The sequence below is a fragment of the Nicrophorus vespilloides genome, unplaced genomic scaffold (genome assembly GCF_001412225.1).
Source record: "Nicrophorus vespilloides isolate i.1.1-1 unplaced genomic scaffold, Nicve_v1.0, whole genome shotgun sequence".
NCBI lineage: Eukaryota > Metazoa > Arthropoda > Insecta > Coleoptera > Silphidae > Nicrophorus > Nicrophorus vespilloides.
The window spans coordinates 1-246,273 of record NW_017097173.1 but is presented as its reverse complement, the minus strand read 5'-3'; the positions used below and the strand labels follow the sequence as shown (position 1 = coordinate 246,273).

At 33.2% G+C, this 246,273-nt stretch overlaps 45 protein-coding genes, 1 long non-coding RNA gene and 1 other non-coding gene across 70 annotated transcripts; 26 read left to right on the top strand and 21 right to left on the bottom strand.

Annotated features, from left to right (window-relative positions):
* The first annotated feature begins 2,758 nt into the window (after positions 1-2,758).
* LOC108559242 (nose resistant to fluoxetine protein 6-like) lies at positions 2,759-5,871 on the top strand. The gene is made up of 11 exons (XM_017916453.1): positions 2,759-2,854; positions 2,920-3,029; positions 3,115-3,308; positions 3,373-3,539; positions 3,603-3,771; positions 3,828-4,021; positions 4,076-4,226; positions 4,277-4,466; positions 5,062-5,204; positions 5,267-5,350; positions 5,824-5,871. Exons 1-11 carry the CDS (start codon positions 2,844-2,846, stop codon positions 5,869-5,871), a joined length of 1,461 nt encoding a protein of 486 aa, XP_017771942.1. The 5' UTR covers positions 2,759-2,843.
* Positions 5,872-6,123: 252 nt separating this feature from the next.
* Positions 6,124-10,781, bottom strand: LOC108559241. Its single transcript, XM_017916452.1, has 12 exons — positions 10,686-10,781; positions 8,809-8,960; positions 8,501-8,751; positions 8,330-8,439; positions 8,082-8,275; positions 7,847-8,013; positions 7,213-7,381; positions 6,960-7,153; positions 6,669-6,908; positions 6,525-6,616; positions 6,330-6,472; positions 6,124-6,273 (listed from the first exon to the last, which is right to left on the bottom strand). The coding sequence occupies exons 1-12, from the start codon at positions 10,774-10,776 to the stop codon at positions 6,124-6,126; spliced, it is 1,953 nt and encodes a 650-aa protein (XP_017771941.1). The 5' UTR covers positions 10,777-10,781.
* Positions 10,782-33,686: 22,905 nt separating this feature from the next.
* Positions 33,687-35,469, bottom strand: LOC108559240. The gene is made up of 9 exons (XM_017916450.1): positions 35,290-35,469; positions 35,064-35,230; positions 34,840-35,008; positions 34,588-34,781; positions 34,383-34,533; positions 34,227-34,324; positions 34,084-34,175; positions 33,886-34,028; positions 33,687-33,830 (listed from the first exon to the last, which is right to left on the bottom strand). The coding sequence occupies exons 1-9, from the start codon at positions 35,467-35,469 to the stop codon at positions 33,687-33,689; spliced, it is 1,338 nt and encodes a 445-aa protein (XP_017771939.1).
* Positions 35,470-37,418: 1,949 nt separating this feature from the next.
* LOC108559239 lies at positions 37,419-40,707 on the bottom strand (the record flags this gene model as incomplete). The annotated part of the gene is made up of 12 exons (XM_017916449.1): positions 40,623-40,707; positions 39,859-40,010; positions 39,551-39,801; positions 39,379-39,488; positions 39,131-39,324; positions 38,907-39,073; positions 38,276-38,444; positions 38,025-38,218; positions 37,820-37,970; positions 37,664-37,761; positions 37,521-37,612; positions 37,419-37,465 (listed from the first exon to the last, which is right to left on the bottom strand). Coding segments are annotated over exons 1-12 (1,710 nt in total), but the record flags the coding sequence as incomplete, so codon positions are not given.
* Positions 40,708-41,265: 558 nt separating this feature from the next.
* On the bottom strand, positions 41,266-42,499 carry LOC108559238. Its single transcript, XM_017916448.1, has 7 exons — positions 42,426-42,499; positions 42,174-42,367; positions 41,969-42,119; positions 41,813-41,910; positions 41,670-41,761; positions 41,464-41,606; positions 41,266-41,409 (listed from the first exon to the last, which is right to left on the bottom strand). Exons 2-7 carry the CDS (start codon positions 42,362-42,364, stop codon positions 41,266-41,268), a joined length of 819 nt encoding a protein of 272 aa, XP_017771937.1. The 5' UTR covers positions 42,365-42,367; positions 42,426-42,499.
* Positions 42,500-43,326: 827 nt separating this feature from the next.
* Positions 43,327-44,244, bottom strand: LOC108559236. Its single transcript, XM_017916447.1, has 5 exons — positions 44,110-44,244; positions 43,800-44,050; positions 43,635-43,744; positions 43,388-43,586; positions 43,327-43,330 (listed from the first exon to the last, which is right to left on the bottom strand). The coding sequence occupies exons 1-5, from the start codon at positions 44,242-44,244 to the stop codon at positions 43,327-43,329; spliced, it is 699 nt and encodes a 232-aa protein (XP_017771936.1).
* A 4,105-nt stretch (positions 44,245-48,349) lies between these two features.
* Positions 48,350-49,936, top strand: LOC108559249 (protein TSSC1). The gene is made up of 6 exons (XM_017916459.1): positions 48,350-48,532; positions 48,590-48,997; positions 49,053-49,172; positions 49,226-49,446; positions 49,498-49,659; positions 49,712-49,936. The coding sequence occupies exons 1-6, from the start codon at positions 48,491-48,493 to the stop codon at positions 49,869-49,871; spliced, it is 1,113 nt and encodes a 370-aa protein (XP_017771948.1). The 5' UTR covers positions 48,350-48,490; the 3' UTR covers positions 49,872-49,936.
* Positions 49,937-52,069: 2,133 nt separating this feature from the next.
* Positions 52,070-60,206, bottom strand: LOC108559281 (non-canonical poly(A) RNA polymerase PAPD5-like). The gene is made up of 5 exons (XM_017916512.1): positions 59,677-60,206; positions 54,852-55,045; positions 53,400-53,986; positions 52,540-52,806; positions 52,070-52,475 (listed from the first exon to the last, which is right to left on the bottom strand). Exons 1-5 carry the CDS (start codon positions 60,009-60,011, stop codon positions 52,218-52,220), a joined length of 1,641 nt encoding a protein of 546 aa, XP_017772001.1. The 5' UTR covers positions 60,012-60,206; the 3' UTR covers positions 52,070-52,217.
* Positions 60,207-61,879: 1,673 nt separating this feature from the next.
* On the bottom strand, positions 61,880-65,444 carry LOC108559274 (acyl-CoA synthetase family member 3, mitochondrial). Of its 3 annotated transcripts, none has more exons than XM_017916501.1 (5): positions 65,142-65,444; positions 65,009-65,076; positions 64,458-64,850; positions 63,183-63,467; positions 61,880-63,123 (listed from the first exon to the last, which is right to left on the bottom strand). In XM_017916501.1, the coding sequence occupies exons 3-5, from the start codon at positions 64,798-64,800 to the stop codon at positions 61,994-61,996; spliced, it is 1,758 nt and encodes a 585-aa protein (XP_017771990.1). In that variant the 5' UTR covers positions 64,801-64,850; positions 65,009-65,076; positions 65,142-65,444; the 3' UTR covers positions 61,880-61,993. The 3 variants fall into 3 exon arrangements, with proteins under 3 accessions (XP_017771990.1, XP_017771989.1, XP_017771988.1); XM_017916500.1 differs by having other exon boundaries at positions 64,458-64,808; positions 65,009-65,079; positions 65,142-65,443; XM_017916499.1 differs by having other exon boundaries at positions 64,458-64,808; positions 65,142-65,443.
* A 43-nt stretch (positions 65,445-65,487) lies between these two features.
* Positions 65,488-68,180, top strand: LOC108559275 (zinc finger MYND domain-containing protein 10). 2 transcript variants are annotated; one of them, XM_017916503.1, is made up of 6 exons: positions 65,488-65,509; positions 66,512-66,735; positions 66,792-67,277; positions 67,336-67,504; positions 67,558-67,898; positions 67,950-68,180. In XM_017916503.1, the coding sequence occupies exons 2-6, from the start codon at positions 66,650-66,652 to the stop codon at positions 68,128-68,130; spliced, it is 1,263 nt and encodes a 420-aa protein (XP_017771992.1). In that variant the 5' UTR covers positions 65,488-65,509; positions 66,512-66,649; the 3' UTR covers positions 68,131-68,180. The 2 variants fall into 2 exon arrangements, with proteins under 2 accessions (XP_017771992.1, XP_017771991.1); XM_017916502.1 differs by lacking the exon at positions 65,488-65,509 and having other exon boundaries at positions 66,252-66,735.
* On the bottom strand, positions 68,158-69,052 carry LOC108559277 (40S ribosomal protein S12). Its single transcript, XM_017916505.1, has 4 exons — positions 68,978-69,052; positions 68,815-68,845; positions 68,314-68,656; positions 68,158-68,251 (listed from the first exon to the last, which is right to left on the bottom strand). Exons 2-4 carry the CDS (start codon positions 68,829-68,831, stop codon positions 68,195-68,197), a joined length of 417 nt encoding a protein of 138 aa, XP_017771994.1. The 5' UTR covers positions 68,832-68,845; positions 68,978-69,052; the 3' UTR covers positions 68,158-68,194.
* Positions 69,053-69,271: 219 nt separating this feature from the next.
* LOC108559245 (exosome complex component MTR3-like) lies at positions 69,272-70,363 on the top strand. The gene is made up of 2 exons (XM_017916456.1): positions 69,272-69,550; positions 69,616-70,363. The coding sequence occupies exons 1-2, from the start codon at positions 69,394-69,396 to the stop codon at positions 70,302-70,304; spliced, it is 846 nt and encodes a 281-aa protein (XP_017771945.1). The 5' UTR covers positions 69,272-69,393; the 3' UTR covers positions 70,305-70,363.
* LOC108559246 (cytochrome b-c1 complex subunit 7-like) lies at positions 70,353-70,834 on the top strand. Its single transcript, XM_017916457.1, has one exon. The coding sequence runs from the start codon at positions 70,437-70,439 to the stop codon at positions 70,767-70,769; it is 333 nt and encodes a 110-aa protein (XP_017771946.1). The 5' UTR covers positions 70,353-70,436; the 3' UTR covers positions 70,770-70,834.
* Positions 70,835-72,501: 1,667 nt separating this feature from the next.
* Positions 72,502-73,409, top strand: LOC108559244. Its single transcript, XM_017916455.1, has one exon. The coding sequence runs from the start codon at positions 72,687-72,689 to the stop codon at positions 73,332-73,334; it is 648 nt and encodes a 215-aa protein (XP_017771944.1). The 5' UTR covers positions 72,502-72,686; the 3' UTR covers positions 73,335-73,409.
* LOC108559243 (proliferating cell nuclear antigen) lies at positions 73,410-74,966 on the bottom strand. The gene is made up of 2 exons (XM_017916454.1): positions 74,610-74,966; positions 73,410-74,058 (listed from the first exon to the last, which is right to left on the bottom strand). The coding sequence occupies exons 1-2, from the start codon at positions 74,828-74,830 to the stop codon at positions 73,497-73,499; spliced, it is 783 nt and encodes a 260-aa protein (XP_017771943.1). The 5' UTR covers positions 74,831-74,966; the 3' UTR covers positions 73,410-73,496.
* Positions 74,967-75,225: 259 nt separating this feature from the next.
* LOC108559286 (derlin-1) lies at positions 75,226-76,326 on the top strand. The gene is made up of 3 exons (XM_017916517.1): positions 75,226-75,372; positions 75,431-75,785; positions 75,847-76,326. Exons 2-3 carry the CDS (start codon positions 75,432-75,434, stop codon positions 76,246-76,248), a joined length of 756 nt encoding a protein of 251 aa, XP_017772006.1. The 5' UTR covers positions 75,226-75,372; position 75,431; the 3' UTR covers positions 76,249-76,326.
* Positions 76,257-77,698, bottom strand: LOC108559285 (mRNA export factor). Its single transcript, XM_017916516.1, has 3 exons — positions 77,295-77,698; positions 76,878-77,242; positions 76,257-76,756 (listed from the first exon to the last, which is right to left on the bottom strand). The coding sequence occupies exons 1-3, from the start codon at positions 77,562-77,564 to the stop codon at positions 76,321-76,323; spliced, it is 1,071 nt and encodes a 356-aa protein (XP_017772005.1). The 5' UTR covers positions 77,565-77,698; the 3' UTR covers positions 76,257-76,320.
* Positions 77,699-78,024: 326 nt separating this feature from the next.
* LOC108559251 (putative serine/threonine-protein kinase C05D10.2) lies at positions 78,025-80,352 on the top strand. The gene is made up of 4 exons (XM_017916461.1): positions 78,025-78,679; positions 78,737-78,943; positions 79,002-79,276; positions 79,328-80,352. The coding sequence occupies exons 1-4, from the start codon at positions 78,420-78,422 to the stop codon at positions 80,065-80,067; spliced, it is 1,482 nt and encodes a 493-aa protein (XP_017771950.1). The 5' UTR covers positions 78,025-78,419; the 3' UTR covers positions 80,068-80,352.
* A 106-nt stretch (positions 80,353-80,458) lies between these two features.
* LOC108559261 (chitooligosaccharidolytic beta-N-acetylglucosaminidase) lies at positions 80,459-106,302 on the bottom strand. 3 transcript variants are annotated; one of them, XM_017916474.1, is made up of 5 exons: positions 106,142-106,302; positions 82,884-82,948; positions 81,437-82,401; positions 80,885-81,370; positions 80,459-80,791 (listed from the first exon to the last, which is right to left on the bottom strand). In XM_017916474.1, exons 2-5 carry the CDS (start codon positions 82,943-82,945, stop codon positions 80,514-80,516), a joined length of 1,791 nt encoding a protein of 596 aa, XP_017771963.1. In that variant the 5' UTR covers positions 82,946-82,948; positions 106,142-106,302; the 3' UTR covers positions 80,459-80,513. The 3 variants fall into 3 exon arrangements, with proteins under 3 accessions (XP_017771963.1, XP_017771964.1, XP_017771965.1); XM_017916475.1 differs by lacking the exon at positions 106,142-106,302 and adding an exon at positions 83,934-83,986; XM_017916476.1 differs by lacking the exon at positions 106,142-106,302 and adding an exon at positions 83,554-83,693.
* On the top strand, positions 85,295-88,259 carry LOC108559262 (vanin-like protein 2). The gene is made up of 8 exons (XM_017916477.1): positions 85,295-85,532; positions 85,720-85,842; positions 85,901-86,047; positions 86,116-86,258; positions 86,523-86,731; positions 86,783-87,006; positions 87,071-87,270; positions 87,446-88,259. Exons 1-8 carry the CDS (start codon positions 85,464-85,466, stop codon positions 87,897-87,899), a joined length of 1,569 nt encoding a protein of 522 aa, XP_017771966.1. The 5' UTR covers positions 85,295-85,463; the 3' UTR covers positions 87,900-88,259.
* Positions 89,605-91,748, top strand: LOC108559263 (vascular non-inflammatory molecule 3-like). The gene is made up of 7 exons (XM_017916478.1): positions 89,605-89,744; positions 89,873-89,983; positions 90,054-90,185; positions 90,244-90,380; positions 90,441-90,658; positions 90,715-91,162; positions 91,227-91,748. The coding sequence occupies exons 1-7, from the start codon at positions 89,688-89,690 to the stop codon at positions 91,606-91,608; spliced, it is 1,485 nt and encodes a 494-aa protein (XP_017771967.1). The 5' UTR covers positions 89,605-89,687; the 3' UTR covers positions 91,609-91,748.
* Positions 92,285-96,199, top strand: LOC108559267 (vanin-like protein 2). The gene is made up of 7 exons (XM_017916485.1): positions 92,285-92,440; positions 93,700-93,810; positions 93,878-94,003; positions 94,061-94,191; positions 94,770-94,984; positions 95,046-95,409; positions 95,558-96,199. Exons 1-7 carry the CDS (start codon positions 92,387-92,389, stop codon positions 95,919-95,921), a joined length of 1,365 nt encoding a protein of 454 aa, XP_017771974.1. The 5' UTR covers positions 92,285-92,386; the 3' UTR covers positions 95,922-96,199.
* On the top strand, positions 97,121-100,837 carry LOC108559264 (pantetheinase-like). Of its 5 annotated transcripts, none has more exons than XM_017916479.1 (9): positions 97,121-97,215; positions 98,472-98,544; positions 98,602-98,715; positions 98,778-98,909; positions 98,965-99,095; positions 99,162-99,358; positions 99,860-100,071; positions 100,130-100,326; positions 100,384-100,837. In XM_017916479.1, exons 1-9 carry the CDS (start codon positions 97,196-97,198, stop codon positions 100,787-100,789), a joined length of 1,482 nt encoding a protein of 493 aa, XP_017771968.1. In that variant the 5' UTR covers positions 97,121-97,195; the 3' UTR covers positions 100,790-100,837. The 5 variants fall into 5 exon arrangements, with proteins under 5 accessions (XP_017771968.1, XP_017771969.1, XP_017771971.1 ...); XM_017916480.1 differs by having other exon boundaries at positions 97,122-97,215; positions 98,464-98,544; XM_017916482.1 differs by lacking the exon at positions 97,121-97,215 and adding an exon at positions 97,808-97,924.
* On the top strand, positions 103,368-105,313 carry LOC108559266 (vanin-like protein 3). The gene is made up of 7 exons (XM_017916484.1): positions 103,368-103,434; positions 103,488-103,598; positions 103,653-103,927; positions 104,111-104,313; positions 104,366-104,568; positions 104,625-104,821; positions 104,880-105,313. The coding sequence occupies exons 1-7, from the start codon at positions 103,381-103,383 to the stop codon at positions 105,271-105,273; spliced, it is 1,437 nt and encodes a 478-aa protein (XP_017771973.1). The 5' UTR covers positions 103,368-103,380; the 3' UTR covers positions 105,274-105,313.
* An 81-nt stretch (positions 106,303-106,383) lies between the features above and the next one.
* Positions 106,384-109,317, bottom strand: LOC108559260 (dymeclin). The gene is made up of 8 exons (XM_017916472.1): positions 109,202-109,317; positions 109,004-109,144; positions 108,800-108,946; positions 108,144-108,745; positions 107,912-108,090; positions 107,728-107,853; positions 107,058-107,675; positions 106,384-107,004 (listed from the first exon to the last, which is right to left on the bottom strand). Exons 2-8 carry the CDS (start codon positions 109,141-109,143, stop codon positions 106,861-106,863), a joined length of 1,956 nt encoding a protein of 651 aa, XP_017771961.1. The 5' UTR covers position 109,144; positions 109,202-109,317; the 3' UTR covers positions 106,384-106,860.
* Positions 109,318-111,447: 2,130 nt separating this feature from the next.
* Positions 111,448-119,367, bottom strand: LOC108559268 (cyclin-T2). Of its 3 annotated transcripts, none has more exons than XM_017916489.1 (6): positions 118,989-119,367; positions 116,712-116,924; positions 116,395-116,562; positions 115,916-116,331; positions 113,963-115,845; positions 111,448-111,767 (listed from the first exon to the last, which is right to left on the bottom strand). In XM_017916489.1, the coding sequence occupies exons 1-6, from the start codon at positions 119,132-119,134 to the stop codon at positions 111,687-111,689; spliced, it is 2,907 nt and encodes a 968-aa protein (XP_017771978.1). In that variant the 5' UTR covers positions 119,135-119,367; the 3' UTR covers positions 111,448-111,686. The 3 variants fall into 3 exon arrangements, with proteins under 3 accessions (XP_017771978.1, XP_017771977.1, XP_017771976.1); XM_017916488.1 differs by lacking the exon at positions 111,448-111,767 and having other exon boundaries at positions 113,390-115,845; positions 115,916-115,988; positions 116,052-116,331; XM_017916487.1 differs by lacking the exon at positions 111,448-111,767 and having other exon boundaries at positions 113,390-115,845.
* A 94-nt stretch (positions 119,368-119,461) lies between these two features.
* Positions 119,462-124,659, top strand: LOC108559269 (KAT8 regulatory NSL complex subunit 2). Of its 2 annotated transcripts, none has more exons than XM_017916491.1 (9): positions 119,462-119,540; positions 122,634-122,906; positions 122,972-123,192; positions 123,250-123,418; positions 123,475-123,638; positions 123,691-123,827; positions 123,886-124,011; positions 124,154-124,297; positions 124,357-124,659. In XM_017916491.1, exons 2-9 carry the CDS (start codon positions 122,635-122,637, stop codon positions 124,639-124,641), a joined length of 1,518 nt encoding a protein of 505 aa, XP_017771980.1. In that variant the 5' UTR covers positions 119,462-119,540; position 122,634; the 3' UTR covers positions 124,642-124,659. The 2 variants fall into 2 exon arrangements, with proteins under 2 accessions (XP_017771980.1, XP_017771979.1); XM_017916490.1 differs by lacking the exon at positions 119,462-119,540 and adding an exon at positions 120,087-120,214.
* A 784-nt stretch (positions 124,660-125,443) lies between these two features.
* LOC108559283 (zinc transporter foi-like) lies at positions 125,444-131,587 on the bottom strand. Its single transcript, XM_017916513.1, has 5 exons — positions 131,293-131,587; positions 127,271-127,669; positions 126,664-127,209; positions 126,470-126,605; positions 125,444-126,403 (listed from the first exon to the last, which is right to left on the bottom strand). The coding sequence occupies exons 1-5, from the start codon at positions 131,293-131,295 to the stop codon at positions 125,652-125,654; spliced, it is 1,836 nt and encodes a 611-aa protein (XP_017772002.1). The 5' UTR covers positions 131,296-131,587; the 3' UTR covers positions 125,444-125,651.
* Positions 131,588-132,086: 499 nt separating this feature from the next.
* LOC108559247 lies at positions 132,087-133,911 on the top strand. Its single transcript, XM_017916458.1, has 3 exons — positions 132,087-132,614; positions 132,678-132,835; positions 132,891-133,911. Exons 1-3 carry the CDS (start codon positions 132,337-132,339, stop codon positions 133,640-133,642), a joined length of 1,188 nt encoding a protein of 395 aa, XP_017771947.1. The 5' UTR covers positions 132,087-132,336; the 3' UTR covers positions 133,643-133,911.
* A 656-nt stretch (positions 133,912-134,567) lies between these two features.
* On the top strand, positions 134,568-135,917 carry LOC108559280. Its single transcript, XM_017916511.1, has 3 exons — positions 134,568-134,786; positions 134,843-135,003; positions 135,073-135,917. The coding sequence occupies exons 1-3, from the start codon at positions 134,656-134,658 to the stop codon at positions 135,168-135,170; spliced, it is 390 nt and encodes a 129-aa protein (XP_017772000.1). The 5' UTR covers positions 134,568-134,655; the 3' UTR covers positions 135,171-135,917.
* LOC108559279 (E3 ubiquitin-protein ligase Topors-like) lies at positions 135,918-138,965 on the bottom strand. The gene is made up of 5 exons (XM_017916510.1): positions 138,684-138,965; positions 138,107-138,292; positions 137,817-138,037; positions 137,649-137,753; positions 135,918-137,596 (listed from the first exon to the last, which is right to left on the bottom strand). Exons 2-5 carry the CDS (start codon positions 138,263-138,265, stop codon positions 136,294-136,296), a joined length of 1,788 nt encoding a protein of 595 aa, XP_017771999.1. The 5' UTR covers positions 138,266-138,292; positions 138,684-138,965; the 3' UTR covers positions 135,918-136,293.
* Positions 138,966-149,588: 10,623 nt separating this feature from the next.
* On the top strand, positions 149,589-156,547 carry LOC108559250. Its single transcript, XM_017916460.1, has 4 exons — positions 149,589-149,759; positions 155,407-155,980; positions 156,036-156,269; positions 156,328-156,547. The coding sequence occupies exons 2-4, from the start codon at positions 155,408-155,410 to the stop codon at positions 156,511-156,513; spliced, it is 993 nt and encodes a 330-aa protein (XP_017771949.1). The 5' UTR covers positions 149,589-149,759; position 155,407; the 3' UTR covers positions 156,514-156,547.
* On the bottom strand, positions 153,573-153,643 carry Trnag-ccc. The gene has a single exon. It is a non-coding gene; the product is annotated as a tRNA-Gly (tRNA).
* A 701-nt stretch (positions 156,548-157,248) lies between the features above and the next one.
* LOC108559253 lies at positions 157,249-158,124 on the top strand. The gene is made up of 3 exons (XR_001890933.1): positions 157,249-157,399; positions 157,679-157,855; positions 158,055-158,124. It is a non-coding gene; the product is annotated as an uncharacterized LOC108559253 (long non-coding RNA).
* Positions 158,125-158,406: 282 nt separating this feature from the next.
* On the top strand, positions 158,407-162,215 carry LOC108559256 (phagocyte signaling-impaired protein). Its single transcript, XM_017916469.1, has 11 exons — positions 158,407-158,709; positions 158,890-159,114; positions 159,168-159,362; positions 159,414-159,708; positions 159,764-160,214; positions 160,278-160,617; positions 160,677-160,846; positions 160,904-161,130; positions 161,190-161,451; positions 161,504-161,767; positions 161,824-162,215. The coding sequence occupies exons 1-11, from the start codon at positions 158,643-158,645 to the stop codon at positions 162,202-162,204; spliced, it is 2,877 nt and encodes a 958-aa protein (XP_017771958.1). The 5' UTR covers positions 158,407-158,642; the 3' UTR covers positions 162,205-162,215.
* Positions 162,216-162,281: 66 nt separating this feature from the next.
* Positions 162,282-163,281, bottom strand: LOC108559259 (ubiquitin-fold modifier-conjugating enzyme 1). The gene is made up of 4 exons (XM_017916471.1): positions 163,089-163,281; positions 162,892-163,023; positions 162,669-162,836; positions 162,282-162,606 (listed from the first exon to the last, which is right to left on the bottom strand). Exons 1-4 carry the CDS (start codon positions 163,209-163,211, stop codon positions 162,520-162,522), a joined length of 510 nt encoding a protein of 169 aa, XP_017771960.1. The 5' UTR covers positions 163,212-163,281; the 3' UTR covers positions 162,282-162,519.
* Positions 163,282-163,544: 263 nt separating this feature from the next.
* LOC108559258 (protein PAT1 homolog 1) lies at positions 163,545-166,972 on the top strand. The gene is made up of 9 exons (XM_017916470.1): positions 163,545-163,702; positions 163,940-164,126; positions 164,193-164,311; positions 164,368-165,120; positions 165,180-165,347; positions 165,413-165,805; positions 165,872-166,029; positions 166,350-166,488; positions 166,553-166,972. The coding sequence occupies exons 1-9, from the start codon at positions 163,664-163,666 to the stop codon at positions 166,811-166,813; spliced, it is 2,217 nt and encodes a 738-aa protein (XP_017771959.1). The 5' UTR covers positions 163,545-163,663; the 3' UTR covers positions 166,814-166,972.
* A 387-nt stretch (positions 166,973-167,359) lies between these two features.
* On the bottom strand, positions 167,360-169,103 carry LOC108559255 (trypsin-7-like). The gene is made up of 5 exons (XM_017916468.1): positions 168,848-169,103; positions 168,355-168,501; positions 168,152-168,302; positions 167,841-168,099; positions 167,360-167,782 (listed from the first exon to the last, which is right to left on the bottom strand). The coding sequence occupies exons 1-5, from the start codon at positions 168,885-168,887 to the stop codon at positions 167,621-167,623; spliced, it is 759 nt and encodes a 252-aa protein (XP_017771957.1). The 5' UTR covers positions 168,888-169,103; the 3' UTR covers positions 167,360-167,620.
* Positions 169,104-169,642: 539 nt separating this feature from the next.
* LOC108559254 (ankyrin repeat domain-containing protein 50) lies at positions 169,643-182,304 on the bottom strand. Of its 4 annotated transcripts, none has more exons than XM_017916464.1 (9): positions 181,882-182,304; positions 175,494-175,825; positions 172,893-175,431; positions 172,357-172,830; positions 171,690-172,297; positions 171,412-171,629; positions 171,156-171,348; positions 170,835-171,018; positions 169,643-170,527 (listed from the first exon to the last, which is right to left on the bottom strand). In XM_017916464.1, the coding sequence occupies exons 2-9, from the start codon at positions 175,606-175,608 to the stop codon at positions 170,359-170,361; spliced, it is 4,500 nt and encodes a 1,499-aa protein (XP_017771953.1). In that variant the 5' UTR covers positions 175,609-175,825; positions 181,882-182,304; the 3' UTR covers positions 169,643-170,358. The 4 variants fall into 4 exon arrangements, with proteins under 4 accessions (XP_017771953.1, XP_017771956.1, XP_017771954.1 ...); XM_017916467.1 differs by having other exon boundaries at positions 171,189-171,348; XM_017916465.1 differs by lacking the exon at positions 181,882-182,304 and adding an exon at positions 175,939-176,022.
* Positions 182,305-188,265: 5,961 nt separating this feature from the next.
* Positions 188,266-188,855, top strand: LOC108559252 (lysozyme c-1-like). The gene is made up of 3 exons (XM_017916463.1): positions 188,266-188,284; positions 188,342-188,582; positions 188,640-188,855. The coding sequence occupies exons 2-3, from the start codon at positions 188,342-188,344 to the stop codon at positions 188,786-188,788; spliced, it is 390 nt and encodes a 129-aa protein (XP_017771952.1). The 5' UTR covers positions 188,266-188,284; the 3' UTR covers positions 188,789-188,855.
* A 2,141-nt stretch (positions 188,856-190,996) lies between these two features.
* LOC108559273 (cytochrome b561) lies at positions 190,997-214,717 on the bottom strand. Of its 3 annotated transcripts, none has more exons than XM_017916498.1 (5): positions 214,584-214,717; positions 196,122-196,339; positions 192,418-192,626; positions 191,445-191,599; positions 190,997-191,382 (listed from the first exon to the last, which is right to left on the bottom strand). In XM_017916498.1, exons 2-5 carry the CDS (start codon positions 196,327-196,329, stop codon positions 191,220-191,222), a joined length of 735 nt encoding a protein of 244 aa, XP_017771987.1. In that variant the 5' UTR covers positions 196,330-196,339; positions 214,584-214,717; the 3' UTR covers positions 190,997-191,219. The 3 variants fall into 3 exon arrangements, with proteins under 3 accessions (XP_017771987.1, XP_017771986.1, XP_017771985.1); XM_017916497.1 differs by lacking the exon at positions 214,584-214,717 and adding an exon at positions 196,713-197,018; XM_017916496.1 differs by lacking the exon at positions 214,584-214,717 and adding an exon at positions 196,427-196,698.
* On the top strand, positions 198,712-213,319 carry LOC108559270 (tetratricopeptide repeat protein 28). Of its 3 annotated transcripts, none has more exons than XM_017916494.1 (28): positions 198,712-199,620; positions 203,617-203,719; positions 204,060-204,119; positions 204,186-204,394; positions 204,465-204,836; positions 204,895-205,112; positions 205,169-205,356; positions 205,428-205,546; positions 205,604-206,058; positions 206,115-207,341; positions 207,402-207,560; positions 207,626-208,036; positions 208,090-208,335; positions 208,392-208,583; positions 208,642-208,875; positions 208,933-209,157; positions 209,557-209,783; positions 209,847-210,014; positions 210,069-210,259; positions 210,321-210,429; positions 210,479-210,640; positions 210,706-210,859; positions 210,914-211,064; positions 211,176-211,327; positions 211,388-211,613; positions 211,671-211,862; positions 211,917-212,789; positions 212,978-213,319. In XM_017916494.1, exons 2-28 carry the CDS (start codon positions 203,663-203,665, stop codon positions 213,207-213,209), a joined length of 7,209 nt encoding a protein of 2,402 aa, XP_017771983.1. In that variant the 5' UTR covers positions 198,712-199,620; positions 203,617-203,662; the 3' UTR covers positions 213,210-213,319. The 3 variants fall into 3 exon arrangements, with proteins under 3 accessions (XP_017771983.1, XP_017771981.1, XP_017771982.1); XM_017916492.1 differs by having other exon boundaries at positions 205,413-205,546; XM_017916493.1 differs by having other exon boundaries at positions 203,597-203,719; positions 205,413-205,546.
* LOC108559271 (homeobox protein orthopedia B-like) lies at positions 213,682-217,347 on the top strand. The gene is made up of 5 exons (XM_017916495.1): positions 213,682-213,855; positions 215,662-215,820; positions 216,024-216,102; positions 216,154-216,377; positions 216,857-217,347. Exons 2-5 carry the CDS (start codon positions 215,679-215,681, stop codon positions 217,261-217,263), a joined length of 852 nt encoding a protein of 283 aa, XP_017771984.1. The 5' UTR covers positions 213,682-213,855; positions 215,662-215,678; the 3' UTR covers positions 217,264-217,347.
* An 825-nt stretch (positions 217,348-218,172) lies between these two features.
* On the top strand, positions 218,173-226,538 carry LOC108559278 (voltage-dependent calcium channel subunit alpha-2/delta-3). Of its 4 annotated transcripts, none has more exons than XM_017916509.1 (27): positions 218,173-218,425; positions 218,530-218,611; positions 218,665-218,769; positions 218,995-219,120; positions 219,174-219,359; positions 219,419-219,575; positions 219,845-219,976; positions 220,037-220,296; positions 220,348-220,483; positions 220,540-220,722; positions 220,782-221,068; positions 221,121-221,204; positions 221,314-221,370; positions 222,048-222,128; positions 222,197-222,271; positions 222,327-222,503; positions 222,558-222,757; positions 222,813-222,922; positions 222,976-223,069; positions 223,175-223,207; positions 223,566-223,682; positions 223,861-223,973; positions 224,027-224,175; positions 224,234-224,482; positions 224,567-224,775; positions 224,839-225,034; positions 225,083-225,284. In XM_017916509.1, the coding sequence occupies exons 1-27, from the start codon at positions 218,307-218,309 to the stop codon at positions 225,170-225,172; spliced, it is 3,807 nt and encodes a 1,268-aa protein (XP_017771998.1). In that variant the 5' UTR covers positions 218,173-218,306; the 3' UTR covers positions 225,173-225,284. The 4 variants fall into 4 exon arrangements, with proteins under 4 accessions (XP_017771998.1, XP_017771995.1, XP_017771997.1 ...); XM_017916506.1 differs by lacking the exons at positions 224,567-224,775; positions 224,839-225,034; positions 225,083-225,284 and adding exons at positions 225,298-225,605; positions 225,658-225,862; positions 226,253-226,538 and having other exon boundaries at positions 218,174-218,425; XM_017916508.1 differs by lacking the exons at positions 221,314-221,370; positions 224,567-224,775; positions 224,839-225,034; positions 225,083-225,284 and adding exons at positions 225,298-225,605; positions 225,658-225,862; positions 226,253-226,537 and having other exon boundaries at positions 218,174-218,425.
* A 1,595-nt stretch (positions 226,539-228,133) lies between these two features.
* LOC108559284 (transcriptional repressor protein YY1-like) lies at positions 228,134-231,528 on the top strand. Of its 2 annotated transcripts, XM_017916514.1 has the most exons (6): positions 228,135-228,862; positions 229,586-229,771; positions 229,833-230,055; positions 230,118-230,237; positions 230,300-230,419; positions 230,475-231,528. In XM_017916514.1, exons 1-5 carry the CDS (start codon positions 228,409-228,411, stop codon positions 230,409-230,411), a joined length of 1,095 nt encoding a protein of 364 aa, XP_017772003.1. In that variant the 5' UTR covers positions 228,135-228,408; the 3' UTR covers positions 230,412-230,419; positions 230,475-231,528. The 2 variants fall into 2 exon arrangements, with proteins under 2 accessions (XP_017772004.1, XP_017772003.1); XM_017916515.1 differs by having other exon boundaries at positions 228,134-228,862; positions 230,300-230,559.
* A 1,127-nt stretch (positions 231,529-232,655) lies between these two features.
* LOC108559288 (zinc transporter ZIP9) lies at positions 232,656-234,371 on the bottom strand. The gene is made up of 5 exons (XM_017916519.1): positions 233,964-234,371; positions 233,531-233,752; positions 233,256-233,476; positions 233,073-233,191; positions 232,656-233,008 (listed from the first exon to the last, which is right to left on the bottom strand). The coding sequence occupies exons 1-5, from the start codon at positions 234,057-234,059 to the stop codon at positions 232,791-232,793; spliced, it is 876 nt and encodes a 291-aa protein (XP_017772008.1). The 5' UTR covers positions 234,060-234,371; the 3' UTR covers positions 232,656-232,790.
* A 164-nt stretch (positions 234,372-234,535) lies between these two features.
* On the top strand, positions 234,536-237,069 carry LOC108559287 (transmembrane protein 185B). Its single transcript, XM_017916518.1, has 7 exons — positions 234,536-234,739; positions 234,971-235,147; positions 235,789-235,996; positions 236,061-236,186; positions 236,246-236,380; positions 236,433-236,556; positions 236,609-237,069. The coding sequence occupies exons 1-7, from the start codon at positions 234,702-234,704 to the stop codon at positions 236,818-236,820; spliced, it is 1,020 nt and encodes a 339-aa protein (XP_017772007.1). The 5' UTR covers positions 234,536-234,701; the 3' UTR covers positions 236,821-237,069.
* The last annotated feature ends 9,204 nt before the right edge of the window (positions 237,070-246,273 follow it).

Sequence of the window (246,273 nt, the reverse complement as noted above, 5' to 3'; positions counted from 1 at the left end):
TATATATATATATATATATATATATATATTACTATAATGCAGAGTTTCTCGACCTTTTATGTTTTGCAACCCAATATATTTGTTTGTAGTTGTACTGCGACCCAAACTCTTCTATTTGACACAAGGTGACAGCTGTCCATTTAAAAATTTCACGACCCAATTTTGGAACGCAGGTCATAGGTTGAGGAACTGTGTTCTGACGCACAACATATGTTACTTAAATTTCTATTAAACATCTATATAATGATTCAATTTAAATAAAAAAATAAATAAACGACCTTATGTTGGTTTACAACTGTTACCAGCTGAGACTTATGAATAAACTATAAATAATTGTTACCATCATAGTAGAGGGGACAAAGTAAAGTGACTTAAAAAAAAAACAAAAGAAAACTTGTTACAAATGTTTATAACGTACATATCAGTCGGAATTGTCACAAAACTGAGATTTTTGTACAGTGGTGTTCAGTAGAATATTTGGTACGGCTCTTTTGCTTTGATTCTTAAGATGCTACCCTCATATCTAATTATATTCTTATGTGTTGCTACATTTGTGAATTCCCATGGACCACTCAAAGTATACACAAATATTACAAGTAAGTTTAATTACTATTTCATAAATTTATATGAAATTTAACGTAATTAATAGAAGAAATAACAAATAATAGAATATATTTAAATATTCACCTCGGACGTTAGCCCTTTGGCCAGCCTATTAATATATATTTTTTTTATTGTATGTTAAAATTTATTTATGTATAAATTGTACTTTTTCTTATGTATTGATGTTTGGCCAATAAATTAATATTATTTAAATATTAATTGTTTATACACAAAACTCCATGTTATCAATATACAATTATTGTTGTCTGGTAGTAAATTATAAGAAAAAAAATAATCATTTGGACTATGAAATGACAGAAAAACAAGGGTCATTTGATAAAATATGAATTAAAAAATAACTATTTATTTTTATATAATATATTATAATAATAATAAATAATTCAATTTTATATATTTTTTATAATTTATAACATTTCTTTAGACCAATTTTTCAATTGTTCTATAAAACATTTTTGTATGAACAAAAAATAATATTGTCATGAATAGTAAATATTTTTATTGTTTTTCACTAATTATAAAGAATATTAAGAATATTCTGTATGATTCAATATTATTTTATTCCTATTTAGTGACTAGACTCAAACCGATTGCGAAATTCTGCTAGTGCGTAAATGTTTCCACCGGTTACGAAATATGTACGTCGTTTTATATGTGTTTTCTTGTTGTTTTATTTATTTTTTAATTTATTATTTCCAGTTATTGTGATGCATACGAAACAAGTACATTACTTAGTTTCATGTCTATTAATGTGGGTCAATCTGCTTGTATTGCTTCTCTTTAGAAAACGCGTAAGAGTTACATAATTATTCAATTCCAGAATCCTTCAAATTTCCCAGAACATATACTTTTTTAAATTTATAATACAATTTTACTTTGTGACTCACGTGATTAGATGCGTCGAGTGTGTTTAAATGCAAATTTTGTATAAAACATAGTTTTAAATTAAATTGTCGAATTGTCGTGTCTGGAATATCAATTTTATTACTTACACGAGTTGAAAACTAAAATTGTAGTTTAAATGAAATAAAAATGATAATAAACAAGAGACCTTTGATTAAGTTTCACATTAATTCTTGCATTTCCAAAAGAAATTAATAAAATAACGGAAACATTACGAGAAAACATCGATAAACTCTGGAATTTAGGAGTTGTGAAAGAAATTAGTAAAAAGAACAGTAAAATATCCAAAACAAATGCAATGATTCAAATATTTGCACCTGTTTCTTCTAATGATATTCCTATCTATACTATTTAAAACTATCATTTTTCTTGAGAAACAATGATCCATAAGAATAACCAAATTTAAAAAAAAAAACAACTTAAGTTTATTAAGTATTATAAATGTAGTCCAATACCTCGCATAGTGCGGCTTCGATTAGTACGGATTTTCTATGGTCCGGATTGAATTATTCCAAAAGTAATGTTTAATATTTCAGTATTCTGAAACAATTTTATAGACTTCTAAAAAATTATATTATACAGTTAGTTCATAAACTAGCTTAATACATATATAGATGATTTCTATGCGAAACGTCTATTTTTCAGACTTGGAATACAAATCTGGACTGAGATGTGAATGAAATTAGTAATAAAGTAATAAAACCTAATGTTAAATATTTCAGTGTTCTGATTTTTGTAGACTTCTGAAAAATTCAGTAGTCAGTGAATTTGTTAGTTTACTATTTTAACAATTCCGTAAATTATAGTATACAGTTCATAAACTAGCTTATTACATATATAAATGAGTTGCTATGGAAACGTCTATTTTTCAGACTTGGAATACAATTCCATGCCAAAATTATTCCATCTTGACGACTTCAATAGTTGCCTGGACAGGAAAAGCGATTCTCTGTACTGTTTCGCAGTTCTTCAGTTATCTCCAAGAGATAAAAGCAACGTGTCAACGACATGGAAGATAATAGAAGTAACGTAACACAAGAAGAAACAAAACACAAACGAATTAAATCTTTTGTTTTAAGGAAGTCATAAGCATGCCACGATTTTATAGGCACGACCGTCTCAGGCACGGAATTTGCATTCCCGAATCATGTCCGAATATTCCAAACCAACATTACGGCCTTGGAAATGGTACAGTCGAGCTGTGGCAAGGAGTTTCAGACTGTCACACGAAGAGTTTAGATCACGATGATTTAAGGGCCGAAGTCGTGGAAATTCACTGCGAAAATGATCAAGATGTTTATGAGATTGATTCCTGGGATATGCTGTATCTGTAAGTGTAAATGAACTTTCTTCAATGGATTTTTTTAATTTTTTATAATTATTTTGTAAATTTAGTTATTGCATATTAGCGTTGGTACTAGTGGTTGGCATAGGAACAACCTTTGAAGCTTGGGCCAGGTATAAAACACCTGAGGAATACGAAAAGATTACTACGAGCACAACTAGTAAGTTATCTAGTATAATTATAGTCCATCAATACTGCAGATACACTATAGTTCTATTACCCGGACTTTCTTGTATGTTTTTTAGTGAGGAAATTGTGCACGGCTTTTTCATTGCTCAAGAATTGGGATCGATTGGGAAGCGAAATTTCTACAGAAGATGGTAAAGCTTTGGCACCGATCCAAGGGATTCGCGTTCTCAACATGTTCTTCGTGGTAACTTCTCACACGTGCATGCTGGAACTGCACGGTCCAATAGCAAATCCAAGATTCGCAGAAGACGTACAACTAATTTCCTAATATTACCCTAACTTTTGATCTGATCAAATATTTTTTTTTATTGCAGAGCACTTTGCGTACTTTAAACATGTTCGTGAGCAACGGAAATATGGTCATGCAGACGTCTTTTATGATATCCGCTTGGATGTTGAGCTACGGCATTTGCGTTGCCTTCGAAAACAGGAAATTCAATTTCAAAGCCATGATCCAAATTATTGTGCATCGCTTCATAAGGTTTCGAATGATTTCATTTAGTTTTAATACAATAACGAAATTGATAAACTCATTGATTTTCAGGTTGTATCCACTCTTGATAATCATGCTTGGGTTCGGTGCGACATGGCTCAGGCACTCGGGGAGAGGGCCCATCTTCAACGAAATCGTCGATTACGAGTACAGAAACTGCAGGAACAATTGGTTACTCAATTTGCTGTTTATCAACAATCTATACAAGTCTGAACAAATGGTACTGCTAATAACTGATGTATTCTAAATTGTAATTAACAATTTGTTATGTTGCAGTGCATGCAGCAGACTTGGTATTTGGCGGTGGATACGCAAACTTTTATCCTGGGGTTATTCATCATGATGGCCGTCATCAAAAATCCACAGCACGCTAAGAACATTTTCGGATCTATAATCTTTCTCAGCATATGCATCACCTTCATCCAACATTATTACAACGCCTACGATATTCTCTTCAGATCTTATCCAGAGTAAATACTGAAGATTTAGTTTATTTATTAAATTAATTTTTGGTTTTCTCTTAGAATCTTATACAGCATGTACATGAAGTTGCCACAATGGCACACTATGTTCATAGGGACGCAGCACCACATCCCTTGCTACGTCCAAGGATTGGCCTGCGGTTATTACTTCCACAAGATTCGGAAGGAGAAGAAAACCATCGTCTTAAAAAAAGTAAACTACGTAATGATTTAAACTTACCAACTATAAACCATACATTTTAGGGCGTTTACTTCCTCCTGCTATGTTACATGTGGATAGGACCGATATTCACAATACTAATTGCAGCCGCTTTCTATCAAGACGGTTTCGAAGCTTCCAGATGGTTCGCCGCGTTCTACCATGCCATCGCCAAATACTCTTTCGGATTACCCATCAGCATAGCAATATTCACCTTTACATTCGGAATTGGAGGTATAACAATACATCTTCAAATAGGACCGTATGGTAGACTTTCTCAGTATGAAGCAAGTTTTCGAAATGCAACTTCCAAACTTTTCTTAATACGCCTGACTTTGAACCTGATTTTCAAAAAAAATACTTGCTACATGTTTGGAGACATCCAATTTTTATTGTAGTTTCCACAAATATCACTAAAATTTGAAATCACTGCTTGTTAATTTTTTAATTTTTTGTCAAATTTGATCGCGAATTACAGCCAAATGGCTAAATTATTCATATATACAACTTTCATATGCATCTTTTAAATCCATTTAATCTATTAAACTTTCGGAGAAAATCACTAAAATGTAAAGACACTGCTTTTTCGAAAGTTCATATGGATGAAATCATAACAATGTTTGAATACTCGTTACTTTCCTAAAACATCCAACTTTCATATGAACCTTTTTAATCTAATCAATGTATTGTAGTTTCCGAGAAAATCACTAAAATGTGAAAATATGAGAACTGCTTACGACACCCTTTTACTTTTACCATCATATCGCCACATGAACCTGTCTTCAATTAACTTTTCATTAAATTAATTAAACAAACAAATCATCAACAGGTCCGATGATTAACGTTATCAACTGGAAACCATTCCACGTCCTTGGAAGATTATCGTTCGGAGTGTACCTGTCGCACGTACATATCTTAAGAATGAATCGAGCTATCAATAAGACTCTTAGTTTTATTACGGAAAGACTCTTGGTGAGAATCAAAAGATTTTTTAAAATTATTTTTCAGCATTTTTTTTATATTATTATTTTAAGATTCGCTGGATGTTGGGTGACGTAATGCTATGTTACATCGTAGCAACAGTAATTTGCCTGTTCGTGGAAATGCCGACTTCTGCCGTTCAAAATATTATGATTAGTTCCAAGAAGGAAAAGAAAAACAAATTGAAAAATAATTGATTTTTAACAAATCTATTACCATTATGTAAATAAACATTTATTAACAAAAGTATATATGTACAAGAAAATATTTCTTATTATATATAGACAATAGTAAATTTCAGCTCATGAAACTTTTTTATCATCGTACCTTTTTTTTACTCTTACCGTAATCCTCCAGATCAGTGTTTCTCAAACTTTTTGATCTGCGACTTCCTTTTACACACAAAATTTGAAGGATCCCATGGTGTGTCGCGACCCTTACTTTGAGAATCACTGCTCTAGATGTTATTATTTCCAAATACCGGTTAATATTCCTTTTTTCTGTCCTATTAATAAAGTTAACATTTCCAAGTGTATTCAGTCTCTGAAAGTCCCGGGTAATCTTCTTCTACCAATAATGAGCTTCCCTCTGGAAACTTCTCCACATTTAGTTGGGTCCTGTCGACGCCGTTTACCAGTCCTGTTTGAAACCGGACTAATCGAGTAACTAAATATATATAGAAATATACAGCACAAAAAGACTCGAAAACACCGATCGTTTATGTTTTAAAGAACATATTTTGTGTACTAATTTTCTAGTATTTATTTTGACTTTCTCACTATGCGAGATATTTCTGTAATATATACAGAATTAACTCGCATAAGTAATAAAATATTGATTTTATAAGGAAGTTATCTTTTATTTAACACTGATTTAAGTTACAACTTAAGTTAAATTACTCTTTGTATAATTATGAAGAATGACTTTTAACTTTGTTGTCTTTTTTCTTATCAATAGACATTAAAATGTTGAGTATCGCCGAGGTAGGTAACTCGATGAGCAAGCAGAGCACAGCTCCTAATAAGTACGAGATTAGAATATCTCCGAAGACCCAACGGATCTGCAATACGTAATAAAATAAATTTCATTAATAAGTTCGTGTTCGTGCAATGTTACCAAAACTCGTTCAGTTAAGAAACTCATGTTCCTGTCTATGCCGCGGTTCATCCGCATGAAGTGCAAGTGCGATAAATACACGGTGAACGAAAGTCTTCCAAGAACATGGAACGGCCTCCAGTTGATGAATTTGCGCATGGGACCTACAGCAAATTGTAGTTGATCATCCGTTAATAAGATCATAGCCTTAAATACCTCCGTATCCCAAGAAGAATCCCAACATACCAATTAAGATTGGCAAACCGAAGCACACCCTGGAAAGAGCGTGGTAAAGAGCAGCGTTGAATCTGAAAGTGAAGCGAATTAATAAGAATAATGTTGTAACTTTTATAGTTAAACCTTGATGTTTCAAAGCCGTCATTGTAAGTGGGTGCCGCGGATAAAATTGCTCCAATTGGTAAGACGAAAAAAAAGACATACGAAACCCGAAAGAAGTTGGTATATTTTCTTGAATATTTTCTGTACTTGTGAAAGTAATATCCGCCTGCTAGTCCTAGGATGTAACAAGGTATATGGTGTTGAGTGGCAATAAACATCCTAAGCCATTGGTTCATTTTTAGATTCAATGTGTACAACATTCTGAAATCAAAAAAATATGAACAAACATCCTGAAACGAAATACGTATTTACTCTGGATAACTTCTGAACACGATGTCGTAGGCGTTGTAATAATGTTGAATGAATGTTATGGATATTCCCAGTGCGAAAATGGATGCAAAAATTTTCTTCGCATACTCCGGTTTATTTATGACCGCCATCATCGTCAATAAACCAAGAAGAAACAGCTGACTATCCGCTGCTAAATACCACGTTTGCGGTAAACACTGCAATAATCATTCATTATAATACTCGTACTTTTGTAACGTACATTATCTTAAATTACCATCTCCCCCGGTTTGTACATATTATTGATAAACAGTATGTTCAGTAACCAATTATTCCTACAATTCTTGTACTCAACATCTATAATCAAGTTAAAAAACGGTCCAGATCCTGTGTGTCTCAACAGAGTTGATGCAAAACCGATCATCATGATTAAAATCGGATATAACCTAAAGCAATAACAGATTACCTCTTTGTCGCTCTATCAATAAAATGTAATGTTTTCACATTTTATAATAATTTTCATTACTTCATTTTTGAACGCGAATTACAACCAAATGGCAACCACAGCAATAATTGAATACGCGTTAAATTGCCCAAATATTTAGCTTACTTAACCATTTTTGGATGCATCTTATCTATTACTGATTTTGAGAAAATTACTAAAATGCTTACAACCAAATAGATGAAACCACAATAAAAATTGTATTCTCCAAATATTCAGCTCTTTGGATTAATTCTATCTATTATAGTTACTGATAAAATCACTAAAATGTGAAAACAATGCTTTTTCAAGCGTTAATTATAGCCAAATGGATGAAATTACAGCAATAATTACATTTCCCAAATATACAACTTTCATATGTATCTTTCATGTCAATTCTATCTATTATAGTTCATAAAAACGAACATACCTTGCAATTCGAATAAAAATAGCATTGATAATATCCAACAAAGAAACTTTCTTGTTTTCGAATATCTGAGTAATGTTGAAGCTCAAAAGAAACGCAGATGTAATAAACGAAGTTTGCATGATTAAACTTCCATTGCTTAGAAACATATTTGCGGGTTTCAGAGTTGTCTAAATATTGAACAAAAAAAACAGTAAAACGTGATTAACTCAATTCGCACATAAATACACATAAATACATTTTCGACAAACTGCGGATTGGCCAATGGTCCTAAGAATTCTAGCATGCAAGTGTGCGTCATTATCACGAAGAACATATTAAAAACGCGAATGCCTTGGATGGGAGATAAAGCTAGCCCATCCTCACTTGTTATCTCGCTGCCCAATCGCTCCAAGTTCTTCGTCAACGAGAAAGCCGTTAACAATTTTCTTGCTGAAAAATCGGATCAATAATAATCACATATTACATTTTATTGTTTTCATTTACCTTTGGAGCTGCTGGTAATCCGTTCGTATTCTTCGGGTTTTTTGTACCTTGCACGAACTTCGAATGTGGTTCCTATGGTTACCAAAGCAAGAAAAGTCAGCAGAGTGCATCTAAATCAAAAAATATATTTTCAATAATATATCGAATGCAAACAGGATGTAATTAACGTACATGTAAGCAATATCCAACGAATCAATTTCGTAAACTGGTTGATCATTTTGACAATTGATTTCGGTGACTTCACTTCTCAAGCCTAAATGATCATACTTATGCGAGTAACAATCCGAAATTCCTTTCCACAATTCCTCAGTGCCGTTTCCCAATCCGTAATTTGCTTTTGGTATGTTCGGACATGTTTCTTGTACGCAAATCCCATGTCTTAACCGATCGTGTCTGTAGAACCTGGGCACAGTTATCACTTCCTAACAACAAATACGCTTATATAATTATATCGAGATAAATGCAATAAATTGCTTTACTTCAATAATTTTCCAGGTTTTCGATAAATTATCTACATCTTTTGGAACGAGCTGAACTGTTGCGAAACAATACAGTGAATCGCTTTTCTGAGTTAAACATCCGTCAAAATCATCCAAATGGAATAGAGGTGGCATAGACTTATATTCTAGTTCTGAAAACAATTACAAATACTTGACGTTTGAAAAACCTAACATTGTTAGCCAACTTGATTCAATAGACACTAATAAATCGTTGACATTTTTGTTTTTTCTAAATATAATAATTAGAATTGTTTGAAATTAGTTTCAATAACAATAAAAAAAAATGATATTGAATGTATAAATCAAAAATTGCAAATAAATAAATGTGAAAACACTTTATGAATACAAATATGTCTGTGAAACTAAAACATGATTGCAAAAAATAAGTAAATTTTTCATTTGCAGTATGGTTATTTGTTGAAATAAAGTAAATATTAAGTTAATTTTATAAATATAGACACAAAATAGGTGCTATAAATTAATGGAAACTCATTTATTACATAAAGTGAACAATAAATATTAGAAGAGTAAAAATAAAATAATTATTTAGACTATCGTTATTTATTTCTTCACTAGATTACTTAATTGCATATAAACATTTATTTACAGCAATACCTCGCAAAGTGCGTGTAATTCCAATATTGTGGACTGTATTAAATAGGACAAATGGTTACAAAAAAAAACGCAACTAAAAGAGACTTGATTGAAAAAAACGATGATTTATGTACAAATAAAAAGAATTTTGTGTACTAATTTTTATAGATTTTATTTTGCTCAACTAAAATTTAGTTTGTTTTGAATTTTTTAAACCGTACTATAATAAATCCGCACTAATCGAAGCCGTATTATGCTGTAGTTGATTTTTTGCAAGAAGTTAAATAAATTAGCAAGGATTTAATATTAAATTAAGAAATTTGAAGTTAATTATTAAATGAGTTATAGAATTGTTTTCGAAATTAAAACTTAAAAAAAAATAAATTAAAAGAGTTTTGTGTACTAATTTTTATATATAATTTTATTTTGCTCAACTAAAATTTAGTTTGTTTTGAATTTTTTAACCGTACTATAATAAATCCGCACTAATCGAAGCCGTATTATGCTGTAGTTGATTTTTTGCAAGAAGTTAAATAAATTAGCAAGGATTTAATATTAAATTAAGAAATTTGAAGTTAATTATTAAATGAGTTATAGAATTGTTTTTCTGAAATTAAAACTTAAAAAAATAATAAATTAAAAAGAGTTTTGTGTACTAATTTTTATATTTTTCAATAAAATTTATTTGTTTAATTTTTAAATTGATTTATGTTTCTCAACTAAAATTTAGTTTGTTTTGAATTTTTTAAACCGTACAATAAATCACAAATCCGCATAATGATATATATGTATTATGTGTAGTTGATTTTTTGCAAGAAGTTAAATAAATTAGCAAGGATTTAATATTGAATTAAGAAATTTAAAGTTAATTATTAAATGAGTTTTAGAATTGTTTTTCTGAAATTAAAACTTAAAAAAATTAAATTAAAAGAGTTTTATGTACTAATTTTTATAGATTTTATTTTGCTCAACTAAAATTTAGTTTGTTTTGAATTTTTTAAATCGTACTATAATAAATTCGCACTAATCGAAGCCGTATTATGCTGTAGTTGATTTTTTTGCAAGAAGTTAAATAAATTAGCAAGGATTTAATATTGAATTAAGAAATTTAAAGTTAATTATTAAATGAGTTATAGAATTGTTTTTCTGAAATTAAAACTTAAAAAAATAATAAATTAAAAGAGTTTATTCTTTTCAATTTAACAATTTCTTGTCACAGAATATTGTAGATCTGTTCTGCATTTATATGGAACAAAACTCACCTGTTATATTAAGAATGACTTTGATTGGTCCAACGGAACGAGCTGGAATTGCACAGAGTGCGAAAATCAGCAAAATGCACAACATTTTCATCTCACAATTTAAATAAGAGAAAAAAAAAACTACCGTGAACGTTTATAATTCACAATAAACTGCCTTCTGCATTGGAAACATATGTCTTTTATACGAACCACAACCAATTCTAAAACGTTTCGCAACATCATTTATCGCCTCGATTCCACAAAATACTTCTGCCTTAATTACAATTACATTACAAAAAATAAATACTTTCAATAAATATATATTCAATAATTGATGCATATAAACATACATGCAATAAATTGTGTTTATTATTATTAGCAATAAACTTTAACTATTTTTTCTAATACTTTGTACCTTCTATAATTAAGTGACTGGAATACATATGTAAAATATATTAAATTATTGAAAAACTTCCAAAATTAACATAGAATTTTCTATTTTCCTATAAAAATATGTAACTCTATTTACCTACTAAGACGGGTCAATTTAGTTGAAAAATATCAATATTGTCAATTTATTAATTAAATTGAACAATCGATACAAAAGTAACAGTTAAATATTATCTATAAATACGAATATCAGTACATGTACATGTTTCAACGATACAAATAAAAAATAAATCCCGTTATCCCAAGATGGTGATGTTCGCCTTGACATGATTGAACAGTTCAAGGATATCGCTGTTACCTAAGACTAGTTTACAAATAATAATGCGCCTAATTATTGAGAAAACAATACGTTGTTGCAAGGAATTATTATTTCTACTTATTTACCTTATTAAGATTATTGGTATTTTTATCTTTTTACTCATTATAATTATTAGTAAATAGATATTCATGTTTTGCATTGTTGAGATCTTGAAGCAATTGATGAATCAAGACCAGCAAAACTTTAAGTTTATATAATCAGTGATTAAGATGAGAATGAAAAGATTTTTTGGATAATAAATACATTTGTAAATACATTTAAAAAAGCAGTATGGCTTTGATCAGTCCGCAATTACTATAGTTCGGTTGAAACATTTCAAAACAAACTAAATTTTAATATAAATAAATTGTAATAAAGTAGTATACGAAAGTAATAAAAAATAATTAATAACCGCCTTTTGGACAAAGGTCTTCTATTTATATTAACTATATAGTAATACCTCGCATAGTGCGGGTAATTGGTTTTGCCAATATTTGAAATTGGACTAATCAACCCTTGATATAGTAAACAATTTCAGTTTTACATTCGATATAGTCACGTCATGAGAAACAAAATCGAGAAAAACTAGTTCTTGAATAAAATTGTTATTAATATGTTCTTTTGACACCATAATTTGTAAAGCGACAAACTATTGCAAAGGTATTTCTTTATTAACTTCTATCATATTTGAATCTTTTCGTATCTGAGTGACGGTTATTATTTTGCTGTCTGTGTAAGGTAGAAAATAGTAGCCTCAAACATAAATTAGAAATAATGTAAATATTTTCTATACAAATAATAATTTTCACATTATTTTGTCTGGAATGTAAAGTATAAGGTTTATGAACTTACTATATGTAAGTTATGTGTGGTTTTTACACGAAAAAAACGTCTTCATAGCTCTTTGAAAATTGTGTACGCAATTGCTACCATTGGGCGTTTTGTCTAGTTTGACGATAAAAAAAATGTTTGTTTCTGTTTTTGAAAAACAAAAGTGATTAATCTTCATTCTATAAGTTTGACCTGGAAACCAAGCAGCAGTCCATGGTATGGAGCGCACAAGGTGCGATTTACTTTACCAGGGCAAACGTGGTAGTTGCTATCTCACTGGAAACTGGTCAGACGGTAACTCCTGAGTAGTACACAGAAACTTGCTTACCACAAGTTTTCAAAAATTTGTTGGGAAACCAGAAAAAAGGATAATGCACCCACGCACACTACTGAAGTAAAAAACAACTTTCTTGCTCTATCTGGCATCAATGAATTTCGCCCAGCACCTTATTCTGCCGACCTAGTGATTTCTGGCTAAAAATGAAGTAAAGAGTCTTCAGTTCCAATGAAGAGATCATTTATTAAAACTTGAAAAGCTACAAAAAGCCGATTTTGAGGAATGTTTTGAAAGGTGGCTCTACTGACTTAAGAAATGTATTGAAATAAATGGAAATTATGTAGAGAAATTACAAAAGGATGAAAATTAAAAATATTAAGGTAGAATACCAAAAGAAAATTTACATGAAAGTAATGAAATTATCGAAGACAGTTCCTGTGAATAATACAAAAAAGCAAAGTGCCAATTTTGTATTCAACCATGGTGACTATATCGAATGTTCACTGAACATACAAAAAATATAATGGTTAATAAAACGATCATAATTCTATGTACATATTTTGTAGAATTTATTTCTATTTTGCTGAGTTAAAATTTAGTTCGTTGCATTTGAGTTCTCATGCTGAATGTTTTTTAAGTTTTTTATTCATTTTTTCATCACTGGAGGAGAAAATTTTGAATATCGCCGAAGTGGGTAACTCGACGAGTAAGCACAGCATAGTTCCTATTAAATATGAGACAAGAATATCCCCGAAGACCCAACGAATCTGCAACATTTCATATAAATTAATTTACATTCAGATTAGTTTTCGTTTTTATTCAATGTTACCAAAACTCGTTCGGTTATGAAACTCAAGTTCCTGCTCATCCCTCGGTTAATCCTCATCAAGTGCACGTGCGATAAATACACGCTGAATGAGAGTCTTCCAAGAACATGGAACGGTCTCCAGTTGATGAATGTGCGCATGGGACCTACATAAAATTGTAGTTATTAACCGTTAAAAAGATCGTCACTTTAATTACCTCCGTATCCCAAGATGAATCCTACTATGATTATTAGGATTGGCAAACCGAACAACACACGCGAGAAGGCTTGATAAAGAGCCGCGTTGAATCTGCAAAGTTTAAGAGTTAATGAAGTGATGTTACAAAAAAATAATATAATTAAACCTTGATGTTGCAAAACCTTCCTTGTAAAAGGGCGCCGCAGATAAAATTATAGCCGCGGGAACGATCATACAGAAAAAGTACCAAAACCGAAATTCGTATACTTCGTTGGTTTGCTTCCGCTTTTGGTATTTATAGAAGTAATATCCACCTGATAGTCCTAACATGTAACAGGGAATTTGGTGTTGAGTGGCTATAAACATCTTAAGCCATTGATTCATATTGAGATACATAGTGTATAGCGCTCTAAAAACAGCACACAATAAAATATTAAAATAATATATTATAAATTCTATTTTACTCTGGATAACTTCTGAACACGATGTCGTAGGCGTTGTAATAATGTTGAATGAAAGTCGTGGATATTCCCAGTAGGAAAATCGATACAAATATTTTCTTTGCATACTCCGGCTTATTTATGACCGCCATCATCGTCAATAAACCAAAAACAAAGAGCTGAGTATCCGCTGCCAAATACCACGATTGTTGTAAACACTGAAATAATTCTTCAATAAAATACTCGCACTTTTATAAAATTATTAACGTGATTTACCATCTCCTCCGGATTGTACATATTATTGATAAACAGGATGTTTATTAGCCAATTCTTCCTGCAATTTCTGTACTCGTAATCGATGATCACGTTAAAAATGGGTCCCCTTCCCAAGTGTCTCAACAGCGTTGACGAGAAACCGATCATCATAATTAAAATCGGATATAACCTAAAACAGCAACACAACTTTATTGTAGTGAAAATGATTTAGTTTTAGGAAGAAGTTTGAAAAAAAAAGAAAAAAAGCACAAACAATCAACTTTGAATTCGTAATTTTATTTCATTTACATCCTCCTCCTCCTCATTCTGGCCATAGTATTTTTAGCTCTGAAAACGAAGTAATTACGTTGAACGCATCTCATTCGTTAATCGAGGTATTACTGTATATATTTTTTGTTATTATTTGATATATAAATACGTATTTTTTTTTTGTATTTACGTATGACTGTTGAAAACATAATTATTTTTAAAACCTTATAAAACTTTAAAAACTCCCCGACAATCACAGATTTTGAAATATGAACAATTTGATTGAACTAATTGTAAATATTTATTCTATTTTATAAAATGTATCTATGCGGCTTTGATAAGTGCGGATTTACAATAATCCGTAAAATAAATTAGTACATAAAAATTATTGTTTTAACCATAATTAACCATTCTTGTGTTAATTTTTATGCGGTTTTAAAGTCTTGTTTCAAACAGTGCGACATATTGACGAAATAGCATTATGCGAGGTATTTCTGGATTTATAATACATTTTATTTAACTATTTTTGAAAGTTGGGCTACTTTTTAGCAGAGAGAAAACATAAAGTATATCAAGATAACTTAATACAACATGATTCTATATGTAAATAAGTTAATGATATATATCTTAAATAATAACATACCTTAATATCCTATTTATAATTGCGTTGAAAACATTTAACAAAGAAATCTTCTTGTTTTCGAAGTATTGGCAAATGTTGTAGCTCAAGAGAAACGCTGATATAATAAACGAAGTTTGCATGATTAAACTTCCATTGCTTAAAAACATATTTACAGTTTCCAAAGTCACCTAAATAATAAAAAAAAAAAAGCAAATTAACATCTTCTTAGAAAATGCACAAAAATACTTTACATTTTCGACGAATTTCGGGTTTGCCAACGGCCCTACGAATTCCAACAAGCAAGTGTGCGACATTAACACGAAGAACATGTTGAAAACGCGAATGCCTTGGATGGGAGCTAAAGCTAGCCCATCCTCACTTGTAATCTCGCTTCCCAATCTCTCCAAGTTCTTCGTCAACGAGAAAGCAGTTAACAATTTTCTTACTGAAGAATTGGATTAATAAAATCACATATTACAATTATTATTTTCGCTTACCTTTGGAGCTGCTGGTAATCCGTTGGTATTCTTCAGGGATTTTGTACCTTGCGCGTACTTCAAATGTGGTTCCTATGGTTACCAAAGCTAGCAACGTCAATAGAGCGTATCTACGTTAAAAAAAACATGTTTTCAATAATATATCGAATGCAAACAGGATGTAATTAACGTACATGTAGGCAATATCCAATGAATCAATTTCGTAAACCGGTTGATCATTCTGGCAATTGATTTTGATGACTTCACCTCTCAAGCCCAAATGATCATACTTTTCCGAGTAACAATCCGAAATCCCTTTCCTCAATTCAACAGTGCCACTTCCTAAAACGTAATTTGCTTTCGGTATATTCGGACACGTTTCCTGCACGCAAATCCCATGTCTTAACTGATCGTGTCTGTACAATCTGGGCACAGTTAACACTTCCTACAATATAATCGGTATGTGATAATGTCAAATACATATTGCATATTTCAAATTACTTCTATAATTTTCCAAGTTGTTGATACATTCGTTACCGCATCTTGCGGAGCGAGCTGCACTGTCATGAAGCAATAGAGTGAATTGCTTTTCAGATTTAAACATCTATCGTAATTATCGAGATGGAATAGTGGTGGCATAGAATTGTATTCTAATGCTAAAAATAAATTGAATTGTTAAAAGTAACTATATATTTGCGTGTTGTTTATTTATTGATATTTGACAGCTTAGTCTAATATTAGGTCATTAAGTATGAAATGAAGTACCAACTTTGATACCCAATTAACAGTTCTTTGTTTTTTATTATAAAGGTACTTCATCAGCCTTTCAGACTCACGTTATCTGTAATTATCTGTAAAATTGTAGATTAGGACGTGGCTAATCGACGCAAAGTATGTCGATAGTTTAAGAAGTTCCTATCTGACAGTTTTGATCTTTACAATGAATCATGTGACGAAAGCTATAGTGTAAACTGATACACCTCAAACTACGAGTGAATTATCAGTAAGGTTTGACGCATGAATTAAACGAAACATCAAACAATCGGCACAATGATTGGATAACAATCAAGGACAAAATACAATGTGAAACCAAATATTCACCAAAAGAAGATTATGATGTCTACTTGGTGGTCCAGCACTGATGTTTTCTACTATATCTTCATGAAATCCAGTCAATCGATTATGGCGGATGTCTACTGCAAGCAAATATAGAGAGCTTGGAAATAGATTGCCATAATTGATGAACAACTTGAAGGATAATGCTCGATAACAAGTCGCAAGAATAACGTTTCTTAAATTGTAAGTTCCTGAATTTGGAAACTCTCTGACAACCACCAAATTCCTCAGACCTACAGCAACTGACTACCACTGTTTCCATACATTCTATCACTTCTTGAAGGGAAAATTATTTAATGCCCTCACCACTCGCTCTTCAAGCTTCTCTGCTACCGTTAAGAAGGCAAAACCGTACCTATAGTTTAGGCACATACTTTGGTAAATTATACTACTTATTGTTTGAGATATAATAAACCAAACTTTCAGCTCAAAATCGGACGTTTTACACAGTAACACCTCGCAATGTGTGGGTAAACGGTTCCGCCAATATCTGTTTGAAACCGTACTAACCGAGGAACTAAATACATACAAAAATAAACCGTACAAAGAACAGACTTGTATTAAGAGTTAAAATCCATCATTCATGTATTAAAAATAATTTTTGTGCAGTAATTTTTATTTTAAAAACGGACTATAGTGAATCCGCACCTATGGAAACCGCGCTATATAAGGTATTAATGTATTTACATAAAATAAGTACTAATCTGTAATAATTTTAAAATACTTACATGTAATATTTGGAAACACTTTAATTGGTTCAATTGTACGAACTGGCAACGCACAAACTGCGAAAAGTAGAAAGAGTCGCAACATTTTTTTTTAATTATATTGATTTCAAATGTATTTTGCATAATCTCCAATTAATAGGATTAAAAAGTTAGATCTGCATGTACATGAAACAATTGTTGAAAGATTAAATTCTGTTTATATCACAATTTTCATCAGAATAATATTAATTATGTAAACAAATATTCCTGTTTTATGAATTAATTAAATTACGTAAACTAATAGTTTAAATACATTCGCTAGAATTAAATTGATAACTTGATTTGCTTCTAAAATACATTTTAAATAACGAGCACATTTGCTCTTAAATCAAATTATGACAGATTTACAACGCATATATAGGAAAAGTTTAAATAATGGAAGGGAAAAGTTCTTGAAAACAACATTTTATATACACTCAGAGTGCAAAGTTGAAAAAAATAAAAAATAAAATTAGTGCTAAGTAATTATAAGTAATTACTTATTAATAGTCTAAACATTTCCGATAGGTTTCTCATCAACAAAAGGTTATACAATAATACCTCGTATAGTGCGCCAAGATTCCGGACTGTTTGAAACTGGACTAATTAAGACACTTAATACATATAATTATAAACAGCAACTTAAATATATATAAAGTAAAATGTATTTAAAAAAAAAATTGTGACCGGACTGTACTAATCGAAGCCGGACTATATCTAGTTATATTACAATCAATAATGAAAATAAATTTGAATTATGCAAATGTTAAACGTTTAATGTATTTACAACTGACAATTTAATTAATTGTTTAATAATACTAATTATCTCCTCGTATACTTTGCATTAAATAATCTTTCATTCATTCACATTGCATCATCTTTTTTCTTTATTTAGTCGAGCGTCACAGGAAAACAAAAACTTTAGAAAAACATTAGTAAAATGCAAGGTTAACTCGAATGCATTTTAATTCTTCAAAAATATAACAAATAATAAAAATTATGACAAATATGCAGAATTGCAGGGATGAGATAACATTTCGATGTTTGTCTATAGACAATTTAGTTTCTAATAAAACATTTATTACAGCAACAACACAAAACAAAAATGTTTAACGAAACGTCTTTTCGCAATTTTATTTATATTAAATATATTTAAATTCTTATGTTTAATTAACTTTTTTATCGATTTTTTTATCAGTCGATATGAAAATTTTGCATATCGCCGAAGTGGGTAACTCGATGAGTAAGCAGACCACGGTCCCTATTAAATATGAGGCAAAAATATCTCCTAAGGTCAAACGAATCTGCAACATGTTATGTAAATTATATGAAATTTCTATTCGTTTCCTTTCATTTTTACCAAAAGTTGTTCGCTTATGAAACTCATGTTCCTGCTTGTCCCACGGTTGATCCTCAGCAAGTGCACGTGCGATAAATACACGCAGAACGAGAGTCTTCCAAGAACATGGAACGGTCTCCAGTTGATGAACGTGCGAAAAGGACCTATATCAAATTGAAGTTATTATTTGTTGATAAGATTATGATCTTAAGTACCTCCGTATCCCAAGAAGAACCCTAACATTCCAATTAGTATTGGTAAACCAAACGATACTCTTGAGAATGCTTGATAGAGAGCCGCGTTGAATCTGGAAGTGAAACGAATTAATAAGGATAATATTGATAAGTTTGTAGTAAAACCTTGATGTTTCAAAACCGTCTGTGTAAATAAGTGCAGCGGATAAAATTGATGCTATTGGTAAGATGACAAAAAATATGTACCAAACCCGAAAGAAGTTGATAAGCTTTCTCGAATGATCATGTTTTCTGTATTTATAGAAGTAATATCCGCTTGCTAATCCTACGATGTAACATGGTATGTGATGTTCAGTGGATACAAACATCTTAAGATTCATTTTTAGATACATAGTGTACAGAGTTCTGAAATAAAAGCTCCAATAGTATATTTGAAAAACATGCTGAAACGTAATGCGTATTTACTCTGGGTAACTTCTGAACAAGATATCGTTCTCGTTGTAATAATTTTGAATGAATGTCGTAGATATTCCCAGTGCGAAAATCGATACAAAGATTTTCTTCGCATATTCCGGCTTATTTATGATTGCCATCATCGTCAATAAACTAAGAAAAAAGAGCTGTGTATCCACTGCTAAATACCACGTTTGCCCCATACACTAAAACAATTCCTCAATAGAATACTCGTGGTTTTATAAGATAATTTATCGTGATTTACCATCTCTTCGGGTTTGTATATATTATTGATAAACAGTATGTTCAGTAACCAGTTATTCCTGCAATTTCTGTACTCGATGTCAACGGTCAAGTTATAAAAGGGTCCCCTTCCCAAGTGTCTCAACAGCGTTGATGAGAAACCAACCATCATAAGTAATACCGGATATAACCTGAAGCAAAAACAGTTTATAGTTATGAAATTAAAAATAAATACAATTTTAAATATGACTTGAATATGATTGAAACATTTTACCGCTTTCTGTTTCCAGATGAAAACATGTGTGCGATACAAATTAAATATACCTTGCAATTCTATATAAAAATCCATTTAGAATATTTAACAAAGAAATCTTCCTGTTTTCGAAAATCTGGCATAAGTTGTAGCTCAAGAGAAACGCTGATATAATAAACGAAGTTTGCACGATTAAATTTCCATTGGTTATAAATATATTTACATATTCCAGAGTCATCTAAGTAATGGAAAAAAAGAGGAAATTAATATTCGCCCAGCTTATAATATGCACAACAAAACTATACATTTTCGACGAATTTCGGATTCACTAATGGCCCTACAAATTCCAACAAGAAAGTGTGCGACATTGCCACGAAGAACATATTGAAGAAGCGAATGCCTTGGATGGGAGCTAAAACTAGCCCATCTTCACTTGTTATCTCGCTGCCCAATCGCTCCAAGTTCTTCGTCAACGAGAAAGCCGTTAACAATTTCCTTACTGAAAAATCGGATCGATAATAATCACATATTACATTTTATTGTTTTCATTTACTTTTGGAGCTGCTGGTAATCCGTTGGTATTCTTCGGGGTTTTTGTACCTTGCGCAAACTTCGAATATGGTTCCAATGGCTACCAAAGCAAGCAACGTCAGCAGAACGTATCTACATAAAAAAATATATGTTTTCAATAATATATTGAATACAAAAAGGATAGAATCAACATACATGTAAGAAAGATCCAGCGAATCAATTTCGTAAACCGGTTGATGATTTTGGCAATTGATTTCGGTGACTTCACCTCTCAAGCCTAAATGATTATACTTTTTCGAGTAACAATCCGAAATTCCTTTCCACAATTCCGATGTACCATTTCCCAATCCGTAATTGGCTTTCGATATGTTCGGACACGTTTCTTGCACGCAAATCCCATGTCTTAAGCGATCGTGTCTGTAGAACCTGGGCACAGTTATCACTTCCTAACAACAAATACGCTTATATAATTATATCAAGGTAATTGCAACATTTTTGCTTTACTTCAATTATTTTCCAGGTTTTCGATAAATGATCTACATCTTTTGGAACGAGCTGAACTGTTGCGAAACAATACAGTGAATCGCTTTTCAGAGTTAAACATCTATCGAAATCATCTAGATGGAATAGTGGCGGCATAGACATATATTCTAGTTCTAAAATGAATTTCAATTATTAACATCTGATTAAAACAATAATTTGGTACTAGAAATGTGCGTGAAAATTGTATTTATAATTCTTTCACTAGGTCCATTAATTATTGCATTAAACAGTTTGATCTAAAACTAGGAAAAGTGAAATACAGTGGAACCTCGCTTAACGAGCATCTCGAGTATTTCGCTTAACAAGCAAAATGAACTGTACGAAAAATGACTCGCTTAACGAGCGACGTTTCGCATAACGTGTAACTATGAGAAGAGAAATCCCGGATTGCGCGCCTTCTACATCTTTTTTAAAACTTGTGTATACATATTATGTGTATTTTTGAACATATCAACTATCTTTTTCTTAGTTTTCTTTGTTTGAAGTTTGTATTTGCTGTAAATGCAAAACGCAAATGCGACCCAATACATTTGTGTTTTCTGTTTTGATGTTATAATTATTATTATCGGTGGAAATAACAAGCCCGACAACCGAAATTTCGTCAATCAAATTCCCGACGTTCGAAATCCCGACTGTATCAAAATCCCGACTATATCGAAAATGGCTACAATAAGATTTTTAAATTATTCCGGAGCGTAGTGACTTTTAAATTGTTATTAATAATAAATAATAACAATTAATAATAACAAATGAATAATTCAACAAAATCAAATAGATTAATAATAATTTATTGTTATTAATAATGAGAGTGTAACACAACGTGACTACGCTCCGAAATAATTTAAAAATGTTATTGTAAAAATTTTCGATATAGTCGGGATTTTGATACAGTCGGGATTTCGAACGTCGGGATTTCAATAGACGGTCTGTCAGTTGCCGGGCTTGCGATATAGACTTTATTATAATATATAAACACATTAATTACGCAAATTTTAAAAGTATAAAGAGAACTCCACCAAGTCCTCGGATTGATACAAGTAATATAAACAAATATAAACTCACTTCACCGTGTGAATTGGAAAACAGTTTCTGATGTTAGTGGTCATTTAGTTGCATCTTAGTGTTGTTTGTGATCATAAAATTTTCAAACTTGTATTCAGACATGTTATTTGCGTTATTTTTTTGTGCAAAATTAATAACACTCCGAATAAAAAGCTAGAGAATAAAAATAACCATATATATGAAAAGAAAAATCATGAAATATCGAGACCAAGTTATACTTTTTTTTATCCGGCATGGAACGCATTAACGTAATTTACATTATTTTATATGGGAAAACGTATTATTGACATTTTACAATTTATTATCAGATAGTATTTTATTAATGTATAGTTTATAATTAATTGATATTACATAAATTTATCATATAAACATTTTATAATTTCTGATGTTTGATGATAAATTATGATTAAATATTAATAATTAAAAATAATAATGATTAATAATATACAGTGGAACCTCGCTTATCGAGCGACGTTTCGCATAACGAGTGACGATGAGAAGAGAAGTCCCGAATTGCATCATTTTTAAAACTTGTGTACACATATTATGTGTGTTTTTTAATACGTTTCACTATACGAGTAAAAATCCGGAAATTTTGGAACGGATTAAACTCGTTAAGAGATTTCACTGTAATTTGAATCAAAGATCAATGTTTTCTATATAATTTATAATTCTATATATCTTGAGACAATTCATATTCTGTGAGAAAACATTTTTACTGGAACAAATTATGTGTGTAAGCCAGATATGTGTATAATAAACATATCAATTCAATTGAAAAATGTGTATTCACTTTAAGAAACGTTAAATTACAATCATTGAATAAATAGGAAAGAAGTTATAGACTTACCGGTAATATTTGGAAACACTTTAATAGGTCCAATTGAACGAACCGACATTGCACAAAGTGCGAAAACTGAAAGTAAGCGCAACATTTCGTATTGGGAAAATTTTCCACAACTAAAAATGTATATAATATATATTTTTTAAATATTATAAAACTGACTAAAATCTATGTAACCCGTCCGTTACTCAGTCAGTGTATATTCAAAATGATTAAAATATTATTGTCGAAATCCACGTACGGTTTGTTTTGTTACAAATAATAACTCGAAGTTGTTTTAAGTCAATGTCATACTGAATATTGAGTGTATAAAATAAAAAGTCTGCATTTTTATGGAATTTCGTAATTAACATGTTCATTCAATAACATCAAACCAGAATTACGATGGAATATTTTTTAAAAACAATAATATTTTGAATTGTTCTTAAAAGAAATGTTAAAAAGTCAAACAACTGGAATAGAAAATATTGATTGTTTGATATTATTTATTGTAAGATTGATAGTGCGTGTAATCGGTGCCGACTGTATCATGGATTGTCTGAAACCGGACTAATCGAGGATTTTAAAACTTGATTGTATAGAACAACGATTTTCAAGCTGGTATACGCGTACCCACAGTGGTACGCGATAGATTCTTCCTAATCATCCGCCTCCGCACAACCCTAGGTGGCTGCTCCCCCAAAACACTATTCCACTCCTACAAATCCTTCATCCGACTTATCCTGACAATCTTCACAATTGCATCCTGATCCATCCTTTAGCTAATTGAAAGAAATGTAATTCTGAAAATCCTGAAACTTTATTACCTATACTTTATTCACTCTTTTATATATACTGTACTTATTGTTCTGTATTCTGTCTCTCTGTATTACTATTGTTTACTTAAGTAAAGTTAATGTTAAATGTTAATGATAGGTTGTTCAGAGGTATAGAAAAAAGTTAGTTATTATGGTCGAAAATTGTATTATTAATTTGAAGTTAGAACACTTTTTTATCCATCGTGCCTGAAAATTACTCGAAAGTCGTGCAGAAAGAGACTCTTCTTTTTAACAAGACTTCTCAGTAAACTTTGTATTCTAAATAAAGTATGTTTCAGTACCCTTACTTTCCTCCTTAGAGCTTATCTCAAGGGTTATTACATTCTAGATTTAAATTATTTGTTTGGCTCACGATTCACTCACTCCATATCAATTTTGGAGTTTGCTTTATTATTTCGAGTGATTTTCCATTTCTCGCCAGTTGTATTGTATTTATGTAATGTCTGTGGGGATTTCCACGTGTTTCTTTTTCAGCAGATAAAGTTCACCTCTGGACTGTTGCGCTCGATCTGTTCCTTTTTGCTGTAAAGGTTCAGGTCTTGCTGGTGGGTCGGGCACTCTGGAGGTGGACCAAACTATAGAATTTCACAGCAAAAACCATAGACAAATTATATAATTAGGTGGCAATTGATTATCCTAAATGTTCAATTAGGCAGTTATGATAATAGAATTGTTAGAGAACTAATTAATACAGTAAAGTGCAATTTATTATAAAAGTTAGTTCTCTTTTTCGTTAGGTTAGAATAAGTTGTATTTTTAATACGCCCATTTTGCCTCTTTAGTTTTAAGTTGACACCTCACTCACTCTTACTAACTCTTATTAACCTATTCGAGGACTCTCCATCCTTTCCTAGAACCTCCGATTCTCCGGTTCGCATTTATCCTTATCCTTGCCCTATATCCTTACCTTGTAAAGCTTTCGGCGATTACTGAAAGCCTATAGAGTAGTCACAATGCTGGACAGTTAAAAGCTCTTTATTATATTGTAATGCATTACATATTACACATTCATAATATAGAAAAAATAATATAAAAAGTAATAAGAAAACCATATTATATAAAAATATTATGTATAAAGAAATAGATACAAAAAATAGATTAATAGCAATAATTAATATATATAAAAAATTAATATATATGAAAAATAAAAAAATAATAAAAGAAGATAACTAGGTATCAATTCAAGCGCAAAAAAATAATTAATCACGGTTACTTACTACATTTCTTAAATGAAATTGTAATAGGAAAATTATGTGTGAAAGGGTTTCTCAACCGTTTTGACGCACTAAAATGTTTGTAGTTCTCCTGCGACCCAATTGCTATGAGTATCACCACTTTCTCACTTTGACACAAAGTGACAGCTGTCAAAAAATGAAACCAAATAAAAATGTTGTAATTCATAATTTGGGAAACGCTGATTTTTATAATAAACAATATGTAACCAAAGCAAATTGAAATGATGGAATATATCTTAAGATTACAAAATTTTATTTAAAAATTTATTGGTTTTTAGCTTTGCTTTCGGTTTTCTTCTCGGTCGATAAGAGCACTTTCTGAATCGCGGATGCCGGTAATTCAATAAGCAAACAGACGATTGTGGCCATCAAAAAAGATATCGTGATATCACCAAAAACCCATCGAATCTACAAAAAAATAACAAATATTTAAATTGTACATAAATCTTCACGCTTAAATTCACCAGTGATCTGTGAGTGATGTGATGCAACGTTCTCGTTACACCAATATTCATCCTCAAAATATGCAGATGTATTAAGTACACAGCGAAGGTAAGTCTACCTAAGACATGGAAGGGTCTCCAATTAATGAAATTTAACATTGGACCTACAAAATAAAACAGAGATCAAAATATTAATGTTTGTTCTTAATTGAGAATAGGTGTTATTACGGCCTTGTCTGAAGATAAACATGATTATAGCTATAAGAATGGGCAGACCAAAACTCAATCTGTAAAAAGCATTGTACAGAGCTGCATTCAACCTGAAGAGAATTTGTTATAAGTATTCGATGATAAAAATATAATTTTTGCACCTGGAAGTAGAGAAACCATCTTCGTAGAATGGCGCCGCGCTGAGTATCGTTCCAATAGTAGCGACCAATGTGTAAATGCACCAAACCGGATACCAAAACTGAAATACAAAGATTAAAGACATTCGCTCTTATATATTTAAAATTATATTATATTACCATATTCAAAGTAATTTTAACCTTCTCTTTCCTCCATTTGTGAATGTAAAAGCCCGCCGCTAATCCCATAACGTAACAGGGTATTTGATTGTGAGTGGCTATGTACAAGGAATGCCAAAATGGTAAATTCAAAAACAGGTTGTACAAATATCTGAGAACAGGAAATATGAAGTAACTTATATATTGATAAACAGTATTTGCTTACTCTGGATAGCTTCGAAAGACTATGTCGTACGCATTGTAATAGTGTTGAGCGAAGGTTACCAAAATCCCGGTAACAAAGAGGGATATAAATATTGTATTCGCTTTCCGCGGATTATTGATGACCACCATCATTACGAACAGTCCAAAGACAAAGAGTTGAGTATCAGCCGATAAATACCAGGAATGCGTCATGCACTGCAAAGGCACATTGTTGATATTATTATAAAAATAAAATATTGAAACATCATCATACAATATTCTCCGTATTATATAAATTGTTAATAAATAAAACATTCAGCAACCAATTTTCTCTGCAATTTCGAAATTCGGAATCTACGATACGATGGAAGAACGGTCCATTTCCCGAATGTCTTAACCAAGTCGCCGCAAAACCTAACATCGCCAAATGTATAGGATATAATCTGAAATACAACATAAAAATGAATTAATGTAATAATTAAATAACAAATATCGAACCTTAATAGTCGATTAACTATGCCCATAAATATGACAGAAGCATTCATCTTCTTATTCTCGAACATTTGACACAGATAAAAACTCAAGAGCAAAGCGGAAATCATGAATGAAGTTTGCATGATCAGATTTCCGTTGCTCAAAAACATATTCAACGGATCCAGAGTAACCTGCCATGCAAAAATATAACTGTTAGAAACTCCTGAATACACCAAAAAAAAAACTTAACATTTTCCGCATATTGTGGATTGGCTATCGGTCCAATACAAAGTATCACACAGCTGTGACACATGACAACGAAGAACATATTGAAAACGCGAATGCCTTGGATGGGCGCTAACGCTAATCCATCCTCACTAGTAATCTCGCTGCCCAATCGTTCCAAGTTCTTCGTCAACGAAAAAGCCGTTAACAATTTCCTTACTGAAAAATCGAATCAATAATAATCATATTTTACAATTTATTGTTTTCATTTACCTTTGGAGCTGCTGGTAATCCGTTCGTATTCTTCGGGGCTTTTGTACCTTGCGCCAACTTCGAATGTGGTTCCTATGGTTACCAAAGCAAGCAACGTCAGCAAAGCGGAACTACGTCAAAAAAATTAATATATTGAATACAAACAGGATGTAATTAACGTACATGTAGGCAATATCCAATGAATCAATTTCGTAAACCGGTTGATCATTCTGACAATTGATTTCGATGACTTCACCTCTCAAGCCCAAATGCTCATACATTTGCGAGTAACAATCTGATATGCCGTTCCACAATTCCAATGTACCATTTCCCAATCCGTAATTGGCTTTCGATATGTTCGGACATGTTTCTTGTACGCAAATCCCATGTCTTAACCGATCGTGTCTGTAGAACCTGGGCACAGTTATCACTTCCTAACAACAAATACGCTTATATAATTATATCAAGGAACACAACATTTTTTTTCTTTACTTCAATAATTTTCCAGGTTTTCGATAAATTATCTACATCTTTTGGAACGAGCTGAACTGTTGCGAAACAATACAGTGAATCGCTTTTCAGAGTTAAACATCCATCAAAATCATCCAGATGGAATAGAGGTGGCATAGACATATATTCTGGTTCTAAAATGAAGTCTAGTTATTATCAACTGATTGAAACAATAATTTGCTAGAAATGTGCATGAAAATTATATTTATAATTATTTGATAATTAATTAATACATAAACAGTTTGATCTAAAACTAGGAAAAGTGAAATAATTTGAATCAAAGGTCAATATTGAGGCAATTCGTATTGTGTTTTGAGACAATCTGTGATCTTTAATTTAATTTTATTATATTAGTGGCGAGATTATAAATATTAATTAATTTATCTTATATAAAATAATCAATAAAATATTCTTTTTAAAAATTCAATTAAAAATGTTTACTTACTTTAAGAAATGTTATAGTAAAATCATTTAATAAATAAGAAAGAAGTTATAGACTAATTATGCTTAGACTTACCTGTAATATTTGGAAACACTTTAATAGGTCCAATTGAACGAACCGGCATTGCACAAAGTGCGAAAACTAAAAGTAGGCGCAACATTTGAAATATTAAAAAAACTAAATATATAAATTAAAAATGACTAAAATCTTTGCAACCCATCTGTTAGTAAGTGAACATTGAAAATGATTAAAATATTATTGTCGAAATCCGCGAAAGGTTTGTTATGTTACAAATAATAACACGAAGTTGTTTTAGGTCAACGTCATAGTGAATTTTGAGTGTATAATATACAAAGTCTCAAAACATCACAACAAATTTACGACATGAGTCGTGACGTTAGTTACTTTCATTAAGAATATATTGTTGTTATTCATTATAGTGAAAATATGTATATTATTAAACGTTTAATTTATTTACATCTGACGATTCTACGAATTATATATCCGTTTATATCTTTAATTGATTTAAACTTGAAACTCTGAATGTTGTATTTAGTTAAATTAAATACATTTCTGTTATTTGTACAGAGCATTCATTACCTTTCATAGTGTGTCTTCGATCAGTTTGGATTCACTATAGTTTAAATCTCTTTTTTGCTGTTTATTTTTAAGAGGTTTTAAAGACCTCAAACAGTGCGGTTTTAACATATTAGCCGCACTATTCGAGATAATGCCGTATATTCTAAGTGAAACATTACAGAAAAGTATTTTTTCAACTCAACTCATATTCTCTGATTCTTTTTCATATATATGGTATATTTATTTATTATCAAATTAATTCTTCTACATCATTTTAAAATCGAAATATGACCAATTTATGAATATTTTAATTTGATCTTTGATCAGACTTTCAAATAAGAAGAGATCTGATCAAAGTACACTCTGTATTTTCAGTGGTTTAAGTATGAATATGAAATTTAATAAACTAAATGAAATTACATGTATACAATACAATTATGAAGTATGACTTTTTACATTGTTTTCCGTTTTCTTATCACTCGACATGAAAATTTTGAGTATCGCCGTGGTAGGTAACTCGATGAGCAAGCAGATCACAGTTCCTATTATGTATGAGACCAGAATATCACCGAAAACCCAACGAATCTGTGAACAAGTTGAGTAAATGATTTATTTACTTCTATAAGTTCGTCTTTGTCTCAACGTTACCAAAACTTGTTCAGTTAAGAAACTCAGGTCCCTGCTTATGCCTCGATTTATCCTCATGATGTGCACGTGCGATAAATACACGCAGAATGAAAGTCTTCCAAGTATATGAAAAGGCTTCCAGCTGATGAAACTACGCATGGGACCTACAACAAGTAGTTAATTATCAGCTGATAATAAATCATTATAATACTTAAATACCTCCGTATCCTAAGAAGAACCCTAATATCATTATTAAGATGGAAAGCCCAAAGCTCACCCTGAAAAAGGCTTGATAGAGAGAAGCGTTTAATCTGTAAAAAAATGCGGGAATTAATAAGAATAATGTTAAAAATTTTAGTTTTAGTTGAACCTTGATGTTTCAAATCCATCTTTGTAAAAAGGTGCTGCTGACAAAATCGTGGCGATTGGAATGATGTAACTGAAGAAGAACCAAATTTTATAGAAGTGAATGTAGTTACGTCTGCTTGAAATATCCTGTTTCTTATATTTATAAAAGTAATAACCGCTTGCTAATCCTGCAATGTAACATGGAATTTGGTGGTGAGTTGCTATATTCATGCTAAGCCATTGCTCCAACTTTAGGAACATCGTGTATAACGTTCTGAAAATCAACCCTTAATAAAATATTTGAACTAATCAATTGTAAATGCGTATTTACTCTGGATAACTTCTGAACACTATGTCGTAGGCGTTGTAATAATGTTGAATGAAAGTCGTGGATATTCCCAGTACGAAAATCGATACAAAGATTTTCTTCGCATACTCCGGTTTATTTATGACCGCCATCATCGTCAATAAACCAAAAACAAAGAGCTGTGTGTCCGCTGCCAAATACCACGATTGTTGCAAACACTGAAATAATTCTTCAATAAACTACTCGTACTTTTATGAAATAAATTGTCGTGACTTACCATCTCCTCTGGTTTGTACATATTATTGATAAACAACATGTTTAGTAGCCAATTCTTCCTGCAATTTGTGTACTCATAATCAATAATCAAGTTAAAAAAGGGTCCTCTTCCCATGTGTCTCAACAGCGTTGAAGAGAAACCGATCATCATGATTAAAATCGGGTATAACCTAAAGAAATTACAGAATTATTCTAACTATTGATGAATATGCGACACCAGATGAAAGCATATACAAATCATTATGAAACATACCTTGCAATTCGAATTATAATGGCGTTGACAATATCTAAGAAAGAAAATTTCCTATTTTCGAAAATCTGGCAAATGTTATAGCTCAAGAGAAACGCTGATATAATAAACGAAGTTTGCATGATTAAACTTCCATTGCTTAGAAACATATTTGCGGGTTTCAAAGTTGTCTAAATATTGAACAAAAAAAAAAACAGTAAAACGTGATTAACATCTCAATTCGCACATAAATACATTTTCGACAAACTGCGGATTGGCCAATGGTCCTAAGAATTCTAGCATGCAAGTGTGCGTCATTATCACGAAGAACATATTGAAAACGCGAATTCCTTGGATGGGAGATAAAGCTAGTCCATCCTCACTTGTTATCTCGCTGCCCAATCGCTCCAAGTTCTTCGTCAACGAGAAAGCCGTTAACAATTTTCTTACTGAAAAATCGGATCAATAATAATCACATATTACATTTTATTGTTTTCACTTACCTTTGGAGCTGCTGGTAATCCGTTCGTATTCTTCGGGGTTTTTGTACCTTGCGCGAACTTCGAATGTGGTTCCTATGGTTACCAAAGCAAGGAACGTCAGCAGAGTGTATCTAAATCAAAAAATATATTTTCAATAATATATCGAATGCAAACAGGATGTAATTAACGTACATGTAGGCAATATCCAATGAATCAATTTCGTAAACCGGTTGATCATTTTGGCAATTGATTTCGATGACTTCGCCTTTTAAGCCCAAATGATTATACTTTTGCGAGTAACAATCCGAAATGCCTTTCCACAATTCCTCAGTTCCGTTTCCCAATCCGTAATTTGCTTTTGGTATGTTCGGACATGTTTCTTGTACGCAAATCCCATGTCTTAACCGATCGTGTCTGTAGAACCTGGGCACAGTTATCACTTCCTAACAACAAATACGCTTATATAATAATATCGAGCAAATTGCATCATTTATTTGCTTCACTTCAATAATATTCCAGGTTTTTGATATATTTCTTTCATCTCTCGGACCGAGCTGAACTGTCATGTAGCAATATAGTGAATCGGCTTTCAGAGTTATACATCCATCGAAATCATCCAGATGGAACAGAGGTGGCATGTAATTATAGTCTAGTGCTAAAAAGAAAAAGTTTAATTAATAATTTTACAAACATGCATATAAATTGTGTTTTAAATTGTTCCACTTAATCACTTTTCAAATTTTAAATTACGAAAAGTTAGCATGTACATCTCTACTTCTCATAGTGCAACTGTTAGTTCAAATTCGTTATAAATGTTTGAAAATTTCAAGACAAATCTCGGATTGTTTGAAACCGGACTAATCGAGGACTTTAAAACCGCTTAAAAATAAACAGCCCTAATTCTCATCGTACAACTTCTGTTAGTTCGAATTCATTATAGAAGGGTTTGAATATTTCTAAACAAATCTCGGACTGTTTGAAACCGGACTAATCGAGGACTTTAAAATCGCATAAAAATAAACAGCTCTAATTCTCATGTACAACTTCTTTTAGTTTGAATTCGTTATAGAAGGGTTTGAATATTTCTAAACAAATCTCGGACTGTTTGAAACCGAACTAATCGAGGACTTTAAAACCGCATAAAAATATACAGTCTCTTGTAACTCAATTAAAATTTAGTTTGTTTTGTTTTTATAGTCGGAATAATGTAGTGAATAATTCGGCGTTCAAATGTATTTACTTTCGTAGTTGAACTTACCTTTAATATTAGGAAACACTTTAATTGGTCCAATTGAATGAACTGGAAGTGCGCATAGTGTAAAAAGCAGAAATAAATCGAACATTTTGGATTCTCTGCCAATTTTGTAAATTTCACTCTACGTGAAAATATTTAAAAAATATTTTATTAACTAATATTTAAATAATTGTACTCGATATTGATTATAGAAAACTTTGCATATTATAAAACTTTAAGTGCAACGCGCAATTGTAACAATATCCAATAAAGATATAATAACAGCACATATATAGACAATATATTAGAAAAGAAGGGGGATAATTATAATTAACGTCTTCTTAGTACAACGTTTAAAATAATTGTATAATTATTGTTCGTATCATCTGCTACATCATATATAAAACAGTAAAAATGACTCGGTTATCAAACATAATTCATTCGAAAACCGAATTATTTGAAAACAACAAGAATTATCAATAGCCCTTTGTTATAGTTGATCATTTCTTTTGTTTTATAATAATTATGAATTTCAAATGTTTTTTTTTCGTTAAAGCGCTAAACAAATAGTGTATTTTCTTATGAATTTAGTAAAAAAAAAAATAGTATAACACATACTATTTGAGAAATGTTTGTTTAAAAATTGAGATTTCATAATTTTGTATTTCAATAATTTAATTGGGTAACTTATAATATCAATTCTAATTAAGAATGTATGTTGGTCAATGATTTTATGGAAATATGAAGCAATTAAAAACATCTGCGTATTTTTGAAAATATTATTGTAAAATCAGGTTTTAAACGTAAATAAATGTATTTACAGGTGCCAATAGGACGATTAAATTATGCCTATAATTGATTTCAACTTGGAGCTGACATTCTACTAATTGCTGTTATTGAATAAATATTACGCAAAACAACGTAAACTATGATGTGACAGAGCGGAAAGATCGCGGTAAACTATTTGGTCACATATTGTGACCAATAAATATGTTTAAATAAAAACATTCATAACATTAACATAAAAAATATATTGAATATTCCTAAATTATTAATAAACACCGAATGATAGATTAAAATGGAAATGAATAATTTAAATGTAATCGAATTACAATTCATAGAATGTTAACGAATTCAAAAAATAAACGAAAATGATATGTCCATTATTCATTGATCTTGAAATACATAAAATTAATGTTAAGATTATATTTCATATATCTAGTTTGTTCGGAATGTAATTTCGTTTTTTCATGGGTGGAAAAAACATTAATATTTACTTCATTTGAAACAATCCTCATTCAATATCACAACAAGTATTTTTCAATGAGATTTTATGAGCCACTATGCATTAAAAAAAATATTAAAATTGTTAAAGAAAATAAACGGTTCTTTTTATCTCCAAACGGTCTTAGACTACTGTCAATAATAAAAAGAGGACATTGGACTTTTTAATGTAAAAAAAATGATTAAAATAAAGACATGTATATACAGGAATAATCAAATTTATTAAATATTAATTTCAGTTATATAAAAAAAGAAAATATGGTGTGAAACAAGTGTAAAAAGTTAGACAATTACAAAAATCTATTGGTTTTTAGCTTTGCCTTCGGTTTTCTTCTCGGTGGATAATAGCACTTTCTGAATTGCTGACGCCGGTAATTCTATAAGCAAACAGACGATTGTTGCCATCAAAAAGCATATCGTGATATCACCAAAAACCCATCGAATCTACAAAAAATAAAAAATAATTAAATCGTACATAAATCTTCACGCTTAAATTTACCAGTGATCTGTGAGTGACGTGATGCAACGTTCTCGTTACACCAATATTCATCCTCAGAATATGCAGATGCATTAAGTACACACCGAAGGTAAGTCTACCTAAGACATGGAAGGGTCTCCAATTAATGAAATTTAACATTGGACCTACAAAATAAAACAGAGATCAACAAATTGTTTGTTCTTAATTGGGAATAATTACGTCCTTGTCCGAAGATGAACATAATTATAGCTATAAGAATGGGCAGACCGAAACTCAATCTGAAAAAAGCATTGTACAGAGCTGAATTCAACCTGAAGAGAATATGTTATAAGTTTTCGATGATAATTATAGAATTTTAGCACCTGGTAGTAGAGAAACCGTCTTCGTAGAATGGCGCCGCGCTGAGTATCGTTCCAATAGGTGCGACCCATGAGTAAATGAACCAAATCGTGTACCAAAACTGTAATAAAAAGATTATTAACATTCGTTCTTAGATATGTAAAATCATATTGTATTACGTTATTCAAAGCAATTTTAACCTTCTCTTTCTTCCATTTGTGAATGTAAAAGCCCGTCGCTAATCCCATAACATAACAGGGTATTTGATTGTGAGTGGCTATGTACAAGGAATGCCAAAATGGTAAATTCAAAAACAGGTTGTACAAATATCTAAGAACAGGAAATATGAAGAAACTTATATATTAATAAACAGTATTTGCTTACTCTGGATAGCTTCGAAAGACTATGTCGTACGCATTGTAATAGTGTTGAGCGAAGGTTACCAAAATCCCGGTGACAAAGAGGGATATAAATATTGTATTCGCTTTCCGCGGATTATTGATGACCACCATCATTACGAACAGTCCAAAGACGAAGAGTTGAGTATCGGCCGATAAATACCAAGAATGCGTCATGCACTGCAAAGACACATTGTTGATATTATTATAAAAGTAAAATATTGAAACATCATCATACAATATTCTCCGTATTATATAAATTGTTAATAAACAAAACGTTCAGCAACCAATTTTCTCTGCAATTTCGAAATTCGGAATCTACGATACGATGGAAGAACGGTCCATTTCCCGAATGTCTTAACCAAGTCGCCGCGAAACCTAACATCGCCAAATGTATAGGATATAATCTGAAATACAACATAAAAATGAATTTATGTAATAATTAATTAACAAATATCGAACCTTAATAATCGATTAACTATGCCCATAAATATGACAGATACATTCATCTTCATATTTTCAAATATCTGACAGAGGTGAAAACTCAAGAGCAAAGCGGAAATCATGAATGAAGTTTGCATGATCAGATTTCCGTTGCTCAAAAACATATTCAACGGATCTAGAGTAACCTGCAATACAAAAATAAAACTGTTCGAAACGCTTGAACAAACCCAAAAAAAAACTTAACATTTTCCGCATATTGTGGATTCGCTATCGGTCCAACGAATAGTAACACACAGCTGTGACACATGACAACGAAGAATATATTGAAAACGCGAATGCCTTGGATGGGCGCTAATGCTAATCCATCCTCACTTGTAATCTCACTGCCTAATCGCTCCAAGTTTTTCGTCAACGAGAAAGCCATTAACAATTTCCTTACTTCAAAATTGGATCAATAATAATCAAATATTAAAATTTATTGTTTTCATTTACCTTTGGAGCTGCTGGTAATTCGTTGGTATTCTTCGGGGCTTTTGTACCTTGCGCAAACTTCGAATGTGGTTCCTATTGTTACCAAAACTAGCAACGTCAGGAGAACGTATATGTAAGCCATATCCAGCGAATCAATTTCGTAAACCGGTTGATCATTTTGACAATTGATTTCGATGACTTCACTTCTCAATCCTAAATGCTCATACTTTTGCGAGTAACAATCCGAAATTCCTTTCAACAATCCTGATGTACCATTTCCCAATCCGTAATTGGCTTTCGATATGTTCGGACACGTTTCTTGCACGCAAATCCCATGTCTTAACCGATCGTGTCTGTAGAACCTAGGCACAGTTATCACTTCCTAACAACAAATATGCTTATAATAATATTGAGAAAATGAAAATTTTTGCTATACTTCAATAATTTTCCAGGTTTTCGATATATTTTCTTCGTCATTTGGAGCGAGCTGAACTGTTGCGTAACAATATAGTGAATCGGTTTTCAGAGTTAAACATCTATCAAAATCATCCAAATGGAATAGAGGTGGCATAGACATATATTCCAGTTCTAAAATGAAGTTAAATGTATCAATAGTAAATTGATTTTATAAGGTTTTTTTGGCTTAAAAGTAGAAATTACAAACGTTTACAAGATAAAGAAATTTACTTAAAATGAATCAGTATAGAAATTTTTATGCACATACAAACGGAAACATACTAAATAAAACAATTTAAGATTTTGACAAGACAATAAACTGGTCAACATTTTTTTCGTAGTGTCAAAATTAACAGTAATTAATTTAGTGACACCTGTCAGTATATAATTTTAGAAACACCAATATTATCAATAATTTATTAAGATTTATTCGATTTACCTGTGACATTTGGAAATACTTTGATTGGTTCCATGGAGTAAACTGAAGCTGCACAAAATGCAAATAACAGTAGAAGGTGCAACATTTCTGATTGCACCAGTAGTTATGATTTTTATTAATAATATTATTGTATACAAAAATTGTATGTTCCTTTTGATTGCGATAATATTTGCATATTTTGAATTGAAAATTACACTTTTTTCTGTAATTTCTTAATTTCAAACTTTTTTTAAAAGAGTGAATATAGTGCACAACTTTGAGATGAACTAACTGGAAGAGACTGCCACTATGGATTGAGGTTGTATTTAGGAAAAAAAAAACGTATTTAAAAACACAATTAGTTTCCACACCGACCAAAATTAAATATATCTATATACAATCAGATCAAAGATGAAAATGGTACGCTGATAAAATAATCTTCAAGATACAACAGATTGTAATTTTATCAATGACTATAAATAAGAATCCTATTTATAGTCTGTTTTTCCGTGTCTTGTTTTTTGCTTTGACGCATAATGACTGACGTCATTTTGCGTCTCATTAAAAAATGAATGCACCAAACGCTGATTTACATAATGAAGAATATGTAACCAAAGCAAATCAATTTTATGTTTTTATTCTAATAAAAAAAAATTCTAATAATAATAATCTTTATTAGTCACAATTGTAACCAAAGGGCTATCAACCTAAGTCTTTCCGCCAATATATATTTCTAAATTTATTGGTTTTTAGCTTTGCTTTCGGTTTTCTTCTTGGTAGATAAAATCTCTTTCTGAATCGCTGATGCCGGCAATTCTAGAAGCAAACAAACGATTGTGCCCATCAAGAAAGATATTGTGATATCACCAAAAACCCATCGAACCTACAAAAAAATATTTAAATTCTATATAAATCTTCACGCTTAAATTCACCAGTGATCTGTGAGTGACGTGATGCAACGTTCTCGTTACACCAATATTCATCCTCTGGATATGCATATGCGTTAAATACACAGCGAAGGTAAGTCTGCCTAAGACATGGAAAGGTCTCCAATTAACGAAATTTAACATTGGACCTACAAAATAAAACAGAGATCAACAAATTGTTTGTTCTTAATTGGGAATAATTACGTCCTTGTCCGAAGATGAACATGATTATACCTATAAGAATGGGCAGACCGAAACTCAATCTGAAAAAAGCATTGTACAGAGCTGCATTCAACCTAAAGAGAATATGTTATAAGTTTTCGATGATAATTATAGAACTTTAGCACCTGGTAGTAGAGAAACCATCTTCGTAGAATGGCGCCGCGCTGAGTATCGTTCCAATAGGAGCGACCCATGAGTAAATGAACCAAATCGTGTACCAAAACTGGTATACAAAGATTACTAACATTTGTTCTGAGATATATAAATTTGTATTATATTACCTTATTTAAAGTAATTTTAACCTTCTCTTTCCTCCATTTGTGAATGTAAAAGCCCGTCGCTAATCCCATAACGTAACATGATATGTGATGGTGAGTGGCTATGTACAAAGAATGCCAAAATGGTAAATTTAAAAACAGGTTGTACAAATATCTAAAAACAGGAAATATGAAAACGCATATATATTGATAAACAGTATTTGCTTACTCCGGATAGCTTCGAAAGACTATGTCGTACGCATTGTAATAGTGTTGAGCGAAGGTTACCAAAATCCCGGTAACAAAAAGGGATACAAATATTGTATTTGCTTTCCGCGGATTATTGATGACCACCATCATTACGAACAGTCCAAAGACGAAGAGTTGAGTATCGGCCGATAAATACCATGTATGCGTCATGCACTGCAAAAGCACATGTTGACATTATTATAAAAATTAATTCTTGAAACATCATCATACAATATTCTGCGTATTATATAAATTGTTAATAAATAAAACGCTCAGCAACCAATTTTCTCTGCAATTTCGAAATTCGGAATCTACGATACGATGGAAGAACGGTCCATTTCCCGAATGTCTTAACCAAGTCGCCGCGAAACCTAACATCGCCAAATGTATAGGATATAATCTGAAATACAACATAAAAATGGATGAATTGATGAAGAATAATGAAGAGTATATTACGTAGTGTATTAAGGTATTTAACTGAACCCTTTGCGGACGGAGGTTTCTGAAGGTCGAATGCATTTTTCATACGTAAAGGATAGAACGGATATATCCGCCGCTTGTCCGCAACTTGTATAAGAAATTTACATCATGATGACTAACACAAATTGTCACAATGTAAAGTTACAATAAGTTTTATGACAAAAGTATATTAACAATATTAACAACCAAACCAAAGTAGCAAAATATTTATAATTTTCATATCTGTATAAAATACAGTCATATCTCGATTAACTAATAGGGTGCGTTAATTTTGACAGTAATAATTGTTAATTTCACTTCTGGTTTCTTTTAATATTCCCCAATTACAATCAAAAATATATTTCGATAATCGAAATTCAAAATTAAACAAGAAATAGCGTACCTTAATAGTCGATTAAGTATTCCCGTAAATATGACAGATACATTCATCTTCTTATTCTCGAACATCTGACAGAGGTGAAAACTCAAGAGCAAAGCGGAAATCATGAATGAAGTTTGCATGATCAGATTTCCGTTGCTCAAAAACATATTCAACGGATCTAGAGTAACCTGCAATACAAAAATAAAACTGTTCGAAACTCGTGAACAAACCTAAAAAAACTTAACATTTTCTGCATATTGTGGATTGGCTATCGGTCCAACGAATAGTAACACACAGCTGTGAACCATGACAACGAAGAACATATTGAAAACGCGAATGCCTTGGATAGGAGCTAACGCTAATCCATCCTCACTTGTAATCTCGCTGCCCAATCGCTCCAAGTTCTTCGTCAACGAAAAAGCCGTTAACAATTTCCTTACTTGAAAATCGAATCAATAATAATCACATATTGCAATTTATTGTTTTCATTTACCTTTGGAGCTTCTGGTAATTCGTTGATATTCTTCGGGGCTTTTGTACCTTGCCCAAACTTCGAATGTGGTTCCTGTTGTTACCAAAGCTAGCAACGTCAAGAGAACGTATCTACGTCAAAAAAATATGTTTTCAATAATATATTGGATGCAAACATGATGTAATTAACATACATGTAAGCCATATCCAGCGAATCAATTTCGTAAACCGGTTGATCATTTTGACAATACATTTCGATGACTTCACCTTTTAAGCCCAAATCCTCATACTTTTGCGAGTAACAATCCGAAATTCCTTTCCACAATTCCTTCGTGCCGTTTCCCAAACCGTAATTTGCTTTCGGAATGTTCGGACATGTTTCCTGAACACAAATCCCATGTCTTAACAGATCATGTCTGTAGAACCTAGGCACAGTTATCACTTCCTAACAAGAAATATGCTTGCAATAATAATATCGAGAAAATGAAACTGTTTGCTTTACTTCAATAACTTTCCAGGTTTTCGATACATTTTCTTCATCATTTGGAGCGAGCTGAACTGTTGCGTAACAATATAGTGGATCGGTTGCCAGAGTTAAACATCCATCAAAATCGTCCAAATGGAATAGTGTTGGCATAGACATATATTCTAGTTCTAAAATGAAGTTAAATGTATCAATGGAAAATTGATTTTAGAAAGTTTTTTGGTTGGTCTTTCAAATTACATACGTTTACAAGATAAAGAAATCTAAGATACAAATTAACATAAAATGACTCAGTATAGAAAGTTTCATGCACTTACAAACGGAAACATAGTAAATCAAAGAAAATGTATCATAGAATGTAAGATTTTGACAAGACATTAAACATTTTTCGAACTGCCAAAATTAACTGTAATTATTTTAGTGACACCTGTCAGTATATAATTATTATCTCTGACACGTATAAAAACACTTTTATAAAAATCGACCATCATTTCTAAACCTATTTGCCACGTAATCCAACATTGTCCTACGATCAATTTGTTTATAACAAAGAAAATTACTCTTCAACGCAAGTTGACAGCTGTGATTTCGCGACTCAACATTGAATTATATTATTATGTAAGTGATGATGTATATCAATATACTGAAAATGATTGTATATAGTACAAATATTTCATATTTGCTGCCTATTTTTTGCTTATTTTTGTGCATAAAAGTATGGGAAAACGCCCAATACCTCATATAATTCAAATTTAAAGTCAATTTAAAATCATTCGATTTACCTGTGACATTTGGAAAAACTTTCATTGGTTCCATGGAGTAAACTGAAGCTGCACAAAATGCAGATAACAGTAGAAGTTGCAACATTTCTGATTGCACCAGAAGTTGATATTTTTAATAATAATATTATTGTATACAAAAAAAAAATGTTCCTTTTGATTGCATTAATATTTGGATATTTTGAATTGAAAATTACACTTTCTTCTCTAATTTCTTAATGTCAAACTTTTTATAAAAGAGTACACAATTTTGATATGAACTAAGTGGAACAGACTTCCTCTATGGATTGAGATTGTATTTAATAAAGAAACGTATTTAAAAATATTACAATGTCGCAATTAGTTTCCAAATATATATACTGAGATCAAAGAAGAAAACGATACGCTGATAAAATAATCTTCAAGATACAACAGATTGTAATTTAATCAATGATTATAAATAATAATCCTATAATAAATAGTCTGTTTTTTGCTTTGACACATCGTGACAAACGTCATTTTGCGTCTCATTAAAAAATGAATGCAACAAAATTTTAGATTGTAATCCATATGTTGAGAAACGCTGATTTACATAATGAAGAATATGTAACCAAAGCAAATCAATTTTATGTTTTTGTTCTAATAAAAAAATATATTTCTAATAAATTTATTGGTTTTTAGCTTTGCTTTCGGTTTTCTTCTCGGTTGATAAGAGCACTTTCTGAATCGCTGACGCTGGTAATTCTATAAATAAACAGACGATTGTGGCCATCAAAAAAGATATTGTGATATCACCAAACACCCATCGAATCTAGAAAAAAATAAAATAATTAAATACTGCATAAAACTTCACGCTTAAATTCACCAATGATCTGTCACTGACGTGATGCAAAGTTCTCGTTACACCAATATTCATCCTCAGAATATGCAGATGTATCAAGTACACAGCGAAGGTAAGTCTGCCTAAGACATGGAAAGGTCTCCAATTAATGAAATCTAACAATGGACCTACAAAATAAAAGAGATCACAAAATTGATTGATTTTTCTTTATTGGGAATAGGTGTTATTACGGCCTTGTCCGAAGATGAAGACGATTATAACTATAAGAATGGGCAGACCGAAACTGAATCTGGAAAAAGCATTGTACAGAGCTGCATTCAACCTGAAGAGATTATGTTATAAGTTTTCGATGATAATTATAGAATTTTAGCACCTGGTAGTAGAGAAACCGTCTTCGTAGAATGGCGCCGCGCTGAGTATCGTTCCAATAGGTGCGACCCATGAGTAAATGAACCAAATCGTGTACCAAAACTGTAATACAAAGATTATTAACATTCGTTCTTAGATATGTAAAATTATATTATATTACCTTATTCAAAGTAATTTTAACCTTCTCTTTCCTCCATTTGTGAATGTAAAAGCCCGCCGCTAATCCCATAACGTAACAGGGTATTTGATGGTGAGTGGCTATGTAAAAGGAATGCCAAAATGGTAAATTCAAAAACAGGTTGTACATCAATCTAAAAACAAGAAATATGAAGTAACTTATATATTGATAAACAGTATTTGCTTACTCTGGATAGCTTCGAAAGACTATGTCGTACGCATTGTAATAGTGTTGAGCGAAGGTTACCAAAATCCCGGCAACAAACAGGGATACAAATGTTGTATTCGCTTTCCGCGGATTATTAATGACCACCATCATTACGAACAGTCCCAAGACGAAGAGTTGAGTATCGGCGGATAAATACCATGTATGCGGCATGCACTGCAAATACACATTGTTGATATTATTATAAAAATAAAATATTGAAACATCATCATACAATATTCTCCGTATCATATAAATTGTTAATAAATAAAACGTTCAATAACCAATTTTCTCTGCAATTTCGAAATTCGGAATCTACAATACGATGGAAGAACGGTCCATTTCCCGAATGCCTTAACCACGTCGCCGCGAAACCTAACATCGCCAACTGTATTGGATATAATCTGAAATAAAAATGAATTAATAAAGATTGATGAATTAATGTAAAATAATGATGAATAATGAAGAGTATTGTATGGTCAATTACTAAATTGGACATCTATCGTACCTTAACCATTTGCGGGACGACATTTTTGAAGATCACATATTCCAAGTTACTATGTCTTAATTATGTGGTGGCGTATTTCGATGAAATAAGTTGCGTGTCTGCATAACTAACGTGAAAGCTTTTAAAGTCTAAAAAGACCACTGTGTTATAACAATGGCGTTACATGCGTAAAGAATAAGACGGATATATCCGCCGCTCGTTCGCAACTTAATGTACGTTATGGTGAGCAACGCAAATTGTCTCAACGTAAAGTTGACTTATACAATAAGTATTATGTCAAAGTTACAGTTATCTAGTTCTTCAGTGATATCTCGATTAATGAATAGGATGTGTTAATTTTGAGTAACAGTTGTTTCCCGCACTTCCGTTTTCTTTCAATATTCCTCAATTACGAAACAAAAATATAATTGGATTATCTAAATTCGGCAACTGTCCTATACAATAATTAAACAAGAAATAGCGTACCTTAATAGTCGATTAACTATGCCCATAAATATGACAGATGCATTCATCTTCTTATTCTCGAACATCTGACAGAGGTGAAAACTCAAGAGCAAAGCGGAAATCATGAATGAAGTTTGCATGATCAGACCTCCGTTGCTCAAAAACATATTCAACGGTTCCAGAGTTACCTGCAATTCAAAAACAATGCTGTTAAGAAGACGTGAAGAAACACACATAAAAAGAACTTAACATTTTCCGCATATTGTGGATTGTCTATAGGTCCCATGAACAGTATCATGCAGGTGTGACACATAACAACGAAGAACATATTGAAAACGCGAATTCCTTGGATGGGAGCTAACGCTAGTCCATCCTCACTTGTAATCTCGCTGCCTAATCGCTCCAAGTTCTTCGTCAACGAGAAAGCCGTCAACAATTTTCTTACTGAAAATTGGATTTATTATAATAAACATTTATTATTTGTATTCTTACCTTTAGAGCTGTTGGTAATCTGTTGATATTCTTCTGGGCTTCTATACCTAGCGGGTGCTTCAAATACAGTTCCAATAATCACCAATCCAAGTAACGTAAGCATGATGTACCTAATACAAATTGAAATTGATTTTATTAATTATTAATTGAATAAAGCGAACTTACATGTAAATTATATCCGGAGAATCTATTTCGTAAAAAGGTTGATCATTTTGGCAATTTATTTCAGTTACTTCGCCTCTCAAGCCCAAATGCTCATACTTTTGCGAGTAACAATCCGAAATTCCTTTCCACAATTCTGATGTACCATTTCTTAAGCCGTAACTGGCTTTCGGTATGTTCGGACATGTTTCCTGCACGCAAATCCCATGTCTTAACCAATCGTGTCTGAAGAACCTGGGCACAGTTATCACTTCCTAACAACAAATACACTTAAAATAATAATATCGAGAAAATCGCAACATTTTTGCATTACTTCAATAATTTTCCAGGTTTTCGATACATTTTCTTCGTCATTTGGAGCGAGCTGAACTGTTGCGTAACAATACAGTGAATCGCTTTTCAGAGTTAAACATCCATCGAAATCATCCAGATGGAACAGAGGTGGCATAGAATTATATTCCAGAACTAAAAAGAAATTAATTTTGTAATAATAATTATATATAAAAAATATATATTAAATCATGTATAATTAATGTAATAATTTTGGCTATCAACGAAAGCGTTTATGGCTTTATAACTGATAATCAAAAGAAGTTAGAGAAAGAAATCTAACTTACAATGATTAAATTTAGAATTTAGTTCATAATAAAAAAAGTAACAAAAGTTAAATGTGAAAATGTTATTAATTATTTTGGTGACATCTTTGATAAAAAATCAACAAGCCAAGATCGGTTGTATGCTCTTACCTAGCGTTTATAAACTACTTCGCTACGCGATTTAATATATTTGTTTATAGTTGTCCTACTACCAAATTGTTTATAACATAAAATTAACATTTTGACGTAAGTGACAGCTGTCATTTCGCATCTCAATATTAGGTGTTAATTATATTAGTGATGATGTATTTCATATTTGCTGCCTATTTTGGTTTAAACCGATGTTTTTCTCATTTCATCAAACTATTTTCTTCGTTTCCCGTTCAATTGATGCGATAATTTAACTAGAAAATAGAACAAATTAAAATTGCTCGATCTGTAAATTATTTATTGCAATATCAATCATCTTTTCTATAATAACTTCATTTAATGACATTGCAATTAATGTCTCAAGTATAAAATGTAAGTGTACGTGCTTATTATGCAATTATCTTGTACAATTATTTAAAAAAAAAAATGTCACCTGGTGTTAATTATTCATTACATTTAATTTAGTTACAAAGTTTATTGACAATTCTAAATGAAATTTGTATAAATAGTAAAATGTGTAGTAAACAGGAACTTCTCGTTGATTCATATATCGAATAGAAATTTAATTGATTATAAATTACGAGTTGTAACTTTTTTTCTGTTAACCATTTATAATTTCCAAAGAAATGTTGAGTTACATAATTAAGACAATAATTATCTTAATTAATTAATTTGAAGATCTTCAACAACAACAGAACAATTAAACATTATCTTTCGTTCATAACTTACATAAGAATTTTTAATGAATGTACGTTTTTCTTATTATTTTACATTTTTCTTTATGCAAATACGTTTTCATCACGCAATGTTCTTGATACAACATTCATTCAACGTATTCATAAATATCTCTAGAAAACCTTCGACAGAATATAACATCAATAAATTAGATAAATCGATCAAATTATCACAATTCAACACTTTTTCTTATAGAAAAAAAAAATAGTGAATTATAGATTTAAACAATGAATGTTTGGAAGCCTCTCCATCTATGTTTGTTTTGGTGCAAGTTTATACAAATTTAAAAGATATGGAGAGAAACGAGCCTCGAATAATAAATAAATTTGACATAGTTCAAGATTTTTTTTTTGCTTGTCGTTTGATCTTGCCTCCTTCGTAATTTACTTACTTAATCCGTTATGTATACTTCAATTTCTTCAACATTTCTCTTTTTATTCTGACCTTACTCGTATATCTTAATCTACTTTTAAAAAAAAATAAAGTTTTAGATATAAATTTTGTATTTTTTTTTAAATGAGCTATTTTACTATATAACTTAATTTTTATTTGAGAATGTATTAAATAGAAATATTTGTGAAATTTTTATAATTTGTTGTTTTCATCAGCCACTAATTATATTAACAACAAATACAAGTCATATTTGTTATATTGAATACTTAAATTTACGAATTTCATTGAGAATATTATAAGTAAACATAATGATTTTTAAATAAAAGTAAGGAAATGCGTAAAATTTTTCAATCTTTGTGTAAAGTCCAATGTTAACATGTATTATATCTATAATTTCTTAAGAGCTATTACAACGTATGACTAGTACACTTCATTTATTGCTATCTCATTGAATTTAAATTAAAAGTGAATTTCAAATTATTCGATTTACCTGTGATATTTGGAAATATTTTGATTGGTTCCAAGGAGCAAACCGAGGCTGCACAAAATGCAGATAACAGTAGAATGTGCAACATTTCCGTTTACACCAGAAGTTGTTATTTTTATTCCTTTTGATTGCATTAATATTCAGATATTGTGAATTGAAAAATACACTTGTTTCTCTTAATTTCTTATGTACACAGTTTTATAAAAGAGTGAATATAGTGCACAACTTTGATATGAACTAACTGGAACAGACTGCCACTATGGATTGAGGTTGTATTTAAAAAAAGAAACGAAATATAAAAAGAAAACTCGAATTACAATGTCACAATTAGTTTCCGTAACGACCAAAAAAAATATATTTTCACTCCGATCAACGATCAAAACGATGAGCTGATAAAATAATCTTCAATTGAATTGAGGATAACATTTCAGAAGTTCCCGTAAGAGTTCGAATTCTTCGTTACAAAGTTTCATGATTTGGCCAATAGAATTTAAAACAGTCTCATAATGCAAATCTAAGATAAACTAATCTGTATCAAAGATGAAACATATTCGTTCAAGGCGCTTTTATTAAAACGTTAATAGTTCTTGAAAAGAAGTGCTTAAATGGAGTTTGGCTGCAAAACATGAAGTAGAAATGAGTTAATTCAGGATAAATCTAGAAAACCTAATTAGCAACTAAGTAAAAAAATATGAATATAAATATAATAATAAATTGAAGAAGTTCCTGCCAAAAAATGTAAACAAGCATAGCTTTAAATGTTAATGATCCTAATTTAAGAAAAAGTTTCATTGTTAAGTGAAATGCACATAGAGGGCCGATAACAACAATTGAGCTGTAACATAACAAAATAGGTCTATCTTGGATGCCGTTGTTACGGCAACGAGAAAAGTATTGCCATTGCCCTAAATATTTCCAAGGATGGTTACAGATGTCACGGTTTCTTTCTGCTATTGCGTAACGCACGTATTTGTATTTTTCTTGATTCGTGCATTTATCTAAATGTAATCGTTTTAACTAGAAAATGGTAACTCTATAATAAAATTGGAATTGAGACATTGCTCAAAAGGGTCTAAATCTGTGGTTCAATCCTTCTAAGCCCAACAATTCTGGATAATACAAACAAAATAAAGTAAGACGAACCTTTTTACAAGGAAGAATCGACAAAGATTTTTTTTCTAAAAATTGTGTGAAAGTGACTGTTCTTCGAATAATGTGATTTCAGTTTGGCAGAAATAGGTGTCAATTAGAAGAAAATATTCATATATACTCAAATAAAAAATGACGAGAATCACCAAATAAACTAAATTGATACAATTATATCTTTTTGTTTAATTTATGTTGTATTAACACTAATTTTTTTTATTAATAAATTTCATCACTCCGCTCTGCGAACGCTTTGCGACATTTAACATTTTTCACAGACAACGCAATTTGTTTGTAAAATAATTATTTCTACTAATTATTGAACTACTTATTTAATAGAAGATAAATATTCAAGTACAGTGTAAAGTTCAAAGTTAGCATGCACCTATGAACTAACATCCTAATCTGTTGTCCCGTTATATAGAAAATATGCCTCAAAGTCAATTATATCTTCAGAATTATCTATCAGAATTTGACTTACCTGTAATATTTGTTAACACTTTTATTGGTCCTACAGAGTTAACAGACGCTGCACAAAATGCAGATATCAGAAGAAGGTGCAACATTTCAAAAAAATGCGCCCGCACTAAGAATTCTATTAGTAGTTTTTAAACACAATACTTTATTGTAATTAAATAATGTATTGAAACGTAATATTTCTTCTAGACGACAAATTTAATAATTTGATTGAGAATTGAACAATTATACCAAATACTCATTTATGAATGAAGCTACAAAAGTGTAGTGCGTAACTTAGATATGTACTAACTGGAGTAAGTAGACTACAAGATGAGAGGTATATATAAAGCAACAATTATATAATGTAAATTAATAAGAAGGCAAAAGAAGCAAAGTTCATTATATTTAATTATTTTTTAATCCATTGCTGAATCATCGTGATTTAAAAATGTTAAGACTTTGAATGTTTTAATAAAATTCAAAATTACCGCGGATTACCGCTTGTAACATTCTGTATATGAATATCCGGATTACCAATAGAAATATGTGCGTAACCAACTTTACAAACTTTTACACGTCAAATGACGTCATATATGTCAATGTACGTCAATTTCAATCCGGTTTTTGGTGCTAATAACAACAAATATTGCAAGTACCAATTAGGGGTAGAAATATTGCAGTAACAACAAAAAAGAAAATCAAATATTCACTTATGTTTTAATTTTAAAATGGATCAAGAAAATTCTGTAATTTACGGATTAGAGTTCCAAGTATACAAAAAAAAAACATCATTCTGGTATGTTAAATAACTTTTCAATGTGTTTCAGGCAAGGGTATTGACTCCCCAGTGGGCTGAAACTGAAAAGATTAGATTCTTCATTGGCACGCAATCATTGAAGCAAGCCAAGAATCAAGTACACCTAGTAGAATTTGATGAGGAAAACTCCACATTGAAAAATTTAGTCTACTATCATTCCTTTGGGGAAATCTGGAAGTTAAACTCCAGTCCAATACATGCCAATTTACTGTCCAGCTGCTACAATGCTGTTGACAATGAAAATATCACCTGCACTAAGCAGACATCAATATTGAAAGTTCCAGAAGCGGGTGATGTTGATCAGATTGAATCGTTGGAGGTGCAGAATAATTTTCAAATAGCTGATGGGGAGGATATTATCACCAATGAATTTCATCCGAGTGATGAGAACAAGTGTATAACAGTCATGGGAAATCAGGTATTATTAAAGATATATTTGATTTAACTTTAAACAAAAATGATTGTTTTTGTAGGTGGACTTGTGGGATATATCTGAAATGAATGCTAAAAATGTACTGTCCATGAATATGGAGAATAAAAGTAACTCGAAATATATAGCAGGGAAATGGAATCCTCACCAAAATTGTAATCAAGTAAATATGTGTAATCCTATTAGATATTTCACCAAAGTATGTGTAATCAACAGTTCACCACAGCAACTGAGACTCATTTGAAAACTTATGACATTCGATCAGGACAATTGGCTTGGCACATTGATAGCTGCCATGCCCAGCTTTTGAGAGATTTGGATTTTAATTTGAACAAGCAATACCATCTAGCTACGTGCGGCGATGATGGATGCATCAAGATTTGGGATTTCAGACAAACGAATCAGCCAGTGTATTCCAGAAGCGATCATTCCCATTGGTAATTTTCTGATATATCGTTGCTGCATTCGTTAACATGTAAGATTTAAAGGGTTTGGTGCGTGAGGTTCAATCCATTCCATGATCAACTTCTGTTGTCTGCTAGCTCGGATGCGAGGGTGTTAATCTCGTGTGCAGCGAGTGTTAGTTCAGAAATTGCAAATGATACTAACATCTCGGATTACAGCGCCGACTTAACCGAATCGAAGCAAGTGTAAGTTTTGTAATCATATCTTTTATGTTAAATTACATTAAGATTGTTGCAGACTGCAGGATGGTCCCTTGCAATGGTCTGAACATGAAGATAGCGTGTATTGCGCAGAATGGTCACATGCAGAACCATGGGTCTTTGCGTCGTTGTCTTACGACGGAAGATTGTTGATTTCCAGAGTAAAAAAATCATTGAAATATCAAATTATGCTTTAAATTAACTCGAAATTCGTATACAATGTAATTAAGTCTAATCGAAACATCTGAGAATAAACGTGTTATTTATTAAATTGTTTAATTATTCCAAAATCTATAAAAATACTATTGGGATGGGTCTTAATTAAAATGCTACATAGCCACAAGATATAAAATATATTTCCATAACAATTTGTAAAAATCTTACATCAAAAAAATCTTGCGGCTTATAAATAATGACTTTTTTATGCAAGTATTACTTTTTTTTATGTTTTTTTTTTTAAATATATATATATAATTCACTCATTCACATTCACAATTTGTTTCGAAAGTTTGTACTGGATATGACTCACTGCCTATGCCTACAAAAAGAAAACCGAATTATCCCTTCAATGTACAAGCACTAAAATGTTCAATCTGCCCCCGAGCCCAGACCACTTTCCTTCACATTATACAACCTACTTATATATATATATTTATATAAATAATTTATAAATAGATTTCGGACTATAAATAAACTTAAACATATAAAGAACTCAACATTTTGTAGGAAACCTACAGGCACCTTTTGCAAACTCACCTAAATAGCAAACAAACAAACAAAAAAGTACCGTTCGTAAAGACAAGGATCCAGAGACACTGTTGATTATAAAATCAAGAGATTACTTTCGAATAAGGTTTGTTTTTTCCAGCTGCAGCATCTAAACTTTATTTATTTAAATATTCAATGCTCTTCTTTTTTTATTGTTTTTTTTGTTTATATAATTATATCATATCGCCCGGTCTAAATCATTATTTTTTTTTTGTTTAAATAAAAATTACTGATTAACATAAAATTCACACAACAAATGCAACAGAAAGAAAAAAAATATATAGAGGAAACAAAAAAAAATGTATACAATATAAATGTTACATTTAAAAAAAAAAAGAATACAAAGTAAGATTAAAATTTGTTACAATAATATAATCTTCTCTGCCTCATCATCTTATATATTATCACAATATTTTCTTATTTTTTTTTATCAACTTTTTTTTTCTCTATAAATAAATTACAAACTAATAATTTACATCATGTTTTTTTTTTTAATTATTACTTTTCAATATTATTAATATCTTATTATTATTTTTTTCAGATGAACTGCGCAGATGTCAGAAATTAGTTTTTGTTTTAGAAGTTTCACAGATTCGATATTGCACCCATCGATTGATTGTTTGATTGATACACGAACGTTCACGACACTTCGAGAACTTTGATTGGTTGAGGGGAGGGGCTTTGCTAATAAGTTCAGGGCAGATGTCAAATCTGCCCAATGAAGAGACGTTTGGAAAAAGAGAACGAATATGAGAATAGGAACACAACTAAAAATCGTAAAAAAAATATATGTATGTACAATTCCCATTTAAAAAAAATCAAACGATAGATGACTCAATCATAATGTCAATAAAGAAAACGTTTTTGTTTTGCAGTTTTCGCACACTTTAAACACATTTTTTTCTCTTCGCAGATGCGCACAACCCCAAATCGCGTTTTCAATTCCGCTCATCTCTGAGACAAAAAAAGAATTATTATCACAAATACTTATGAATTTGGGGGATGTGTACAAAGTTGCATTATTTTCGTTTTCTATATTTATAATGACTATACAAATTTAGTAGATACATATATACAGTTTTAAAAAAAATGGCCTTGAAATACTCTTAGTAATGTGACAATAAAAAAATTGAATTAAAATTGAATTTATAAAGGAAACTACAAATTAAAATGACTCCCAACAGAAAAGAAAAGAATTTAAAGAAAAGCAATGATTACAACTTAATGTTAGTGTTTTTTTTTCTTCTACCGATTAAAATTTTTAATACTATTTATAGATATTTACAGTTCAATCAATTATGTATGTGTGTATATATATATATGCGTGTATGAGTATTATATAAAGTGTAGGATTATTTTTCTTTAAAAAAATGAACTATTGTTATTTCAAGGCAATTCGATACAACTGTACTTAAAACAACATAAGTAATTGGTAACCTACTTGCAACTATGCTTAAATTAAAAACAAAATTAAAAAATAATGTATGAAAGCTGTTATTGCATAATACACAAACTTGCTCCGCGCGGGAAGTTATTCTTTTTATCTGGAAAAAAAATTATTTTAAAAAAATTCTTAAAAAATCGACCGTTCACATCATAAGTAACAAATATTTTCATCTTTTTCTCATTTTTTTTTTCTCTGGTTTTCATTATTTTCTCTATTTTTTTTTTTGGCGATATCTATGTTATATGGCAGTCCTAGCGTTTCGCTAGTTTGTGTATAAGATGTTTGAGTAAAAGTAGTTACATATCCGTAGTCTTTTTCAAACGCACCCTCACTCTTTAGTCTCTATCCTGTTGTAGTGGTGTGAGGAGTTGTACTTGTTCGTTGACTTCTTCGCGCTTCTTCGGATGCTTTGCGTCGAGGTTATGTGGGGCGTTTCATTGTTGGGGTTGGGCCTCGAGTATTTCCGCCGCGTGTACGTCGTTGTACGAACGTCGGACGGCCTGTGGCTGCTGATCGGCGCGTGCGTTTCCCGCCGTATCATTTCCGTGGGGTTGGGTAATGCTTCACCTGTGGGCGACTCTGAATCCTGATTCAACAATACATCACAAAACATTATTATTATTACATGAAACATCGTCGATGCAAATTACCTCTGATGATCCTCGGCTGTCAACGCTGCCCGTCGAACCCGCCCTCGATAACGAACACTTGCCCCTCGGTGGCGAAATGCAGTTTTTCGTGTGCGTGTTTTGAATCGACCCAAACTGGGACTTCATCCAATGTCTATAACGAATCACATCATCGGTCACTTTCAATAATTTGTATAAAATTGAAGATTTGTTGCAATCGACATTCGACATCTGTGGATTCACTGCGAACGATAATGTGTGGTACGCATGGTCGAATGTTCTTTTCACCTAAAAACATAACAAGTAACAAAGTTGTCTTTCATTTTCAACATAACATAAAATACATAATTCAACAACAACAAAAAATCTATTTAAGCATATAAAAAATGTGGACGTTTAATTATAATCACCCATATCTAAACTTTGTATTCGAAGTTAGCACAATTTTAAAATTTAAATGCCAATTTTAATCATTTCATATTATTATGTAATATTTTGTATTTATGTAATTTAACCACTTTTATGCTTATAGTTAAAGTAAATTAATTTCGTGATCAAAGGATTCAGTAAAAAAACCATATACACCAAATGATTGTTTAACACATATCCTGTTGTGTTGTGTAATAGTTATCTTTATAGTGGGTCAGTTGACAAAGATCAGTTTATCGTTGAATAGGCGAAACAAATAATGTATCGATATCTTCGATTTTATTCTTTAACCTGCATTCAACAAATTTGTCCTAGCATCATAAAACTGTTTTGAGAATCATTTCATTATAGGAGCATTAATTAGATTGTTTCGCAATATTGTGTTTCTGCAAATTATTTACGTAATATTTGGGTGGAATGAGATTTTAATTTGTTTATTTATGATGACGTACCTGCAGAACTCCATAGCTGCTACGACCTATGTCGTTAGTGGGTAAAAGTGGATCTTCTATGCAGAGCAGACTGGGCCTGTGTCCGTCCGTCATGTCCTTTTGCATTTCCTCCTTGGTGATGTAGCGGCCGTCGTCGCGAATACGGATGCCCGTCGACACGTAATTGAACTTCCGACCATACAGCTCGAGGAATTCGATGAGCAAAACGCCCAGGTTGGGGTTCTTGTCAACGTCGTCGGGACGGGGGTGCAGCTGCAGGAAGCTTATGCACATGAGGATCAAGCTATAGCTGGATATGCCACCGGTGAACACCTCGTTGAGCTCCCTCTCCAAAAGGAACTGCTTCAGCACGTATACCAGCTTCGGAAGCACCGGATACCGCTGCATGAACGTCGCTATCAGCTCCGCTGATTTGATACCGTTGCTCATGTTGAACGATATGTCCACTTTCACATCCGTCCTCTTATCAGTTAATTTCACTATTGGCACAGACGCCTTGTCCAGCACTTTTATGTTTTGCTCGTCCACAATACCCTTGTCGAGGAACTTTTTCTCTAACGTCCTCAACGGAAGATCTGCCCATTTACCTATAAAAATCAAACATCAGTTAAACTAATCCATAGTAAATAATTAAACAATGACATAAACAAGCCAATAATTATACCTGATTGATCAATTTGAAAATATTAATTAATAACAAACATTAATACCACGAATTTCACTTTACCAAAATTTTCTTTTAATATAATTAGCGTTCATCCTGGAGAAAGTCATTCACCTTCTCGTTTATTATTAAAATAAATAAGCCCACTTTTCACTACCGGGAAGAGTCGACCTTCTATTTTCTATCATATTTCACTTTTCATCATCCGCAATCACCAGACCAAAATCTTGCTAATAGTCAATCATTTCCACTTTCACTTATTTCGAACAGATTACCATCGACAAGTGTTTCCATGGTAACAAATAGTGAATTAATAAGATTACCATTTACGAAAAGGAAATAAAGGGTAGACGGAAATTCTTTCGCTGGTCATTGGCACGAAGAGAAACAATAAATTGCTCGAGGCAAGACACACGAGATTTACATCCGCATTATAAACAACGCAAATTGAAAGCATTTCTCTTAGTTGAGAGGAACGTGTTTAAGTTGAGAGATCGGGATGCGCTCTTCTCGGTCATTGGCATAAGGAGAGTATCGAATTGAAGAAAAAAAAAAGAGAGAATCGTAAATATACGTAGTAACTGTTCAAAATAAAAAGTGGACCATTATGTAATTAAAATTATGATGAACCGCTCGGATCATTCGAGCGCATCGCGGCGAAACGGGGAGCCGTGTTAGGTGGCTATCTGTATAAATACACCTATAGTCCTGTCTGAGCTCACCAAACCGTATCATTTGAACTAAATCTGAAAAGTAAAAAAGAATACAACGTTAACAGTATAACTCACCTATAACTACAAGATCTATATCACTGGTGGGTAAGTAAAGGCCGGTGCGGTATGAACCAAAAACTTGTACTTTCGCCTCCGGCCATAGGTTTGTAATAATCGTTTTGATTTGGGCTATCACCTCTCCTCTTACTGTGTGTTCCACATGCGTGGGCGACATATATTCGTAAAAATGTTCGATTTCTTGATGCAACCTGCAAAATATATTTATATTAGAAAAAAAACAAAAAAAAAACATTAACATCATTTAAACAAATTTTGCATTCTATTCAATAAGAAAATGTGAAATTATCAGCTAAGTTGCGTGAAAGAATGTTTCATAAAATATCTAACTAAAACGTATTTACTACAAGATAACTCGGTAATCAACGTTTTATGAATCTGATTTACTTGTTTTTGACGAAGTCGTAAATCCTCGTTTATGGTAAAGTTTTTTTTAAAAAACTTTACTTATTCATTTAAACTGATTAGTTAAATAATTAAACTTAGCAGAGCAGTGCGACCGTAAATTAAAGAGTTGATTTTTATCAACTCGTTAATTAGCGCTTCTCTCTAACATCATTACAATATTACCGGTGTAATGATAATAATACAATCGTCCTTTCTTTCCCGTGCTTTTCTTAACACAACAACGAGCGTCTAAACATTTAATATAATGCAATTAGACTAATTAAAGTGTTCGGTGCGATGAGTAAATTCGTTAAGGGAGACTAACTGTGCGCACCAATTAAAATCGCCTCTCGAATGAGCATCGAACCCATTGTGCTCCAATGAGACTTTTCCAAAAGCACAGCAATTGAAAACAACACTAAAAAAATCTATCTCGTCGCATTACGAGAGTACAATATAATATAGTTAAGCAAGAAAATATAGTCGCGATATATTTAGGATACATGTGCGGTATCTGCACACACATACACCGCATTTCACTATTCTAAAACCCGATGGCCTTCTTTGAACGGCATTGACACTCGATCTAATACGTAATTTATTCAGGACACGTTCAATGCAAAAATGCGTATTAATTAAAGTTGATTTGGCAATAAAACTCATACGTTCTGATCTCAATAACATATCGATTCTTCTAAAATCATGTCCATTACACATTACACATTTTAAAATATTACAAACGTTAAATTCGATAATTTCAACATTAATCTCCAAACAGCAATTAATGATACGCAATTGGTGATAGATCAAAGTGTTGGTCGATAATTGCGAGCGTCTCTTATCTCTTTTTTCGAAACATTCAACCAGTAAATAATTATTTTTGTTTTGTTTGCTTCGTTCGAGCGAAAACAGTCCAAATTTTATTTGCAAACGTAAAATTTCGGTGTAAGCAAACCTAAAGTTCATTTCTTTTTCTATTTGTATAAGGTATAATTGAAATACTCGCTGCAAATGGGATAGTATCGCGAAGAATTCAAAATTTATTCAAACCTTATTTTAAAAAAAATACCTATAAAATACATTCAAGGTGTTTTTTTTTTATTAAATCTTGTATATCCGGTTCTGGAAAACACAGAAGGCCGGCTAATTTCTCATTTTGTACAAATGTAACTATGCTAATCTGTTGTATGCACAACACCTTCCCTATTATTCTTATTAATTGTTTGACTTTTAAAATAAAAATATTTGCATTTATAGAATACTATTATGACGCGCGACTATTTTTCTGCTTATTTTATACTTTCAAAGCAGAAGCCGTACGATTATTCAGTTTGTAAGTGTAGTTAAGTAAGAAGGTGGCAATTTTTTTATCATAATACAGGACATTAATGTTCACTTGGCTTCTCATCTCAAAACGCATTTCTGTAAGAAATAATATGCGAATTAGACTTTGCTTGATCAATATTTTATTGTCCTCGCAACCCTTTCATTTCCAAAAGCATCAAATTAAATCAATAAAGTTTTATTGCAAAGTTTCAACAAAGCAACCATTTCTTTAACATAATTTACTCTCATGTCTACAATAAAATATCAATTGAATCTTGGTAACTAGTTGTAAATTCATGGCAACTGGTGAAAAGTCTCAACATTTGGTTTACTGCTAATAAATCAATTTTCAAACATTTTAAAGGAATTTAAGAGAAATCTACACGACCTCGTTTAGCATACAAGTTTCCTTTTTTTTTTTATTGTTCAATTATAATGTAACACACTTTTTTTAGTATTTATTTAATTGTAGGTGGGAAAATCAAAACAAATATATGCTCTAATAAGATTAAAAACCTACACGTGGCATATATTAAATACTAATATTTTTTAATTAATTCGTTTGCACATGCATTAATGGAAAAATTATTCGCACTTTAGAAATTCCTGTTTTAGTTACAAATCAATATGTTTAAATGAATGAGGTCCTAAGTTCACTGAAAATTGCCGACAATCGCACTTTACAAATGCGCCAATAAGTCGAATACTTTTCTGACCCATTAAATAGAAAGTCGACAATCATCTGTGCAGAGCCAACAATTTCAAACACTCACACACTTATATTGTTGCAACTTTCATTAATATTTTATTTTTTCGCTTGCCATAATAATAATGATAGCATGTTCAAGGCAACCAATATTAATATGTATAATGACGCAAAATTTTGCAATATATTAAATATATATATACACATTATATGTGATTTGCATAGTTTATTCTTTTATACTTTATTATTATCGTCAAGGCTGCTATCGAATTTGGTGAAATAGTAAAAAAGAATGAGAGAAAACTGTAGAGCTACGATCCACTGAAAACTAGAGAAAAAAATATTAGGAATAATACAATTGAATTGAAACGAAATTGCGTGATTGATAGCAACAATAAGATACTAGTTTTTTTTATGTTCCACATTTATAAACATTGCTATAAGGTCGACAATCCATTAAGCGAGTATTATTGCATGTACACAATTTAATTGCCATTGCTTTCACATGCATAATACGGTTATTATGGGTTCCTAAGAGCACTTTATATAGGTGCAGAGTGTAAACTCGATCTTTTTAACATACTCGACTTATTGCTTGGAATTTTCATGGAAACAAGAACTCGATCATTTTGATTGCACAATTAGCAGTAACTATGTATCAGTGCTCCAATTGAACTTGAAAATAAAAATAATCACTTATTTCAGTTCAAAATGATAACAGATAGAAATAGATTTACTGAAACCATTAACGTGCATTTCTATACACGTACTTATTTTAATTATAAAACGATAATCGCGATCGTCACAAACATAAGAAAACAATAGTTTTTTTTTTAGTATATTTCTAGTACTATTATGCGCGCACTGCGTAATAATATTTTTAGTGATCGATGATTAATTGCAATTTCTCTCGCGTGCAATATGTGATTAATTCCGACAAGTTCAAATAAACAATCTGGAGAGCAATGTATGAACTTTCTTGTAAATGCATCAACAATTTATTAGTAACAATAATCTAATTGCCACTGCATTCGCATGATTTCTAAATGCAATTTTTGAATTGCAGCCCAGATTCATTAATTAAAAAAATCAACGCAATGCAATATTTTCATAATATAAATTACAAATATTGTTACTAAAGCATGTACAAATTAATTATTTTTAGTGTATCATTGTTAACGAAGGAAAATGACATCGAACTTCTTTTTTTTTTGATAAGTAATGTTAAAAAAAAATGATAAGAATACGATTTAATTGAACATTACTATTTATATAAAGTTATTTATAATATGGAAAGTGATATTGCAAAATTATCATTAAAATATGGTTATTTTTAAATAATGATATAAAAGGTTCAAAGAACAATTCAATATTACTTTGTTAAATGACAAGGATTATGTATTTCTGTAAGCTATATCTATGTAAGTTTAGTTCAAACAATATTATGATTGATTAGATGTAACGAAACAACAAGGCAATAGAAAAATATTATCATATATGAACAATTCAGCTGAAATGTATTTGTTTCATAAATTCTATTTTTTATTATGTTATAGTTATTTTTTTTACTGATCATTTTCAATATTTGTTTACATTAAACGTTTGAACTACTTATTTATAGCAGATGCTTTTTATCACGAAATTGGTAGAAACAATATTATAGAATTTTGAATTTCATATATGGTTAGTATCAAAGCACATACTTGATTCACACTATTGAGTGTATTGATACATTTTACATTATTTTTTTACTTGCAAATACGATTGATAACTTTTGAAAGCTTTTTAACTCTTTAACTATATCAAGTATTATAGTGATATTAATAGAGGCATTAGTATATGCGTACAATTGAATCGAATGTTAATTATGATCGCATTTAGTTGAATTCTATACATTTGATAGTATGAATGTACGTGTTATGTTTGATCGTAGCAAGTGCATAAAAATAAACAATTTGGAGAGTGCGAAAGAGAGGAGACGAGGATTTCGAAGCATGCTGCGTATTGGGGTGAAACAGGTTGAATGGCGGCAAGCAGCGGCAAGGAATAACGTGCAGAGAAAGAGAGGTTGGGAGGCGGCGGCATGCCGTGAAATAGTTTTTACAATTGCGTTTCGCGATTATTTATTTTCTGCACCGTATGTTACAGCACAAGCGAAATGCGGGGAAAAATGTGGAAATACCAAGGCCATCTTTTGACAGCACATGGAGACATTTCTGTGGGTCAAAGTTTGTCGTGTGGGCACGAGAGGCGAGTGACGGAACAGTAAAAAAAAAAGAGAAGAAAAACGTGGTTCGCAGTACGCGCATTGATGGAGCGAGCGCACGTTTTTCTGGTGCGACATTTAGAAATGAGAGGATTCGATGATGTTATTTGCTCTTTTCCCTTTGTACTTGTACTGACCCTATGACGCCTTTTCCATAGTGGTAGCCTTCCCTCCGCCACGGCGTTCCCCCATACTCCTTGCACATCTCCGAATTTTTGTTCCGCACACTGGCCAGAGGATTGTTCATCTCCATTTTCCGTCTCCTCGGCATGAACACGTTGTTCTTGCCTATCTTGCCGTTCGCGTAGTGCTGGCCCTGGCCCTTGTTCACACTGTTCACTGCCTCCAATTCACTGTTATCGTCTTTCACGTTCATATTCTCGAATTCCAGTTCAGTCTGCCATAAACGAAGCCACAGATCTTTGGCTGGACCCTCTTGTTCCGGCAGAAAGCAAGAGATCAACGGATCCATTCAACAATATCCTCCACACCGTATTTCCGTTTTCTAACCGATCGACTTGCTTCACTCTATCATGTGGTTTCCAATGCGGAATCTGCGATTAAAAACTTGACAAAATCACGCTCAAGTCACACCTTGAGGACCGAGATTGATATCAGAAACTGACGTTTGACAGCCGATAGGTGTCGCCAACTGCTGCACTGCACGCTGCTACGCTTACACCATCAACCCCCACCACCAACTACCACCGGCGCCACTCCACATTTTGCAAAGCATGGTCGGATATTCAAGCTTTTCCTTTTACCAATTTCCAACCAACATTCACTGATCATCCTTCCATTTATTCGAACAATCCATTTGACAAATTTTCCATCCTTTTAAATATATTTCACCACCGGATATAGTTAGTCAATCAAATTAATGGCGGCATTTTGAAGCTCTCAAATAATACTTTCCAATTTAACTACAAACTATCAAACTCTACCATCAAAATTATAAACATAATTGAAGATATTAATTTTATTCAATACGACAATCATTCTTATACTGGAAACAAAAATTTAAAAAATAATCAAAAAAGTGGTATACCTGATTGATGGCAGAAAATTACCATAATAATAGAACACTAAATATTACATAAAATAAGAAATTAGTTACAAAATAGTAGTTCAATATATATTATTTTATTAAAAATTAAAATAATCTAATTACCGGATATAGTTCTTTTCTGTGGCGGGAATTTGAAATAAATACTAAAATTTAAATCGAAACTATATTTAATTATAAAAACTGCGGTCAATAGCCCTTTGCATGTATTTTATCAAATAAGCAATAAATTATGTTTATTAATATTTATTTACTTTAAACAAACTTTATGTTTAAAGCATTATTTATAAACCGGTTCCATTAAGTGCTCTAATTCTATGGCGGGATTTTTAAACAAATAAACTAATATTTGCGACAGGTCGATAACATTCTAGTCTAGTTAATTATTCCAGTCGTTTAAACTTTGTTGTTTATATAAATGATTTAGTTTGTAAAATCTGATTGATTCGTTGTATATATTTTCCATTGAAATATTTGGATAGAATTGTACAGTTAATCTGACATTAAAAAACCGCATTATTGAAATGAATATCATAGTTGACATTTTTACGCGAATATTAAAGTAGACAAAAAAAATATATATAGTAGCATCATCAATGTATTCTAATTATCGAAAATGAAAGTCGTTTTAGTGCTAAAACTTCTTTTTTAACGTGATTAAAAAATTATTAGCTTTGCATATTATTTTTTTTCCGTAATTATAGAAACTTAAGATTAACGACTATAACGTATTTAGTAGTACGTATAGAAAACGAACATATTGTAAAATATGAAATTTGATTGATTTAGAGAAAAAATTAATTGATTCAAAATTATTAATCTTCATATAATTTATCACTTTTATCTCAAATATAAATTATCATTATTTTCTACCAAGGTTTTATATAATGAAGAACAGGTTTGTTTTGTAAAAGGTTATATTTCTTGATTTTAGAAAACTTTTAATCTAATCTAATAATTGAATGCAATATTTTATTATGTCTCGAATAAATATTATATTTTTTTTTTTGTTATATACATTTAAATGCTTTTGTGAAAATAGTAATTTCTTATCACACAAGAAATTTGTTAGTTAAAGTTAAGTTACATATAATATAAGAAATAATAAACATTTTATATTTATTTATTTTTCACTCACAAAAGAAAAGAAAAACTTACAGCAAGTAAAATAAATAGAGTTATAATTCAGTCTTTCAGAGTTATCTAATTACAATATACAATATATATTATTTAATATTAAAAAAACAAATAAATGTATAAATATACAAATGCCGCAATGAAGAGAATATTCATAATAATAATTTAAAAGAAAAACTGTTGCGTTTCCATTTAAAAGCCAAAAAATCATTATTATTTAGTGTAAATAGTCAGAACTGAATTAAAACAAATCAATTTTCTGGAAACAGCTTCTTTATCAATTCCTTCTTGTTGATTTTGCCCATCGCATTTTTATCGATTTGCTGTACAATTTTGAGCTGCTTCGGCACGGTGTACTCAGGCATCTTGGTTTTTGCCCATTCGCGCATCTCCTCCTGGTCCATCGTCGCCTCCGGCTTCAGGACTACGATAGCGCAGATAATTTCCCCCCAGGTCTCGTCCTTCAAGCCAACAACGGCCGTATCCGCTACTTTTGGATGTCCGAGTAGATGTGTCTCGATCTCCAAGGCGCTCACTTTATATCCTCCGCATTTAATGATGTCAACACTGGTACGGCCGAGCATCTTAAACAATTCTTTGTCCATGTTGAACTTGGCTAGATCTCCAGTCTTGAACCAGCCGTCTTCGGTGAACTCTTTTTGCGTTGCTTGTGGTCTATTGAAGTATTCCTTGAAGACACTCTCGCCTTTAACGTGCAACTCGCCGACGGGGTTGCCTTCGATCAGCTTGTTCTTTTTTATGTTAATCTGACCGTTGCAATTGGTGACTTCAATTAGATTTTCGTAATCGTTGTCGGAGGATTCTTGTTTCAGAGCCAAGCGTACGGAGACTCCAGGAAGCGGCAGCCCAACGTAGCCGGGCTCTCGATTACCCTCGTAAGTGTTGGATAAACACATACCGATTTCGGTCATACCGAAACGTTCCAAAAGCTTGTGACCGCTAATCTCCAACCACTTCTCGTAAACTGGAATGGGCAACGGGGCGCTACCGCTAACCATAAGACGTACTTTGGTCTTCAAGATCTGCTTAATATGCTCGCACATCTTGCTATCTTGGCTGAACAACTTCTTGTGTTCCTCAATCAATTTCGTATAGATCGTTGGGACGGCCATGAACGTTGTGATCCTGTTGGAAGCTGTTTCATTAACGCCCAACAAATGCGACCATACGTTATCTTTGTCGAATTTGGGCAACATATTTATTTTAGCTCCTGCGTATAGGGGACACATCAAGGCATTCACTATACCATGTACGTGATGCAATGGCAAGCAATGCAAGATCGTATCGTTTTCGGTCCATCTCCATGCATCCAGCAATGTGGTAATTTGTGTTACAATATTCTTGTGAGTTAGAACCACACCTACAAACAAAATTTACATTAAATGTTACAAAAAAATATGAGAAATGTTTTAACAAAACCTTTTGGATTTCCTGTGGTCCCGCTAGTATATAAAATCATACTGTTACTGCGATTGTAGAAGTCCTTGGACAAACCGGCGTCCATATCACATTGCCGGGAAGGCACTTTTTGCGTGGCATTCTGACGAAGTTTATCATCCAATACAAGCAATTGCTTGTTGCAATTTTTGGCAACTCGGTTCATGAGCTCGGCATACTCGGGAATTGTTACGAGCAATTTGGCATTGCTATCGTTACAATAATACTCCAACAGATTTTGCGGATGCAATGAACTTAATGGCACGGCTGTAATCAAAATAAATTTACTTTATAATACCGTATATCCCACGTTACTTCGTCATATACATGATGATCATCTAATGAAACAGAAACACTTTATACAAACACACGAGACGACATTAACTAACCAATCACTGGTACCATAAGCACACTACAAATTCACACTCGCAAAACATCAAAGTTTTATCTCGCAGCCAACCGCTAATAATTTGCAGCACTTCATATAAGTTGTTAATAAAATCATTAAAAAAAAAAGCAAATACAAAGGCAAGTCTCATTTACACTTATGTATTTGACAATAAAAATAACAAGTAGCAAGTATGCACACGAATTGTCATACAAAAATTAAAGTTAAATCGAATTTAATTAAATATTTGTTTTGGGTGTCCTTCAAGGATTAGTCCTTGGACGCGTTGCGCATTCAGTACTTTCATTTTGTATTATCTTTAAGTCGAAATTTAATTCCAACTTTCCAACAATATTTATAAAATAAAAACAAGAATTCATAACTAGACTAAAATGTTGTACAGATAAAAACTTCCAAATTGTATCTTGATTATAACATATTAATAGAATGAATATTTCAACAACATTTGAATAACAAACAAATTAATTTATCATTTATAGCATAATTATGTTGATATACAATAAACTAATATTTAAACATAATTAATATAACACAATAGTTTCAACAAATACAATTTTATAAAGTACATATATAAATATACATTAATTAAATGATATAATAATGTATTTCAATGACCTTATTACCAACTTTAATTTCTTTTGTGATTTTATAGATAAATATTGTAAACTTGTATTAGAAATTTGTTAGAGCTCCTCATAAGAAGATGACATTTGACAATAGAAAAAAATGTATGTTGAACAATTGTACTATTTGAAATAGCAAGTGATGTCATATGTAAGCTTTTGTTATTGTTTGAGTAAAACTATTTGTAATGGTAATGATTACATAACATTATTAAAACTTCTTACCTATCTGTCCTGACATCCAAATGGCCCATTGGGTGAGCACATAGCTGGCATCATTTGGACACAAAAACAGCACCCTTTCACTATTCTTCCTTCCAACATTAACTGATATGTCACTGGACAATTCCTTGGCTCCCATGAACAAGTTACCATACGTATACCTGCCATAGGTGTCTTTAAGTGCAATCTTGTCAGTGTAATTCGAGGCTCTCCTAAACACAGGGACTACATCTTGCTGCGAAGTCTTGATCAATGGATGGCTGGCGGTCTGCTGAAGCCTCTTCACCACTGTGTAGGTGCTGCGGTTGACCTGTTTTCCTGTTACGCCGAAGAGCAGTCCAGACATTCTTGTACCTATGTGCAAATGTTACACTCAAATGAGAACAGTAGATTGCACTGAATGATAAAGCATAAAAATAAATAATAATCTCTTATCAGTGTATTTGTGTGTGTGTGAATGACTTTTATTTATCAAGGTTAGGCCAGAAGTCAAACCGAAAGTGTAAATGAATTGGATTATGATGATGGGGAAATGGATTTGTGCAGATAATTACCAAAGCTGTAGCCACGCGTAATTTTGATGAAGCACTTGTTGGATTTTCGCTGCCTCCTTGCTGAAAATCTGCTGAAAGCGGAACCCAATAAATGGAAAGAATGATAGAAATAATAATAATTTGCAAGCCGAACTGAAAATAAGATGTTGAAACTGCTATATCTGCTGACAGCTGATTGGTGAGGTTAATTATTATTTTCCTGGTTGTGGTGGTGGTGGGGTCGCACTTGTTTCCGAAAGGTTGCCAACCATTGCCAACTTTTTTCTACGTCTGTTCTGATTCGTAAAATAGGCGCCAGCGACATCAGATTAGGAGAGAGAATATAACGTTCAATTTACGTTAATCGCTGTTCATATTGTACAGATCTCTTCACAAATATTTATCATTCATTGCACATTATCGCTTTCCATACGTGCGCAATTCCCAATCTATTTATAGCACACTTCAAGTTTTTCATCATATTAATAAACTAACAACAATTTGTTATTACGCATTTGCAATGTGAGCACATACATTTATTTACGTAAAACAATTATTGGCACTAAACGCGCATAACATTGAATTGAAACTAAAAGCCTTGTAATGAATACATGTCTGAAACTATTTTAAAATCTTTAATACTTAACATCAAGCTAATAATCATAATTGTTGAAGTCATCAACTTTATTCTATTAATTTAATTTTAAAGTTATGACTACAAAGAAGATATCATTTGTTAATGACCTAAGATTAAAGAGTTTAATAACTAATATTAATACTGCTCAGTAATTGTATTAATAACATTATTTATTAATACAACATTCACTTGACTACTGTTTAATTTTAAATACTTATCTTACTATTACAACATTTTTATCTAGTTTTTTTTTTATTATTATAAAATGTTATATCATTTAAAAACTTTTTGTTTTTTTTTCATCTCTTAAGAATATTAAGTATTAAGATGAATGTTTTAGATATGCGGAAGTCTACAAACCATTCACAGTAATAACCTTGTATCAACTTTCAAGAACATTTTCTTAAACATCTTATAAGTAAAATATCTAATGCAGGATAGATTGAAGACTAGCACATCTGACATAGTAGCTATGAGAATTAGTCAAGATCTTACGAATTATTATTGTGAAACAAAATTTCGCAAGTTTGGAAACTTAAATCTCATCAACAAACAAAATATTTGTAGAAATTTCAATTATTTTTTTAGATAATTTATTTGTATCATAGTAAAGAGTACACTTATTACGTTCATAATCCTCTAGACTTTTAGTCAATATTATGAACTCATTTAATTACGTCTTCTTTTGGAAATAAACCCACATACTAATAACATAATCATGGGCGGCCGTAAATTTAAAGTACAAACATTGAATTTAATCTGTTTCAAGTAAATATAATTTAAACTTCTTTAAAATATACTACTCGACATTTTCGGACTATACATGATGTCAGAATTATCCAATTTATAAATCAATAATTTAGATTAATATGTATTCTATGTAATAGAAGTGCTGACTAATTGACTATGGATACAAAAAAAAAATGGTAACCCAAACCTTGGTTACCGTGGATACCTTCAAATGTTTTATCAATATATAAGTTTATATCATCTGTGTGACATTGAAATACTTTTCCGAAAACATAATGGACAGTATATTATTTCCTACGGAAATTGATTTTTATATAGATACAATTAAGTATCACAATTTAAAGGATCTGGGCAATTCAAAGTAAGTTTTCGTTTAAAATTTAACAATGTTATTCTTCAAAATTCGCTGTTTTTCAGTTGGTTGGAATGGCACGAGCGTCTTCAAAAACTCAACCAAGAAGCGGTGATCGAGGCTTCCGCTATGAAAGAGGAGTACGTGAAAGAAGCTTTCGTTACGTTGAACAAGAGCAGCGCTCTTGTTCACGAGGCGATCTTGGTGAGCATATGGAAACAAAAGTTGCTTCCGTTGCTGCTCCAAATGCGACCGGATCCCGAAAGCACATTCATAGCCTACTCGATTCTGTATCATGAAGCGGTGGCCGTCAGTCTGTTAGAACTAATCTTATTCCATCCAAATGGATGCGAAAGCTTGGGTGATGCGGCATCGGACCTTCTGGAATACGCCTACGATTGTGTCGCCCAATTACTAGTCATAGAATGCAAGGAACCGAGTACTGCCGAAAAGGGCAGGACCGAAATATTAAGACAGAAAGAGGATTTGGCGTTTTCCATCGGGATTCGCTGTTTATCCATTATAAGATATCTGGCTGAAAATATGGATAGGTTCGTTATTTTCTAACATTAAAGCTCTATTGCTGTAAAACTAAAAAAAATGTTTTAGGATTGCAATAGGAATAACTTCAAGAATTTATTCGACTTTAGACGTTCCCGTGCTTCTCGTACAAGTTATGCTGCACAAGCCTTGGATCAGTAAGGGAAAAGTGTATAGGGAAGGCAGCTGGGTTGAAAACAACTTGCCCAGTGATTTATTGATGCAATCAGAGGCTCAAGTATTTCATGTGTACATAACTTACATTATTGTATTTAAATTCCATATTTGCAGATTTGGTTAAGTCTGAGGCAATTGCTATTGGATAAAGCCTGTTTCGAGTATTATCCGATAACAGATTCGAGGCGTTCGCAATTGATGAAATTAATGCCACTTCTATCACCAACTTTATTGGATCAGCTCTCGCCACTAATGGAACTAAATCACTGGCTTTGTCAACTATCCGTTACAGAGTTACCATCGTCGAATAACAAACCATTTCTACTAGAAACTATATTGGAAATTAAAAATAATATATTGAAACAGGGAGAGAAGAAATGGAAGAAAATAGCCAAAGATCAGGTGGATGTCATTTTTTGCAGTGACAAAGAAGTATTAAAAACTACAGCTCAAAGGTAATAAATATCTGTCAATTTAAAGCAAAAACTACAATCAACAACTTGAAGGTTAATGGCAGCATACAATACTGACTTGTTGGAGAAAATGGAAACAAAGAATAAGGAACACTGCACTCTTTGTGATAAAGCTGCAATCCAAAGATGTTCCAAATGCAAGAAAACTTGGTACTGCTCAAGAAATTGCCAAGTCAGTGATTGGAATACTCACAAGGTTATGTGTATTCAATAATATTTAGATTCAATAAAACAAACTGGATTCTTAGAATATTTTTAATTTATTATTAAAAAAATGTTTACTTCTTAAGGTATTCCTTAAGAACGTCTAAGGCAGGGGATTCCTCACCATAGTCCTTAAAAGAAAATATATTAAGTTAATATATGGATTCAATATGACTTATGCAATTGTACTTACTGTGATTACGACGCACGAGCAACCAACAACTTTGCGGGCCTTGCCGGTGTTGTCAATTTTGCAGAGTCCAGCCCATTCTCCCAATTTCTTGTTGTTGTCAACCTTGATAAGGGGGATTTGATGTTCAGAGCACAAAGCAGACACCAGTTTCTTGTACATGGGTTCGTCGCAGTTTTCGGCGAGGATGCAAAGAACAGCTTGCCTTTTGTCGAGAGTTTTAGCTGCCTCGTGGAGCCCGTGGATGACACCGTCATGGATGAGAGCGGTTTTCAAGACATCTTGTAAAGCCTGGTTCACATCCATTGGGCCACCAACTGCTGGTGGGGCAGAGGGAGCATCATCACTACAGAATGAAAATAAATATTAAATCACAACAATAAATCGGATTATGCTATTAATTATTTGAAAATTAAAATAACATACTATTAGTATACTTTAGAATTATTTATAAAAACTTGTTTACTTTTTTGGTTAAGACTTTGAGGTTATAAAGTTACTTACACTTCGACGTCAGACATGTTTGCTGTATTAACTGAAAAAGAAGAAATACTGTATTAAAATACATCCTGGTATTGTTCTATTTGGATTAAATGGCTTTATTTTTGCCGATTTCTTCATTATTAGAAGATTTTCATAGATTTCTCTATAGAGTACGTTTATTTACCTTCTCTCACGAACGGTCGAACGGAAAAGGAAGCTCAACTTGAAGTTGAAAAAATAACCAGATTTTACCGAGTATTATATTTTCCTATCAGTATGACCAACTTAATTTCAAATATTTACATAAGCTTATCTGAGAACATAATATAAAGAAAATTTTATATATTGATAATGTAATATTCACTCGTCCAACATAACAATAAGGATAATAATAATTTATTGTTATAAAAATAACATGTTTTCTAGAAGTTTATAATATAAATGTTTACCAACATCAGCAATGCATATTTCCTAGTATATGCAACACATGTTGGTAAAGCAAGTTTTGTTTACAAATTTACGATTTGTCTTGTTACAACTTCACCCATAACCTAAAATCATCAATAGTTGAGGTTATCTATAAACTTTTACTTTATAAAAATGCCTGTGGATTTGAAACGAATAAATGGGCCGGAGAACACGGTCTCCTACAAATTATACACACCATCAAAAACTTTTAAGGAAGAGTTGAAATGTTTATTTAAATCTAACAACAAGAGGCAGGACGGAAGAAATTCACTTGAGCACAGAAAAATGTGTAATTATTAATTTAACTATTTAATACAAGCAGATGATTATAATTTCGTTAACTTTTTCTTTTAGTTATTAAAACAGGAATTGTCAGTCAGGCAAAGGGAAGTGCCTACTTGGAATTGGGAAACACTAAAGTTATAGTTTCAGTTTTTGATCCACGTGAAATACCAAACAAAACTGATTACAGTCAGAAGGGAGTCTTGTATTGTGAGTTTAAATATGCAACATTCAGTTGTCCACAGAGGAGAAACTTCCAACAGGATTCAGAGGAGAAGCAAAATAGTATTATTTTGAAACAGTCTTTGGAGCCAGCAGTGTGCCTCCACGAATTCCCTAATTTCCAGGTGGACATCTATGCTTTAATACTTGAAAATGATGGCTCCTCTTTAAGTGCTGCCGTAACATGTGCTTGTGTAGCTTTAGCACATGCCAGTGTCCCAATGTATGATTTAGTGACAGCTGTTACAATGGGAGTTGTTGATAATCAAATACTAATGGATCCAACATTGAAGGAACAGCAGTTATGTGAAGTCTTTGATGAGACTGATACAAAGAGTGATCATGGAATCATAGTAACATCATTCATGTCTACGCATCAGCAGATTTCACAATTTTACCAAACTGGCAATATTAATCTAGAAAACATTTCTAAAAGCATTTCAATTTCGACGGACGCTTCCGGCGATATAAAATTATTAATTGAGAAATGCATTGTAAACCACGTTTTGAAAGGCGCAAATAAAAGCAACGAAGAGTAAATAAGTTGGCAGTTCTGTTCTAACCATGTCACCTCAATCGGTTTTATAACTTTCACAACTAACTTCAGTTTGAGATCCTTACTCCTGTTACCTAACAGTCCAGTTGTAAATTCAATTGAATTTCATCAAATAATGGCTGTAAGTTTCGTGCAGAGGCGCTTCATGAGCAATGCCCTCCAAAAGTGGGCCTACAATCTATCCGGTTTCAACAAATTGGGTTTGATGAGAGATGACTGCTTGTACGAAAATGACGATGTCAAGGAAGCCCTAAGGAGACTGCCCCAAACTGTCGTGGATGAGCGTAACTATCGTCTCATTAGGGCTGTACAACTGTCCATCCAGAAGGACATCCTTCCCAAGGAACAGTGGACTAAATTGGAAGAAGACGTAATGTACCTCCAACCTTTCTTGAAAGAAGTTAAGAAAGAGCGTGAAGAAAGGGAAGCCTGGAACAAGCAATATTAAAAACGTTGCAAATAGTTCAAATATGTGTAGATCCAGTTGTAATATTTAATATAATGCTAAAATTATTTGTATTTTACTTTGTTCTATTCCTCTCTTGTATTACCTATTGCCTATATCCTATATCCATAATGTTATTGTCATATTCATAAAAAAAAAACAGTAAAAAAAGTATAAATTAACATCTGTACTTTCTTGCTATTAAATGTACAATGCCTGAGGTAATAGACTTTAATGGACTATTTAATATTAAATTATGTAATTATTATATCAAAATCATTTAGAAATTGCTAAATTCTAAATGAAATAGAATCCTATAAGAATATAATACAGAGATTTAATCCTTAAATATTGAGAGTAAGTATAAATTCAATAATATTCCAATTATTGTGAGCGTTTTTATTATGGAAATACATATTATATTAATTATTTAAATGTAGTGTTTAATGTTATTGCTGAACAAAGTACATGTTTGCGAATTAATATTTTCTAAATGTATGTTTAAAATATTATTAATTATATATATATATCAGGGTTTCCCTAAATTTTCACGGAACACTAAATAAAATTTAAAAACATTGAAAAAAAAATTCACGGAAAACCTAGTTTGGGAAACCCTGACATATTAATTGGTGTTGTTGATATTTTTTCATCTTATGTATTTTTTCCTGTGTTCGAGATTCAGTTATCTATTGGAATTTCTTAAACCACTGATTCTCAAAGTATGGTCGCAAAAAATTGATGATAGATCAATCTTGGTTGTTTTTCTACACATACCCATTCTTCGGAGTGGTGGAAGATGCCAATAGTTTCGTTGGAAAGGTGAGGTATTCAGCTTTAAATGCTGTGGTCGATGATGTAATTATCTTGAAGGGTTGTCGAGAAATACACGAAAATATGAAAGTAGTCGGAAAAACTTCTATTTCCTGTTACGTAACGAAAATTTCGAAATTTTTGTTTCATAAAAAGTTGCGTAAGATCATTTTTTTGTAATTAAGAAAAAACGTGAAATTTCAACGAATCATCGATTTTTAAGAAAATCCTATTCAATTTTTTCAAATTTCTACAGCTCGACTTTAGCACGAAGATTCTAATAGTTTCGTTGGAATGGTGAGGTATTCAGCTTTAAATGCTGTGGTCGGTGATGTAATTATCTTGAAAAACGTCTTTTCCCTGTTACGTAACGAACATTAAGTAACTTTTGTTTCATAAAAAAGTGCGTAAGAGTGTCGCCCATCTTACGCAATCATGAAATGCAACAAAAGTTATGTAATTTTCTTGTAATTAAGAAAAAACTTGAAAACTCATCGGATCTCAACGAAAAAGCAGACCAAACTGTTTGAGAATCACTGTCTTAACACGTTAAGGATAGCGCAAATCGTTTTGCATGCTGCTAAAGAAAATTTTCGTGAACGCCTTTGGACTGAGTGAAAAGTCAAATATCTTAACTTAAACTTTTTTAAACAGTTTATAAGAAATGTGTCTCGCAATGTAATTTGTAAACTATGCACAAATTGTGTCACAATATCATGTATTATTCTAAATTTCTTCAAGAATTATTATAATATGTATAAGAAATATATTGGCGCTTAAGCTTTGTAATTGACGTAAGATATTTAACTTATACTCAGTCAAAATCAGTGGCGTGCATAGCGATAAAACTATTATTTATAATTTATGACCCACCGATGGGTCATGCCATGGTCAATGTGTTAAACAATGAATTATTTTGTGTCGTCCACTAAATGTATTGAAATTGAGTTAAAAAGCGCGGGAAAATCTTTTCAAATTGACGTGTTGGTGAGTCGAGATTTGTCGGGTTGGGTCGGTGAAAATACAGTCTTATGTCGGTGTCGAGTGTGACGGTGTCGGCCATGATAGTATTTCCGTCGGGCATTTAATATATTTCCATTAGAAATTATGGAAACTAAATATGATACGACGTCGACGACAATGGGCGAGACTTGCGAAATAATTTATTCGCAGAAGGGCAATCACAAGCTAAGGATTCGCGGTTATCTGATGGTGAAGGAGAGGAACCGCAATGACATATTCTACTGGTGCTGTGTAAAGAACAAATCTATAAACTGCAAGGGCAGAGTGACTACGATCTTAATCAATCAGCAGCACTATGTTAAAAAGTTTGTGAACCATAATCACGAACCGACAGAGGACGTAAAGTTTCTAAATAGTAATATTAAAATAGAGGCAGAAACGGAAAATAATCAAGATTCTCTTCGATTTTCACCCCGATCCTCTGACGTAACCGGTGAATCGATACCTGCGTGTATGGAGTTAAAATACGTTCCGCTCTGCACAATAGAAACCAAAGAAGATTGTCCCGTAGTCACCGATGTTGGTGCACCGCAGACACCAAATTTATCTACAAACGTTACCTACATTAAATCCATATGCAACATCTTGGAGTGCGAGATGCTGCAAATGCCCGAGGATGTAGTAGAAGAGTGCAAGGATGAAATTATGGAGTTGATTATGCGAAACCGGAGAAAAGTTAAGGAACGCAAGGAGATCGACGTTAAGCGAGATTCCACTGTATATTCTACATAGCATTAAAATTTGACCGTCACCTGTATTTATTTATCTTAAAATATTGAAAGAATCTGTAAAATATTGTTTGTTCAGTATTTTCTTAAAGACTTTTATTACTAAAAAAAAATAGACAATTGTAGCTTATAATAAACAGTTAGAAATATAGTACAAATAAAATAATTAATTCTCATCCTCTTCGATTTTGGGAGCAAGGTAGTAGCGTATGTGACCAAGTTCGGGTACGGTGTATTCAACGACCAGCGGTACATTGTCGGACATCGAGAGTTGCACCTGCGGTGAGAGCGGTGTGGCTTTGGTGAAGGAATTCAAGTATTGACATGCGAATGTGAGCGCCACCGGTTCTTGCATCTCGATCGTGACGGACTCTTCCTCTTTCTCGAAATTGCTGGTCTGCGCGATCTTCACGTTCGCACTGCCGATGTCACCAGAAGCTGAGAATTTTACGCCCTCCTTGGTGCAAGCAATTCCAATGGATTCACCGAACTGGGCAAGATCGCGACAGATGCGGGCGAACTCGATGGACGGCATACGGATCACGCAAGAGAAGTCGGTGTCGGGAATACCAAGATGTTCCTGGTCCAGGTTCATAAGTTTCATTGCGTAGTCGGAGATCTTGTCCTGCTTCTTCGATTCGAACATGAATGTTACAGTGTCTGCATCGTCCTGCGCTTTTATTGTCACTGTATCATCATTGTTTGCACATTTCAAGATCTTTACCATACTGCAAAATAGAGAAGATTATTACAAATGAATGATAGTCTTTCTATTAAAAAATAATTGTTATAAAGATGATATTAATCAAGTTCAATATTATACCAAGAATATTTGTGTTAATATAAACATTTTTAATGTACTTCTCTTATAAGTAAATAAAGAATATGACAATATATTGTAAATTACTGACAACAACTGTTAATAACAGTGAACTTATAAGACTTCTTAGTAGAATATGTTTCTACAAATATAGTTTTAAATAACAATAAGAAATTACTCATATTGCACTAAACATGTAAACAAAAATCAACATAATGTTGATTAGTATTTATAATTGCCATGGTCTTAAATGTTGAGTGCATCTAGTGACACTAATTTTTTAATATTTTTTTTTATACCAGTATATTTATTAGAATTATGACAATTCTTGAAGAATCTTTGAAATAGTTTGAACTAAGATAATGAAGAAGGAAACATTAATAATGTAAATGAATCTGTAATTTTGGCGCCAAAAAGTCGTCGTAGGTTAACAAAGGAAGTATGGAGTTGAAGACTCACCTTGCCAAATTCATTCCCATCGTGATATTTCTGTCGCATCTGTATTTATCGAATCCATCGGATTTCAGTGTGAGGGAAACGAGCGATACGTGAGAATTGTCCATGGCTTGCAATTGGATGCCGGTGTCGGAGCAATCGAAGGAGGCATCGTTGAGAAGATCTTTGATAGCCTCTAATACCTTTTTCAGCGTAACACTGCTATCGAGACGAGCTTCGAACATGTTTATCTGTTTGTGATTTTACTTAGTTTGCAAACAAAAAAAAATCGGATACCGACAAGATACTGAACACTTCTATCTGCAGCTCAACCATTAATGGCGTGTCGATGGCGCACTCGCAAATAACGAACTTGTTCCATTCCCGCCTAAAACTAGGGAATTTAGAAGTCGCGTGCGACCTTCGAAAACTTTATAAAAATATATTATTCTCACAGCAATATTTACTTAATCTTTTGCGAAAACATTACCAATAATAATGCGATCCAAAACATGAGAAATTATTAGCCAAATTTTGCATAAAATTACAATTTAAAAAAACCTCTATTTAATTACTTTCAATTGGTAAGACTGCGAAGTAATTTTGTATTTTCATTGTTGGTGTCATTTGGACACGACACAAAATTGTATTTATTAAATCGATTCAATGATGATGAGTTTTGTTATATTTTCATTTATAATATAAAAGACACGCACTTGACTGAGAGAGAGTAGAAACAATTGTCTGGATAATTTATTAATATTCCTTAGTTAAGAAGCACAAGAAGGTTGGTTGAATTTAATAAGTGTGGGAAAGGTTATCTTTAATTTGTTTTTGTTTTTCAGAATGTCAGATTTCTCAGATTGGTTCAGGTCAGTACCTTTTTTCACAAGGTACTGGCTTGCCCTGACGGTGGGTTTTACCTTAATTGGCCGGTTTGGTATAGTGCATCCAGCTTATTTAACATTGATGTATACACCCTTAATGAAATTCCAAATATGGAGGTTAGCAACTTGTGTTTTCTATTATCCACTCAGCCCAGCAACAGGTTTCCATTACTTGATAAATTTATATTTTCTGCATACATACTCAAAAAGACTGGAAAATGAAGTATATGCAGGCAAACCAGCCGATTACTTTTATATGTTGTTATTTAATTGGTTGGTTTGTATTATTTTGGGATTAGTGCTTAATGTTCAGGTAATTATTATTTTTTATAATATATTTTTACATTGTATTTATATCATGATTTAATTTACAGTTGTTAATGGACCCAATGGTACTGTCAGTTCTATACATTTGGTGTCAATTGAACAAGGATGTTACTGTGAACTTTTGGTTTGGAACCCAGTTCAAGGCAATTTACCTGCCATGGGTTCTGCTGGCCTTTAACATGATTATCAATGGAGGTGGTTTAGTTGAACTGATGGGAATTATAATTGGGCATTTGTACTTCTTCATGAAATTCAAGTTCCCACAGGAGTTAGGAGGACCGGTACTATTGGAAACGCCATCAATTATTAAAGAATGGTTTCCCAGCAACTCTGGAGGAGTCTATGGGTTTGGTGTTCCACCAGAAAGACCCGCACAACCAGCTCCAAATGGTGGTAGCCGGTTCGGACGTCATATTTGGGGTAGAGGCCAAGTCTTGGGAAACAATTAATTAAGATAGTTAAAATGAAAACTTTTATTTGTAAAAAGAAAGCGATAAAGTAATTTAAAAACTAATAAATCATTATGGTGAAGATCGTGGTTTCAATTCATCGTAGCAGGATCGCAAAAATATGTAATTCTTTTTAGAGGTGTTGTAGAATTCGTGGCCTTTGCTCCAGTCGTAGCTCACAGCGTATGCGAATATCTGGCCGCTGTTGTTGAATGCGCATCTGGTGATAGGTTGTTCCATCGCTTCCGACGGTTTCAACTTGGTGCGAGCATCCTTATCCCAAAAGCTGAAGGTGCCGTCCGAACCGACTGTTGCCAATGTACCATGAACTGAGTGGAATGCGATGTCGTTCACCGCGTAAATATCTTGGAATCCATTTAGGGCACCGGTGGATCGGTGGCATTTGAATGTGAAATTATCTTTGGGACTCGTTGGGTTTACGTACTGAATTGCTACACGACCCTCCACTGAACCAAGCGCATATCCAGTGGGAACTTTCTTTTTATCCCTAAAATATTAAAAAAAATATGATTAATTATAACGTAATATTAAAAATATATTTTTTTGAAGAACAGCTATGAAATTTAATTCTAATTCTGCAAGTAAAATGAATAATGCTGAGAACTTACTTAAAAATTGCAACACATCTATGTTGATACTTCAGTGGACTCTCTGTCCTTTTATATTCTTCAGGTTTTCCTTCCAACTGATAAATAATAATTTGTCTTCCTGCAGTCCCAACGACAGCCATTGGATAATCAACATCAGCACAATAACACCTATCTGGTAGATTAAGACTTAAAATTGGATTTGGTGAACGTGTGTCCCAGAATTTCAGAGTTTTGTCCCATGATCCAGTCATCAGACAACTGTAATTTGGAGCTTTGATCCAATGGCATGTCTTAATTGGAGCATCATGTGCTGCTACTTGGACAACCTGATTACTGCCCAAATCCCAGGCCTTGGCTTGTTTATCACAACCAGCCATGAAAACCTATATAAATTCAAATTATTTATTGAGCGAATGATGGTAAGAAGATTTAAACCTTTGTGCCATCATCACTCCAGCAGACATCTAATACTGGTCCTCCACAGGTTTGCATGGATTTGGGAATGGTCCTTCCAGTCTGTTCCACTTCCCAGCAACGTACATGGTTGTCCCAACTTCCAGCGATCAAGAAGTTTTGCGGAATTGTTGCGGGCGAAAAAGATAAACAACTTATTGAATCGTCCGGCGGTGATGTTACCTCGTAATCCTTCATCGGATTCGGGACACTCTGCGCGGCCGTCTGGCCAAATGGGCTTTGATTGAACATGCTTTTGTTTTTTTTTTTATGGTAAACGAAAACAAAAACACTTAGAACAAATGCATCGGTGTTTATTGCAATCAATAAACGAGCGCTTTTTGCACATACAATTTGAGGTTATAACCGGAGGTTTTACAAGTACATTAATACCAACTACGTAAAACATAAACATTAATTTAGACTTTAATGTCCATGCTTTTAGTCACATATTTTTGAAGATATATTTTGTAAAAAGCTTAGGTTTTAATGTAAATCATTCTAAGATATTTACATTCGAACAAAAGTTTGATTTACATATTTATTACTTTAATTAATATGAATTAAGTGACAAGTTAATGATTTTACTGTACTAAAACATTAATTTTAAATAATTTATTACATCATAAAATCTCAGGAAATGTATTTCTTTAAAAATTGAATGAAACACGAATAATAGTAGTTCAAATATACTACATGCGATGGTTACCATAGCAACCAATGATGTGATTTGTCAGAGTTGGAAACAAATTTATTTAATTTTATTTCGTTTTTAATGATTTAACAATTCCTTCGACCGTTAACCGTTCATTCGTATCGATGGACTGATGAGTTTGTGTTCATTCGTTTCGTAGATATCGCCGTGACCGTCCAACTGAAGACATCAAAATATCAATTGTTATTAATAATTAAACGCGCCGCATCAAGGATTCCATTAAATAATTCATTTGTTTCTGCATTACACTTTTGGTGTCACCTTAATTTTTATATGTATTGATCTTTTTGAGATACATATTGACAAAAAAAAAACTTATATAAATCATGCATCACAATTAATTAATTGGTTTTGGGTAAAAAAAAATTCCATTTGTAAATTCGGTCGAGAAAATGCCGCAGGCAAAGGATAAGATGTGCGAAATTGATGAACATATTTCAAAGAGGTTTGACATCCACAAGAGATTGGGAAAGGGGGCTTATGGGATTGTGTGGAAAGCAGTGGATAGGAAGACCAAGGAAGTTGTAGCTGTTAAGAAGATCTTTGATGCATTTCGTAACCAAACAGATGCCCAGCGGACTTTCAGAGAAATCATGTTCTTGCAGTCTTTCAAGAACCATCCAAATATTATTAAGCTGCATAGCATACACAGGTATTGTATTAAGGAAGAGTAAAAACATAAATTAAATTTAAAAAATATTTCTTATAGGGCAGCAAACAACAGAGATATTTATTTAGGATTTGAATATATGGAAACTGATTTACATAATGTTATTAAGAGAGGTAATGTACTGAAAGATGTCCATAAGAGATATATCATGTATCAACTGCTGAAGGCTACAAAATACATACATTCAGGAAATGTTATACACAGAGATCAGAAACCAAGCAATATTTTGCTGGACACTCTATGTCGGTTTGTGTTAGTTAAATCTTGGTATTGATAAATTATATTAATTTCATATTTATTTTAGGTGTAAAATTGCTGATTTTGGTCTAGCCAGATCTTTGACTCAGATGTTGGATGGCAATGATACTGATCCCACTTTAACAGATTATGTTGCAACAAGGTGGTACAGAGCACCAGAAATTCTTATTGCAAATAGAAGATATACCAAGGGCATAGACATGTGGAGTTTGGGATGCATTTTGGGTGAGATGATTGCAGGGAAACCAATCTTTCCAGGAAGTTCAACTGTGAACCAGATTGAAAAGATCATGGCAACTATACCTACACCTTCACAAGATGGTATTATCTACTATAGAAATGTTTATAGATAATATAATATTTTTTTTTTAGATATTAGCAATGTTTGTGTATCTGGTATAGGGACATCTATGATAAAGAACGCGTCAAATGTTCATAAAGTGCCTTTGAAAGCTATGCTAGGACCTGATGTTCCCTTCGATGGATTAGATCTTATACATAAATTACTGTTTTTTAATCCTTCGAAAAGATTAACCGCTCAGCAAGCGCTGAAACATCCGTACGTGAGTAAATTTCACGATCCGGACCAAGAGATCGATATGCCGTGCACCGTCACAATCCCATTCAACGACGATATCCGACTATCCGTTGACGACTATCGCAATAAATTATATGAAATCATGGCGGAGCACACCAAATTGAAACCTCTGAAGGTTCAAAGGAATTTGGTGAAAGTGCAACCAGATTTCAAATACGACGTGAAACCTAGAGTGGCCAAAGATACAGAGCGATTCCTAAAATCGCGCTGCAATTCGACATACGTTACACAATCCGAACCGAAACTGCACCAGACGAAACCGAAGAACCCGGTCTACATCAAATCGGAGCCAAAGATACCCGCCAGACAGGCTGTTCCCCCTAACCACCAAATCAAAAGTGAGACCAAGAAGTATGGGCAGCCTTTACACTCGAAGACTTCGAGTCACCTGAAGAGACGCTCACTGGAACCGAAGGCGAACAACATTTACATGTCTTTTAACAGTTTTAATCAAACGCACGGGATCATCACCCAGAGCGCTCTAATGGAACTGCGTGCCTCGGGAATGCGATAAATTTCTATATTTTATCTTCTTTATTTATAGTTTTAAGTTATTTTTTTTTCTCTTTATGATTTTATCAAATTTTTACAATATACAAAATATTATTATCGTTTATTTTACTTGCATTGTAACAATAGGAGAGAAACTGTGATGTTTAGCGCAGATCACTGTGAGATCACTGACTGGATCATTTACAGTATTAATATTGGGCACGTGTGATATAAATAAAAATTCTTGACAAATTTAAAATGATCTGTTATAAAACCGATAGACGGAAAATAAATGACAATAATCAATATTGGCATATTCAAGGACTCTTTTATATTTCTCCCTAATTTTCAGATTTTCGAAGAACTAACTTTGCGTAAGTATTTGGTATGAAAAGTCGAACGAAAATTGACCTTTTTAATATAAATTTTATTAATTATATATTTATTGAGTACAAAATGTAAATGTGATCATGGCATATTTAAAATACCATCTGTGGAGCAGCTACCTTGATGCTGCCTGCACCACTCTGGCTGTAAGCTGTCCGCATTGACTTTAAACTTCAATAGCCTTTCTCTGTGTATCATAAATCTGTCTTCCGCATCTTTCCACGTCGATTTCGGTTCGGCCCAAAGTCTTTCAGCCAATGCAGCGGCTCTAGGCCAGATTCGACCATCCACAGAAGCATCGTCAGATTGTTCAGTCCACAAAGCAGCTTCGGCCCCCATCATCAGATGGCTGTATTTACCTATAATAATATTAAAAGTAATTATTTTCATTTCAGTTGGATCATTGCAATCATATTAAAATTTAAAATATTGTTAAGAAAAGTTGAAATTACCTGCAATTTTGGCAGGGCTATTTTCATACACTTTTTGCCACCCGATGTAGGGTGAACACCAGTTGTTACCATCCGCAACCCAACTGCCGAATCCGCAATCGAAATATAAAGCATCGTAGTTACTGAGAATTGTCCTATAACCATTCTCGAGCAGCACTCTGATTTGCTTGTCGCTGCCCGTCGTCCAGATTTGAATGATGTAAGTGCTGTTTGGCAAGTATTTCATCAAATACTTTTCGTCAGTAAGCGTGCTTGTCCAGAGGATTATAGGTACATCGTAACCCCTCTGCTTGGTGAACCTCTTCAGCGCTTCTCTTTGGAATTTATCCCAAAGTTTTATGAAACCGGCTTCGTTGAGGGTATAATTGTTATCTGTCATCCATTCGGCAATTTTTCTTTCGGAATCCCAACAGCCTTCGTGCACTTCATCGCCGCCCATGTGGAATATGTCCGGATCGAACTGTTCAATCATATCTTTGTAGATCACTAGCAAAGAAAACAGAAAAATAATTTAAAAACTTGAATCGACGTACATCGCATCGAAATAATTACATTCTAACACGTCGTACATTCCGTCCTGTGTGGGATCTAGCTGACCGCATGGAGGTTCCACGCAATATTTCTGCCATGGCTTCTTATCGAAGCAAGCCAAATAACCGGTATCCTGCCAACCTTCACCTACGTGAGCGGGAGCATCAAACTCTGGCAAAACTTTAACGCCTCGCACCTTGCCGAAAGCAATGATCTCGTCCACATCCTGCGAGGAGTAGACCTTGCTTGGCGTGTAGGCTCCGAGCTTCGTCAGGTACGGTGCAGATTTGGAGGTATAGGGAAAGCTTTGACTGTCGGTGATGTGCCAATGGAAGATGTTCAGCTTGGACGCCCCCATCGCTTCTATCGTCCTCTTGATGGAATCGGTAGAGATGAAGTTTCGAGCCGTATCCAACAATATACCACGATGCGGGTAGACAGGACCATCCTTCAGATAGACGGAATCCAACATTTGGTACTCGCTTCGAATATCATCCCAGATAATAAGTTGGCTTAAAGATTCGAGACCGTTACGTGCGCCGTAAAAGTTCTCAGCTTCAATATCACTGATTATCCTGCCATCGGTGTGCACGGACACATTAAGACTGTAGGTTTCGTCTTGCTGGTAAACAACTTTATCGCTTCCAGTCTTCTTCAGGTGCAAATTGACTACCAGACTTCTGCCGCCCGGTTTTCTGCCATTTTCCGGTGCAAGAAGATCAATGTTCTTTTTGAAACGCTGCGCTGCTGCTGAGACCAACCTCTTCACCGGCGTATCTTCGCCCGGCATCAACACGTCAATACTGTTCACATTCAATTGTATGAGTGATTTCTTGAACTCCATTTTACCAGTCGGTTTCGGCCATAAAGACGCATAGCTGCTGCACATCAGGCGGCAAGCTCCCAAGCTTATGGCAGACTCCTTCTGCTCGGCTCGCACTTTCAAGCAGTTACCTTTTTGACAAATGTAACTCCATTCCGATGAACTATAATATATAATTTTGTATTAATAAAATATGAATGAATGAATATTGTTTTCGCTTTAAAAATACAAGTATTAAACTAATAACTAGTCAGTTCACTCAACAAATCAAACTCAATACATACAAAGAACAAAATAAATTGGAAACATAATTGTGAACTTTGGCTATTAACAATCATTATAGATAACAACAGCATCATCATCCATCAGAAAAGTTCCATAGGGAAAACCTTATGGTATTAATTTGTCCATTATCTTAAACATATACAACATTTAAGTTTAAAGCTAATACTAAATGAAATTGTACCTCGTTCTTTTGAATGCGTAAAATGAAACGGCGACCAGAGCCGAGGGAACAATCAACAGAAAAAACAATGAATATATCGAGCTCAATTTGCAATAGGCCATGCCGAACATTCACAAAACATTTTATTTTTATCACTTTTTTTTTGACAAACTGCCAAAAAATGACACAATTAAACTCACCTTGCAACTTGTTGCACCAGGAATATCGAAGCCAGACACAGCAACAAGCATATTCGAGACATTTCCTGGAAAGAAGCAAATGTTGTTATCCCGTTTATACGTACATACATTCAATCAATCAAAGTTGACCACAAATACGAAAGAAATTGAACAAATATGCCAACAATAAATTGATTACATATTTCAACAACTATGACATTAATCAATTGATTTATTATGTTATTCGTTTCTTAGGTTGTTAATAACATAAAATTCTGGTTGCATACTTCGGCAATTTATCGATACAGAAAAAATATAATAAGCGTTTTCCATTGCTAACTGAAAACCATGTTGCTCATATTAAAATAAATCGAACAAAATACTGTTCGATTTGGATATTACACATATGAAAAATACCTCTAGATTAGCTAATTTGTAGATATGATAACTCGAGTAAATATTATTTAAATTTAAGTGATAAAATATAATAAATATAATGCTTATAACACTTGATTACTAAATAAATTTGTTACAATGAACAAAATAGTATAAGTAAATATATAATTATTAATTTCGTGTTTGTTTTTTTAATTTTAAAATTTTAAATGGTTGAAAGTCAATAAGATTCTAACAGTTTTTTTTTTCATATACATCTAGAATGGAGCGGATCAAATGCTTACGTGTTACTGACCTCTAATCAACTAATTGCACTACTAATTGTTGTATTAACCCGTTTCTATTATGTCAATTCTGAAAATTTTCCTAGTCATCAGAGACGATATTGCAGCAACAAAGAACGGGAAAAGAAAAAGTTGCAACTAAAATCGTACGGTTTCTCGTTGAGAGTTTCAAGGAAATCAATTCGTAGCTTATTATTCGCAGCATATCGAATCTCGGGTTTCGTTTCTCTTCAATCATCACGTGCGATATTAATCAATAAAACGAAACACTTTATCGGCCGTTTGTTGATCGTACAAAACAATTTTATTAAACCGTGCCATGGAAATATTGACGCGTATTGACTTTCTTTTCGGTTACAACCTTCTTAACTCAATGTTTATTTGGACTTACCGTTTCGGAATTGGTTCTACACAATGCGAGTGAAAGTCTCGGACTGAATCATTTCGTTCTTGTCAAGTTAATATAACAATAATCCCCAAGACAAGTATGCAAATTATACTGCACATATATGTATGTATATATATACACATTAGTTGTCCATTTCAATAAATACAGAATACATTCCGGTTTTGGCGCATTCAAAGAGCATACTCGGTCGTTAATTTTATTTTTGAACAGATTTTACGGTGTTATAATTCATCGTCTTTACGATGATCCTGTTTCGTTGGACCCCTATTAAAATTTGTCCCCCCATTAAACCAGATAAAGTAATGTATGTTTACGTTCAATATTTGTTAGTTTTTGAAAAAAAAAAATGTGATAACGATGAGTGATAAAACGTTAAAATTATTTTCATCCAAACCGATGAAAAATACAATCATTATCATCTATATTTACAGACGTTACGGTTTATTCGCACCTGTCATCTGTTGAAATCTAGACTTTAACGAAATTCGAATCATATTTCTTCGGGAATTTCATGAAATCATCATATTTAGCAAGAGATGTGTTAATTTCATTTTTATGAAATGCGAAACTAATCGCTGTCATAATTAGATATGAGTTTATCGTGGTTTTATTAATTACACAATAAGTTTTGCAAACGAAGTGATTTACACTGATAATGATTTTTTTGCTACAACAATCAGATATATCAAATGCTAGTATACATTATATAATATGTGTTACTTAATTGAAAAAAATAATAATTTCAAAATAATAAAGTGACAAGGACTTTCAGTTTCAGACTTTTCCACTGGAATTTGGGTTATTTTTATTGATTGACTTATTTTTGTTTTCTTGACAATTTTCATTTGATATATTTACAGAATTAATATTTGTACAAACTTGTCTTCATTAATATATTGAATACTCAAAATTAGGTTTCTACAAATAATTGTATTTACTGTACTCTGCAACTATTATAAATAAGAAATTTCCATTTTCGCGGAACCGAAGAAGAATTTGGTTCAGGAACCAATGTTCGATTACATAATAAAACCGTTGATACAGTAATACTTCACATTGTGCATTTAATCGGATTGTTTGGAACCGGACTAATCGAGGAACTAAATTCAAGAAGCATACAGAAAGAGTCTTGACGTACGAGTTCAATGACATTATGAATAATTTAAAAATATACTGTTGAAATTGTGGAAATGCATTTAGATTAAAGATATATATATATATAACTATATGTAATTTGATTCGTTGCAAAGGTAATTGTTTTAAAATTGAGCATGAATCCCCTACTACAAGGAATTCACGGAAAACCACCCCGAACGACATCTACGGTCTCGGCGGCAGCGCGCAATCAATAGCAGTTGTTTGTTGTGCCCCGAAGGCTCTGATCCTTATTTCATTGCAAAATAGAATCCGTTAGAACAACAATCCTCAAACATATGCATTATCAAATGCATATAAAACGCTAAATAAAAGAACAAATATTAAATAAATGTGCAGTGAAGATTAATTGTAACCATGAAGCAGATAACTCTGATAACAATAATAATAACAATGATATGTCACATAGACTGCATATTTTCTTATGTAAGTAATATTATTGAGGAATAATGCTTTAAAAGGCGAGAATCCAATTGAAATCTGGATACAAAAAAAAGGGGGTTAATGCACTTATTGATTGCGCTAAAAAATTAATGGACATGAAGGATATGTTCGGAAAACACGAACTATTATTTACTCTTTATTTTTTTTATTTGTTGTTGCTTTAATTCAGGGATCTTATCGAGCGGCCGTCGTTGAATACTCGACGACTCGTGAGCCCTTCTACCAGCCCGAAGATATTTTGCGCACCAATGCAGAAGAGTACGTGAAATTAATTAAGAAGGCTGCGAGTAAGGTGAGATTACGCATCGATTGATAGATCTAGGGTCTTCTACGTGTTCTTTATGCTTCAGCTGGCTTCGATTGTGCTCTTCCCTGAGCACGGGCTGACCTCTGCAGATATCACAACGAAGAGCAAAAATCAGATCCTCGCGTACAGCATAGAGATCCCGGATCTCATCCATAAACCTAATCCGTGCATCAACGAATCCCTGCATAAGGTACATTTCGATATACGTTTTGAATAGAGCGATTTTAATACGCTTTTAATTTCGTTATTCCTTCGCAGATCCTAAGACTGCTCTCCTGCGCCGCTCAGGAATCGAGTATCTACGTTGTGGTCAATATTTTGGAGCGGCAGGATCACAAAGACGATTACCACATGTTCAGCACGAACGTGGTTTTCGATCGCATGGGAACTATTATAGCAAAGTACGTAACTCTTGATTATTAAGTAATATGCTAATGTAACAACGTATGGCGTGTTTGGTCTAAACAATGTAAGCTAAACTTCTTGAATTACGTAAAATTTAGGGAATCCCATTAAGATAGTTTTCTAATATCTTATTCGAAAGTGACGCGTTCAAATTGCATTTATAGAGGTCGATAGATAGATTTTATTTGTTTCAATAATAAATACGTGTAGACGTAATTAAGAAAGAGATATGGTAATCATTGAACTTGTTGTGGTTTCAGATATCGAAAAATTAATGTTATTGATGAATCGAATCTACAGACAGGCAACGACTTATTGACCTTCACAACGGATTTCGGCGTTACTTTCGCGGTGCTAATAGGCTACGATATTTTCTACAAGCGACCATCCCTGGAGGCAATCCAAGAGAAGAACGTCACCAACGTGCTGTACTCGACAGCTTGGATTAGCGAAACGCCCTTCCTTCAAGGTTATTGCTCTGCTAATTTCTTCAACAAAAAATAAATGTTGTACGTTTCAGCGTTGAGTATTCAGGCAGGATATGCAAGAACGACGGGCGTCAATTTGCTCGCGGCAGGTTTGAACGATCCCAACGAGAAGTACGGCGGCAGCGGCATTTATTTGTACGATGGTAAAGTCGCAGAACTCTACATATCTCCGTCGAAATCCAGCAAGCTGTTGGTGCAGGAAGTGCCGAAGATCCACATTAAGATCTCTGCGATCAAATGCAACAATAATTCGCAGGTTCGTTGCGTTTTGTCCTTAATATTGTAATGGTTCATTGCAAATGGGTTTTGTTTGGTTTCAGGTGATGCCAAGATTCAGATTGGGAGGTAACTTGAACGTTGGCTCTTTTTCAACGTTGACGGATAACTTGAAGCACCACACTTTAATGCCATTAAATCAGCACGGTCTTGAGACGAAGGCCACCATCTGCAACCATAACGGTGTCTACTGTTGCAAATTCCACGTGATCGTGCAAAGAAAACCGACTGAACATAATTATAGGTGAGGAATTATACTGTACAATCATTGACATTTGTTTATCATGACACTATTGACATTGACATTAAGTCACTATTGATATGATAAATATCATAAGTTACATTAATTCAATTCAATGTTGAGTTATTTCCAAGTCAGAATTTGTTGTTATTGAATAACTCGAAATTTTTGTTTGTAGATTGTCAATGTTTTACGGAATTCGTAACATAGGCTCGAAAACTATCGGTGTTCGTTCCTGCGGCGTAATCTCCTGTTCCAACGGCACCGATGATCACTCCTGCGGCGAGAGGACCTATCGCAGCTCAACGGTTTTTTCCAACATTTCTATTATCGGTACGTTTCGTAGAAGCGACGAAACCAACGATTTCCCAATTACATTGACATACGATTTGACACCTATCACCGAGTACACATATTGCGAGACCATGAACGATGACAAGCAAACCATCACGGCCGAGATGATCTCCACGCAAAGTCTGACCAATATCCTCAGTTTCGGTATCTATGGGAGGATGTTCGAGTACGACGGAGGTCATCCAGGACCAATCACCAGCAACGCAACTCCTCTCCCGTTGCCCGATGGATTGATCTTCGTAATTCTCACTATTCTTCTCGTCGTTTTAGCAATTTAAAATAACGAAAAGATTATGCAGTTTGCGCTCGCTTAACATTCGTTCGATAATACGTACATTATTATTAACGGCCTTATAACCAGATTTACGTACAAATCCGTACAATGATGTCAATCGAATCATTTTTACGTACGTACATACGAATGAAAAGACACGTGTATATCAAAAAAATAATTAAATGCATTCATTTATAAGTGAATTCACCATACGATTAACGCTTTGCGTACAGCTATTTGGATATGCATTGTGTACGTTAATCGAGCGCTCGCTGTATCTTTATTCTAATGTCCACACTCGAGCTCTCCAATGGAATTGCTTGAACGTCAAAAACAAAACAAATTTCAAACTAACAAAAACCTAAACAAATCTAAATACAATTAGCATTATTTATTTTGATATTAACAATATTTTCTTAAGAAAAAAAAAAGCATACGGTATTTAGAAAAAAAAAAAATAATTGCGTAAACGTAGATTAAATATAGAATTTCAGCAGTTCGGTTTCGTATAAAATATGTTGAGTTCAAGAAGAAGAAAAAAAAATTAATGTGATAAAAGACTTAGACGAAAATGTTGTACTTTCATTTGGGAACTGAGTTAATATGCAATTGTGCCTTCGCTTGATGCCTTGACGGAAAATGAGAAGAGAAAAGATATAAAAGCACGAGGAATATATTATATATTGTATCTTGATATTTTATTGGTAATTGTATGGTGGCTCTGATGCGCGTTCGATGTTGGAAATTACGATGTATTTATTTAATTACAGAAATAAAATTATTATTGTCCATTCATTCACCAAAAATTATAATACTAGATTGATTCGTGTATACTCCTAACTAACGAAGATTCATCGATCAATTCTTGGAAAGAAGTTGCTAAGAAATGCGTGTATTGCGTTTGGCTCAAAATATGCACAACAATTCTACTAGAAGAAAACAAGTACAAAAAGAAAACAAATATCCGGTGAGTTATCCAAATAGATTTCTAAAATGTCGATAAAGCGAATGTTTGCAATTTATTGAATGCAGACTACAAATTTACAAGGAGGATTTAGAAAAAAAAAGTATTGTTACATGAAAGAGAAATAAAAGCAGAAACAATCAACTTTAGACTCGTATTTTAAAATGAATTCACATAAGAACTTTTATAGCATCTGAAAACGAAGTTATGATCGTATTAGATTTGAAATTTGCATAATATAATTATGTAATTTGTTTGTAAAGTTTCTATAAACGCTAATAAAATTGGTATATGCGATTATTAGATTATTTTTCACTCATGTTTTAATAGATTGCGAAGCTCAATTTTCATTTAACATTGTACCGTCTTATTAATTTATTTCCATTTGACAGTTTAAAAATAGGTAACTTATATGTAAAGTCGAATAATTTACGGGTGACATCATGCAAATATTTATGTTTGTTTCACAAAGTATATCACGTTCTATACGATTACGACTTACGATTAGTCGTCTCTTGGTGTAAACTATTTGTCCTTATTTCAATATATTAATAGGTAATGAAATCGTATTTTTTTCCAACTATTATTATCTATATTCAGAATTTGATGAGTGACGGTGTCAACATTTTCAAGAGTGAATCAATGTAAATCATTTTATCGCTGAACGTATGAATCACCTGGTGGGAGGGGTAGATCAACGGCTTATCTTAGATAAAAAAAAATGTATAAGTGTTTCCATAGGTATTTAGCGTTCAGTATCGATTTCAGTCTCTTCCGTAGAACAATATAAAATTATTACCTGTAGTTAAAAAAAAAAGTTTAAGCAACATGAAGAGTTTTTTGGTTGCGGTGCTTCTAGTTCAGATAGCCGGGATTTTGTCTTTAGTGAGTTTACCGATCGATTGTGGTTTATCAATTTAATGTTGATTTTTTGGGTGTGGCGATTACCCAACATGCAATTGATATCGAAAAAGAATAATGTAATTGGTTCTGATTTGCGTGTTTTCTTTTAGGATTACTACGATGTTCTCCTTTATGATTACTCATCGAAATCGGGGGAAAACGCCAAAGATATAATGCATCACAATTTGGAAAATATACACAGCCTTCTAGAAACGACCAAAGTACGTTATACGGACCGGCCATCTTGTATAAGTTATGATTGAATTATTGTTTGTTTGTTTTAAATTGCAGAAACTGGATATCGTCGTTTTCCCAGAATACGGACTGACTTCCATCAATATCACCAAAGAGAATGTAGCGGAATTCGCCATAGAAGTGCCATTCGCGGAAGCCCAACCCTACGGGGATAACTTTGATAGCGACGTAAGAACATATTATTGGTTTTAGTAGATGAACAGGTTGTCTGATCGTTGATTTGTAGTATCTGAATAGGCTGTCAGTGATAGCGAAAGAGAAAATCATCAATTTGGTGGTGAACGTGTTGGAAAAGGACACGAAGAGCGGAAAGTACTACAACACGAATCTATTCTTCAGCAACGAAGGTCAGCTGATTTACAGGTGAGATAGATAGGTGGTGTTGTGCAACAACTCAAGTTAATCACTGTACTTGTGACTCAGGTATCGCAAGATCAATTTGAGTGAATGGGAGAAGAGATTTTTAACGGCCGGCACCGAATTGGGAATTTTCAAGTTCCCGAAAATCGACATCAAATTCGCAACTCTTATAGGGGAAGACATTTTGCACTATAACCCGGCGATCGACTCGATTGCAGAACGCGACGTGACCAACGTCATCCACACATCAGCAATGCAATCGGTCCTTCCCTTCATGGGCTGTAAGCACTTTCAAGCAACATTAATTCAATTTTCTAAACTGAAAATGAATTTCCAGCTCTACCCCTCTTCAGCGGCTTTGCAAAGAAGTACGGATTGAACTTGTTGACCTCCAGCTACAACAACCCAAGAACCGGACGCGGAGGAAGCGGCATGTTCTACCCTGAGGGGAATCATTTCAAGCACATATCAACCGGGCCGAGCACGACCCCGCTGCTGCGTACCGTTCGCAATTTGAATGTGAAAGTTCCTGAAAAAGTCTGCGACTCTAAGGTGAATCCGAGGTCATTGGAAACTGTCAACGGTACGGTGAGCAGAGGATTGGTTGGTGGAAAGCCGTCGTTGGACAAGTACGAGTATATCGCCGATATCGAGAAAAACCAGAATTTGTATAAACTCACGAAGATCGTGGAGGGCGTCAACAACGTGACCGTTTGCACGAACGACATCTGCTGCAAGATCGATGTTGACCTGCAGAAGACCTCTCCCACGGATGCTGTATACGTGTATGTTGATCATAGAGAACGCCTCAAATTTTATAAATACTCATCATCTCAATACTCATTTTAGGGCTGCTGCTTATTACAACAAGAACACTGACTTGTACGGATGCGGATTCCTATCTTGTGCCGACAACAATTTGAGTAACTGCGGCCAGAGGATCGACGATGCCGAAAAGTTAACATTCAAGGACGTTACCATCTCCGCCAAAAATAAGTACACCAAGATCAACGCGTACAATATCCCTGTGGCTATGCTCTCCAATTACTTGGACTTCGACCATTACACCTATTGCGTCGATGAGACCAACGGAATTGTCATGAAGTCTGATGTCGCGAAAGATGTTATCGTCTACGGATTCATCGGACACATCACAAGCGGTGCTTCCATTCTTACCTCCAACATCTTCCTCCTCACACTTATCTTTGCTTATTTATATAAATTATTTTAATGAGTTGAGGTTGTAGACACTTATTTATAGTAATAAACAAAAATTTTATTATCAACCCATAAGAAAATATTTCTACAGAAAATTAAGTACATAAACTAAACTTGTATACAATTGTTAATAAAACGAGAGAAAAAAGAGAAGATATTACTATTATTAATTTAATGTTACTGTTTTTTTAAATTTATAATGTGCTTAATAACATTAGTAGTTTTTGCTAAATTAATTAAAAATTAAGAAAAAACTTATCTAATTTTATTTTTATTATCGTTAGATTTTCCTATCAAGTTTTATGTAAAAAAACCTCCACAGAATTTCTAAATGTAAACTTTGTGAGGAAGTTCTTTTCTTCATTGATATTAGCAAATTTGTTATTAAATTACACTTAATTATTTATCAATTTAATCCTACAATCATAAAATTCTGTATGCAATTAATATTTGTACTAAATAAATGTACTAAATTATATATTTTTTTTTAAAGTCGCACCAATATTCCACGTAAATCGCAGTAACGATGTTTTCTTTTGCGTCAATTGTTTCGTTTATGCAGTCACTGGATTGTGAATCATAACTAAAACACATATTAGATTTATCATTGAAAACAGGAAACATGTTGCAACATAGAATGAACAATCCTCAATACTTTGGCAAACCTCTTTTTTCATTTCATATCGCACTCATTTTTAATAGATATGTGGTGATGATAAGATTAGAACATAATTTTGTTATGGTATATGGAAAATACTGTTATGTGAGCACTGGCGAACGTGCGAAATAAAATGATTAAAATATTCATGGTGATTGCTGCGGTGCTGCGATTTTCAGCGATTGCGGTAAGTAAATTGAAAAGATCATCTCACACATATTAGTACATTTATCATCCAAAGATTAGTTTCTATTTTACGGAAATACACAGCGCCGCAGTATTCTGAGTTTTCTTGAGGAAAGAGGGCGCAAACATTTGGCACCTTTCAATTGTTGAGACATGGTCGCAAATTAGATATTTTGCTACAGGTTTAAACTTCCCTTATTGCAGCCTTGGAATTACGGTTTTGATTTGTGATTCATTATTATTATCGATAAAGCTTATTGCATAAATATTCAATGTAATATTTCGCGATTAATAGGGAGAACAGTTTCAGTCAAATTTTGTATCGATTGAATTCCTAAATTTAAAATATACTATTGGTGAGTCTAAACAAGAAAATAAATAAGACTTTGATATCCTTAGAGATTTTTCATCGACTGCTGAAATAATTTCGTCTCGAAAAGATTGAAACAGAAAATGGAAAAATATAAAACTTATTTTAAACTTTATTAAATCGATAAATTGATGATTAACTTTGATAATTAATGCTTACTACTGAAGACTAATTGGAATTTATTAGTTTACCACTAACACAGTTTAGATCTTTATAGTTTGCAGGCTCAGACAATTTACGAACACTTCTTGGTTCTATCGGTGTGTATATCAATGTTGTTGATGTAAATGGACATTAACAACATTGTCTTAGTATTAGTCATCATCAAAAAACAATACTAAACGTGCAGAAGTCATTAGACAAACTTGTGTTTTGCATCATCATTAAATTAACACCTCGAATCATTTTGGTGATTTACGGTGATTCTTGCACTAGGAAAACCATGATTAACAAGTGGCAAAGTTTCAAGCAACAAAAAGTGTTGAATGATTTACGTATGGTGGAATGGTAGAAATGTCCACCTTCACCAGTGATTGAAATAATTGTACTAAATGAAAATGTTTACACCATTTCTAAGACAAATTTTCATCTCTGCTTGGTGTAAATCATTTCGCATATGAAGTTAGATTATCGAATTTTTGCTTTTATAACATCTCATTAAGATTTCAATTAACCGATATGTAAATATAATTACTGATAATAAAAATTTCAATTTCTGCATATTAACTATTGCGAAACAAACGATTTATTCTAATACAAATTTGTGGTAAGATGTATTAAAATTAAGTAAAGAAAACTTTTACTTAATTCCTGCAATAGAAACAATTTTTATTAATTTAAAGAACGTTGAAACAATCACATATATTAATTAGAATATTTTATGTTTATAGATGCGATACGATGCGATCCTCGTGGAATACAGTCCAGTCATTAGAGATGATGCACGTATAACGATGCACACAAATATTCAAAATTACTTTAGCATAGCAAAAAATTACGCGGTGAGTGATCGACTTAACGAGCATTGAATTAAGTGTTTTGCATAGATTTTGTGATTTGTTTTTGCAGAATTACGATCTGATCGTTTTCCCCGAGTACGGAATCACGTCGGTGCGAGTCAACAAAGGCAATCACGAAGCGTACGCCGTGGAAATAACGCAGAATTTCTCTCGGATGGGCGACGATGAGGATAATGTAATGTATTTATATTCTGTCTTTTAAATGTATGAAGTAATTACCATGGTTTTGCAGTACATTAGAAGATTATCGGAAATCGCATCCTCCAGAGGTTTCTATCTTGTTGCGAATTTGCTGGAGAAGGATAATGGAAAGTATTATAATACCAACGTGGTTTTCGATAGGAGAGGCGCACTCATTTATAAGTGAGTACACTTTAATGTTTATATACTGTTATACCTCGTTTAATGATCTACGAAATTACTTCGTTAAGCAAATCTTTGTTTTCGAAGGTAAAAAGTACTATGAAAGAATGAGCTAATTAGTAAAGAAAGTTAACAATAACACTTCTTTCTAAATTAGAATTATTTTCACTAACAAAAAATTAAGATTATTTCAATATCCAATTCTTTGGTTGTTAAGATTTTCTAAATCTTCCACTGAAAAACAACGTTTTCGTCTTTTAGTACAACTTCTGGCCATATTATGTTTACTATGAGCCAAAGTATGACTGTATGATTGTGTGGTCATAAATTGCTTTACAATCCATCATCTTCTAAAAATTTCCTGATTATTTCTTCTTCCTTCAAGTACAACTTTTGGTTACAATTTGATCAATCTGTACTCTCTAGTATTACTTCACTTTTGGACAAAAATTGTTAACAGACTAATCAGTAAATAACTCCTAGATAATACTCTATTCTTCTATATTTTGACTGTGTCTTAATATGCACGAATTTGGTAATGTTCCGAGCAGATGAAATTTAACTGTAATTTCTTTCAGGTACCGAAAAATCAACCTGAATGAGGAAGAACGGACCTTCCTGACGGCCGGCGAAACCCTCGGCCAATTTCACATTTCCGACTTCAACACAAAGTTCGCTATGTTCATCGGTGAAGACATCCTCGCCGGGTTTCCAGTCCTCGAGGCCATCAATCTAGGCATAACGGACATCATCCACACGAACGCGATGAAGTCTTCGATGCCATTTTTAGCACGTTAGTGAACGCCGAAATTAAAATGTAATTTTTGCTATATTTAAATATTTCATATTTTTAGCGCTTGCTATACAAGAGGGTTTCGCTCACATCAACAAACTGAATGTACTTGTGTCCTCTTACAAAGAAGTGACAACCTCCCGTGGGGGTTACGGATTTCTATTGAAGGCAGACAATAATATTGCGAGTAGAACAAGTCTCAATTCCTTAGAAGTAACCTCGCAACTGATGACTCCGTCAAGCAACGTCGATGAGTCAAGTTTTGAAGCAAGAAGTAAACTTTCTGCTTTTAGAAGTTCGTTCGATTTGGAGAAGCACAGCGAATTTTACAGTTTCAAAATGACCGTTTCTGGCCGTGTCTGCTCAAAGGACAACAAAATCTGCTGCACTTTCACCGTTCACGATAAAAACGTTGACGACTATGCGTATGTATATTTATTTTCTTAATTCATTGATCATCAGTCTATATTGTAGTATTCACACATGATAAGACTTCTGGATTAGGCAAGATTTTACTTTTGCCTTCAGCAATTTATCAATCAACAAAATGATTTTGCTTTACTTTTCTTACAGAATTGTCACATATTCCGACGGAAACAACTATGGATGTGCGCTGGTCGCATGCGATAAAGGTGGACAAAATTGTGGCAGATCCACGACAGAGAACTGTGCGGATTTCAGTTCAATTGAGATAACGTCGGAAATAGCCAACAGTTCTTACATTGTGCCCATTGCGTTCGACGGTAATCTGAAGAGCTTCCATAATTATGAATTTAAAAGAGAAAGCGATGGTTTAACTATATTAAATGGAAAAAAGGTGAAAAACCTTTCAACGTTCGGGATTTTCGGAAACGGCGCAAACGGAATATCCTCAAATAGAATCCAACTATCGCTTTCATTTTTACTAATAAAAATTGTACTTTGTACGTGGATTTAGTTGGAAAACGAACAAATGATCGTAATTTAATATTTATTATGAAAAACATTCACAGATTTCAAATATAAACTATTTTGAACATTGATTATTTTCAAAATTAATTATATAGAATTCAATGTTGACATTTCTTCAGCACCAAATATTTTTGACAAACTTAAGTGGTAAAACTCATTATTTTAATTAACTAAATTTCAAATTACTTACAATGTGATAACAACTTGGTTTGAATCAAATTACCCTAATTTTACATAGAATATGTACTTAAAACTAATGTTAAATACTACGAATATACTTTTATCTGTTTAATTAATTTCATCTTTCTTACTTTCTTACAAATAAATGATTATAGTTGATGAGAAAAATCAATTAAACTGCTTTCTCGAACATTAATATTTGATTACTTCATTTTTAAATACGAATTACAGCCAAATTAAAGAGACTACAGCAATCGGTGATACATGTTACATTTCCCAAACATCCAACTTTCACATGCATCTATTAAATCCATTCTATCTCTTATAGTTTCTGAGAAAATCACTAAGATGTAAAGCACTGCTTTTTGGAACGTCAATTTTTCATTAATTCGTTCGTGATTCCCCAAATATCCAACATTCATATGCATCTTTATTATCTATTACAGTTACATGCATATTATTAGATTAAAATTTCATATAAATCCCATATAAATCGTATGGAAATCTAATAAAAAAAATCCTTAGAAATGTCTTATGTCTGCCTTGTGTATTGTTAATAAACTTTTATTTATATAATATGCAATTCAGAGAAAGCTTGTCGCTCATTTAGCCAGAAATACAATATATACAATATTTACACTTAGTTATTATGGGTTATACTTATATGCTAATTGCTGATGAACAGTGGTGATAAGTAGCATAAATGCAATGAGGAACACTTTGCAGGGTTTGGTTGGGGGAGGTTTGGATCTGGGTCATTTCTGGGGTTAAGGAACATGCGTTTGATGGTGTTTAGGACTTCTGTTATTTCTGGGTCGTCGTCAGGTGAGTTATAGGCGAGGATTGCCGGGAGGAAAGGGATTTTGTTTTTGGGTCTCCACCCGCAAGGAGATTGGAGAACAGACGTTGAGGGTGCGAGTGTGGTAGTTCCGGGAAAAGGTTTTGGCGGCCTTGGAGTTTATTAATAAATTCTGCTATTTTGGGAAGTGAGGCGAGGTCGGGATGTTGAGCGCTGTGGTGTAAGTAATGGAGTTTTAGTACTTTTCGTATTACGTTTCTCTAAAAGCTATAGATTCGCTGATGGCTAGGTGGAGGAATAGGTGAGGACGGGTCGGATGAAGGTTTTGTAGGTGTGGAACAGGGTTTTGGGGAAGCAGCTGTCTAGGGATGTGCGGAGACGGATGATTTGGATGATTGTAGGGAGTGGGTTGAGCGTGTGAGAGTGTTGGATGCCCAGGTATGTTATGCAGCGGTGGCAATCGCAAGCCCGACAACCGAAATACCGTCAATCAAATTCCCGACAACCGAAATGTCGACTGTATTGAAATCCCGACAACCATAATTCCGACTGTATCAAAATCTCAACTATATCGAAAATGTCTACAATAACATTTCTAAATTATTCCAAAGCGTAGTGACTTTTAAATTGTTATTAATAATAAATAATAACAATTAATAATCTAATTGTATTTGAGATTATTTCATAATGTTAAGGTTTATTATGAATAATTCAACAAAATCAAATAACTTAATAATAATTTATTGTTATTAATAATAAAAGTGTAGTACAAGGTGGCTACGCTCCGAAATAATTTTAAAATGTTATTGTAAAAATTTTCGATATAGTCGAGATTTTGATACAGTCGGGTTTTGATATAGTTGGGATTAGGTTTGTCGGGATTATGGTTGTCGAGATTCTGATACAGTCGGGATTTCAAGAGACGGTCTTTCGCTTGTAGGGCTTGCGATATAGACCCTTTATGCAACGTGTTTCAGCCACATTCACATTCCAGAGCCTGATGGAGAGGGGTGTGTGGCCTTATGTATAAGCCATAGAGCTTTTGGGCTTTTAGCTTTCTAACGCGCCCTCGAGGGAGATTTCTCATCTACTTAAGATATATTAAAAGCTTTTATTTTTGTTTTCAGGTGTTTTTAAAAAAATCACAAATTGTTATAAGATGCAAATAACGGTTTGTACGCACTGCATACCACTACTATTTATTACGATAATCGTTAGAACTATTTTCAGCATTTTCTAACAGCTAATAAATCTACTTGATGTTGCTTGGAAATGCCGCAATCATGAAAAATAAAATTAGTTTGTATTATCACATCCGTTGCGATGTTTACTAAGATTATGTCATTTCCATTTTTCAACATGTTTTAGTCATTTGTTTGGAGAAAACGAATGCAAACATGATTTAGTACGTTCAATTCTATCGTGACAATCTGATCAGAACAATAAAATTTTATATAATTCGTATGTATATATAAATTTTATCGCATCTACATAAAATATAATCTTATCAGCAAACATACTATCTTGAATTTGGTTGTAAAACATTTAGTTTCACAGAAACACACGGGTCGTTATGAGGACTACCGTTATAATTTTAAGTTTCTTCTGCGTTTTGGTCGCTTCTAGAAGGGTAAATATCTTTGATCAAATGTGGTAATAATATATTAATTGCAATATTCGGTATCAGACCTACAAAGCAGCTGTTGTCAACTATGTCCCGCACCATAAGTACGTCAACAATGACTCCGAAATAATAAAGGAGAATACTTCTAAATTCAGTTACTACATCGAGGAATGCATTGTGAGTAGGGCGGATTGAGACGTTTATGAACGATTAATATAGGTTTTTTTTGTTTCTTGCAGAAATGCGACATCGTCATCTTTCCTGAGTACAGTCTTTTTTCCAAAGATTTCAATCGTGCGTTTGTTAGAGAGTTGGCCATCAAGGTACCAACGCCTCCAGCAGTAGGGATCTGTTCGCAGGGTAGCAACAATGTGATTATGTCTGGGACTAAGGAATACATGATTTATTAACAAAAACTCGTTTCAGTTCATCACCCGGATGTCTTGCATATCGAAGCAATTTGAAAAGTATGTCGTCGTTAATATTCTGGAAATTGATGATGGCAATTTGTACAACACGAATATCGTCTTCGACAGAGAGGGAACGCTGATAAGCAAGTAATAATAACTGTGCAATTTTGCAAATAGCAAACACTAAGATTGTTATTTGTTTGAACGAACTAGGTATAGGAAGAGGCATTTGTCGGTGGGCGAGCAGCAATTCCTGACGCCCGGTCAGGATTCTGTCATCTTCTACACGGACTTTGAAGGTGCATTCAGTCTGCTCATCGGCGAAGACGTGTTGTACGCGGGATCGGACGGGCTTGCGCCCAACGTAATATTGACCACTTCCTTGAAATCAAAATTACCATTCTTCGGAGGTGAGTGTTATTTGCAATGGAGGATTTGGCACAATACAATTTTGAGGGTCATATGTATTATTAAATTCTAATTCAAATATTTTTTATGAGCCTTAAGCACCAGTAAAAAAAAAATGATGGCGGTCGATCCGCATTAAGTGCGCGCCTCCTTTGAATGTACCGAAATCCGCAAAAAATATCCAACTTTGATATGAGATGGATTCCCCAAATATCCAACTTTCATATATATCTTTTGGAGCCATTCTATCAATTAAAATTTCTGACAAATTTTTCATTACTACCTTCTGACTTTTGTTTGTACAAAGAAAATATCGTCACAAACAGTGTTTTTAATCAACAGTTTATGTGATGATGATCGTCTTGTTTCATCTACCTTATATTTCGGAATCTTTAGTTTCTGGGAACTCTAGAATCGAATAAAAAAAGTTTATAAAACAATTTTTACTAACAAAGTATATCGTTAAAGTTAATTCTGTAATAATTATGTTTTTTTTTGTTTAGCTCTTTCCATCTATGACGGTTTTTCCAAACATTACGGCGTCAATTTGCTCGTAGCCGATTATAACGCACAGCCAGAGCAGAACGGAGCCAGCGGCTTCTACCTGGCTTCAAACTCAACGAAATCAGAAATCACAACATCGCAAGAAACATCGAAGCCTATAGAGTCCATAATAGAAACACATCCAAAGTTTTTAGATATATGCCACAGAGAAGTATAGAAATTCAATCAAATAATCGAAACGTTCTCAAACTCCACGAATTCTCCTGCAGGAGCAATCGCCGAAGGGAATCTTTGCGTACAAACCCAACACCATAGAGAAAGATAGCAGCGTTAAGGAGGATTTCAAAAATTACAGATTTCAACCGCTGAAGAACGGAGCTAACGAACTGAAGCTGGTTTCTTCAGATGGAAAACTGCTGTGCGAATTCAAAGTTAACATCATCCTAGTACCTGACATGATATACGTGTAAGTAAAATAAAGTGGATCATTGAATGAGAGAAAACCATTTGATTACTTGTGCAGAGCGGCTGTGTATTCCGATAAGGAGTCTCAGGGATATGGATGCGCTGTCCTAGTCTGCGAAGGTTCCGATCTGAATACGTGCGGTGGAAGACACCTTCAGTCCAAGTCTGTTCAAATTACTTCCATCGAAATTAAGGCTGATAATAAAAATGTGGATTTTAAAAATCCCAATATTCCCATCACCTTAACGTACGATTTGAAACCCATCGGCATGTACACCTATTGCGCCGACGATGATGGCATTACGATGAAGTCCAGTCAACATTTATCAGATATCATCACATTCGGTTTCTTCGGCAGAAACCCCATAGGCTTCAATGATCCGAGCAAACCGAACTCCGCCCATCTGAACGGTGTTTCACTTGCTCTCTCCTTATTAGCAGCTACACTTTATTTACTTCATTAATTATTATATAACATAATTATTGTAAGTTCATTTCAATTCATCTTTGTATACTAAAATAAAATCGACTAAAATAGCTGCTCTACCATTTAATTGTACTGTATTTTATAAATATTTGTGGATGTTCATTAGCAGTGATTCTCAAAGTGGATCCTTTAAGTGCAAAAGGAGGTCGTGGACCAAAAAGTTTGAGAAACACTGGGTTAGTCTATTCATCTGTAGGCTATTATAACGTCTAATACACTAGGAGAAAATATTTACATCTTTTTACGTTCCCACGAATATTTGTTAATATTTTTTTTCAAAAATCGCAGTAAATAATATTTGGTATTGTGTAATAATTTTTAAAGGCATGTTTCAGAAAAAATAAATAGATAATCACTAAATCTAACTTCAACTGAAGTCAAATGCACAATATGAATGTACTGCCGACACAACCGCCTACTAATAAATTAACATCTTTGTACGTTCGCTCCGATATTTGTACGTTGATTTAAAATGTTGTACGTAATTTAAAATGATGTACGTTAAGTGAACTTACTGTTAGGAGTACTAATATTTTTCAAACTTAGCACTATGCAATCTAAATTTAATTGTAATTTTTATTCTTAAAGATGTTTTAGAAATAAAAAAAAAAGTAGTACGTACATTTCGGTCTTTAAAAATTGACTGTTTTAAAAACAAAATATACACATATTTATGTTTTTTTTGGTATTGTTTATGGTATTAATCAGTTATAATTATCTTTTGATCAAGAGCAAGACGTTATCATTTGTTTTTCTGATAATAATATGACTAATATCAAAAAAATCAAAACGTGTAGTTGTTTTTTTTTTTTCAAAAATAAAAATAATATTTCAATAACATTGTATGATACAAAAATCATTTGCATAACATTTAGGTAAAAAGCACATAAAATGGTTATAATTAAAAGATTGTCTATCTCCAATTCTTGTAAGATGTCACATTTTTTTTTAAATTTATATAATAAATAGTGTGTTTTTTTTAATCGTCCTATCTATGTCTGTCTATAATAAAAACATTCAGTAAATGATTAGACATCGCCCATTGGCAATTATCCTTTACTTATTGATTATTTGTTAAATCTCAATGGTAGATTCAGTGGTTTGTGTCGCTTCAGTCGTTGTGTCATTAGGCTATTGTCCAGAATATTGACAACTAGTACGTTTAGATGTCTGGCTTGTCTATTTCGGCATCGGCTACTGTTTTTCATAATTCTTTCCTCTACTGTTTCCATTTGAAGGTCCTCGTGAATTCCCCTGTTCATAATATACCATGGAGCACCAATTATCCTTCTTAGGCTCTTCGACTGGAATCTTTATATGGTGGCAATATTAGATCTGCTCCTGACTCCCCATAGCTGTATGTCCAGACAGGTTTTAAAATTACTTTATAGATCAGCAATTTGTTTTCTTTCGAAATTGGCGAGTCTTCTCGTAATAGCCAGTAGAGTTTCCTGAACTTAATTTCGAGTTATTTTCTTTTGGCATCCTTCCAGGTCAATCTTCTATCCAGATGCATAACCAGATATTTAACTTTATTAGCCGCCAGTATTATTTTTCCTTTAAGAGTCACTAGTAGGCAAGAGTCCTTTCTTATTTTCTCATGGTAAACTGATATGTACTGATTTCGATTCATTGACCTTCATTCTCCATTTAGGTTTACTTGCAGGTGATGTGATGCAACTACTGGGTCTGCATCAGATGATAATAATGCAATATCATCGGCAAACGTTACAGCCGTTGTTTTGTTCGTTAAGGCCATATCTGCGGTATATAGTATATAGAGGATAGGTCCTAGCACTCTACCTTGCAGTACAACTGACTTGATTGGATACAAATTTATCACTGAATCGAACACTTTCACTTGAAATAATCTTCCAGTCAAATATGAATGTATTATTTTATAAAAGTTATATGGTAGAATCTTCTTTAATTTATAGTGCAGTCCCGTGTACCACACTTTGTCAAATGCCTACAATACATCTAAGAATGCCCCTGAGCAATAGCGCTTCTCTTCCAGATCCTTGCTTATTTTATCTACCATTCTATTAACTTGGTACCGTGTTGACAACGAAATCGAAATTGGTGATTTGGTATTAGCTCATTGTTTTTCATGACTATTTTGAGCCTATTCATTAGTAATTTTTAAAAAACTTTTGATATTATTGGAAGTAGACTTATAGCTCTATAAGATTGTATGTTTTCGGGAGACTTTCCTGGTTTGGGTATTAGGATTTTTTGAGCATATTCAATTGAGAGGGAAAGTGTCCAGTTCTTAGGATTGCATTGAATATAATTGTCAGGGAAATTATCCTCTTCCTTGGTATTTTTTTTTTCTCTGATTAGATCATATCCAGAAGTCTTTTTTGGTTTTAATGAGTGTAACAGCTTCCTTTGATGTTATTAAATAATGTATTTAAACTAAAATAGATCTTTCGAGAAAGATCGCAATTTTGTAATCAGTAAAAATTATCGCATCAGATAACTCCCAATCGTTCTCTATACTTTATCTATAAATGGAAATGAAAGAATCAGTGTTCAATGTAATACAGCAACAAACATACATCAACTATGAACATATTCTTGCTCCTGTTATTTCTCAACTACGAGATACTTGAATCGAACGTTAGTTTAGTTAAAGTACTTAATTTCGTTATATTAAATCACATTTCTTTCAGGCATACAAAGCGTCGATTATCAATTGGGAACCAGTACCAGCGTATACTGTGGATGCTGCTATGATGAAAAGCAGTGAGAAGATATTGAAGACATTTAACTTAAACGAGGAAGTACGAAATATTAATTAAACTTATTTCTCGTGCATCATTTCTGTTTATTTGCAGAAGAGCGACATTTACATTTTTCCAGAATACACCTACACTAACAAAAATTACTTCGACTTGATTTATAGGCCATGGAATTTCGGGTTTGATGTGCCGGAGGAGTCGGAAAAATCGCTATGTGATGACTCATTTGAGGGAAATAAGTATTTGAAGGAACTTTCGTGCGCGGCTAAGAAGGAAGAGATTTACGTGGTCGTCCACGTGATAGAGAATGGTCCGGATACGTTGTATAACACAATTCTTGTTTTCAATCGAGAAGGGTCGCTGCAAAAAAAGTAAACATACTGAATAATACAATGAGTTAGAAGGCATGAAAAGGGTTGCGTCGTTTTGTTAGTTTTCTGCAAGAAATATTTCCTTTATTTTATAACAATCAATCAGCATGCCTTCTAAGTTGCTGCATTGCGTTATTCGCGCTCTAAAGTCTGTTGCATAAATGATGAATGAGACTGTTTCAGACATCGAAAAATTAACCTGAGCAACTACGAAAAAAGGTACTTCACTCCGGGCAATACATTCACCACTTTTACCACAGATTTCAACGTGGAGTTCTCCTTGTTAACATCCGAGGACATCTTTCTATACAACGAAGAAAACCATCCGTCAAAAACCGACGTTATATTGTGCTCGTCGATGTACGCATGGATGCCATTCTTAAACCGTAAGGCACGACCGAATCGAATTCAATCGAATTAACCAATTATTGTTTTCAGTCGTTTCCCTTTTCGACGGGTTTTCGAAGAAATATCAACGAAATCTATTGGCGGCTACAACGAATTCGAAAACGTACGACTATCCCGGAGCCAGTGGATTTTACGGAATGAACAACGACAAAGTTCAGTATTACACTGAACAGTATTATATTATCCATAACAAAATCGAAACACACATCCCCAAAGATCAATGCGAAAATGCAGTAAAAAATAAATCATATTAATTGAAATTCGCAGTAACATGAATAATATTTTTCAGGAAAAACCGCTGACCGGAATCCTTGCTATAAAACCTACAGTTGACGTAAGAACGGAATTTGATAGTTCCGAATATTGGAATTATCAATTACATCAACTTAAAAACGGCAAAAATAATTTCCAATTGACTACAGATGACAAGAAAATCGTTTGCGAGTTTAAAGTAACACTGAATGAAAAGCAAGAAAATTACAATGCGTTAGTTATAAAATAGTTATTCTTTACGTATTACTAATACAAATGTTTCTATTTTCAGCGCTCTGGCTTATTCGAGTGGTAAATATTACGGCTGTGCGATCGTGGCTTGCAAAACGGGCGAAATGAAAAGTTGCGGAGGAATAGTGAAAAGCAATGCAAATGAGATGAGCGATGTCGAGATTCACACTAAATTCGCGGACATAGACATCGAGCGCTTCAACTATCCCGTATCACTGAACACAGAATTGGAACCGATCGGAGAGTATACGTATTGCACGAACAAAAATGGGATAACTTTAAAGTCGAAAGGACCTCTGACCGAAATGCTGACTTTGGGCTACTACGGCAATGGTCCGCAGGGGAAAAATTCCGGTTCTTATGTTAAAGCCTCGCTGCTTACCGCCACGTTCATTGTTCTAAACCTATTTAAATTTTTATGTTATGAATCATAATCTTATAAAATTATTATATCTATATGATGTTTATCTATTTATATAACTATCATTGTATTACACTTCAAAACAACAATATGTACATTGATCGTAAAGAAATAATATATCCGAGAAATAAATTTTTTGCAGAAACAGTCAACAAAAATCAACGTTATCTTAAAACAAAAGAAAATATTCTTATTATTATAAATATGCGATAAGTGATCATTCTACAGAAGGAAATTGTTGATTTGCAACGGAGGCAACGACTGGTAATTCTTTAAATTCGACGTTTCTTAGGACAATATTTGATGTGTTAAATAAAAGATTCTTGGAAAGAAACTTCTGTTGAAACAGGAGCGAACTTTAGGCACCCCAAGCTTACATTATTTGAGGGCACTTCGTTTGAATGCGCCCCTGAGTCTAAAACAACATTTTTACAATAAATAAACAATTACACCATATCTGGCTTTGAACCATTTATTTTTATCATATGATTACGAACGACCGAAATTATAGACGAACAAATTAAGTTAGTTTTAAAAAATGTCTAAGGCTGGTAAAATAATTAAAAAAAAAAAACTTAAAATCGTTCAATTTTCGATTTTCCATTTTAAGCGACATCTATCGTTACAAAAAAGATACAATTTGGAATAAAATAAAATACTTTGTTAGGAACGCAGAAAATGTGCATATTCATGATACAAAACGATATATACACTTAATATAATGATTATATCTTTTATTATTTTGAGCTCTGTTATGCAATTCTTCATGTTGGTTTCTTAATTAAAAAATTCAATAGAATTGTTTCCAATTTGCTCTGACAAAATTGAATCTGGGTAATTTATGCCTTAAAATGTAAATTGTATTAAAATAAATTACTTACAGATGTTAATGAAGCTTACAGATTTATCACGGAGTGCATAGTAAAACATTCGTTGTAATTATCGAAACATAACCTTTAAGTAATTACAAAGAATATATTTGTATTGCGGTTGTTCGTTCAAATGTTTATTTTAGACAAGCCTCCGTTTATTTATTTTGCATTAATCATCGAGAATGCACGATGTTATTTGCGTTGCATTATCCGAATAGTGCAACATAATATAAATTGCTGTACAAGATTAGTTGAATACATTTTTACGGTTTTATTAAGAAATGTTCTAAATATGGATACGTCTATATAAAATACGTTTTGTAACATTATTACTAAATATGTATATATATTATTTTGTTATATACAGAAAGAAACACATTAGACATTAACCACATTGACATTTATATAATAAAAAAAAAAGAGAAACAAATGGAACATCGATAAAATCTATAAATTATATAAACAACGAATGTTAGCGAACAGAAAACCAAGTTATTTAAACAAATATCTCGCCTCGTGCGTGTATATTCTTCGGCCACTGAACACTTATATACATGTAAATTACAGTATATCGTAAGGGTAAAAATATGATGTGTTAACCTTGTACTATATAATAATATATAACAATCAGTCAAAATCTAAGTAGTGGAGGTGCGCGACACGGCAGGCAGATTCAACGAATCCGACATAAAATCCTGAGCTTTTCCATATCGCGCATTTAAACTGGGCTAACAAACTGCGTTCAGAATGGTGGAGCCCTCTCCGTTCCAATGTATACTCGACTGTTGATTGACTAATGCCCATACGTAGGGAACGAAAAACTCCTCCGGTTGCTCCTCCTCCACATACTTGAACTTCAAGTCAGGGAATTTCTGAAACAGCAAGATTTCAGCATACTCGCACACGTCTTTTAACAAAGTAATACCGTTAACCGGTCCTTCGGCCAGTGCTTCGCGCCTTGAACGATCACGTTCAGCACCAGATGTGCATCGACCTCGTGCTGCTGCGTCTTCGTCGATAGCAAATTCGAAAAATAATCGATTATGATTTCAATGTTGTGAATGATATCTTGGAAGGCACTGTTACTCTTGAACGACGTGAAAATGTCTTTCTTGTACAGCAAAGTGTACACCAAATTTGGGTTGTTCGTTAGTTGGCTGGTGAGTGCCGAATTGAATATTTCCAAGACCATGCGCAAGACCTCTTCAAGAACGGTAAGATACTGCTCGGTTTCGGCAGCGTCCTGCGTCAGACTCACGTGAACCTCTTCCGTTTCCGGGATTGCGGTTTCCAATTTGTACTTCTGGTATCTCCTTGCGAGTGTCTCGAACAGCGACACCAATCTTTGGCTCACGTAGGGATGCAGTTCCCTGAATTGCGCGGACATATTCGCCAGGGCGGCCAGGCAATTCGTGTGAAGATACTTATCCTTCATTTTCAGCATATTATATTGAATAGTTCTAATCACAACTAAAATTAATAATCCGCCCAATGACACTTCCGACAAGATCCTCTCAGTGTACCAAGTTACAGTTTTCAACTTCTACAAAAACGCCAATAAAGATAACTGTATACTATCACGAATCAACACTTACCGTCTCGTGGATACTTCGGTTGAACAAATCATCTTCGCTTAAGATAAGTAGAATTATCAGAGACATGTAGATATGATGCGAATTACTGTTTGGCGCATGATATAAAGTCTTTAATATTGGAATCACCTAGTTTATACAAACAAGTTACGTTATGCTACATCGATGATAATAATAGGAAACATACCAATTGATCCAAATCCATTCGCGCTAATAGATGAGTCTTAAATAATGGATTCCTGTGGAGCAACAGATATAGCAATAAGGTGGCCGCATCTCCAGTCGCCCTTTTACATAATACGCTGTACAACTGCTCGTAGTCAATTTTAAAAATACCGGGCGCTTCAGTCGGCACTAAATTGTCATCTGCAATTACAATCAATGAAATCAATGGAAATTGTTAACAAACAAAAATTTACCTCTACTGTTAGCGCAAGAAAATAAACACTGTCTAAAGGGGTTCGGTTGAATACTGCAGTTATTAGTTAATACTAATATAAGAAGCAAACTGTTCGTTGCCAACGGGCTGTCGCCTCCATCGGCCGTTTCCAATACGTGTTCGGTATTTTTCCTATTGAAACTCAGCATAGACCAAAGCTCTGAAGCGATACCTAAAACAATGCTAGTTCCTTGATTGGATCCAAAGCCTGGTGGGGCTTTCTTCTGGTCCATAAAGTTCTGTAGGAGATTTTTTATAAACAGTGGCGCATGTATTGCATGTCTTCCCTTCATGATCAGCCTGAATATACTCAACTGATCAGGCCGTCGATTTGTGTGCACCTGAACTGATAACAATGATAGCAATGTTGTGACAGCTTCCAAATGCACTGCATAGGTTATGTCTTTAAGTGGAACATCAACAATAATTCCAAAAAGAGATTCAATTAAAGCCTCCAACTTTGATTCTGGCCCACTTTCGATGTGCTCCATCAGTTGCTCCTCTGACAGTAACTCTGCGAGGTATTTGATTATGCATCTTATCACAAAGAGAGCATTGAATGCTTGCCAGCTATATAATGTACTAGAAAAGTAAACAGTTGGATCATTGATGAGATGACTCAAGTTTAGAACTTACTCATTTGTATCATTGGCAGATATTAATTCTGTCGCCCTAATTAGAAATACTTGCAACAAAGCACCCAAATTCGCTGAATGCAAATTGTGGTTCAATAATTGTTGGAGATATGGTTCAATTCTTGATTCTAAAGCCAACTGTTCATTGCTGCAATAGATATATTAATATTAGTAAGTGCAGGGTGTATAAGAGTAAGTTTATTACCTGTTTGATGGCAATGTTATATTGAATGAGAGGAAGGTGTTCCAGAAAGGATCATTCCTGGATATATGCTCCTTCCCAATAAATCTTAAAATGTATTCATTTGTGGACAAGTCTATTTGTTTACTAATTGCGATCCCCATTCTACGGAACGTATAAGAACGAACAATGAAGCGGAAACAAACAAATCTAGATACATACCTGAATGTGTGCGTATTTAAGTAACATTTAGAATTTAATGGTACAAATCTGCAAATATTTTCATAACCTTACACGTCATTGGATTTATGTTTCAAAAATATTGCGAACTGTCAAAAGTTCGGAATGAAGCTAGCCGAGAATCAAAGCTCGTCCATGACATCATCCATATTGCACCATCGACGTAAGCGGATCATGAATGAAACAACTTCCACAGCATATTTTTTTTTAGAAGCTTTTTATTATTTGATAATATCTTCACCGTTTGTAAACATAAATAATGTAATTAATCTTAGGTATCTTATAAAGTAAACTACTAAATAATGTTACCTATGATAGAAAAGCGATGTTACACGATCGTGAAAACATTCAAATATTCAAGATAAAGAAAACTTTATTTCGTACATTTTTAAATTTCATACAAAAAAAAAAGTTTTAAAAAAATCTATGAAAAGTAATGTAGTAGTAGTAGCAGTAGTAGTTGTAGTAATCATAGTAGTAACTTTACCACGTTCACTAGCCGGTGAATAAAATTTCATGTTTTTAAAAATATATTTTTCAAAAACTAAAATTACAACAGAATATACAAATTTAACAAGTAAAAAAATGTTTGTTTTTTTTTATTATTATTTACAATTAATTATTAATTCCTTCACATGTTCCAATATATTTTGTTAATTTTTCTTTTTGTTTGTTTATTGTGTGTATAATAGTATTTGTTGTTTGGCAGTAAACGTGTAAGTCCATAAACTAAAACAATTGATTTGTATTTTTTTTTTTAAAAAAAAGAACAAAAATAATAATAATAACATATGATGATGCACAGACTATTTTTTTTTCTCGTCGAATTGATGCAGAAAAAAAAATAAAAACAAAATACATAATCGTTAATTACATATGTTCTAGCCAGCACGAAATCGTTCCACGTCATTTACAATCTGCAAAAATAAACTACCCGCTGTTTTATTAGATTACAAACATCTTTGCGTGGAACAAAATAATTTGAACTAGTGCAAAAAAATTAAAAATTAGAAGAAAACAAAAGAAAAAGAAAAGAAAAAATAAACCTGAGATTTATGTAATACAAAAAGGTTCAAATTACTTTGTTCGCTTTGTGTATATAAAAAAAATATATATATAATAAAAAATAATAAACTAATACATTATATAAATATTTAATATTACAATAATAAAAGTTAGTAGACACTACTTTCTTCCATTTCCTCTTTGATATTACGTAAATAATAAATATTTTCTACATAAAAAAAGAAAGATAAATTTAATGCATCTAACACTCTTTTTTTAGTAACCTTTTGCGTTTTGAATCATTTTTTTTTTCTTAAACGTTTTTTTTTCTCCATATATATATTTATATAAGTTTGTAATTTTATATATATATATTATTATTTTTTTTTGTTTTGTTTTAAATATATCAATAATGTCGGTTACATTTTGGAATTTCATATCTAAACTACCTAACTAGAAGTGAGCTTAGTCACAAAAATAGATTATATTATTTATAAATATAGTAAATATATGAAACATATTTACAAACTCTGTTAAGGTGAATACAGTAGTATATTCCACTTTCACGTTACACAACAAAAAAAAAAACAAATTAGCTATCTACCCAAGTTCCAAAAGTAAATATCTCTCAGTCGATGAAAACCAAAATTAATAGAGCTTTTCTTTTCGTTTTTGATTTCCTGGCGAGAAAATTAAGGTTAGTTTCGAAAACGAAGTTCAATAAAAAATAATAATTATATCAAAAAAAAAAACAAATTATAATAAGCGCACGACAGAAAGCCTCGTTAATAATTAAAGAAAAAAAATAATAATAATAAAATTAAACAAAAATAAATAAATAATTAAAGCCCACATGGAATTCTAAAGCATAAAGAATAAATCAAACGAAAATTAGCTTTGTTCATCTTCTTCATAACTTTATATAGTTGGCGTAAATTTATATATTGCTCCGAGTTTTCATATCATAAAAAAATAGAATCTCTCTGTTATTTTCTCTCTCTCTCTCTCTTTCTCCCTTTCTTTCTAAAACTGATTGGCAACACTCGAAATAAAATAAAAAAGTGTATGCCTAATTTGTACAAAATACCTAATATGCAATTTGTAACACATTATCTATATATGTATATATATATATATAATTTTTTTCCTTTAATTATACAAACATTTTGTTTCTTATTAAAATAATAATTAAATAAAAAAATGTTTCTAATCATTCATACAAATTGAATAAATCCTATAATAATATTAGCGACATGCATCTGCGATCATCGGGTTGTAAGAAGTCTTCTCTGAATTAAAAAAGTTAAGAAAAGCGAAACATTCTTTCTTTTTCTTTTTTGATTAGATTTTGGGGGGCGGGGTTGAAAACTTGTGAGGGCGGAGCTTTGTTGAGTCGCCAACGCGCAGATAGATTTGAACGTGTGGGGGGGAGGAGGAGGTGTTACAATCGTCCAATCACAACCTACGTCGAGGACCCTTTGTTGGTGTATTTAGATTCAGCCAACCTATGAATGGACGAGTCTCCATCACCCATTTGCGCCACCTGCAAAGCACCAAACACCGTAATCATGATAAGAGCAAAAAAACAACGCCACTAAAAACAGGGAAAAAAAAACAACAAAAAGTTTTCTACTTTCATGCTACATAGGTTTGTTAGTTCAATTCAAGTGAAGCATGCCAGATCTCGATACTCAAGTACAGTAAAATATATATATATATATAAAAAAAAATAGGTGAAATAAAATAAAAGCAATCAAAACTTAATTAAAAATAATTAATAATTTATTTCAGACAAAAAAAAAAGAACGAAAAATCCGGATGTTTGCGTAACATGATGTTTCTGTTTTCGTTCCACTTCCATAACTCACGTAATCCCATGCAACATAAAATTGTTTTTTTTTTTTTTGGAAAACTATATTTTATATATAGTGAAAATATTAAATTAAAAATCTTGGTTTTGTCCTCCAACCAAAGTAAATATACAGAAATAATAATCGATGATTACAAATAAATTATGAAAAGTTAACAAACAAAAATAAAATTGTTCTACAGTTACAATAAAAAATATGAAACTATTTACAAACATTATTATGGTTACAAAAAAAAATAATAAATTAAAATTTAACAACAAAAAATAATATAAATCTAATGATTCATTGTTAATGCTTTCTCTCACTACACAAATAAAAACAGATATATTTTACAGACGTTGTTAACCATTACATAAGAAATAAAAACTGCTAACTGATTTGCGTACTTTATAAAAATTCAATATATTTACAACACACATAAAAGAAAAAACAACAAAATTAACTCTAAAATCTACATAACTTGCACCATTCAAAGTTAATTAAAAATCAATTGTCTAATTTGAATTATTTTAAGTACTCTACTCAAATATATGGGTGTAAATATATGTATATATATATTTTTGTTAGATCCTTAATTCTAAGTCTTGGTCCATTCTGAATTCCTAAAGTAACTAACTAGATTATCTACGAGCTGCCATACACAAATTGGATATGCACCACAGAATTTTAATTGTCCCATTCACGAAAATTTCTTTACAGATGGCGCATTTAATATTTGATTATTCTGGTAACCTTGAATCTTCAATTAAATATTATTTTCCATTTATTCAAGATTCATTAATAGTAATATTAGTTAAAAATAATGGCTGAAGAGAACCACAAAAATAATAGCCTCTATGACTTATTTATGGAACTTTTTTTTAACTACCATTTGAGCATGTTTTTGTGTGTGTGTGTGTTGTTGAGTTAAAGATAATACTAATATAGCAGTCAATGTTAATTTAATAAATTCATATGTTTATTCCTTAAGCATAGATTACGAAAACTTTAATAATCGTTAAAATTAAAACTATGTATGCCGCATTGAGTTCTCTTTTTTTTGTTGTAAATTTATGTTTGCTCTTCAACATACATGAATCAAGTTAAAAAAAAATATTAAATTTAACTTATGTACATAATCTGTTGATCATAAAATATATCTATATATATATTGCATATGTAATAAATACATTAGACTAGATTTAAGACATAATATAATTATAATTAATTTGTCCAATTGCAAAAATTTTTATTTAAATTCTGAAAAGGAACATTATCATTCCAATCTCGTTTTCTGAATAAAATAACAACGATAATAATTTTTTAATTGTTAACTTTTGATATATATATATATATAGACTCAAATAAAATATAATTCCAAGACATACCATATGATGAGATAAAAGGTGTATGAATTGATTCGATTAAAAAAAAAGTATTTACAATATATACAAGGAGACTCTGTTCAAAAGATTAACGAGTTCATTTTGTTTAAAGATTACGTTAAATTGATTGTATATTGGCGCCATCTGAGAAGAGACTAATTCTTGTGAATTTATTCTGGAGGTGGTGGTGGTCGGTGATCCGGTGGTGCATCGTCCGGTAATGGGGGCGGCGCGCTGGCGGGCACTAAATGCTGATTGGCTGGATACATGCCATGCGAGTACATTGCATACTGCGAGTAGTACACGTTGGGGTCGTAGGTCAAAAATGGGGGCGGCATGCCCATAGTATGCATGGCGTGCGGCGGGGGTTGCGCCATGTTTGGAGGTGGATAATTATAATAAAAGTTCTGTGACATCGCTGGCGGAGGCGGGCCGTTACCGAACGTGTTGTTAGACACGTTGTTATTAAAATGGGAGCGGGAGTTATTTGAGTAGTTGCTTACCTTGTTATAGGAACTGCGGCCGTTTTGCTTGTCGCCGTGATGGGGTTTGTTATAATTCGATTTCTTCACCGGCGGCGTGTCTATCGGTGAGCTGTGGTCACGCTCACGTTTTTTACTAGGCACCAAACCCTCCCCGTGCGGCCCTTTGGTGATGTCTTTCGATATCTTATTTCCCTGCGACAATTCGCCAATCATGTCACTTTTGATTCGATCTTTCGAAATCGTTATTTTCAATCCACCGGTCTTGGGAGGTGGTGCGATCGAATTGGAGGTGTGCATAGAGGACGCCTCCGGCGGCTGGATCTTTGATAACGTAATCTTAATTGGTTGAACAGTCTCTTCAATTTTATCCTTATTCCTGTGCTTATCCTTATGTTTTTTCTTCTTCTCCTTCTCGTCTTTGCTCTTATCTTTGTGCTTGTGCTTCTCCTTGTTCTTCTTCTTTCTATCTTTGTGGTGGTGCTCTTTGTCCTTCACCACTTCCGGGACGACGGCTGTGGCGGACTGCTCCTCGGAGACAGCGGCGGCTATCGTATTAGTAATAGCTGGTAGATGAGGCACTGTCGGTGCTTCTTTCAGCAGATTGCTAATGAGTGTCGGATTCGTTTCAATCCCATTAACGATGGGCTGAGACAGAGGCACAGAGGAACTAGAGCTAAACGGGGCCAGCAGATCCGGGGCCTTCATTTCTTTTAAGATTGTGTATGGCTGAATGGAGTGACCATCGTCAACATTATTGCTCTCCTTGATGGTGGATTCACGCAGAATGTTCTCGAAACCTTCCGCCTGCTGTTCGATCTTCTTAATTGCCAACTTTTGCTCTGGGTCGGAGCTGCTACTGCTCGCAGTTCGACTTCGCTTCGATGAACTACTATCCAGCGGAGAAATCGGGGCAGGCAGATGAATTGTATCCGACAAGCGTTTGTTCGATGAGTTGGGAGGTTGAGTTTTTCTTGGGGGCGTCTTCTCGGGCGAGAACATGCTCGGCTTCTTGGCGAGCGGCGGCGCTTGATACTGCGGAGACTCGTCTTTGAGTGTATCATCTAGCAAGTGCATTCCGTAGCCTCCATTGCTATTGCCATTGTGGGGTTCGGACTTATTACTACTACTTTTGGGGACGGATTTCGATGTGTTGTCAGGAGCGAAAGGCGATTTAGTTTTTTGCGAGGTAGAATTAGTCATTGGTTGTTTCATGTGGATATTGTTCTTGTTATCGTACATGGCTTTGTTATCATACCAACCGGAAGCCATTTGTTTCTTAGGGTCTTCGGGCTTTAGATGCACGGACTTCGCATCTTCATGTCGTCGGCTGGGGGGTTGGTGCAACTTTATATCTGATGAGGAACTTTGTCTAGATCTCGAGGAGTCTTGTCTTTTATCACTTGAGTAATTAGCGATTTCGCTTGAGGATTGTGAATTGTTCATATCAGTCACAGGTTTCATAGAGTACGCGCGTTTATCAACATTTTCACTACTACGCACTAGCATGTCCTTCTCTTTCTTCATGTCTAAGTTTGTTTCACTATTGTTTATTCGCGTCGGATCGCGAACTGCCGCAGCTTCGGGCCGCATGTGTGTCATGGATTGTGGGTGTCTCGAGTGCGGCTTCAACTTCGGATCCACTGACGATGGTCTGTGGTGACTGCTTGCGCTATACGGCACACCAGTGACTTTCGTCGCCGAGCCTGACGTCGACGAGGAGGACGTTGATGCAGATAACTGTCCAGACGAGCTTAACGAATTAGAAGGACCTGGCAATTTGCCGCTCGAATGGGCCATTCGTTCTCTGTCTTTTTTCTCTCTATATTCTCTTTCTCTTTGTTGCTGGCTACTTGAACTGCCTTCATGCGGTCTAGATCTATGTTTATATGGATCTTCAGCACCTAAAAAATACATTACAATTTATAAATACTGTTCATTTAGAAGGATATAATAGATATATGTAAGCTTTACCTGATTTATCATGGTGATTTCTGTGGTGCGGATCTTTGCCGTCCGCAGCTGCGTGCAATTTCCGCTCCGCATCCTGGTTTGAACCCAAGAATTTATTGACCAAAAAATTGGGCATATTGGGTTTATTAGCACTTACCAAAGGCGAGGCGTGATTATTACGGGACATACTATTCCCTTCGCCGAATGCCATTATCTTCTCCTTTAAACGCGAAGGGCAGCGTTCAAAAATTACGAGGAATTCGTCGGTAAGGAGCTGAAGCAATTCAGCAGTTACAGTCGAATCTACGTAAGAAAACCATTCCTTCTTTTCGTTGGACAATGGAATTTCCCAATTGGACCACTTACACGCTAAGTGTATGCAGAAGCATGCCACTACGGTCGGCTTAAATTGCAGACACATCGTAGTCACGTGCAAACTAAAAATGGCCAAAGAAATACAAATTTTTTTGTCGTTTCACAAAAAACATTTCTACACCCACCTAGTGCTTGCCATAAAATAAGACGTCTGTGCCAGGTCTTTACACGCTTTTACTAGATGACAACAGCGCACCACGTGCGCATGAGGATGGTCTATGGCAACATCAAACCCCAGAGTTTGCAGCAGGACGTTTTCGTTGAAAACCAAATCTTGCGATTGTTGCTGGTATCTATAATGAATATTTTATATATATATATATATCGGTTGGTTTTTGGATCTATTCAAAATTTGCAATTTTAAAATTCACAAAGCCAAGCAATAATCAATCAGTAAAGCAAAAGCAAAACATGTAATTAATAAACAGGAAAGTCTTCTTACCTCTCGGAAGTAACGTCAAACTGCGCCTCTCGGGGATTCTTGCACAGATTGTGTACCCTGATGACATGTTCCAACTTTCGGGGCTGCTCTTCCACCTTCGCTGAAAGGAAGATTGCAGCCGCCGCCATCGAATGCCATGGGAATTGGGTAAAAGAGTGGAACACGTAGAAACGATGCATATACACAGTCGCCGTATTTATACATAATTGTGATCTAATAATTGCTATTAAGGAAATATTCGAAAAAATAAAAATAAACAAAATAATAATAAGCAAAAAAATAAATAAAATCTGTGGAGAAGGACATTGAAATAAAAATAAATTCATATAGAAGGTGGATAAAATAATAAAAAAAAATAGAGGAAGGAATGCTATGAAATGAAAGGACGATGGATTAATAAAAGGCCTGACCGACCTTATTTTTTCGTTCTGCAAACAATCAATACAATTTGTTTAAAAGTGCATGCACTAAAGTATGGCACACTTAAAACGTCGTCTTGTTGCGTATATATGTGCTCGCATGATACTTCATCAGCTACCAATAAAACAACAATACTCAAAATAGTACATTCTGTACAAGTATAGTAAAATACTTCAATGAAATGCATGCAACAGAAAATAAACAAAAAAGAAACACTTATCTTAAGTTTATGAAAGAAAAGAAAAAACATTAATTGAAAAATTGATTGTGCTACTTACTTCTACTAATTATAAAGTTTTTTTTATAATAGTATTATTATTATTTGAATTAAGACTTTCAAGTTTTCACTAGTTTATAATAAACTTATATATATATTTAGACAATATATATTTAAATAACGTTGGAAAATGTAACTTTAAGAGTTTTATGTAAATCTACTTCAATTAGGGTATGAAAAATTAAAACCAAAGATTTAAAATAAATGAAAATGATAAAATGTGAGAGAAAAAAAATATCGAAAAAGAATAAAAAGGAAAAAAAAATCGAGATAGAATAAATGATTAAATAAATAAACAGTTAAGAAATATAAACCTTATATGCTGTTTGAAAATAATTACATTTATTACTTTTTCGTTTTGTCTTTAACAAATGTTATAATTTACATTGAGTTTGTATTATTTGTTTGCTTTTCTGATGCTAAGAAGAAGTGATCTATAACAAATCATTCGGTGAAAATAAAAATACAAATAAAATTATTCTTTTTAATCAACTCTTAGATCTTTTAAGTGAAAAAAAAAATATATATAATGTCCTGCAAAAAAAAGAGCATAACAAAAATAATGGGAGTAAAGTATCGATGAAAATTTAAGACCTGAAAAATAAAATCAAAACTAGAAGATCTTATATAGCTGAACAAAGTAAGGACATTTAAGATGTGGCAATGCCATTTCTATAATTTAATGAAAATATATCATTTAGTTTTGATGAATCTATGGTACGAGTTAAAATGAAGCAACAAAAAAAAAACAAACAATAATGTAGAAGAGATGCAGAAAAGGAAAAACGTCACAACAAAGGTTAGAAGAATGACATTTATCAAGTTTTTGTTTTGATTGAATTTCTGTAGAGAAATGTTTTCGGAAAATTTGCTGATACAAAGTACATTTTATTTTAGATTGCATGTGTTGCACTATCTCTTACTGCACAGAAAATATACTGATGTTTTGTAAATAAGTTTGCATAGGCTTTTGATAACAAGTTGCTTTTCCATAATGTACTTTAAAATGCAGGAATTTCATGTAATAGAATTGTTTCTCAAAAAGAATAAAATAATTATAGAATGATCAATGTGTTTTATCAAATCAGCAGTAGCAGGTAGCAGAATGCATTTAATTATTAAAATTAACAATATTTGTAATTAGGGCAGAAAAGAACTTTGGTTTTATAATTAAATGAATAATAGTATGATTTACTAGTTAATTAAATTGAATAGTTCCTCAAAGAATTGTTAAACAAAATGATATGTTCTGAAGATAAATTTATGTCACCTGCAGTAGGTAATCAGAATATATGATTATCGAGCATTGATTTACTTTAAATTATTGTTCACTGTCTGTTTTGTTATTTGTTATTAATCGCTGCTAGTATCATAGTTTCAGACAATTGCATGTATTGATTAATTTGCAGAATTCTATTTTGTATATTTTATAGGAAAGGATTGGTCCGAAGAGCTAAAATAAATAATTTGTGGCCAGTCTGGATGTAGAAGAATCTAGGATGCAAGATATTTTGTGGGTAGATAATGGGCATGCTTAATACCTGCAAAGAGGTGTTTATAATAGTTGTAAAAAAGGATACACTCTAAGCCTTTGGCCCATGTCCTGTATGAAATTGGCAGCCTGTTGTCTATAGTACAACTCTTTGTATGCGTCGATTCCACATTGCCTGGATGGCGAATTATTCAGGTGTTCTTTGGTAAAATACCATTTTTCCTCAGTAGCCATTTACGAACGTCACGACACGAGATGAACGATACTGTGCAGATGTCGCTACGTATTATTATACACAAGTTAGCGGAGCGCATTTATTCACTCGAGAATTGAGCAAAAATCTCAATCTCAGCAAAATGATATGAATAGCATAATAATAGAACGACGTCGAATTAACGGTAAGGGGTGCAACGAGCTCTCTTCCACGATACTCGCGATTTCTCTTGGTAAAAGAACTGGACGAGAAAAAAAAAATAGGGTCTCTTGCGTCACTAACGAACTAGGTTTTTAACAAGTCACTTGAGCGCTGCGTAATTTCGATGTTTCGTCGCTCTTCCTTAAGTTTAGTCCATAAATAACTAGCAACAGAAAGCTCGGCGGTATCTCGAGTGTTTGATGCAGTATTTGCAAAACCAGTGAGGTAGTTTTCAAATAATAATATTATACATACAGAAAAGTCGTAGAAATTGATGTTATTCACTCATTGATGGCCGACCAACCACACTGTTCAACACAACGATATCACAGATCAATTGCTTATTATACGAAGCACACTATCACAAATTGTTTATTCTAAAATTAATATAAATAATTAACACCCGTAAATTGTCCGCCGAAAAGCCCGCTGTTTTACCTTTTTCCCCCCAAGTCCTCCAACAATAAACACTCAACTGACTAAAGATGGCCGCTTCCGCTTCAGACAACAAGCAAACATCAACTGGAAATTCCCCTAACTTTTACACTGCACTCTCACCAGTACTACCACACGAAACTTGCACAAATATTTTAAAACGATCGCAAAACTAATTGCCGAAAATGCAGATGAAATGTTCAAGATGTGTCTTGATGTTCCACTGCATATGCTGATGACTGATGACCGACAGCTACAAGATATCAGCAAGATATGATTTGAAAAACATCGGTTGGCAACCTACTAGCAACTGAAATTCCCCTACCACCAAGCAAAGGATTCGGAGAATTCAGATGGATGCAGGTATTCGTACCGCACGGTTGTTGTTATTGTTTTCGTCGCACTGTAGTTCCGCGACACGTCTAAGATACTGAGTACATTTCACCGATGCTGAAGATGTTCTTGTGAGTTATATTTTCTAAATATCTCGGACTGTTTGCAAATTTTTATGACCGTCTGAATCCTGTGTCCCCATTGGCCAGTCAAAAAATCTCTTTTTCGAATGGTTAACTTGACCATTGTTATTGTTTGTACTGCAGGTACAAGATTCCACGACCGTGCGGTATTTTCCTTTCCTTAAAAAGGAAATTTCCTTTCAAAATCTTTACCTGACCTTTCCACTTATTTCACTACGCTTTTTTTAAATATTCATCTGCAGTGCAAATTTTTTACCTACATTCATAATAATTATTCTAATGTTATTTTGTGATTAATGTCAACTTGATTATTAGTGCATATTTAAAAACAAATATTTATTTTGTATACTCAATGTAAACATAATCAAATACAGTGGAACCTCGCTTAACGAGTTTAATTTGTTCCAAAATTATTACATTTGTTTATAAGACTTGTATCAATTCGGGGACTCTTTATACTTTTAATGTTTGTTTATATAAAAAAGCGTACATTGTGTGTATATATATTATAATAATGATGGACACAATACATTTGTGTTTTGCATTTACAGAAAACACAAATTATAGTTTGCTTTTAACTGACTTCTCATAGTCACTCGTTATGCGAAACGTGATAAAGAAAATCGAAGATTAATATGTACACAAGTTATAAAAATGATGTAGAAGGCGCGCAATCCGGGACTTTTCTTCTCATAGTCACTCGTTATGCGAAACGTCGCATGTTAAGCAAGTCATTTTCTTATAATTTAGTTAAGCGAGGTTCCACTGTATAATTAAAAAGTAGTTATTTATTTTGTGTTTATATAAGATAATGTAAACATAAGCTTATATGTTAATTGACGAGTATTTAATTACATAATTTACATTCAATTGCAAATTATTATTTAATAATAGTAAAGAAATTATAAAGATGTTATTTATTTTGTATTTAAATGAGCAGGAGCAGATGTAAACATTTATTGTAGTATATAGTATATTTATCAATGTTGACCAAATTGTTTATTTACTTTTCATCCAGTGATTTACAACATAATTAACGAACCAAGTGAATTGTAAGAAAAATGACTCTTAACGAGCGACGTTTTGCATTCCGAATTGCGCGCATAAAACTTGTGTGTACATATTATGTGTACTTTTGAATGTGTTTCACTATACGAGTAAAAATCTGGAAATTTTGGAATGGATTAAACTCGCTATGCGAGGTTCCACTATATTTAAATTAAATACTAATAAATTTAAAACAATTTTTTTTTGAGCAGAAAGACGAATGCTTAACAAAAACAAACTAAGCTATAGTAATATAAATAAACAATATTAATTATTTAACTTATTGAATATAATATTCCAAGATTACGGATTAAACTCGTTAAGCGAGGTTCCACTGTATATGTAAATTGAAAAGAATTTATTTAGAAATTTTACTTTCTGCAAAGAATTTAGAAGTTATTATACTTAATATACTAATTATTATTAATTTTAATATATTTTAATGATTAACAATTCTTGTATTAATCTCAACTTAATATACAGTGTAACCTTGCTTAACGAGTTTAATCCGTTCCCAAATTGTTCCACTGTATTTAAATAGATTATTTGCATTTATCTGTAAGAATGTGTCAAGTCTTATTTTACATTAACATTTAAGGCATTCAAAATTATTAATTATTTTTAAATAATATAAAGATTATTGAAAATATTTGTATTTTGTCTACTAATTAATTTAAAACAATATTTTTTTTTGAGCAGAAAGACGTATGGTCAATAGAGTTTTTGCTTAATAAACACAAACTAAGCTCTAGTAATATAAATAAACAATATTAATTGTTTAACTTATTATTGAATATAATATTCCAGGATTACGGACAAATGCAATTCAATATTTGTAGAAACACGTGTTCTGAGAACGTGTGCAAAGATTCTTTCGGAACGTGTTCATAGAAAGGACAAAATGTACCTCGTTGTCAGTCTTTACAGCTGACCATAATAGTGGCAACGAGGAAAATTTTGACCTTTCTATGAACCCATTCCGAAAGAATCTTCTCTCACAACACGTGTTTCTACAAATATTGAAAGGAATCGTCAATTTTGAAGCTTTTCAGATTTTCGTTTACAGATGATATTTTTGTTAAAGGAGTTTCATTTTAATTATAAACAAATTTTCATTGGTCCGAAGTATTTCTGTCTTTAGATTTCTTTTATTTTAACTGAAGTGTTTTCTGTAAAAATTAAAATTTTGTTTCAATCATAACGGCCCTATTTCTGTATATCGATCCCATAAAAAAGATAACAATTTTGTACTGTATGTATCTTTCATACTTGTACTCAGTGATTTTGGATTTCAAAGTTTTTGTGTTCCTCTTTGTTATACAGCTAACAACGATTCTATTGTGCTTATTTCTGCTTCCAGAATGCAAACGCAGACAGACAAGCCTCCAGGATCGGCGGCAGCAGCGAAAGCCGCCGCGGTCTTAAGAGCAGAGATAAAGATGGAATTGCAAAACAAAAAGCAGTGTTCATACAAGCCCTTTGCCTGCACGCAATTAACATTGGACGGATATAGTTATTGTTTGAGACACATTCTCTGTGATAAGAGTGCTCCCTTCAAACAATGCTCATTTGTCTATCCGAGTAACGGTAAACGCTGCTTCCTGCCCGCTAAGGTCGACAAGAAAGATGTTGGGTATGCTTTATAAAAATAGATAATTGTCATTATGATGTTAATTAATTATTGTTTTTTTTTTATAGATATTGCAGCGAGCATGCATTAAAAGCGCATCTGCTGAGAAGTAAGCAAGGTTGCAGGCCAGCTCCGCCGAGGACGGCTGAAGCACTGCTAGGCTCGTTATCCCACTACGTGAAGAGGCCAAGATCAAGAAACGTATCATCAAGTACACAGCATTCTGATGAAGGACGCATAAGCCCAGACGAAGGAGATCCGAAGGTCACGAGGTCTCTGGATCCTTTCGGTAAGATAATTATTAATTTTAGTCCGCAACAACTAAGTATAATTTAATATATTTCAGTTGAAATTGATGCTTCACATATTAACGCTTCTTGCAGCGATGTCCTGGACATGTGCAGCGAGTCGGAAAGTGATGTGGAACCAGCAACATACACTTCTGTATGGCAAGATGCACAGGCCGACAGTTCCGATGATGAAAGTATTGACTCGGAACAGGAGGATATTTTAAAGTAACAACCGAAATACTGAAATCGGTTAACCCAATTTTAATCTATTCATTTTCTAGACATGCCAACGTATATTCAGCCGAAGAAATAACGATGATTACAAGAGATAAATTAAGTAGGTTACAAAATCTCTACATCGATCAATACCGCCACCTGCAACATATGCTTAAAGAGAAAAGACGGAAGTATCTGATTGCCTTGAAACGCGAGAAAGAAACATGCTGTTAGTATACATTAAATAGTGGTTGACTTCAAAATAATTATAGAATTTGTAGGTAGCATTAGTAATCAATCTAAAGATAATCCCAAAGAACAACGGATGTATAGGAAGTTGAAAGATCTTAATCATTATCACAAGAAGGTCGGAACTGATGCTATTTTGAGAAAGCGTTTGAACGAATTGAGGATGAAGGTTGTTATAGGTTTTTTTTTTAATTATAAAAATTGATCTGTAATTGCTTATGTTTTAGATTACTGATGGAGCCCAACACAAACCGCAAAATTACAATACTAAGTGCGCTTATATCGAAGGCGGAGTCAAATGCACGGAAAAATCACTACCGGTTGCTAGACACTGCAGAAAACACATTTTAGAGGTAATTACTTTACTACCTGACCTATGTCCTATCAATATGTAATGTTAATTAATAGCTATGTAATATGGCATAACTATGACTAAACTTGCAAATGTTTCGAAACTAGGTTTCTGTAAGTAGGTTTTATTGTCTATTTTTTTAGGATCCAAATCAAGTGCTATTCCGAGCGTGTGGAAGAAAACGTGCCGACATTGAATGTCCAACTCCAGTGGAAGCAATATTCGACGACCAAACGTGTATTTTGCATAGGGATATTCCACCGCTTCGCTCATATTCTCAAGTCAGAGTAAGTATTTTCTCACAGCAACTTTTAGAGAAAATTAATTTCGTAATGACCATTTCCAGAAGGATTCCGAATCCGATTACGATGACATGACCGATTTACATGCGAATAACCCGAACGTGAAAACGGAACTAATAGATTATTCCAATATTGTTATACCCACAAACTTGCTAGACAGTCTGATCAATAATGAGTCGACGACAAGTATGGACAGCGAGGTGGATCTGTCTTTGATGAATAGTATGAAATGTGATATGGATGAAGTGGTGAAGGAGGAAGAAATTCTTAATACAGATGATGATATGTCTATTATAAGAATGCAGGATGATTTGGATCAGAACGAGTAATATAATTGTATATTTATGACAACATTGTCATAAGAGGAAATACAAACATTTAATATTTATTATTTTTTTATTTAATACAAAATAAAACAAATGAAGTATTAATTGTATAAAAGAAAGAAAACAAATAACTTAGTTTTTCTTGATATTGATTAAAATATTTTTATGTAACGTAAAATACTATTAACTTATATTTTTGTTGTTGTTGTAAATAGTATACTATAGTTAAATTTGTACAAAAGTAAAACAAAATAATCAACAAAAACCTAAAACTTACTATCCGTACGATTTCCGGAAGAGGAACATAGAATCATGTGTTGATTTTAAAATGTACATTGAGGAGACGCAGATTTTCTGTCCGTAATAAAACGTCCATATTACGATCACGCGCGTCCATAAAAAACAATAAACAAAACAAAATTACCGCTAATTACTGTGCTAAAAGAAAACGAATCTGTCCCAGAGCAAGAAAATATGTCACACGTTTTGCTAAACTCCGTGCCGTATAATATATTTATATTAATAAATATAAAAAAAAGGTTATGCAAAAAAATAACTTCCCCACATTAACGACCAGTAATACATACAATTATCTTCGTTAGCGTATTATCCTTATTATTAATGTTAATTTGGACATAATTAAATTATACCGTTCATATCAGCACCCTGCATGAATAATGATTGACCGAATACATGACCCTAATCGTATGCCCTCGTGTTTGTTCGGTTGCATAGTGTTAAAGAGCGCAGCGCAAAGGAAATCCTACCGCGTTTTCAAATTAATATAAAAAATAAACTATTAGAATATATTAATTACTACTTAGGTCATGATAAAACTGCAAACTTAACTTGAATATGTATATATGTATATCTAAATTTAACTTGGCACAAAGCACTACTGTTATGAAGAAACGATGATTTGTGTTCCATTAAATGAGAAGCCTCAATTCAGTTCATTTAAGTTGTTTTTTTTAAGTATGTACTATATGTATATATAAATATATGTTTTTTTTTCAGAGTTCAAATATTCTTTTTAGGTCATGCTCATACACGGCAATCAGAGCCATAATACCGAACCCAAGCAACAGACCGCCCAGATGCAACACACTCTGCGTGAAAGTACCTTCTCCTTCGTGTCCGGAAATTAATTCGGGAATCATATCGACAAGCGCAATGTACAAAAACATGCCAGCTGCTATGGCAAATATCCAAGAACTTGCATGCTCAGTGTTACCCAACCAAAGACCAAACATGTTGCCGAAGAGGCAGAGCACACTGGAGAGTAAATTATATAAGAGAGCTTGCTTCATGCTCATTCCAGCCTTGAGGAGCATCGCGAAATCGCCCAACTCGTGTGGTAACTCGTGACAGAATACGGCAACGGCCGTAGAGAATCCGCCGGTATAGCTGCTCGCAAATGCCGCACCAATCGCCATGCCATCGGTGAAGTTGTGTAACCCATCACCCATGATCACCATCCAAGCAACTGAGGACATCGTCTTTGGGGCGGCGTGCACGTGTCCGTGGGTATGACTATGTCCGTGGTGCCTGTTCTCGTGCTCTCTGAGTATCACAGTATATTCAATGCTATCCGTATCATCCTTCGAGGTGACTCCCACTAAATCATTTGAAAACATATTATTTATTTCAAAATTATTTGATTTATTTGTTTCATTCGAGTTGCCGTTGGTCTGATTCGGAGTCTCCAATTTACTATTCACCTCCTGAACCATCGGCAGAGCGGCTTCTTCTCCGCCAGCAGCCACTAAAACAAATTCCAATTATTACATATTGTCTTAATTATTTCATTTTTTCTTTATATATCACTCACAACCTCCATCGACATCCGCATTTATTTCGTCATAGCAATAGGGGAACGAGCTGTATTTATGCTTGCACTGCTTTTCCGAAGCGTTTGTCAATTGCGTGCTAACCTCTGGTTTGATTACTTTCAACCTGGAGGGCAACTGAAACTCAAATGCACGTTAATCTTCATCAAGTACATCGGTTATAATGAATACGTACTTTGTCTTTCAACTGTTGCTTTTTCCTCCACTTATCTGCGAGCATTAGGATGCGCTCCATCAGGAAGAAGAATATCATAGCCAGCATAGCGACGACTCCTTTGTGAATTTTGTTCATGTGGGAGGCATCTGCCTTTGGATCGTGATGACCGTGGTGATCCTCTTCGATGTGGTCCATCATCGAGTGCGGCAGCAGATGTAGCAAAGCGTCACCTGCCAAGGTGCCCACGGCCAGCGCAATCAAAAACTGGAGCAAAGGCTCATAAAAAGTTTTCTTCATTAACGGAATAACTCCCAAACCGAGAATCCCGCAAGCACTAATCAATAATACAGCAATCATCGAATAGAGCCAAGACAAGTTGCTATTCGATTGCTCCTCATCTGTATCGTTGATGTGATTGTGCGCAGATGTATCATGATTGCAATTACCTATTATCAGATTATACAAAATAACCGGACACGCTTCCTTGAACGTGTAATTGTCTATGCGATCCGCATTGTTCATGTTATTTTTCAGCGAATCGTACAGCTTGTCTCTATCCACACACTAAAAATCAACCATTAAAGTTATTAGTTCGTACACATCGTGTTCCGTCATTTGGATTTACCTTCGTTGCTAGACTGGACTCATTGCTGGAACCCTGCTTGATAGCAGCTTCGTCTCTGCTGTCATTCGATTTGAAACTACGGACGAGATCGAGATGCTGCATCATCTGCTTAAATGCATCCAGACTAATGCTATTCCCATCTCCGTATTTCTTGAACAATAGGCCGAGATACTCGTCGGAGCTATCATTCGTTGCAGTCCGTTCGATGATATCCCGCTTCGCTTGCGAGCCCTCTTCACCTGGTATCGTTGGCCAATCATTCGGATCCTTGAAGGGTTTGCTGTCATCATACCGATGTCCACTGCCGGTCACGATTTCTGCATGTGAAGCACATGGCGAGTGGGTGGCACATAGGAAGCAGAATATACAAACTGACACAAAGTGCTGCGCCATATCGATCTGAAACGTATTGCATATTAATCATGGATGTATTAATCTGGCAAATTGCATAACCATTCCACTTGATTATGCATTCATTTAACATTGATCCCATCGCAACAGCAAGATCATATTAAATTGACATTTAAAAAGAGGTAATAGCCAGGAAATATGAATAATGTCATGACTATGCTCATATCACATCGGTTTGGGCTCTATAGATTTTAATTGGCAAGAGGACTGATGACCTGCCTGAACGTACGTTATGTGTTTTAAATCGCAGGTCAATAAACTTACTGACGACGCGGGTACGTTTACAATTTTTCCGAGTAAACAGTAAAAGAACTATGGTGGAATGCATTTATAACAGTGTTTTTCAAATCGCCTTTCATCATAGCATTGATTGCAAGGAAATTCCTCAAACATTCATTTAATTAATATATTTACTCGTCCGTGTTTCAGGAAAGCTTTATTACATATTATTACTGGTTTACCAATATCTTTTTATATGACAATAAATAATTCAGTTTCTAATTTCACACAACGAATGCAAGAAACTAAAAAGTTTCTCATTATTAAAATAACGTTAGATTGCAACAACAATTGATTAATCAAATTTTAAATGATTATTTAATAACTTCAACCTCCACCCTTTATGAATACGTCATGCGAGTTTCTCCAGAAGATGTCCCAATATTTTTTTTACTAGACAATAATTATATAATAAAACAGATGATAACAATAAATAAGGTTAATAATCCAAGACTGAAATTTCATTGCCATCAATTGATATTTTACAACCTTGGACCGAGCAGACGTCAGGTGTTAGATTAAAGCATGTTCGAACACGTCTTTCATTTAATCCAGAACTCGAGTTGGCGAGTTGTTTACACTGTTTCCGAGTTGGAAAAGTGATTTCGGAAAATCAATAATGCAAATAAACCGGCGAGCTCGAATTATGACCACGTCTGAATCGTGATTCCCAATTGGCCATCGATCTCTGTGCAAAACGTATATGTTTTTTTTTTCAGCATTCCCATTGTTTGCAGCACATCGACGATTGACGTGGCCTAACAGGTAGTTTCATTATAACAAAACCAGTCTGCAATTAGCCATGGGAAAATTGAACGCAAGTGCGGATCAATAAAGTATTCAACGATTTAAATACTGCAGTAAATGAAAATTTAAAAAAACAAGTCTTATTTTTTTGCAAATGTAGTTAATTTGAGAACCTCCGAAAGAAAAGCGAATAAAATTAGTTAGTTATGTATCATTCTAATTAATAGTTCATAAAATGTACATTTTCTAAATAAAATAGACTTAAATTCCTTAAATTTTCAAATATCAATCAGGATTCATCTATCATTTCTTAAAATATATTAAAGATAAAAGAAGTTATAAACTAACTTTCAATTTAAATAATGAATATTTTGCACATCCGGCGAACTGTACATAACTGAGAAACTATGTTAATTAAAAACGGTACATCAATAACTAAAAGATGAATTGCCAACTTTGTTGACAAAACATATTTTAAGAATACATATTTTGCACACTTAAGGACGTAGCCTTACATAAAAAAAAGCGAACAATGCATTTGATAAAAATTGCAATTATTAACATCCATATAGAAAATAGACGTTATCAGTATGATCCCTATTTAGTAACCTTATTATATTCTATTATTTCATTTGAAAAAACAGTTGGAATTTAGAAATCTTTACCCTTGGAATAAAACACTGCAATTTTCTGTATTAAACACTAAAAATAAATTCAATGCCTACTGTACTGTACAATGACATAAGATAAGCGCTTAGAATGATAGGAATTATAATCAAACACTATTTACGGTTCGATGATTCTCTGAATTATTGTAATTTATGGAATCAGTGCGATGTCAACGACTAGAAAACTTTTGCCCTCTTTTAATTTATTTTTTTTAAAATATATATTTTAAAATGACCGCAATTGCAGTGCAATTCACTAATCTTTCAATTGGATCGAAGTTCAATTAATACACTTGAAAACTTTCACTTCGGCGAAAAAAAGAATGAAAGAATTTCTTAAGCGTTGCAAGAAGCGATACGCTATGGACAATGAATATTAAAAACTTTCATTACGAAAAAAAGAATTCGTGTGCGCTGGTTCGTTCGAATATATGTAACACAGGAAATTCCCATACATTCTTTATAATTTCGTCATACTGCATTGCATACAGATATTAGTAATATGTTATCTTTTGTCACAAAATTTTAATAAGTATATTTTATGTTTAAGTCATTACTTACAGTAACTAATTGATAAAATTAGTTTTGTCATTATCCTTACAAGTAGCGTTGTTTTTAAAGTTAATAGCTTACGAAACGTGGAAGGTGGGCGATCAACAAGTCTTTAAATATATATACGAATCATTATACAATATGCATACCTTGTAAAGAAACCTTCTAAAATTTCAAAGATATTACTATTTTTAGAAATTGCAAATTTATGCAAGTGGAAATTTTTTATTGATTTTCATGATTTTCCACATTTAGGATACTAAAGTAATTACTATTGAAATCGTGATAGCAATTATGCAAAATTAATACTTAAGATTTTCAACTTATTTCAATTTTGTCAACTAGTCAATCTTTCAAATTATTTATATAATTTATGGTGTTATATATTAATTGAAAGCAAACATTCTGCTGAGGTTGATAAACTATTTATCTATGGTATCACTAAGCACATACACTGAATTAATCAATTGGATGATTTGGTATTTGATCAATTGCAAAAAAAAAAAACTTTAAAAGTTTATTTCAATGCTTTATAATTATTTTCAAAATGAAAAATTTCACTTTAAAGCATAGTAATTGTGATAATAGACTCATTAGTTTATTAAAACATAAATTATATTTAAAAAAAATAGGATTTAATTAGTTTTTCACTCAAATTTATAAAGAAATTAATAATATTAATGAAGACATTTTAGTATTTCAAATAATTATAATTAAATTATTTTAAAACTTTTATAAAATAAGGTGTAAATGAAACAAGGACTCACCATTGTGGAACTAGTATTAATGAGAATGTTAGCAAGACTAGAATCAAATGATATCTGCGATAGGTGACCCCCCACAAAGTTCTATTTAAAAGCACTGAATGAATACTAAAAATATATGTCCAATGGCAGGATTTTGAAATGCAATTACTATAATCTGAATGCATGCACAGAATAAATTGACTGTAAATATGTAATAGAATGAAAAATTACAAAATGCATGGGAATTGCTTTTGATTGTTTGTGTGTATGTGTGTGTGTGTGTGTATGCATGTGTGTCGATTGTGAATTATGGTATTCATTCAATCGGCATTGAGTTGGGTAATTGATCCAATCAAGTTTCAATTGAGACCAGCATTTTGGAAATACAATCTTATTTGTTATTTGCACCAGACAAATTAATTTTAATTTTTTTTTTTAAATATATTTGTTATTAATTATATCAATTAAGTTCATAAACTAATATGATTGTTGGTAAGGAATCTGTTTGTTTTTCGCGGGTAGATGGAAAAGTTCAAAACAATTGAAAGCATTGTCAGAATATACGAATTTTTGGCAGCGGAACCAAAAAAGGTAATAAAAACGTAAACAACCTACATACCATATAAAAGCCGAAAAATGAAAATCCTCTACATTTATCATCAAATCCTAGCAAAAGTATGCGTGTGTCTGCGACGCTTCTTCAATGTCGCCGTTCAAACTCTGTACATAATCCTTCCTCCTCAATGAAAACACAATACTCGTACTTTTCGTTAACACATTTGATCCTAATAGTGGGGGTCAGAACTCGTGAATCAACTTTTCCGACAGAAAACCCGTCAGTCCGGCAAGGGAAAAACGATGCTTCCAACCAACCAACTGCTTCCAACTTCACGTTTTCCGACAAAAATGAATCGTATTGAAAACAGAGCTGACAACATAAGGAACTTAAATATTTGAAAAACTAAAAAGACGCGCTTCTTGCCGCTCTTTCATTCAAAATATAAATATGTTCAAAATTTATTGTTCATTGCGCGCATATTTCAACATACTAAAAGGAATAAGTGGATATAAATTACAAATTTAGTAACAGGTGGATAAGGAAACAACTTACTTAACAATATTTAAATAATTTTAATTTTTTATATACTATAATACTAATTGTGAATGTACTAAAATTTTAACGTAGTTTAGTTTATAAATATAATAATGTTGCTGGTTGTTGATTGTTTGTTATTAACTTTGTAAAAATAATAAGTTAGTTAGTGTAGTGTGCATTTAAGAGCAAATTGTAAATATTTGTAAATTATTGCTACTTTGTTAATCTTATTTAAAACATGGAATTAATTAGTTAATTACGTTAATTTCAGGCAGTTTAAAACATAAAATCGATTGATTTTCCCGCCATTCGTGACAGCCGACTCAGCCAAAGTAGGTTTCTGGAAAGCTCTTAACAAAAATATATAAAATGAGGTTATAACAGGTTATAATAATAAGTGTAATAAGAATAGAAAGTAATTTATTATATTTATGAGCGTGTTCGTTCGCCTGGAGAGGTGTGGTGTATAGATGAATTAGATGTATGGAAGAGCATTAAGACAAGAGAAATTAACATCTTAGTACATGGAAATTGGATATAAAGAATTTAATTGCAGCCTGTGTTATTATGTCTGGCAAAGGTAGGGGTAGGGGGTGGCTGCAGTTGAATAAATCCCAAGAAGCTAAGATAGGTTCAAGCACATTGCACAGTCCCACAATTTTGGCAAGTCCCATGAATGGTGAACTCAGCAGCACCATGAATCTGCAAACCAACCCTCAGTATGACACCATAATTCAGACCCTAGCAAAGTTTAATGAAAATGATGATGGTATTGTCATTAACCAGAAGTACAAATATCTCACAGATTGCATGATTGAGGAGTGTAAAACACAGGAGCAAGTAAAGTGAGTTGATATTTCTTTTCTTCATGCAATGTACACAGTTTAATTGTTTTGATTCAATTACAGGGATTGCTTCCAGTATATTTATGATCAAGTGTTAAATGATGAAACACTTATAAACAAGTTTTTGATGCTGGTAACATTAAATTCGTTTCGTGATTTTGTTGTATGTGATGTAAAGATAAGGGCTTTGCTATTGAACAATATGCAAACAAGTTTTAAAGGTAAGCTGATTAAATAATCTGTTGAAAATTTAATGTTTTTTGTTTTAAATTTTAGATGCAGCTACACTCATGGCCACCAACAAAGAGGTTTTCATAAATGCTGTGAAGTTGTTAGGTGGTTTTTACGATATAGCGAGAATGTCTTATAATAGTCGATACTTTGTGCTGACGGTACCCCTAATCAAATACCTAGAAATGCTTCTGGATTCAGGTACCCCGGAGCATCTCGAGTTATTCACGATATTAATTTACAAAACCGGAATGGGGTTCATCGAGCACGACGCCGAAAGGAAGACGAAGTACTTCGTAACTATGCTGATAAAAATGAGGAACATACTGTTGACGAGGACCGATTTGGAAGAAATCTCGCGGACGTGGCTGCTCCTATCTATGGATCTGTGCAACAACCGCGTTTTACCATTGGACCTCCTGAAATATTACCAAAAAATGTTGGGAAAGGCGACTATACATAATTTCCAAATGTTGAATGCGCATCAAAACCAAACAACCACATCCAATCCATCTGGGAATAGTAATACTATCAAGCCACAGCAGCAGCAACAACAACAACAGCAACTCACTCCTCCGAAAACTGGTAGACCCATATTGGGCGCGGGTGCTCGTAACAATAAAATAGAAGAAAATCACATGCGGGGCGGCGAAGAGAGGAAAGAAAATTCGGGATCTGCCGACGTGAAACACAAGTCGGGCGGAGGTTACAATTGGGCGGATGAGAAACCTCAGCAAAGGAAATCGCAGAAGAATAAAGGATGGCAACACGACGATCGTTTCGATACTGAATATTAATTAATGTTTCGTTTCTGCTGGTTTCGATTCGTTTAATATTTTACATAGCAGAATAGGTCGCTACAGTGGCGTGTGTAGTTGAACTGTGCTTCGTAAATAATGTTTATAAAAACTGAAAAAAATAATTATAGAAAACAATATCGAGCACAATTCTCATAATTTTTTTGTAATGAAATCGCCACGCGTCACTGTTTTCCAACAAAACCTTTATCACTTGGAGACGTAAAGTATATTTGTGCACAGTAAATAAATTTTAATCTCCATCTTCATTATTTTTTTTTATTATGATTTGGTTACCGATTTTTCATGATTAAATTGATTTTTATTTTAAATTATTATTCCATAGAACAAATTATATACATATATATATATATATATATTAAAATTCTTTATTATTTGCCGAATAAATATTTTATTTATAATTATTTCTGCTGTTCTTTAATAGATTTAGTTAATAATATTATTATTTATATGTAGACACGATGTTTCTAACATTGTGAAGAACTGTAGTTTTAACGAACGTAAGTGAGATTGAATATTAGGTTTTAAATTGGAAAAAAAAAATCAAAGTTCTTAGTTGCAACAACAGAAACGTGTCGCATCAGAAAACTATTGTAAAAGATGAAGGATTTACTAAAACATAACAATTATATCCAACAACAATCTAATTCAGTTTCTGAATAATTACAAAGTATAGGAAACATAATTACGACTTTCATCACTACTATTACTTAAAGTAATAAATATTTAAAGATATCTTGTCCTCATCCTTGTATTATATTAAAGCATAAAATGCACTCATGTTTCATTCATCAAATATTGTACTAGTTTCTTTTAACTAATTAAACATTTTTAAAAATTATGCTAAAAAACAATAGATTTCTTCCTTTCATATAAATTTATCATATACGATGTTTTTTTTTTGTATTGAAATGTATATGTTTTTTAATGAAATTTCTTAACTTTGTCAGAAGTATACAAAGCGAATGTTTCAGTAAACTATTTTTACCATAATGCAGACCATTGATATGAATCCGCTTTATGCGAATGTGTTCAACACGTTCATGGTATTACATCAGCAAAAAAACTTCGAATACTTCGTGCAGCTGATTCAAGGAACACTAACGACGACGGATGAAGCTGTGTAATTATCTTCCAGTTAACTTATAATTTCTTGTTTAAAGTAAAAGGATTTTGTAGGAGATGCTTCGACTGCATTTTCAGTATAGCCTTAGAGAATAAGGTTTTCAAGAACAGTTTTGTGTGGTTGGCTGAAGCGCTTCAAGGAGCGAACATTAAGATTGGGGAATTCGTAATGAAGGGTACGGTCGGACGATCGCAAGAAAACTGTGCACTTATAGGTGAATCATTTTGTTTGTTATTTAACTTAAAAATATAAGTGAAATTTAAAAAAAAATATTAACTTCCAGATGCGAAAATCACTTACACAATTTGCCAAAACTCGTATTCGCATACCCTGAGATTGCAAAGTGGAGATGTCGTAGGAGGCTTCGTTACAATGCCCTAAAATTGTATTTATATATGATTTTAACGTTTTTTTTTTTCAGTGTAATTTTAATTGTAATGTTCAATTTAATGTTTCGATCTTCAGCAATGCATTCGGTTAGGATTGAATAATTGAAGACTTGCTTTTATTTCGTAATCAAGTCACTTATTTGCTATTTTTCATATGTTTTTCAATGTTAAATTACCGTTTCCATTATGTTCGGTATAAGAAACACGAGTATTTACGATAAATATGAGAATCCAGAGATCACAATTAGACATTCATTATTATTTTAAATACAATGTGTAGATTCTAAGATTGTTTTTTTTTTATATATGTAATCAATATTTTATACAAGTATGCAAACTTGATATTATCTACCTCAATTTATATATATAAACATGTGTATGTATAATATTGATCTTTGGCAATATATAGGCAAATCAAGTAGGCCGTTGCGAGTCTAGTTAGCAACCGTTGGAATTGGACGAGCATCTAAATTTTGTGTATGTACAATGTTCGAGATGTTAATAAACTTTGAGGTATATATATATATAGAAAATATTCAAATATTTCGCCCTTGTTTATTAAGCCATATATGCAACAACCTATATAGTATTTTCACGATTTCCAGTTGAATACGTACTAATAATCGAATATATTTATATATATTTATGTAAAACACTTTTCGTTTACGTTCAAACGTAATAATAACAAATAAGAGGGCGGTACGACCAGAAATATCCGTTCATAAATTAGATTAAAAAAAATCTATTGACGAAAGATAAATAGTAATTTTGAAAATAATAGAAAATAAACATGTATTTCAACCTTAGCAATTAAGATTGTTACAATTAATATTAAATATAGTTTTTCTTTTTTGTACAAGATATAAGTAAGTATACGTTGACGAATAGTTATTTATCTTAGCCTTAAGAATAATTTTAAAATATTGTAATGTAATAAAGGAAGCTGATTAATTGGCGCCTAATCGATGAACCTAACAGTATATAATACACAAAGAGCTTTAAATAATGTTGTGTTGCTTTTTGTTTATACCAACTGATTTAAATATATACATAAATATGTATATGTAAATATATTTTTATATATACACACACATACTTATAGGTATATAAACATTTCAATCAGAGCTATAGTCCGAACTGTACACGGAAGGTCTCGAGTACCAACTTTTGCACTCAATGCCCACGACTGGTTTGCTTCCACTTGGACCTGGATTTTCGTAAGCACTTGCGATCGTTCCAATGACTTTATTCTCGCCAGAGACCGAAGGTTGGTTAATATCACACATTTCCTCTTTCTTGTGAACGACGCCGCTGTAATCAACTGGTGGTAGATTATTATAACTAGCCATAGCGGTTTGGTAACCCGACACTGAAGGTTGATTGATGTCGCCATGCTCCTGCTTGTGCGAGTTGGGGAATACCATCGACGAATTGTAAGTAGGTTCGTAGTCGCATACTTCTAGTTTAAAGCCGTTCTGCATATTGTGGTCCGTCGAGGGTGGGTACATCGTTTCGAGTTTCCTCAGGAACTCGCCCTCGTTGTTCTTGATATCCCGTTTCCTCTGCTCATTGACTTTCTTCAAACGTGACAGAATGGGTTCGTCGTCTGACGAATCTTCAGTAGAACCAAACGGTGGCCGATATATTTTTTGACTATATTTACGCCTGCGAGCACTATTGAACTCCGAATCCGAAGAAGAAGTTGTAGAGGTACTGGAATCGGTGCTAGTGTAGTCTTGCGCCTTCTTATTTCGTTTCTCCCTGCATTGGCGCTTGTGTTTCAATCTAATTTTCAATGGTAGTACAGGCTTTGTTGTAGGAGCATCTGACGCTGAAGTGTTTATCAAGTCCACCACCACTGGCGGGGTGGGCTCTCTAATGATGACATCGGAATCTCGACTGGAATCGGAAGGAATTTCTATCACTACAGATTCCGACCTATCCGGTATGGAGACGAATACAACGTCGTCACTGGAATCTTCATCATCGTCAATGTAGACAACGGACACGTCCGGTCGCGATGTCTGATAATAAGCGTACCTATCGTAGCCAATCATGTCGAACGGTGATCTCATGAAATTGTAAAACTCGTGTATAAAGTGTTCCGTTCTGTTGCCGAGGTATTCGTGTAAAAGGTTTTTGAAAAACCTGCTTCTTATGTGATGCCTGGTCATTTGGGTCAGGATCACATCAACTACGTACATTACATGTTGAGTGTTTTCGTTCAATAAAGCATTCAATTCTCGATTGAGCCATGGCACCAACTGATTCCTAGCTGCTGGATTTTCGCTGAAAAATTGGGGCGAAATATCACGAAATCTGCCTGTCACATCCGGCAGTGCTTGAACCCACATATTATCTTCATAAATGGATCTTCTGTAATTTGAAGTGGATACATCCCTATGTGATCTTCTTTGCCTAAAATTTGAATAATCAATATTTTTGTATTAAGTTACCTCAAATAATTTACCTGTAGTAATTTTGATTGTGATAACCACATACATTAGTTAAGGGATGTGTGGATAGTAATTGTTGGATAGCCAACTCTCCACGGGGATCCACTGTGAATGTAGTCCTAAAATACAAGCACTCATTATATTTTATGTTTAAAACAAGATAAAAAAAAATATTTAAGTACCTGAACTGGAAATGCCTTGGTGGGGTTGGGAAAGGACTTGGTAAATAGAATCCATGTCGGTCCACATTTCTGTCCAAAGTTAAAAAATTCTCAAGAAGGTCATCTGCGTTTGGTGCCCTCTCATCATTTGTGATGAAATGCTCATCATACTCATTGTTAGATTTAACATTGTGTATAATTGAAGTAAATGGCTGTTTGCATAGAGGACATACAGCTTTCACCTATGTAACAAATAACAATATGATATTAGAGTTGTGCAAAGATGTTATATTATAACTACTCTTTAATACCTTTGACCATTCCAGAAGACAATTAAAGCAAAACTGGTGCATACATGAATCCGAAAAGCATTTATTTATGCAGTTACCCAGGCAAATTGCACAGTTCGGTGGAGGGCTCTGGCAACTTGGAGCAGTTGAGCTCTGTGGCTGTGGACTTGTCTCAGCCATTGTCAACAGATCATTCAATCAATACAACTGCAAAATATAAACAAACAATTATAAAACAAAACAAAAAATATACTTTTAACTATTTGTGCAATTGATTGACACTTTCCATCTGATCTACTATTAGTATTTAAAGGCACACAAAAACATGCAATGCAGCCTTTCTATTACACATTGAATGTACATGTATTGTTTCAGTTGAACTTCTTTACTTGCTATTTGCATTTGTAAGCATTTGTTCAATTGCTTACAAATAACATCGCTATGAACAGAAATAAAAATCGGTAATATCTCATTTCCCATTTTTATCGCTATGGTAACAAAATCTGCAAGGTGATTATTTGTCACTTTTTTTTTCCGGATTCCATTCATCTTTATTATGATCGGAGCAGCATCGTGTATGTAAAATTAATGACCTTACCTTGCATTTAGGTTAATACATTTTGATAGAACAATGTTTATCACTATTTTTACTATTTTTTTACACCCGATGTGGAGCACTTATTCCTGAATAGGTGATGAAAATCCACTAACTTGAACAGCTAGAACCATTGGAAGCACCATTTTGCTTCTGTTCAACACCATATGACAGTTTATAGATTACAAATGGACGTTTCGCTGTACCAGTGTGTATATGTCTGCATATTGGTGCATACGCTTGACGACTTGAGCCTGTATCAGCTTTGTTGAGCCCCCTCTTGTGTTGCTTGATAGCTTCTTGGTTGGCCCAGGAGCGCATTAAAAATACAAGACTTGGTTAACACAAATGTAACATAGATCGCGCTCAATCATCTATCCAGTTTATGCAACGCAACATACAACTCTGTATTTACTGAAACATACATTAGATATCTATAACTAAATTATTTCAAAACATTATTGTTATAAGGATGTTCATATTACAGAATTATGGAAATTAAAAAAATACGAATGATGTAATAACAACTCTTTATGCAACACAACATACAACCCAGCATTTACTGAAAGTAAAATATCTATAACTAACATTGTTTTCCTGAACATTACAGGATTATGCAAATTATAGAGACATTGAAATTAAGTAATAGAACAAATACTGAGGCTGAATGTTTCACCTCGGATTGAATATTATATACGACAATAAAATAGAAAAAAAAAACTTCAAAACAATTCAATGGTGGGCAGCATAGAAATGTAATTTGGACATCAAAAGAGTCATCTCTTTTCATAATATGTAATCTAGGAAGTGAAAAGACCGTGAGAATCAACAAATTAAGAAATGAATTAAAAAGTTATTATTAGTATCTAAGCAGATGAAAGTTATCACAAAATACTTTCAAGGATTTTAACTCTCAAATGTACGCGAATTTGAACAAGGTCGATAAATATTGCTTGACCATCCAATTAAATAAAATTGAAGTACAAAAAACTATTGCATTTATTAACACATAAAAAAATGTATGAGTTGAATCTATTATTTTGTAATTTATATATTTATTTCAATAATTATTAATTTTTGTGTAAGATATTTTACACAAAAAGTACTTACAAATGAACGAGATGGAAGTATTTGGAAGTTTTCTGTATTGATTGTTAGAAAAATGTTTGAATAAGTGTCAATAAACAAATTCAACTTTGAAATTTCAAATTAATTAGTTTTATTTTAGATATAATAATATAAATAAATTAAACAAAAATTTAATATATTTTTTTTAATAAATGTCGGAAATTGTAGATAATCTTTAGCTGCAGATTAATAACGGCAATAAATTTTTATTGGAATAAAATTTACTAAACATCCGTCCCCAATTTTTCGAAACGAAATTAATTGACACGGATCTCACGCTTAAATAAACCTTTTAAGAGTTTGCATTATTTAGAGTAGAGTAGTCATTGCGCAGAGACGTTCTCGTTGCCTTACCATTCTCGTTCTTATACATATTGTGTTTGCTCTCTAACTTTTCAGAGAAAGTTTCGCGTGCAGATTGAATATTTTCAGGTTGCTGACTCGCCGCGACAGTTCGTAAATATTTATAACATAATTGATTTGGGAAGCGGACGCCACACATATATATAATCAATTTGGAATTTGCCGGTCTGGATCGAAGCAATCATCAATTGTTGACCCATGCTGATTGCAGCTAATTAGCGCACAACGCAGGCTGCATTATATAAGCGATGAAGGCCAATGTCAGTGAACTAGTTTAGTAGTTATGATTCGTTTCTGTACAACCTTCGTCATCCAATAAAATATGGTAATTTAATGTCCAATCAAAAATGGATATTTGTAACTATTACGTATAAATAATTTATTAAAACTGTCGAAATTATAATTGAAAATGGAAGAAGCACAAGAAAGAAGCATTATTAAAGTGTATATAACAAATATTAACATAAAATACAATCATGTACTTCTATGGTAATGACTAAAATCGGTTGTTCTCTGTTTTTTTTTTGGTTGTATTTCTCTTATGTTTTGATGCAGATTATAAATGTCAATGTTACGAAAATGTAATGTTAGTTTGGAAATAGGATATTGTTTAATTCGATTCATGGAACGGGAGAAAAATTTTTGGTTGTGAAATGGAACATGAACGTTTTAATTTAAATCGGTCTCGCGATTTCGCAAGAAGGAAAGAAAGAATGCAACTGACTGGAATAGGTTCGTTCGCTCGCATTCGCGAATCGCGCACATTTCGTTTAACTCGTTTTATTATTATTAGTTCGTTGCTTAAACTACGCGGCTCGGAAATTGACGTTCAAAAATGGATAGAAGAGATCTGTCATAAATTGGTTAATTTGTGCAATGGATTTCAAGAAATGTGATTCTAATGAAACAACTTTTGTAATTATCTACAAGAATAATTAATGATATGAAAATTATGTCGTATGATGAAATAATGGTTAAATTAAGTAGTTCAAATTGTTTTAAGGCAATATCCTGCAAAAGAATAACATTTATAAACTGATCATAGATATCTTACTTGTTATAGTCATGTGTCAACTGTTTAACATTTTCAAATTATTCATAGATATCTTATTTGTCTTAGCCATGAGTCAAAGAACTTTTTAATATTTTCAAATTGATCAAACATATATTTATTATATGTGTCAAATAATTATTTGACATTTTAAAACTAATCGTAGATATCATAACTTAAAGCCATATGTCAATATATATATATTATATGTCATAAATATGTCAAACAATTATTTAACATTTTCTAATGAATAGTAGACAATATGTCAAAATAATCGTATATATATTATATGTCATAATATATCAAACAATTATTTAACATTTTCAAATGAATAGTGAACAATATGTTAAAATCATCGTATATATATTATATGTCATAAATATGTCAAACAATCATTTAACATTTTCAAATGAATAGTAGACAATATATCAAAATGATGGTATACATATTATATGTCATAGTTAATATTAAACATATTTTATGTCAAAATCATGTGTGAAACAAAATAAAAATTTCAAAATGTTCGTTGAAAAAGGAACTAAAAATTGTCCTGAATTTAAACATTCCTTCATGAAATTCTTTAACACTAATGAAATATGCATTATTTGTAAATCGGAAAAACCTAATAAAATAAATATAAGTTAACACGTGTATTGCAAAATGTAACATGTGACCAAAGACAAGTTTGAATTATATTTTACAGTATTTTGTGTATATTTAAAAGTAATTTTTATCCGAAGACGAAGACAATTCCATCATCCATTGTTTTTGGATTGGATCGAATAAAAGTAAAAAAGTTGATTCATGACAACAATATATGCTTAAGTTGTTAAGTATACCACGCCAACGTTATATCGTGAAATGATTGAGTGACATAACAAGTTCGGACGCATTCCGTTTTTTTAGAAAAAGGGCGCTGTAATCACATGTTATCAACTACATTATCAGAATGAACTAATTAAAATAAAACAATATATTTATCTCATTAACTGATTAATTAAACAAATAAAAAATAAGCTTTTAAATTACTCGGATTATTTATTGCGACAGTACCGACCAAATTAACGTTACGTCAAACTAAATAAGACTTATTATTATGTTGTAAATGCAAATAAGAAATTGCTTATAGTGCAGATCGATTTGCAATAGTTTGCTTCGAATAAACGGAGCAAATTGTTACAGCCCAGAGCCGTCTCCGCCTTCTGAAATGCGCAATTCCCAAGTCCAGCAGTTATCTAATACAAAGAAAAATCACAAATTTATTAATATTTATACAAACGAAAGTCGACAATTTCGTGTCATCTAAAAAGATAGTTTTTTTATATATATATATATTGAGACGTTATGCAAGCATATACGAAATCGATCGAAGCACCATTGGGTATTTATTGATTGATTTCGACACGAATTTGGAGAGTCGTATTTGTAACATATCGAGTCTTCTTTGGTCATTAGGGACAGCGAGTGCCGTCTATCATTTGCACGGTTTTTGTGCGAAGTGAATGCGCGTCCGATGCGAACTGAAATTCTTCCCACAGAAGAAAAAAAACCGGTCCACGAATTATTTCGTAAACTCCCTGCACAAAAACGAAGCGCTTCCTAGTGCCACTTATCCGCATTTCATTTAGACAATTATCGTTTAAAATGCACTTTAGAGATTTACAAGATGCAACAATAAACAGCAGCAAACAGCATTTCACATTCTATTACTTTGGGAACAACTGCATTATTGTTAATGTTAGAAGAAAGTTTGCAACTGTTAAACACTTAGGCGATGTTTTTGCTAGATTACATCGCATTTATAAATATCTTAAGATATTATATTTTCGTTTTTCTTTAAATTAAAAAAATAACGTGTATGTTTTGTTTTGCGGAAAAGTCTGCAAAGAAATGAAGTGAATTATTTCCTTTCTGTTTAGAGTTGTACGTTGCTATTTCCGACAAATATTTTCATATTGTGTGGCGAGATGGTGTGAAGTGGAACGGCTTTTGTTTTCCTTTTAATGATGGTAGATTTTCCAGAAGATGACTTATGGAGTCTCGGAGCATGACTGTTATTAATTGAACCACGAAATAATGTTACATAAATTAAATTTACTTAGACAGTCATCATTTTATTAGCTTTACTTCAACGAAGCCTTAATATAAATAATAACAAAACAATGTAAAGTCACATTAATACTAAAAAGAATGCAATTTGAAAACATTTACAGATCTTAGAAAGAAGTAATTCAGAAATACTTAAATATATTTACCTCTAAGTTTGTTAAAAACAGATATATTGCCTGTCATTGCCATATGTCAAATAATGATTTGACATTTTCTAACTAATCGTAATTAACTTATCTGTCATAGTCATGTGTCAAAAAAATACATTTTTAAACAGATCTATGATGTCATAACCAATGTGTCATAGTCATATGTCAAACAACATTTTTAAAATGATCATAGAAAAAAAGAACTAAAAATTGTGTTGTATTTAAACATTCCTTCATGAAATACAAAACGATAACAAATACATTTCGTGGAATTCATTCTATTTGTTAATGTATTTGATATTGCTACTGTATTTTGACCTCTCAGTTTAAAAAAAATACATAAATTGCTTATCATATTCATGTGTCAAATATTTGACATTTTAAAAATAATTGTAGAAAAAAAGTACTAAAAATTGAGTTGAATTTAAACATTCCTTCATGAAATTCTTAAAAACTAAAAGAATATAATAAAGAAAAGTCTCTTATATTCATCCTTCTTGTAGACATAAAACAGTCATACCTCGGTTAACATTACCTCTGATAACATAATGTCAACAACCTATTTGTTAATAGAGGCATGACTGTATTTTGACTTCTCAGTTTAAAACAAATATATTACCTATCATATTCATGTGTCAAATATTTGACATTTTCAAAATGATCGTAGAAAAATAAGAACTAAAAATTGAGTTGTATTTAATCATTCTTTCATGAAATTCTTAAACATTAAAAGAATATAATAAAGAAAATCTCTTATTTTTATCCTTAATGTAGACATAATACAGTCGTCATACCTTGGTTAACATTACATCTGATAACATAACAATAACAACCTATTGGTTAATAGAGGCATGAAAAATACACATTGCGTATCATATTCATGTGTCAAATATTTGACATTTTCAAAATGATCGTAGAAAAAAAGAACTAAAAATTGTGTTGTATTTAAACATTCCTTCATGAAATGCAAAACGATAACAAATAAATTTCGTGGAATTAATTCTATTTGTTAATGTATTTGACATCTGTACTTATTTTGTCCTCTCAGTTTCAAAAAAATACATAAATTGCTTATCATATTCATGTGTCAAATATTTGACACTTTCAAAATGATCGTAGAAAGAAGGAACTAAATCTTTTGATGCATTTAAACATTCCTTCATGAAATTCTTGAACATTAAAAGAATATAATAAAAAAAAACTCTCTTATTTTCATCTTTCTTGTAGACATAAAACAGTCATACCTCGGTTAACATTACCTCTGATAACATAATGATAACAACCTATTTGTTAATAGAGGCATGACTGTATTTTGACTTCTCAGTTTAAAACAAACATATTACCTATCATATTCATGTGTCAAATATTTGACATTTTCAAAATAATTGTAGAAAAAAAGAACTAAAAATTGTGTTGTATTTAAACATTCCTTCATGAAATGCAAAACGATAACAAATAAATTTCGTAGAATTCATTCTATTTGTTAATGTATTTGACATCTGTACTGTATTTTGACCTCTCAGTTTAAAAAAAAATACATAAATTGTTTATCATATTCATGTGTCAAATATTTGACATTTTCAAAATGATCGTAGAAAGAAGGAACTAAAACTTTTGATGTATTTAAACATTCCTTCATGAAATTCTTAAACATTAAAAGAATATAATAAAAAAAAGTCTCTTATTTTCATCGTTCTTGTAGACATAAAACAGTCATACCTCGGTTAACATTACGTCTGATAACATAATGATAACAACCTATTTGTTAATAGAAGCATGACTGTATTTTGACTTCTTAGTTTAAAACAAATATATATATTACCTATCATATTCATGTGTCAAATATATGACATTTTCAAAATAATTGTAGAAAAAAAAGTACTAAAAATTGAGTTGAATTTAAACATTCCTTCATGAAATTCTTAAACACTAAAAGAATATAATAAAGAAAAGTCTCTTATATTCATCATTCTTGTAGACATAAAACAGTCATACATACATATATCATATTCATGTGTCAAATATTTGACATTTTCAAAATGATCGTAGAAAAAAAAGAACTAAAAATTGAGTTGTATATATGTTTAAATGCGTTTATGAAATTTTTAAACATTAAAAGTAAACTCTCATATTTTCACCTTTCTTGTAGACATAATATAATCATACCTCGTTTAACGTTACCTGACTCTTTGTTAATAGAGGCATGGCTGTATTTTTAGCATTTATCGAGGCAGTCATACCTACTATACCTATAAAGAATGGTGAATAATAGTGAACTGGATTTACAAATATCCGGGTCTGAGTTTTAGGATACACTCGACCTTGTTCAAGATTAATTGCACTCCGCCAATACCTACCAATTTCTAAATGTTACCATTGTCACGACAATTTAATTGGAAAAGTAAACTGCTTATTAGGATTAACAATTTTTTGTAAATTAGTAATGCGCATAAAGTATTTTAAACTTTCTATACAAAAAAAAAAACAAACGACAACAAAATAAATGAGTTCCGCTCAATGGTTCATAAGTAAATTTTACTTAGCGGTTTCAAAATTGCAAAATAATTCTTACTAACGAGAACAAAATTTATGCTGGAATTGATCTGAGTTTTTGATTTGAGAGAAAGAATTGTGAATTTTGGTGGTTTACAATTGAAAAAAATATTTACTGACGAGAATGAAAGTAATTGTCAAAAAATAAGGATTTTTATGCGTTTTTAATTTGAAAGAAGGAATGATAAATTTTAGTGGATTTTAATTACTAAATTATTTACTAACAAGAATGATAAATTTATTTAAAAGAAACGAGAATTTTAATGGTCTCAGAAGAACGAAATTAATGCAGGAAAATAAAGAATTATTTCAGTTTTTGATTTGGAAGAAAGGAGAATTTTAACAGTTTCAAATTAAAGAAATATTGTTAAAAAAGTAAATAATTGTTTAAGTTTTTGATTTGCAAAAAAGAATGATGAATTTTAGTGTTTCAAAGTTGCAAAAGAAATGAAATGAATGTTGGAAGTGTCAAAAAAAGGAATTATTGGACGAGGTTTATTTATGAATTGGAAGTATGAATGACAAATTGTGTTTAAACGAGTTGCACAGATTAAAAGGTCTGTGCACAATCAACTTTCAACGTCTGACGTGTTCACCCATGAGCATAAATTTAATTGGAAATAAATTATGCTCGAAGACATTTTACCATAACAAAAAAAAACAACATAAAGAAGTGTCGTTTCTTCTCGTTTACATTTACCTAACTATCTAATCCTTATTAACAAAAAAAAAGTCAAACGAAATTACAAATATCTTTGTACAACAATTATAAAACTTACAATTGATCAAATCATAGAGCAATCTGAGCGAGGAACGGAAACTTCTGGGTAAAACAACATATCTGCTCTACGCTTTTAATCATGAATGAAATTGACTTGTTACCGATAAAACACATTTTTATTTGCTTCGCATGAAAATCCATTGTTCGAGCGTAATGTATTCCGATAAATTGCGAAATTCAAGTTACGAATCCGATCTGCCCCGCCCAGCGCAAATGACTCATAAAATTTACACACACACACAAAAAAAAGAAGAAAATATTCAACCGACCCGGTAATTTATTGTTGAATAGGGTTATACAACCGGTATACAAAATCGTATTAAGATTTAATCGAGACCGAAGAAAAGAAAACGCGTTTGATTATCAAAAAGAAAATTACAATGACCTCAAGTGATGATATAACTTAAAGATTGCTGTGAAATTTAATAATCGGAGCAAATTTTATTGTCTTTTGTAGCTATGGAGATTTACAACTGAATTACCATGGAAACGCATAAGAGAACATTCATCTTTTTTAATAAAATATGAATGCAGGAAACTAGATTAATTAATCAATAATGTTCATATTTTTTAATTTCTTTCTAAGAGATTAAGTTGAAATTAATTTTGTTATAACTCACTTTCCTTTGAGCTTTCGCTTTTTTTTCTCTTTCCTTCTGTAATCGACGTTTATCTAAACGCAGTTTGATTGTGCTTGAAGTGTTACAAATCCTATAATAAAAAAATATTAATAAAGAAAGACATAAATATTTGCATTTTTTCTAAAATCTACGTTAAAATAAGCAGATTTAAATTGCGATTAAAAACTTTTATTAAATATATAAGAAAGTTATAATATTTTTGCTTGTTTTTTTTATGAATATATAATTTTATCAAAATAAGAAAATTTAGATTGCACTTAAATGTCATAATAACTCATGTTTATTAAATTTACTTATAAACTTGTTGTTTATGTATTATATTTTTTTTTTGTTGTGGAAATAGAAATTTCGTTAATCCTTTCCATTCTGTGCCATGAATATGTTAGTGAAATTGACGCATTGATGATGTTCTACATAACAATTATTTGGAATATTTTAAATAAATGACTAATCTTTTCAAATCTCTTCAATTATTTCAACAGTGTTAGTTCTTTTCATATTTGAATCTGAATTATAGGCAAATGTATGAAACCACAGCAATGTGTGAATATTCTCTACATTCCCCAAATATCCAACTATCATATGCATCTTTTTAATACATTCTATCTATTATAGTTTTTGAGAAAATAAATGCTTTTTCGAGCGTTAATTTATCATAATTTCATCTTTAAAACTGAATAAAATAGATAAAACTACAGTAATAATTGAACACACGTTTCATTCCCCAAATATCCAAATTTTATATGGATATTTTAGATCCATTCCATCTCTAATAGTTTCTGAGAAAATAACTGATTTTTCGAGCGTTGATTTTTCATAATTTAATATTTAAAAGTGAATTGTAACCAAACGTTGAATTCCCCAATTTTTCAACTTTCATATGCATCTTTTGTGAATTACAACCAAATAGATAAAACTACAGTAATAATTGAACACACGTTCCATTCCCGAAATATCCAACTTTTATATGGATCTTTTGGATCCATTCTATCTATTATAGTTTCTGAGAAAATAACTGCTTTTTAAGCGTTGATTTTTCATAATTTCATATTTAAAAGTGAATTGTAGCCAAACGTTGAATTACCCAATTTTCCAACTTTCATTTGCATCTTTTATGAATTACAACCAAATAGATAAAACTACAGTAATAATTGGACACACGTTCCATTCCCCATATATCTAAATTTTCATATCTAAAAGTGAATTGTAGACAAAGTTGAATTCCTCAATTTTCCAACTTTCATATGCATCTTTAGTGAATTACAACCAAATAGATAAAACCACAGTAATAATTGAACACACGTTCCATTCCCGAAATATCCAACTTTTATATGGATCTTTTGAATCCATTCTATCTATTATAGTTTTTGAGAAAATCACTAAAATGTGAAATCACTGGTTTAAAATGTAATTTGCTTTATACGCATTTTCATTTAAATATAAATTTGTACTAGTTTAATACTAGATACATTTAATTTTAACGTTGTAATTAAATACAACGTACGTATACAAATCGCCCCAAGGAATACTCAAAATGTCTGACCGCAATTGAAAACAAAGTAAGCTTCTGTAGTAGGATTACTGTATTTGATTACATACTCGATTCAAAATAATCGTAAATATGAATTAAACAATAAATTTCTTGTATATACAGCGATAGCATAGTTCGGATTCGATCAGTCCAGATTTACTATTTTTGTATTCATAGTTCTTTGATTATTCCTGTTTCAAATAGTCCGGGATATTATTGGAACTGATTATCCAGGACTATGCAAGGTATTGCTGTAGTATAACAGCAAAAAAAAAATGCACGGATTTGAAAGTTTATTTTTTGTTATAAATCGTTCATAATTGAATTCAATAATTCGCAATATTTTCAATATCGTTTTTATATACAATTTCCATAACACGTAAATTCACTTTCTGGAAATGCGGACTAACCAGGCCGTAATTTTATATAAGAGAGGAAATCTCCATTTACGTACTTTCTTGCGAAGTGTCTGGTTTTAAATATGGAGAAGAAATGGTTACAGATCTTTCGCAGCAATCGTAGCGAGGTGGGGAAGCGAATTTTCGATCCCCACGCTGATGGGGGGACTTTCACGAGAATCGATAAAAAGAATCCATCCATAAGTTCCTTCGATCAGTCCGGTGCATGTGTTGGCTTACAATTTGTTAAATAACAAAAAACAACAAAAACAAAAAAATCTAATACGTTCAACAACAGATTTGAACATTTGTAGTGAAGTGCACAGCTGCAATCGAAATAGTAAATCGATCGAAGAAAAAAATAAACACAGCGAGGTAAATAAAATTTAATTGAGATCATTATAAACTTTAGATGTGAAGAATTTTTTAACTGGTAAATGTGTAGAATTTATATATAAGTCCATTAAAATTAATTAGATTGTACAATACTAATTTCATTCCTGTCAAATCAATGTTATAAAGTGTATAGTATACATGAAATAAATACTAGCAAGTAATTGATACTTAAGGTCTAAGAAAATAGGTATCTCTGCAATAAGTAATAATTATTACGTAGATATTTAAGATTTTCATTCTTTTAACTATTAAAGTGTTGTAGGAAATTACTCAGAAAACAGACAAATAAAATTGGAGAGAACTAATTTTTTTATAAATAGCAACAACGTTTATTTGGTGGAGATTTGAGGTAATATCAAGACTAAAAGTTTAATTTTACAATTCAATATTTTTCTGCAATCTAATGCAGCAATATCTCGAATAGTGCGGGTAAACAATCAATAATAATCCCGGACTATTTGAAACCGTACTAATCGAGAAATTAAATATATGTAAAAATAAACCGTACAAAGAAAAAAAATATATAATTTTGTGTACTATTTTTTTTTTGGATTATATTTTTAAATTTAGTTTCTTTTTGACATTTTCAAACCGTACTATAGCAAATCCGTCCTAATCGAAACCCCACTATTTGAGGTATGCTGTACTATCTTAAAACTCAGAATAATGAGAAAAAATATTAATAATATCCAAATTTTACATTATACAAAATTATACAAATTTTTTTAATAAATTTTGTAATATGAATTTTAAATATGATTGGATTAGTGAATGAAGGAAATAGAAGTGTCTTATATTTGGAATGTGAAGTTTCTTCTATTGTTTCAGCAGTTTCGAAATGAAAATGCATTATCAAATTAGTAAATATAATAAATCGCATTCGATGTTGCAAGCGGTCGTAATTTATGTCTGATTATATAATAATTGCAGAAAATAATGATGATTAGTTGCCGCCGATGAGAACTTTTTATTTCCCTCCTTCATTAGTATTTCCATCGAGACGCCTTTCTTTTTAACATTCGTAAAGAATAAGACCGTAAATTACATTACATTACGAAGGCTCAGACTAATAAGTCATGAATGAATTTACGTGACTCAAATTGCATTTCGCACACGCATTGACTAAGACAATCGAGCAAGAAGAAAAAAATACTAATCAAACTGTAGTGATTTTAACGAAACGATAACAGTTTCACAACGATTTTTCTGCGCACGACTTTAATATTTGTCGAATCGGATCGGATGAACCATTTTTACTGCCATTTCACGTTAATTTGTAATTCATCCAATCTGAGATTATTTGTTTTTTCTTCTCTCTATTGCCGTTTTCTCTGTAATGAAGCAACGAAGCGATCCAAACTATTGCAGGTAAGAGAAAAGTCAAGGTTGAGGAGATGGATTTTCTATTCTGGTCAGATGTTAAGGTCGGACGAGCAATCTTCTTCGTCGAAGGCCGATACGGAGAAATGAAAGAGCAAGTCGTAAAGAAGCAATAACCTACTTGGGCCATCATCCATTTTACACGAATCCTCGTGATCGTCTTTTCGTATACCTGAATGAACGAATCTCTTTCAGTACGTATGCATATAGTTGTAGAGGAGATCCGTATCATATGGCATGCGGGCTTTTCACCATCTCTGCACTTTCATTTCCACCGTATGTCCACTTACCCATTCATTTTTTGGCACACATACAGCCCCGATCCTTCACTCTCCATTTCTTGGTTTCTAAACATTTTTATTTCCTCGTCCAACACTTGCCATTCCTATTTACATTTGCACAACAGAAACGTTTATTTTAACGCGAGAAACAGTAATATACAACATTCCTGTCGACCTAGGTTTAACAGACTATACTTCAAAATAATAAACATTAAGTATCAATTATATTACAATTCTCTATTTTTGTTCCCAATCGACAATTTCTTGCTCAAAGTTATAAAATTTAATATACAAAACTATTAGTATAAAACAAGATCAAATTGCCTTTAAAAAATATTAATTATATCACAATATCTAGTTGACATTTCAATTGACACTACTTGACGTTTCTACTATCAAGTATGTTGCTAATTTAGAACTGGGATGACGAAATGAAATATCTTACCTGTTCCATATTACATAAGATAGACTTTAAAACAAGAGTAAATAAAGTTTTCCTCTTAAATATCTTTAAAAAATATGTATTACTTCATAATATCTACTTGACATGTCAATCGATACAACTTGACGTTTCTGTTGTCAAGTATGATATAAAATTTGCACTGTGATGAGTTATAACGAAAAATAACTACCTGACCTGTCTATATTCGTTATTGCATAAGACATACTTTGAAATATAAAGCTTTTCCAAATTTAAACTATTTAAAAGTACACATACACATACGAAATTACCTTAAGCAGCAGAAGCAAGTCATCCATAACGTAATTGTTATTTTAATAGCACGCTAGATATACCTGAAGAATGTAACAGGGCATTCCGCACACAAAGTGCACGAAATAACGTAATTATTTATTCTCCCAATAAATTAGATTTCCTTAATGTTCTGCAATTTATATATACATATATATTTCCTGATCTCCAGGTCCTATCAACAAAACTAATAGTGATATAACCTCTCGGAAAACGGGATTATATACATTTTTTTTTATCTGCTAAACGTTTCAGCAGTCTGTCAGCAATTAATGGTGTTCCAAATGGGGAACTAAACGATTGATCCAATTCAATACGTAACATCTGTTTTCATCTTTCAAGCAGATCGCAGTCTTGTTTTCCCTTCCAGTAATTCATACGCATTTCCACAATTGCGCAATTTCTGCGATTAGTGTTATAAGGAGAATGCAAGGTTGTTAATTATGACATGGAGCATCTTTGATCTTTTACAAAGTTCTTGACTGTTTTATTTACAATTATTTGAATAATGCAATTAATTAACGAATTTCATTAAAAATGGAAAAAGAAAATATTTGCTTCAGTTTATTTTTCATCTTTTTACCCAATATATTTGTTCGTAGTTGTACAACGAGCTAATTTCTAAGAATTGTTATGTTCTTTGACAGAAGGTGACAACTGTCATTTTGCAATTGAAAAACGCTATTCTTAAAGATGTTAACTGTATTAACTTTCTTGGTTAAACCACTATGCTATTCACGTTTGGTAGAAAATAGTTTCGAATAATTAATAAACACTTTCGGTTCTCTTACAAAACAGAAAGTTTTCTAAAGAGATTTGCTTGTACTAAATAAAAACTGGAAAATTCCATTACGTTATTATCAGATCTGAATATAAAAGTGTTTATATTGAAGTTAGCTTTGTGAAAACAAATTAATTTAATTGGTTTTAGTCAATAAATTGCTATAGTCTATAAATTCCTATAGAAGAAATCGTTAAATGCTTTAGAGATACATATTTTAAACGATAATTTACCCGCATTCGAGTGAAATTTAATTGATAAGTTATAAAATAAAATTTCTAAAATTAAACACTTTAAACTTCACACATCAAGAAGAGACAAAGGATTGTTGAATTTACGTGGGATATTCTTATTGTGTGTGATCTAATACTGCACCCACTGCATATTATGAAAGCAGAAATTAAGGTGACAGATTCATGAAATTGCATAATCTGTCACAATACACAATTGAATTGAAGATCATAGAAATATTTGACAGTATTGGATTTGAACCCGACGAAACCAAGTTCCAATCGACGGTCGATTCAACTGACCAGTTACGTCGAACGCGACGTTACGTATTAGAAAGTAGATAGTCAATTGGCAGGAGCAAAAAAGATTGCACTGCCCGGGAATCGAACCCGAGTCGCAAGAATGGGAATCTTGCATGATACCACTACACCAGCAGTGCTCTTATTTCTCTATTTTTAAATTGCACTTATTAATTTATTATTAACGGTTATTGTAGTTAAATGTTAGATATTAAACTGTTTGTTATATATTAGCAAAACATCTAATGTATTGATTAATAGTAATATTAATATTTAACGGTGACCTAGAGAAGTCCATCAATTATATACGACTTTCACCGAAACCAACTACAGAAGTCAAATGCACACACACAATTACTACATACTTAATCAAACGTTTGAACTTTTGGCATTTGTAAAATTAATGTTACAACAACATCAAGAAAAAAATACTTATAAGGTCCCATGACTAACACATAACCTTTTGCAACAGTAATATAAATATGAAAAGATATACAATCATCTCCAATGTGTGTAAAATGCGTAAACAAATCTCTGTAATAATGCAAATCAGTGAAGATATTAAATTAAATTAAGTTTAATATGTGCATACATTTTTTTTTAAATTATTGCTGAAAGTGAAAACTTAAGCGGAGACAAACTCTTTCTCTTTCGCTCGATTTGTGCTCACTGAAACAGCAGAGCAACGAATTCGACTCGCTTTTCTTTTTTTTTTAATTTAATTCCACCGAAGTGATAAACCTGTAATTCGCTTTTGAGAAATTTGATTCATAAGTGAAAGTCACTGGAACCAATTAAAAAAAAAATAATTATTTACACATACTAAAACAGTCATTATATTATTAATTGGCAGCAAATGTATATTTGTTTACACTTCAACTGGTTTTTCGTTGAGATTCATATTTTAGAAAATAAAAGGAAATTTTAGAAATTTCATTGAACGGTGAAAGTTGATTTGAAAATTTACAATAACCACCAAGCAGAGTTATACAATGTTTTTCTTTAATACTGACATCTGTCCTAGCTGCAAAACGCAAATAACCTATTTTCACTTAGTTGATGTTCTACAAACGTATTGTTATAGAAGAGGTTTATAATATTTATAGTTATATTTTTGAATCATATCTTCTATTTTACTGTTTATACATATTGATGACTTATGTCAAAAAAATGTCAATATTGACATTATCAGAATATCCAGATGCAAACTTAGATTGTGGATATCTGAAGTAATGATAATATTAGTAATGCAAGTTGATTATACGAATGTCTTTATAGTAAAGTTAATCATCACGATAAAATCATTCGGTCCATTTATTAGTTTATGGTATTATTATATACTTCGTTAAATCTCAACTGTTTTAATGATTACATATTCTACGCTTTGTTAACTTTATATTTACATAAAGTAGTACATTAGTAGATTGTGGATAATGATGGATTTTGGGTAATTAAAAAAACAACATTCTTAAAGAATCTATTAAGAAATATTAATGTAATTTAATTATTAAATTTCTATATGAATTGTGCATGAGCGATTACGTGAGCGATCGATTATCGCATTCATTAGTGTAAGTCAAATAAAACAATGAAAAACGAATTTGTAGGAAATGAAGGTGGTTTGGCGCGCAAAGTGTATTACATAAATATACATTATAGTAATATCCTGATCAATTAGAGTTGTAAGAATATTTGTTTAAATGAGTGGAGGTCGTTCGCTGCTTTCTTAAGTCTAAAGCTGCATTGGATACAGAAATGAGGTGTAGCCGGCGATCCACTTTCGTAGAATCATACAATAAAAGAGACACTCAGATGTAGGCAGTGAAAGTGTAATTATTTTCATCTCTTACATAAAACCCGTTCGAATATGCGGAGTTAATGCATGCGCATATTTTGATTTCAGGATGAAGCTTGCTTTGATATGTCTGCAGTGCGTGCTGGTGTGCGTCGTTGCCCTTCCCCAGCACGTCACGCAACTACCGAACTTCACGAAGCTCTCCGCCGAGGAGATCAGACATCTGCAGAATAGAGGCTTTGGCCCAACGTCTCCTTCACCTTTCAGGCCGACCCTGGCTTACGAGGAGGACGAAGACGATCACGAAGATGACATCAGCTTGGCTTCTACCCAGCAACAAAGGCCGGTGTACGCGAACGAAGCGTACCTGCAGAACGTAATCCCCGTCGTTCGGGTGCAGCAACGGCCGCAACCTGTCAGGAAGGTGCAGCAGGAGTATGTGCCGAAGCCAAACTACGAGAAGCAATCGAATTCCAAAGTGAAGGGAAAAGAGGAAGAGGTTGAGGAAGAAGAGGAGGAACCCGACCGTTTGACCGTACTTTTAGCTCAATCCAAATTCGATTGCGTTGGAAAGAAAACTGGATACTACGCCGACGAAAACCTGGGCTGCGAAGTTTTCCATTACTGTCAAGAAAATGCGAAGCACTCCTGGATCTGCCCAGAAGGGTTTACATTCCATCAAGTACTGAAACCCAAAAAATCATAACAAAGTCAATCTAATAATGTTACGTTTTCAGGTCCATCTGATTTGCATGCCACCGAGCGGCGACAACATCTGCGAAAAGTCTTCCCAATTCCACTTCGTCAACGACTATCTCTACAAACCTCTGAACCTTGAAGAGCATCAATCGAAGCCGAACGTTTCCTTGAAATACTCCGACAGGTACTACCCTGAACAATACACCGGTTACAACCAATACGAAGAAGACAACGAAGACGGACATCAATACCATCATCAACAAAAGAAACCTGTAAGTCCCAACGCGACAATCATTCGCTAACACGCATATACTAATTTAACAATTTCAGATCCGCGTTGGATTGCAACAGCAGCAACAACCTCCTAAACAGAGTACCGTCAAATATGCCCAGCAGGACGCGTACAACGATGGTCAACAGGTTTTCAGGTCTCCCGAGGAGGTGAACATTTCGCTCCAGCAAAGAAGGCCACAGTACGTGACGCAAAGATACCGTCAGGAGTACGATTTCGCATAAGAGGCCAGACATTCGAAAAAAAAAAAACGAAATTATTATTTAATTATTGTTTGTACATTATAAAATAATTTATATTCTTATATTTACTTTTAAATAAATATGTAATAAGAAATGTTGTGCCAATAACATTTTTTCTTAATTTTTAAGACTATCGCTGAATGTCACCAAAAAAATTAAGTTACGTCCAGTGTCAATTTATAACATTTTTAAATAAAAGATATACTGTTTGTTGAATTTATTGTAATTCATTAAACCTGAATTGTATTCATCCGTTATCCTATTATACCCTTAAATTAACTTTAGCAATTATATAAAACTATAACATATAACTTAACATTAATTAAATACTTGTAATTATCCTTTGTTTTATATAGAGCAGCGTTTCTCAACCTATGACAGCTTTTACCATGTATCGAAGCGAGGAATAGGAGTAAAACTCTTAGCAGTGTTATAAAAAAAAATCACAAATTTTATTTTTTTAAGTAATTAGGACAGAACACATTAAACTTAAATACAGCAGATTAAATAATTCGCAACAAAGTTTTGTTCAATTATTTATATTTATAAAATTTCCTCTTATATATTTAAATTAAATGTTAGTCAATTTAAATGTTATTCACTATTTTTAATTGGCCACAATTTAAGCGAAAGATCTCAGCTTTTCGGTGCTTATCATACCTCCACTGCATTAGATCCTGTATATAAAAATTTGTAATACGCGCTTCGTGTTTTCCAACTGGAATCAGTATTGCCAACATTAGGCTTACATTATAATAGGCTGGGGTAGCGTCAGCAAAACTCTTTTCACATCTATGCTTAATTTGGTTGAGATCGTCAGTATTTTTGATAGGAGGTGAAAGAAATCTACAGACATCATGTGAACTAGGTAAATATCAATATTTTAATTAATAACTTCCAAAAGAAAACACATCAATGTATTATTAAAATAAATTATTTCTAAGTAGTTTATTAAGTAACTATTGCTATAATTATTATTAACGTAAATTTCTATGATGATTTATTTGTCAGGCTCCCTCATCTGAGGTTACCCAATAAAAACCATGCTGTGAACACTGACATGCTGATAATTCTTTACTCTTAACAAATTTTATTTATTGTGTGTATTGTGAAATTTAACTAAAACAGATATATTTTTTCTTTGCAGAATCTAAAATAAGCATTCTTATGCTTAAAATTGGATTACAATCATTGCATCAAAGATGTGCTTGAATCTGGCGAATTTACGTTCAGAGCACATGGTCTGAGGAGGATGGAAAGAAGAAAAGTTTTGGAAAGATAATTCAACTCTACTGGATTATAGAAATTATATATGATATATGAGGTGTGTGTTAATAAAATTCTAATATAAATTTTTGTTTTAAGTTGATTAACAAATGATGATTTTACTGTCAGGCTCCCTCATCTGAGGTTACCCAATATACACCTTGCTGAGAACACTGACATCCTGATTATTCATATTTGTTATATCTTTTAAGCACAGTTGGAATTATTACTTATGTATTTTTTTATTTGTTTTATAGGTTCCATAGGCTTCATTCAAATTGTGGACAATTCAGTACAAGAATTATAAAGTTATTAAAAGAATAAAATAAAGATTTTTTTAAATTTAACATAAATATTTTCTATTTTTGCCACACATACATTACTCACTCCTAAAACAAGGCTTATATCCAATGTCCCAATCAGTCCCAATATAACAATAAACCAAGAACATTTTATAACAGATTTATATGTTGTATGCAAATACTATTCTTTAAATTTCGGAGTTGGATAATAATAATGACTTGCATTATGTAAATACTTGAACGATGCTATTATAAAGTATGTTAAGATGGCGCCATAGTATGGTCATTGAGGGTAGCCTAGCTGATTAATCCCCTACAAATAACTCAAACTGCCGCACTAAATTTGGGTCTGTCAAAATCAATTTTCTTATTTTTTTTGGCTTAAAGTTATAGAGTTATAGCCCCGACTCGTAAATGCTGCAGTGGTGAGAAACGAACAGCAATTGTCGACGTACATAGACACTTTCGATAAGTGTTGACTCGATTTCTCGCCGGACTTTAAATGCATCTGAGCTGTGTTTAGGTTAAGATTTACAATTCGAAATGTCTTATAAGGGGGCACATGTGCAGGACAGTTGCGTGTTGGAGAGGCGACTGCGACCCATCTACGGTAAGACAAATGGTGCAAACATCTTACTGATTGCTTTTGAATTAATAGTTTTATATAGAAACATATGATATGAAGAGTTAGTAATGAAACTAGGTTAACTTATAGAGTAGCGTCTTTTTCTTATAGATAGTTACTGCACTGTCTTTCAATAAAAATATTAAATGCTTACGATTATTGCAGATTGGTTGGATGCAGGAAACTACAAAAAAGCCATTCAAGAATGTGATAAAGTTCTAAAGAAGAGTCCTAACTTGGACAGGGCATTAGCATTAAAAGCTTTGTCATTACTTCGGTCAGGCAAGGAGTCCTCTTGCATAACTATATTGGATTCATTAACTGAGAAGCAACTTGCTGATGATGCAATTCTGCAAGTAATGACCATGTGTTATAGGGAGTTGCAGCAGCGTAAGTCAATGTGCTAACAAAAATAAAATATGTAATAATGCTGTTCATTTTAGTTGAAAAAGTCAGCCAGCTGTATGAGGTAGCACTGAAAGTGGACCCAACCAATGAAGAACTTCATACACATCTATTTATGTCTTATGTTAGGTCTTCTGATTTCAAGCAGCAGCAGAAAGCTGCCATGGCTTTGTATAAACTGGTCCCTAAGAATCCTTATTACTGCTGGGCTGTGATGAGTGCATTACTCCAAGGTAAATTTATTTAAGTGGTCTCTGGAAAAATTGTTCATTGATTTTTTTTAGCTATCAGAGGTGAAGGTGTGGACCACCCAAAAAAGAAATCACTTCTGTTATCACTGGCTGAGAGAATGATAGATAAATTAATACAGGAAAACAAATTGGAAGCAGAACAGGAGGTACAGTTGTACATTATGGTGCTGGAGGCGCAAGAAAAGTATGATAAAGTTTTGGAAGTGCTGGACAGCAACTTTGGGACGAAATTGTCTGGAGATTTGCCGCAGCTTCGTCTGGTGTACTTAAAGCATTTAAACCGCTGGCCGGATATTAACGTTTTATGTAAGAAAATATTATCGGAAAGGTAAAGAGAGGAATAGTAATAGTGTAACTGGAAATGTAAATGTTGTTTGTTGTAGCGTGGATCGATGGCAGATTTGGTTGAGCTATCTGAAATCCGTTTTCGAATTATACATATCAAACAACCATTCGAATAATCATCAGCAAGATCTCGCCGACGTGCCCGACCTGGACGTTGTAGATGATACGCCAGAGAAAGCGCACGAGTTTATTTGTAAATTGGTTGAGAACGGATCCGATAACGGATTTCTGATGCGCGGTCCCTATCTAGCAAGATTCGAACTTTGCAAGCAAATGAGGGAGCTGAACAAGGGGGACGAGTCGGCCGAATGTCTCCTGGGAGACCCCATGGAATTGTTCATTGAATATTTTCGTAAATTCGGACACAAACCTTGTTGCGTGTCGGATTTACGTGAATATCTTGAGCTGTTGGATGGCGAGCGAAGGCTAGAGATGGCGGGAAAACTGATCAGAGAAGTGGGGATTACTTCGACGAACATACCACAAACAGTATATATAATACAATGAAATATTAAGAAAAAAAAAAAACTCTAACGTATTACTTTTTTTTAGGAACAACAAATGCAAAGACATATCTGCGCCTTACAATTGTCGAGACTGTGCGGTTCACATGCGAATTTATCCGCGGAACTCATAAAAGCTTTAGTTACAGCACTTTCGTACCATTATTTGCACGGCCATCAGGAGTATGGAGCGAAATTGCTGAGTACGGATCAAGCACCAGCCGATGCGTACACACTGCTAGGGGCCCATTTTCTCTACGATTTGCATCGTATGACAGGAACCTCGCAACCTTTGCTTCTGGCCATAGTTCTCCTTAAGTATACTTTAAAAAATAGTCCCTGCAACTTTCATCTAAAACTACTTTTACTTCGTCTATATCATATATTGGGTAATTATAATTCAATTTTATCAATTCTGTTTAATGAAGACCTATTATTTTTTCACTAGGTAGTGGCTTAAATGCGCAAACGATCTACGATAGCTTGGACATCAAGCATCTGCAATTCGATTCCATGGGGTACGCGCATTGCTCAATGTTATCGTCTTCCGGTAATTTCGGATTGGCATCCACACTGTTCGATACTACAGTCAAGTTTTTCATTACCAATTACAAAGATGTAAGATTGTTGTTACGCAATTATTATTTTTTTAATTTAATTGGTTATATTTTTCAGAGTTCGGATCATTTGACGTTTTCGTATAAGTATGGTTCGTTTTCGAAATTATCCGAATTCATGAACTTCCAAGAGCGCCTAGGCTGCAGTTTCCATTATGCGAATACGCTAGTAGAAAAGCATTTCGTTTCGTTTGTTCACTGCAATACCATTGAGCAGGTCTGGGCTTTGGACATATTGAATAACAGCAAATATATGAGTGAGACAATCAACTGGGATAAATTAATGTAAGCATTTTCAATTAGCATATTTATGTAAAAAAACTAATATTATTTGTATTTTGCAGAATTAATCATAATTATAATGTTTATGTGAGTTGGGACCCTGAGCGCATTAATGGACCTATAGAAGAATGGAAGGAGACTAAAGACCACAACGAACGCGATTCCAAACTATTGTACATTAAGTGCACTCTATTGGACTGCATGCAGTCGGCACTCTCAATCTTTAAGGCACCTGAACATAGGCGTATCGATCAGCTAAAAGCTAAAGTTGTGGCTTGGAAAGAAACGATCAAAGGAAATGGTGTCGTCGAGGATAGCGAACATGTACGAATATATATATTTCCATACTTTCAGGAATACATTAATATTGTTTCAGAAATTACTATGTATGCGTTTATTATCGAAACTCGGATCGTATATGCGTGCTCCCTACTTGCAAGTTTTAGGTGCAATGTTCGACGTTGTCGAGGCCGTATACATAGACGACATGGAACAGTGTACCCAGGTAATTGCCATCACGAAAGAAGCCGTGAAAGCGATGACCAGCGATATTTGCGAGGCTCTAACCGGAGAGAGTAAATCACCCGATGTATACATCACTAGGAAAGTCAACCTAGAGCATCTCAGCTATGTCATTGAAGTATGTTTAATACTCGACTACGTTTAGTGCATATCTGTAATTACATTTGTTTGCAGATACTTTCCAATGTTAGTTTACTGTGTTTGGTATGTTGGGAAATTATAAAGAACTCTCAATGTGGCGCCAGTAAAAAGGCTAAAAAGAAGGTAGACAATTCCACCCGCGAATCGATCACGAATCTAGTCATGTGTGTGAAGGAAGAGATCACGAAATTGGACGAAGTTTTGAAGCCGCACACGAACGAATTAACTCCGTTGATCGTATCAAAAATGGGTAGTACAATTTTCGACGACCTCAACGAGCAGTTAACGGCAATGAATTTGTCCGAAGAGGAGGGAAGTGTTGCAGACATATTGACAAAAGCGTACGCTGTCACTATAAAGGAATTACGCACTGTGCTTAAAACTAAATCCAAATTTCTTAGTTGTATTAGCTAGTGAATAATCAAAATGAAACAAATTGAATCAAATAATACAAATGTATCATTGTCTTTTTATGTTCTCAATGATTGTTATAATTCTAATGTTGCGTTTTTATTATAATATAAAAATAATTACAAAAAAAAAGTAATTAAACTGAATTGGTACATAACAAGTGATGGTTCATAACACACTGCCATGTCATATGAATTCAATAAATTAATTATCATTTTAAAGAAAAAGTGGATATTGACTTACAGCATTATTACTTTTTCTGATGGTGCTATTTCCAACGAAATTATATTTCAATAAAATTAATTAAATCAGTATTATTTAAGCATCAGGCACAGTTTTTTCTTTGTAGTGAATAACGCCTTTAGATATTAAATCTGGTATTTCAACAGCTAACCATGGACCCAGCTAAAATGAAAACAACATAATTAAGCATAATTCAAGAAGTTGAATATATATTAAGATTATACCCCCAAAGCCATTGCATGACCAATTCCAAATTTGGGAACATTTCTAGCCCATAATGGTTTGAAGTGATCACTCAAACAGATTTTGCCTCCCCTGTACATTTTTGCAGTTTTGCCATCAAGTTCAGGTAATGCAATTTCAGGTGCTGTGGATGGATATGTGATGGGAATCTGCAGCATCAATAATCAGTTAATATGAATTATATAATATTATGAAAGTAGTTACCTCAAATTCAACATCAAACTCATACTTCAATAATTCATGAATGTACCAGCATTTTCCAAACCATTTGGTACCTTCCTTATTTGATTCCAACCTGAACCAATCATTATCAGAACCCTTGTTATTTGATACATACTGAATAAACAAAAACAACACTTAAGTTAACATATGTTATGTTTTATTAGGTTAATATTACAAACCTTGATCAAAGAAGTATATTCTTCTTTTAGTCTTTGGACCCACAGTTCCTTATCCCTGGGACCTGCCTTTGTTTGAAGCAGTGGAATGCTGCTTAAAGTCTTTCTTGTTCCCTCATCTACCATGATGAAAGATATCAAGTTTTCGAACTTGACATAAATTGATTTGAACTAGAAAATTAAGTTATTTGAATTAGTTGACGTGGTTAAGTACTGTCAAATTATACATGAAGTTGGTGCATATTTTATAGTCAATTTCAGTATATAGTTTATTAAAGTATCGGAAACCTGTAAAGAGCAATCAAAATCATTATTATATAATTCGAACATAGTTCATGTTTTCTAAGAATCAAATTACATGCTTAAAATGAAATATAAGTGAAATATGTTTGGTAATTTTCAGTTTGTAAATATTTCCAGTTGGCAGTACTGTTGATTTTTAGGGTATTTTATGCGTTAAACGTCAATTCTTAGAGTCCTTAAAGTAAATCTCAAAGTGATTTGCTCTGTATATACAAGAAATAGTTCTGTTTTTATTTCATATCTTAGTATAATGTGCTGGAATCCAAAAAAATCAAATGGCTAACACATTTTTTGGTTTCGATACTCTCAACGATGTAAGATTTTTAATTTACCTTCCCGCCAATCAAGCCTTGAATTTAATAATTTTTACCATTTTTATATACCTTACTTTTACAATTGTGCAATTTTCTTTGCTGCTCCATAATTTTGTATAATTGCATTATTTATTTCACATTGCTTAAGAAACAATTGATTTTTTTAACAATAATAATTGTGAATTCTTTAAATAGATATTTTTAGGTTATGTATTACTTAAATCAATTTCTTTTTAGCATGAGATCACTTATATCGGAGGAGAAGATGTTGTAGATGGCAGAGATGGTGAAGAATCTGAGTATGATGCTCTTAATGATGAGACGTTTGGTGGGCTGGGAGATTCCGCTGTTGTAGATGATTGGGAACAGCAACATGAACAGTTTGCTGAGATTGCCGAGAACAATAAACATATTGATCATTTAGGTGAGTTTTATAGTTTATCTCATAATTTTTCTATATTAAATATGTTTATTATTATTTTTTTTGTAGAAAATTGCATCAGCCAATTGGTGTGTGATGATTCTGATGAATCCATTTCTTCAGATGGTGATATCTTCAACTCTAATAACTTATTGCTAAGTTTAAAGCAATCATTGAGTAAAGAATTGGTAATTTATTTGTTTAATTTAGTATGTAAATCAATGTAATTCAATTGTTTTTCTAGAATTTATATGATAATAATGGTCCCAAAAATGAGAAGTCTGTGTGGAAACATGAACAATCTGGTCCTCCACCTGCCCAGCCTGGAACTAACAGTCAGGTACCTAGCAAAATTTGTACGGTGGAAGAGCTGGAAAGAGGGCTGATGCAACAGAAACCAATGCAGTTTCCTCCAAAATATTCTGGTCCAATGTGGCCTGTACAACCGCCTGTACAACCACCTCAACATTATCCACCAGGCTTATACCCAATAGGAAAACAGCTTCCACCGGGATTCGGTTTAATGATTCGACCGAATATGCCGCCTCAACCTGCAAATATACCACCGGGATTTAGGATGCCTATGCCAGCGCAGAATATGATGCTACGCAGCAACTATCTAGGGCAGTATCTAACGCATGCTCCGCCACCAGGAAAAATGATGCTCTACAACATGAATTATCCATCTGGAATGCCGAGGAACAACAATAATATTCAGCCTCCGCCGCCAATGTTGAGGCACCAACAGCCGTCGTCGCCTCACCTGCAACAACAGCAACATCAACGATTACAACATCTGCATACGACGTTGTCACGATCATTTGACAATATTTTGAACGACAATTCCACTATGCAGAAATTTATAGAAATGAGCAGAATCCCTGTAAAAGATGAATATGATGGTCTTATGACTAACAGAGAGAAGCAGTGGTTGTTAAACATTCAGCAGATACAACTGAATACAGGCACTCCATACTTTGATGATTATTACTACACTGTGAGTGTTATATCAGTTAAACGTTGAGTAGTGCCAACTAATGCGTCTATTCTTTTTAGGTTTTTAAAGAGCGAAAAGCCAAAAATAACAAAGATAACCATCGTAACGCCGACAGACGTTTCCAGAGACATAATCATAGGAATAACCAACAGGATAGGCAGGACAATGCGTTAACTTCACGCGTGTATACACCTCTGCAATTCGAAAATTCGTTGGGAAAGTTACAAGTAATCAAATACACCATGGTACATTGAGTTGGCCGTATCAAATAACGATTATTTTATGTTTACAGTGTGGATCAGTTACAGCTCCAAGAAAGATAATTGATATGGACGTAGTGACACTGGAAAAAGACTCTGAAAGTACTCCAACAAGAGATACGCGCAAAACAAAACAATTATTGCTCGAGCTGGAAGGGTTATATAATATGTTGCTGAAAGCAGAGGATTTATTGAATCCAGTTGCCATTTACAATACTGATAAGCTAGTTCAGCAGAAGCAAAAACAGAGACTGAGAGAATTAGATACTGCGAGTACTCCTGAACAGAAGCAAGAGATCTTAAAACTGCTGCAAGAGGAGAGCACCAGTAATCCTGAAAAACCCTCCGACTATATATCGAAGATAATGACCGCGTTCCTGCAGGATGACAAAGTTGCTAGTTATTTAAATATTAGAAAGGGGAAAGTATGTGATGCCACTATTCAATTTCATCGTTTGCCTTGTTCTACTGTTGCATTGTCCTATGTTTAGATGCTTCTATTGAGAGTCTTGCCACAGATACTTTCGGACAATCGTTCCAGAACTGAGTTGGAACTGTGGACGAAGATCCTCACTAGTTTACCAATAGTGGGGAGAAGGGATACCGCCGGTGATAACATTCTCCCAAGTTTTCATCCCTACTTCAAACGGTACGTGCAATTAAAATTTAAGATTTTATAACTTTGATTATACAAAGACAGATTTGCATGCATTTTTATAGTTTTTTTTCTCTATATTTTGATGAATCATTATAATTTCATTTTTAATGTATCCATTTTATGAGTATTGGTACCTTTCATTGTAGACTAAGTTATTGAAAGATATTCTTGAAGGTCAAGAGGTTGTAAGACATGTTTTTATTAATTGTTGTGAAATATGTCAATATTTAATTTTAATTAGTTTAGACGCAGCATTCACCAATTCCAATTGATTGAAATTACTTTTTTAACACATTTAAATTTTCTTTTAGCTATATACAAGCATGCCAGATAGCCGATATTTTGGAGCTCGTCTCTGGATTGGTGGAAGTGGTTCGCCAGGAGAACAGCAGAAGCACACCTTTGAGCCATCAGGCAAAATCACCACTGTATTTTATCACTGCGAACAAGGTGAGTGTTAATATTAGCTAATTTACCATCAAACAGGTAAACTTTAATCGATCTAATTTTTCAGTTCGGTGTTTCCGCTCTGGTAACGATGTTCATACGTGCTGAATATCTAATCTATGCAAACGAGGTCTCCGACAAACAAAAGACCGAGTGGATTAATTTCGTCGTGAACTGGGCAGACCTTATCGTATCTGGCCGAGGAAACATCGCCAGGCCAATCGAGTTGATCCCTCGCAAAGCGTACGAGCGCCATACGACAAGAATAACGACGTTAACCGACGAGAAGAAAATGCTTTTGGAGAAACATTACGTTGAATTGGTTTGAAGCTTAGCAGAGAAGCAACAACACCACAGATATTACACATTGAACAACACAAAAAGAAGCAGAAACATATTTTTCTTCAATACTTTCGTTTGTTCTTTTTTTCGGAACTGTGGTGCTTATTACCCCTTTCGCATATTTAGATTTTACGAGTCTAATTCTTATTATTTTCATATATTTTTATTATTAACTATATATTTATATCTATTAATTTTCTTAGGAACAATTGGTTCACGTTTTTACTATATTTCTTTTTTTTTTTAACTTGACCGAAACTAAGTTCATCTATTTGACTGTACAATAATATGTCTATCAATAACGGTGTTTTTACTTGAAATCGCCGAACTGAGGCATGGCTAAAATATGTTACAAGAAAAGCATCGCCCAGTTCACCAATTACGTTGTTTTTATGTCTCTTTATTATGACTTATATATATTTTTAAAATTAATTACAAACAATTGCGATATTAATAAATGTTCCATCGTTTATTGCTTTATATTATTTAATAATTTTTTATATATATATTTCGAATCATTTGTATATTGTTATTTTTGTTTTCGCGTTTGTACAACAGACAATATTGTATTAAACTGAGAAAAAAGCAAAAAATGAAACAAACAACATTCGAGAGGAACAAAGAGAATTAGATTTATGTATTTTATCAAGTCCGTTTTTATTATGTTTCGAAGAGATAGAAAGAAGGTGAAGTTGTGCGGAGATGCTTCGCGTTTTATTGAAAAAAAAAAGAGGAAAGGTTTTAAAGATGACTACAGAAAATATATGAAATAAATAAATATTTTGCAGTTGATTTATTGCGTTCTGGACATGGCGTTCGTATTGTTTTCGATGAAGTCCACTACACTCGAAACGGATGTGTAGATCCCCGGATAGTTCACGTCCGCGCAGCTGAATGCCCACGAAACCAATCCAATTAGCAGACCGTTTGCAACCATCGGTCCTCCCGAATCACCCTGAAACACTCGTTCGATAATACGAAGTCTTCCAAGTTTTTAACAATATGACGCTTACGCTGCACGCATCTTCTGGTTTTCTGCTTCCAGCGCAGATCATGCTATTCGTGATCGAATTGGGAGGATACAAAGCTTTGCATTTCGCGAAACTAACAACATCCACGTAAACTCCTTTCAGCGTGGGAGAAACACTGTAAGGATCGTTAAGCTTCGTCGATCCCCAACCTGTAACCACTGCGGTCGTCCCTATACGCACCTTTGAATCCTCGTCGGGTAGAGCAATCATCCTCACCGTCCAATCGAACAGCAGAGATTCTCTGTAAATTGGTTTATCATTGCAAATAACAGTTTATAAATTGCGTCAGTTACTTGAAAAATAACAGACAAATATCTTTATCCGCTGTTCTCCTATTGTATTCCGGATGGATTATGATCTTGGACGTGTTGTAGAGACGACCACCGCTATCTTTATAAGTGCTACCTACTCTTACACTGTACGTTTCTTTCGGATACCGAATACCTAAAACAATCATGATTTTTTTTCTATTTGATTGTGTATGATATAGTAGTACAATGTGCTCCACTCGTAACCATCGTCGGTGTAACTATCGCACCGCCACAAATGTGCTCATCATCGAATTGCAAGGATACAGTGTATCCATAATTATCGATCACCGCCTGAAATCCTCCTATAATTCTTGTTTTTGAGTACATTCCATCTGAAAATGTAACATTAAATCTAAAACTTCTATAATACATATTTTTGTGAAAAAGTAAGCAGTGATTTCCTTTAATAATATATTAATACAATTTCGACACGTTTCGAGTTTACAATGTCATTAGTTACTAACGGTTAAATTTTAACTTTTTTACTTAATTCAAATTTATTAAGTCAACTGGTTTCTAGTTGTAGATACTTTAATTTAACAAATACTTCATTTTGTTATGGTTAAAAGTGATTATGCTGAAAATGTGTACATACATATTCTATTTTGATAGAACAGAAATAAATGCTATTTACTAGTACACTGTAAAAAATAATTAGGAAATAAGTGTATACTATACCTATGCAGAAAATAACAAGTAGGAATGTTTTCGAAAACATCGTGCCTGTAACGAGTTTTCAAATAAACTGGCTGCAAAGAAAAAATGGCAAGACGTTTAAAGTAGAAAACGAAAAATGGGAAAGTCGTCGATAAAAATGCAGGTGATAAGACACGAATGTGTACACAAGGCCGCATTAGGAGGGAAGAAAATTGCACGGCAAGGACAATGACATCGGCGTGAAACAGGAAATAGACATTTAAAAAAAAAGAGTAGTAATTAAGATTTCCTCCATTTTATTATTATAATCATTAATACTGTATTCGTATTTTGTTTTTACAGCGCCACAATATATTTTATTTCATATATATTTTCTCCATTATTACTATCATTATTCTTAATATCATTAAATATAGTAGTATAAAAATTATTCTTTTCTTCTCCATCATCATTCATTCATTCAATCACGGGACGCATCGTCCGCATCCCATACCCCTCATTATTTTTTTTTTAAATTATTATTTCCTCAATCGTTTAAAATAAAAATAAACAAAATAATAGACAAACATTCTTGTATTGTGTATTGATCTGTGAATGGCTAAGTAGCTCAAAGAAATGAAAATCGACCGTTATATAGGTATATTTTTGTATGTATTATTATTAGTTTCATTATCATCAAGTTCTATAAATTTTTAAACCTATTAATTCTATCACAATAAGAATTTAGCCTCTACGTTGTTTTACAATTTCAGCCACAAAAAAAAATAATAATTAAACACATACAAATGAAATATAGAGTAGAAAGTCAAATATAAATAAATACTGTACGATGTTTAAATATAGGCCTCATTTGTTTCTTTTTTAGAATTATTATAAATTATCACTTAAAAATAATAATAATATCGCTAAGATCTATTCGAAATATGTGTTGTGTGAGTGTACGTGTGTATTCAGTATTAGTGATTATTATATTATATATATACTGTAGTATCCATAGTTTCGCTTATTGTTTCTCATCAGATAGTTTTATTCTCGGTAATAATGTTTAAAACAAAATTACTTCTAATGTACATAAATTCTTTGTATTAATATATATATATTTTTTTTTTAATTAAAAAAAAAACGACTAGTGCATTTTGTTGATACCGTTTCCATTCGTAAACCGTTCGCATACAAAATTGGAAACCCACCTGGAACATACAAAATAATCCCGATACCTTCTTTTACGTTTATACAGTTAATAATAAGATATAATGAAAAGAAGAGAAAACATGTTAAAGGTATTCGTGGAATTTTATTCTATGCATTATTATTATTCAAATAAACGAATGTGATCAAAATCGTCCTCTTTCTCCGGCCCTACGATACATTGATAACAGTAGAACTTAAAAATACTTAAACTTATTCGCTACCCGGTGATCGTGGAGCTCTCACCTGTTTTTCTTTTGCTTTGTTTTTTTTTTAAATACATATTGACTAGTTTAGCAAGTGCGTCGGCGGTCGTTTGGTTGTCTGGGCTTTGGTGATGGACATTACAGCGGGGTCTCCTTTCGCCAGTGGAAGCTGTTCGTCTTGGTGCTGGGATTCGCACCGCTCGCGGATTTGCGTAAATTCGCCGCCGCCGAGTCTAAGCCGTTCTTCACGTTCGCCACAAGTCGAAGCGCGGGATTCGTCACGATTCCGTTGCGTTTCGGTTTAGAACTGAAATTATAACACAAATTTGTAATGAATATTAACAATTATCAAATGCACAGTGAAGCCTTTCGAACATCGAACGTTCAGTTTTGTGCTCGTATTATCTCTGCTTAATTGCACGCTCAGCTGTAGATAAGAACAGTTGATTTTTAGTAGTAAGATGATATATTCTCATAAATGTTAATTATTATTATGATTATTTCATTAATGTTTCATGCGTAAAAATGTAAGATTGATAAATTAATTAAATTGATTCACGCAATTAAAATAAAGTCACCATTGTTTCTATTTGCATACATTTCGTTTGTATTACCTTGATGAGTTATTACTATCCTGACTCTGATTCTTCGATTTGTCTTTGCTCTCGCTTTTTGATGCTCCATTGCTAGTCGAGTTACCGAGAATGATACGCATATGGGTATCGCGCGCAAAGTGCGGATCCGGAGCTTTGGAGAGATGGTTCTGCTTCAGCACCGGTTGATAAATGTTCATCCCACCTGGCACAGAGAGATATAAAAAAGATAATTAGTAAATTAGTCCTCGACTGACAGCCAACGTCCATTAAATATTATGTGTAATAATAATAATTCAACAATTTCGCGCGTCTATGGATTCGTTTGCTTATTTAAACTACCTTTCAAGTACTGGAATGCATTCCTGAACTTACTGAATACATTTGGAACGAGCGAATCGTGAACGGGACTAAGTGGAGGTGAAGCATAGATAGGGCTTTGCGGTTCGCTCTGGAGAGGCGATAACAGCTTACTCAGAGGCCGCGTCTTCGCGCCTCTGGTGCATTGTTGCAACTGCTGCGTAAACGATAACGGCTGCAAATAATAGAATGATTAGTACTGTCATTGGGATTGAAAGGGAGAATATATCGTATATACCTGTGATGTTGCGACAGTCTCTCTTTGTCTCTCGCTGGCACCGCTTCCACCACCTCCACCATGCCGACTAGAGTGACTCGATCCGGTCAGGTTTGAACTGGATTTGCTATTTGAACTGTGATTTCCTAGTGACACCATAGACCGGCGCTGCTGGTCGCTCCAATCTGTAGCGCTTGGGTACAAAATTGCAAACGACGGTTTCGTTTCAGTGGTGGAAACTGCAATTGAATATAAATACGATAACATATTATTGCAAAACTTATCGTCTTGACGTTTACCAGAATTAATGCTGTTAGCGCTGCTACTGGTGTGTGCAGTTTTGTGACTCCTTGCGTTATACTCTTCCAACAGTCTAACGACTCCACGATGACCGGATTTGGCTGCTACTCGGAGGGCGTTCCTTCCGCAGGCGTCCGAATGGTTCGGATCCGCGCCGTGTTCCAACAACGCAACCACGCACTGCTCGTGTCCCTCTTGTGCTGCGATTCCTAAAGCTGTGGCACCTTGGTTACATGTGTGATCTGGCATTGCCCCTTGTTCCAAGAGTATCTTCACGATTTCACTGTGTCCTTGCCAGCTTGCCGAATGAAGGGCTGTTCTGTTCTCTAAGTCTACAGCATCTACCTTGGCCTTCCCTGAAGTCAATAGAAGCGTTACCATTTCCGTGTGACCTTGCCAAGCTGACACGTGTAAGGGCGTGCGGCCCTCCAGATCTCTAGTCTCCACATCTGAACCTTCCTGAATAAAATGCTTGGACATAGCTAATCTGTTGTCCAATGCTAGCACGTATAAAGTGCTGCGACCATCTGCATCTTTCATATCGATATCGGCCCCATCAATAAGTAGAAGTTGCACAATATCGTAGTGTCCTTCCAAAGCGGCCAATCTACAAATTAAAATTTGTTAGATATGCCCTAACTGCAAACTTAGAGTAAATGAAACTACCTCAATGCTGTTTTACCGTCATGCGGACGTTGGTCGTAATCTGCACAATATTTATCGATGAACAGGTTCACCAAGGCAGTGTGTCCACCTTGCGATGCCAATGCTAACGGTGCTTTTCCTTCGTTATCCGTCTCGTCTATCCTGGCGCCAGCTTCCAATAGCGCCTCGCAGACATCTTGATGACCTTCAAAAGCAGCGTAATGCAAGGGAGTCCAACCTGAGTTATCGCGGTGCTGCTCATCTAGACCGCGATCTAGAAGCTGGCGGACGACGTCCACACAACCCTGAGCAGCTGCTACGGACAACACGGTTCGTCCTTCGGAATCCATCGAATCGATGCAGCAGCCCCAAAACAACAAGAGCGCAACTACGGGGGCGTGACCCATTGAGGCTGCTGCCCACAGAGGGCTTCTGCCGCTGCTATCACAGTGATCTACATCAGCTTCATTTTCTAACAATAACTCGCAAACATCCCTACAAGAAAACAATACGTATAATATAATCAATGCATCTGATATTATTTTAAATTTGCATACTTGTGTCCTTCGAAGGATGCTACCAGCAGTGGTGTCATTCCTTCTTTATCTTTATGATCGACACTTGCGTCTCTCTCTAGCAGTGTTGCAACTACTCCAACGCCGGGAGTTCGCGGAGCGCATAGGGCAGCTACTGACAGAGCCGTTCTACCATCTGCATCAGCATGATCAATGTCAGCGCCGTGGTCCAACAAATGCTCCACGATCTCGGCGTGACCCATATAAGCGGCCGCGATTAAGGCTGTGCGACCTTCGTGATCAGTTAGATTCACGTCGGCTCCATTCTGCAGCAACACTTTGACTATCTCCTCGTGACCTGACCAGGCGGCAGCCCTAAGGGCTGTTCGATTTTCAGCATCCATGCTATCTAAGGAACATCCGTGTATCACTAGTAGCTCGACAACTTCTGTGTGACCGCCCCAAGCAGCTGCCCTAAGAGGCGTCCATCCATCCATATCGGCCTGGTCTGCGTTGGCGCCAGCCTCCAACAAAACCTTAACCACTTCCGTCTGACCAAGTCGAGATGCCACATGCAGCGCGGCCTGACCATGAATGTCGTGCAAATCGAAAAGAGGTTCCGGACTGGGTTCCGATGAAGACGTTGCGATGGACACCTGACTTTCATAGTCACATCCTTCCAGATCATTTTGTTCGACTGCTCCTGATTCTAGAAGCAATTTCAATACTTTCGGATCAGTAGGCAGGAACGCTCCAAAATTCACGCCAGCCATTTCATTCCCCTCCAACAGACACTCTTCAATATTGCAGCCGCTCAATATGAGCCAAAGCACTGTTAAACTGTGGACATCCAAGTTAACTTTCGTATTGCTGCTAGCATCGTTACCCTCCACAGCCTCCGTGGAAACAAGGGAATGCTGGTGATCCTTGTTTCTATCCTTCTTAACTTGTGCGTAAATGGGAAAGTCGTCAGGACGTGGTTTCTCTTCCTGCACCACAAACTCATCACCGTTATTTTCGTCGCCGACAAAACTGGTTTCCATTTGCAGATTATCAAAATCGTCCTCCATTTTTTTCACTTCTTCCAAAGCTTTCAAATCACAGTATATTTCCGTTGCTGATTTATCTAGTGTGCCATCAGCGACAGACATTTGCCTGCGATCTTGCGACATTTTGAGGTGATGCTTTCCTTCGGACTTCTCATTGAGATACTGTTCCATCCTGGTGAGATGGAACGCATAATCATATATCTCTTGATTGTTCAAATATTTTGCGTGCAGTGTGTAGTACATTGCGAGGATGATGTGTCCCTCGTAGATGTTGCACAGGTATTTTTGAGTACAGTGCTTTATGTCCAGCAGCCATTCCGAGAAAGAATGATGGAATAATCGAATCGTTCCGCTCCTCGACACGACAATTATTCGCCGCAGAAGTTGAAATCGCTTTTTGAAATCATCTGCAGACACACTATTGATTCGCATAATATCATACAAAAGGCTTTCGTTGAGAGCACATTTAGCTGCTAGTATTATGTTTAGCAATGGCTGCACTTTGGCGAATTGGCGTCTATTAAATAACCTTTGACAAAGCCACAAATAGAGACCGTTGAGGGTGCCGGGTATTTCGCGTACTTCCCTCAAAACGATAAAATTCTCGCTAACACCGTCCAATACTTTTTCTAGATAGAGAAAACATCCATTGCTTTTAATGTGAAGTTGGTTAAGCATTTCGGCCGTATCTCTAGAGATGTGTTGCCTCAAACTATTTTCCTGGTCCAGTCGAGCTAGGATGTACTGCTGAACGTCTCGTACAACTTGCGATTTCCGCAGATCATCGAGACTTAGTTTCCTGAACCCCGTGAACATCTTCGCTATACTCTTGGACTGTTTGCGTGCCGTGCATACCAGTAGGAGCCACTGCGGAAATAAATGATGATGGTTGGCTAATAACTCGGCTATTGTCTTCGATTGAGAACTCCGGTCTCGAGGTTTCGAACGCGTAAGCGTGGAGTTGAGGTAAACAAAGGAATGCTCGTCGATAGAGTCGATCAATAGAAACAATGAAGTTTTTGGCGGATCGATCTCTAATAGTGGGAAGAGCAGCGCTCTCTTCAGACAATCGTCCGGATTAGATTCGATGTTCTTCGCCCGCAAGGCAATTTGTATTTCAGGATCAGATTTGAGTTTTTCCAAGTAGGCGTCAGCAATCAGAGTACGCGGGTTCACAGGGAGATTCGGGACGGGAGGTGTAGCCGACTCGGTCGTTCTATTAACCTCCTCGTTAGTTATATTGCTGTAGAGATTCTCCTCGCAGATATTTTGCTCGTAAGTGGTGTTTTTATCGTCAGAGGCTAATTTGCGTCGAATGCTACGCTCTTTGTGGCTTTCAGTGGAATGGTTCAATATTTGCGTCACCAACGAACGCACGAATTCGCTGAGCGACAGACTCTTCTCGTTGTGCCCTTGAAGGAAGTGATGGCCCAGCAGCCTCCTGTTGAGGGCTCGCTGTTGCCGACCGCTTGGTCCCTGCGAAGGCCAACACAGTTCCGAGCAGAACGTCGTTTTCCCGCAACCGGGGCCACCTAGGATCAGATAAATAAATAAATTTTGGTAAAAATAGACAGCGTCTAACGAAAATATTTACCCAGCAAGAGTGCGCCGCATGTTTTAGAAATAGGTCTCTGGTCCAGGCAGTGCGACAACTTCTGGAAAGCCCACTCGCGGCAATAGAACTTCTTCCGGTCGTCGTGTTGCGACATCTTTCCAACGTTCTCGAGGATTTTCTACCAAAGGAACACTCCTGAGAAGCGTAATCTCTGCGCGGGTTTCCTCTCAGTTCATTCACCTACATGATTTCAATCCTTCTCGCCATTGACGTTCATGAGAGCAATACAGGAGGTGTATGATGATGGTAATTGTTCACCACGCTCAAATAACTGGTAGAGACATGTTTGATGCAATATCAAAGATATATACCTGCAACATATTACATATCATTTAGCAACATGCGAACGGAAAATATAAACACAAGCATTTGGAACATATCCAATTAAATACAAGAAACCCAATAATCTTACCACTGCTATTACCTATTAAAACCGATATTAAAATGGCTTTGCTCTGGTGATGATAGCCAGAGAGATACAGCTTAAACGAGAATGCAGCGAGCGACTGAAAGAAGCACGTCGCGTTTGCCAATTGAATTACAAAAAAATAGTATATGGAAAGTAAGAGTGACACACAATAGCATCAATTAAGAAGCGCATACTTCAACTTCGCAACGAACGGAAGCCAATGCGGAGCGGCAGCCCAATGAAGGCGATTGCCTCGCAGTAACTCTTTTAGAAGAGAAGGATCTAGTACGTAACCGAACCTGCGAAATGTTTATTTACGTTCCTCTATTGCATTTTTCGTTTCCCTCTTCGCAGTTCGAAAATAGGAAAAGAAACCTTCGGGCACAATGTAACACCCGCCGACTGCCAAATCAAAATCAAAAGAGGACATTTGAATTCGCGCCAGGAGCGGCCGGCTGTGATAAGGATATATGCTTATACATACGTACATATAAACATTTATATGTGACAATTTATGATGAGACAGCGTCAAGGCATCTTCTTAATATCGCCGAGCCACCACTTACGACACGATACAATCTAATAAATTCGAAACATTTTGAGCAGCAATCGCTGCAAAATCATCTACAAAATAAATGTTCCTTGACCTGCGGGCGTATGATGCCTCTTGCACTCATTAAACTTGCAAATTATTATTTAGTTTTGCATTCAATTAACATTCCTATAAGCCACTCGGTATTTCAAATGGAAGCTAATATTCATTATAATAAAATGAAATATGTAAACCGCAGCCGCGCGACCGGCAATTTAAACGAATGCAAATATGATAACTTCGCAATAAGAGGTTTGCATTTCGTTGCAGAAATGGCAGCAGCCTGCAGCAAATTGCTGAAAATTTTGATTACATTAGATAAATTAAAGCTCAGATGATAGTGTTGTACTATTTCCAAAAGAAACATAACCAGAATATATAATTGTTAAAAAATGAACTAAAACCATGTTTCATAAAATAATTGGATTGTTTTAGATAAATTAAAAATAAACTCGTAAAAAAACTATAGAATTTACATTCCGGCATTGTTTTAAAAATTGAACACAATTACATCGGAATTTCCGGAATTGGTATGCTGTTCGATAAATATTTACTGCAAATAAAAATTGAAAATATTTACAAAAGCGAGAACTAACCGATTATTATACGAAAATCGATTAGATACAATGAGCAAAGTATTTAGCAAAGCAAAAAACAAACTAAATATTGACAAATATTAAACATTGTAATCTTGTTCCATTCGCATTTCTCAGCAAGCCGCTTGTTTGTTTGGAATCATTTTTATGCCAGGCTCTGACCTAGATGGGATCGGATCTTATAACATACTTGCGGATGGAGGTATCGTCATCATAGGTCTTCACCAGCAGACGCGCATTGCAAAAAACATTTATAGTACATGTGTTCATGTATATAGAGACCGCGCTCGCTGCTTACGAGCAGAGCTCCAAATCAACCGCGTGTTAAAACGCTCATATCTCCAGTATCTTTTCCTATCGTTAAATAAAACCAACGATTCGAAGAGAATACGGGAAGCTTTTCATCGTTATCACAGATTGCTTTACCAGGCTTTTACACATGTCGTTGTCGCAGGCATGAGAATAATATTTTTCAGTTGGTTACAATTAAAGTCCATTTTTTTTAAACTTAAATTTCTTCATACAATAATCTGTTACTTTGATACTTTTAATTGTCGATATTAACGGTATGAATATAATTGTAAAATTATAACTGTTAGAAATACTTGCTTCTAATATTATTATTTCAAATAAATGTATCATTACTGATTTTGTTAATTAAAAATAAGTTATTTTTAACTATAATGAAAAAAAAAAGATTTAAAAAACTTAGCTCATAATATTATTACATAAAGAAAAAGGAATATAGTACTTTCATTTATATTAGTCAATAAATCTGATGTTTCTCGTGGAAATGTATATTAAATTTTACCATAAATTTGAATTATTGGATGAATAAACAATAATCGCGTTGGACATTATCAGAATATTTCAACGTATGTTTGCAACGAATTGAAATAACAATAATATAAATGTATTTTTATTACTGCTTGAAACGCAACTAAAAGGTTATTGACCATATAGACGGGGAGTTTCATTTCCGCCTACAAGATAATGGAGTTTATACTAAATACACAGAAACAACGCTATCTCACAACAACATCGATAGTAAATAAACCGTGTAATCGATATTATAAAGATTTAGAGGACCTATATCTAATAAGTGTAGTAGTAATCTTGTATAGAATCTCAACAAGAATGTGTAATACTTGTAATAGACGCGCGTGCGGAGAATTCGTATATGAATCTGTAATTTGCAATGATCAGTCCAATCATTTTAATTTAGAATATTTCTTTTCTTTTAATGAAATGTCAATGTCAAACGGAATAGATACAAGTAGATCAGATCGCGTTGCCTCTTCAAGGTCGATGTTTCTGCAATCGGTTGATAACGCCGTTCATGAACATGAGGTGCATGTGCTGAAAAAGCAATTTCCTGCAAGGCGAAGTTCTTGGCTCGCATAGTTAAGAGCTGCATCCGAATAATGATCGTAATTAGGATTTTCGCATCCGAGAGATCTGCGTCCTAACTGATTGAATCTTTTTTGAAGTTAGATGCGTGCGTGTTTCCTTCCTCTCACTCTCTCAATTGAAAGCGCCGATTTGATGTCTTCGCCGACAATATGAGAATTCCCATTGAAATGGAATTTTCTCCGGGTTACGGGACGAGTTGCGTAACTCGGCGGCCGAAGACAATGGTCCGACGGTTCCGGCGACTGCAAAATCTGTACATTCAATTCGCTATTATTTGTAACGTTCCCTCCGACGAGACGGTACAGATTCTTTCCGTCTTTTCCACGCGCCTCGTCGCTCTTTTGTTTCTAACGGATAAGCGTAACTAAATTTAGAATTACTCGAAAATATAATCTCCGCGTGATTCTTGTGTACATATCCATGCACATGTTAATTTCCGTTGAGAAAGATTCGAACACTTAAACGAGAAGAGAGAAAAAGGAAAAATATTATGCGCGTTTTAATGAAATTACCGCTCCACCCCGACGAAACGTTGCCGGTATAATTTCTCATAATTCATAATTCCGAATAGAATGTAAATAAGTTGCACAATTTCCCAGTATGAGCTTCGCGCAGATACATTATATTTAATTATAGTTTATAAAATTGTTCGCTGTTGACAGCTGTTACCAGGAAAACGGGCAATCTAAATGGATTATGCATACATAGTATTTTCAGCAAGTTTCAAAATACAATGAATGACTATATAAAATCAGTTAAATAAACAATGTTCCATAAATTCCAAGCAAAAATCCAATTAACGAATAAACCAACTTCATCATTAGAAATTACATTTATGCTATTATACTAATATTGATTAATTTCATAATTTTATAAATTAATTATGAAACGTAATATTTAACTGAAATATTGCGAATATTCATATTTATTAATTAACGCCTTTCGAAGACGTGTGCATTAAAAGTATTGTATTATAACAGCAAGCGCTGTTCATTTGTCATCAATCGAATGTACGAGTTAGAAATATTTGTAATTATTAAAATAATATCTTGATAGATCCGCGTACTTAATAGACTGAAGTCGCCTTGGCAACAAATACAGATTTCAGTGGAACCTGGCACGATTTTCCTCATTAATTTCCCTCAAAGTTTCAGACTTTTTTTTTTCGAAGAAATTCCACAAACGTTGTTCACTTCCTGCGGTATTTATTTCACTTTAAACCACTCAAGAATTATAAATCATTTTACTTCTATAATCATCATTAATTATTTTTGTTATAACTGTATTCAAGTTTAGTTTCATTTTCAATTTAAAAACCGTAATCACGACTGAAATAGGTTTCTGTAAGCAGATAAATAATGTCACTGTTTTGACTGAGTCAAAAGTCTGTGAAAGTAACAAATTGTTTTGTAAAGACTAAAACATTTTGTATATTGTTATCTAAGTGAAATTCCCAATGCAATTGTTAATTTATCGAATCTAGAACTGTTATCGCTCCACGGTGCTGTAAAATTGGGTCTAATTCTATATCTCCTCTCCTCTACACAGTTTTGATTCCGAACGATGGATATCAGGAAACAAAGTTTGCTGACGTTACTCGCGCCGGATGAAAATCCAATAATTGCATCACAGCATCTCCAGGAGCTCAATCCACTTGGAGCCTGGAAAGCTCATGAAATGGCGAATTGAAGTGAAACTAACGACATCAGCACATGTTACTTTTAGCATGAAGCAGTATTTAACCCTTAACAGAACTCAATAATTAAATTACATTTCAGTTGATTATTTCATGACATATGTCATGAATTGTCAATCTCTTAATAATGTAACTTGTATTTAAATAGAATGCTTTGCCACGATGATAATATTGACAAATCAATTAGATAAGGCCCTTTAACAAACATATGCTAATGAAGAAATTATTTATTTATTCATTGATACAATAACATTGCTAGTATTGACATCTTTCTATAGATAATCTTTATTGATAAATAAAAACTAGTAGTAATAATATTAGACAAAATAAAGAATAAATTGTTTTTTTTTCATCTAAGGTTTTATGTTGTATAAACAAATAAATATAAAATATTGATGTTAGAAGAATTTTTGTTTTTTTGTTTGTTATTGTTTGATATATGGAATGTTTAATAACAAGATAGGAAAACATAATAAATGTCTTGGTTCACGTATTTTTTTAGACTAATTAGAAGCCAATCCTCTCAACGAATTGAAATGAACAATAAAGAATTTTTTAATTGTAATTGTAGTATAATTAACATACATTGCGGAAGACTCTTGTTGTAAGAAACAAGAATATACTGATGATGGAGACATAAGATCTATAAAATGCATCTGTTGGCGTTAATTGCTTTTACTAAAAAAAACCTTAATTATTTTAAGAATACAGATATTCAACGATCCTTGTTTAAAAACAAAGTTGAATTAGCGTTAGTATAATAACTATGTTTAGTGCAGGAAATTGCTTAAATGCAATAAATATAAAAGACATGCAAAATAAAAACGTGTTAAACAATGTTGTATGCAATGTATATTGTCTCATGTTGTTTGCAATGTTTGGTGAAATGGACTGTTAAAATTAAGCAAGGCGAATCAAATAGGATTAGCATTCGAGGAATTGGGAATGTTTTGGGTGAATGGATTGGTTCAATGAAAGGAATACGAATACAGAAACATGCACGTAATTATGTAAACAACTAGAAAAAAAAACAAAGCTAGCTATGACTTGGGTGGCGTATATTGCAAATAACGAAGAGCCAAGTAAATTATTATGTCATCAATTTAAATTTCATAAGGTCATGTATGCAGAATGAGCCGTGACTCATTCAGCGCAGACTGATACCAATTAGGCACAGCCGTGTTTATTAAAGGTGCAAAAACCACCCTTCGGTGAAACGAAGAGGGGGTGCCTTTTTATGTGCCCGTGCGATCGCATCCCATTATTATTATTATTGGAATAAATGCGCTTCTTCGCGTCTAATTGAATTCAATTAGACTGTGGTCTGAAAGGAACGCCGAAGAGGACGGATTCGGACTTACTGTGGAACGGATTTCGATTGGACTAATTGCTGTTGCGGATGAAAGCAAAACATAATAACCGCATAATCGAACGACGTATAAAACTCTCGCTGTTGGCCTGCCTATAAATAGTGCTGTTTCTTGTTTCTTTTCCTCCGCTCTTGGTTTCTTTTTTCTTCTTCTCATTATTATTATTATTTCACTTTGACACTCGCAGGTCGCTCTTGGGCTTTGCACCGTGGGCTTCCTCTCTTCTTTCCTCCTTTCATTTTTTTTCCTCTTGTTTCACTGTGAAACGTACAAAGTGCAAAACAAACTCACCGATACTTTGGCGATTCCCTCATGAAAATCCGATGAACGTTTATTTTCCGCACGTTTTCCGCTTTGTTTTCTTTCTGGAGTATACAGAAGTCGACGGCGTTTTAATATCCTCACTGCACACCACACATAAACTTTTGTTGGTTATGACATATGCAAGGGCCGATGTCAGAAGGAGGTTGGAGATGGTGCCGCCAGATGGACCCGGAACGCCTTTTGAAATGTTAATGCTCGCTTTTTGTTCTGGTCGTCTTCTGCTTCTGCTGCTGTGGGGACAAGTCCATTTAAACTGCATGCATGCGATGGGGGCATATGGGTGTGTTTATGATGCGATGGTTCTGCCGTTGCATGGGACGCGGACCACCTCGATCGGATATTGCCGATGGTCTGTGTGTGTGAACTATTGACGCCGCTCGACCGACGGCGCTGCAACATCTAATATGTATTCATGGGATATAATAGGACCGGAGCAAGCCAGTTGGTTTGCCTCCTCTTCTATATTCAAGATATTCATTTGCATTCAACGTACGCAACATCGTATAAATTAAACGTATTCAGGCAAAAATATGATAATTGCACCGTGTCCATATTTTTCATTTACCTCCCATCATGATAGTTGCAGTTTTTCCATACTTCAATTTTGTATTTTAATCATGACTAAGCAATTAAGCAGACCATTACAATTGCATCTATTTCTAATAATTTATTTAGAGACACTGCTATACAAAATGTACAGCACGAAGATACACCAGTGGTCTATAACAATAATAAGCACATAAGTAGCACAATAATAGCGCTTTTTAACAGATCTGCATTCATCCAAATGCCATCTGCTTCTTTAGCCTGTCAATAACTGTCAACGAACTAGTAAATTTTTTATTTTTAATATTTATGATTATTTAATGTATATGATTTTCATGATTCAATAATATTGAACAAAACTCTTTTGAAACTAATTAATCGTATTCATTTGTCATTTTCCTATAACAAAACGCAAATCAATTTACTTTTTTGGCTGTTGTCAAAAACTGACATCTGACAAATTAATACTTTGTTTTCATAATTCAATAATGAAATATTGATAAATTCATTCGATGTTAAAATTGATATAAAAATAGGAAAATATTTTTTTTAATTGAACGAATTAATTAATTGTGTTAAATGAAGGCTGTATATTAATCAAGGTACAGTAATCAATTAATTGGAGCTGTTTCAAGTATTTCGTTAATTCCAATTATAATTTATGCTACAGTCATTACACGATTATTTTTTTTTGCTTACGGACCTTTTTCTGTCCTCAATTGACGCTTATCGGCCACTTACCATCATAATAAATGATCCAACTATTTACTTTTATGCGGAGACGTAAGATGGCGTTGTAATGTAACTTGTTTATTTATGTCATATATTGTGATATATTGGTACGTACACACCAAACGAAGTATAGTTATCTGGTGCATATTATGTAAATTTTCATATTTTTTTTTTCATAAAATGGAATATGATAAGTATTTGTTAAAATAATTTAACTGGCCGTGCAAGAACACCTTCAGTATGCTTAATTAAATAACTAAAAATACTATCAATTTTATACCTATTTGTTAGTTTCAGTGACAACAACTCCAATTGTTAAGAGGCTCTATAAGTTTTAATTGATCTTCTCAATGAAATAGGTAAAAAAAGGAACGTACTTTTAAATAAATAAGTGTAATTGATAAAATAAGTTTATTCTTGTTTCATTCATAATCTGGTAAATTTATACTTGTATGACATATGTCACAAAATTTGTCACAAATATTTCGAGCTCTACTACTCAAAATAGTTCTGTTCTGTTTTTGATTGTCTTTAGTACGTATACTTTTTCACATATCTTCTTGTATTATTAATATTTTTAAATATCGCTAAATTTATGATAATATCCTAAAATCATCTTTCATTTACTTCAGCGATTAACTTTTGTTTATTCCGTTACTCGATAATACGATTTATTAGATGAATAGATTATATATGGCTTGACAGTAATTATACGTGAATACATGCCGTTCAACATTCAAGAGATAAACTGATTAATTAATTAGTAATTAGCACTAAATTGGACGTTAATTGCAATTGAGATTATTGCTATTGCATTATCGTGATTGACTACGAAATCAAGTCAACATGGTTGTAACAAAATTGAATAAAAAAAATGCATCACGTTACTTATTTTTTGATAACAGTTATAATTAACGTACATATTTATAAAAAGCTGAGTGGAAGAAGTGTACTTGAATATTTTTGGGTCTCGATAACCCAAATAAAATTAAAATGAAAAAACAACATGTGATCGATTTATATGGTTACATTTCCTTATCATCCAAAAACCTGCTGTTGGTTGAACAAGTATTTAATGTCAATAATCAACTTAATTGTTTTTTTTTTTTACAAAAAACACACCTATCTTTATTTTTCTTTGAAATAACTATTTCCACACTAACGGTATCAAGTGTTTTGATTAAATTATTATCGTAATTTAACTGTTTAATAATAGATTATACAAATACAAATTTGATGGCAACAAAAAATTAGATTATTTATTATAAATGTGTAAAGCTGGAAAATTCGCGTTGCAACACTGACTAATAATAGTTGTGTACTTTATCTTATCCAGTAATTTACTATATAAATATGATAGTTTGTAATTAGAGGACGTCAACTTGAAGGAAATGACACACTTCATGTCGACATTAAAATGTGCATTGTCATGCGCGTATGTAAATAATGCAATGGGAAGTTCCATCGATATTTGCCACTTTAATATTCCGGCAGTGTCTTCTGTTTCCTTTTCGATATTTATTATTATTAGCAGGTGTAATTATTTTTTAACTGTCCGCATTACGGATAACTATTGTACGATATGTGTAAATATTACATAAATGATGTTGTGCCTTGTAAACTGGCGCTACAATACTACATTCATGGACTTTTAAAGCATCGAAGAAGTAACGGTGCGTTTGGTACTTTCCTGTACAAGAGAAGAGTTATAATTAGTTAGTTGTATACAACAATGTTTACCTGATATATATGTTACTGGAAACTCACTACTATACTGCTTATTAGGAGCTGTTTCAAATATGACTTTTGACAGACGTCTATAGTTTCAATAGACAAATTTCAAAACACATTTAAACTGAATTGTTTGTAAATTAATGTAAATTCAGTGATTTTCTTACAATCATATCAAACCATACATTTTTTTTGTCTATTATTACTTCATTATTTTCATTTGCTGAGTTTGAAATAAAAAGATAGAATTTTTAGAAATGTTGAATAAATTGAACCAGCGTTTCTCAACCTGCGTATCCACGTGATCCAATATATTTCTTTGTAGTTGTACTGCGACCTAATTGTTAGTAGTTTTTTTAAGTTCTGAGCTTTTATTCTCATTATTTCGACGATGAAATTAACAAAGTTAAAATTTTTGGATTTAGATCAAATATGCGCTATTTCGTTCCATAAATTTTGTCCATTTTAAAGACAGTTTCATAATTTTGTGATTGAAGAAATCCTTGTCTCTATTGGTAAAAGACTTAACCAGCTCATTTTCACAAGCCTCTCTTGAGGCCAGTTTTTAACCATCAAGAAAATTTTGCAAACGCCAGGTCTGGCCTATACGGCGGGTGCGATATAACCTTCCATCCAAGCTCTCGAAGCTTCTGGCGCATCTTTAAAGATGTGTACGGTTTGGCGATGTCCTGATGGAACACAATTCTGGATGCTTGACGAGAAGCCTGTTAAAATCTGGTCAGTTCTGGTCCGATGGGAGCTGCTCATAGTGGAGGATTTCCTTCCAATCCCACCAAACACACAGCAAAACCTTCATGGTTGTTAATCCGGGCTTGGCGATTGTTTTGGCCGACTCACCGCGGTTTTCATCTTTCATTGTTCTCGTATGTGACCCATTTTTCATTGCAAAGAATCGCTGGCATCAATTCGCTGCAAAAGGTTCTTTTGCGTCAATACATGTGGCACCCATACATCAAGCTTCTTCTTGAGCTTTATGCAAATGGTTCTAAACGGTTTTCTGGTTAATCTTCAGTTCCTGGACAATGGAAAAAGTGCTCGCATGCCGGTCCAACTTGTCTCATCTTCATATTTCATCTTCGACATCCATATTATCAGAATGGAAGCATTTCAACCAACGCTTTGCTATTGCATTCGATACTGTATTGGGTCCATAAACAACACATTTTTTTTGGTTCCTACTCCACTTATCCTTGGTCGTAGTGGTACTGAAAAATGTATCGAATTTTCTCTTTTTATACCTTCATTTTGGAACGCTCTACCACAGAACTGGATTCACTAAACACAAAACTTTCAAAGAACTTTTTTAAAAGCGTTATGTCGCCTTTAAGTCGCAGTATAGAATGACAAGAGGCAACTTATACATCGTGAGATATGGCTTACTAAAGCCATGTAACGAAAAACGTTCAGAACTTTTTACTTCATCCAATATGTCATGTTTAAATAATTAAATCAGGAAAAGTATTACAGTATAACTTCATCTAAAATTTGACTTTTGACAAACTGTCAATTTTAAGGTTTCCTATTATTTCTATTATTTTATATTTTAACATTATCATAATTGAACTATTGACATTTATGTTAAATAACAACAACTAAAATATTTCTTAAAAAAACAATTTTTAATTAATATTAAATTTAAGAAAAATAGATTACAACATAGATGTATATTGTTTAATAACGAAGATTGCAAAACGTGAACGTGAAGCTGGAGTAAGTGTACAGTTTTTGAATTTTTGTATAAATCTCTATAATTAATTACGTTAAAACAATTTCAATAATTTTCTAGACATTCAATCAAGAAATTCCTCGTCGTCGCCCTCGGCGTGTACGCTTTGTTCAGGACAACAATGACCAAGGTCTTCACCCCAACGGAATTCGGTAACGTGATGTTGACCAAGACCAAGTTTTTTTAAGAACAGCAATGGATTTCACATCAATTTTTAAAACGTAATTCTAAAATTTAATGTACTATTAAAAACGTATTAAGCAAAAAATGAAAATAAGTTTAAATGTCATTAAGTATTAACTTTATATATAAAAAAATACATTGAAGACGTAAATACATCAAATTAAAATATATTTCTTTTCAAAATTAGACCAAATTTTGACGTTTATGAATGATTTCATAAATGTCAAAATTCTGACGTTTGTTTATTATGATAAGTTTATATAAAAAAAAATCAGATATAATTTTGATTTTCGTCGTTTCATATGATTTTATCTCCAATATATTAAGCTCGTAATTAAGTCTATTAAATTGAATAACATTGATTTAAGAAAAATATATATATTGCAATATACGATCACAATTTCTTATCTCTAAAGTTTACATAAGTCTTGTATTTTAATCTTATTAACAAGTTATACAAGTTATACACTTTACAGATCATGAAAATAGTCGAGTTGCTTATAAAGTTGACGTTAAATTCGTATTGAATCATAAAAATAAATTTAACGAGATCATTCAGGTTATAGCCAATGTCTTTCAAAGTAGCACTAAAAAAAATAAATTGAATTATTTCAATTCAATTTTCAAATTATTGGTACTTCTTCTGTGATGGCAGATAAATGAATGATTCTTTACAGATAAATCAAACAAACTCTCCTGGTTGTAAAGAAAAAGCGTGTGTTCAAAATAAACTAACATATCTACTGTCCGTACATCTTCAACCAGATTATCCAGTGTAAATGCGAAACTTTAGGTATAAATAAACAAAGCGTAAATAGCTATTGAATTGGATACTCTTCGGATAAATCGTATTTTGTTTACAGAATCTATTCGGATTTTTTGGACGAGTGCCTCGAGCGCTATTTTTATAGTAGAATAAAAATATAAATTCGCGCGGAATCGATGGAAAACTTAAAAATATGCATATTATTTGCATGCTTGAAACGTTACATTTGTTAGACATTTTAAAACAAAGATCAATGTCATTTTGACAGTTATAAATTATTATTATTATGTCTAAGATTTGATGATTATTTATTGAATGTAATAATTGAAGAAAAAAATGCTTACTTCAAACTAATTTATTTGTGATTTCTGTTAATAATTGAATGCATTTATTAAAATCTTTGTTAGGTTTGAAAATATATTCATTATTGAATCAACGAATATAATCTTTATTTATTTATATCGGATGTTACTGTTGATTTAAAATATATATTTCCTTACACATTCGATTGCTTATTATGACGTGTATATTAGATATTGGTAATACATTTGAAGTGAATTGATAAATCCTTAATTATATTATTTCGTTGATTGGATGATAACTTTCGGTATAAATAGGCGCAGGAAACTCCTTTTCAAATCATACTAGAAATTGTAGCAGCAACCGTAAGTATAAACTAACAAATTTACAAATTATGTTTTTCAACTATTACTGTTTTGAAGATGAAATTCGCAATCTGCGCTATCGTCCTGTGCGGTTTGGTGACCCCAAACTTCGCCAAAGTCTTCTCGCCAACTGAGTTTGGTAACGTTATGTTAGCCAACGGCATCCCGAAGGGACAAATCGAGACCTGGAAGTGCATCGCCAAGTGGGAATCCAGCTACAACACCGCCGCCCACAACACTGCGAGCGGAGATCACGGAATCTTCCAAATCAACGAAAGGTGGTGGTGCTCTCCACCAGGTAAATATCTAGTCTATTTGTTTGATGTACGTGTAATGTTCGTGTTTTGCTTTATAGGCAAGGGATGTGGCATGACCTGCAATTCTTTGAGGGATGCTGACATTACCAACGACATCAAGTGCGCCAAAATCATCTACGAAGAGCACCAGAGGTTGACCGGCAACGGCTTCAATGCTTGGGTCGCCTACAAGAACCACTGCAGATGAATCAATCAATAACTACTGTATATAAACTTTCTCCACAATAAATACAATTACCTTGCATTAATACTTACTCGTAATTTACATTTATTTAAAAATATTTCCTACAATTTTCTTCAATTCTGATCTTAAATTATACGATTATTTTAAAACTGAAATGCCTAGCGCAGTCCAATTATTTGATTTCTTTCAAATTTAGTCACTTCTTAAGAAAATATTAAAATTTGGAAAACAAAATTTGTTACTAAAGAAACAGAATTGTCATTAGGTTTTAAGTCTTGGATTTTAGTCGTATTAAAAAATCGATAGTATTAGATGTAAAAGATCATGAAAAAGGACGAGTTAATGTAAATATAACTAGATCAAAAATATGGAACTTACATTTGTGTTTTAATTTGAAAAGTCTAATACCAATTTTCTTGTGCACAAATTGAAATTCTATTCGAAAACTGTTATATTTTGTTGTGTTTCTTTTGGTTTGATGTGCGGAAACCGAATTGTTCGAGAACTGAGGTTACAGCGTGTATTAAAGTTCCATGTTGAAAATTAATACAAATACTACAAGAATAAATAAAAATGAATCAATTAGTGAATATTTTTATTTTCTCTTACCTAAAAAAATGGAATATTAGAGTTTGCGCATATTTTTGTTAATGGTATATCAAAGAACTTTATGTTCCTTTAAGTCAGTGGTTTCCAAGGTTGATGTTACTACGCCTCCATTAAAAATATTTAATCATTTGGCGTCTCCCCCCCCACATTTCATAAAATTGATAAAACTTTAGCAGTCATTTGGAAAATTGCTCACTGTGAATAATATTCGCGTCTCCCAGTTTGGAAAACGCTGTTCTAAGTTGAATACATTTGTCTTTCTAAGGAATATTTAATTCAAAAATTATTTAAATAAACGAATAATAGAAAAAACTAAAGAAACTTTTCTTATTTTTTTAATGTTTCTGTTAATAATTGTAGTAAACACAAGTGATTCTCTATCTATGGGTCACATTAAATTTTTAAAGACTCGCAAAATGACAGATGTCACCTTGACTCAAAGTGTCAAAAAAAATATGTTAGAATCACCAAAAAGGTTGAGAAACGCTGGAATGGACTAATCTTAATTGCTATTTTCAAACGTTAAATATAGTAATTTAATAAACTAATACATAATTCATGAATTAATCATTTTATGACAATGGTTTCATACAGACCGATATATTGGCGAATCCGATTACCCGCACTATACGAGTTATTGGTGTATTTGTAATCGGTGGCAATCGCAAGTCCGACAACCGAAATACCGTCAATCAAATTCCCGACGTTTGAAATGTCCACTGTATTGAAATCCCGACAACCATAATCCCGACTGTATCAAAATCCCGACTATATCGAAAATGTCTAAAATAACATTTTTAAATTATTCCGGAGCGTAGTGACTTTTAAATTGTTATTAATAATAAATAATAACAATTAATAATCTAATTATATTTGAGATTATTTCATAATATTAAGGTTTATTATGAATAATTCAACAAAATCAAATAAATTAATAATAGTTTATTGTTATTAATAATAAAAGTGGTCACCTTGTGCTACACTTTTATTATTAATTATACATTTTATTATTAAACATACATTATACATTAATTATTTATTATACATTCCGAAATAATTTTAAAATTTTATTGTAAAAATTTTCGATATAGTCGAGATTATGTTTGTTGAGATTATGGTTGTCGAGATTCTGATACAGTCGGCATTATGGTTGTCGATATTTTGATATAGTCGGGATTTCGATACAGTCGGGATTTCAATAAACAGTCTTTCGGTTGTCGGGCTTGCGATATAGACCCATTTGTAATGTACGTATTAAATTTCATTAACAAATGTATGTTGTAAGGAAGGCAACTAAACATACATTTTTTTCTTATTTGATCAAAGATATTCATTTCTATAAATTAAATTGCTTATTAGTATCAACTTAATAAATTTTGACTACTTAAATCTCAATTTCAAGAAATAATCAGGTTGATTAATTTCAGTTGTAAACTTTCTAATAAATATATAGTTGGGAATGCATACAGATACTTCGTTCTTAAATTACAAACCATTTAATTACGGTATATCAAATTGCTCTTTAACTATTTATCTGTTTAATTGCGAATGCATGAAATAGTAGACTAATGTATGATTGGCGTTTTAAAGTAAATAAGTAAATCGATTTATTTGCGCAACTGGATACATACGCATACCTAATTGCATCGTTTATTATAGTTCTGATTACATAGCACCTTAATAACATAGTGTGCACATCAATTAACGTATATGTATATATATATTGAGACAACACTTATTATATATAATCATGATATAGAATATTGGATGTATAGCAGTAGGAAGGATACGACGTTCAAATTAAAACCGCCATCTGGATCTGATCCTATTCGGTGTGTCCGGATAGTGCCAACTCCTCCTCGGGCAAAGCGGTCCTCTTGAACTCGGTGTTGTTGACTAGGTATAGCACCAATGTGGCGTACAGGGCAAGAATTAAACCTGTGAAGTTGACTAGAAGGGATTCCGATGAAAAGCTGGCGTAGTCGTCACTGCAAAACGTAAACAAACATAAAATTATGAAAATTAGCTGTTTTTTTTTGGTTAAGCTTACATTGCGAATATCGCTTTTTCCTGCAATCCCATGAAGGCAGTGCAGACGGAAAGCACGAAGAGGGAAATACCCACGGCCACGTGAACGGGAAGCGATATTTTACGAATCTCCCTGCTTAAACCAGGATACATAAACGTTACGAATCCTCCGACGAGCTACAAGAAACATGAGAGTTATTTTCGACATTCATAATAAAAACGACCTCTGAAAACAATAATTTACAAATTCGCGTATTTCCAATTCGAATCGTGTAAATACACAGAAAAAACGATTTGCTTAAAAATAATAGAGTTTAAAGAAAATATTAATATAAAAATGTCAAGTTCTTCAATATTTTATAACTTAAAAACTCTAAATATAACAAAATTAAATACAGCAATACCTCGCATAGTGCGGTTTCTATTAGTCCGAAATCATTAGTTTTATCAAAACCTGAAATAAATAATCTTTGTTCTTTAATTGCTTGTCTGAAAACAGAAAAATTGCATTCTTCGAAATTGATATAATTTCTTCAAGTTCCTCAAGAAATATATGAATCTATTAGACTCTAAAAAATTAGAACATTGCCTTGATTACTAAATGTTTTCCGATATATTCATTATCTGTATCAATAATTTGGATATTTCCAAAGTCAATATCGGAAATTTCTTTGTTGATTCATTCATGATTCACAAAAATTAGTTTAACTGATTTCAAGTAAAATTATTAACATTTAAATTAATTATAAACATATTGAAACAAACTAAATTATAATTGAGCAAAAATAAATTCTAAAAAATTAGTACATAATTTTATTTTCATAATCAAGTCTTTTTTTGGTACGCATTTATGTTCTCGATTAGTACGGGATATTTGCGGAACGCACAATCCGAGGTATTGGTGTATTTTAAACCTTTTTTTTTAAATTTACAAACCTCAAGGAAGCAGATATTAAATTTAATAACAAAATAATGTTTTATCTTCTTCTACTTACTTGCAATGTGAACATTATCACGCATATAAGTCCGAGCCAAGAGTGAAGGGTGTACAGGTTGGCTTTGGGTGGAACAGAGTTATTGTGGAAATCAAAGACGGCTACTAAACCGAACACTGAGCAGACGAAAGCTCCAAGATGAATGAATCCGTGCAGGATTTTCAACGACCTTTTCGTAACACCTCTACCCGTTCGGTAAATCAACATTGCTAAAAAACATCGAAAACAAAATTCATGAATTAATACACAAGAAAATAATGAATTATTGCATTGATGACTCAAACCGCAGATAATGAATAAATCTGTAAGTCAACTGAATTCAATTCAATCTATTTCAGTTTTCCCATTAATGTACAAATCGATTGTTTGTCGAGTGAAACGAAATAGAAACTTTCCAGCCGGATATGAAAAAAAAAAAGAGAATAAAATCGAGGAGCATAAATTACGTCGAGCCCTATCACACAAAATTCGAAATCAATACGTTGCGCATATCGCGCACGCCATCCAAAAGCAATATAAAATTAAAAAAAATGAATGCATACACATTCCAGGTGCATCGACGATTTCTATTTGCAAGGTGAAAATTGTATTTCGGATTGAAATTCGCGATTTTTATTTCAGCTCCAGAGGAAATACTCTTCAATATCAAAAAATAAATAAAACTTAATTAAGCAAACTCTTAATAGAAATTATAATTAAAGTCTAAACACTAATTAAACTCAGTTTCTCGTCAATTATAGAATTTTAATTTTAATGAGATAATCTGCTAATTGAGCAAACGTTCTCTGTTATTTTCCCACCAATTGCAATTGAATTGTTCTGTATAAATGTATATTAAAATTATGCGCTTACTAAGTTTCAACAAAACAATCTTTATGGAACGTAAGATTTCGTGGATACTACTAATTCTCACGTCAAACATTATAGCAAGTTATTATATTAGTGCATTGGAAATTATGTTAGCTTTTGAATTTACAAATATTTTCTCTAAAATGGAGCATACGTGGGGGATAATCAGTGTTTCTCAACATTTTTGTCACGTGACCCAACTTGTTTGTAGTTGTACAGCGACCCAATTGTTTGTAGTATACATTTTTTGACGTTTTGACGCAAGGTGACAGCTGTCATTTCGCTGTCCATAGGATGAGAAACGCTGGAATTGTTTGAATATATGTAGTGTTAAACTTAAAAACTTGAATAAAACCAAAGTGTAACTTTCGTAATCTACTAAATATTGACACACCTATAACAAATATAAATAACCTATGGTCAACAGTCCTTTGTAACAGTTAATCTTTTGTTTTCTATTATTGTTGTTGTGAATGGAAATGTTTAATTTTGTTTTTGACTGCTACAATAAAGATTACTATTATTAAATATGAATAAATAAATAAATAATGAAATAAAAAATTCAAGTAGTATTTTAACAATTAAGAGAATCCTATACAAGTCACGTACATAATACGAAGAATGGCCCTTTATTCATGAGATACCCTCATCAACAAAGTAATATCGCCATCCGAGAATGTGAAATATCTTAAGAATGCAGAATATTAACCCAGCAAGAATTCATATAAACGAGGTGCATAAAACTTGAACGAGGTGCATAAAGTGAAGAATTATTTAGGCATAAATAACATAGCATCAAATTTACTTGAAATTGCATAATCTGGCTAGTCGCACTGACAGAAGCCGGACTATTCGAGGTACTCAACAATTAAAATAACATAGAATTGTTCTAATCCATAGACTTATTTAACAATTATACTATGTAAAATAGATAAATAATTCATAATTTTCAATGGCACAATTATTTTCTCCAATTTAAAATCGTTATGCTATAAAATTACGTGAAAATACTCAGCAATGCAAACTATTTGTTTAACCGATTAACCGAGATTTCTAATAACTTTAAATGCATGGATTTATTTAGTAATTCCATAAAACTATAATCTAAATATACAGCTGCACGAGTCGGCATATTTTACAACAATAAAACGGATAATTATCGAGCTATAATTATTGATTACATATGAGTTATTATCTTGAGGTCGTAAGGTTGGTTAGTCGACTAGAATGAAGTTCTGTGTTGGATGTAACATTGAAAACGCAGAAAAAAGTAATTATATATTGATTCTATAATTACAAAATTTATGTTCAAATAGATCGATTTCTTAAAAAAAAAAAAAAATAAGCAAATCAAGTTAAAAACACATTTTTTGAGCTAAAAATTAACATTCTAAACTGATACAATTATTCATACTGTAATTATTTATGTTAATTTTATTTTTTTAATTAATAAAGAAGATACATTTACGTATTAAATTGATTATTAAACTCAATATTATCCTTCTAAAAACATATCTAAATATTTACTACTTAATTTGTGAAATATAGTCTGGTAGAATTGTGTAGTGAATCTCTAATTTAGTCAATAAACTTCAAAAGAATTACTTCACTTTTTAGATATGATTGAGTAAAATACTGCGGATATGTACATGATTCATCAGTCATTGTTTACATCACTTTCGATTAATATCGAATTCAATCTGAAATAAGTATAGAAATACCTCGCATAGTGCTGCTTTGATCAGTCCGGATTCACTATAGTACGGTTTTAAAATTGTTTGTAAATTTTAATTGAGAAAAATTAGTATACAAAATTATTATTTTTTTATACATAAATGATTGTTGGGAATCCAGTTAAGTCTCTTTTAGTGCGGTTTATTTCAAAGATTAATATCCTTATTTATTTATAATTTTTAGTATCAATATTTCATACTTTTTTTGACTGTATTTATTTATGTAATTATACAATAAATTGTGTTATTATTATATTAATTATTATCATAAAATTCATTTCAATTGATTAATTTTAAACAAGACTGCATAATAATTATTGTAAATATTAATAAAGGTCATGGTTTTTTTTTTTGGTAGACGACCAACAAGTCTGCGCGCATATAAATTTAATGAAATCAAACTGGGATTTCGGGATCGAAGCTGTGCAACGTTGCAGCAGCCCCTGGGAAACGTGTATCACTGCGCAATTTCCCCCCGACATATTATGACCCTTCAATTTTCCCTTTCCGCCATCCCCCCAAACCCATTTCATGGCGAACCCGACCGTCTGGAAAATCTCTTTTATGGAATGAACATCACCCAATTTCCTCCAAATCTTGATCCATTCTCTTTACCCATTTATTTTCGCAATTCATTTTATTAAAAACTTAATTTCATTGTTTTCAATTAATTTCTAAAAATATATCTAGACGGCTTAATAAAAAAAAAAATATTTACACAGTAGGCGAGATTCAAAGGAAAACAGTGTTAAAAATAAAGCAAAAAAAAGTCTATTTTTACCGCTACTTTAAAAGATAAATATGCTTGTAAAACTGAGTAAATACTTTGCGTTGAAAAAAGAAAAACAAGTTACTTTAATTTGATTACGTTTTCTTGTGATTACACGTAAAGTTAAGAATTATTGCGTTTCTTTTAATGTTAATTTTTGTTCGGAATTTCCAAACGAGATGGCATATCTTGGAAATGGGTTATTATAAATAACGTTGCACGTTCTCTTTGTTCTTTTCTCTATTCCGTTCGTTGCTGTGAATATGAATCTTTTTATGTTGCTGTTTCTTGTATCTGATGCGAGTTCTAACGGTATTAATAAGAATTAGATATATAAAAAAGTATGTAATTACCTTGCGAGAACATGAATATGAGACCTATGGTCATCATGAGTGGATGCCAATTGAATTGCAGTTTGGGATTGGATTTCCATGCAAATCCACCCCTGAACTCGACGCACCATACGACGATGAGGACTATCAGGGAACATCCTACGAGGCTGGTGAAGGTGTACAACGATTTGTACCTTTTGTAGGACTGGTGCTCCGCTCGGGCTTCCATCTTCCCAACCCTAAACGCAAGAAAAGCACAGGTGAGACGGACCGGTCTGTTGCAATTACGGTAGGACTGTATGTCTCTTTGCAGGGGTTTTTATTACCTTAAGAGACCAACAAGTTGTTCGCCACTGCCAATGGAGGAAACAGATTCAGAACTCATGTGAAGCAGATCAACAAGTTGGAAAAATCAATAGAGCAAAACAGACTATCCCCACCAGAGCAGAGCAGTATAGACTGAATAGCGGATAACAGAACAGAACATACAAACGATGGAAGAGAAATGTACGTGTAAAGGAACAAATTGCGGAAGAGAACAGGAGCGTGACTAATTAGTTTTTTTTTGTTACAAAAATTTAGAGAGAAAAAGAAAAATCCGGCAGTACTCACTTTTTGTACACGTCTTTACGCTTTTTGATTACCATTTCTGATTGCATTTATTTGTACTTGTCCTCCTCCCGTTCTCTCTATAAGACTTTAAGACTACCGAAATTCTTTATCTATGACTTTTGTTGTTTATTAGATAACAGATTCCAAACTGAACGTGATAACGTAATGATGCTAAGTAACAACGAAATGGTGAATGACTTTGTGTACACAAATGCGATGATCATACTTTTATAATCGATAAAACAAAGCAAATAAAAAGTGAATTGTAAGGATATGTCAACAGCTGGTTAAAGACGACTGGAAACGATAAACACAATTACTTATTTTATCATTTTCTTCTTTGTTACTTAATACTTGTATACGTTTGTGGTAATAGATGGCGCTTTATACATTATATAATTGAGTAACAAAAAAAACTTTCAAGTGACAAGTCAGTTGCCTACCTTAGTTTTAATATTTAGATTGAATCTAATAGCTATAGAAGTAATTGCATAAGTTGAATGAATTGTTAATAATGTGTATGAAATGATAATAATTTAAATTAGTATTACTTTGATCTGTTTATCTAAACATTCTAATAAGATAATAAATATGAATTAATTATAAGAATAAATGTATCCATTCAATGATTAAAAAATATGTCTATACTCCATCGTATTAAGGTTTAGTTCACATATTTACAACTGAAATAATATCAAAAACTGATGAGATTTGTCAGAACTTTAGCTTCATTGGTCTTGATCAAAATATTATATATAAAAAACTTAGATAAAATTATTTGTTCAACATTTAAAAAAAATGGTAAAAATAAATGTTTAGTTCATATATTTTCAGTTAAAATAAACCATGAAGATCCATGCATTAGTTAGAATGTATTTTTGGGTGTTAGGACCTATTAATCTTGTAAATCGTCTCTGTTCTAGCGCCATTCTCTTATACCTGAGGTGGCAAAGGATACCACTCACCAAATAATTAGTTTTTTTTAATCTGTTTTTTTGTTAAAAAGAAAAGACAGAGAAATAGCAAGATTTCTGAAAAAAACGTTGCGAATATATTTTGCTTGAAAACAATTGGCTTAAACAATAATTTCTTCAACGTATTCATCTGAAATCTATTATATTTGTGAATTTAGATTGAAACTGTCGTATTATTGTAATATTTAATGTATTTGATTTTTTTCCAAAATTTTAGGAACCTATAGACAAAGTTTATGTTCATTAAAGACCAACTCTGGTTGGTTTTTGCCAATTTATAATAATGTAAATATAAGTTTATAAAATTTTTACATTTCTGAATAAACTGATATTTAATAATTTATTAAAATAGTTTTAGATGTTTGTGATTCTCTGTCTTTAAATGTCTGTGAGTTAATCCAATAGTTTTTCTGTCCTACATTTTCTGATATATTGAATCTAAAATGTTAATTGTTAAAAATATACATTGAAGATTAACACCAGATTTTTAATAAACTTAATTAATTAACAAAATAATCGCTGTTGACTGTAAGTCTATCCACCCAAATTGTAATAAGTTCATGAACTTTCATTATTTATCATTTTTTTAATAAAACAATATTGAATAATTTGTTGCAATAGTTTAAACAATCTGTGACTTTCTCTAATGAAAATATTTCTATGTGAAAACATTAGTTTGTACTTCTTGTTTGATACTATATTTGTCTACATATTGAAGTTAAAATGCTAATTGATCAAAGTATGCTTTGTCGGCATTATAGAACAGTTTTTCAGTAAAATTGAACAATAAATAGAAACATTTAAACCATTGATGTTGCCCAAATTGTAATATTGATGCAAGTTTATGAACTTTAAATATTTGTACTTTTTTAAATGAAATAATATGGAATAATTAGTTGAAATAGTTTAAACAATCTATGACTTTCTCTAATGAAAATATATCTATGTGAAACCAAGAGTTTGTCCTTCTTGTTTAACACTATATTTGTCTATATATTGAAGTTAAAATGCTAATGGATCAAGGTGTGCTTTGTCGGCATTGAAGATAAACATTCCTGTCAATACGAATGCCGGTGCGCTGTATTGAACTAAGAACATCATCCCCAATATTGTGATCAAATAAAGGTGGATCGGTTTGTCTGCAGGGCATCCCTAGGACCCGAAATTCGGGATGACCGATAGAATTAGAAGAGACCATCGTACGTGAAAATAAGAGTAAACACGGACGCGGTCGCCCGGCTCCACTCGAGTGGTCATAGGGGCGGATGGTGGGGGCAAGCGAGCGCGAGTGGTACCTGCAACAGGTACCGCGTTATTCCATCAAGGTACCACACGGCACCGAGAGACGCGAAGAAAAAAAGAGATGGTGATCTCGTCGGCGCTGCCGCTTTCACTGGATCAACAACGGGCATCATTTCCACGCGCAACGAACACGGATTAAGTGCTGCGGACATCGTGCGAAAAGCTAATCCCGAAACGAACGGACTTGGACGTCTTCTAATCCATCACGGGAACCCAGTGTAGGAGGTGTGGATGACCTTTGAAGGTATTCGCTGCCGGTGGAATTGCGGTGCGACCGATTCTTTTTACCTGTTGCACACGGGATGGAGAAAAAGAATTCTTTTGAGAGCGGTTTAAGATGGCGATTGGCCATTGGAATGTGTATCCGCACTACATAATATTTTAAAGCGAAATTCAATTTATACACAGAGTGCACAGTGAAACGTTTCCTTCTCTCACTTCCTAACATCTTACAACCACTTCCCTTAAACCTCTACTTCCTCTGCTGGTGCGTGTGTGTGTGTGAGCGGAAAAACGAAGATTTTTCTTCTCGGGACTTTCTAAAAGGAAAACTTTAGTGATCTGTGCTCTTCCACCAAACATTGGATATCAAATTGTTTATTTTCAATGGTTTAATGCATTTTCAATATGAAGTAAGTTTCATTAGTTCAATCACCCTTGATTCATCAATAATATAACTTCTAATATACCAAAATACTCATGTAATATTAATATTCATTACATTATCATATTTATATTGCAAAAGTGCTTTAATAATAACAATATAAAATAATAGTTTCCTGATTGTTGGGCAGGTAGGAAACAAGCACAGATACATCAACGAATGCAATAATAATAATACATAGATTACGTCAATTCACAGATTCAGGTCGTTAATCCTCAAATAAATAAATAAAAATATCACTACAACAAAAACATTTTATTAATTAAATGTATTATTAATTAAAGTTTAATTACAGTATAATCTCAGCATATTAACCACAATTTCAATTTAGTTAATAAATGTATAAACCATAGCTGAGGGGATTTCTATTAATTTCAAAATAACATAATAACAATATTGATTATTACATAATGAAATTATTATTTAATATTCTTCTTGTAATAAAAACGTTAAAAACATGAACGTAGAAATAATGGAATTAAGCAATTAAAATAGCATTTTAATCATATTTTATACAATTTCTGTTCACACACTATTGAAGAACCTTGTGGTTGATGGTTAATTAGTAAAGAAACCTTCCAACAAACAGTGTGATTATGAATAGTAAACGAGTGTTTACTTAAACAAATAAAAAGTAAAAGATATTTTATATGAAATAAAACATCAATTATTTTCTTAATTATTAATTAAAATGAAATTGCATGATTTTGCAGATTTACTGTAATTTAGTTAGAACTTCATTTTTAAGTGAATTAAGCATATTATAATTCCCGTAGAAAGCTCTGAAAAAAGTTATAGTTTCAACTAAATCATCATCATTCTAAATTTGAGTTCTAGTAATTAAACTTTATTTGCAGTCTAAACTATGATTTTTCTAATGTCAATCTTAGATCTGCACTTATTCTAAAATCTTAACCAATAATTTAATCTTATCTAATTAATATTGGATTAATTAGCAGATACTAATGTAGATTTATAGTAAATTTATTATGTTTGGTTAAATCAAATCAAATTCATCTTTGACTCTGAATTATAAGAGACCGAATATTAAAATTGTTAGAATGTCTGTTAAATACAGAGATATTTTATAGTCATATAGTTCTCATTCGAGTTTTGGAAGAAAGTTTCTATCATTTTAATAGAAATTAAGTTTGAAATTTTGAACTGGAGATTAATTTTCAAATTTATACGTCAAAATGTATAGAGCAATATCTCGTATTGTGCGAGATTGGTTTCGCTATTATCCCGAACTTTTTGAAACCGGACTAATCAAGGAACTAAATACAAATAAACGAAAAAAATAGACTTGACTGTATAAAGTAAAAACAATTATTTATGTAATCCTGACTGATTGAAGCTGTTTTTATCTAATATCTACTGCAATTTAAAAATCGAAATTTATGCTGAAAAATAATGCAATTTTCTCTTTGGTTTGGTTTTAAGATCATTTTTTTTTAATAAAATATGTAATTAGCTTCTACTAGTGTTCCTAGCTTATGAACTATTATTAAGTAGTCGACTTTCCATTGCAATAGGAAATGAGCTGTCACAGAATGGTGTTAAATATTAATGCTAAGAAAAAAATCATTAAGTGGATACTGAATTATTACCATGCAGTTTGCCTTATTATTTCAATTTTATACATTCAGATGCAATGATTCCAATAAATATTATATTTAACTTATAAATTGATACATTCACAATATCACATAGTTTATTTTATATATTTTTTTTATTGTTTTTTTTTTGCTTTTTAAAACTAAACTTGCAAGATGTAATACAGACGTTGTGAATTAATTTACATATTTAGTCTCGTGTAACAATGCAAATTGAAATGCAATGCAAATGTAGTAGAAGATTATGTATAATTTTCAAAGCGTTTATTACTGAACCAGAAATAATTAAATAACAAACATATAAACAATAACAATGCAAAACTGACTAATATACACGTGTGATCAGAAATACGTCGTATGTCACTTTATAATTATGTATAAAATTTTCCTAACAGTTATTTATAAAGTTTGATTTAAATTTATGAAAAAAATGCGTGGATGTTTGAATATGACCTATGAATAAGAAACAGTTTAAAATTAATTAATTTATTATACTTTTTTTTTGTAATTAGTTGAATTATTAAATTGTATTTGATGAAAGAAATAATAAAAGAAACACGTATTTCATTTACCACTTACAAGAAATGTTGGATGATCGAGCGTATGCTGAGCTCATTGATATGGACAACAGTATATAGTAGCCACGGACAAGTAAGTGTACATTGCCTCAATCAGGTTATATAAACGTTTTCCAACGAAACAAAACTTTGTTACCTATGAGTTTGCTGTACATAATAAGTTTGTTAATAACATCGTTCTGTAATCAAAGAGACAAAAAATTGTATCAAAGTAAGAAAGGAATGTTCAAATTGAATATGTATACCGTTGAAGCAGTTAACGCTTTAAGTGCGCAAATATTGATTATGAATAGACAATGCTTCTTCATTATAAAATAACCTCAGTTAACTCTTATAACGAAGCTTCTATATAACGAAGTCCGCAGATTCAAGCCCCATTTAACATAACTGATATTCCAATTTAAGTCACACAAAATTGTAGTTGGACTAAAAAAAAGGAATAACATACATGAAATTAGAAAGGTATTTTAGATGGCTCAATTCATAAAATGACGATGAAGAGGATGTTGGAAATTTATTAAATGCTGGTTTTTCAGTGGAAATTTAGCAACGAATACAAACGAAGTGAAGTCAAAATTTAAAGAAGACACGAAGTTTTGTTTAAGGAAGTAATTTTGTTTGTTAATTGAGGTATGCTTATGTGAGTAAATTGAAGACAGAACAATAATAAATTTTAAATATTTGAATGGATTTCAATCACTTTACGTGTTGTAGAATTGAAACGCTCGTTATTATAAAATGCTGTAAAGTAGGAATTATCTTAATTAGTCAGATAAATGAAATACAACATATAAATTGCTGAAAAAAATAATAATAGCATCATAAAAACAACACGAACTAATTAAAACTAATTAGCTGTAGGTGTCACAACCTATAAATGACTTCCGGTTGAGGTCGTGTATAGAGGGACAACATATTATGCTAAATTATACAGTTTTTTTTTTAATAAAGTTATCATATTTAATTAAATATGTTAATAATATTAGGTAGTATAAAAAATATATATTTAATTTACTTAATGTCTGGTTATAAATGTATAAGGGTATATTTTAAATTTAAATACTTTGGATTTATATCGGAACGATTAAAATCCCTACTATACACGTTACTTGCATTATCTGAGATAACTACATCCCACTCTAAAACGTCTATATAAGTAGAACATGTCCGTAAGAGATTTATATAGTAAATTACCGGCAATTAACGATGCACGATTCTCAGATTTATATACATTTTTGCCCCCCATATAATTTTAATAAAGCGAATTGAGCAAGTCACCTGTACAACCAAGAATTTCTACCAAAACTGATTTATGTATCAATTATGTGCGTGTATTTTTTTCTTCGTTCGCCTTTAGAAATCACGTTCCAATTGTGAAATATCTCACCCTTTCTAATGCATATGTATTTGCTAATAATACTACATATGTGAGAAACGTTCTTATCGATTAATTCCATTTGAATGCATCAAAGTTAAACTGAATCTTCTTTCTTCAGATATTGCTATCGAGGTTGTTTTGGAAAGGCGATATTATCCATCGGGATTGCTATTTAATAAATTACGAACAATGAAGGAAACACGATTTACGCCGACGGAATTTTTTCAAATTCGGAAAATGCCATTGAAAGGCTATTATATTGTATAGGTCAAACGATTGCTTCGAATGTATGCGTCCTCTTCATCTTCATTTTTAAATTGATTTTTTTCTTTTTATGTATCTATTTCTCTTCTTGCGTAATGAACGTTTCAGCGTGTTTATTGGTGTTCTAGAAATCCACGATAGTTACGGAAATGCTGTCACATAAAAGCGGCAAAGATGCAGAGTTCTTCAGCGAGGGGCGATAAAAGCATGTCTCATCGAGACTTCACCGAGGTGAGCGACATAATGTGTTGTTTCTGTGATTCCCATTACAGATTTCGATGAGGTGCGGTCGGTTCATGTCTCATTAACTGTGGACGAAATCGTTTAAGGATTTCCGGCTCCAACGAGCGGCAACCGCTCCATTCTGAGCTCTCACCATCCAGAGTAATTGCCCATCATTATACGCTTCATAAAACCCCGGACCACAGACACAGACGGCGGCTTTCGTATTGTCAATAAGACAAAAAAAAAATACATGCGTACATGAAAAAAAAAACAACAAATAGTTATTATCCTTTGTTTGCTGCTGGCAGATGCAGCAATGACGTTATATTCTTCATTTTGTTTGTAGGTTGAACCGGAAGGAACTTCCGAATTACCAGCGGTCAACAGATCTCTGTTTCTCGAGAAGGTAACGAACGTTTAGATTATTGTTTTTTTTTTTATAATTGAGTTAACTTTTGTAATTGTTTTGCAGGTGCGTCAATCGAATGCGGCTTGTCAGAATGGGGACTTTTCGACGGCGGTGGCTTTGTACACGGACGCATTGCAGCTGGATCCAACAAATCACATACTTTATTCAAACAGATCGGCGGCCAGACTGAAGCAGGGCTTGTTTGCTCAGGCTCTGCAGGATGCCGTGACCGCCAGAGATCTTTGCCCCACGTGGCCCAAAGCTTATTACAGGTAATAAATCTTTTTACTATTGCAATTTCCTGTACTAAAACGAATGTCGTTTTTTTTTTCGTTTAATTAGACAAGGGGTGGCGTTGCAATGCCTGGATCGGCATGGCGAAGCTCTGGCGGCGTTTTCTTCGGGCCTGGCGCAGGATCCCAGTTCGCAGCAGCTGATGTCCAGTCTGGTGGAGGCGTCGGTGAAATCGCCGCTGAAACACAATTTGGAGCCCACTTTTCAGCAGCTGCAGCTCATGAAGCTGGACAAAAGTCCGTTCGTGCTTATTTCCGTGGTTGGACAGGAGTTGCTGGCAGCTGGTTTTTACCATTCAGCCATTACAGTATTAGAGTCCGCGCTGAGGATAGGATCATGTTCCTTGAAGCTGCGCGGCTCAGTCTTCAGCGCTTTGAGCAGTGCCCATTGGGCATTGAATGAATTAGACAAAGCAATAGGGTAATTAATTAAGAACGATCAACAGTTACATTTACATATAATTATATTTTATTTTTAGTTATATGCAACAGGATCTGGCAATTGCCAAGAGTTTAGGAGACACGGCCGGCGAATGCAGAGCACACGGGAATTTAGGTTCGGCGTACTTCAGTCAAGGGTCTTACAAGGAGGCGCTAACCGCCCATCGGTACCAGCTGGTTTTGGCCATGAAATGTAAAGACACGCAGGCGGCGGCAGCCGCTCTGACATCCCTCGGTCACGTGTACACTGCGATCGGTATGTGGTTCATCCTATCTGCTCTAAATATCTAAGCTCCGCATCGAACAATACAGGTGACTATCCAAACGCCTTGGCATCCCACAAACAATGCGTGCAATTGGTCAAACAAATGGGGGACAGGCTGCAAGAAGCCAGGGAGATCGGAAACGTAGGTGCAGTATATTTAGCCATGGGTGACTTCGATTCCGCTGTAGATTGCCACACTCAGCATTTGCGGATAGCGAGGAGACTCGGAAACCAGGTATAACAATCCAACAATGTTTAATATGTTCAATGTTATTAAAACTATTTTTAAAGCGAAATGATTTCAAGGTGGAAGAAGCGAGAGCTTATAGTAATTTAGGATCGAGTCACCATTATCGCAGGAATTTCTCTCAGGCGATAGTCTATCACGAAAAGGTGTTACGGCTAGCGCAAACCATCGGAGATAAGTATGTTGGCGTTATATATATTGATGCAACAATCACGAATTCATGTTTTTCTTTAAGATCTGTTGAAGCTAGAGCGTACGCAGGATTGGGTCATGCTGCTCGATGTGCTGGAGATTACACGCAAGCCAAACATTGGCACGAAAGGCAGCTGGACATGGCGTTATCCTCGAGGGATAAAGTGGGCGAAGGAAGAGCTTGTTCGAATTTGGGAATAGTGTATCAACTGTTGGGAGAATACGATGCAGCATTAAAGTTGCATCAAGCTCATTTGGCTGTGGCGCGGAATTTGCAGGACAGAGCTGGAATGGGAAGGGCTTACGGCAATATAGGAAACGCGTATTCTGCGGCAGGATTCTATGAATCAGCAATTAAGTATCACAAGCAGGAATTGACCATTAGTAAAGAAGTGCACGATAGGAGCTCGGAAGCCAGCACCCACGGAAATTTAGCAGTGGCTTATCAAGCAATTGGCGCCCACGATATGGCTTTACTACATTATAGAGCGCATTTAGGTAAGTGCACGATCAATAATTTATTTAAAAAATAAGTAATTATACTAAATCTTCAGGTATCGCGAGAGAATTGAAAGACACGGCTGGCGAAGCCTGCGCTTTGCTTAACTTGGGCAACTGTTTAAGTTCGCGTAGCGAATTCGGAGACGCCATCCCCTACTACGAACAATATTTGATGCTTTCGCAAGAACTTTCAGACGTCGAGGGCGAAGCCAAGGCCTGTCATTTTCTTGGTTACGCGCATTACTGCATTGGGAATTTCAGGGAAGCGGTGAGATACTACGATCAAGATCTCGCATTAGCAAAAGATCTTCAAGATAAAATGAACATGGGTAGGGCTTATTGCAATTTAGGCTTGGCGCACTTAGCGTTAGGCCAGCTGGACACTTCCCTGGAATGCCAGAAGTATTTTCTTGCCATCGCGCACATGACGAGCAATCTTTCGGGGAAATTCAGAGCGTTGGGGAACATCGGGGATGTTCTCATTAAAATGTTAGACACCGAGGAAGCAATAAAAATGTACCATCGTCAATTAGCTCTGGCGAGAGGAAATAGAGACCGGAATATGGAAGCGGCGGCGTGCGGTGCCTTGGGTACTGCACACCGATTGCTGAAGAGATTAGATAAGGCTCTTGGATACCATACGCAAGAGTTAACTTTAAGGCAAGAAATGTCCGAGTTGTCTGGGGAATGCAGGGCGCATGGTCATTTAGGCGCCGTCCATATGGCACTAGGAAACTACACACATGCGGTGAAATGCTACCAGGAGCAATTAGAGCGAGCGCAAGAATTGCAAGATTGTGCTGTCGAGGCGCAAGCCTATGGAAACTTAGGTATCGCCCGCTTAAATATGGGTCATTACGAAGATGCCATCGGGTATTTGGAACAGCAGTTGGCCACTTTGGAAAGACTGAATAACCCCACAGCCACTCTGGATCGCGGCAGAGCGTTTGGAAGTCTGGGCGATTGTTACGATGCTTTGGGAGATCCCGAGGAAGCCGCGAAATGCCATGAACAGTATCTAGCAATTACGTTGAAACTGAAAAGTCCTAAGGACCAGGAGAGAGCGTACCGGGGTTTGGGTCAATCTCAAAAGTGTCTGGGTAATTTGCAGCAAGCTTTGGTTTGTCTTGAGAAACGGTTAGTCGTTGCTCACGAGTTGGGCAGTCTCGAGGCTAAGGCTGCGGCTTACGGTGAATTGGGCCAATTGCACGCAACTTTAGGAAATTTAGAGCAAGCTGTTTCGTGTTTAGAACATCAATTGACGATAGCCAGGGATTTAAGTAATTTATTTTTTCTTACAATTTATGACATTTAATTTTTATTAACGAATCATTTTTTAGATGATCGAGTAATGGAAGCCGATGCCATCAGCGGTTTAGGCGCCGTTTATCAACAAATGGGAGAATACACAACTGCTCTCAGCTACCACCAACAAGACTTTGATATTGCCGAACAACTAGGTCTATCGACGATACAGACTCGAGCCTGTGGAAATTTAGGTAAACAAACTAAATAAAGTCTATTTTTATGAACATTTTTATTAACACACAAAAATCTTTTTTAGGTGCCGTTTATGAATCATTAGGAAATTTAGAACAGGCTGTTTTGTATCAAGAGCAGCATCTCTCAGTTGCAGCTAGTACGAACGACCAATTTGCCAAAACATTAGCGTACAGTTCTTTAGGAAGAGTTCACCAACTTCTAGGCAATAGAACACAAGCAGTTTCCTATTTAACGCAAGGATTATGCATTGCGGAAGCCCTGAACAAGCACGACGAAGAGGCAAGGATAAGAAACCGTCTGGGCTTGGCACTATGGTCTAATGGTGACTTGGAAGGTGCCCAAAAGCAGCTGGAGGTTGCAACGCAGCTGCTGGAAAATATCAGGCGCGATAATAGAAACTCGCACGACTACAAACTTTCACTATTTGAACTGCAAAGTTCCAGTTACCAAGTGCTGCAACGCATCCTTATAGGTAAGATCATCTTAAGATATCTTCAAAGTAAATGTATGTTATGTAACTTTTAGAGCTGAATAAACCCGAGGACGCGTTATTGGTCGCTGAGCGCGGTCGAAATCGAGCCTTCGTTGATCTACTGCTGGAGAGGCAAGGTATTCACGAGACCAAAAATCGGTCGAGAAGCAAATTGGAAGACTGCTGTCCGACGAGTTTAGATCAGATCTTCGATATAGTCAATAGGCAGAGGGCGATCGTGCTTTATTTTAGTATAGCAGCTGGATTTCTCTATTCATGGCTTATCGCTCCAACTAAAGGTAACTTTGTATATTCCAAAATTTGACTACATTATAATTGAAAATATTATTTATAGGTATTGTCAAATTCCATGCTACATCCTTAAATGATAAATCGGACGGTGAAAGCATTGATCCAATCCCTTCGGGTTCCGGATTATTAGAGAGATTAGTGACATCCGTTAGGGACAGTTTAGGTACGGAATTATCACCTTGCACACCAATTGCTGAAGACCAGTATAACGAAGATACCATGACAGATAGAACAGGTTTGGTTATTGCATTGTTCTATATTGAAGCAAATTAATAACATGAAGGAATTTGAAGGTTTCTTGCGAATGGTGAACAGGTCTCATCTTTTAAATTCGAGCAACTACTCCCTCAGCTCACTATTCTCCGTTGGCAGTGTTGGAGGTAGCGTAGCCTCGCTAAGAGGTTCGACAAGATCAAGCCAAGGAAGCACTAGAATCAGAAACACGTTTCACCCCTGGAAAGGACCATCATGTATACAGGCTCTGTATACGCTTCTCATACATCCGTTTGAAGAATTTCTAAGTAAAAGTAAGATGAGATTTTAGGAAAGATTTCGATGAATTATACAGTTTTATTTAATTGCAGATGCGAATAACGAAAGCAGCACGAACAGGCGAGAACTGATCTTGGTGTTGGAGGGTGATTTGTATCTTGTTCCATTTCCGGTCTTGCGTTCCGGCTCGCAGGATCAGGCAGACTACTTTTGCGAGCGATTTTCGTTGCTTTCTGTACCTAATTTAACGACGCTGAAGAATACCAGAGGAAGAAAAAGTGATGGCAATGAGCACGGTGTTAAGAGTCTTATTGTTGGTAAGTAAATAATTTGCGACAACCGACATTGTCCCTAAAACGGTGCTAAATATAATAGGATAGTAAGCAATAATACCGATGTGATGGGAACATGCAAAGCCATTTAAAAAATATAATACCATTTGAAATTGCTTCTTCAAATGGAGCACACCATTACGCGAATAAATGCGAGGAAGTAGTTTGCAAAAAGAACACGACTATAAATATTATTATCAATGGTTAAGTAATCATTTGAATAGCGCAATTGCAGACTTAAAATATTCAGACGCAGTATAATGGCGTGCGCCTTAGATGGCAACTACACGTCGGTTACCTTTGCCTATGCAATAAGGTGTTGTTTTATGGCTTCTCTGTCTAAATCTTAATTTCATCGACATTAATACAATTCATGACTCTTAGGGAATCCAAAATTGCCGAACGCCGTCACAGAACATTGGGGATGGAAGGATATACCACAATCGGAGCATGAGGCCACGATGGTCGCGGAATTACTTCAAACCCATGCGCTGATTGGAAGTCAGGCCACGAAGGAGCAAGTGTTAAACCAAATACAAGAAGCGGAATGCGTTCATCTGGCCACTCACGTCTCATGGAAATTATCTTCATTAGTCTTGAGCCCCGCAGAAGTGCGTTTCTTAAAATTCAATTTACAAAAGTTTGTTATTTATTGCATATTATTTTGATTATAGGTGCTGGAGCAAACGCCAACGAAATCAACAAAACTTTACATGACTGATATAGCTGAAGAAGATGATGGTAGCGAAGTGTCGACGAGCGCCGAGCTTCCGCCGCTTTCGGAATTCCTTTTAAGCGCCGCCGATTTACTGTCGCTCAAGTTATCGGCCCGTTTAGTTGTCGTAAGTGATTTTATTTGTGTGCTTTATAGAAATCTGTATATAATTTAATTTTAGGTGAGTTCTTCTCACACGAGAGATCAACAAGGCTGGGCAACATCCGACGGTTTAGTGGCATTGGTACGCGCGCTTTTAGCTGCCGGAGCACAAGCAGTTTTAGTCTCCTTATGGCCAGTACCGGATACGGCGACAAAGATTCTACTTCGAGCGTTTTACTCTTCACTGCTGCAAGGAACCAGGGCCGCAAGGCAAGTATACCAGTGTATACATATATAGTATTGTACTCATTGCAACAATGCATGTTCACAGGGCTCTGGCCGAGGCTATGCAAACGGTACAGCACACCAAGCATTTCGCACATCCAGCCAACTGGGCTGGTTTCCTGTTGGTCGGCGTCAACGTTAGGCTATCGAATAAGGTAAGCATCTGGTAATGTTTGAAATTCTTGCTAATTTTAATTAACGCAGGTGGCGTTGATGGGTCAAGCTCTTTGCGAGTTGCTGAGGATGCCGGACAAGTGCAGAGACGCGTTGCGAGTCACTTTGCACCTGGTCGAGAAAAGTCTGCAGCGGATACACAGAGGACAGAAGAACGCCATGTACACAACTCAAAAGTCCATCGAAAACAAGGTACTGTTACTTCAATATGTCGATCACTAAATATAGTTATTTAACATATTTTTTTGTATGTTCAGGTGGGTACTGTGGTCGGGTGGAAGGAGTTACTGATGTCCGTGGGTTTTCGCTTCGAACCAGCTTCCAATGGAATTCCCAGCAGCGTGTTCTTTCCGCAGAGTGATCCAGATGAGCGTTTGACCCAATGCTCTGCTAGTTTGCAGGCTTTACTAGGTACTAATCAAATATTTAATTTATTAAAAATATTAATTCTATATTTTTTTTTAGGTCTTACGAGCACTTCTATCCATGCTTTATCTAAACTAACTTCAAACTTTGATGTCGCCGATGACATTATCGCTGTTATACAATCTGCATTATCCCAGTTTTCAACTAAAAACTTAGACACAGACACCGTTGATATTGCATTGAATGTCAGGTAATAAATAGGTCTTTGAAATCATCATGAAATTGTTATATTTTAAATTGATGCTACAAGTTTAATGTATGTGAGATATGTGTTAATTAATAAGTATAATTGTTTGCTTAGATTATGGCGTGTACCAGGATGTCATGAGCTTTTGGCATCGTTGGGTTTCGACCTGTGCGATGTTGGACAGGACAAAGTGACCTTAAGAACAAGCAAACAAGCCAATAGAAGGAATATACAGTTTACGCTACAGGCGCTATTAGCGTTATTTGGTAAGATTTGAGATCATTTGTTTTTGCAATATTTTAAAAAATATTATTTTATTTTTAAAGATACGCAAGAGGCGCCTAAAAGTTTGACAATAGATTCGTCGAGTAGCTTAGAATCGTTGGCATCTGTCGATGATAACATGTCTTATTCCGATAACGAATTGAACGTTTTACCACCAAGTAAACCGCAGAATAAAACGAGTTCTGTGGTGGCAAGGGTGGCGCCGCCCTTCAACAGGACAGTTTTACCGTCGAAGAGATTAGGCGGTGCCTTTACCAGTTATGTCAGGTGAGTGAAAGTGCATTGAGTAATATCTGAAATGAACGATTTTGATGGTGATTGCAGACGTAGAGGAGAGCCGGATGGTAGAACTGCGAATCCGGGCGATGTGAAAACGTTGAATAGCATAGATAAGGTCAGAAAACCGCCGTTGGCGAGGCCGGGCGGCGGCGAGTCTGATGCCGCCTTTACACCCAGTCCTCCCGTCGTCCTTCAGGCCGACAACCAATTGGCACTGTCGCTTGCCCACCAGACAAAGTACACGAAAGCAGTAAACTTGCATTCGCTTCTTGTTAACAATTCGTTTTTTAGAATTCGAAATTTGTATCCGCAATCGGATCAGAAACTGGAGAGCCACAGGCCGGACAGCTCGAGCAGCGCAAGCTCTGCCACCGACTGGGAGAACAACGGTCTGAACACTGTACTGAGACGACAGGCGCAACCTCCGATACCGCCGCCGAGGATCAACAAGAATCTGTTGGATCTGGGCCCGCTGTACAACAATCTTCCGACTGGCGTCTTCGAGAACAGCTCCGACAGCGAGCTGGAGAAGATGGAAGCCAAATTGTTCATACAGAGATCGAAGCCGTTCAACAAGAAGGCGCGTAACACTCTTTGCACGCTGGACAGGTTGTCCGTGCGGACGGAGATCACGCCGACTCAGAGCGTTGCCCAGAAGAGGAACGTCGTGGCGCTGCCCAGCGAGGAGAATGTAAATAATAACGAGCGTTTGCTGTACTTTAGTCCAAATGAGGAGAACCCGGAAACTAAGACTGAGTCGTTGGAGGGTGCGAAGCAGCCGCAGGCGGAGGAAGCAAAGACGCCAGGCAACATCCACGACACCATCCTCGCAACGCAACTGCGACACATAAACAGGGAACTGACACCATCGATATCGGAGGTCTACCACGAAAGGAATATCGGTCTTGGTCTGGCACCGCCTCTGTCCAAGCTGCTGCTGAACCAAACGCAAACAGCCCAACCGCAAATTGATAATGCGAGTGTCTTGGAGAAGATTAAGCTGAATATACTCGAGGACACCGAGATTAGTACGGACAGTTCCAAGAGCAAGAACAAACCTTGGCTCACGGAGAACGCGAATTCGTTGCAGCAGATACACAGCTCCGATTTAACTACTGCGGACATCTTAGAGAGAGAAGTTAAGAATAAGAATAAATCAATAAGGTAATGCTGATCGTGTAATACTATATTATTTCATCGATTACAATTAAATCTTAATAGCTAGTCATTTAAAAGAAGACCCTTTATCAGTTTGAATTTGACGAACATGTAAATTCATCATTCGCATCTGACATAAATGACATATAACTTGTGTTGCATTCTACATGGGATTATGTGTGTTTTTGTTGCAGATCGGAAACGGTGCGACAGAAAGACGATTCCGAAGTGAAACGAGTGTCGCCCTTTTCGGAGATGTCGCGGAGGGATGAAGGTGATGGAAGAAGTATAGCGGACTCGAATTGCTCGAGCTACAAAGCCACCCAATTCCGTGGCTACCACGCGGCTTCTGGGGACAAGGCCAAAACGCTAACGCGACTCGTCCATCCTCCTGTTCCTCTCGCGCGACGCACGAAACCCGCTTGATTCAGACAGACCACGACTATTTATTATTACATATTTACACATTTAAGATCCCCATCTTTTGCAATCTTTCCCTGTAGCTTTAAACTCAATTTTACTTTGTATTATATCGAGGCGTGTCAAAGAGATTATTATTATTTTGTATTTTACATAATTATTATTACTATCTGATTACTATTATTATTATTATTACTGAATACAAAGAGACAAATAAATTATTGACTATTTTTTTTTAAATCGCCTGTATATCGTATTGTTCTAAACAAAATGCGTCCTCTCCTCTTATTTTTTTGTATTGCATTTTATTTATTAGGAATCCGTACAAATTATGACGGTAACCAAAGCCGGTGGGGGTTAAAAAAAATATATATATGTATGTATATACACGTACATACGTCCACATCAATATATATAATACAGAAGAGGGTTGTCGTAAGGATTCACTATATAAGAATCACAACAGCGCAGTGAAAAACGCGCTGGAAACGAAATTAATTTTAAACCTGCGACCGGAAAAATAATGCTCGTTACCTTGGAGTTCGCTGAAAGAATCCGGAAGAAGAAGTGTATTTCATGTGTTAATAATACACATCCGTACGTAATGGACTGCGATTTGTGCTAATATGAATATTTAGTGAAATTAAACACGGTAAGATAATCAACATACTTTGAATATGCACGTAATGTCATTATATTTTTTTTAGAAACTATCTTCTAATGTTCAAAACAATATATTGTAATATATTAATATAAATAATATGAATTTAGAAGTTTAATTTTCTTTAAATACAACACAATATCTATGTAGTTCTTACATAAAAAATTTAATAGCACTGACAATATTTACGAAGAATTTTATAGTAAATGCATATTGAAATCATCTAAATTATATCAATTACATTATATTATCTTTAAGTAATTTCTACTTCTCCTATTTGTTATAGTTTTAGTATTATATTTCCATCAATCAATGTATAATATTTTCTTCCACCTTCAGTGGAAGTATAATTTTATAAAATATTCTCGCTTTTGGTAGAAGTTTTTATATTTGTATTAACTATTTTTTATTTTTCATCTTCAATATCGTTATATGATCTTTGTTAAATATATAATATTAAATATTTATTTAAAATCGAAATTTCGCTTACCATTCTATTTTTTTTGAAAATCTTTGTTAATACAATGCATTTAACAAAGATTTCCTATACATATTTCGTTTTTATATTAATTCAAATCTTTGATTAAATTCTATATTAAATGCAAAATGAATTTTCACACAAATATTTTGACCAAATTCATTAATATTCAAAATATTACTTATTTATGTTTATTATTAGAACATTCATTATATAAACAAGTATAAATTAAATAACATACCTGTATTATTGTGAGAAATGTTTTACTTTGTGGATGCACTGGCACGTAATAATAAGTATTTTTTAGCGGTATTAAATTGTTTTTCTATTCTAGCTTGACAAAATCTTGATGTTTTGAGAAAACAAAAATTGCTAAGATAAGTGTAGCAATAGAAATTCACTACACTAACTTACATTAAGTTTATGAGACAAAATACAGTTTTTTTATACAATATGTCTGTGTTTTAAGACCGACGTAGCTAGCCACTAATTAGTCATACTTAATGCATGTTGTTATGTATTCAGTATTGCAAAACAATGATAAGCTGATAATGCAAGTGCTTGCAGTACGTTCAATTTAACTAGAATGAAAATAATAATTTATGTACTCTTATCCTTTAGCGATGCGTTAAGAATTAAAATTTATATAATGAGACTAGACGTAATGAGTATAGTTATTTACTTTTTGTATCTTACAAATTTCATAGATTTAGGAAGAAACGTAAATTATTCAAAGAAGAAACCTAATAATACCTATTTTCGTAATACATAATACTAAATTTATATTATACATCAGTGGTTTTCAAATTATGAGTCTCGATCCAATATTGGATTGCGTTAACTTTTTAATATGTTGCGAAATGACAGCTGTCACTAGCAAAGCGTCAAAAAAATATATTATAAATAACAAAAGAAACTTATAGAAATATTATAGAAATTTGAAAATTTGTATAAATGTACTAATTTTAGTAATTAAAATGTTATAATTTTACTAATTTTGATTCAATTTTACTTTTAGAATTCAAGATATGTATTTTTAAACGTATTATTTGTATATTTACATTATTGCATTCCAATGTATAAAACAGAGATGATCAGACTTTTTGCAGCAAGAGCCGCACCTAAACATTTTGGTATAATAATTTTCAAAAAATCTCAATCATAATATAAAATATATATATGACATTTGTATTTTGTTGTGGCTCAACTAGCCACAACAAGACTCTTGAAGAGCCGCATGAGGCTCCCGAGCCACAGTTTGGCCACCCCTGGTATAAAATAAACGTTTACTTACCATTGTTTTTATATTTCTTCTTTAGACTAAGAAACTGTAGATATGGACCTGAAGCAGGACATCGACGAGGCCACTCTGAATGAGACAATATCGAACTCATCCTCATCTTACACGATCAACGGTCTTCTGAATTCGCTGAAGAACACAAACACCGACTGCCACGAGTTCCACCAGCAGAAGTACGGTGAGCGGGAAATTAAATTATGCCTATATATATATACATTTTCAACCTGACTCCGTTCAATTACTTCAAATTCAATTACATCTATTAAATTAAAGCACACCCTGTGCAGTTTAATTCGATTTCACTCGGAGGGAGGCGACGTGCATAATTAGATTTCAGTGCATTTGTGTAATTCATAATTTCGTTTATTCTTGTTTTTATAGATTTTTTGGATAACATCAATGCGTCGGAGGAGGCATCGACGAGCTCGGGAACTCTGAAGAGAAAACAAAGAAGATACAGGTTTTAATTGGAAATGTGTTGATTTTGTTGATGCTGGACGTTCTTTCTTAGGACGACGTTTTCCAATTTCCAATTGGAGGAACTGGAAAGGGCCTTCCACAAGACCCATTATCCGGACGTGTTCTTTCGCGAAGAGCTCGCATTGCGCATCGATCTGACGGAAGCGCGTGTACAGGTTTGGTTTCAAAATCGACGAGCCAAGTGGCGCAAACAGGAGAAATCCATCAACAAACACAGCGTCAACAGTTCCGTTAATATTCCAATGAATATTCAAGGTATTTTTTATATCAACTATTATATTGAAAATCAAACACAATTTTACAATAATATTTGATAATGTCAAACATTGAAGTTGTTGTGTACTCATTTTAAGATCTGAGGCGCCCTAGATATAATAAACGTTACATTTTCCAAATATCCAACTTTCATGTGCATCTTTTGCATAGTTTCTGAGAAAATCACTAAACTGTGAAGAAACTGCTTTTTTGAGCATTAGTTCAAGTCTGAACGCGAATTACAGCTCAACAGATGAAACCACAGCAATAATTGAATTCACGTTGCATTCCCCAAATATCCAACTGTCATGTGCATCTTTTGAATCCATGCTATCTATTATAGTTCATGAGAAAATCACTAAAATGTGAATGCAAATTATAGCTTCAAACTCAATAATTTCGCCAAAAAATCATAGCGCCTGGGATTAGACTCCATGTTTGTCAAAGTTGTAATGTTACTTAAGTACAAATTGTTTTAGCCTGCTCGACTCCGTTGGAAAGTCCTTTGTTAAACTTTTCTGGAACGGAAAACCATTTATCTTCAAATCTGTTCCTGGGATTGGAGTGGCCACCATTGGGAAACTCGTTGCACTTCCAGCAAGGTTCTGGGAGCGGCATGGATGCCGGACAAGATGAGCTTTTGGATGTTCAATTGAATGACAGGCTCAACGAGACCGTACTAATTGCTGACAGAATAACGAACTCCTTGCAGCAGAACGTCATGCTTAACGACAGCATCCTGCTGTCCGACGAGCTTAACAGTAGGATCGAAAACAGTATTGGCTTGAGCTTGGTGGATGGGCAAGACGATGACATCTCCATAGACTCTGATCTGCTCACGTTAAAGCCAAAGCAGCTTCACGACCAAACTTGCAACCACGATTGAGCTTCGCATCTCATCCGTATCTTAATAATTTTTCTTTTTATTCTGTGATTCTTTTCATATACATATATATTTCATTGTTACAGTTTTTTCATCGCATACGCTGTTCTAGTTGATTTTTAATATGGTATTATAAAATATAGAATTAAATAAAAAAACTACTTGCATATTTATTACATTACAAAAGCCTGTTTCCATGAATTAAATGAATGAAATGCAGTAGTTGGATATCTTTTAGACCTAAAGTTTTCCATTTTGTACCGACCTTTTAATGTTCTTATATTTACACATTCTATATGTGCGTTAATCATCGATTACATTACATAAACTTGAAATAAATTCCGAGTGGTGCAGTTGATCATTATTATTTAAGATAAGTATAATAAAAAACATTTAGAATTAGTCTTAAAAACAGGTTTTCCAGTCAATTTTATACATTATTCCAGTGTTTCTAAACCTTATTGTGCTTTGACATACAATTTTTGACGCTTTGACGCAACCCATTCAAAATTTTAGGTGACCTATATATTGACAAATGCTGCTCAATGCATTACATGTTTCATTCATATCAAATAATTGTTGTCCAAATTTTTTCTTTTGCAGCCGAATATTTTTTTCTTCCAATAACTTTTCAAACCAGAACAGATTGCATATCTCCAAAATTTCTCATATTTTTGATTTTGCTATCAAATAAAACTTTTTATTTAGTTCTAGAATTGTTCTTGTTTATCGGATGTTAACATAGTGATGCTTGAGTTAACTTTTTGTTGTTGTTTCTTCGAGAAGGCATTACTATTAACATGTTTCAATTACATGATAAGAATATGAGTTTAGATTAGGCCAAAACGACGTGACATACATCCCGTCAATTACTCTATTACATTAAAGAAGCAATCCGCGGATGGAGTGTGCGCTCTTATTAGCAGATACTGGCGCGCAATGCACCACTTTATTGATTTGCCTTGTCACCACCACAACGTACTCCAGGATCGCACCTTACTAACACACTTTTCGCGTACAATGTGGAAAAAGAAGTGAACATCATCATGGGCCCCATAGTTTTTCGAAGTGCAGCCATCCTGTGCTTCCTCCTAATAACCATATCTCCTAGAAACGCCCAAGAAGCCCAACACAAGGATATCAAGCATCCGGAACTGCCCAAACTGTAAGTCAAAACAGGATAATCTTAATTTATTTAACTGTTTGATGCAGTGTATTTATTAGCTTGCTCTGTTAGTAGATTTCGCATAACAATATATTGATTTTCAGTGTTCGAAATTGGGCTGAAAAATTGGGCGGCGAATTATGGCATTTCGGGGAACTGGTAACTCGAAAGAAACTCGTCGAAGAGGTATCCAAATTAAAGATATTAATAAAGAATGTAGTAAATATAACATGTTTTAGAGCTTCAAATACACGGATATTGTTCAGGAAGATGGGGTTGCACTCCTCAAAGACATAAAGGAGAGAATTAAAAAAATGATGGAGCAGAAAGAAGGAGCTGTCAGGGTGAGGAATAACTTTTTTTTTTATAATAAAAACTTAATTTAGATTAAATTAAATGTTTATATTTGACTGGACTTTATAAATATACAAATTATTTAACAGTATGCAATTTGCATTTACTGCGCTGAAAAATAAGTAGGCTAATGTCATAATTCAATTAAGAAAACAAGTGATTTGTTTGAAACGAATAAGTCTACTCTTTCTGAAAATAATTGTATTACTGTTCAGAGAATAATGGAAGTGGCCGAGAATGCAGCGACCAAAGGAGACATCGTGGATGATAACTTCAATTACTACAATGCTAAAGAACTTCTGAATTCTGCAACTAAAAATGATGAGGAAACCGAAGATGAGGTAAAGTTAAAATTCATTTGTTTAGATAATAAATATATTATAATTTGTTTCAGAAAGAAGATGCGGAGTTTGATAGTAATCAGGCGGAATCCTTGAGATCGTACGAATCTTACGATGTAAAGTATACGAACGATGAGAGCGTCAAGTACAGCAGGATGATACAGGAGGATACGGAGGATTACCAGTTGGATCAGGAGCAGGAGGAAAATAATTCGGAGGATATGGAACTACCCAGAAAGGTTTGCGGTCATCGCTAGATATCTTTTTGTTTTATTGAAATACATATATTTGGTGATAGGTCATAACCGATGATTACGAACAGGAGCCGATGGCCAGTTTGAAGCCACCAGAAGATAGAACTCATTTACCGCTCTATCCCAATCCGCACTTTTACGATATCGAGGTAAACACGAACGTCAGCGCCGTTCATGTTCCAAGCAATGTTTACGATCGATGTAAGTTCAAAGATTATTCTATTATTTTAAGTAGTACCAATAGTTTTCAATTTCCTCACTAGAAACAAGTGCTATCGCATACCAAAAACAAAATCGATTACATATACAAAAGATTCTGTCTATCCGCCCTAAAATAATTGATTTTTTAAACAGCAGTTAAAACTATTATATTTCCAAACCTTAGTTTATTAGTACTCAACAGATAACTTAGAACTATAGCATTTTATAGTATTTTAAACGTATTAATTATTTCAATTATTTTATTTTAGCTCAAGAAGTTATTAAAGGAATCAAATGGTCTGAAGAGTTGGATCAAACGTTCCGAAATAATTATAAGCAGGATCCCAGTCTGTCATGGCAATACTTCGGTAGTTCGATGGGCTTCATGCGTCAATTTCCAGGTACTTGTATTGTCATGTTTATGGTGTAGACTACTTTAATCACTGTTTTATGCATTACAGCCATAATTTGGACCCAGGAACCCATAGATCTTTTCGACTGTCGCACGAGAAATTGGTACATAGAAGCAGCATCCTCTCCCAAAGATATTGTCATATTAATCGATCGTTCGGGGTCCATGACTGGGATGAGGAGAGAAATAGCCAAGCATGTCGTGAATAACATACTTGATACGCTGGGGAATAATGATTATGTGAACATTTACACATTTGGCAACACCACTGAACCATTGGTCGAGTGCTTTGATGATCTCTTAGTGCAGGTTAATACAGTAATATTTAATAATATAAAAATTAATCGATTTATGTTGTAGGCAAATCTGGATAACGTGCGACATCTGAAAGAAGCAATGTCTTCTTTTCGCACTGAGCAAATAGCGAATTTCACTTTGGCTTTAACTACTGCTTTCACGCTGTTGCAAGATTACCGCGATAACAGACCTGGACAAGGTAGGTTTGATTGTATCAGAATTAATTTCATAATGTTATATTGTTTGTTTGATTAGGTGCTCAGTGCAATCAAGCCATCATGCTGGTCACGGATGGTGTGTATGAAAGCTTCAGAGAAATTTTCGAAGAATTCAACTGGAGGAATTTACCGTTCATGCCAGTCAGGATGTTCACCTATCTAATTGGTCGCGAGGTCTCAGATGTTCATGACGTCAAGTGGATGGCTTGTGCAAATCAAGGTTTGTTTGTTTCAATTTGAAAAGAAAAAAGAAGCTAAATGTCTTTATTTGATTTGTAGGATATTATGTACATTTAAGCACTTACGCTGAGGTCAGAGAGCAGGTGCTTCAATACATACCTGTGATGGCACGCCCTATGGTCCTGAACCCAAATCTCAAACCTAATCCAACCTGGAGCCCAGTATACGCAGATGCTACAGATCCTAAGCTCACCAATTACCTCTGGGAAAAACGCGAACGCAATAAGCAAAGAGACCGCTTCCTTAGTTACAAAAACAATAAGAATCGGTCAATATTCTTCAGCGACGAGGCTTCCGATAGAAAATACGCATACCAGCAAACCAAGGTATTTGACTACTACAACGCGTTAAACAAAATTCTAATTAATTATGTAACAGCGCGAATACGAGTTATCCGAGGAAAGAAAGTACAGAATGATGACGTCCGTCTCGTTGCCGGTGTACGATAAGAGGCAGAATGCGGTAAGTACTTGATGCCATTCGAAACGAACACAATTTCAAATTTCATCTTTCATCATATTTGAAATACGTTCGAAATCCGTGCAATGTTTGAACATGATCTTGTGTGCAGAATATTTCAGAAAAGATTCAGATCAACGAAAAAATCTGGATCACTGTGACCAGAGAGGTAAAAATGAATTACGCATCTTAAACCGCCACGTCTGTGAAATTATTTAATTTTTATTAATTATAATTAGATTTAGGGCTAGAAGAGCGAAAAACTTCTTTTTTATAATTTTATATTAAGATTCGATGTCTAGTTTAGCTTAGATTGAAATTATATATATATATATGATTTTAGGAGTGCTAAATGAATATATATATATTTATATATAAAGGACTGGAGACTTGCTTCGGATATATATATTTATTATGATTTTTTAGATTATATCTATCTATATATATACATAAATAATATTATATAAAAAAAATAGTTTGCAACGAGTGCGACAGGTTTCGTTTCACACGTAGTTCTGTAGGTGGAAGAAACTATATAATTTAACGTAGATGATTTTAGTTTGTATCTCAGATGAAGTTCCAGTGTTAATATTGAGTTTTTTTAAGATTGAGAGTTAATTAAATTTGCAGAAAAAAAAAATAATAACAATATATATCGAGCTTAGATTAAACTATCTTGAGTGATATAGAATTAGCTATTACATAAAAAGTGGATTTAAAAAAAAATTACAAAGAAGAAATTTTGTCTAGGCTAGACTTTTTCCGTTTAGTGCTTAAATACTATAATATATTTTTTTTGCAACTGCATTACTTTTCAGCATGCTAACCGGTTTTCTATAATTTCAGACGCGAGTAGCTAATTTACTTGGAGTTGCAGGAACAGATGTTCCAATAGAATACATCAAGAGACTGTTATTACCGTACAGGGTAAATAATATCAACAGATATCGCATGGAACTTGATTCTTAATTAACATCATCTTTGATTTCGTGCAGCTGGGAGTGAATGGCTATGCCTTTATAGTTACAAACAATGGATACATTTTAATACATCCAGACTTAAGACCAGTGGTAAATCAAATACTTTAAACCAACGTTTACATAACAATAACTTATTCGACTTTAGTTTCAAGGCATTCTGAAGCCGGCGTATAATCGTGTAGATATGATCGAAGTAGAACTGCAGAACGACGATTCGGAGCCTCGCAAATTCAGTGATGAACTGAAGGATTTCAGAAGAGCCGTCGTTAATCAAACCAGTGGTCAAAAAGTCTTCATGGTCAAAACCCACATCGACCAAATGGTTTGCACTAATCAACATACATTTCCTCTTCGATAATCATGTATAAAATTTCAGAAACGGATAATGTTTGGAAAACGCTTTTACTATTTCATGGGCATTCCTGATACACCATTTACAGTGGTCGTTGCCTTACCAGATAGATATGGCTCCTACCGTATCCAGTATCCCGTCGAAGACGATCCGCACAGGATTCGTTCGAATAACAAAAACCTGACGCATTTCTTCACTGGAAATTGGACCATCCATCCGGATTGGTAAATAAATAACCATTATAAACTGAACGTCAATTCCGAATGCCTTTATTTTCAGGCATTATTGTCGTTACTTGGATGATAGGCATAACTTTAGATCACCCGAAGAGGAATTGCTGCATTTCCTTCATAAAATGGAAGAACCCGGTTGGAGATGGTCGCCCGAATGTGAGAGGATACTGATATTATCCATTAGATGTAATTAATTACTCTTTTTGTAGGTGACCGAAAATTAATTTGTAAAGTTGTCGCTGATGCAAAGAGCACGGATTGGTACAATAAAAACATCAGTGCCAGTAACAACGAAAAGAACGGGTAAGCTTCTCTTCGACTCTCAACCATAACACATAAAACACACGTAATCAATATGCACTAATATTTTCTTATATTTTCTTCCCTTTTTTCCTTTTACTTTTAAAGACCAATAGCTATGTTAATGGCTTTACTACCAAGGTACAGTAAAAGTAATAGCTACCAACAAATTAATACTTTTCAAACTCATTATTTTCTTAAATTTCTCTCTATCATACAAAAAACAATGTCTATTTAATTTTAAAAAACTTGTATAGATTTTATATTTTACAGCTCTTCCATCCAGCGTAAACTTAATGTATTTATGTAATAGCTTACCGAGGATAATAATACTTTACTATTTATAAAGCAGCCTTTCTTGGGAAATTTATTTTCAGGTTTTTCTCGGAGATCATCATAAAATTATTTGTATCCATATTTTAGAAAATTACACTTGCATGGAAATATGCGTTTGCGATAAAAGTCTTTAACAAGATATCTAATTTAAATCAATTTACAGACACGAATTCATAAAAATGTTTGGAATTACGGTGGCCTTCCTAGCTACACATAGCGGTCTCACCAGATGGCAAGACTTTCCACAAAATGTAGATGATCAAAGAAGGAGAAACGAACAGTAAGATTTATTATAAATTTAATGAATTGAAAAACTCGATAAAGAATTAGTTCATTTTATTGAGTTCAAATATTCTTCTTGAAAAAAGTTAAAATCCTTAAATTTAACTGACATTTGAATTTGGCAAACTTGAAATATGAAATTTGTTACGAATTGTATTAAATTACATTTTTTGTAGGCATTTCCATTTAGTTCATAATAAAGCAATTGATGAAGTTTGGTATAGAAGAGCTGTTGAACAGTATTACATTCAGCCAAGAAGTTTCGTGTATTCAGTACCATTCGGAGCAGGTACGCATTTGTAATAAATTTACTCTGCACAACTAAATATTTTATAATAATAGAATATGAGGATAATCCGGAGGATATATTGGTAACTGCTAGTCATGCTATATTCAAAGGAAACAAAACAGTGAAAGCACCAGCTGCTGTTGTCGGATTCCAATTTTATCATAGCACGCTTCACACGCTATTTCAAAAGATAACAAATTCCGTGAGTACTAATTTCTGTTATTCAACTATACTTACAAATGACTTTCAAATATGTATAGTGCGGCGAGATTAATTGCAAAAGGACGTGCAGTTCTGAAGAACTCGATTGCTTGGTCTTAGATGACAGTGGCTACATTATCGTCAGCTATGACAAAAAAAACACCGGCGTATTCCTGGGGGATATTCGCAGAGACATAATGGAGCTTTTAGTAGAGGAACGTATTTATACCAGGACTAGGATTTACGATTACCAAGCTACCTGCTTCCCCAATATTCCCACCGGAAGTCCAGCGACTAGGTTCAGAAATGTATGTAATTTAATGCTCCTACTACTAACACAACAGGGTCGTAAAAAAATTAAGTGTATTTGAACTATAATGCAATTTTTTTAGCCAATAGTGCATTTAAAAGAAATTTTCACCTGGTTCCTGAGTACCCTAGTGCTCTTCCTGCATGCGCATTCACAAGAACACTATTACAATACCCACCACCAAACACACAAAACACCCGAAGACAATAAAATTGATAGCAATCCAGTACCCTGTGACAAAGAATTGCACTTGCACCAATTATCACCGCAAAATGCAAATGTCCTTGAAAGGTATATACAAATTAGTTGTTTAAATATACTTAGTAAGGTTCAAACGTAACTACTGGTTTTTAGCGTGTTTTACGAAATGATTCCGAACACTAATGCCCTGCTTCTAGTATATGAGGTAGATATCGTTCTGAACGTCAGCACGTACACTGAGAAACACAAAATTATAACGTACAATGAGCCTCTAACATGTTTGAAATCCGCAAGTGACCTTGTCGTGAGATATTTCAGATCTTGTTTTAGACATGATGAGTTCTTCAATGTGAGCTGAATGATATAGTAAAACGAGAATAATCTATTTTCGTTTTAGGAGAGCGACATTCTGAAATGCGGCGGTCCTAAACTTGCAATAAACTGCATCCTAGTATTGTCTTATTCGATTGTGTACTTAATTTTGTAATCCGATTAACATAGCACACTTTACACGAATATGTATGTACGTAGGCTTCGTATAGTCTTGCACGTTTAGTTTGGTGATGATAAGTACTCTTCAAAATGGTAATAATTGTTGTGAATCTGTTTCAGCCACTGTTTCATTTAAACGAGTTAGTGCAGTGGGCTTTGGCTACTTTATTCTATTTGTTGAAATCGACGATGGCTTCGGACGACGGTTTATTAGGTCCGGTTGTGGATGACGAAGAAATGGTGGAAGGGTCTGGTTCGGAACCACCATCAAGGGCCTTCGAGAAAGATTTTGATCAAAGGCTTCTTATTAATAAGACGCAGCCGGAGCCATGCGACAAGGAAATGTTCCTGTATTCACTGCTCCATTACAATGAACGCAATATTTCTAGTAGCGGATATAACAAGTCCATGACGGGGAATTGCTCGAGGTATTAAAATATAGAAGTGAAAGATGTAAGGGTTAATTAACATCAATTTCAGGCCGTTCTTGGTGCAACCCGTGGTCGGAAGCAATATGATCTTGTTGGTTATAAATAGGATATGTCCGGAAATGCAGGTCGACGAGGAATTCTTGTCACCGAATCCCATTGAAGTCGATTACAATATGAGCAGGCAGTGTCACATCGTTCACTACAACAATTTCACGAGGCGAAATTACATGAGCTGCATCAACAGAAGTATACATGTAAGACATTTATATACATAAAAAAAAGCTTTAGTAAAAAATAGTTATAGTAGAAACTTATCAATCCGGTCTTTGATTGATAAGGTTCTTCTACACTTCAAATTTCTGTATTTAAAATTTGAAACTCTAATATCAAATATTTGTTATATGCAGTTTGCAACTTTAATTTACCAATGGTTGGGGTTTCAAAAAGTCTGCTATGAATTTATATACATTTTATAAGCGCCTATATAAATTCGTTGCACAGAAAATTGATTGATTAGGTAACAGATTAAATTAAACAGACTTTGCAACCATTTGATGACATGATTATGAAGTCGCGCTGCATATAAACGAATATATAAATAATTTAAAAAGAATTCTAATGAATGCCTATTTTCGGATTTGTAGGAATCTGCGATTGAAATTTGTGGTAAAGGGGTTAAAACCGCAGCGACTTTCTCAATTTTCTTAGCATCCTTCATATCGATAGCCATCTCCAGTGTTTTCAACTTTTAGTTAAGATTCTTTTAGAAATTTTGCGTCTGTGATAATAATTATATATAATATTTATTATATTTAAAAGAGGAGAAGAAGAGAAGATACATTATCAGATATTTAAGCAGCGTTACTTTTTTCATCAGTAAACATTTCCATATTGTGTATTTGTATGTTAGAGCCCTTTGTATTGAAATTTTAAACTACGTTAAAAAAGCATATTAATTAAATTATATATAAATATATAATAATAAATTCATTTTATTGCTATATAATATTTTATTTATTTCAATTTAGAAATCGCCAAAATTTTCCATAAATTTTAAAAATCCTTTTTAATTACGTTGACCGCTGTTGGAAACTTTTCCGACACGCCTTTACTTTCGAAATGTAGGTAAAAAATACCCAAAAAGTGACTTTTATTAAATGCACCTCTTCGTAACAATAGATCCTTTCTCGGAAGGATAACCGTAAATAATTGTCAAGCTTGTCATTAATGCATGGAATTTGCAATTAGTCGTTGCAAAAATTTAAAAAAAATAATCGTGTGACATTCCATAATTATCAATCAAATAAGCATTTACTAAGCTTGTTTTGAAAATTGATATTCCTTATCCATTCGTTCCACTCACCGCAATATCCTTATTTTCCTCACCACTTGTAAACAAGATTATTAAAATTAGCAAGACTAATTAAATTAGGACGTAAACATAATTGTAGTGTTTCATTAAAATTCACTTACTTGCAATCTAGCGTCGATTCTCATTATTGCGATATTTGAATTCAGTTTGCTGAACCTTGTTTCTTAAATATATAGTTTCTCCAATGTCAAATAGAAGTTGCGTAAATTAGAAAACTAAGCATATTATTTATTACGAAATGTCCTTCCAAATTATAGCATTCTTATATACAATTTATATTCAAAGAGTTTTTCCTGTTATTAATATAAATTGCATTATTCAATGAACTTGATAATTACTTTTTATCAAAATACAAATAAAATAATTAAACAGTTATTTAATAACGATCGATTTTGAAGTAATAGCAACTATTTTGGGTTTAAGGAATTTTTGAAAGAGAGTAATTGTGGAAACTTTTAACAATTATAAATATATATTTCTTAAGTTAGATTAACTTTGAACTTTCAGATAACAGAAATCTTGTAATTTTAATTCTTAAATCTGAAAAGTAAGTATCAAAGAATGTTCATCAAATTATTTTTTCCGATCTGCTACAAAAATCCTTGAAGCGGGATTGATATTCAGGTAAGTTATGTTCACTAATGAAGTGAAAGTGAAATATTTTGTTTGTATAATAAAATAGCTTAAAACACTTAAAAAAACATTGGATTATTTTAATATAAAAATAATGCTTCATAAAATGCGAAATATTTCAATGTATGTTCAAATTCAGTAAATATTGTTTTTGGTATGATCATTGTCGTATTATTTTATGGATTCTCTATTAGGTTTGAAGAGTAAAACATCTGAATTCGTTACTTAGTTACTGATTGTTTGTATATAATGAATTCAAGGATAATGAAGTTGAGTTAAAGTAAATATTTTAAAATGTTATACATAGATAGTTTCTTTTAAAAAAGAAAGTGCAGCCGCGAAAGTACGAAACATATGGTGTTTTTTTTTTGAGATTTTGAAATGTACATAGAGGTGCAATTTGGATTTATGTTATAATGAATGGATTGATTAGATGTTGAAAGTAAATAGATGATAATCCTGGCAACAGCAAGTTTTGGTGTTGACTATAAATACACGTATTGATTTGTATGGTGATGGTCTGCGCCTCCGGATAACAGATGGCGTTAAAACCGAAGGTAAAACGAATTGAATGAAGCTAAGAGAGACGTCCGTGCGTATGCAATCTGTGGGTAAGAGAAGGATGGAATCGTTGAACGTAAGCGATATGTTGTTGCGGAAAGTATGATGTTGTACGTTTGTCTTCTGTTGCGTAGTGTCTTTAGTTCGGCGCCATTGTGGTAGTGAGGCGGACATATTTTCCGCCATCTTTGTGCGACCATCTTTTATAAACAATATATAAATTCGGCGGCGGTAATGGCGGATCAAAATATAATGTGCGAGGTCGAGATCCAGCCGGACATACAGGAATGCGTCGAAATCGAAACAATTCCCGTTGAACTGAATGACACCGTGGAAACGATTGTCGAATGCGGAGACACAATGATGCAAACGTTAGAGGGCAGGGATATTATTTTAGAGGCCCAGGAGGAGATCATCGACGACACCGGCGACCATCTGAATCTGTACGAGGTGCCGGTGCCGGACGGCTCCGACATCTACATCGAATCATCACCAGGACCTGGGCCGTCCTCCAAGCAGCGCAAGAAGAACGCCCTGAAGAATAGGAACATCTTGTCGAGGCGCGACAACGAGATCATGCTCGGAGACGTTCACGTCGAGCCGCGGCCGCGCAAATGGGAACAAAAACAAGTCCAGATTAAGACCATGGAGGGTGAATTCTCCGTCACTATGTGGGCAACGAGCGACGGTAAGAACAATAGATGCCCGTAGAAACAGAAACAAAACACGAAAGACCCGCGACATGTTTACTACTATTACTATTAACTAATCAACAACAACAAAAAAAAACAACAAAACATAAAAATAGTAGAAACAAAAACCACCACACCACCGCGACTTCCTTTTATAACAACAACTCCTTCTCTTCAGCAACAACGACTCGAACCGAAATTTGCGAGAGACGATTGGCGGCGATGTAAATACAGGGCATTTCGCCTCGCCGCAAACGCCTGCATAACATCAACAGCGGCCATCATCACTGCACTGCCATTTTTATTAAATGGCTGGCCGTGGAAAAAACAAAAGCTGTCCAAACATGTCTCCGATTTGTTGTAAACAAATGTTGCGCCATAGCCTCATTAACTTCATCCGCTCTCCCTGTCGCTCTCCCTCAGAGCACCGAAGCCCGAGGACCCATATAGCCTGGCGCAGACGTGCTCCCACATCAAACGCGACCGCCTATTATTTAATCCTGCATCCTTTCAACATCATAACAAACTGCACCGCCATCTATCCGCGCCGCACACAACCCATCCATGATTTGAATCATCCCCCCAATAAAACAAAAGTAAATACGCTTAAATCCCAATCGTTCAGTAATATGTATGTGTCTATATATATATATGTCTGACTTATTTAATAAAAACCACTGACTAATCACCACATGAATCGATTTTGATTCCCTTTTTAGATGAAGTCTCAAATCCTGATCCAGATCCAGATTATACAGAATACATGACCGGCAAAAAGATACCAACAGATGCAATCCCTGGGCTTGATCTGTCTGACCCTAAGCAGCTGGCTGAATTCACTCGGCCAGGTATTAAGAGTCCCCGGATGAGACGCCCAAACCAGGATTCCTCTGATAGAACTATTGGTAAATAATAGCAACCACCATCTACCAAATGTCATAAATAACATCATGACCTGCTTTGCAGCTTGTCCACACAAAGGATGTAACAAGATGTTCAGAGATAACTCAGCTATGAGGAAACACTTGCATACACACGGACCGCGAGTGCATGTGTGCGCCGAATGCGGGAAAGCATTCGTGGAGTCCAGCAAGCTGAAACGCCATCAGCTGGTCCACACTGGAGAGAAACCGTTCCAGTGCACGTTCGAAGGCTGCGGCAAGAGATTCAGTTTAGATTTTAATTTAAGGTAAAACAATTAACAAAAATCAACAACAATAGACACCCTTATTGACACTTATCATGATTTAGGACCCACGTGCGTATACACACAGGCGACCGTCCATACGTCTGTCCCTTCGACGGATGCAACAAGAAGTTTGCGCAATCCACCAACTTGAAGAGTCACATTTTAACGCATGCGAAAGCAAAGTAAGTTATCTGCAGCAGAAATCGATAGAATTTGCACATTGAATGCCCTATTTTCTTTGCAGATCGCGGAACGCTTTGAATCGCGGAAACTCGGGTATGCAGATCATCCAGCCGCAGTTTGTGAAAGTTGAAATGACTGAGGTCGATCAAAATTACATTGTTTACGCTGATTAGATTTTAAGGTTTGTATTGCCATTGTCCTCAGACGTGTTTATTCATAAACCTGATCAATTGCAGTCGATAAATATGAGATGTGAATGTCCTTGTGTATTCACAAATCCACAGAAGTTTATGCAGCTTATAGAAAAAGGGTTACTTGATATGAAAAAAAAAAACAAATAACAGGAACAAGAGAATGACATGGATTGTATATAGTTATATATAATATGTATTTAAGTAGTTCAAGAAAGTTTTATTTTATTATAATGTAGCTATAACATTTACTTTCATTGTTTATTATATTAATGTAATTAATAATTTTACGTGTATGTGAGCATCGCTTTTGGTTGAACAAAGTTTCCATGATATATTTATATAAATAAAACATTAAAAACAATGTTACATTGGGCCATCTTTTTATTGTTTTCTTTGTTCTCGGATTCAATTGTATGGTATGAAATGTCATCCGATTCAAACCGATGGAAACTTTCTTGAACCGAAAGCAATTTTTCTTTAGTTAATCTATAACATATAGAGAGACACACAAACACACACACAACCTTGTACAAAGCATTTTATTAATTAACATGATAATTTTGTTAGATATTAAGATATCCGTATATATTGTAATAGGTATATATATTTTTCTAAATTATTTTATTTTGTATCGAAAATGAATTAATATTTTTTTCCACTGGATATCTCCGGGGAGGAAAACCGCTCTGAAATAGGAATCGTTTTCTTCCCCTCGATCATATAATGATAGAAAGAACGAAGCAAGCAACGGTGCACTCGTGTTTAGTATACTAGTTTGGACTGATTATTATTTAGTTTAACAAAATTACTTTGCGAATCGCATATGTTAATGTTTTTAAATACAATTCATTTATAAAATATTGTAATTATTAATTATCTCGTTTGCTGGACAGATGGAATCTTGTGATGTTTAATTTTTTTTCATAGTTTTACCAAAAAAAAAAAATGCTAGGTAATTTATCGAACATGTTCTTAGTTTAATTTTCTTCCATTTATGTGTGTTAGTGTAAAACAAACAAAAAAAAATGCTAATTGTAGTTTTTAATTGCCGGAGCACATGTATAATAATACCTAAGAGAAAAATATTAAGACATTTTTTCTTAATTGTATATAAAATAATAAATACTTTTACATGAACCTTTTAATTTTATTAATATATGTTTCGTGAGAATTAAAAACGTTTGAACCAATAAAATACACTAATTTGCTATACAATTCTGCAGGTGATAAAGGACTGTAGCAATCGAATTAATCATTTAATTTAGTCTCAATTTCTTAAAATTAGATATATTGTTGTTAAGTATGAAAAGTTTAATGTTTTCAATAAAGATATTTGTTTTAATCGTGAGTTTTGAAAGACATCGTTTTACAAAAGGAAGTAGTGATTGGAACTTATTTGAAGAATGGATTTATAATATTTGTTTTCTTTAGATAAATTCACTTATATGAGATTTTTCAAATATAGTTAACAGGAAGATTAAATACAATTTGAAGACTAAACGTTAAGTTTTTCTTGAATTTTCATTATATATTTCAAGTTTTTTTTAATTTGATTAATTTATATTTTATTTATGTCCCATAATTTTCATGAATAACAGTTGTTAAAAATAAACGTAAATATAATGGTAAAGGTAAATATTTGGAAAGTAATAAAACTTCTGCTGTTAAACTTCAAATCATCACTTGGTATAATTGGCTGATAATTAAAGAAGAGAAAAAAACGAAATGTATAAAATGAGATTATGTTTAATGTACATATATATATATAAAACGCAATCTTTTAAAACCGAAAATTGTACAATCCGAAAATGAAATAAATAAAAAAATAATAATAATTTATATACAATCATATATATAAATATATAGAATTATTTACAATGCATGTATACATATATATAAAGTAATATTTGAAATAAAAAAAATCTGCGGGCATTAAAGCTATGGAAAACTATGTTCTTCGAATAAAAACAGAAGAACATTTACTTAACACACACTTGTTTTAGCTTATACTTGTTTTGCAATCAATCAATAAATCAATGCTTAATACGTAATGCATATATAAAAAAAATAAAATGATAATGAAACTCAAGCAAAATAAAAATCACAAATTCTGGTTATGAAATCACTGGAACAATTCAGAAAATTGCTTTAAGAATATAAATTGTTTAGCTTACAAAATTACATATTTGTCCGAGTATTTCAAATATTTATATTTTTGTTTTGAACTTTTAGTTTCGGTTTGGAAAAATATATATAAATATACAAACGTATTGCATTTTTTTTTTGTTGTTGGTTCTTAATAATTTCGAGTTATACTGATTATGTTTCCAATATCGACACTTGGCACGACGTGCAGTCTTAATGGTGATGACCGATGGTCAAAACCAATGGCGTCAGACAGCCCAGAACGAGGATGACGACTTCGAGGAACCTTAATTTTGTTTGTGTCGACTTTCCCGCCGTCTCCAGCGATTGCAATCTGGAGTAATGCTGGTGCGAATTCTGGGTCAGCTCGGCCAGAACGTGAACGGTCGCGACGTACAGGAAAGTACCGGCCGAGAAGAGCATTGCAATACCTGAATACGAGAGTTATTTTTGAGATATAAAGTGTTTATTTAGAGATGCTAATGAGGCTCAAACCTGTTCCGTTGATGGAACTGAACGTTTCCTTTTGCTCCTGCCCGATACCGAAATAGGTCAATAAGGTGAGACATGGAGCGGCCAATGAGAAGATCAGAAGGTGCTTTCGAATCCTTTGCCTTAAGCGCAGATTTTTTTTTGTTAATATAAGGTTTAGTTATTTATTTTTTTTGATTAACTCACCTGTCGATGCCTTCGTGCATTAGGAACGTAACCAAACCAAAGGCTGCTGGCGCTTTATGAAGCATTATGGCTAAGAACACGATGATTTCGACCTCTGCGTGACTCGTGGTAGCAGCCGCTCCCAGAGCTACACCATCAGCTGCAGCGTGCACGACAAGACCAACAGTCGCTGTAATATTCCTTTCAGAGGGGTTCAAACTTTCGTTCCTACTTTGAGAGATCTACAAAGACGAAACTATTAAATCTTAATCTTGACTTGCAATAGATTTAGTTACCTGATCCACTAATAGCATAAAAACAAATCCTAAAACTAAACTTATACCAATAAATGACAAGGGATCATTCTCCTTATGATTGTGGGAATGTTGTGTGGCCTCCACATGATTTGTGGGGGCTTCCTCTATAGTCAAAGAACGAACACCTTCTGGTATGATGACTACAAGGGCTGTGCCCACCAAGAGCCCAGCTCCAAAGACAGTGATTTTCTTCAACTTTTCCTAAAAAAAAAACACAAAACAATTTAATTACATATATTGGCAATAGATATAACTAATTCCCTTATCATTATGATTGGATTAATTGAATTTTATGACTATAATCTAGTAATAAAAATGTTGAAATTTCCTTATAAGTTGTTTTCTAATAGATGCTAATAAGAAACAGTATTTTCCCATTCACTTTGCATAAATTAAGGTCTTTCTTTCTTACCTCTGAGAAGCTAAAGAAAAGTGGAATGGAGCCTGCCAGGAAGGACCCAACAAGCATGACTATAGTCAGAGAGATCAGCATGAACGTTTCTTCCATTTTTCCGTTTAGTTCTTAATTTACTAAAGGGAGGAAATGTTGCAGCTAATCTTATCTGCCCACAGGACACACTGAGAACGTTATGCAGGCACTTTCTCTGCACTCAGTAGGCATATGTGGTTCGATTTTTGTGGTGTTGACAAAACACGATTGCGAATTCCCTATTGACCAATTCGGATCACCAAAACAATACTCCTTCAAATTTAGTTTTCGCAATATGCAAAGACTACGTAGCACAAGACACAAGTACACCAAACAAAAGCAGGTTGTCTAACCAAGCAACTGTCAACAAATACTCTTGTCAAAGTTTTAAATTCCTTATATATCTCGCTACGTTGCCACCATCCTGCAAGCACTGAACATATGGTCACATATGCTTAAGAAACTTCCTATATTTTTTCAATTAAATCACCTTAACATCCATTAAATATAAAGCTAACTTTACTCTTGTCTGAGCACCATAAAACAATATCCAACAGTTTTTCAACATGCAATTTTTAAACAACTTCAACATTACTTAAACATTAGACTATTTCTGTACATTAAGCAACAGCGCGAAATTCACTGTATATTATTTTTTTGTGTGGAGGTTATGTGCAGTTTAGACAAGTATCATTTTGTAAATAGTAAACATATTTTAGAATGAATTTGCAATCGCTATTCCAAGACTTTAATCCAAGGTTTGTACTCAAACTCTTTAACTAATGTATTTACATTCCAATACGATATACCTCAAAATTGACTATTGTATAATTATTAGTTACTCAACCAAAAGATGTTAAATAAATTGAAGCCAATTGATTATACTTTGTTTTTATTTTACTTTGCATTTAAATTATTTGATCTTGACTATTTTATGCAAAACGTTTCCATTGTGTATATATTTTAATTGTACTGTTTTCTTTCTTTAGCAAGTTCATTGTGCATACCTGTTTATTGATATTCACTGCACTGTTTGCATTGCGTATTGACAATTACCTGACATGGTCATATTGGTGCATATTCACACCTATTTGGGTATGGAAGATTCTGGTGATCCTGGGAGCAGCTGTCGGGAGCTATGTGTGGTGGAGGTATCCACATTTCAGGTAATTTTATATAGTACACATTAGTTATTTAATTTATAGCTATTAATTTTAATTTCATATTCAATTACGTCTATCAAAAATAATAGTTATAGATTACAGTGACAGGCTTTGTTGTGTATTGTAAACAAATTTCAATTGCGTAAGACGAGAAATGCTTATTTTAAAATAGCGATGTATTATCGTTAACGAAATATTACCAATAACGAACGTAAACAATTTATTATTTGAACAATTACAACAAAACAAGTACAATTACAATTCAATATTTTGCATTTGAAAATGTTCTTTTTGTTTGATAAAAGATCATTTTTCAGAAAATTAAAAAAAAAACTTAATTATTTAAGAAAGTATGTAAATATCTCCATTTATTTTCTCAACAAAAATAATAATTATATTAATTTTTAAGGTCAAATTAATCAATCTCTAACATTTGTGATTAATTGATCAAGTTCAAAGTTTTCTTGCAATATGAATTTCATGTTTATACATAAACCAAAATTCTAATTAAGCATAATTGCTATATAAGAGCTTATCATTTGAATGTAAAATATCTCATACTATAGATCTATAAAAAAAAAATGTAATGTTATACATTTGCAATTAGTACAAGAAATTGTTATAAAGTTAAATTATTTTTTTAGAATGGAAGGTGAAGCGTACATCCATTACAAATCGATGCTGATATCGCTAGCATTGCATTTAATACTCTTAATGTTCGAACTGCTGGTATGCGACAAATTGGAGTCTAATAGACATCTGTGGATTTTAGTTTTTATCCCATTAATTTTTATATCTATCGTCAGTATAGCTGTGTGCATATGGGCAGTGAAACACGACAGATCATTCGAGGTAATTTTCATGTTAATTATTATTTTATTTCTACTACTAAAAAAAAACATTATTTTTCTATTAGCTGGAGCTGTTCTGCGCTGTCAACGTATTGCAATTCATTTTTCTTGCGCTAAGACTGGACGGTTTCATTGCTTGGAGCTGGGAGGTCGTGCTGGTTCCCCTATGGATTGTCATGTGTCTTTCCTTAGTAAGCATTTGTATTCTCAAATTAACCGAATGTTATAATTATTTTATGTGTAATTTTAGGTGGGAGTTTTGTATACAATAATATTCGCCGGTATACTGTTACGTACACCTGAAGTAAATGCTCAACAGAGAAGGTCGAGTTTCCAAACTGCAGTAGGATACACGTTTTTGGTCATACCGATATTAATATTTCAAGTGAGTTTAAGCGTTTAAGGCCGTGGATGTTATTAAATTTGGATTGTTTCAGGTACTTTTAGCCAACAAATTGGACGACGATATTAAGATGAGTTTCACAGCGGTGGTTAGTCCATTGTTTGTATCTTTTGTTACTTTAATCTTAATGTCGTTCAGCGCCAAAGGAGGAAATAAATGTAAGTTTAAAGATTTTCAATCAATGTGACTAGAATTAATTGTTTTATGCAGGGTGGTTCGGGATGCGCAAGGACTTTTGTTCTTTTGTGCTTGGAGCTTGCCCACTTCTGCAGGAATACGCAAACATTGCATACAGCAGCGAACGAAGGACGAATGGCGTGGAAATGCAGCAGCAGGCTGACAAGAGCGATCCTAGGAATTTGAAGAAAGCTGATATGTTCAAGCCCGTGCTGCCCATAGTTTCCATTGAGATGCCCGACTGATAAACTTTAGTATTTTTTTTTTTACCACTTTACAACGTTCGCAAGTGGTTTGACTGTCTGAGAAAAATCTCGTACCACGTATCAATCAATTGTTTTAGTTATAATATACGTGCGATGTACTTAATTTTCGTTTTGCGATTTGGGATCATTTGTGACTAAAACGTTGTTTAATCCAGCACACGTGTAAATAATATGTTAATATATATGTATAGATTATGTGCTTCCCTCACTATTATTTATATGTTAATAAGTATTACTTTATTTAGTTATTATCTTAATTATTTAATGTTTAGGTTTAATTCCAAATGTTACTCGATTTCAGTTAATATACACAAGTTGAATCTGTTATATATAATTTTCGTATCCATGGTAATGCATAAAATAAAAAATAAATGTCATATATCAACTGCTGCAGATGTTCTCAATGATTACAAATAAAATAATTATATTAAGTTCCAGATACTTCAGAAATACAGGTAAGTTGTAAATCGTATTACTAGAACCAATATAGATTTCGAAGTTACGTATATGTATCAGACAGCAACATAAAATTATTTTAATTTGCATAACATTTTCTATAAACAAACGATCAAAACTGTTCTTTTTGTTTCACATATTCTCAATGTCATTATAGATTTTGATGAATGTATATGAGTATATCTCATTGAAATAATAAGTTAAATATACTCCTGTTTCGAGCGTAAATTTTCAACTTTGAACGAGAATTACAGCTAAATCGTAGTAACCACAGTAATGTTGCATCATAGCACCCCACAGCCCTGAAAATTAGTATAAAATTAATTCAAACTGAGTGTATTTGGTAACATATGTTATTTATTAATATTATAAAATTTGCCATCTATCGGATAATTGATGTTTTACAATTTTAACTAAAGTTTGTTCTACTAAACTCAGATATGATTACAAAGTTGTTCATTGTTTCTAGAAAATTCAACACATATTAAATATCAAGTATTAAATTTAGAGATGTACTAAATCTCTTTACAAACTAAAGACGTATCCAACAATGAATTTATTTAAATATTTGAAATCAGTATAATTTGGATCATATAAATGTTCAAAAATCCTTCAATAAAAATCATGTCTTGAAGATTGTTTCTATGACATGCCATGATAATTCTATACTAGTTTTAAATTACGTAATTATTCAACGTTATAAAATATAACTTTTCTTTATTTAATAATTGAGTTCAGCTTCGTAATTTCATACCGCTAATATCGATCAGACATTCCGCTGAAATTTAGTAACCTAGATTTGCATTCGAGTAAAGTTCCCTTTCAAAAAATTTAAGAATTGATAAGTGAATTAAGGAATGCCAAAGGAATTGAGTGCATGCATTTGCAGCATTCGAATTCAATATTCGTGTTGGCTTCCTTATTCTTTTGAAAGGAAAAAAAAATATGTTATGCGTTATTTTCGCTGAATTTTACTTTGGATAAGGAAACTGATAATTCGAAAAAATTTAAATTGACTTTTGACGCAGAGAGGAGCTATGTGTGAAGATTTTGATGTCAAGCTCGTATTTCCTTCTCAGTTTGATGCAATGCTTGTTTTGGGGAGAGAAAGAAAAGGCTAGGTTCAACTAGTATGCAAAGCAAAGTTTATTATCAGTGATAATCCGTTAAGTAGCAGTAAGTAAGTGGAAAATTGGACTGCGAGAAAAAAAAATCGAATGTTATTAATGTTTATACTACATGCATTTATTGCATGATAAAACTTTATTAGTATCAGTAATGTGAATGGAATTCCGGTATTATCGCACCAATATATCGGGCTTTATTGCTCAAATAAAACGGTAGGAGAGTTTATATGCTGTAGTTAATTGGCATTACAGTTTTTGGCTGAAAAGAACAGATGATTCGAAATACATGAAACGCCTGTTGACAATACAATTTTTTTTCCTCGAAACGACATCGATTCTTGTTAAAGTTTATGGTTTTGCAAATATATAATCGAACTTATCGAGTTTCTCTTATTAATTAAAAATAGTACTTTGATCCATAGGAATTTCCACTTTAACGTTTCTTCAAAACGATAATGTTTTCTGACTATTGAATAATAATTATTTACTTACTTACATAAGTGTAAAAATGACCTTTAATTTTGTATTACGTTCCAGAATGTTTCCATTTTTTTCATTAAAAATTATCGTTGTTCTTTTTGTTTAATTTTCTTATTCTCGTATAGTCCGGTTTCAATCAGGCCGGTTTGAATATTTCAAATGAAACTAAATTTTTATTGAGTAAAATAAATTTTAAAAAATGAGTACACAAAATTTTATAAAATAAATTTATAAAAATTGTTGAACTTTTCATACGAAAAATTTCGTAATTGGTGATATATACTCATTATGAACGTGACATGGTAAGAATTTGTATAATTTTGAGAGAAATAAACATTTCTGAATAGCTTCAGGAATCCAAATATTATTTTCTCCAATCATTTTATCAAAATTCCTTCCATCCATTGCAAACACATTACTTTTTTTAATTGTGCAGCTGCAAATCACGTAACGGTATCGAAATAATCGATAAAATTATCAAAATTCGTGGAATAACACATACACAAAATATTTAAATATTATGATTTATGAGGATCATGGAGGCTCGTCCCACTGTTTTGATTTCTTCGCTCCAATATGTATACAACTTTTGAATAAAAAAAAAATCTTAAACTTTGACCTGGACTAATCTTCTTTCGAGGCCAATCAGGATGTCCTCCTTTTTTTGGGAAGTTAGGAAATTTTGGAAGAGGGAAGGACGATTGGTACTTCCTGCTTGAAATGACCAAGGAATTAAAATAAAGGAAGTAGTTATAAATTTTGTATTATTTCATTTTGCTCGTTATAAAATCGCATAAAAAGTATTGTCGAAAATTTGTTTTAGCAACGATCTAGACGGTTTTTAGCTGATAGAGGAGAGCCTCAAAAAAAGTGCCTCGTAATTCCGTCTGGTTCAACACTTGTACTTTGCCCCGACAACGCAACATGAGTGAGTAATAAAATCTCCTAGGTCAGCGGTACCCAACCTTTCTTTTGATTAGCAAACCCCTTGACAGGTCATTTCCCTAGATTATAGCCCTTACATAAGACATTTAATAATTAGCCTTGATGTCAATTTTACGTGTACTAAGCAACTGATTTCCATATTTTTTTTTGGTTGAGACTCGCTAGGTGATATAATTTCTTGTCTCCATCCTTTTTGGCACGTTTCTTTTCTTCTATTCTCAACAATTAGTGACACTTATGATTGTAACCATAATTTGATTCTAGAACTTTATTTTAATTATTTCCATCCTATTTCCTGCATTGAATACGGTGTCTTTCGGCCCTGAAAGTCCAGTTAAAAATTGACAGTATACAAATAACGAATGTTTATATTAAGCAAATACATTACTTTTTCTGTTACATTTTTTTTTATATTAATAGGATAGATAAAATCTAAGTCAAGATTGACTTAAGCAGCATTAGAGAGTCTCAGGTAATAATACATAATACAATCGAATGAATCTATTAATAAAAATTCTGTACATAGTAACAACGGGAAAAGTGTCACCTTACTTTTTTTTTTCGATAAAGTATTTTTCCTTTCGTGCGCTCATCAGACCACGTTTTAGGACTTTGGTAACGAAATTAGAGCATTTCAGTTTTAATCTTAATTAGACTCATACTGACTGGCATACGTGAGAATTCGTTATGTAATTATATTGAAACTGAAAAGATTTCCACGTGTTCGAAACGCACCGATTGCGATTATTAATCATATAAATGTTACGACAGAATCCACGTTGATCGTAAGATTAAATAGCTGACTCCAATAATTTCTGACTAACAAAGTAATAATGATGATGCTCCTCGTAATCGCGCGCGATCTCTGCCGTTCGAGATTTATCAAATCGAAAGCTTCTGCGGCATCAATGAACGAGATTATTGTGCACATTTTTTTGTGTGTTCGGTTGAAATAAGAACAATGTTTATTTACATATTGACATATTTTAAATATTATATGAACCATATCAATATTAGACGGGATTAGATAAGATGATCCGGTTTCAACAGGTTTTCTTCGTATCTCCTCACTAAAATATTGCAAAATCTTTGCTTAGATTTAGAAAAGTAATTTATTTAGAAAAAAAAAAACGTAAAAATAAACAATCTTAAAATGAAAAATCATTTCTAATTAATTTTTTTTAATGACAATATTTGATATATCGTTTATATACGAAATTCATTTTATTGAATGCTGCAAAAAATAAAATTTTATCGGAAATTTAGCATTTATTTAAAATTCTAAAATATAAATTTGTTGATGTTTATATGGATGTGCATATTTTGTATACTAAACCGTCAAAGCCGAATGCGTTTTAAGATAAAATAGCATCCCGCTATCAGGCAGACATTTCGAAGAAGTTATCAGAAAATGAATTCCTTTAATTCCTTCAAAGTTATTTTGTATGTGGAAGAATTTATTTATTTCATGCAGTAATTTATAACGTAAAAACATTTAATTGCTCATCTTTAAATATAACTTATTTTCTCAAATACAAATTCCATAGATTATTGAAATTATGATTGAAACTGGATCAATCAAGAATTCAATACTTTACAAAACATAAAATTTAAAGACTTGACTGTATAAAGTAAAAATATATAAAAAATAATATTGTGTAGTAATTTCATTTTGATTAATTCAAATTTAGATCACTATAGTGAATCCGGAATGATTGAAGTCGGACTATGTACTATGTTAAATTTTGTATCTTGAACATTTGTTTGTGAAACTTATATCAAACTTATTTAGTTGTTCTGCAGATAACTTTAAATGGAATCTTTTGAACATACTTAAATCCGGCTAGTGGAAAAAGTGTATTAATTTATTACTTGATGCAGTCATTATAATATACGTTAATTTCTGAAATACAATGGAACCTCGCTTATCGAGTTTAATCCGTTCGAAAATTTCCGGATTTTTACTCATATAGTGAAACATATTCAAAAATACACATAATATGTGTACATAAGTTTTAAAAATGATGCAACAGGCGCGCACTCTGGGACTACTCTTCTCATCATCACTCGTTATACAAAACTTAGCAATAGATTATTGAAATTATAATTGATATACATTTTTTAAAAATTTAAAATGTTTAATACAAACTCCTATCAAATTCAATTTTTGTGTTAAGGAGATAATTTTATATGGACTTTTTACAGACATTCTTAAATCGTAATTATTTATAGTATTTACATAGTTACCCTAACTACACTAGATTTTTAAACACATAATTGAGTTGCAAACAAAGATGTAATCAAAGGTTAATCGTAAATATTGGACGGAAAGACCTCGGTCGTTAGCCCTTTGGCCAGACTATTAATATATATTTTTTTATTGTATGTTTAAAAAATTATTTATGTATAAATTGTACTTTATATTTCTTCTATTCTTCTATTCGTAAATATAATAAATCTTTCAGAAAATTATTATAATCATCTCATCATCAATTCAATGATTGAATTAAATATTCAAAAATTATACAGATTTATGCAAGTATAATATTATAATTAATATCTTTAAATAAAATGATATTACTTGACAGACCTATTAATTAATAATTAAAAATTGTTAATCTTTTTGAATTTAAAAATAGGAGTAATCAAAATTTTCCATACTTAAAAAAGTGAAATTGAAAATAAATATTAGTTTGTTACTTTACTTAAAAATGCAAATACAGTAGCTTTCATTCTTAGAACGTTGCTTTATTGCAAAATGATGATTTCTATTTTGAATCATTTTTTTACGTATTCTAACTGAATTATTAATTAATTGTCTGGAAATTATAAAGATTTTTATGTGCGTCAACATAATTTCATAATTATTCTTTTTAATAATTTAGCAATATTTTTACCTAAATATTTCAAACTTACTACTTAACTGTATATTTTTTAATATTTATCAAAATCTTTCTACCAAGAATCATTTTTATATGTATTTTACCTACATTAATGTGTATGAAGTGCGTAACTTATTCCACCGATATTTATTAATCTTATTGCACATTCAATATATGCAATGAATACAATTAGAAACTGTTGTCTTTTTTTATAAATATTATATGAATTTGAAGACAGTGTTTGCAAAATAATGTTCTTCATGTGCGATAGTCCAAAGTGATATTAAGAGTTTTTTGTTGCTGAAACTGACCTTACAGAATATTATTATCTTTAGTTCATGGTTTGGTCTTTGTGGTTTTCCATCTCGAGAACAATTATGATTTTGCCGTATTTTAAATACAAATACATTTTCTTAGCAAAAGAAAGATTGTTGTACAATTTTGCATAAGTTGAGTATCAAAAAGTACATGCATTCGTTAAATAGAAATTAGTAGAAAAATCTTTTTTTTAATAATATTTATTTCATTAAGAGTTTATTAGCACACAAAATCTAAATGTACAACTTCATAGTTAATTGGGTAATGGAAAATTACATTTATTACAGTTGAATGTAATTAGCTTGGTCAAAATACTTCAACTGGATAAAAATAAACCTACTTTTGGTGCAGCGTACAAAATAAATCAAGAAACAATGAATTATCAATAAAATTGATACATATTTTTCAGAGTTCAAAGACTCGATTAAAAACGAACCTTGAATTTTGGCATTATCTATGAACACAAGATATACAATTGGGATTGGCTCCTAATTAAGAAAGTCAATGCATTTTTTAATGATTTATTTATCATCGTTCGCACTTATAATTGCGAATGCAATAATTTCGGCTGTGCAATTGTGGTTTGGCGTAGGTCAGAATCTTGCAAAGTAAACAGTAAGATATAATATTACAATGTGATGGGTGTGTGTGTGTTCGTCCACTATCAATATTCTGAAGGACTTCATTGATAAAAAAATAAACAAGGAGAAGAAACCTCAAGTATGTGGAGTGGTGGAGATTATCACAATCTCATTGTTGAGTTTTCTCCGGCCTTGTCCTCGGCATTGAAAGTCGCGTACAGAGACGACGGTCTGGATCGAAGTAAAATAAGGATGATGATGATAATAATGAGAAGTTGGTTAAAAATAGACGGCCCGTTACAAGTGTAAATAGAGTGAAAATTAGCACTTTGTAAATACGCTGGCTGCCATGTGATGATGGCTTCATTGAGATCGAGATTGGCGCAATCCGTTGCGCAACGTTACGCGACATTGAAACGAGACAATGGCCTTTTGCTTCGATGCACGGTCCGTCGTGTCTGGGTCAACCGGGGAACTTCCCAATATATTAAAAGACCATGGGTTTTGCAATGGTAAGATGATGCGTGGAAACTATGGAGTGTTCCATCTGCAAATAGAGATTTCGCACTCGGGTGCGGACTTTCCTGCGAAACCTTTGGACGCGATTCCGTGTACCGGAATATATTACCGAATTAAGGATAAACAATTTCGCTTTAAACGACGTTGTGCACTATGCAAACACATAAAATAAAGTATTATAAAATATACATATCCTCTTCGGATATATTCGACGTAATAAAAATGTGCGCCGTTACGCAAGCAAATTTGCAAATATTGTTTTAGTTGGCTCTCGTCGTGCCGTCATAATCACGTCAATTGTTTCAGTCCGAAAAGTCTATCATAAATGCACACGCATCGGCTCACGCCCACATTCGTTTTGTTCGACGCGGAACGAAATCGAAGGATTTAAATCCTTATTATTTATTATCTGCTGTGTGCTCAGAGACTCACGCTTAATTGCAGTTTCTAATTGGTTGAACGCGATTTGCTGGCTAGAAAAGCGAAAGAATTTAATGATGATGTTATTTGAGTCCCCGGAAGCGCGATTCGGAAAAGAAGTTATTAAATTAGTTTTGCCGCGATTTTCTATTTGTTGTTTCGATTTAATGGTTGAAAGAATCGAATCGAATATTAATTAATTTCAAGCTGAATTTGCTACACATTTATTCAACGCTAATGACATTCAATATTATTTACATTAACATCATTATAGTCTTGATGCTAAGAAGATTTTAATTAAATGTTTATTCAAGTGGGCTCGTTGCAATTATTTTTGTTTCTTTCAAATTTTTGTTTAATGTTTGTAACTACGTATATTAGACTTATGGCAATACATGGTGTTAATTGTTCATTTGCAATTTGTATCAGGTTGTATTCTAAGAGAATTTCTATAACTTTGTATAGCCAACGGTTTTCAATCTTTGGGTCGTGTTTGATTAATGATGGGTTGCGAAAAGACAGGTATCAGGCAGTGTTATTTTTTTTATATTATAAACTATTGAGCAAGGTTGAGATAACTGTGGATATTTGAAATATATTAATCTTCATATAATATACAACTCAAATAGAGTTTTAGTTAACAAGAACACCTATCCTGTATATACTATATACCGCAGATATGCCTTTAACGGATAAAACAATAGCTGCAACGATTGCCGATGATACTGCAATATTATCATCTAATGCAGACCCAATAGTTGCATCACATCACCTGCAAGTAAACCTAAATGGAGAATGAAGATCAATGAATCGAAATCAGTACATATCAGTTCATCATGAGAAAATGGGAAAGGACTCTTGCCTACTAGTGACTCTTAAAGGAAAAATAATACTGGCGGCTAATAAAGTTAAATATCTGGTCTAATATTGCGACCATGCAAAGTTTTCAGTTGAAGAGCCTAAGAAGGTCCATTGGTGCTCCATGGTATATTACGAACAGGAGAATTCATGAGGACCTTCAAATGAAAACAGTAGAGGAAACAATTACGAAAAACAGCAGCCGATATCAAAACAGACTAAACGCACTAGCTGTCAATCTTCTGGACAATAGACAATAGCCTAACAACACAGCGACTGAAGCGAACAAAATGTTTGTAAAGTTTAGAAATGAATGTTATTAACAATAATTGTTAATACATTGAATATAGAATATACGGAAAGATCTCGGTCGTTAGCCCTTTGGCCAGCCTATTAGTGTATATATTTTTATTTATGTATAAATTGTACTTTTTTTTTCTCTTCTTCTTATGTATCGATGTTTGGCCAATAAATTATTATTATTATTTAGAATATAATACATTCGAGTAATGAAGAAAATATTGAAACAGTTATTACAATATTATATACAATTATACAAATATATCAAATTTTAATAACAAATTGAAAATAGCAGAAAGTAGTGTAAGTTTATTATAAAAGAAATATCACACAATTTTCAACAACGCACCCCCGCATGACGACCCCGACATAACTGACTTCCTAAACACCATCAAACCCACATTCCTCCACCCAGACCCAAACCTTCGCCTACGAGACCACCGCCAACCAGACCCTGATTAACCAAATAAACCAACGTCTTCGCATCTCGTTGCATTGCTAAAGAAAACCATTGTTAAACTATTACTATATTACTATATTACTATA

Excerpts from the sequence above, each read along its gene's own strand:
- LOC108559285 (XM_017916516.1), bottom strand. The coding sequence starts at position 77,564 with ATGTTCAATCAAAGCCCATTTGGCCAGACGGCCGCGCAGAGTGTCCCG. Across the intron at positions 77,243-77,294 it reads GGAGTGATGATGGCACAAAG|GTTTTCATGGCTGGTTGTGA; the intron begins GTTTAAATCTTC and ends GAATTTATATAG. Across the intron at positions 76,757-76,877 it reads AGATGTGTTGCAATTTTTAA|GGATAAAAAGAAAGTTCCCA; the intron begins GTAAGTTCTCAG and ends TTAATATTTTAG.
- LOC108559238 (XM_017916448.1), bottom strand. The coding sequence starts at position 42,364 with ATGCCGCATACATGGTATTTATCCGCCGATACTCAACTCTTCGTCTTG. Across the intron at positions 41,762-41,812 it reads GACGGTTTCTCTACTACCAG|GTTGAATGCAGCTCTGTACA; the intron begins GTGCTAAAATTC and ends TAATCTCTTCAG. Across the intron at positions 41,410-41,463 it reads ACGTCAGTGACAGATCATTG|ATTCGATGGGTGTTTGGTGA; the intron begins GTGAATTTAAGC and ends ATTTTTTTCTAG.
- LOC108559251 (XM_017916461.1), top strand. The coding sequence starts at position 78,420 with ATGCCGCAGGCAAAGGATAAGATGTGCGAAATTGATGAACATATTTCA. Across the intron at positions 78,680-78,736 it reads AAGCTGCATAGCATACACAG|GGCAGCAAACAACAGAGATA; the intron begins GTATTGTATTAA and ends TATTTCTTATAG. Across the intron at positions 78,944-79,001 it reads TTGCTGGACACTCTATGTCG|GTGTAAAATTGCTGATTTTG; the intron begins GTTTGTGTTAGT and ends TATTTATTTTAG.
- LOC108559286 (XM_017916517.1), top strand. The coding sequence starts at position 75,432 with ATGTCAGATTTCTCAGATTGGTTCAGGTCAGTACCTTTTTTCACAAGG. Across the intron at positions 75,786-75,846 it reads GATTAGTGCTTAATGTTCAG|TTGTTAATGGACCCAATGGT; the intron begins GTAATTATTATT and ends TTTAATTTACAG.
- LOC108559274 (XM_017916501.1), bottom strand. The coding sequence starts at position 64,800 with ATGTCTGGACTGCTCTTCGGCGTAACAGGAAAACAGGTCAACCGCAGC. Across the intron at positions 63,468-64,457 it reads TTGGATGTCAGGACAGATAG|CCGTGCCATTAAGTTCATTG; the intron begins GTAAGAAGTTTT and ends TTTTGATTACAG. Across the intron at positions 63,124-63,182 it reads GACCACAGGAAATCCAAAAG|GTGTGGTTCTAACTCACAAG; the intron begins GTTTTGTTAAAA and ends TTTTGTTTGTAG.
- LOC108559241 (XM_017916452.1), bottom strand. The coding sequence starts at position 10,776 with ATGAAAATGTTGTGCATTTTGCTGATTTTCGCACTCTGTGCAATTCCA. Across the intron at positions 8,276-8,329 it reads GATTACCAGCAGCTCCAAAG|CAAGAAAATTGTTAACGGCT; the intron begins GTAAATGAAAAC and ends CCGATTTTTCAG. Across the intron at positions 8,014-8,081 it reads ATCCGCAGTTTGTCGAAAAT|ACAACTCTGAAACCCGCAAA; the intron begins GTATTTATGTGT and ends TTCAATATTTAG.
- LOC108559270 (XM_017916492.1), top strand. The coding sequence starts at position 203,663 with ATGCAGAGTTCTTCAGCGAGGGGCGATAAAAGCATGTCTCATCGAGAC. Across the intron at positions 208,584-208,641 it reads TACCATGACAGATAGAACAG|GTTTCTTGCGAATGGTGAAC; the intron begins GTTTGGTTATTG and ends AGGAATTTGAAG. Across the intron at positions 210,430-210,478 it reads ACGTTAGGCTATCGAATAAG|GTGGCGTTGATGGGTCAAGC; the intron begins GTAAGCATCTGG and ends TAATTAACGCAG.
- LOC108559264 (XM_017916479.1), top strand. The coding sequence starts at position 97,196 with ATGGCTAGGTGGAGGAATAG. Across the intron at positions 98,545-98,601 it reads TTTTGGTCGCTTCTAGAAGG|ACCTACAAAGCAGCTGTTGT; the intron begins GTAAATATCTTT and ends ATTCGGTATCAG. Across the intron at positions 100,072-100,129 it reads TAGATATATGCCACAGAGAA|GAGCAATCGCCGAAGGGAAT; the intron begins GTATAGAAATTC and ends ATTCTCCTGCAG.
- LOC108559236 (XM_017916447.1), bottom strand. The coding sequence starts at position 44,244 with ATGCCACCTCTGTTCCATCTGGATGATTTCGATGGATGTTTAACTCTG. Across the intron at positions 43,745-43,799 it reads TCTCCGGATATAATTTACAT|GTACATCATGCTTACGTTAC; the intron begins GTAAGTTCGCTT and ends AATTTGTATTAG. Across the intron at positions 43,587-43,634 it reads GATTACCAACAGCTCTAAAG|TAAGAAAATTGTTGACGGCT; the intron begins GTAAGAATACAA and ends TCCAATTTTCAG.
- LOC108559288 (XM_017916519.1), bottom strand. The coding sequence starts at position 234,059 with ATGGAAGAAACGTTCATGCTGATCTCTCTGACTATAGTCATGCTTGTT. Across the intron at positions 233,477-233,530 it reads TTATGCTATTAGTGGATCAG|ATCTCTCAAAGTAGGAACGA; the intron begins GTAACTAAATCT and ends TCGTCTTTGTAG. Across the intron at positions 233,192-233,255 it reads ATGCACGAAGGCATCGACAG|GCAAAGGATTCGAAAGCACC; the intron begins GTGAGTTAATCA and ends TCTGCGCTTAAG.
- LOC108559249 (XM_017916459.1), top strand. The coding sequence starts at position 48,491 with ATGGATCAAGAAAATTCTGTAATTTACGGATTAGAGTTCCAA. Across the intron at positions 48,533-48,589 it reads TTTACGGATTAGAGTTCCAA|GCAAGGGTATTGACTCCCCA; the intron begins GTATACAAAAAA and ends AATGTGTTTCAG. Across the intron at positions 48,998-49,052 it reads TAACAGTCATGGGAAATCAG|GTGGACTTGTGGGATATATC; the intron begins GTATTATTAAAG and ends TTGTTTTTGTAG.
- LOC108559278 (XM_017916506.1), top strand. The coding sequence starts at position 218,307 with ATGGGCCCCATAGTTTTTCGAAGTGCAGCCATCCTGTGCTTCCTCCTA. Across the intron at positions 219,360-219,418 it reads ATATGGAACTACCCAGAAAG|GTCATAACCGATGATTACGA; the intron begins GTTTGCGGTCAT and ends ATTTGGTGATAG. Across the intron at positions 219,977-220,036 it reads CTTCATGCGTCAATTTCCAG|CCATAATTTGGACCCAGGAA; the intron begins GTACTTGTATTG and ends TATGCATTACAG.
- LOC108559244 (XM_017916455.1), top strand. The coding sequence starts at position 72,687 with ATGGAAACTAAATATGATACGACGTCGACGACAATGGGCGAGACTTGC.
- LOC108559246 (XM_017916457.1), top strand. The coding sequence starts at position 70,437 with ATGGCTGTAAGTTTCGTGCAGAGGCGCTTCATGAGCAATGCCCTCCAA.
- LOC108559280 (XM_017916511.1), top strand. The coding sequence starts at position 134,656 with ATGCAGACCATTGATATGAATCCGCTTTATGCGAATGTGTTCAACACG. Across the intron at positions 134,787-134,842 it reads ACGACGACGGATGAAGCTGT|GAGATGCTTCGACTGCATTT; the intron begins GTAATTATCTTC and ends AGGATTTTGTAG. Across the intron at positions 135,004-135,072 it reads AGAAAACTGTGCACTTATAG|ATGCGAAAATCACTTACACA; the intron begins GTGAATCATTTT and ends ATTAACTTCCAG.
- LOC108559252 (XM_017916463.1), top strand. The coding sequence starts at position 188,342 with ATGAAATTCGCAATCTGCGCTATCGTCCTGTGCGGTTTGGTGACCCCA. Across the intron at positions 188,583-188,639 it reads GTGGTGGTGCTCTCCACCAG|GCAAGGGATGTGGCATGACC; the intron begins GTAAATATCTAG and ends TTTGCTTTATAG.
- LOC108559263 (XM_017916478.1), top strand. The coding sequence starts at position 89,688 with ATGAAGAGTTTTTTGGTTGCGGTGCTTCTAGTTCAGATAGCCGGGATT. Across the intron at positions 90,186-90,243 it reads GGGATAACTTTGATAGCGAC|TATCTGAATAGGCTGTCAGT; the intron begins GTAAGAACATAT and ends GTTGATTTGTAG. Across the intron at positions 91,163-91,226 it reads CCCACGGATGCTGTATACGT|GGCTGCTGCTTATTACAACA; the intron begins GTATGTTGATCA and ends TACTCATTTTAG.
- LOC108559287 (XM_017916518.1), top strand. The coding sequence starts at position 234,702 with ATGAATTTGCAATCGCTATTCCAAGACTTTAATCCAAG. Across the intron at positions 235,997-236,060 it reads AACACGACAGATCATTCGAG|CTGGAGCTGTTCTGCGCTGT; the intron begins GTAATTTTCATG and ends TTTTTCTATTAG. Across the intron at positions 236,381-236,432 it reads TACCGATATTAATATTTCAA|GTACTTTTAGCCAACAAATT; the intron begins GTGAGTTTAAGC and ends GGATTGTTTCAG.
- LOC108559283 (XM_017916513.1), bottom strand. Across the intron at positions 126,606-126,663 it reads AGCAACAGTTGAAAGACAAA|TTGCCCTCCAGGTTGAAAGT; the intron begins GTACGTATTCAT and ends TTTGAGTTTCAG. Across the intron at positions 126,404-126,469 it reads TGCGGATGTCGATGGAGGTT|TGGCTGCTGGCGGAGAAGAA; the intron begins GTGAGTGATATA and ends AATTTGTTTTAG.
- LOC108559243 (XM_017916454.1), bottom strand. The coding sequence starts at position 74,830 with ATGTTCGAAGCTCGTCTCGATAGCAGTGTTACGCTGAAAAAGGTATTA. Across the intron at positions 74,059-74,609 it reads ATGGGAATGAATTTGGCAAG|TATGGTAAAGATCTTGAAAT; the intron begins GTGAGTCTTCAA and ends TCTATTTTGCAG.
- LOC108559284 (XM_017916514.1), top strand. The coding sequence starts at position 228,409 with ATGGCGGATCAAAATATAATGTGCGAGGTCGAGATCCAGCCGGACATA. Across the intron at positions 229,772-229,832 it reads TTCCTCTGATAGAACTATTG|CTTGTCCACACAAAGGATGT; the intron begins GTAAATAATAGC and ends CCTGCTTTGCAG. Across the intron at positions 230,238-230,299 it reads TTAACGCATGCGAAAGCAAA|ATCGCGGAACGCTTTGAATC; the intron begins GTAAGTTATCTG and ends TTTTCTTTGCAG.
- LOC108559258 (XM_017916470.1), top strand. The coding sequence starts at position 163,664 with ATGGCTAACACATTTTTTGGTTTCGATACTCTCAACGAT. Across the intron at positions 163,703-163,939 it reads GTTTCGATACTCTCAACGAT|CATGAGATCACTTATATCGG; the intron begins GTAAGATTTTTA and ends ATTTCTTTTTAG. Across the intron at positions 166,030-166,349 it reads TTTCATCCCTACTTCAAACG|CTATATACAAGCATGCCAGA; the intron begins GTACGTGCAATT and ends ATTTTCTTTTAG.
- LOC108559271 (XM_017916495.1), top strand. The coding sequence starts at position 215,679 with ATGGACCTGAAGCAGGACATCGACGAGGCCACTCTGAATGAGACAATA. Across the intron at positions 215,821-216,023 it reads GTTCCACCAGCAGAAGTACG|ATTTTTTGGATAACATCAAT; the intron begins GTGAGCGGGAAA and ends TTGTTTTTATAG. Across the intron at positions 216,103-216,153 it reads AGAAAACAAAGAAGATACAG|GACGACGTTTTCCAATTTCC; the intron begins GTTTTAATTGGA and ends GTTCTTTCTTAG.
- LOC108559250 (XM_017916460.1), top strand. The coding sequence starts at position 155,408 with ATGAAGCTTGCTTTGATATGTCTGCAGTGCGTGCTGGTGTGCGTCGTT. Across the intron at positions 155,981-156,035 it reads AAGGGTTTACATTCCATCAA|GTCCATCTGATTTGCATGCC; the intron begins GTACTGAAACCC and ends TTACGTTTTCAG. Across the intron at positions 156,270-156,327 it reads ATCATCAACAAAAGAAACCT|ATCCGCGTTGGATTGCAACA; the intron begins GTAAGTCCCAAC and ends TAACAATTTCAG.
- LOC108559242 (XM_017916453.1), top strand. Across the intron at positions 3,540-3,602 it reads ATTGTGCATCGCTTCATAAG|GTTGTATCCACTCTTGATAA; the intron begins GTTTCGAATGAT and ends ATTGATTTTCAG. Across the intron at positions 5,205-5,266 it reads TTATTACGGAAAGACTCTTG|ATTCGCTGGATGTTGGGTGA; the intron begins GTGAGAATCAAA and ends TATTATTTTAAG.
- LOC108559273 (XM_017916496.1), bottom strand. The coding sequence starts at position 196,485 with ATGAGTTCTGAATCTGTTTCCTCCATTGGCAGTGGCGAACAACTTGTT. Across the intron at positions 191,600-192,417 it reads TGATAATGTTCACATTGCAA|CTCGTCGGAGGATTCGTAAC; the intron begins GTAAGTAGAAGA and ends TGTTTCTTGTAG. Across the intron at positions 191,383-191,444 it reads GAAAAAGCGATATTCGCAAT|TGACGACTACGCCAGCTTTT; the intron begins GTAAGCTTAACC and ends TACGTTTTGCAG.
- LOC108559277 (XM_017916505.1), bottom strand. Across the intron at positions 68,252-68,313 it reads GCTCGTGCGTCGTAATCACA|GACTATGGTGAGGAATCCCC; the intron begins GTAAGTACAATT and ends TTTTCTTTTAAG.
- LOC108559254 (XM_017916464.1), bottom strand. The coding sequence starts at position 175,608 with ATGTCGCAACACGACGACCGGAAGAAGTTCTATTGCCGCGAGTGGGCT. Across the intron at positions 172,831-172,892 it reads GCATCCTTCGAAGGACACAA|GGATGTTTGCGAGTTATTGT; the intron begins GTATGCAAATTT and ends GTTTTCTTGTAG. Across the intron at positions 171,349-171,411 it reads AGACTGTCGCAACATCACAG|CCGTTATCGTTTACGCAGCA; the intron begins GTATATACGATA and ends TATTATTTGCAG.
- LOC108559281 (XM_017916512.1), bottom strand. The coding sequence starts at position 60,011 with ATGGATCCGTTGATCTCTTGCTTTCTGCCGGAACAAGAGGGTCCAGCC. Across the intron at positions 52,807-53,399 it reads GCAGCTATGGAGTTCTGCAG|GTGAAAAGAACATTCGACCA; the intron begins GTACGTCATCAT and ends TTATGTTTTTAG. Across the intron at positions 52,476-52,539 it reads ACAGCCGAGGATCATCAGAG|GATTCAGAGTCGCCCACAGG; the intron begins GTAATTTGCATC and ends TTGTTGAATCAG.
- LOC108559247 (XM_017916458.1), top strand. The coding sequence starts at position 132,337 with ATGTCTGGCAAAGGTAGGGGTAGGGGGTGGCTGCAGTTGAATAAATCC. Across the intron at positions 132,615-132,677 it reads AAAACACAGGAGCAAGTAAA|GGATTGCTTCCAGTATATTT; the intron begins GTGAGTTGATAT and ends ATTCAATTACAG. Across the intron at positions 132,836-132,890 it reads TATGCAAACAAGTTTTAAAG|ATGCAGCTACACTCATGGCC; the intron begins GTAAGCTGATTA and ends TTTAAATTTTAG.
- LOC108559260 (XM_017916472.1), bottom strand. The coding sequence starts at position 109,143 with ATGGGGATCGCAATTAGTAAACAAATAGACTTGTCCACAAATGAATAC. Across the intron at positions 108,947-109,003 it reads ATAACATTGCCATCAAACAG|CAATGAACAGTTGGCTTTAG; the intron begins GTAATAAACTTA and ends TATCTATTGCAG. Across the intron at positions 107,854-107,911 it reads GAATGGATTTGGATCAATTG|GTGATTCCAATATTAAAGAC; the intron begins GTATGTTTCCTA and ends TGTATAAACTAG.
- LOC108559266 (XM_017916484.1), top strand. The coding sequence starts at position 103,381 with ATGAACATATTCTTGCTCCTGTTATTTCTCAACTACGAGATACTTGAA. Across the intron at positions 103,599-103,652 it reads CATTTAACTTAAACGAGGAA|AAGAGCGACATTTACATTTT; the intron begins GTACGAAATATT and ends GTTTATTTGCAG. Across the intron at positions 104,569-104,624 it reads AAGATCAATGCGAAAATGCA|GAAAAACCGCTGACCGGAAT; the intron begins GTAAAAAATAAA and ends AATATTTTTCAG.
- LOC108559261 (XM_017916474.1), bottom strand. The coding sequence starts at position 82,945 with ATGTCTCGAATATGCTTGTTGCTGTGTCTGGCTTCGATATTCCTGGTG. Across the intron at positions 82,402-82,883 it reads CTGGTGCAACAAGTTGCAAG|TTCATCGGAATGGAGTTACA; the intron begins GTGAGTTTAATT and ends TATATATTATAG. Across the intron at positions 81,371-81,436 it reads AATGTACGACGTGTTAGAAT|TGATCTACAAAGATATGATT; the intron begins GTAATTATTTCG and ends TTTCTTTGCTAG.
- LOC108559256 (XM_017916469.1), top strand. The coding sequence starts at position 158,643 with ATGTCTTATAAGGGGGCACATGTGCAGGACAGTTGCGTGTTGGAGAGG. Across the intron at positions 159,115-159,167 it reads TTATAGGGAGTTGCAGCAGC|TTGAAAAAGTCAGCCAGCTG; the intron begins GTAAGTCAATGT and ends TGTTCATTTTAG. Across the intron at positions 160,618-160,676 it reads TCGTCTATATCATATATTGG|GTAGTGGCTTAAATGCGCAA; the intron begins GTAATTATAATT and ends TTTTTTCACTAG.
- LOC108559275 (XM_017916503.1), top strand. The coding sequence starts at position 66,650 with ATGGACAGTATATTATTTCCTACGGAAATTGATTTTTATATAGATACA. Across the intron at positions 66,736-66,791 it reads AAGGATCTGGGCAATTCAAA|TTGGTTGGAATGGCACGAGC; the intron begins GTAAGTTTTCGT and ends GCTGTTTTTCAG. Across the intron at positions 67,278-67,335 it reads CTGGCTGAAAATATGGATAG|GATTGCAATAGGAATAACTT; the intron begins GTTCGTTATTTT and ends AAAATGTTTTAG.
- LOC108559259 (XM_017916471.1), bottom strand. The coding sequence starts at position 163,211 with ATGGTAGATGAGGGAACAAGAAAGACTTTAAGCAGCATTCCACTGCTT. Across the intron at positions 163,024-163,088 it reads AATATACTTCTTTGATCAAG|TATGTATCAAATAACAAGGG; the intron begins GTTTGTAATATT and ends TTGTTTATTCAG. Across the intron at positions 162,607-162,668 it reads GTCATGCAATGGCTTTGGGG|CTGGGTCCATGGTTAGCTGT; the intron begins GTATAATCTTAA and ends TTTTCATTTTAG.
- LOC108559267 (XM_017916485.1), top strand. The coding sequence starts at position 92,387 with ATGATTAAAATATTCATGGTGATTGCTGCGGTGCTGCGATTTTCAGCG. Across the intron at positions 92,441-93,699 it reads TGCGATTTTCAGCGATTGCG|ATGCGATACGATGCGATCCT; the intron begins GTAAGTAAATTG and ends TTATGTTTATAG. Across the intron at positions 94,985-95,045 it reads TTCGATGCCATTTTTAGCAC|CGCTTGCTATACAAGAGGGT; the intron begins GTTAGTGAACGC and ends TCATATTTTTAG.
- LOC108559269 (XM_017916490.1), top strand. Across the intron at positions 122,907-122,971 it reads GTCGACAAGAAAGATGTTGG|ATATTGCAGCGAGCATGCAT; the intron begins GTATGCTTTATA and ends TTTTTTTTATAG. Across the intron at positions 123,419-123,474 it reads GAACAGGAGGATATTTTAAA|ACATGCCAACGTATATTCAG; the intron begins GTAACAACCGAA and ends TTCATTTTCTAG.
- LOC108559262 (XM_017916477.1), top strand. The coding sequence starts at position 85,464 with ATGAAGCAGATAACTCTGATAACAATAATAATAACAATGATATGTCAC. Across the intron at positions 85,533-85,719 it reads TAGACTGCATATTTTCTTAT|GGATCTTATCGAGCGGCCGT; the intron begins GTAAGTAATATT and ends GCTTTAATTCAG. Across the intron at positions 87,007-87,070 it reads AATGCAACAATAATTCGCAG|GTGATGCCAAGATTCAGATT; the intron begins GTTCGTTGCGTT and ends GTTTGGTTTCAG.
- LOC108559245 (XM_017916456.1), top strand. The coding sequence starts at position 69,394 with ATGCCTGTGGATTTGAAACGAATAAATGGGCCGGAGAACACGGTCTCC. Across the intron at positions 69,551-69,615 it reads ACTTGAGCACAGAAAAATGT|TTATTAAAACAGGAATTGTC; the intron begins GTAATTATTAAT and ends TTTTTCTTTTAG.
- LOC108559255 (XM_017916468.1), bottom strand. The coding sequence starts at position 168,887 with ATGTTTTCGAAAACATTCCTACTTGTTATTTTCTGCATAG. Across the intron at positions 168,100-168,151 it reads ATTTGTCTGTTATTTTTCAA|AGAATCTCTGCTGTTCGATT; the intron begins GTAACTGACGCA and ends ACCAATTTACAG. Across the intron at positions 167,783-167,840 it reads AACCAGAAGATGCGTGCAGC|GGTGATTCGGGAGGACCGAT; the intron begins GTAAGCGTCATA and ends CGAGTGTTTCAG.
- LOC108559279 (XM_017916510.1), bottom strand. The coding sequence starts at position 138,265 with ATGGCTGAGACAAGTCCACAGCCACAGAGCTCAACTGCTCCAAGTTGC. Across the intron at positions 138,038-138,106 it reads GTCTTCTGGAATGGTCAAAG|GTGAAAGCTGTATGTCCTCT; the intron begins GTATTAAAGAGT and ends TTTGTTACATAG. Across the intron at positions 137,597-137,648 it reads CACAATCAAAATTACTACAG|GCAAAGAAGATCACATAGGG; the intron begins GTAAATTATTTG and ends TTCAAATTTTAG.
- LOC108559240 (XM_017916450.1), bottom strand. The coding sequence starts at position 35,469 with ATGGCTTTCTCGTTGACGAAAAACTTGGAGCGATTAGGCAGTGAGATT. Across the intron at positions 35,231-35,289 it reads ATCCACAATATGCGGAAAAT|GTTACTCTAGATCCGTTGAA; the intron begins GTTAAGTTTTTT and ends TTTGTATTGCAG. Across the intron at positions 34,176-34,226 it reads GACGGTTTCTCTACTACCAG|GTTGAATTCAGCTCTGTACA; the intron begins GTGCTAAAATTC and ends TATTCTCTTCAG.
- LOC108559268 (XM_017916487.1), bottom strand. The coding sequence starts at position 119,134 with ATGGCTACTGAGGAAAAATGGTATTTTACCAAAGAACACCTGAATAAT. Across the intron at positions 116,925-118,988 it reads ATGGGCCAAAGGCTTAGAGT|ATCACAATTATGTATAAATA; the intron begins GTATCCTTTTTT and ends AGCAATTATTAG. Across the intron at positions 116,563-116,711 it reads TTTGACGTTACTTCCGAGAG|ATACCAGCAACAATCGCAAG; the intron begins GTAAGAAGACTT and ends TATTCATTATAG.